This window comes from Melospiza melodia, chromosome 3, assembly GCF_035770615.1.
Source record: "Melospiza melodia melodia isolate bMelMel2 chromosome 3, bMelMel2.pri, whole genome shotgun sequence".
In the NCBI taxonomy this organism is placed as follows: Eukaryota; Metazoa; Chordata; class Aves; order Passeriformes; family Passerellidae; genus Melospiza; species Melospiza melodia.
The window spans coordinates 135,655,208-135,943,565 of record NC_086196.1 but is presented as its reverse complement, the minus strand read 5'-3'; the positions used below and the strand labels follow the sequence as shown (position 1 = coordinate 135,943,565).

General features: G+C 42.0%; 3 protein-coding genes across 3 annotated transcripts in view; 2 read left to right on the top strand and 1 right to left on the bottom strand.

Moving 5' to 3' along the window:
* Nucleotides 1-2,008, top strand: part of LOC134416858 (interleukin-17F-like) — a 3,877-nt gene extending 1,869 nt beyond the window's left edge. The window contains exon 3 of the mRNA XM_063153538.1: nt 1,771-2,008. Within this exon, the coding sequence (XP_063009608.1) occupies nt 1,771-2,008 (238 nt within the window). The remainder of the gene's footprint in view (nt 1-1,770) is intronic.
* Nucleotides 2,009-10,683: 8,675 nt separating this feature from the next.
* On the bottom strand, nt 10,684-12,408 carry LOC134416631 (interleukin-17A-like). Its single transcript, XM_063153386.1, has 3 exons — nt 12,382-12,408; nt 11,634-11,878; nt 10,684-10,921 (listed from the first exon to the last, which is right to left on the bottom strand). The coding sequence occupies exons 1-3, from the start codon at nt 12,406-12,408 to the stop codon at nt 10,684-10,686; spliced, it is 510 nt and encodes a 169-aa protein (XP_063009456.1).
* A 35,723-nt stretch (nt 12,409-48,131) lies between these two features.
* On the top strand, nt 48,132-286,865 carry PKHD1 (PKHD1 ciliary IPT domain containing fibrocystin/polyductin). The gene is made up of 65 exons (XM_063153146.1): nt 48,132-48,242; nt 49,273-49,350; nt 50,251-50,395; nt 52,096-52,195; nt 54,279-54,336; nt 55,210-55,288; nt 57,450-57,524; nt 58,213-58,277; nt 58,901-58,940; nt 59,758-59,828; nt 61,774-61,875; nt 63,184-63,279; nt 64,373-64,508; nt 65,347-65,461; nt 66,292-66,567; nt 67,027-67,113; nt 67,727-67,820; nt 68,668-68,810; nt 69,448-69,578; nt 70,361-70,545; nt 71,065-71,203; nt 73,281-73,435; nt 74,038-74,222; nt 75,168-75,290; nt 76,828-76,933; nt 77,800-78,078; nt 81,273-81,403; nt 81,917-82,052; nt 85,349-85,544; nt 87,008-87,075; nt 89,047-90,660; nt 90,828-90,971; nt 98,828-99,011; nt 104,636-104,786; nt 127,557-127,707; nt 138,640-138,852; nt 152,066-152,273; nt 153,428-153,573; nt 155,375-155,569; nt 156,413-156,538; nt 159,134-159,267; nt 164,201-164,313; nt 165,166-165,256; nt 166,364-166,498; nt 169,644-169,779; nt 171,008-171,254; nt 180,786-180,963; nt 181,621-181,816; nt 190,324-190,389; nt 192,163-192,282; nt 199,736-199,873; nt 207,532-207,645; nt 208,279-208,366; nt 210,985-211,139; nt 212,956-213,108; nt 213,486-214,364; nt 215,690-215,852; nt 217,793-217,953; nt 257,484-258,489; nt 271,756-271,891; nt 272,443-272,530; nt 276,486-276,593; nt 280,239-280,394; nt 280,909-281,043; nt 285,965-286,865. The coding sequence occupies exons 1-65, from the start codon at nt 48,182-48,184 to the stop codon at nt 286,315-286,317; spliced, it is 12,036 nt and encodes a 4,011-aa protein (XP_063009216.1). The 5' UTR covers nt 48,132-48,181; the 3' UTR covers nt 286,318-286,865.
* The last annotated feature ends 1,493 nt before the right edge of the window (nt 286,866-288,358 follow it).

The window sequence follows — 288,358 nt, the reverse complement described above, 5'->3', positions numbered from 1 at the left end:
GACATTTCACATTTTCCTAATAGAAAGAAACATCCAAATGCTGAAATTAAACCCAAACAAAAATGAATAGGCCAGTTGTGAGTTCTGTATTATTTAACCCAGCCCCACTCCATTCATCAGCTCCTAAAGAATGGTACAGCAATATTACCCTACCAGTGCTGAATCCATTTCTGGGAAATCATTGTAAAACCACTGAGGATAAGGAAATCCTTTGTGCCTCACAGTGAGAAAGCACAGGTTAAATAGGATGATAGAGATATAAACTTGAAGATCCTACCAAACCACAACATCAAGGTGTGTGGTATTTTTGGAGTTCCCTGTTGTGGGGAGGAACGATGAATTTGACTTTATGTTTTTAGAAGGCTAATTTATTATTTTATGGTATTATATATTATATATTATATTATACTATAATAATACTAAAGAATAGACAAAGGATACTTACAGAAGGCTTAACAAGATGCTAATGAAAAACTTTAGACTCTCAAGAGCCTCGACACAGCTGAACCATGATTGGCTATTAAGTCAAAACAATTCACATGTTGGATAAACAATCCCCAGCCACATTCCAAAGCAGCAAAACACAGGAGAAGCAAATGAGATAATATTTGTCTTGGTTTCAAAAGACAGGTATTTGCTAAGGAGGGCAGGAGCCTCCCCTGAAATGGAAAATGTAAACCCTTCTCCCCTTCTTTTCCAAATTGCCATAAATTTTAAATTAAGGGGCTGTTAGGCAAAAAATATGGGAGCAGGGAATAACAATTCTTTAATAGGGAAAAAAAAAAAAAGATAAACAATGCAGTACACTAGAACAACACTGACAGAGTCAGAACCCAACCTGACACTCTGTGGATCAGGGTGTTGGTAGCAGTCCAATTGGAAATGTGGCTGCAGCCCTCCTGGAGTGTCGGATGTGGTTCTGCTGGAGCAGGGATACTGTAGAAAAGGGGTGTAATCTTCCTCTGAAAATCCAGGGGAAAAGAGCAGCTGTTCCTCTGGGAAATCCAAGAGAGGAAAGCACCGCTGGTGTTCCAGAATCTCCAGATTATATCCAGGTAGCTCCTCCCTCTGGGCAGAACATTTGACAATGGGATGCTGTAGCTCTTATCAGTCATGCAGTGACATTCAATAGCCTGTTATCAGATGTCTCCACAGTTATGGAAGAGATAAGGAAAACTGCCCGCTTAACAGAAGACAGCTGCCATACAGTGTCACAGACATCTTTTATCAAAAATTCTTTCTTTAGGGTTTTTCCTCTTGAGAAGCTGAGAGGCTTCAAGAACAAAATGTAAACATTGATTATCTGCTGCTGTGGAATGCAACAGGTGGATCTGTGATTGGCCCGTGTTGGTTGTTTCTAATTAATGGCCAATCACGGCCCAGCTGGCTCAGACTCTCAGTCTGAGACACAAGCCTTTGTTATCATTCCTTCTTTTTCTATTCTTAGCTAGCCTTCTGATGAAATCCTTTCTTCTATTATTTTAGTATAGTTTTAATGTAATATATATAATAAAATAATAAATCAGCCTTCTGAAACATGGAGTCAGATCCTCATCTCTTCCCTCATCCTCGGACCCCTGTGAACACGGTCACAATACAGATGGTAAATAGAATACAATTTGCTTGACAATCCAGGACAATATTGTTTTCCTTTTTCTCTGAGGCTTCTCAGCTTCCCAGGAGAAAAAATCCCAGCGAGGAGACTTTTCCAGAAAAATATAGCAGTGTACAACACAAGTGCTTAAATCAGCTTTGTGTCCATGTTCCCAGGCTGGACGAGGATCCCGACCGCTTCCCGCGGGTGATTGCCGATGCCCAGTGCCGCCTGTCGGGCTGTGTGACCCCCCAGGGGCAGGAGGACCACGGCCTCAACTCGGTGCCCATCCAGCAGCAGATCCTGGTGCTGCGGCGGGAGCAGCGCGGCTGCGTCCCCTCCTACCGCCTGGAGAAGAGAATCATCACCGTGGGCTGCACCTGTGTCACCCCCGTCATCCAGCACCAGTCCTAGCAGCAGCCATCAGGACAGGCAGTGAGGGGAAGAGGGAGTAAATCCCATAAAAATCCCTCTGGGGGAATCCCACAGCTGCCCGCCTCGCATTCCAGGAATTTAACTTGTCATTCCCCTTTCAAATTGTCTCCCGAAAGTCATGATTCTTGCTGTTCATTTAAGGGTTTCATAATGAAATGTTGTTCATTTATGGGTTTCAGGATGGGGATCGTTTGTAGCTGGTGGTGGTGGGGAGGAATATTTTGTTTTGTGGCCCCAAGCAGTGAGAGGAGAAATCAGTACTTTAAAAAATTTATTTTTCATTGTGGTTTATATCAGTTTGGTGAATCAAACTAATTGGAGTTTCTGAAATTGTCCTTGGCAGTAAATTGCTCTAATTGAATACCTGTCCACCAGCACTGCCACAAAAAATTCCTCATCCTGCACCTTCCTCCCTCCCTTCTTCATCCCTATCCCATTTCCCTTCTCTGACCATACCTGCTCGCTGGTGTCAGTCAGACATTGGTGCCACCAGGCCTGGTTGTCACCATAGTCTGGGTTTATGTCACTGCTGCAATTGATTTATTGCAAAACATTTTGGGAGGCAATTGATTCCTATTGTTGAGTGCTAAAATGGTAAAGAACCAACAGATATCTATATTTCTATTTATGTCTTCTATTTATGGCTGTATTTATGATTCTGTGTGTGCTCAGAGTATAAAAATATTGATAAATTTAATCTGTATTTATTCAATAACTTATCTGCTGAATAAAAATAATATTTTATATTAAAAATGTTTTTTCATGGTGGTTCAGACTGACAACAGACACAGAGAAGGGGTTTGTGCTGCAGTAGCACAGAGAGATTTTGCACAGGTCGAGTATTTTCCTGTGCAGTGAGATGAGTAAGAGGGTGCAGAAGAGAACTTGCAGCCTAAATAGAAGAAAAGACACAAAGAAGAGGCTGAAAGCAGTGAAGGGAGGTTCTGCAGCCAGTGGTGGCAATGGAATGAGGCTTTTTAGACCTCTGAGATGGTCTCTAGGGATGGTGGGAAAAGAGATGGGAGACGTCACATTCCAGGGCTGCAGCGAGAATTTGGGATGGGAAAGGTCTGTCCTATCCCCCTCCAGGCAAGCTTTCTCCCCTATAATAACCCTCTGCTACCCCAGCTGAATGGTTGGCTGAGCAGGAATGCAGGGAGATGCCAGATGGCTTCACCTCACTGCTCCCCAGCCCGGTGATTCACAGGTGCTGGATGGGATTAAAGGGGTGGATGAGGATCCCTCACATCCAGGAACCAGGAGCTGGACCTGCAGGGTGTGGTTTGCTGCTGGGCTGAGGTGTCCTGCCTTAGGAAATGAGGAATTGCCCTTTCCCTCCAGGAGCTGCACGAGGAGCACAGCCTGGCACAGATCACTGCTCGGGAGCTGGACTTGGTGATCCTTGTGTGTCCCTCAGGATGTTCCATGATCCTATAACTATCTACTATTTTATCAAATTTCTGCAATATTGCTTTTTTTTTTGACATTGCTCCTCTTTCATCCAGAGCTGAGCTAGGCTCTCAGACCTCTGAGTTTGGTTTTTGCTGCTGCAGGAGGTTTTAAGCCTGCATTTCCTTTTACATTTAAATCAAGACAAACCCATGCAAACATTCTAGTATTTCATTTTGACTGCACAGAAACCACTTTAAATCAGATCCACCTGGTGCAGGTAGACCCTGGGTTTCCTCTCCAGGGTGGGTCAGGTGAGTTGTTGGGTCTAAATCAGTCAGGCCAGGTTGGGCAGGGCTTTGGGCCACCTGGGATAGCAGAAGGTGGCAGGGGATGGAATGAGATGGTCTTTGAGTTCCCTTCCTACCCAAAACATTACACAGTTTTGTGATTCTACAATTCTCTGATGTCTCCTCTTGTTGGGATGGATGAAAGTTTGACAAGAAAATTTAAAAGATATGTATGCTTGGCAGAAAGATTTTTTGAATGTAGAATCTGAAGAAGGAACAGAAATGAAAGCAAGTTTTGATACAGAAGAAAAGAATTGCTGAGTCTTAATGGATAACTAAGAAGGCAAAGGGTGTGTTAGTTAGAAGAGGTTTTTATGGCTTGGAGCAAAGGATAAACCCACCCTAAACAGAAGATGTTTTTATCAAGCAAAAAGATCCCGTAGGCAAAAAGACTGTCGATGTTCCAAGTAGAAAAAAGGTCTCAGAATTTTCCACTGCAAGAAAACTGAAAACTTCTAGCATAAACTGTAACATACTAACTTTTGTGATTGGAGAATAGTAACATGAATATGGTAAATATAGCAGTTATGATAGGCTATAGGTAGAAGTAGAGATATAGATTGGTTCTACTGTATTAAGATGCTCAGCAAAGAAAAGTATATAATGCATTGTAACCAAAACTAAAGAGTCTTCAGGCTTGTCTGCAGCTGGAGCTGACAGCTGTAGACAGCTCTGTCACCCACCACCTTGGACTGCTGTGACACCTTGGATGGAATAAACTGCATTTTGAATTTCCCCATCTCTCACCCAGGCTCTCACATCCTCTGGCGCTCTTTGTTGAGCCAGGTGTGTTCTGTGCCCCGTGGGTCACTGGGAGCCTCTCCAACCATCCGTGGGTGCCCTCCTCGCTCAGTGAGGAGCATCTGCCCCCGTTTGTGGCAGCAGCTGTTTCGTTATGACCACTGAGCTCTTCTTGTGGTGCAGAGCCAGCCCAGGGAGGCGGCTCCTGCTCTCCTCCCTCAGTAACCACTGACCAGGAAATCGCAACCGCTTCTTACTCCTGACCTACTTCTCTCCACAAACCTGCCTCCTGGGGCTGCCCTCGCTTGCTTTTCAGGGAGAAAACTACTCTACATCTCTCCTCTCAGTCATAATTACTTTGACACTGGGTTCGTGGCATCATCCTGTGCTGGTGCTCCTAAACACCCACCAGCTTGCCCTGAGTGGTCCTAACTGGATGGATAATGAAGTGGCTAATTAGGAAAATACATAGATGGCTAATTAAGGAAGTTTCACCCATGGGTCATGAGGTTTTGCAGGCAGAGCTCTCTACTGCAAACCACACACCACTCAGGGAGGCATTGCTTGTACGTGGGGTTTGTTTCCTCCTAATGGCATCATTCTTAGAGTGCAGCAGCTTGTAAATACAAGCCTGGTTATTTTTTGGGTGCTGATTTTTGCTGCCAGCAATCTATTAATTTGGAGGTTGGAACTAGATGATCTTTAAGGTCCTTTCCAACATAAACCACCCTGTGATTTTATGAATCAGAGAACACAGCAAACAAATTTAGCTTCTTGTAAACAGCACAGTCATATCAGCACTGAGAGTGAGTGCAATTCACAGCTTTTGCTAAAGGCTTTGCTTGGTTTGTTCCCTTTGCAGCAGGTACTCTGGGTGCCCAGCTGGGCATCTCTGGCTCTGCAATGGGGCTTGGAGCATCCTCCAGGGGCTGGGATGTCTTACCAGGAGGAGGAGACACAGCTGGAGGTGTAGCAGCAGTGCCACAGTGTGTTCTTGTAGCCTGCTGGGCTAAGCAGCCTCCAGGCACAGGTTGGTGTCTGAGCCTCGTGGCCTTTCCCATTCCTTTTCTCTTCTGATTTCCTCTCCCTAACCTCCTGCCCTTGTTTTTGGCTCACTGCCCCTCTTAGCTGTGTGTTCTGGTGGCTGATCCTGGTGTGGCAGTTCCTGTGGGATGTTGGATGGAGCACAGTGCAGAGACCCCTGCATTACCATGGGCTGGGGGGCACGGCAGTGACCCAGCAGAGGGAGATGCCTCCTCCCAGACCTGTGCTGTGACCTGTGGACATGTTGACCAGGAAGTATCTCAGGCCTTTTTGGACTCCTGACCACAGGCAGGTGCTCCTGGGAGTGTTCAAAGGGACTGGACATCATGGCAACCTTTTCCATAAAAATCGCTGCTTTGAAAAGTGTTACAAAATTAAATATGTAAAGAATGCAAAGGTTGCAAGTGAAAAAGGTTGGAAAAAACCAAGAATTATCTGTTTGGTAAGGCAGAGGATTAATGGCTGGAAAGCTGGCACGGTTTATTGGGAGTTTGACATTACAGGCAAAATTTTAAGGTGATGAGCAATTTTCTGATCAGTTCAGAAATTCTCTGGAAGAGCAACTTTCTGGTCAGTCCTGTGGGGATCTGTGGGTTGGTGCCAGCATGATGGGTACAGATGGTAGGATGAGTTTCTGTATCAGCTGCAGGTTCTGGAGATGGCCCAAGAGACCAGACCAGAAACCCGGTGGCTCCTGTGCCACCATCACCTCCAAAACAGGAGACCTTCTTTGACCTTCCCTGTGAGGGTGGTGAGGCAGTGGCAGAGAGAATCTGTGGCTGTTCCATCCCTGGAAGTGTCCAGGCCAGTTTGGATGGGCTTGGAGCAACCTGGGATAGTGGAAGGTGTCCCTGCCCATGGCAGGAGGATGGAATGAAATGATCTTTAATGTCTTTTGCAACCCAAACCATTCTATAATACCACAATCTCCTTTTGTTTCCATCTCCTTCTCCCTTTTCCTGCTTTGATATTATTTTTAACCTCGTGCTCGAGAAGAATGAGTGGGCTGATTCTGCATTTCCTACAGCGCTGTTGCAAGGCAGTGACAAAAACATCCCAAACCTGCTTAAAATGTCTGTGATTGTCTGGCACCACTCAGCAGAGCCAGAGCTGTTGGTGGGGATGGGATGGGCTGGTGCTGGCTGTCAGGAGCTGAGGAGATGCCAGCCAGGCTCAGCACCAGACACAAACTACACTTTCTGCCTTTGCTGCTCACAAAGAGGAGTTCCAGGAGCTGGACTTCAATGATCCTTCTGTGTCCCTTCCAACTCAGGATATTCTAGGATAAAAACCATTTTTAATATTTTCTAATTATTCCCCATACTTCCAGGGCTAGAGAGGGGCAGCAGGTTCAGGTCCTCAGCTCTTCAGAGAAATCTCTTCTTGCTTTCGGTGTAATTGTTTATTCTTCCTTCAGAAAAGTGGCTCAGCTTTTCTACCTTTTTTCTATGACTTCAACAAAATATTAAAAATATGTTTGACGCACTTTGGGGATCATAGACTGACAAAATGCTGTTTTCTGGGCACAGCTTTCTATGAGTGAGTAAAATCAGTACAAACCATCATGTTTCTGTTTATCTACATTCTTAGTAAGCACAGTATATTTGTATCATGATCAAGATTTCCAGTTCTGGTAAATGAATAAAGATGGTTTATCTCCTCTCTAACTTGACCCTGTGATTTTTCAGGGTTGCTTTTTATTTCAGACTTCTGAAACTTGTGTTCTTGGCCCTCATTACAGCTGAATCTGCAGCACCTTTCAGAAGAATCTGGTTTCCATCCAGATTGCTTTGATAGGTGGCAATGATGAGCGTGATTATCTGCAAAAAATCCAATTTCAAACTTCCCTTTCTGCTGTGTTTTACTCACAGATTGCCAAGACACTGCTGCTCAGGTTTTGCAAACTGACATGAAACTGAGATGGGGAGCAGTGCTGGACTGGAAACTTTTATGTTGGAGAGGGTTTTGCAGCAATTCCGCCCTGCTCCCTCCAATGACAATATCACTTAGGAGCATCAAATTAGCAGAAATTTGCACTGAAACTCTTGAAAACAAGGAGGAACAATCTTTACCTGTTGAACCTCAAACTGATAAGAGCTGTGCATGGGTGAAAAAGGAGCTCTACTTCCTTTGGTGTCTCATTGTGTCATTATTGATTGTAGAAGGATAAGTACACTGATGAGGTCACCTTAGGATGCAATTGTTTGGGATTATTCTGCACCTTTCTAACTGAACACAGCAAGGAAGGAAATCAGGAAGGAAAATCTCTTGGCTCATGGTGCCAGGAGCTCCTTGCAGTAGGAAAGAAAGCAGTCCTTTGGCCCTACATATCCAGTTTATTAATAAACCTATTAAATGCTTCTGCAGGAGCATGTAGAACACCCAATCAGCCTGTAGGTGTGAGCACGAAGTTGTCCAAATAAATAAAAGTGGTTCTGTCCTAAGGCTCAGATTTAGCTGGGTTGGTAAATGGTTTAACAAAAACCGTGCTGGGTTTTTGCAAGGGAGTGCATCTCCTCTAAGGCCATGTTGGATGGGGCTTGGAGCAACCTGGGTTAGTGAAAGGTGTCCCTGCCCATGGCAGGGGGGTTGGAACTAAATGACCTTTAAGGTCCTTCCAGCCCAAACCACTCCATGATGATGACACTGATCTGTGAAGTTTGTCAGCTAAAAGCTGCTGGCTTTTCCATGCTCCAGCTGTGTCAGCTCTTTCTGACCTGGTTCTGAGGTTTTCCACCTCAGCATAGCTCGCTCAGCATTTTCCAGTCCCCACTACACATGTGCCAACTCCAGCTAGTGGCACATGACTTCCAGGGAGTAAAGGATTGGACTTCCTGTGATTTTAACTGTTGGAAGTTACTTGGGCTAATTGCAGATCATTTGACAAAACTCCTTCCAGGAGTGATAGGACATTAAGAGGTCATCTAAACGACAAGGAATCAGCTCTGTTTCCATCTTTCTGGACTAATATTTATATCAATCTTTGAAAATTTTGAAGGATGAGTGTTCCTTGATGCTTTTTGTTTTAGGTTTTTTCGTTTTTTTTTTTTTTGAAGGCCATTCTTGCTTAATACTTGTGGGACTGGGTTAAATAAACTTCAGGACCTGCAGGAGAGCTTAAGGAAGAATAACTGGAGATAAGGTCAGAAACTAGCTAAGTTAGGATCACACACACTCCTAGATTCCTATGTTTAGGCAAAATTATATCAATGTTTGAAGGTATCTGAAGATGTGGACAGGAGTTCATTGCTGTGATTGCAGGTACTGTGGTCAGCCTGAGTTAATCAATGTTTCCTTGGCCCATTGTTTATCTGCCAGGTCAGGGAATGGTGTGGCTGTGCTGTGGGTTTGCGTTACAGGGGCTGACCCACCTGGAGAAGGTTAGGGAGGGTTTGGGCTCACTGGAACAGCTGGAGAGAGTAATTCCCAGCAGCAAAAGTTGGGATGATCACAGCTGGATCGGGAGAAGATGCTTTCACCTGAGAGGAGCTTCGCTCTGGTTGGAGATTCTCAGCCCTGAGCTCTGTGCCTCTACAAGTTCTTTGTTTTCTGTTGCATTTGCTGGTGCCTCAGCAGGGCCACACCTCCCAGAGACAGCAGCAAACAAAACATCCACGTCTTCACCAGCCAGCCTTGCCCTCTGAACCACAGAACATGTTCACTGGGGCACTTTTAACCCAAGTGTGCCTTAAATAAACCCGCCTGCTGTGCCAGACACCCACCCACGCAAGCGCCGTCCGACCGCGGCTCAAGTGCTGTGTCAGGGCGCTCCACTTTTGAAGGGCTGAAAACGTGTTGGAAGGACATGAATGCAGAGAATAATCATGATTGTAATCTGCCAGATGTGATTAATTGCTTCAGTCACCCACCTGACTCTCATGAACTTCTCCCAGTGTACCCAGATGGGGTATGTGCTGCACGGAAAATGGGCTGGGCTGAGATTCAGGTGACTTTGGGGTGAAATTAAAGCTCAGCAGGGGAAATGCACTCGCTGTTTTAGGGGAGGGAGTTTCTTTCCCCCCAAAGAAGCATTCAAAGTGTTGTGTTGAACCCATCTTTACAAATCCTTTTCCAACTGGATAATTAGGTGGATTACTGGGTAATTACCCAGCAGAAATTTCTTTTTTTTTGCTTGCTAGTCTTTGATGCCACTTTATAAATAATTTTCCTCCAGGTGTCTTAGCTTCTCTATTGGTGAAATGGTATTTTCCCTATTTTTTTTTTCCCATGGGCTTTACATTCTATGCTGCAGAGGTAGATGTTATCAAGAGAATTGGAGGATATAACATCATGTAAATCTCTTTTATGGTCATGATAGTGTGATTTCTTGCGCTCAGGAAGAAACCCTTCCTTCTTTATCAGGAACACTTCTTTAGAAAGAAAGGAGAATACCAAAGAGATTTTCATTGATTTTGTTTTATTGCACAAAGATAAATAAAAATTACCTTAATAATTAAATAAATATATATATTAGGGGATAATACATTATTACCACGTTTTCCACCAGCATAAATAGACTTACATAAATAGACATTTCAAAGTGTAAACTAAGGATGGGTAGAGTTCCCATTACTTTTCAACCTGACACACGAAGGAGTCTGTGTAGAAGGGGCTAACAGCAGGTTTGTTAGCTAAAGGAGCAAGAAGAAGCTGAGAAATAAGAAGTTGATAAGGAGTTTTTTCTAAGGCTGTAACTAAGGAGACTGAAAGAAGAAAGATAAGAGAATTTTGCAGCTAGATGAAGTATTTTCAGAAAGTTATTTGAAGTCACTATAACTTTTCACTAATAGTATTGTGTTGACTTATTGTAGTCAACAGTTAGAGTAGAAGAAGCATAAAAAATTAGAAAGTGTATAAAAGTCAGCCATGTTCAATAATAAAGAGTTGCCAGCTGAGACTGCTTGTAGTCTCTGCTTTGTGTCATGACTGCGACAAGTCTGGATTCTGAATTTATGGAGTTCAAGATTTTGGGGGAAAGCGTTATTTTTTACCCAAGATGCCTAATTTTCAATATATTCTGATGTATCCTTAACAAATTTTATGGCTTGATTCAGCTTTTTGGACGCTGGATCAGGCCCCTTCCATGCAAGAAGCTCCCCGTGGCTCCTTGCTCTTCACCTCCAGCTCCCTTCAGGCCTGGTGCTGCACCAAGGGGGTGACACAGGTGCAGCCCACGGTGATTTTTTTCTTCTCCAGCCTGTAGGAGTGCTGGCAGCCCCTCTGCTCCCTGCGCAGGACCAGGATCTCCTGCGTGATGGGCACGGAGTTGAGGCCGTGGTCCAGCTGCCCCTCGGGAGTGACGCAGCGGCGGTGGCGGCACTCGGCGTCCGCGATCAGCCGCGGGAAGCGGTCGTGGTCCTCGTCGATCCTGGGGGGTGGCAGCAAAGGGAATGTTTGAACCCAAAGGGAGAATAGTCTGGATGACTCTGGGCTCCCTGCTCGGGAACCTGTGCATCCTGGGGGGTATTGCCTATAGGGGGACAGCAGGTTCTCCAAAATTCTCCATGACTGCGGGTTTTTCCGAAATAAAATGTGAGTAACTAGATATTGGATAGTTTTAAATGTATCCCTGCATGCAACTGCCTTTGCAAAGGACTCTTCAAGCTGGCACTGACTTCAAAAGACTTATCAGAAATTATTTGAGCTTTCCAAAGTGTTACTCCAACTAACAAGTTACAAGTTACTCCAACTCACCCCCATCAAATCCTTCAGTTCCTCCCCAAGACGTGAAACATTGGTGTTACACCACTGTTGAATTTGCTGCATTTTTAACCATCTGAGGTGTTTTAAAATGATATTTTATATAAAAAAGCTTTAGAAGATAAAGCTTTCCCCAGTGTACAAATTAATTATTAAATTATGAAAGTTGTTTGCTTTGCCTTCTGTATATTGCCTACCCCATGTGGGTTTTTTTGTGCTGCTTTCTGTGCTGGTTCTATTTCAAAGAGGATTGTACAGCCATGGATACCCTCATATTTCCAAAAATCTCTCAACTGTGAAGCACTGAAAATAGAGATTAAAGCATTTTTCTTGGCCAGGGCATCCAGTGTTTTTCCAGGCCATAGGGACAGGGATCATACCTGTAATCCCACGGAGCCAGAGAGCGGCTGCTGATATCTGGACTGGTGCTGGTGTCCTGGTTTGTGCTGCTGATGCTGAGGTTGACTCTCACAGTTTGGGGGAATTTTGAGTCTTTTGGGGCCAGGCATCCAGCAGATGGTTTCTTGAAGAGATTCTCTGGCTTGAGCCCAGGCTTGATCACCTTCCCCTGGGCAAGACTGCCGGCTGACAGCACGGCCAGCAGCACGATGAGCAGGGGTCTGAGCTGGAGAGAATTGGTACATTTAGGACACAAGACAGGTGTGAAATTCCTGCACAGTCAGCCTAACTGGTAGCTAAAGCCCCTTCTGCAGGTTGGAGTAATTTTGGAGAAATGTGCCTTATGTCACATCCACTTTTCATCTCATTAACTGATTCTCAGAGTGCTGACAGTTATATTTACACCCAGTTGCTGTAATCTGGTTGTAATGTTAAATTATAGAAAATAATATATTACAGAAGATAGCAGAAAGGGTGTAACAAAAAGAAAGACACTCTAAGGTTGAGCTTTCAATGTATATCTTGCCTCAGAAAATGCTGTGGGAGCTCCATGTCACTGATGTGCAGTCTCATTGCTGCCCCATGAGCATTCTCACATTTTAGTTTTTTAATTATTAATGATTTAAACAAGCATTTTAAAGGTGGGTGCAGATCCCTATTCCATCTATTATGATTTAAATATGTCTCTGTCAAGCTGGGGGAAAATAAACTCAGAATTCAAGTTCTTACCAGAGAAGCGCAAAAAGTTGGAGACATCTTCCTTCCTTCTCTTATTGCTTCTGATCCTTGTCCTGGGCTCTGCTGAGCTGAAGGTATCTGGGCACATCTGCTGCTGGACCTTTTATAAGGGTTTCTGGGCTGTGCTAAATAATTTGGAGTAGGTGTTTTTTTCCCCCAACCTGAGGTGTGGTTTCTGACCATAACCTAAATTAAGAAGTGTATGTATATAAGTTCCATTAACACAGGTGGAATACAGGATATATCTTAGATCTGTAGATGATGTCATTCCTTCGGCCATGTCACTCAAATGGTGACAAAACCACAAATGTTGCAAGTTTGTAAGTGCAAAGTGTTTGATTTTAAATCGGGATGACCTAGGTATCAAACCCAGAAGTCTCTGGCAGAGATTTGGATCTGTTCACTCCTTGGTCGGTCCAATGTCTTTTCACCCTGAATTGGGCAGAGGTTGGACAGCTGGCCACCATCAAATTGCTCTCATATTCTACTCATGGACTGTAATTTTTCTTGATGTCTGAGGAGCAATGTCCCTGCTCAAGCTCAGCTCTTCTCTGAACTGAACTACTTTTGTTAATGATTAAACCTCAGGTGTGATATCTCAGTGTTGATCGGAGTGCTTGGTGATAGTGAGTTCCCAAAAGTCAGTCACTCTCCACACAGGAAAAAAAAAGAGTGAACTTTGTTTTGAGCTTGCCACCTTTTCATTTTGCTTTCATTTTCCTTCTCTCGTGCTATGAGGCAGTGTTTTATTCCTAAGGAAAGGAGTTTGGGAAATGTGGTGGATGTAGTTAAACTTCCAGTTCCTAAGTTAGGGAGAGGACAGGGCGGGTTCCAGGGAAACTTTGTGAAGGCTGAGAGATGCAAAATGACACAAGACACAGGTAACTCAGAGGAGCTGTGGCTGCCCCTGGATCCCTGGGAGCATCCAAAGCCAGGCTGGACAGGGCTAGGAAAACCTGGGATAGTGGAAGGTGTCCCTGCCCATGGCAGGGAGTGGAACAGGATTATATTGAAGGTCCCTTCCAACCCAATCCATTCTATGATTCTAGGATTCTATAACATCAAGTTTATTCTCTGATATTTCTGTTTTCTGGAAACACTCCCATCATTTTGCTCTGACAGTGGGTTTCAAGAAGCTCAGATGTGCCCCACGAAGTGACTCTCAGTGTAACATCCTTGAGCTGCTGATCAGAACATTTCCCAGGTATAATTTTAGTGGGTTTTTAAAAAAACAAAAGATGTGGAGAAGGTACAGATTTTTTTTTATATTTGCTTAATATTTATATCTAAGTCCAAATTTTACTCACCTTGTGCCATCCAAAGGAGGATGCAAATAAGGGTAGAATTTAGTTTGCGGGTTCTGGGATACCCGTGACCTACATCCGCCTGTTTTAAAGATGCTGATGTTTCAGAAATAAAATGTATATTTCAGTTTCCCTCTTCAAGTTAGAGATGTGCAGGTTAAAGGAAATGGTCCCCTCAGAAGGGGTTTTCTCTATTGCAATTTACTGAAATATCCCTTCAAAGTGGGTCAGTTAAATTGCCAATTTTAGAAGCAAAATACGTTTTTGAAAGCTGACAAGGCAACGGAAGGTCAGGTTCAACCAGCCTGACCCTAAATTGTCTACCTTAAATGCATCAGTGGTTTGGGTTACCTAAGCAGCTGAAAGGTGAATAGTTTAGCATTTGAACATGGCTGTGGCACCACAACATAACAATGGCAAAAAAAAAAATTTCCATGGTTTGTATCGGAGCATGAACGCATTTGTTGGAAGTTGTTGTAGGCAAGATGTGAAGGTCTGAGGAGAAAATGCACCTCTTGAAATTTCTGATTTCAAGATTTTTCCAAGCTCCAAATAATTATTTTGTAATTCTTAATGCTCTGAAGTGAAAAAAAAAAAAAGAAAAAAAAAGAAAATTATTTTCCCCATGAGATTAGAAGTTACCCCAAAGGATTTGTCTTATTCTGACACATAGTTTTCTCTTAGCTAGAGATCAGGAAACTGGGGCACTAAAAAAGGTTTCCTGAAACAACAACAACAACAACAAAAAAAAGGTTATCAAAAGACTTTTGAAATGAAACCTATCCCTTCTCTTGGCTCTGGTGAAAGCTTTCTTGAGAGTACTTTATTTAAGTACACTCTATGTAAGTACTTTACCTGGCTGAGATTCCTCAGGCACCCAAATCTGAGTGTGTTGGCATTTGATGACACTTGGTTCCCTCAAAGACTATCTCAGAATCACAGAGTGGCTCTGCAGACCCAGCAGCACCCTCAGGAGGAGCCAGGTGTCACCAAACCCAGGGACTCACCCTGTGGCATCTTCTCCTCAGCATCAGTGAAGTTGTACAAGATTCATTAAATTAAAAATTAATTAATTAATTAATCAATTTATTCATTAATCTAATAGGAGCCCTCCTCACCTTCCATGCATGCTTTCTTCCTTCTGGGAGGGGGAAGGAGAGGTCACCCAAGGGTTTGGGTTGGAAGAGACCTTAAGGATCATCCTGTTACCATCCTGTTATATCAGTACCCATCCCCATCTTTGGTGAACTCCCTACAAATACATTTCTAGAGACAGCTTTTGCTTTTACAGCCCTGGGACTTTTCCACTCTGCATTCAGATTTGATGCTGAAATAGAGGCACTGATTTTCATTCAGACAAACTCTGCCATCTCAGTGATGAAAGAGACCCTTACCAGTCCCAAACTTTGGTTGGCTGTTTCTTTTCATCTTCATCTTGGAACACAAACCCTATGAGGAATGACTGAGGGAGCTGGGGGTGCTCAGCCTGGAGAAAAGGAGACTCAGGGGTGACCTTATCACTCTCTACAGCTCCCTGAAAGGTGGCTGTAGTCAGGTAGGGTTGGTCTCTCTCTCCAGGCAGCACTGACAGAACCAGAGGACACGGTCTCAAGCTGCACCAAGGGAAATATAAGTTGGATATTAGGAAAAAGTTTTTTACTGAAATAATGATAAAGTTCTGGAATGGGCTGCCCAGGGAGGTGATGGAGTCACCATCCCTGGATGTGTTTAAAAAAGCCTGGATGTGGCACTTGGTGCTATGGTTTAGTTGAGGTGTTGGGGCTGGTTTGGACTCAAAGATCTTGAAGGTCTCTTCCAACCTGGTGTTTCTATGAATTCAGGATCCCAGATCACTCCTCTTACCTTTCTCCCAGCAGTCCTTGGCTGTTTTGCTCCTTATTCATAAAATCACAGAATACCCTGAGCTGGAAGACACCCATTTAACACCAGTATCATCCAGTCCAGCTGTTTGTGCCAGCCTCACAAACCCTGCCGTTTACCAAGGAAATACAGAGCACCCCAAAAAACAGCCCTGAGAGCAGCAGCATCTAAACCCTGGGTAGCTGAGCTGTCCAGGTGAGTCCTTTGGGAGCAGAGAAGGACACAGGTATAAATCTGACCTTGGGATGCTTTTGGGTGGCAGGAACAGATGGGAAAGCTCATGGGTAAATCAGTTTCTTTTGGTGTTTATCCCTTGCCATGGGCAGGGACACATTCCCCTATCCCAGGCTGCTCCAAGCCCTGTCCAGCCTGGCCTTGGACACTTCCAGGGATCCAGGGGCAGCCACAGCAACCACCCAAGTGCTGGAGCTCTGGAGTGCTGACTGAACTTGCTGTAAATTAAAAGAAAACTTTACACATTTTTTAAATTGTCATCAGTTAAGTTTATGATACTTTTGTAAAATAAGATTGGTTTTTATTTACAAGTAGGAACACACTTATTTTTTTCTTTCTGGAGAGAATGTATTTTCTTCCTTTTGAGCACACGTTATAAATCCCTATAAATACAGCAGCACTCACCCTTCGTACAGGTAATACAATGCAATACATACAAGTATTGCATGACCCACTCTGCATTGTGGGGGTAATTTCTAGGGTTAGACTAAGCCTGAGTTCAGTGGTGGTCTGTGAGAAACTCAGAATCTGAGAAAGATGCTGGAAGGGGACACAACTAGGACAGATGCCCCAAGTTATCCAAAGGGCTATTCCATACCATAGGATGGCAGCCCAGATAAAATCTAAGAAAAGGAGGAAGGGGGTGCATTTGTTATTTACAATATTTGCCTTCCAGAGCAACTGCTCCGTGTGCTAAGGCCCTGCTTCTAAAGAAGTGGCCAGACATCACTCACTGATGAGAAGTAGAGAATAAAATTATCTTATTTTCTCTTTGCTGGTGTACAAACATTTAGTTCTGTTATTGTAAACTGTCTTATCTCAACCCAGGAGTTGTTTCCCATCTTATTTTCTCTCCCTTGTCCAGCTGGGAAGGGGGAGTTATAGAGTGGATAAAGAGCTTTCTACTACAAGTCTGGAGAAGAGAAGCTTCTGGAGAGACCTCAGAGCCCCTTCCAGATCCTAAAAGGGCTCCAGAAGAGCTGGAGAGGGACTGGGGATAAGGGATGGGGGTACAGGACACAGGGAATGGCTTCCCATTGCCACAGGGCAGGGATAGATGGGATATTGGGAAGGAATATTGGGCTGTGAGGGTGGTGAGGCCCTGGCACAGGGTGCCCAGAGCAGCTGTGGCTGCCCCTGGATCCCTGGGAGTGTCATAGGCCAGGCTGGACAGGTCTTGGAGCAACCTGGGATAGTGGAATTTGTCCCTGCCCTTTGCAGAGGGGTGGAACTGGATGATCTCTAAAGGTCCCCTCTAACCCAAACCATTCCAGGATTCTATGAAGTCACTGCAGCAATCTCCCACCCCTTGATTCTTACACAGGAGACACAGCAGAAGAGCTCAAGTCATGTTTTTCCTCTCTTTAATACCTGTATTTGTCCTTCCCAGCCCCTGCACTGCAATAGAAATTATCATCTCCTACTTCATGCCTAAATTTTCCAAGGACATCTAATGGAGATCACAGTCTCACATCAACTGTGCTTGCTGCCAGTGGCTGAAATGTCCTTTGCATGACTAATATCTAATGGATTCTCAGTAGGTGGGAAGCCAACTTTAAGAAAATGAGCTGCAAAGTGACATTTTAAGAAAGGGACATTTGTGGAGCATTGAGAAGTCAGTTCTATTTGCCCAAAATCCAACCCTTACTTTGTGTTCCATCACTCACCACTTTCTAACCAAATTGAATTCAGAAAACTTGTTTTCTCCCCAGTATCTCCCTGTATCTCCCAGAATTAAACTCAGAGTTGCCAGGCAGGTCTGATAGGGCAGCCTGCAGAAATAAACTCATTTCTACTGTAGCTATTTTCCTGCTCCCAGGTAAAATCTGAAAATCTTGGTCATTCATTGTGGAATCAAAAAAATCATAGAATCACAGAGGGGTTTGGGTGGAAAAGAACCTTTAAATGTCATGTCCAACACCCTGCAAAGAGCAGCATCTTCCACAGCATCAAATTGTTCACAGCCCCACCCAACCTTGAATGTTTCCAGAACCATTTCTTTTTAAGAAGGGAAGTTCCTATTTTTCTGTTTTTTCTTGCAGAGCACTCACTCCTGGCCACAACATTTTGTGTGTAAGAATGTGTCAGAATCCAAATTTTTACAGAATAAGTGTCTCAGAGCAGTTTTGGTGAGAGTTGTACAAGCACCAGTAGGATCCTGATTTTTGAGCCCTTTCACCTCACTGTGGTTCAATCTGACTTGTTTGGTGTTTTTTCATTTTTTAAATAAGTAATGGAAATTCACCACTTTTCCAATCATCTGCAAATTCTGACCACAGTGCAATGAAGTTTCCAGATCTGTCCCAGGGACGGATTTCAGAGAATAAGCACTGCTGAAGGTTTCCTCCCCAGAGATGTGGCCTTGTGAAGATGGGATGGGGACCATGGGTGAGTGACAAAAACCCTGTGTCCCATTTTAGCCTCTAAAATGCCTAAAACCAGACCTGATCCTTCTGTGCTGATGGATACAAGGGCAAAGTGAATAGGTGTGTGACAGGCAGAATGGATCATCCCTGATTCTTTTTCTTCTGGCTGCACTGGCTGTGCTGAGCCCAGCTGGGCTAGAAAAGGAATTGTGATCTTTTGTTTCACCCAATGTACAATTCTGAATGACTGTGGCCTTTGAGGGCTTAGGGGGTCTTTTAGAAAAGAGACAGCAGATAGTGATGGGAAAAGGGTAAATGATTTTAAACTGGCAGAGGGCAGGTTTAGATGGGATATGAGGAAGAAATTGCTCCCTGTGAGGGTTGTGAGGTCCTGGTGTGCCCAGAGAAGCTGTGGCTGTCCCTGGATCCCTGGAAGTGTCCAAAGCCAGGTTGGATGGGGCTTGGAGCAGCCTGGGATAAGTGGAAGGTGTCCCTGTCCATGGCAGGGGGTGGAACTGGATGATCTTTAAAGATCTTCTCCAACAGCAGCAGTGAAAGAGATGCCTGATATCACAGGGCTTCTGTGGTGCACAACATCTGATGGCTGATAAGCAGCTTTTGTAAGACACACAGAAGGCAAAGTACCCAAATGTCTCATCGTCCCAGCCTGAAGCTGGTTTGCAAAGGATTCAAGGAAGGCTTTACCATATAAAGTTGCATCAGGAAGAGTTAATCAGGTGATGGGGTGAATGATAATCAGAATGTCAATCAGGGTGATTGCTTATCTGTCCTATTTTCTTCCTTTGAAGCAAAGGGAAGATTGGCAGAGGTTTTCTGCATGTTTGCAGGAGACCTTTGCTCCTTCAGGGGAGAATAGATGAGGTTTTAAACTGGATTAAATGGTCTCACACCCTGAGAGAAGTTGGATATAGCTGGTAGAAGAGCAGATAAATGGTAATGGGTCAAGAGGTGGGTCTTGGTCCTCTCAGGAAATAATTATAAAGAAAGAGGAGAGAACAGTGTTGCTCTTAGGGTGCTCAGTAATCACCAGAGATCCTCCTTGATAATGATGCCCAAAGGATTTTGTGTGGTCAGTGTCTGTTTTTGAAAGACTGGAATAATGAAGTGGATTATGTCAAGTTTACAGAAGTCTTCTATTTTGAATTGTTTCAATGTAAATATACAGGCATATATATGTTTATTTCATATGGGGAAAGCTGGCTTCTGGGATGAATGCAGTGCTTCCTGAAAACTGACAATTAATGCCCAATAAAATTGCACTTTATTTCACACCTACAAACATTCTGCAGAATGTTCTGCAGGTGAATTTGATTTGCACCCTTTTTTTTATTTACTGTGAGCAGGGGCTTTGCTCAATGCAGAACTGCTGAAGGCTGTTTCCAAAGGGGTTTGGACTTTAGGTCTCAAGTAGACAGAAATTAGATCAATTTTTGTACTTCTGAAGACGTGGGAACATTGGTAATTTATAAGAATTATTTTTTTCCTGAATTTAGTAATTTTGGAACCTGGCTATCTCATAGTTGTTTGGCTGATAAAATTCAAAGAAAGAATGTGTTTTTTTTTCAATTAATCAGTGTAAAAAATCATGTTATCAGTGATGAAGGGAAATGAGAGAAGATGACAGACAATCACTGAGTGTGACATATGAAAGTGCTGCTGTCTACCCTCCCCTTAATTCCTGCTAGGAATTCCTCCTAGTGCCAGGACTCCTAGTGCCAGCATCCTAGGGATGCTCTTGTCTTACAGAGCTTGGCAGAGGAAGGAGTGAGATTGTCCTGCTGTGCTCATGGCATGGCAGAGAAAGCTGAACCGTGGTAATTTCAACACTGTGCTATTTCTTGCTTTCCAAAACATTTTTGGTGGGACAAAATGGTTCATAAATTCACCAGAAAACAAAACATTTTTTGTTGTTTTTACAGCGTAATTTAACAGGGCAAGAAACTGGATTTTTGGTCCTTCTTGATGCAAGGTGGTTAATTCCATATCATCATCAAACACAATTTTGAGCTTTGAGTATTAAGAAGACCTTTCCTTTTAATAGTTGTTGGTGTTTTCTATTGTTCCTCATGTATGGCAGTTTAAGCAATATCTGGCTGGAATATCTGGGTTTAATGAGCGCTGAAATGCAGGAGGAGCAGAGGATGGGGAGGATTTCCTTTGCCAAACTACCCTAATGTAAAGGATGCTTATAAAGAGGGAGCATCATGTAAAGAAGCTAAATTTTAATTTCTGTCTTGTCTTGCATATTTTATTTTCCTCATGTTATTGAGCAAATAGACACAGGTACTTTTTCCCCCACTCATGTTTTTGACAAGATGTTTCTGGGGTACTTGGCAAGATAGTTGGCTGAAATCTCTTTTACTTTTCAAATTGTGGGACTATTTCCACTTATATCCTGGTTCTTCAGGGTTTTCTTTTTATTTGCGGCTTGCTCTGTCCACTGTTGGGAGGCTCTGGGGAGCCACAGCTCAGTACTGTGCTCGCAGGTGTCCTTTGCTGAGCAAACCCAGCTTGTGTGGAGAGGACATGCAGTGAGATATGAGGTGTTAAAAATCCCTCTTTGACTCATTCCCAGGTAAAACTGAGATCAGTTGACATCAAATGCTTAGGAACCCCTAGGGATCTAGGACTGAAATGGGGGATCTCAGTGGTTAAGATGCATGGACTGTCAGGGACCACAGAGTCCTTGCCCAGGATGAATTAATTGTGTATCTGGAGTGAAAGGGAATAGAATAATTGACTGGTTTGGATTGGAAGGGACTTTAAAGCCCATCTCATTCCAACCCCCTGCCATGGGCAGGGACATCTTCCACTATCCTAGGTTGCTCCAAGTCCCATCCAGCCTGGCCTTGGACACTCCCAGGGACCCAGGGGCAGCCACAGCTTCTCTGGGCACCCTGTGCCAGGGCCTCACCACCCTTCGAACACTTTGTCTTTTGACCTGAATTTACTAAACGTTCTAGACTCATGAGCCTTTTGTGTGTCTGGGTTTTCCAAATGACATTGCTGAAAAAAAATGAAGTTGTGCTCCATTGCATTTGGGAAGATGTGGATTTCCTGACCTTAACAGAGATCCAAAATGCTTTGGAACAGAGTGATGCTACTCCTCATCTTGCTGCATCCATTCTCTTTCCTCCCTATACAACCAGCAAAAAATAATGGTTTAATGGATATAAAGAACTTATTTTGGTACATATTTGTTCATTTATTTATTAACTGCTTTGATTTTTTTTTGGTGGGGTGAAGATGGGGAACAACCAGCTGAGCTGAATGTCTGAAGTTAGATCAGAATTCATTGCCTGGCTCAGAGAACAGGTCAGCAAAGCCATTTTCAAGTTGCTTGGCTGTTTTTCTTCAGTAGCTGCAGTGTGGTGTGGGTGGGAAGATTAAGAAGATACTTCTCATGGGGATGTGTGATCTGGTGTGTGTTGTGGTTGAGTGGATATGGGATAACTGATGTCACAAACCTTTGCTGTGCAGATAATGGTTATTTATTATAGGTTCTTCTTGCATTAAATAAGTAAAAAAGACACTTAGACACAGAGGATTTTCAAGAATATTTTACCAATGTTCTTTATGATTATTTTTAATAATTTAGTCATGGATTACTTGGACTGTCAGTCCAAGCAAAAGGTAGGGTGTGGATGCAGGTTTGATAGGGAAAGAGAATAAAGATGGTTGTGACTCTGCAGATCCATGCTAGTTTCGAAATCTGCTGACTGTTTCAGAGCCAACAACTTTGTATGTGGTATTTTGAGCCTCTGGTAATCATGGAATGGTTTGGGTTGGAAGGGACCTTAAAGCTCATCCCATTCCAACCCTCCTGCTGTGGGCAGGGACACCTTCCAATAGACCAGGCTACTCCAAACCCCATCCAACCTGGCCTGGAACATTTCCAGGGATAAAGGAAATGCTGGAGTACCCCTGTTTGCAGTGATGCTTATGAAAACCAAAAACCTATCCCAAACCTTTCCAGGTGCCCATCCCCTGGTGCACCTCTGGAGACGCTCGGAGCAGCAGCAGATCCATCCGGCAGGAAGGGCTGGTAGGGCTGAGCTGAGGCAGAGGCAGGCAAACCTTTGCTGGCTTGGTGTTTTCCACACTGCTATAGCTGGTTGAAGGGGACCAAACCTCCGAGGAAGACGGGCTTGGTTCCATTTGACCAGCCAGAGCAGAGCATAGCTCCGGACCGCGGCACGCGCTCGGCTGCGCTGCTCCCAACCTGCAACGGGAATGGGACACGTGAGACCAGGGACACAGGGACTGACCTCTGCTCAAGGGGACAGCAGGGTGCTGCAGCACTTATGGCACCACCTTGGAGACCTCACCACTCTCCACAGAACCATGGAATGCTTTGTGTTGGGAGGGACCTTAAAGATTGTCTCATTCCACACCCCCTGCATGGCGGCACCTTCGTACTACGCTTTCCTTCCAGCTTCTTTCTCTTTCCCTATTCTCCCTCTCTTTCTTTTTCTGCTTTTTAGTTTTTTAAATAATGAAAGAAAGGCAAAGTGGGAGGGAGGAAAGACCCCTCCTTTGTCCATTGAAGGGGAGTCACCTGCCAGTTGTCAGTCAGGCATCACTTTCCTGAGCCACCCTGAGCCCTCCAGCTGTACCTGGAGCCTCAGCAAGGAGACAGCTGCCAGAAACCACGAGCAGCAGGGCGTGGGGCAGCTTCCAAACAGGACAAAAGCAACATTTTTCCTGCCCTGTGCATAGGCCCCTTTCCATGAGCATGTGGTTTTCCAGGAACTTAGAGCTGTTGGATCATTAAGGTCAGAAAAGGCTTCTAAGATCATCCAGTCCAAGTGACTTGACACGTTTTTGTCTGAAAAACATTTTGATTAGGAGGAGGTTTTCCTTTCCTTTTCCTTTCCTTTTCCTTTCCTTTTCCTTTTCCTTTTCCTTTTCCTTTTCCTTTTCCTTTTCCTTTTCCTTTTCCTTTTCCTTTTCCTTTTCCTTTTCCTTTTCCTTTTCCTTTTCCCTTCCCTTCCCTTCCCTTCCCTTCCCTTCCCTTCCCTTCCCTTCCCTTCCCTTCCCTTCCCTTCCCTTCCCTTCCCTTCCCTTCCCTTCCCTTCCCTTCCCTTCCCTTCCCTTCCCTTTCCCTTTCCCTTTCCCTTTCCCTTTCCCTTTCCCTTTCCCTTTCCCTTTCCCTTTCCTTTCCTCTTCCCTTTTTCTCCTCTCTTCTCCACTCGTTTCTTTTCATTTCTTTTCTTTTTTCTTTTGTTTTTTTCTTTTCTTTTTTCTTTTATTATTCTCTTTTGTCATCTCACTGCTGAGTGTTGGGGGGAATATTAATTTGAGTAACCTCTGGATTCCTATGCTCGCTTCATACTTTTTCTTTGCTTGTTGGGGTATTCATTAGCAAGGGAAGCATCAGAAACTTAAATTCAATATTCCCTATGGAAACATCTACCTTAGTGCCAAGGAAACACCTCCTGCAAGCTTCCAGTTACAAAATTCACTTCATACTCTGCTCTGTCAGCACCAGAATGTTGCAAACTGGACAAAATTTGGGAAGAAAGAGAATTTTTACCTTCTGTCATGGTCTGTGTGTGGTTACACAAATAGAGGAGGGAGGAAAGAACAGAGTTAAACCAGTGGCCTTGACCCCCCAGACAGGCTGTAAGTTTTCCCAAACCTTAGCCCTGTGTCTGGGTTATTTCTTCTCCGGTGTCCTTGCCAGTGTGTGTGCCTGTAACTCAATCCTGGCCCGTGCTGTGCAGGAAGAGCCACTGCTGCTCCCAGGCTCTGGCACAACAGGCTGGGAACAGCTGCAGAAAGTAAATAAGGGATGGGATTCCACTGCAGGGTTAAACCCCACATTTATGCAGTCAGTCAGGCCTGGGACAGGCTCAGCTGGTCAGACAGAAGTTTGGCTTTGTTTGCCAGCACGTGAGCACCTGGCACCATCCAAGGAGCCACAGGTTGTCTGGGACAGCCACGTGGGATGTGCAGGTGGGGCACAGCACGGAGCTGAAGAAAGCCACTGGAAGACATTCTTAGGCTGTCTCCAAGGGCACTGGGAGACAACTTTTTGGCAACTAAATAAAGTCTACAGCACCACAGACTGCAGCAGGTTTTCATCACCACAGAGGTGAAGAGAACACCAGGTGCAGAAAGGAAGAGTTGGGATGGAGACATGGACAATGGGTTGGTCAGCAAAGTCAGGGAGGGAGCACAGGCCAGAATTCACACCCCTGCCAGGATTCACACCTCTGCCAGGATTACACTCCTGCATGCTCATTCCATCAGGAGCCATTTACTCTTGCCTAGTTTTCATGATTGGAACCATGGTATGGTTTGGGTTAGGAGGGACATTAAAGACCCTTCAATTCCAATCCCCTGTCATGGGCAGGGACAATTTCCACTATCCCAGGCTGGTCCAAGCCCCATCCAGCCTGGCCTGTGACACTTCCAGGGATCCAGGGGCAGCCACATTTTCTCTGGGAAACCTCTTCCAGGGCCTCACCACCCTCACAGCCAAGAATTCATTCCCAATATCCCATCCATCCCTGCCCTCTGGCAGTGGGAGCCATTCCCTGTGTCCTGTCCCCCCATCCTTTATCCCCAGTCCCTCTCCAGCTCTCCTGGAGCCCCTTTAGGCCCTGGAAGGGGCTCTGAGCTCTCCCTGGATCCTTCTCCTCTCCAGGTGAGCACCCCCAGCTCTCCCAGCCTGGCCCCAGAGCAGAGGGGCTCCAGCCCTTGGAGCATCTCCGTGGTCCCCTCTGGGCTCTCTCCAGCAGCTCCATGTCCTCCTGATGCTGAACTCCAGGGCTGGAGGCAGCTCTTCAGGTGGGGTCTCACCTGAGCAGGGCAGAGGGGCAGAATCCCCTCCCTTGGCCTGCTGGCCATTCTTCCTTATGTGCAGCTCAGAAGGAAAAAAAAATAAGATAATTTTTCTCTGCTAAATTTCTCTTCTAAATTATCACAACCTATGAGCTGGTTCTGTACAAGAAGGACAGGATGAAATAATGGTTTGACAAGCGCTTTCCTGAATTACATCTAGGAGACCACAGGGCCTGGGTCAGAAGCAGCAGGCCTGATTCAGACTGAAATTTTGCAATGCATCCTGGTGTCTGAGGAACATAAATGTCACTGGTTTCAGGGTCTATATTGGTACATTTTACAGGCCTGAGGTGCAGGCACAGGAACTCAGTGGTTTCTGCTGTGTTTTGCACAGTTGCTGGCACAGTTTTGACCTGTGTTAACTGGGACTGACCCTGACAGCCCCTAAGCTTAGCTTTGCTATTAGAACTGGTCAAGGGACATTCCTTGGCCAGTCAGGAGTTTGAAGATGATTAAGTTGTGAAGATTAATCACGGAAACATACATATGGTTTTTAAGCTTCTTAACTAGATCAGGTTTGTTAAGGATACTTTGGGGTGGAATTCCTAAAATTTTCCAGGGGATGTGAAGGTCTGAAAACCTTTCAGACCTAGGCCTTAATGATAAGAACAGTTGCCTCAAAAATTTTCCTAAATTCTTGCATAAAATAAATTAAGACTGACTGAAAACTGCCTTGAGTTTTGAATATTTGGCCTATAGTGGAAGAAAGTAATGTATGAGAAATGGTTTGAACTCTTCAGCTCCATGTCACAGGATCCTGAGGATATCCTGGGGACATCCAGGATATCTCCAGGCTGTCCTAAAGGGGTTAAAGGCAACTGGTCCACTGTTTGAAAAAAAATGCACTGAGCTCGTTGCTAGACAATGTTATTAGAATAAAATATCAAACTGTGCTCAGAGGAGGAAGGGACATTTGTGACATGGCAGGACTCTCTTGAGTCATAACAATACAGATTTGGGGAAAAAATCCCACTGTTTTTGACAAATCTGTGTACCTGCTTAGCTCCACAGTGTTGTATTAATTAGGATGAGACTACAGCAATTCCTGTGCTTATGGCAATCATTTCAAGCCCTTTAAAGAAGATCTTGTTATGAATGACTGGGAGTAGAGAGGAGAATTTTGTGACATCTGGATCATACTCAGTTCTGCTCCTCACAAGTCAATCCTACCCAGTGCTTTTTAATTCTTCCTGTGTCACTTAACCCAAAGCGTTTTCCACCATCTAGGAATGGATGGCAGCATGAAATAGGGTAGATCTGGATTAGATACTGGGAAGAAATTCTTTGCTGTGAGGGTGGTGAGGCCCTGCCACAGGTTGCCCAGAGAAGCTGTGGCTGGCCCTGGATCCCTGGAAATGTCCAAGGCCAACCTGGGATAGAGGAAGGTGTTGGAAGTAGATGAACTTCAAGGTCCCCAAACCATTCTATGATTCTATGAATTATTGATGCTCTCTGGGATGTAGTGATTTTCAGAAAGTCCTTGAAAAGCATTTTCAGTACAGTGTGAATATTATTTGGATTAGGTGAAACCCACAGTCTGCTTGCTCCATGCTTTTTCCAGTGAAAGATGTACAGAATATATCCTAGTTTTCAAATCTGCATGGATTCAGGAATTTTCAGCCTTTTTAGATGGTCAGATCCCTCTGTGCCCTCTGTGGGTGCTGTAGAGTGAACATAAAGTGCCTGGCTCTGTTTGACAAAGTCAAATTCAAATGAAATGCAATTACAGGAAATCTTTGGACTCCTTGCAGCAGCTGGGAGCAGAGGGCATGGCGATGTCTCCCTGAAACCACACACTTCCTTACATTCCATAGCAGCCTAATCCATATGGGCATATAAAGAAGCATGTCATCTCAAAAGAGAAGCCTGGCTTGTGCCTTCTGGCCAGCAGGAGAGCTCTCCATCCTCCACTTCTGAAGGGGTGATGCTGCTCCTCAGATGTGTTTCAGAGACAGCAGTCTGCTTCCTCCTTGGAAAAGCAGTGACAGCACAACCTTTGTAACTCCCCTGGTGCCCTGGAGCACTTTGGGATGTTTTGGAGGGATGTTTTCAGATGGTTCTGATTTTTTCCAGTGCCTGTGGGTCGGCAAACATTCCTGTGTGTGCCTCTGCACAGTGCTGAAGGCCGGAATCTTGTGGAAATACATGTTGGAGAAGGTCCTGGAATTTTTTGGACAGCCCTAAAATCCTCAAAATATAAAGTGTGCTGTAAAAAAAATGAGTGAGAGGTGATAGACTATGTTCTTTCCTTTCATTTTATCATTATTATAAGTATTGAGGTAAGACCTGGAGGACCTGCCTGAGCAGAGGAGTTGCTCATACACACACAGGGATGTGGTCCCTGCCCTGGAGAGCTGCCTGGCCAAGCAGGCAGTGCCTTCAGAACCAGACAGCAGCTCACCAGAACCTGCCCTGGCTGATCAAAAACAAGTTTAACCCCAAGGGTCGCACACAGAGTGGTTTGGGTCAGAAGGACCTGGAGAGCTCAAAGCAGGAGCAGCTTAGATCAGGTTGCTCAGTACAATGTCTAGTCGAGCTTGAATCCCCCCAAGGATGGAGTTCCCTCAGGTTTTTGGGGTCTGTTTCCTGGAGTTTGGCCAAGATGATGGTGAAAAACCAGTTTGGTGATATCTAATTGGAAGTTCCTGTGTTCCAACTTGTGCAGTGCCCTGATGCTCCTTTGAGAGGAGCCTGTCATGGCACAGAGGGCAGGACATAGGGATGGATGGATGGATGGATGGATGGATGGATGGATGGATGGATGGATGGATGGATGGATGGATGGATGGATGGATGGATGGATGGATTTCTGCATTTAACAATAGAAATGGTCTTCAGAAGTGAAAAGCAAAGTATCCTGGTGTCCCCTCTTATGCTAATACTTGATTTGGTGTTGTTGCACACTCTCATCCTCAGTAGGGCTGGCATCCTCAGGGATGCTCAAAGGGAGTTTTGGGAAACAACTGGTTGGAATCAATTTGTTCACGGAGCAGATTCACAAATATGATTTATTTCTAAGTGGAAGCTTCTCTGAGGATGGAGAAGGGGAGGGAATATCCAAGTTTCCAATATACAACCAGTCCACACAAGTATATAGGACAGGAAAAGAAAATAAGCATTTCTCTCATGTTTTCTCTTCCTAAAGAGCCAAAAGACCAAGGAATGATCTCAGGTGATGAGAAGCACTAAAATCTGGATGGGAATAACCCCAAGCTTTGAAGGAAACATAAATCCTCTTTGAAGGGAGGCCCAGCACACACTCCAGAGCACAGAGCAGCCCTGCACACCCTCCTCAGAGGCTCCAGCTCTCCCCAGAGCATGCCTCTCCCTCCCCACCTTTGCTGTCACTCCCCAGGCATTTTATTGTGGTGGAGAAGTTGGGTCAGAGCTCTCTCCATGCCTGCAGGGCTCTCCTTCCTCCCCTGTGGCAGAGGTGTTCCCCTGAATGTTGCTACTTCAGGAAATATCAATTTTTCAGTGTCTGACATTGCTGATTTTTCACATTTCACCCACAACCACCTCAGTTTCTCTGTCTCTATTATTTCCCCCTGTCAGCTGTTCAAACCTGGGTCAGTACCTGATGTAACGATGTCTGCAAAAGGTTTTAGGGTGGAAATCCATCCCATGGCATCGTTCATGTTAATACTCAGCTGGGGCAATGGATTTACAGAGTGAAGAGTGTAAAAATGGCTCAAATTTATTTCCACTTAAAAACTTCATGATTTTGATACTGTACATGCTGCTCCAAGTAATTTTGCTTGTACAAAAATCCCTATTGACTTCAGTGCAGGGATGAATGGATTTTGGGGGAAATTGTTTGTTTGTCTTAAAGCCAGATGAAGACATTTTTTGGTGATTTCTAGAGAAATTAATGGCAGGGAATTTCACACAGTCATTATTTCAATAACCTCAGTACCTGATCAAACAAATGAATGCAAATTCTACAGAAAGAGCTGAGTCAGTCAGTGACAAAGGGAATTATATTGTTTAAAAGTTCCCAGACTCAGGAGTGGTGTCTGAATTTCCATTATTTAGAGATTTTTACACCAAGCACAACAGAGGTGTTAATAATATTCCAATTATTTTTGGGAAAGCAAAATATTCCCTTTTTTTTTTTTTTTTCTTAAATGTAAGTCAGATCAATATTATAGGAACATTCAACTGCATTTTGAGATTGAGAACTCAGTTTAACATTTACTTCCCAGTTAGATGAAGGCCTTTGACTCAGAGGAGGGGAGGAAGATGAGCCCTGCTGACATCAGGGTAAAACTTCAGGAGATTTCAGCAGAGCCATGGCACAGCCTGTTGGTTCCCAGACCTTTGAGTGCATAAATCTGTTTATATCAGCTGTCAACAAAAAATGAATGAAGAGATATTTCTTCTTAGCCTTATTAGCCCTCAGTTCAAAACCATTAGTGGTTCATACTGATAGCATTTTTGTAAATTTCTCATAGGCCTGTATCAAAGAACCATGGAAATCTCGGGATCAGATAATGAGTTCAGAGTGATTAATGAGGAAACAGACTTACTGGGAAGATCCTTAACCCCAGCCATGTAGGTAGGTAAATATTCCTCATTTATGTATGCTATTCTAATCCAATTTGTAGACTGGGATTTTAAAATCTTATGTTGGTATAAATGGGAATTTATTGATAATGTTAAAACCTAATTGGAGCAAGATTTGTATTAAATACATTGATTGGAATCAACTGGGACTGTTGCAGTAAAGACTCACTAAGTTGGATTTCCAGACCACACTATTCCAAGATTTATGAAACCCAAACCAGGCAGAATGAAGAAATGTGGATTAGGAAATTACAGCTAAATAGTTAGAAATTAAAGAGCTGACTGGGCTAGATACTTGAGTACAAAGGATTGGCAGTAATGGCCATAAAATCCAGAAAGGAAAAGAAGGAAGTCAATAGAATATAAATGCATCCATTTACAGCCAGCATCTCTCTTTTTGCCCACCCTGGAATATTATATTCCTTGTGAGCAGCAGATATCCAAACTAAGAGCCAACAGTCCGTGCCCTTTGGAGCCACTTGGAGTAACCCAATCATCTGAGGCAGATCCAGAGCCACATCTGTCCCTGCCTGGTGTGAGGAAAAGGAGGGGAAAGAATGGGGCAGCTGTCCTCCCAGGGTCCCTGTGGCTGGCAGGGCTTGTCACCAGGGCGAGAGGGGAGCTGATACTCCCAAAATGGGCTCTCTGATACTCCTGGCATGTGGGCAGTCTGGGCTCTCTGTCAAGTCTCTTTTTCCAGCCTGGATTGCAGGATGAATGCTTTCCAGGGAGCAGTTGTTACTGGGAGGAGGGAGCCTGCTCAGCCTTGGGTTTTCCTGTCTACACCCACATGCACAGAGAGGCACATGGATGTGACAGCAGTGCAAAGAATAAGATAAATAAGGATAAATGAGAGCGATCCCATTGATTTAAAGCCAATTTCTAACTCTCTGACCTTCTCCAAAGGAAATATTTGAGCCCAAACCTTTGCATTTTTTGAATTAACCACCTCATTTTCCCCCTGTCTGCACCAAAAGACACCTCACATGAGGGAAAAACTCATGTAGAGCCTTTTCTTGGCTCTTTTGCAGTTTTTCAGGGGGCAAGCCAGTCAGGTCAACATTTAAGCCTTGTGAGGCAGATTAGTTATCTCAGGGGAGATTTTTGAAGCAGAGTTTCATCTTAACCTAATCTTAACCACAGCCTCCAGGAAGCTCAAAACTCAAAAAAATCAAATTTGCTTCTGTCGGCAAAATATTGCCTATATCTAACCAGAGACTTTATTTAGACCCTTGGGTTTTGGAGAAGTTTCAAGAGCCTTTTTTTTTTTTTTTTTTGCTTTTTGAACTTTGTTGGGGTTCAGTGGGAGTGTCTCAAAGTTTATTGAGTTTGCTCCATAAACTGGGGTGCTCTGCTCTCTGCCTCAGTGAGCACCTCTGAGACATCACCCAGGTCCCAATGTGCTGACATGAAATTCCTGGAAAAAGGGAGGCAAAAAGGAGAAAATAAGTGATTTGCCCAAGACTATTTAGAAAGGCTGTGCCAGGATCACCAGCAGTCCTTGTAAGGTGCCTGTATATCCTGCTCATCTCCTTGTTAACATTTTTATTTCACTATAAAAAGATATTTATATTGTAGTTCTCTAAGTTATATTTTCTGTTGTATCTGGTGATTTTAAACTGAGATCTTCAGGCTGATTTTATGTTTTATTTAAGCAGTCTGATTCTTTGCACCAGAGAAGAGTAACTGCCCTTGAGCTAAGCCCATCAACATCCCCAGACTTCGGGTAGGGAAACTGAGGCACAGAGGTGCAATAATTTGCTTGGAACAAACTGGAGTGCCTGTAGAAATGCCCATACATATTCAGCATGGTCTCCCTTGCTCCTTGGTTTTTCCTTTTGCCCCATATCTTGAATGCAAATTAATTTAATGCAATTTAAAGTAACTGTCCTTCAAGAAACCTAGCAGGATTTTTGCCACTGGTTTGAAAAAGAGGGGAAACTTTTTACTGCACCTAAGACTGTTTATCTTCTGGGGATTTTTGGTACTCCTTATGTCACAAAGCCTTCTCCAGGCCGGAGCTCCTGGAGGGCAGGAGGCCTCTTGTACGGCCTTGGGAACAGAGCCCTTTTCCTCTATTTTTTGTAATGTATTTTTATTTTTTGTTTTGGCTTTTTGTGTTTTTTTTTGTCTTTTTTTTTGTTTTGTTGTTTTTTGGGGTTTTTTTTTTTTTGTTTGTTTGTTTGTTTGTTTGTTCCGCTACTTGTGATCCAAGCACAAGGAAATGAGGGAGTGAGCTGAGACAAGAGGAGGATAAACCCACATTGGGCTATGACAGCTTCACTCATTTGTTCCCAGTTAAATTAAGCAGTGATTTTAATAGGCTGGAAAAATTGGGAGCAGCCATCCATGGAGAGCAAGGACCCAGGATTGTGTCCAGAGGGGGCTGCCTCTGTCTGTTGGCTCAGAGGGAGCCAGGAGTGACTGTGCTCATCATTTAAACTCCTCACTGAAGGGTCTGAGGGCAATGGAGATTTGGACCTATGGATGCCTTTACTCCTGGTTTTCCTTGGTGAAATGGGGAAACCACCTCATTGCCCAGTAATGATTCTGGAGCATTAAATAAATAAAAAAAATAGTGTGGGGATAACTTAATTTAACAGCTGGACATGGTGACAGGGAGGCACTAGTAGGAACCTGTTGGTCACCACTTATTTCAAGGTGAGAATTAAAATCAGGTCACTTCCCCTGGAAGGTGGTCATCACCTGGGCACCCTTTGCTGTCAAAGGATAGCAAATTCTTCTTTGCTAGGGAGCCATCTGACATTGCAGAGCTTCCCAGGGATTAAATTGTCTCCCCCATCCCAGAGCTCCTCCCCAGCAGTCCCTGTACCCCCTGAGTCCATGAAGGGCTGACTTTGAGAGGAGAGACCTGGCCAAGAGGGCACCAAACACCAACCCTGCTGTCCTTGAGAACAAAACCCCAGCTCTGAAGATGCTGCTGAAAACCAAGTATATCCCTGGGAGTGGTCTGTCCACTGCTATGAGCCTGAACACACCCACTTTGAGAGGATGCTCTGGTGCCACAGCCAGAGGCGACATCCATCAGAGGGGTCAGATCCCTGGGAATTTGCTAATGAGCACGGGGCCCTGTTTGAACCATGAGGACACCGTATCACCTCCTTTCCCTTTTCCATCCATGGCACCTCTTGCCCTGCCCAGAGCTCCTCAGGATATTTTCCACAGCCCTGGATGGAAGGCACTGTCTGCTGCCTGTTCATTCCATAAATCTCACACACAGGAGGTATCACATGAGAAAAAAAAGGAAATTACAGACTTTACCTTCAGCAAAGGAGCAGTTGGTCCCTTCATCCTCCTTTCCTGGGTCCTTTGTGGCACCCTAGGGCTGTTATCTGGGCTGGCATCTCCAGCAAGGAGTAGAGTTCATCCTTGTCAAGGTTTCTCCAGGGAAACAGGAGCTGGGCTGGTCAGAAATGCTCTCCAGCAAGCAGCCTATGCATGGGGCTGCCCAAAAATCTCTTCAAGCAGCTGATCCTACTGATCTGTGTGTGTGTGTGAGTGTGTTTGGGAATTTGGGCATTCCCCCTCTCCCACACTCCTCTACACCACTGCCTCTTTTCCCCCCCTTTCCCTAGTAATAACCATATTAAATTCCCCTCCTTCCCTCAGTTTTCTACCAGCTGAGCTCATTTCTTCCTACCTCACTTCAGCATCCTCTCAGCTCCCTTATCAAGGTTTTCCTGTCCCATCCTGCTCGGGGCACAGCATCCTCCATCCCCCCTGGCCGGTCCCTGCCGCTGTCCCCAGGATGCTGCTGCCATCCCTGCCCGTCCCTGCCCTGCCCGGCTGTCCCCGGCCCTTTTGTATCGCCCATCCCCGGGCCAGCCCTCCCCACGGCCCCGTCCCGGCACCTGCCCGTGTCCTTTAGAGCCCCCAGTGTCCCTGCTGTCCCCCTCAATCACCCTCTGACAGCGCCACCGCCCCAGCTGTCCCGGGTCCGCGCGCCTTTATCCATTTTTCCGATGCTGTAACTCAGTCCTGCCAGGGGAAAAAAAAATAAAATAAAAAAATCCCACCAAAGATTTGCAGAATAAATCCAGTTACTGCAGGTAGAACAGTGTGAAAAATGTGTATTTGATGATTGGCTTTTCACAAATATTAAAATGAATATTATATGTGTTGTGTTAGAAAGTAATGCTGTATTAATTTTCTTAAGTAGTGTGTTAAATATAGTTTTAGGTTATAACATAATGTTAAAATAGAAACGATGCTATGTAAGATACTTTTTTTTAAAGAAAGGACTCGCAGTGAGATAGCAGCCACAGGACACCTGAATCTTTCAGAGAAAGAGAATTTATTGCTCCATTATCAGAAGAAACGAACTTCTTCCTGCCTTGCTCATCTCTGAAGATGCCATCAGGATTAAGAGGAAGAAGCTGACACTGACCAGACAGAATCCTGTGTTTGAATGGAATTTATGCATTATGTATGAGGTGTATGAATATGCAACAGGCTGTTTTTAAGGATTAATCCTCTGTTAACGTGGGTCCTTTTTGGGCTTATTTTGCCCAGAAAAGGTACCCGGACGTCCGTAACTCTTTGTTTTTATTGTCTTATATTGTCCTAATCCAAATGGTCCAAATTATTATTACTCTGATTATATTGTTATTTTTATAACCATTTTATTACTATCAAACTTTTAAAATTTTAAAAACAAGTAATTGGCGTTTTTCACAAGCAGTGTTATCTTTTGATGGCCGGAGGAGGAGGAGGGAGCTGGGTTTGGAGCTGGTCCAAAATCCTGGTGAGTTCTTTGCTTAGAAGTGGTCAGAGCTGGTCTTTGGTGAGTGCTGGGGTCAGACAGCAGGGGCTGAGCCCAAGCAGTACAGCCTGAAGTAAGGATCCTCCCAACCCTGGTGTTGTTAAAAGTGTGCCTTTTCACCTCTTCTCCATCAGATATTTTTAAAAAATAGTGTCCCCTGGGAGACTGGAAATTAATCCATTGGTATGGGTAAAAGTTTGCAGAGAATTTTTGGTTGGTAAATAATATTAATCACAGAATCACAGACTGCTAGAATAATTTGAGTTGAAATGAACCTTAAAGATCATCTTGTTCCACCCACCTTCCACTAGATCAGATTAATCAAAACCTTATCCAATCTGGCCTTGAACACTTACCCTTTTTTTCCCTTATGTTGAAATTTGAAAACATCTTCAGCTTTCTCAGAGTTGAAGAAGCAAATTGCAAGCAAACCTGTCATTCTGCTCATTACCAGTTTCCTATGACACATGAACCAAAATGCCCTCTAAAATTATTCACCATTTCCCCCCCATCTTCTGTCAAAATCTCAGTGCTGAGTGTAATCTTGCTTCATAATGGAGAAATAATTTTGAAACATTCTCAGCATTTTTTTGGAAGGGAAAATTTTGAATTTTTGTGTTAAGATCAGAGTGACCATACAACCCTGCAATCACTCCCAGAAGTTTGAATGCTCACCTAAAATGCATCATTAGGATGGAGACAAAAGGCAGGGAGCGGGATCTGTGGTGAAAGTTGGGCTGTAATGGGATTATTTGAGAGAGCAATGACCAAAAGTTAATGAAACAGGCCCAGGCAATGCTGCTGGGTGCAGGAACTCCACCATCCTCACTGCAGGAACACCCTCAGCATGGTTTTGGCTGAGATGATTTCTCTCTCCCATCCTTTTCTAAGCACAGTTCAGGAGTTTACATTGGATAAGACTCATCCCAACAGGCAGCTGCATACAGCAATCCTGTTTTGGAGGTTGAAAGGCTTCAATAATACCAGTGTGGGCCATCTGGCCTCACTGCCAGCTGTGCCAGTCATATTGAATTTACTATTTCAGATGCAGGGCAAAGTGCGATTTAAAAAAAAAAAAAATTGCTGTGCCATAAACTTCTTCCAAGATCTTGGGCACATCATCCTCTGCCTCAGTTTCCCAATCATAAACGACATTTAGAGAGTGTTGCCCTCTCCCAGGGTGGGATGAAGACCCAAGAGACCCTCTGGGGCACTCAGTTATCCCATTAATTCTGGGCTGTGAGGCTGGTGAGGTCCTGGTACAGCTTTCCCAGAGAGTCTGTGGCTGCTCCATCCCTGCAAGTGTCCCAGGCAAACTGAGGCTGACAGAGGGGTTTGGTGTCACTGGAACGTGCTGGTGCTTGCAGGCAGTGCCAGGTTTCACAGGGATGTGGGGATGGCAGCTGGGAACAAACTGGGCATATGGAAGCTGTAAAAAATGGACCTTTTCTGTTTGGAGCCACTGATACACCTTGTAAGGATATTGAGAGCAGCAGTTTGGCTCAGGGACCTCACATGATCCCATGCAGGCATGAGATGAACTCTGTATTTCCTATAAGGTATTGCCCCATTCCTTAAGGAAAGAAAGTAGGCTGTGCCTCAAAAACCACGGCCTTGGCCCATGGAACACATTTGTGAAAATTTCAGTACAGAATGGATAGTCCTTTATTTTATTTTATAAATTATATTATATTATATTATATTATATTATATTATATTATATTATATTATATTATATTATATTATATTATATTATATTATATTATATTATATTATATTATATTATATTATATTATATTATATTATATTATATTATATTATATTTTCTACTTGTCTGAAAAATAGCAACAACAAAAAAAGTTGAATGTGCTGAATGAATATTTTCTTTTAATCCCAGTTAACTACCTGTAGGGCATAAACTGCATAAATTACACAATCTACATTTGCTTCATTTTTAGTTTATTTTTATTCATTACTTTCAGTTTCATTGGAATGTAGATAAATCCAGCCCTGTACAGAGATCCATGCTGATTGTCATCCATAAAATTGTGGATAGGCTGCTTAACTACAAACTTACTATAGGAAGGAATTTCTGTACTTTCTCTACTTTGGGTATTTCATTGCCCAGAGAAGCTGTGGGTGCTCCTGGATCCCTGGAAGTGTCCAAGGCCAGGCTGGACAGGGCTTGGAGCAAGCTGTGATAGTGGAATTTGTCCCTGCCCATAGCAGGGGTGGAATGAGTTGGGTTTTGTCACCATTGGTATAAAGTCCCTGTTAGAGTGAGGCAGAGAGGAATTATATTCAGACACTTCAATTTCATCTTTTCCAGATTATTCAATTCAAGTAAGAAGATTGATTTTTGTTTCTATACATTCCCCAGAGGCTCACAAAGAGGATGGAGGGGAACAGATCCCTCTGCCCCTCTGGCCGTGCCTTCATCCCCAGTGCCTGGGTAAAAGTGGCCAGGAACAAGGCAAGTGGTGGTGCCTCACACCTGCTTGCATATTTGTGGGGGTGGAAAAGAGCAGATGTCCAGAGCTGCCACTTCTGGGAGTCCTGCAGGAATGTGGGGCCTGTGACAGCTGACTGAGCTGGAGGGGCTTTGGATGGGGCTGGGAGGGGGTTTTGGTGCCTGCTCATGGCCTGGCAGAGCTGGTGATGGGGAAGGGAGGCGGAAAGTTGGTGTAGACTCTGTAATGAAAAGGTTGTTTGAACCTGGAATATTTATGTCCTGAAAGTGGAAATTGATTGCTCTTCCCTTGGGAGACACCCAGTCTTGAAGTCTGTGCTGGATTTTGGGTGTATTTTCTGGGTTGGGTGATGGGAAGGTCGGGTTGTCAACCTCTTCAGCCTTGGGCTGATACAGAGAAAGCCAACAGCTACCATCAGTCCAATCCCTTGGAGTTCCATTCCAACCATAACTGGGGCACAGCAAGGGTGGTAGGACACAACCATCTCAAGAAAAAAGAGTGAGAATTAGCCTGGTTTGCACCCAATATTCAACAAATCTTAAAATGTCCCCTGAACCTTTGCATTCTCTGAAATGGCCATTGTTGAGTTTATTTAAATATTGAATTTGTTTATTTATATATTGAATTTATTTATTTATTACCTTTGCAAATTCATTGTCTGAGCGTCCAGCATGTCACTGATCTCACGTTACTCCTGCTGTTATCATTACTGATAGATAAGAAGTGAATTTCCCAGAGCCCACTAAGCATGGAACAGAGCTGGGAAGCGAACCTCTCTTCCAGGTATTCCATCTTTTAAGGACACTCAGTCTCAAATATGGAGTTCCAGCTTGTGGGTATCCTAATTTATTCATGTTAGAATAGGAACAGAATTCCTGCCTTTTCCTCTGTACAGGGCTGTATTTCCATGGCAGAGGGATTGGAAGTAGATGAACTTTAAGGTCGCTTCCAACTTCAACCATTCTGTGATCCTTTGACAGTTCCATCTGCCTTCAAGGCAGAAAAAAAGATCCTGAAGAACGATTGGTGAGTTTTGACATGTATTTAGACAGGATAAAAAAAAGGGATGCCTTAGGGTAGAGTTTCAATCTCATCCCACTGGTGTTTTCACAATTAAGCAGCTTAAGGAAGATCTCCTCGAGGTCCAAGTCCATGTCAGGCTTTTGGAAAACAGCCTGCAGATATTCACACACTGCATGCATCACCAGGTGCAGATTTGTCTTTCTGAAGTTGGGATGTGAAACTTATTGTCCCTGGCTGCCAGAGGATGGAAAAATCCTTCCTGCAGTTTCCAGGTAACATCAAGGCTTTTTCCAGCACTGATGAGAAGTTTCTTCACTATTTTCCTCTCCTTCCTCCCCATCCTTACAGCTACTAAACAGCAAGAGTTCCTCAGGATGCTCTTGGGATCACAGCAGAGCTGAGCAGATCCTGAACCCAAAATCCCACCCTGCAATCCCCCTGGGCAGGCAATCACCCAATTAACACCTTGCAGTGAGAACCCTTGAGCGCTAATTGAGCTGGATTTATGGACAGGAGGGGTTCAAATGAGGGCAGTGCCAAACTTTGTTTGCCTTAAATAAATTGAGTCCCCACTGCCAGGTCAGTGATTTGGAGCCCTTTCCAATGCCCTTTGCTGTCCCTCCACGCAGGAGCTGCAAGCATCCTCTCTTGTGCCCAGCTGTTGCCCTTGAGGTTTACACAGCTGCCGTGGGGAATGGGGGTGCAGCCTCCCCAGAGCCTCAGAGCCACAGCAGGGTCAGAGGTGGCCACGTTTGGGCTCACAGAGGAACAGGTGGGCACAGGGCTGGCATTTGGAACACTGGCACTTTTATTTTTAATGGCCCTCCCTCCCCCCCTGCACACACGGTGCTGGAAATGACTATGAAATGCATCTGGCTGGGGTGAACAGGCATCCTGCCCTTAAATAAGGGAATAATCTTGGGTTTGGGGGTTGAATAGTCATTCAACTCACATTTTAATGCATGCAAACCCGTTCTGAATTAAAGCATTAATTTAGACTTATAATGTATGGAGCAGGTTCTGATCAAGGCTTCCTTCCTCATCCCACCCATGGGCTCTTTTTCTCTCTACTTCTGTTTTTCTCTTCATTGCTGGGTTGATGGGTCTGTGCAGCATCAGGCAGAAGGATATGTCAATTAGAGGTGTAATAATTACCAATTATTCAGATCACTGTCAGTACTGAAAAGCTGGGGTGAAAAAATTCTGCTGTGGTTCAACTCAAGTAGTTTTTTAAGACTGGGCGGGAAGTGACTTCTTGCTGGATTCAGGTAAAGAAGGTATCAGGAAAAGAGAGGGTAGTGGGAAAGAAGTTGTTTTGAGTGAGAAAATAAATTAATACTCAGAGCACTAATAATGAATAGAAGATGTGCTGAGCAGTGATCAACCTGTCTGGGGCTCCCAACAACCCTGAAACATCCCTTACACTTTCACTGAGGAGAAAAGTGATAGAAACTCACCACATTTATCTCAAACTGGTGCTGCCTGTGGCAAGGGGTTTGGAACTAGGTGATTTTTCAGGTCCCTTCCAATCCAAACCATTCTGTGATTCTCTGATTGCTTTCTCCTGGAGTGACAGGTTTGGTGTTCATCCGCCTGACTTCCATGAATTTTTGGTTTTTACTCCTGAGGGGATAATATCTCTGGGATGTGACTCCCTGAGCAGTGAGTCCACCTTGGCAGGGTCCACCTGGGAGTTTGCTGTGTGTGTCACCAGATTAACAAAGTTTGGGCAGAGAGAAGCCATTAATGCTCTGCTTGAGCCCTCTGTGTGATGGCAGGCTGTGGAGCTGCACACCAGGCCAACAAGACCAAATCCCACCCCAGGGATTTGACAATTGTAAAAGATCTCATATCCAGTGTCTGGCTTTGCACAGCTGGGATCATTGTAAGTTGTTCTTTTGCACTTTTTTCTTTCCTTTTTTTTTTTTCTTTTTTAAATCAGGGCTGTGGTACTTTTTTAACCAATTGGCTTCTTCTTACATAGAAGTCAGTTGGTTAAGAAAAGAAGAAAAAAGAAAAAAGAAAAAAGAAAAAAGAAAAAAGAAAAAAGAAAAAAGAAAAAAGAAAAAAGAAAAAAGAAAAAAGAAAAAAGAAAAAAGAAAAAAGTGTCATTTGAGTGCAGCCCTGAGGAATACAGTGGCAAGCCATTCCCTCTGCTGGAGGTGAAGCAAAGCCCAGGAGCAGCCTGCTGCAGGGTTCTTTCCTTTCATGTGACTAATACACACAAATCCCCCCTCCCTGGGGGCTGGGGGATCACTGACAGCAGGGACAGGCTGTGAGAAAGGGGTGAGGGCAGCCAAACTGTGCTCTTCTTTCATTCACCAGGGTCAGCTGTCCCACCTGTTTCTCCTGCTTAGGCATGGGGAGCAGGGATGGATGGAGGGGATGGGGCAGTGGCAGCACTCACAGTGAAAACTCCTCAAAGGGAAGGAATTCAGTTTTTAAATGAGAAGAAAGTGGGAATTTGCTATAGAGGGGGAAGGAGAGAGGCTGCAGGGCACAGCAGGGCTGGCATTTGCCTGAATCACTTCCTTGAGAACTGGGGAGCAGGCCAAGAACAAGTTCCCTAATGAAAGACTAATGATGGATGAAGCTCAGTAGGTGCTGGGTTGCAGTTTGATCCCGAAACCCAATCCTCCACCAGCTGTTTGTTTAAGCAAATGCTGAGGTTCACTCCACAGCAGCGCCTGCCCAGGCTTCCCCAAGAGATTTCTTCTGCCCAAATGACACCTCTTGGTTTTGTCCTTCTCTCCAGGATCCAATCTGTGCAGGTTTCCTTTGGGATGTTATCACCTATCTTGCAAAACGTGCAGCAGGCATATTTTCCCACAGGCACTTGGGATTTTGTCCCTTTCCTCCTGTTTAAAGTGAAAGCTGCTTTAGGGTTGGACACTCCCTGGTGCGGTGTGGCTCCAGAGTGCCCAGCACAGCAGAGCTGGAGCCTTTTTTGGGTGACAAAAAGCCCCGTAACACTGAGACTGGAGGAGTGATGGTCCATCACACCTATGGGAAGTGTGGATGCATCTGTGAGCAGCCCAGCAGAGGAAAATCTCTGGGAAGAACTCAACACCAAGAAGTTTTTCACAGTGCAGAAGCAGCTTGTGCTTTACTTGAAATTGCTTTTTCTCCTTTGTGACTGTTTCTTTTTTTTCTTTTAGGAGGATTTTTGTATGTGGCAGGTGCTGGGGGTGTTTAGTCTGGAGAAAAGGTGGCTCAGGGGGACCTTATTGCTCCCTCCACCTGAAAGGAGGGGGTGGCCAGTTTGGGTTTGGTCTTTTCTCCCAGGTATCAAGTGGTAAGACAAGGAGAAATGATCCTAAGTGGTGCCAGATTGGATATCAGGGAAAATTTCTTCACTGAAAAAGTGGCTACCCAGAGAAGTGGTGGAGTCACCATCCCTGGAAGTATTCAAAAAGTTTTAGTATATAATTTTCTTTTAATATAACATATATTGTAAAATAATGTCTTAAAAATTAAATAATAGAAAATATATAATAATATATAATATATATTATTATAATACATAATATCATATCATATCATATCATATCATATATCTAATATATAATATATATGTACTATACTATACTATACTTACTCTACTATACTATTATATTAATTATATTAATTATATTAATTATATTATATTATATTATATTATATTATATTATATTATATTATATTATATTATATTATATTATATTATATTATATTATATTATATTCATAATAGGTATATAATATTAAATTATTTAGTATATATTATACTATATAATATACAAATATACTATAATATTAAATATAAAATAATAAATCAGCCTTCTGAAACATAGAGTCAAGATTCTCGTCTCTCCCCTCATCCTGGGACCCCTGCAAACACCACCACACATCCCCAGGGTCCAGCATCTGCCAGGGGCAGGAGGCTGAGGGGACCCCACATCCCCTCTGTGTCCCACAGGAGATGTGAGCACAAACACACCCAACCTTGAAACCAAAGAAGCCTCAAACCTGTCATTAAAGCAGCTGCACCAGCAATAAATTTAGAATTTAAAGAAGTTCAGTGCCTGTTTAAATGCAGCAAGAGTAGCTATGGGAACAAGCTCAACAGAGTTTTTATCTTGCTGAAAAGTGACCCTGTAAAGATGTGGAAGACTCCTGGAAGCACCAGCATTTTTCCTCTCACAGGAAAGAGTTGAATCTCTTAAAAATCAGGTAAAAAAGTGAGCCGGGTAAGTCAGGCAGTTCATTTACAGGCTGCAAATATAAGTAGAAGTAGTGGTAATAAAAGGTTTTAAAATCTCAACATCCTAATAATGTGAGTATTAAAAATATTCACATTAAGAATCCTTAATGTGAACATTAAGATTTCCAAGGAAGAAAATGCTTTTCTTTTCCTTTTTAAAGGAACAATAAAAAGGGGAGAAAAAGCCTGAACGCTGTTCCTACTAGGAGACATTTTCAATTTCCCATCCCTGGAAGTGTTCAGGGTCAGGCTGGATAGAGCTGAGAGGTAATGGAAGATGTCCCTGCCCATGGTAGGGGGCTGGATCTAGGTTATCTTTAGGATCCCTTTCATCCCAAATCATTCTGTTACTCTAGGATTCTTGGCCAGGGGCTCTTTCTTCTGATTTGGGATTGATCATGAACAAGCTGTATTGGCTTTCTCCTACTCAGATCCCTGTTTAGCACTACTGCCCTGCCTCAGCTCACCTCCCCATGGACAGTAGCCTCACCCAACTGGATTCTGAGGGTCAGCAGGAGGAAGACTGGGATTCAAAGGGAAATTTGATCAGAGAAAGTTTTCCAAACCCCCTAGGTTCCTTTGGAAATCCCAGCTCAGCACCCTGCCTGCCGGTGTCTAACGAGCCTCCCAGGAAAAAAAGACATCAAACCCCAGGATTTATTATTAATCAGCCCAGCTTCTTAACAGCTTCTCTGTGACCTTGGTTGCTAGGAAGTTGGTGTCAATATAGGAAAAGTGAAGTATTAATAGAAAGAAAGAGCAGCTGTAAGACCTCAGCACAGAGCAGCATGGCCAGTGGAAGTCTTCCAGGCTGCTGGTAACCCGGTCTTCTAGGAGAGGGGTAGTGATTTCACACTGAAAGATAGCAGATTTAAATTAATTATGAGGAGGGAATTGTTCCCTGTGAGGGTGGTGAGGCCCTGGCACAGGGTGCCAGAGAATGTGGCTGCCCCTGGATCCCTGGAAGTGTCCAAGGCCAGGCTGGACAGGGCTTGGCGCAACCTGGGATAGTGGAAGGTGTCCCTGCCCCTGGCAAGCAGTGGAATGAGATGAGCTTTAAGGTCCCCTCCAACCTGAACCATTCTGTGATGGTAATGCCAAGCTGGAAAGCAGAGATCTCTCCCTGTGTCTGGAAAGCAGGGATCACAGCCCTGGGGCGGAAATGTCACTAAGCTCAAGCAGCTTTAAGCTCTTTTTCTTTACTGTGTGTCCAGCATGGCACACCTTGCATTGCAGGGGAAGCTGCTTATCCAAAGATAAATCCAGAGAAACACAATGCTGCTGGCCCCCAAGTGGCATCAGTTCCCTAGAAATCTGATCTAGGGAGTGACAGCCCTGCCCAGGACAGGAGGCTGATATAAATGAACTTTTTGGTCCCTCCCAACCCAAATCATTCTGTGATTTTATCATTCTATCAGTTTACACTCCAGCAATGAGCTCTATCAGTCTGGCTTTCCCCTGGGATGCATTTTTCTCTCTTTACAAGGGTAAATGCAGGAATTGTGCATTTCCACCTCATTTCCTTGTGCCAAGGCCTGACTTTGGCAAGCAGGAGGCCGGGAAGGCCGCTGCCCTTGCTGTGGGGTGGCGGATACATCAGCCGGGGTGGGAGGGAGGAGGGGATTGCAGTGGTCGCAGACAGAATTGTTAAACCTCTCCTTATCCCACATTATCCCCCCCTCAGCTGTCCCTCTGGGAGGTGCCATGTGGTGCCAACAATTGCCATGCTCCTGTCGCGAGGTGGCTGCTGTGAGACGAAGGGAGGAGCATGAGGGGACCCCCTCATCTGGATCCTTCAAGGCTTCTCCATCCCAGAAATGCTCCAAGTCCTGAAGAAACAGAGTCTTTCCGTGCTGCTGCCTCTGAAAAAGGCCCCATGGGCAGTGTCATCCCTGCCTTACACACCAGTGACACTGTTTAGCCCAAATCACGCTCTGGTAAGCGCAAGAGCTGGGAATAAATCCCACATCTCCTCTTCCTGTGCTGCCTGCTTGAACCTGGGCTTTTCCTCAAGCACAAGGAACTAACACAAAACACTCCTGGACCTGTGTCAGGCAGAGCAGTGGCAGCCCGGCCTCTCCTGGGTTGTATTTCAAGTGTCAGACAGGTCTGTGACAGCTCCATGCTTCCATCTAGTGACAAAAAGCCACTGCTCACACTTCCTGCTTGGTTCTGCCTCCTTTCTGGGTCACTGCAGGAGTATTTCTCACATTCTGGATGCTGGGCCTGTCCATAGGGCTATTTCCATTTATTTACTTAAAGTCTAAACCCCTAAATGAGTAACTCCAAAGAAAACCAGGGGTGAGGTTTTTGAGCAGAACTGTCCTTTGGCAGGAAAAAAGTGGCTTGCACATACCATACAAACATGCACTTGCTCATCAAAATGTGCTGGTTTCTTTTTTAGTGGGTAATGTCCCTAAAAACAGGCATCAGCCTGTGGTGACAAAGTATTTTCACATCCTATAGCAAGTATTTTCTATCCTATAGCAAGGCTCCTCTGTGACTTGGTCATTCCTCTCCTGATCTGGTTATTAAGGAAAATGTTTTTCATAGAATCATAGAATCAAAGAATGGTTTGGGTTGGAAGGGACTTTAAAGCTCATCCAGTTCCACCCCCTGCCATGGGCAGGGACGCCTTCCACTATCCCTGGTTCTCCCAGCCCTGTCCAACCTGGCCTTGGACACTTCCAGGGATCCAGGGGCAGCTGCAGCTTCTCTGGGCACCCTGTGCCAGGGTCTCACCACCCCCACAGAGAAATCTTCTTTCTAATATCCCATCTAACCCTGCCCTCTGTCATTTTAAATCCTTCCCCCTTTTCCTGTCCCTCAAGGCCCTTGTAAATGGTTTCTGTCCATCTTTTTTGTAGGCTCCCTGCAGGTACTGGATAGATGCAATTAGGTCACCCCAAAACCTTCTGTTTTTGAAGCTGAATTCTCCCAATTATCTCAGCCTTTTCTAGCAGGAGAGTTGCTCCATCCCTTCAATCATCTTTGTGGCTTCCTCCAGACTTGCCCTTTCCCTCTTTTCAAGTTCCATCTCCTTTATGGGTAGGGCTCTCTGTGCATTGTTTTTCTTAATCTGTGGCTTTCTGCAAAGAATAAACTCCTCATCCCAGCCAAATCCTGTCGGAACCCAGGATATTCCTCTGGCTGCTGTGAAGGACTCGAGACCTTGATAGGGGGCTCAGAGACCTTGGCACAAAGTCAAAAACACCTGTGCCTTCGATTTTAACCCATGGAAACAATTACCAGCTTTGTGTGAGGAGTTACAAGCCACAACAGTTTGAATAGAATGTTAGTGAATTTATCACAGGGTGAAAATGTATAATTTTGGGGTTTTTAGAATGGGGGTTCAGGAGGTAAGATGGAGGGATCTGGGCATGTCCAGTCTTTCTCCTTCTTGGCCTCCATCTTCTGCTGTGATGGTGGCACTTTTGGATTGGTTTAGAGACAAACTAACATAGGTGATAAGTATTGAAAAATTATTATAAATAAAGTACGCATAGTTTTTAGTAGAAAAAGATAACACTGCCCTGAGGGCGGTCAGTGTGCCTCAACCCAACCTGCTGGACAGACCTCACTGGGTCAGAGAAAGACAATGTATTAGATAAGAGCAAATAAACAATCTTGACAACGAGAGCTGAGGAATTGTCTTCTTCTTTGGCTTTGGGGCTGGGAAAAAGAGACTTTCTAACACCTCTAGGTCACCTCGAACCAGAGACCTCATTAAAATCCTTCTGATCTGCAAACCTTGGACATTTGGTTGAGTTTTTCCTGGATGAAACATTGTCTTAGCATTGGATCACAAAGTGCTGTGGATGCTAATACCAATACTAATAGTTTCTGCTGACTACAATCTAGAGAGTTTGAGTGGCAGAGTGTGTTGGGAGCAGCAATAAACCATAATGGCCCTGATCAGCCTCACCTGGGACCACCCTCCCCAGCCTGGCTGTGGTTCCAGAGCATGATTTAACCTCATCTGTGGCCCTGTGCTCCCTCCCTGAGCTGTGCTGTGGAAATACTGCTCTGTAATCCTCCTCTGGTCCTGTATTTTATCAGGATCATGGGCTTGTGTTGTAGCTGAGCACCCTGTCCTGTCTCCTCTTGTTTCTGAGGGAGTTTCCTGAAGGGACCTTGCACCTGGTCCATCCCCTAATTTGGGGCTGTGAGTGGACCCTGTTATCAGCATCTCTTTTGTTTCCTGGGTTCAAGTTGTTATCCTTGAACAGCCTCTACTTGAAGCAATAGTTTTTTGTTTGAGAATTCCCTCGAGTTTACTCTTCCTTCTGACCACATTTCCAGTGTAATTCTGCTAATGAGTAAACTGAGTGTAGATCACTGGTGGGGTTAACTTACATGAGGTTCCTGTAACCATTGGCTGAGACACTGGGGCTTGGCCTAAGAATAAACCAAGCAGGATTGGTTCCACTGCTGGGCAGAGCTCCAGAGCTCCCCTGAGGGTTGATTGCCCGTGACTTTGTGCCACTGAGTCTCTGAATTGAGGCTGAGCAAGCCTGTTCCACCTCCCTGTGGGGCTGAGGTGAGAGCATGAGTACATTCTGCTGCTGTTTGGTGTGTGGTAACTCATTAAACCTCAGTTATGCTGCAGGGGTCTGGGAACTTCCTGCACATTTCAGTGGAAACTTCCATGAAGGTTTTCATACCAGGGCAGGGGCTCAGCAACCTTTGAGAGATTCCATCAAAATCCATCTGGGCTTCAGAGAGAGGAGGGCAGAGGTGGGAGTAGAGATGTTATTCAGTGTCTGGGGGAGGCTGGATTGCATCTTCCCAGGAGCCAAGGCTCTCCAGGGCGTGAATGATAACACTGAGAAAGTCCCCTGCCCTCTTTTCCACAGGCAAAAAGACCTGCAGGGTTAAAGCTACTTGAGAAGTGATAAGGGATCTAAACCTCCTTCGGGCAGAATTCCCAGCAAATGATGCTGTTTGGAATACCATGGAAAAATTAAATTAATAATATGTAAGGGAACCTTGAAGTCCATTTGCTGTGAAAGTCAGTCTCAGATTGAATATCAACATATCAAGAAGCAGTTGTCATGTTGTAGGAGAGAAAAAAAGAGGATAAAATGGATTAATTGTCTTCCTGTTGGAGGACCTAACCATATGCCAATGGAAGAATGATCCCAGTTTATTTTTGTTATTGTCATTAAAGTCTTGGAACAAAAGAGTTAATAGCAACAAGTAGCTTAGGTTAATGATTAAGCACCCTCAGTGGACAGCTCTGAGCTATCTGTGACAGGATTTGAGCCTTTTGGGAAGCTTGTCTGGTGGGTTTCAGCACTGGGCAGAGTGACTGACACAACCCCAGCCTGAAACCTGTGACAGAGCTGGTGCCAAAGGGATGGAGCTCTTGTGCTGCTATCAGAGCCCATGCACTTCACATCAGAGCAATGGAGGAAGAACAAATTGAATAAGGTAAGTAAAGCCAAAATGACTCCTAAAAATAATAACAAAATTAAATCAAAATTATATTTTCGGCACTTGCATTGAAATGCAGCATTCACTTGTGCTGGACTCTGCCCCATGCACTTTGCAGTGTGTTAAAATGAGCAAGAAATAGAAAGTGGTTACAGTGGGTCCTGTGGTCCATAAGCAATAAAAACCAGGTTGGATGGGGCTTGGAATAGCCTGGTCTGATGGAAGGTGTCCATGCCCATGGCAGGAGGTTGGAACTGGGTCATCTTTAAGGTCTGTTCCCACTAAAACCATTTTGTGATTTAGAAATGAGGCCAAATTAATGCACCCATGCTTTTTCCATACCGCGGGTGAAGGCAGGAGAAGTTGTCAGTCTGTCCTTAAATGTTAGACCAGCACCTGACATGGACTTTATAAAGGAAATGTGTGATATCTCTGGCTATGACAGAAAGTAAGACCTGGTCTGCAAGAACTCAAATGTTTAAATTCTTAAATTATTAGAAGAGTTCACAGCTATTGCTCCCACAGGTTTGCAGTGAAAAGAAAGAATACAGATTTTTTTTTTTTTTAAGTTACAGGGAAGGTCCGGGAGCCAGACTCTTGTGAATTCCTCATCCAATGTTCAAGATGAACCTTTGGAGAACTTTCCTGCTGAGTGCTGGGCTGATATTCTTGTCAGGTGGGTGATGGAGAGGTGTTGTCTCCAACCACACCTGCAAAATCCAGAGGGGTTTGGACACAGACTGCCTGTGAGTCATGGAGAAAAACCTCTAAAAGGTGTTGAAAAGTATGGGATATTGACTGTAGCACATTGGACATTGTCCACCATTATTATTGGTTTTCCATGGCATTACTTCCATAGCCACAGAGGAGATTTCTGGATCAATTTTCAATTCTGTGTGTTCGTATCATACCTATTGTTTTTTGTTTACTTGATGATAAATATGTCACTCTTTTCATGTTGATATTAAGGGTTCATGATGAAAAAGTGTCCAATATTTGGATTTGGTGATCCATACTGATGTTTGATCAGATGGCATCCAAATATAGCTAAGAAGTTGGAAATCTCGTAAAATGTTAATAAGGAAAGTGAATATCACCATGAAATCATTTCTGGAAAATTTTGCAGTGGCTGCATAAAAGAAAGCCTGATTCATCTCTCAGCTTCAGAGAATGAGGGTATCCAAAATAAATCCTAAATTATCTAAAGAATTTGGTGTCTTTATGAAAAGCATGGCATAGCAGGTTATAGGTGATTAACATCATGAAGCAGGAGTTCTTTTCCAGGCATGAATGACTCTCCTAAGGACTTCAGAAGGAAATAGCTGGACAGGCTGTCTGGGAGCCAGAATAGGATATATTCTGTAGGCACCCTTAATTTTTGGGTGCCTAAATAAATCATCTTTGAGAGATGAAGGAATAAAAATGATGTTTATCATCTTTAATTCTTGGGGATGGCAGGAGGCTCAGGCTGTACCTTGGTTCACCCTAAAGGCATCAACACCTCCCTGAGGGGAGGTGTAAACAGGGGACAGTGGTGAGGGGAAAAGGATGGGAAACATGATGAATTTGGATGGTTGAGAAAGAAGAATGGGATGAAGGGTGGGATCACAGGAAGGCAGCTCTCAAGTCACTGTGTCTCATCCTGAAAAAGGTTTTTAGATATTTGCATTTCCCTTCGGCCTGACGGAGCTGGTTTGTTTTTGCAGGGACAGCCTCAGGATCCCTTGTCAAGCCCCAGGAGGGGAGCATTGCTGGGGGAACATGGATTACCATCACCCTGGATGGTGAGCTTTAAACCGAGGAATTATGCGTTGAAATAGAATCACATAAAGGATTGAAAGGGATCTTTAAAATAATCTTATTCCACCCCAGTGCCATGGGCAGGGACAACTTCCACCAACCTAGGTTGCTCCAAGCCCTGTCCAACCTGATCTCAAACACTTCCAGGGATGCCAAAATAACAGATAATCAGCTCCCTTCTGAGGTTTGTGGTTGGAGTGACAAACCCTACCCAACAGAGGCTATAACACTCATAGCATGAAATCAGCTTGAGATGATGACTTTATAAACTATTCCTGAAGGTTTATTTCTAAGCAACAAAAATCAAAATATTTACTTTATTTTTTTTCAGACGTAGGGCTAGAAATTTCTTCCCTGCTCCTGCCCTTTTATTGAAGAAAAGCTAAAAATTTGCCCTCTTCATATGTCCTGTGATGCTGGAGCATTTTAAAACTCTTATGATGAACATGAGATCTGAGTAAAAATTTCAGAAAATTGTATGTCATGTCCATTCTGGCCCCAAACCAACTGTACAAAGCTGGGTCTGATTTTGCACAGTGATGAATATTTATTCACTGTGAAGAGAGTTGGTTTCTGGATCAGCTGTGCATGGTCATTAGCTGGCACAGGCTGCCCAGTGCAAGGATAGAGTCACCAGGGGGATTTAAAAATATGTGGAAATGCACTTGGGGATGTGGTTTTTACCCTTCCAATCCTCTCCCCATGCCCCTGGGGGGAAAATGAGTGAGTGGCTGTGTGGGGCTGAAACATGGTTTTAAAAAGCCTGATCAAGAACTCCAAGCACTATTCCTGGAGACTCTGAGTTGTATCTCCAAAAATGCTCATTGTGTGACTGGGAGTGATTCTGTCCTCACAGAGCTCTTCTGTTTGATTTTATTGCTTAGGCTCAGCATCCCACCAGGTAGAATCTGTCTCTCCAGCCAGTGCATCCCAGCTGGAGGTGTCCCTGGTGCACCCAGACCTGCCCAGGCTGCCGTGTGATGTCTCTCCTCTGTATTTGGACTTGCCCTCCATAAGGTGCAGAACAAGGTATGATTATGATCCATAGTTACACTGTGGGTGAGACCTTGCCCTTTGTCAGACAGGATCCTCATTTTCCTTCAGTGTCTGCACAGGAAGTTTGGGAGTTGAAAGAATTCCTATGGTGTTGGAATCTGAAATGTAGGGAATTCTCAGAACTTTGGGCCTGTAAGGCAAAGTTTAGAATTAGGATTTGATCTGGGGCTTTGGATAAGGCTTCCAAATTTAGTTATTAGAAGTGAGAATGTGGATTTATAGTTTAAAACAGAGGTTGGTTAAGTTAAAGAAAAGGAAAATTTAGAGTTTTAGAGTATAGTACTATATACTATATATTACTACATACAGAATATACAGTACACATATATATATCTATATATACACTATATAGTATATATAGTATGTATAGTTTATATATACTATATATACACTATATATTATATATATGTATAATGTGTATATATACTGTATATATACTATAAAGTGTTTATATATATACTATACCGTATATACTGTATAGTGTATATATATACTATAAATATATTGCATATACTATATAGTGTAGTACTGTAGTACTATATATAGTATAGTATATAGTAATATATATAGTATATTTTTGTGTTATAACATGATTGACTAATAAAACACTGTATTATAAGTTTATAAGACAAAATATTTAAGGATTGGTTTAAAAGTATAAATATCCTTGTTGATAGTGTTTTATTCATTAATAAATATTTGCTACTAGAGGTCTTGTGACCTTCTGAGCCATGTGGTGAAGATGTGAATTGAACTCACCTTAGTTGCTTATGTAGAAGATAAGGAAAATAAATCACATTATTTAAAACAACTCAGAAATCCTCAAATTCAAAATTCCTTCACAAATCCTCATGCTGTGGCCTCACTGAGTACCTGCTAACCTGGGTTGATTGATTTTTGTTTTAAATTCATGAAGCACAAGGAGACCTTGAGGGTCACAGTGAGGCTTCTTGGGCAGTCCAGGCTCAGACCTTCAGAGGTTTGTAGACATCCAGCTCTCAGATGCAAAACTCCCAAGGAAATCTTGGAGGAGACTCTACCAGATTTTGGTGTCCTTGACCTGTCCAAGGTGATAGAGAGAGGTTATGAAATAAATATGGTTCCAAGCACCAGCTGGGCAGTTTGAGCTGCCTGTTTTCTATCCTGTCATAGCTTTAACACAGGTGGTTGGCCTGGAAGACTGGGGTGTCTGGAGAGGGACCTAATGGGACTCTGCCATATTTTTCTGCTATGATTTGCCTGGGAGTTAATTCTGGTGGGTGCTGTGCTGGGAAACTGTGTGGAGCAAGGATGCAGCATTAATTTATGGACCAGGATCAAGATGCCCTGCAGACCCAGGGATTAATTTTATTACAATGAATAACAATTATTTTCTGTGCATGCCTAATGGGAATGCTTGTGTTTTGCATTACAATAATTTAGGTGGAGTTCCAATGCAGTCCTGTCACCTTCTGCTCTTAACTGTGATTTCTTGCTGTGCTTCCACATTTATTTAAAATTGTTATTTTAAAGTTTGGCTTTATATGTGTGGAGTTTGGGCTGACAGTGTAAAGCTCCTTTGCTCTATGGATGTCTCAGTGGACTTGCTGTGAATGGAGACTCTGTAAAGGACTTGACATTTTCTAAACACAGTTTGTATAAAAATAATATAATACACATTTTCTTCCACCTAGGTCTTCACCCCAGGACGGTTTGTACCACGTGGAGGTGATCTTTCAAGGACATGTGATTAACAACCTGACTGAGGTGGAGAAAGAGAACTATTCTTTCAAGGTAATCACCAAGTGCAGAAATGAGGATAAAGAATTCAAGGTATTGAAGGGAGTGAAGCTTGAACATTGTGTCACAGGAAATACATTGAAATGGATGGAATCATGGAATGGTTTGGGTTGGAAGGGACCTCTAAGACCATTCAATCCCCACCCTAAGCTAAAGAAAGATGGGGAGAGACTTTTTGCAAGGGCATATTAGAGACAGAACCAGGAGGGATAGCTTCAAGCTGAAAGACACTGGGTTTAGATTGGAAGTTTGGAAAAACCTCTTTAATGTGAGGCACTGGCAAAGGTTGCCCAGGTAAACTGTGGCTGCTCCATCCCTGGAAGTGCTCCAGGCCAGGTTGTGTGGGGCTTGGACCACCCTGGGACAGTGGAAGGTGTCCCTGCCCATGGCAGGGATGTGGAACGAGAACATCTTTAAGGTCCCTTCCAACCCAAACCATTCTGGGATTCTGTGATCTCTTGCAGAGCAGAATCCTTAACCATGACTGTGTGCTTTGGGATGAGGCCTGGTGTTTTTGACAGTCACATCCCACCTCTGTGCTACGTTTGAGCAAAAACCCCAGCACTTTCAGTAAATTGCACATTAAAGCTGAAGAGTCATTGGGCGGTTCAGCTAGCTTGGAGAGCTGATGAAAAATCACCAGGGGATGCTGTTAATGAGGCACATTCCAAGCTAAATAAACCACAATGTGTCTCTTTGTTTTGGGGCTGGGCCCTGGGAGCTACATGTATTAAAATTAATTTTGCCTCTGCTTTAGATTGGAAAAGCTGCTGCAGGCACCAACAAGTCTGAGCAGCTCACAAGACTCTGTCAGCCAGTAGCCCCAATTTCATGCTGCTTTTGGCTTCTTTCTCCACATCTTCTGCAGCCTGGAGTATGGTGTGATGGTGCCTTTGCTCTCCAGAAGTGGCCATTGCTGGTGGAAGTTTGTGGCTGCTCATTCATTTTTAACATGACCAGGAGGGAAGGGAAAGGCTGAGTTCTGAAAGGGAATGGGCTTCAAGGAAAGCTTAGGAAAAAAACTGATATATGCAATGGTACCTTTGAATTAATGCAACAAATTAAATTTTTATGATATTTATTTGGCTGTGAGCAGCATCTGTAAGTGCCAATGAGGTCTTGAGGGGGATGATGAAGGGGGTAGAGAAGATGAGCATGTCCAAAACGGGTGGGGAAGGGTCTGGAGCACAAATCTGATGAGGAGCAGCTCAGGGGGCTCAGCCTGGAGAAAAGGGGGCTCAGGGAGGAATTTCTCACTCTCCACAACTCTGACAGGAGGATGCAGCCAGGTGTGATTGGCCTCTTCTCCCAGGTTACAAGATACAGGATGAGAAAATTGCCTCAAGTTGCACCAGGGAAGGTTCAGATTGGATATTCGGGGAAAATTTCTTCCTCAAAAGATTGTCAAACACCAGGGAAGTGGTGGAATCACCAGCCTTGGAGGGATTGAAAGACCATGCAGATGTGGAAATTTGGGATATGTTTTACTGGGTTTAGCAGCGTTGGATTAATTGTTGGACTTGATGATTTCCAAGGTTTTTTTCCTCAGAGGTGAAGTTGGTCCTTTCCCCAAAAAATCTCTGTTGTTTTGCTGTAAGATGGGTCAAGACAAAGTCTTTGCTCCACTGCTTTAAGGTACCAAACAAAATTGCCAAAGAGCAGCTGAAGTATTTCACATCTGTGATGATGGAATTATTCTAAAGTATATGCTATGGGGAAGATAAATGGTGTCACCATCCAAGATAGAATGCAATTTTTAACTTCAGCTAAAGCATGATTTAGAAATTTGATATTGTATTAAACTATGCCTTCTGACATTGGATCAAGCCAGGATGGGCAATTTGGGCACAAAAGATGATGTAAAAATATCACTAATCCAGACTGTGAATGGAGAGGGGGTAAGAAGGGAATAATTCTCCCTACTCCTTTCCCAGAGCAGGAATCTGCTACAAAGATCAGATGTGGAGTATAAATTTCTGAAATGCAGCTGCTGGCTGGGCTGTGAGCAGTGCACCATCAGGTGGGGTTGGACTGCTGCAGAAATAGCTGAAATGTCACTGCAAATTTATCTTTGCAGTTCTTAACTGAGCAGACACCTGTGGTTTACCAAATTCATCCATCATCTGGCACCCCAGGTATGGGACTTTGTTTAATCTGTACTGCCATACAGACCTTTTGCTTATTGGGGTTTTAGATCAGGCTTTAAAGTTACATGAGAAGTCATTCACTGATTTTGGTCTGAAAAATTAACCGGAATATGGCAGATTTTTTCCCCCCTATTTCTATTATTTCTGTATTTCCAGGTTTCTTTAGAGAAAATTGAAAGTTTGATCCTCAAAGTCAAGATTAAACAAAAGATTTTGGTCTCTCAAGAGTTCTGACAGTCACATGGATGATTGTGTCACACAGATGTGCCTCAATCTAAATCAATGCCTAATTTCTAATTGTGTTCAGGTGTAGTTCAGGTCTAGATTCTCATGCCTTGCTTTAGGGTGTCAGTATGGAGGTTTCTGTGTGTTAGCTGGATGGATGTTTCACCTCCCAGTGTGAGTGAAGAGCAGGAGAATAATCTGGTCACGGATATGCCAAGATCCTTCTTTAGACCTTCACCCTGTCTGGTGTAACAAATGATGTAATTTTGGTTGTCTCATGAGGTTCTACTGTGGAATCATTTTAGAAAGTGGGGTTTAGCTAACAAAAGAGTTGAGGAAAAATTGTGAACTCTGTGCAAAATCAGATCTGCAAAAAAAAAATCATTTTTCTGGAATGAATTGGGGGGTTTTTTGGTGGGAAACAAAGATATGTGCTTTGAGAAAAGTGAATTTTAAGTGCAAAATCATCTTGAGCCATGGTAAAAGCTGAGAGCACATTCAGTGCAGGAACCTCTGCAAAATCTATAAAGACCATTAATTCCTTTTGTTCCATTAATTTCCTTTTGCTCAGAAAATCTGCAAATCTGTTCTCTGCTTTTAAAAGTCTCTCTTCAATTTCCATTTCCTCTTAAACAGGAAATTTAATTCAGATTCATGGGAAGACAATTGCTGGCAGATATGAGACCCTGGACTTCAACGTGGATTATATTGATGGGTAATTATGAACACTCAGCTATCTGCTGCAGTCCCTGTAAATTGGCATTTCTTCCATCAGCCTCCTCAACAGCAATAAATTGCAACCAGTTGGCCCAGAATTGCCATTTACTTCCTTTGTGGTTTATTGCAGCTCATGAGTTGGGCTCCAGCAAACTTTGTTAATCTAATTGCCACTGGTCCATTAAGCTGGTTGGTTTGTTTACTGGCAGCACAGTCAATCACAGCTCAGTGTGAATTGTACTGTAATTGCAGCTGGCTGCTGTAGATTTTCTTTTGGCTAGCAAATTAAAATTTAACTAATTAAAATAATGTCAGAGTTGAAAAGTTAAATAAATTTTCCCCTTTCCATTTGCATTTTTTTAAAAAGAAAAAAATGAATTAGTTTGAAGCAGATGCTCTGGTGAGCCAGAAGACTAAAGAGAAGTATTTTGAGACAAAAAGCTTTGTTGTTCACTGCTTTAAACACTCTGTAGTTGTTTTCTTATTCTCAGAGGTTTGATACTTTTCTAAATGTTGCTTCTGTGGTTACATGCAATAGAGAAAAGCAGCTAGGTTTAAAAAAACCCTTATTTTAGGACAGCAGCCCCTTTAAACAGAGTGAATCCAAAATGAGCATCAACTCTGTCCTGCTGTGTGTCATATGTATTTCCATATGCAGGGATATGTTACCAATTGTTAATTTATGATTTCTGTGTCAGTGAAGAATTAAGCCCAGGTAAGTATTTTAAAGATAAACTATTAATCCACAGTTACACTGCTGGCAGTTTAAGGATCATTTCAGGTGTGTATTCTCAGTAGTTAGAGATTTTAATTGAAGCATCAGATATTTAACGCTGATACACTTTTTGAATTACCTCTCAAGCTGATTGGAAATGTCCCTTGCTAAGTGAATAAACTCCCTGCTGGCATGAAGGAAAGTCCAGCACAGATTCCTGCCATGCCATCCCTACCCTGTGCACATCAGCAGCCTTTGTTTGGGATCAATTATTGCTTTACCTGCCTCTGGTGGAGCCCTGGAAGCTTTGATGAGAGGGAAGAAAGGCCGCTCTGTCTGAGCACAGGCTGGATGTGCCTGCAGTGCTCTGCTGCCAGATTACTCATTTACAGCTCAGCCTCACCAAAAGGAAATGGCCTCAAAATCCCAGCATACCAGACAGGTTCCCTTTGTAACTTCACATGAATAATTTGCCCATTTTTGGTGTGTTAGGAAATAGGTACCAGGTGGGGACTTGGACTTGACCAGAGCAGTCTGCCACTCAGTCACGCTGATTCAGGATTTGGAGCAAAAAAAGGGAATGGTTTTTGTGCTTCCAAGTGTGTTCTGCACCTTTTCCCATGCTTTGTATGGGATGCTCTGGTCCAGTGATGCTGAACAAACATTTGGCAGCACTGATATTTTTTTCAGTCTTCCTTAAAAGGAAAGGTTCTCAGTATCAGCCACCTGTACTAATAAAAGCCAACTCTTTTAGGAAAACCTCATAAAACTGCATTCTGAAACATGGGCCATAGAAAACTGCAGAGTGAGGGATGGGTCATCACCAAGTGTTTGCATTACAGGTTTCAGTTACCTTTTTTCCTTTAATTGGCTGTTAATTCTCAAAGAATCATTGCCAGCCTTTTTTTGCTCTGCTAATTACTCTGAATTTATTCCTCCCACCTTCTTCCTCCTCTCCAATGGAAGTTGTCCCATACAGATTCTTTAAGGAACAGATATTTACATTTTTTATTAGGAGCTTGGGTGATTTCTGCTGGAAGCTGTTTGTAGTGTTTTTCCTCAATGAAATAAAGAAATGTCTGAGCTATATTTTTATTGTACTTGCTGTCGGTGGTGCTGCCTGCTGGTTTGGAAGGCATGGGTGGGTATTGCCCTCCTGGAGTTCAGCCTTGCTCTCAGGGAGGAGGGATTGGATCATTCTGAGGTGTCTCCAAGAGGGCCCTGCTGCACTCTCACAGAGCTGCAGCCCCCACAGTATTTGGGGAATGCACTTTGCAGGTGTAGAGATGAGAGATTAGGGCATGTCCCATTTTCTAGGTTAATAAATGTTAGATACAAGTAGGGGGAAATTCCTGTCCCTTGGGAAAATATAGACTGCTGATTTTAACAGGATCAGGTTTCCATCTGCATCGCATTATATCTTTCCTGTTTATTTTTTGCCCAGGCCAGCTGTTCTTACCTCAGAAGGAGATGGATGGACCAGTATCTGCTCTTTTGCTGACAGGAGAGCTGGAACCACGTCAGTCCTGGCTTACTTTGGGTTTGTGTTGGTGCAAGGGTTCAGCACAGCTTGTGCACAAAAATATTTGTGGCTTTTGGAGAAACTTTTCTCTTTTGGCTTAAAGTGGAGACAGAGCCTGGGGGGTTATGGTCTGTGATGGGGTGGGTGAGGGCTGCTGGCTTTCTGCAGCTTCAAATGCTTAAACATAAATGTGATTTTAGTGGTGGGAATTGTGTCAAATTGTGTCATTCCATGGCTCCAGAGGGTTGATGTAGTGCCAGCATATCTGTTTTAATTTAATTTCTAATTCTCACACTTTAGGAACCTGCAAAGGAGCAAGTAAAGGGGAAACATTTTTGTCCTTCTATTCACCCTCCCCTTATGCCTGCATTTGTCCCTGCTCAGTTTTTTATTTCAAGGGAGAGTTCTGAAGGCCACCAACAGCATCAGCTTCTAGAAACAGGTGTAAAGGAGCCATGCTGGAGCACTGCTGCTGGAAGACATCCTCCTAAGCTGCTGAACTCTTGATCTTTAGTGGGAAGATGGGTTGTTCCTCTCCCATCTCACCTGCTTCACTGTCATGTTTCTAAAGACAGCAAACCTATTTGGGTGTATAAACCCATATCTCCTATTGAGTAGTTGATTCTGCTATATTTTGCTTATTTTTTGCTCCCAAGGCTCAGTGAAGTCCTTGCTCTCCCCACAGTTACCCTGTTGAGGTGAAGGATGGACTGGGGACCCTGCAGTGCCGGGTGGAAGGGAATCACATAGGTTGGTGAAAAGGGCTAAAAACCATGGGTTTCTGTCATTCCTGTAGCTCCAGAGGATGCAGGGAGGAGGGTGTCTGTCATGAGTGTCTGCTCTGTCTCCAGGCTGGAATGTGACTCAGGGCTGAGTCCATAAAAGCAGCTTCAGATCAAGGCTTGCAGCACAGCCCCTGCCCTGTTTGTGTCCCCTGCACAGCCTGGGAGGACATGAAGGGAAACCAGGATGTGATGTGGGCATTGCTGACAGCCAGCAGTGGGATTTGGGGGTCCTTGCTGAGTTCCCTGCTTTAATCCTTCTTGTCTGTGACGTCCCTTCCCTTTAGTGCTTTATTAGAGGAATAAATCAGGTGTTCTTTTCTAGTCACAGTCTCCAGTAGCAGGTGGGATCCCTTTCATTTTTCCTCAATCCAAGCACCCTGAAGAAGCTTCTAATTTCTTGTGGAGGTCTAAGCCCCAGCCTTCCTATTTGGGAAAGATATTGTGAGTTAAATATGTAAAATAGGTTTTCCTTACTGTTGTAAGGAAAGTACAAGAAAGGGAGAATTGGGCATAGAGAACCTGGACAAGGTTTGGTAGGATTTACTTCACACTTCTGCCTGAAAGCATTGTCACTTTTCTCTCCCCCAGGGTCCCACAATGTCAGCTTCTCAGTGTTTAACAAAGGAAAGTGAGTAAAAGAAACTTTTCTCTCTTTTCCTCTGGTTTTGCATGGGAATAGAGCTGCATTTGAGTCCAGGATGAGTGAATTATGCTTTTACCTTATCATGTGCTTCATTGCTCAGAAATGAGGTTTGTTATCTTGAGGATATGGTTGTCAGATTTGGAATGACATGGGAGAATGTTTCTCCCCAAAGTATTTCCACTTTGGTGTTTTATACTTTACCTTCAGTGACCAAAACATGAGATACCTTATCTTGGACAAGGGGGAATGGCTGAAGGAGGATGGATTCAGATTGGATATTAGGGAGAAATCCTTCCCTGTGAGGGTGGGGAGGCCCTGGCACAGGGTGCCAGAGAATGTGACTGCCCTTGGATCCCTGGAAGTGTCCAAAGCCAGGCTGGACAGGGCTTGGAGCAGCCTGGGACAGTGGAAGGTGTCCCTGCCCATGGCAGGGGGTGGAACTGGATGTTCTTTAACATCCTTTCCCACCCAAACCATTCTGTGATCTCTTAAATCCAGCTGAACTAAAACCTTTCACCTTGCTTTTAACTATTCATCCACATGGGAAAGAATTTAACCGTAAAAGGAGGTGAAAACAGGTTCTGACTGTGTCAGAACATACTTTACAATGTGCTAGTACTTCTAATAAAGTGTTTAAACCTTTTAATGGGGTCTCATGAATCAATGTGCTGGTGAAAGGAGCTGTTGGAGCTTGCAGAAATGTTCCACTGTTCCTCTGGAGAGTGAGTGTCCAGCCCTGCCAAATGAAGGTTTGCTTTTATTTACATGGCCCAGGATCTCTCAGGCATTTTCTGTCTTGCAGGTCAGCAGTGCACAAAGGTGCTTGGCTCATCAGTGCCAAACAGGAGCTTTTCCTGTACCAGACTCATCCAGGTATTCCCTGATCCACCTCACTGGCACTGTCCTCCCTCAGTCCCAGTGTGATCTAGGAAAACACCTCTCACTGTTGCTTTTCCCAGGGATATAATCCTGTTTTGTCCTAATTTTGCTGTTCCACTTCCCTGGTATGGGCTTTATAAGCAAAAACCAACCAGATTTATGTGTATGCTGTTCCTTGTCCTGTTGGATCAGTTGCAGAATTGAGGTGTTGCTCATAGGGAAACTTTTCCCCCTTAAATCACTCTGTATTTTTTGAGGTTGAAATTTTAGAAATGTAGACCTCAGGATGAGAACTCCCACACTAGATACAGGGAGGATGTGATGTTCAGCTACTCCAAGAATTGACTTCTGGATAAGTGCTGAATGGCAGGGTACTGCACCATTAGTTATAAAAAATTATTAAAGGTACATTAAAAATAACATGCATGGGATGTTTCAAGCTGTATTGTATACAACTGTTTGTTAAAAAGGCTAATTTTATGTCTTTTTTTACAAGTTAAAGCAGAGTAAAATGAAATAACCATGCATGAAGTTGGCTGTAGGCAGAGCAGAGCAGAAAGATCTGCCAGATCTGTCCAGATCTGTCCTGTGCTAGTCAGTAGCCAATATTGTAAAATTATTGTTTAAATACCAGATGAAATAACAAAAAAGATGCAAGTATAGACCAAAACCCCCTATCTTCTTATTATTAGACTTCTTTTTTTCAGAGCAATACAAATAGGACTGGGTGGTTAAACTCCAATATGAGTCAAAGTGGGTAATTGTCATGAAAAGAAAAATAGTTTTCCTGTGGAATGGCACACTTGGAATAGATAAAGTCCTGAAAGGATCCCATGGCTGTGAAGTGGACACTCAGATTTTCTGCTCCCTCCATTTTTCCCTGAAGTCTGAGGGATTATTGGAAAGAGTGGTAACATTTAGACCTAAGGACTAAGTTGAGATGTGAGTCAGAGAAGATCAAGAGGATTAAAACGGTTTTAATTCTGCCTTGCTTTTCCCCCTTTTTCTCCCAGAGAACCTCAATAGCACAGAACAGAGCAGTTTGCAATCTGAGCATGACAGAGGCAGCCCCTACTAAATAACAGCCCAAGCATTGCAGTGTCCCCCTTGCCATGTGGCCAAATGATCCATGCTGCTCATTCCTGGTGTCATCCCAGAGGCTGCCAAAAAAGGGGATCGGAGAGAAACTGGTTTTGAAAAATGCCAGTCACTTGTTTTTAAAATTTTAAAAGTTTAATAGTTATAAAATGGTTATAAAAATATTAATACAATTAGAGTAATAATAATTTGGACATTTTGAATTAGGACAATATGAGACAAGAGAGACAAAGAGTTAAGGATGTCTGGGTACCTGTTCTGGGTAGCACAAGCCTGAAAAAGGACACACATTAACAAAGGATCAATCCTTAAATACAACAGCCTGTTGCATATTCATACACTTCATACATGATGCATAAATTCCATTCAAACACAGGATTCTGTCTGGTCATCCTCAACTTCTTCCTCTGAATCCTAACAGTGCCTCAAGGCAGGAAGAAGTTCGTTTCTTCTGATAATGGAGCAATAAATTTTTTTTCTCTGAAAAATTCAGGTGTCCTGTGGCTGCTCACTGCAAGAACTCACTGCAAGTTCTTTCTTTAAAAAAACTATCCTACATAGCATAGTTTCTATTTTAACATTTTTATAACCTAAAACTATATTTAACACACTACTTAAGAGAATTAATACAGCATAACTTTCTAACACAACACATATAATATTCATTTGAATAATTGCGAAAAGCCAATCATAAAATACATGCATTTTTCACACTGGTTTCATTCACAGGAGCCTGCTCTGGCTAGAAGCATTGCAAGTGCACTTCAGGCTTTCCCAGAAACAGGGCTGGGATTAATCTCTGCAAGGCTTGTGCTCAGATCCCTCTTTCCTTCCCCTGCAGAGATTTTCTCTGTGTTCCCAGTCAGAGGGAGCCTGGCAGGAGGCACTGAGCTCATTATCACTGGGGATTTCTTTGAGGAGCCCGTGCAGGTCACTGTTGCAGGTAAGAGCAGAGCAAATAATGTGAATTTTATTTTTTTTAAAATACAGTTTGGCCCTGACTGCAAAACCCAAGAGGTGTTCAGGGATGCCAATGTGGGAATTGTAGGACTCACCTTGTCCTCATGCTTGTTTTGCATAGGAGGCATTTACAGAAGTGATACAAATAGATAATAAGAACCTTTACCCTTAAACAATTCATCTTTAAACCAATACCCCATAAGTTAATACAGCCCATAAACACAGCTGTGAGAAAAGCTTATAGAAAAATGAGAAAGAAATTCATGATTACATACTTCCCTGGTGAGCTGCTATTTGTAAAGAGAGACACAAGAAAACTATTTTCTTGTAGAAAAGTCTCTGTAACATTAACAAGAGAGATTTCTCTTATTAAATAAACTAAAGAAAAACTATTTCAGAAGTGGCAAACTAACTAAAAATTTGGAGTTTTTTCTTTACATTGTCATTAAGATGAAAGAGGTTGTAGGGCAGGAGAAATATCCTAAAGGTCTTGTTTTAATTCTTAATACTTTTTCTTTTAGTTACTATTGATAAAATTCTTTTTATACTCTTTTAAAGTTTTAAAACTACTTCATCTTTCTCCTAGTCCTACCTCACAGCAGGAAATGAGTAAATGCATCCGAATAAACACACTAGTAATTAACCAACACTAAACCCACCGCACTCATTAATACATTAACCAAAAGAAATTTCTCAAATTAGCAAACCAAAACCACTGCACACCTCCAGGAAGCTCCAGTTATTCTGACTGTGGGCATGAACTCTTCTGCTTGTTGGTAGTACCAGCCCAGGCTTGTGGCAAAATGTTGAATGCCTTTTAGGAACAAGCTAAAGGTTCCTAAGGAATAAGGAGGGGAATTTAGGAATAAAGTGGATGGGAGGGGATTCTGCCTCTCTGCTCTGGTGAGATCCCACCCAGAGTATCACATGCAGGGTCCTCAGTACAGGAAAATCATGGACCTGTTGGACTGAATCGAGAGGAGGGACACAAAACTGATCAGAGGGATAGAACACCTCTGCTATAAGGAAAGGCTGAGAGAGATGGGGCTGTTCAAACTGGAGAAAATAAAGCTCTGAGGAGACCTTGGAGCACTTTCCAGTTCCTAAAGGAGCTCCAACAGAGCTGGTCTAGTGGAAGGTTTCCCTGCCCATAGAAAGGTACATGTAACTGCATACTTGTAAGGTCCCCTCCTACCCAAACCACTCCATGACTCTGAGATGTGTTTGTGCTGCAGCTCAGCTGTGTGTCCAAGCCTCTCACAGCACTTTTGTCTCCTTTCCCTGCTGGCAGGTGTTCCCTGTAAAGTCAAGCACGTCTCTCCCCGGGAAATCAGATGCACCACTGATGCTGTTGGTGAGGGCAGAAGATTTCGAGCCCCCCAGCCAGGTGAGCTGTTCCTGGAGCTCCAGATAAGCAAACACACACAGAAACGCGGGGCAGAAACCCTTTGGTGATGAATGCAATAATGAAACAGGGCTTTCCAAAGCACTTCAACATCAATTCTGGGTGGTAGGGAAGGGGGCTACAAATAATCCAAGGGCTGGAGCATCTCTGCTATGAGGAAAGACTGAGAGAGAGCTGGGGTTATCCAGCCTGGTGAAAAGAAGGCTTCAGGGAGACCTGAGAGCCCCATCCAGTGTCTAAAGGGGGATTTCAGAAACACAGGGATGTAAAGAACATGGGAATAGACTTTTATTAGTAACAGGACAGGGGGTGATGTTTTAAAATTAGAATGGGGTCTATTTAAATTGTTTCTAAGGAAGGTATTTTTTACAATGAGATGAGGACGGCCATGGCACAGTTTGCCCAGAAATGTGGTGGATGTTCCATCCCTGGAAACATTCAAGGCCACTTTGGGTGCAGCTCTGAGCAACATGCTCTGGTTGGAGATGTCCCTGCTCATGGCAGGAGGTTGGGCTGGATAAACTCGAATGGTCCCTTCCAAACCATTCTGTGATTCTGTAGGCAGGAAAACCAAGGTGGGGAGCTCAGCCCACCAGGAGCAGACAGGAGATGGTGGGAGGAAGGTCAGACTGGTATGTATGGCTGTGAAAAATTAGGGAAAAAAGGCATGGAAAATATTTAGAGGAAGGATGGCTGAACTGGAGTTACTGCAGAGGCTTCTGGAGACACTCCCTGAGTGGAGCACTCCTTGAGTGGGAGATTTTAATGCATAAAATGAGGCTTAACTTTGACTGTGGGTTGTCTCAGTGCCTTTTCCTGCAAGAGCAGAAACGTGAGCAGGTTGGTTGTTGTTCTCTCTGCAGAGTTTTGTTATTTCTGTTGGAGGGTTTCAAGGTAAAACAAATTCCCCATGGCGAGATCTGTGTTCTGCCTTAGACTGCAAACCACCCCACAAACAGAACCAATTTATTATTAAAATTTTCTCTCTGGCCTGCCTCCTACAGCACTGATTCCAGCATGTGCTCTGGGATTTCTGCTGGCTGCTGCTGAGCATACTTTTGTTTTAACTTTCTAGGAAACAGAGGGCTTCTCTTTGAAGTCTGGGATGATGCCTCTGATCTGACAGAAGCAGGTCCTGGATACAGATGGCAGTTTGTACCTAATGCCAGCTCCCCAGTAAGGTTTCTGTCTGGGGCAAAGGAGTCCTTCAGGTACTCGGTGATCTTAAAAAGAGAAGAAGCCATGGCAATCACCTTTAGCAGTGTAAGGTGGAGCAAAAACACCTGACAGCTCTTTATAGCACAGCCTCACTGCATAGCTCCTATAAATCAAAGCAAACCCTTTGCTCCAAGGTCCTTTTGAAGCTTAAAATATGCAGTGAAGTGCTTTATTTTTTCCTCCTTTTGCTTTCCCTCAGTGTTTCTGCTCTACCTGGCCTAGATATGCTGAAATACCACCAAAAATTTTGCTCTGGAAGTAGAAGGAGCTCCAGTTTGAGGCTGTTTTGGGCTGGAGCTCTGGCCAGATGTGGAGGGGCAGATTCTCAGCCGATGTTGGCAGCCAAGGTGGAGCTAATACAAATAAATAAATTGCTCAACTATGTTGGTTCCCATTGCATCTTCTGATATGACCTTGAAAAACTGTGCAATGTGCATGAATTCTTACATTTTTCTACCAATTTTCTGTTTTTGTTGTTTGATTCAGAACATTCTGGTTTTGGCTTTTTCTGCATGTTCAGGCTTAAGATCTGGTTTGAGAAGAAATGCACAGAAGTAGCCACCAACAAAATCATACTTAGTTTCATGTAGCTGTTTTTTTCTTTCCTTTTTGAAACTTTTGTAAAGCATAATTGACATTTAATGTGAAATTGGGTCATTTTGAGGTTACTTCCGCTTTAAAATAACAAGGTTTGTTTTGTTAAAATGGTTTAAAGATCTTTTCTTGTTACTCAGTGTACATGTAAAGGCGGGGTGTGGGTATGATTTGTTGTTTTGGGATTTTTTTTGCTGTAACTCTTTCGTATGTTATGGATATTCTGTTTTTGCTCAGCTCCAGACTCCGTGGGTTTTTTGTGGCTCCTCAGACCAACAATTACACATTCTGGATTCAGGCAGATGGTCAGGCATCTCTCTACTTAAGTTTGTCCCAGGATCCAAACCAAAAGGTATTGCTATTGGTAGAAAAAAATAAGAGAAATGAAAATTAAAAATGGGTATGGAAGGGGTTTTAATTAGGGTGATAACAAGTGGGAATTTCCCCAGTGTGGATTGGTTTATTGTCTTTTATGAATCTATTGCAGAGTCAAAGCTGTGTGATTATTTTTGGTATTTTACATTGGTCCTGTCCATTATTTAGCTCATAAAAAAGAAATCACTCTTTCAACCAGAGTAACTGATTGTCTTTTCCAGAAGATATTTTTTTTGTTTTTAGTTCAGCACATTTCTGTCTGAACTGAAGCCATCCATGAAAAGTTATTTGGGGAACTGTTATCAGTGATAGAACAAGCCAGAGGAATTATCTTCTTTAAGGTATTGAACCTTAAACCAAAATTTTTTGAGATTGTGGCTTTTCCCTGTATAATAGGAAGGAATTTTGTGAGCTATCAACCCATGGCTATCAGTTATAAACACAAACATGCTGTTTGTTTCTTTTAATTTTGCAGCTGTGTCATTGGAGTAAATGTTATTTGGGGATGGAGAAATGTTACAAACTGGTTTAATGGCTTCAAACTGAAAGAGATTTGGTTTATATTGGATATGAGGAAGAAATTCTTCCCTGTGAGTGTGAGGAGGCCCTGGCACAGGGTGCCCAGAGAAGCTGTGGCTGCCCCTGGATTCCTGGAATTGTCCAAGGCCAGGCTGGACAGGGCTTGGAGCAACCTGGGATGGTGAAAGGTGTCTCTGCCCATAGCAGGGGGTGGAATGAGATTGTTTTTGATGTTCCTTCCATCCCAAACCATTCTGTGATTGAGTGATTTGGTTGTTCTGCACACAGGTGAGAATTGCCTCTCTCCCTGCTGGCAATTCAGAGTGGTCTGAGAACTGGGCGAAGAACTGGAGTGAACTTTGGCAGCCAAAATCCCAGAAATTTGAGCTAACTGCTGGCTCAAGGTACTACCTGGAAGCACTGCATCATGCCAAGACACCCAGCAAGGGGATGAGAGTTGGAGTCCAGATTCACAACACGTGGCTGGACCCCCATGTGGTGAACAGCTACTACACCGAGCGGCACGAAATTCGGGCTCGAGCCTTGCACCTCCCAGAACTGCAGGTCAGTGCTGCCTGCAGCTGCCTTGGTGGTGCCAGATGTGAAAAAAAATGTGGGTTTCCTTCTTGTTTACAACCTCCTGAGACAGCTGATGAGAAGAACATCGTGAGCTGAAGTTGTCTGTGGTTTTTACATACATGAGTGGGTGTGTGTAAGCACTTAGGAATGAGGGAATTTTTCCCTAAAGGTTAAACTTCTGAAGGACAGGAGCTTTAAGGACCATTTGCAGCTGCACAGGTCATGTATCTCTTGTTCTCCTGTTAGTGTAAGAACCCTGTCCCTTGTAGGACAAGGGCAGGGATCCCTGACTCTTGGAAGGGATCCCTGGTTCACAGAGACTATAAAAGGCAAAGTGCTGGCTGTAAAATCCTCCTCAGTAGAAGATGCCAGGTTTGAAGTGTGTGTGTCTCATGCAGTTTGCATCTGTTTTCATTTCTTGATTTGCTTCTCTTTTTCTCCCAGATGTTGACTGTGTCTGGTACAGGTTATTTCAGTATCTCCTGGAACAACACACTGAAAATGATCCCCACAAATGCTACAGCTCAACAGGTAGGTAACATTAAACACAGACAAGGGTCCTCTGCTGGGACTTGGTGGAGCTCTGGTGCTTGATAGAAGTTAAGATTTGGCCTAGAAGCTGAGATAAAGTTAATGTGATATAGAGATGATTTTTTTTTAAAACGGAGAATATCTGACAGTGAGATTTTTTTTTCTTGAGCGTTGACTCCCAGATGTATTCTAAGCTTATCACAACATCCAGATATCTTGGACTTTCATTGATCCAGATCCTTGGACTTCTTCTCTAAGGCCAGATGGGTGTTGTATGGCTCTGGCTTCTTCAGCAGCCCTGAGGCTCCTGATGTCTTGATTGGGAATTTGTCAACATTAAAGTGACCCTGAGTGATGTCTCCATGACACTCATTTGACTGAGGATGTCTCACACCCCTGAAAACTTTTATGTAAACATAAAAGTTTACATTCTGTTGAGATGAATTTTGTTATATTATTATTTAAAGTTTTTATTATTTTAATATTTGGCTACCTGCTTAGTCAGTGCTGCTGTGCCACTGATCCCTGGCTGATGCAAAATGATGTGTGTGTTGAAGTCTCTGCTGAAATGATTGTAACTGACTGCTTCCCACTTTCTTAATTTATTCTAAAGGTGCAAGCAGCAATAGAAGAACTCCTTTCAGTAGGATGTGAAACTGAGCCAACTTCTGCTAAAATCCTCTTTCACTGTGGCTTTGAGAAAGAAGGTAGAGAACTTCTGTGGTAAATAAGCAGTATTTATTGTGAGGATGGATCTGCTTTTATGACATAAGTGTGTCACAGTGGTCACAAGGGTTTTCAGGGTGAAGAGAGAGACGAGAATGTTGACTTCATGTTCAGAAGGCTTGATTTATTATTTTATGATATATGTTACATTATGACTATGCTAAAAGAATAGAGAGAAAGTTCTCAGAAGGCTACCTAAGCTAAGAATAGAAAAGAATGAATAACAAAGGGCTGTGTCTCAACAGAGAGTGAGACCCAGCTCTGCCGTGAGTGGTCAGTAAATCTAAACATCTACCCAAGACCAATCACGGATCCACCTGTTACATTCCACAGCAGCAGATAACCATTGTTTACATTTTGTTGCTGAGGCCACAGCTTCTCAGAAAGGGGAAAAATCCTAAAGAAAGGATTTGTCACAAAAGATGTCTGTGACATAAGTGTGCTTTAAACTTTTACTGGTAGGAAATTTACACTTTTAATGGGTATAAGTACATATTCATGTTTATCATCTATTCGTTGTGTGTATGCATTAAAAACAATATGATCAGTATAATAATCATTGTCATCAATATAATAATCATAGGATATCAGTGTTGGAAGGGACCCACAAGAATCCTCAAATCCAACTCCTGGGCCTGTACAGGACAGCCCCAGGAATCTGTGCCTTAGAATGTTGTACAGACACTTGAACTCTGGCAGGAGAATTATCAAAATAGGACTGTTTGACAATTTCTGGATACCCAGTTGCATTTTCATGAATCCTGACTGCACTGGTGCCTTGTGAATCACTTTGAAACGTCTCATTTTCTTTTCTTTTTTATTTGTCAGATATGAAGAACATCATCACCACAGGACACATTGTCAGTGGGACAGAGCCTTTCTGTGGGAGGTTCAGCATCCACAGACCAAGCCAGCTGCTGAAAACTTCCCCATCAACACTGCCAAGATATGACCTTACTAAATACCCACATGTGAGTGGCTGCTCTTCATGAGCAGCTTGCACTGGACACTGAATGTTCAGAGCCTAATAAACAAGATAAAGTCTTCTGGTCAGCTTACAACTCCCCCAAATATATCAAGCATCATGTCTTGGCACAGAGCAGAGCACCTTTTATTTGGTTTGAGAGTGGTTTTGGATCTCTGAGATGTAAATATTGTTTAACACAGCTGCCTGCTGTGGGAAAGGAAGAAGTGGGATGGTGTTGGAGAAAGGTGGAAGGGACAAGGACAACCCTTTCCTGACAAAATGAAAAAATCCTTTATTGTTTGGTGATCCATTGCTCACTTTTCTGCTCATCTTCTCCTACTTTTGAAATGAAATAAACCCAAAACTTCAGGGAAGCCCCAGGGGTCAGTTTGATGCCATGTTGTGGCACACCTGGGTGCCAAAATTGTCTTCTACACCTTTTATTCCCTCTCCAGCTCTCTTGGAGCCCCTTTAGGCACTGGGAGAGGCTTTAAGGTCTCCCCAGAATCTTTTCCTCTCGAGGCCAAACAACCCAGTGTTAAACCAGAATCGAAATAGAATATCTTCCTTTATCTTCCATGTACATTATATATAAATTACCTGTGTTTTGATTTGTGAAAATCCTTCCCCCATCTTTGCAGGTGTGTTTTGCACATAAAGGACATATGAGCAACATCCTCCACCTCTCAGTGTCCTACACCAATGTCTCTTCATGCCCAGTGAGGAGAAACCTCACCTGCCAGTGGGACTTCAATGAAACTGACTCTAAAAGGTATCCAGACAATTACAGTTATCAGAGATTTCATTTTTCATAAGAAGGTGCAGTGGGAAAAATGAGGGAAGCTCTTATTTATATAGAACAATTTGTCACTTGGAGTATTCTGACAAAAGCTCTGCTCCTACAGAGGCATTGCTGGAATGTGTTTCCATCTGTTTTTGGAGGATTTAATGAGTAAATTTCCATGTTTCTTGCTACATGCACTATCTCACCTCAGTGACACATAGCTGTACTTGAAGATTATTGAGAACATAAATTCCCCAGTTTCTTTCCTGGTCGATTTCCTGCAGTAAGAGAGAGAATTGCTTGTTTATTTACTCCACCCTTTGAAATCTTTGAAAATTGGTGTAGACTTTGCTTTTCTTTAGTCACTTAAAATTCCATGAGTAGAAAACATTTGGTAGCAGACATAAAGCTTAAGGCAGGCAGACTTAAAAAGATCAGGAGTGTAAAAACATGAAGAGAGCTGAGGGTTTGAATTTTGGATTGACCTCCATTGAGGTCACTGATGCTGTTGTGGTATTTTGCCAAAAATAAAGCAAATGTAGTCATTCCCATACCCCACTCTAGTGATTCAGAGGGGAAAACATAAGCAGAGATCTAAATCCTCATTTCTCACTCTGGGAAACTCAACAAGGACATGGTGAGTAATCACAAACCACTGAGGATGTGGCTTGTGCTAAATATCAGTAGTAACAAAACCAGAGCCTGATATTACCTAGAATCTTCACAAGCACCTCAAATTTGTTTATTGTCCCAACCTTGTTGTCTTCCAGCTGGACATTTATCTGCACCAACCTCTGGAAAAGCTGTGGGAATCTCTCTGTGCTTCTCCAGGACCTCCCAGTCAATTCCCCAGTATTTGTGCATCAGATAGACTTGCAGAGCCCCGTGCTGCAAAAAGAAACACCTGGATCATTTTATCTTGATGAGCTCATCGTTGCTGACAGAGCTGTGATTGGTAAAGGCATCTCTTTTGTTTTTGTTTTTGTTTTTTTTCCCCCCTGGATATTCTGTTAAATCTATAGTAATAAAGATGGATGAAGCTTTTTCAATGGGAAATTACATAACAGGAACAAAAAAAATTTTTAAACTTTTATATATATATATATGTATGTATGCATATTTTTTTTTGAGAAGGAATTGCTAAAATATCGATATTCTTGGTTTATTTGAAAATGTGGTTCTACAAATGGAACAGGCTGTGGTGAAATCACCATCCCTGGAAAGGTTCAAAAATGTGTAGATGTGGCACTTGGAGACATGGGTTAGTGGTGGACTGGGCAGTGCTGCACAATACTTAAACTCTGTGAACTTAGAGGCCTTTTCCAACCTTAATGATTCTATGAAATATAAATTAAAACAAGAAAAACCACAAAACAAACCCAAGCAGGTGTGTCCAGCTATGAAATGACAATACCCTGGGCACAGCCCCCTCTGCTCTCCTTGCTCTAATAGATGTTTATGTTTTTTCTTTCAGTTTCCCAGAGAGACCCCAAACCCCAGTGGCCAGAGGGGAGGATCATTGAAGCAGTATCTGTGGTGGGGTCTCCTCCTTCCTACAACGTGTCCTGGGAGGTGTCTGGCTGTGGTTCCAGTCTGCCCCTTCTCTCTCCAAGGTAGGGACAGTGAGCAGCTCATCTCAATACCATGTAGCTCCTCTTACAGTTCCCCCAATGTACCTGGAGCTGGGTTCAGCTGCTGGAAACAAGAGGGGCTGAAGAAATTTGAGATAACTTGGGGTGTCAGATATCTGTGGGTCACCAAAGTGTGGTGTGGGATTGGAAGGAAGCCCTTCTGGAACAGTGGATGAAGATCATCCAGAGGTGTCTCCAAAACACTGTTAATGACACCAGTTAGGTGCAACATCACTGTTAATGACACCACATTAGGCACTGGAAGTCCACTTTGGGTGTCCTTGTTTGCTGAGATGAGGTTTCTGTTTCTCCCAGCAATGACAGGAATTGGAGCCATGGGCTATAACCAGATCACAGACTGTAACATTAAAGGTTTGTACTGGCAGAAAATAAGTCCTGTAAAAGTTGGATTGTATCCAGCTGAGTCAAATCTAGTATCTTAACATAAACCACCAAGGGTAAGGGCAGGAATGAGACTACAGGGGGATGTTTGTGGTGGTTGAGATGAATAACAAGAGGTGTAACTTATAGGAAGGGGGAAAATTTTACTCCTGTGTGGAGCCTGAAGACTGACACTGGAATGCTGCAAATAACACTGATGGCTGTATTTTTTAAATAAATTTAGAAAAAAATGGGGAAAAAGCCATAAACATCACTATAGAGTTGAGGAAAATACCTAGAAGAGGAGGATTTAAGAAGCTCTGCCTGTTTAGCTAAAAAACCAAAAAGGATTAAGAGGCAGTTTAATCACAATACCTCTCACCAGGATACAAAAGGTGTTAGGCACAGGTGGACTTTTCCATCCCACTGAGGAAGTATCAGAGAAAAGCAGGAATCAGCACAAGCTTTAAAAATGGGTGAGCTGAGCATTGTCCTTGGACATTTTCAAAATAAACCTGGCTCTTTCTCTTCGCTGAACACGGGCTGTGATTTAATCCAATACAATTCCTACTCCTGTCAGAGCAGAAATATTGGCTAAAATCTTATACCAGCTGTACAAAGGGCTCGGCGATCCTATTGGTTTTGTTTTGTGGAAATTTTCTCTGCAGAAGCCACTTGTTATCCAGACATTTAACACACGGTGGCATTGTTGTACCACAGAGAGGCTCCTTTTCCTTTGAAACAGGAGAATTCTAGTGGCAAAGGAGAACAGCATTTTAACTTTTAGAAATGGACTTTTGTGAACTTGAATGACTCCAATACAGATGTGTGTCTGGGGGCATGGTTTAATGAGGGACCTGGTAATGCTGGGTTAAGGATTAGGCTCAATCTTAGGGGTCTTTTCCAACCTAAATGACTGTACAATATGAAACCTCACTATAATTCAGGGGACTTGAGATTTTCATGGACTTGAGGAGATCACAGTGTGAAGCAGGAAATATTTTTTGCTTTGCTGTGGCAGGTGCTGTCCAGGCTGCACTGAGCTGGTCCTTTAGAAATACCAGTAGTGGTGTTTCTAAACACCACTGGTATGCACCTGGTGCTTGATGGTGTATAAATTATTTCTTCTATCATAAATTTAAAAAGGTTATTTTCCATATTTTTTTGCTGTGTGCATTGCCTGCATAATTCACAAAATCACTGGGTTGGAGGAGACCTTCAGGATCATCATATTCAACCCAGCCCCAACACCTCAACTAAACCATGGCACTGAGTGCTATATCCAGTCTTTTCTTAAACGCATCCAGGGATGGGGACTCCCCCACCTCCCTGGGCAGGCCATTACAGTACTTTATCACCCTTTCCTTAAAATCTTTTTCCTAATATCCAACCTATATTTCCCTTGGCACAGCTGAAGGCTCTGTCCTCTAGTTCTGTCAGCTGCGACCCGGAGAAAGTGATCAACCCCACCTGACTACAGCCACTTTTGAGGAAGTTGTAGAGAGTGATAAGAAGTTGGGAATATCCAGGGTTTTTTTGAGGTCTGGGCATCTTCCCCTTCAATCCTTCAGGAGTGTTGTTCCCATAGGTGTCCCTGAGCTGTTGGTTGACTTGGGGGTGTCATCAGTGAGGGTCTCCACTGCTGATGCCTTCCTGTGACCCCCTCTCTGTCCCACAGAGGTGCAGTGCTTGGGGAGGGCTCTAAGGAATATGGACACCTGAACGTGTCCACGGAGGACGTGAGAGTCAGCCTCACCATCCAGAGGCTGCAGAAGTCATCCCCACCTCTTGGAGGAACCTTCCACATCCACTTGGCCAACACCGTGATACCAGGTAAGGAAAGATGCAGGTCAGGGCCTGGATTTCCTGAGCAGGAAGCCAAGGGAAGAATTAATTGCCAGAGAAGTTTTGGCTGCCCCATACCTGGGTATGCTCAAGGCCAGGTTGGTTGTTCACAGAATCACAAAAGGTTGGAAGAGACCTTCAAGATCGAGTCCAACCCGTTCCCTGACACCTCAACTAAACCATGGCACTGAGTGTTATTAAATAGTGTGGATGATCTTTAGATTGGACATAAGGAAGAAATATTTTATGTTGGGGAAACAGTGGCAGGGGTTCCCAGAGAGGTGGTGGATGCCCCATCCCTGGAAACATTTGAAGTCAGGTTGGATGGGGCTTTGAGCAACCTGGTCTAGGGTTCATTGCTGGGATTAGATGACCTTTAAAGTCCTTTCCAGCCCAAATCCTTCTATGATTCTATTTATAATTCTATGATTTTTTTGTGTTTAGGGTCCAATAAATGTCACTCTTTTGGCAGCAGAGGTTTGAACCATGACAGCCTCACACTCATAATGAAACCCCTTCCTTTCCTAGAAGCAGGCAGATCTGCTCTCCTGGAAATGGAGATATCCACTGCTCCCTTACATCTTTTGCAGGTGTTTCAGTGCACATCTCTGCCCACCAGCTCCACAGGCTTTTGCAGGACAATGTGGACAATTTTACAGCTCCTTTCTTCAACACCAGTGACTTCACCGTGACCAGAGACTCCAGCTCGTGCTATGAAAGTGTCTGGACACTGACTTGGGAAAAAACAGCTGGGGACTTGCCCAATGTTATCAGTGTACAGTAATTTCTTTTACTAATCTCCCCATTTGATGTCTTTGGTCTTGGCTGATTCTCTCTTACAGGGGTTGTCTTTATGAAGACACCATGGAAATTTAGGCAATCTTCTTATTTGGAGCAGAACCTTAAGCAAATTAAATGATTAAACCCCCCCAGTTTTAGGAGAAGATATTATATGGACTCTGTGATTTAAAACCAGGAGATCTGAGTGTAATTTTTGCACAGCAAAGGGGCTGGTATATTGAAATGAAATCTTTCCTAATTATATCTATATTAATGTTTCAGTACAGTAACTGGAGGTCATCACAGATTTGTGGCATCATTTATTTGCCAAAAAGGTATTTTTCTGAAAACTGTTTTGTCTGGTTTTGTATCTGGTTCTCATAGGTCTCAGGTTGGAAGTTCACTTTACACTCTCCCATCCCAAGATTTGTCATGTTAGTTTTGCTTCAAGCAGAAGGGTCTTTTTGAGTAGGGACTCCGACTGAGATGCTTCCTGCCTCAAAAGGAAACTATTTCTTGGATATTCAGCTCCTAAAAGTGTGATGTCATTTTCAACAAATTCTAGAGCCCAAGATGTTGGCCTGGAGAGTGAAAAAAGTTTGAGCTGCATCTTCAGCTCTTGCACAGGCCCTTGTTTCATCTAAAGTCATGTCTTTGAGAAGATCTTTCCATGCCTAAATCCAAATTATATGAGTGGGAATTAGAAGTTTATTTACCGCCCCGATTCTTGCACTCCTTTGCCTTCTCTTTGACTGCAAGGTGAAGGTGGGAACAGGGAGGTGTTGTGAAACCTTGAGTAATGAACATTTAGAGGTACAGATATGATTAATGGAAGAAGGGTGAGAAGTTTCCAGGAGTTATTGCTTGTAAGGATTCTGTTTTAATTTAAAATCACAGGACAGAAAAGGATGAGAAACTAAAATTCCTTGATCTTTTCCAGGTCTCTGCTGAAAACCTCACTGGCCTGAAGCCAACCGTTTCTACTCGTGTGGTTTATGATGGGGGTGTGTTTATTGGACCAATATTTGGGGACATGCTTGCCACCCCCCATAACCAAACACAGGTGAGTTGGTGTGCTCTCTCACTTGTCACTGATTCAGCAGGGTTGTGTAGCTCCAGGAGTCTCACAGGTATTTGGGTACCTTGTTCTGCCAATAAATCCTTTCAGGAATTTGATGTTCTTTGCCACAAATTTCTCATACTCTGCTGCCTGGTGTGTGGAGCAGGACTTTCCTCCAAGAGCTGTTGCAGGTAGGTAGAATGGAGATTATGGGTCATGGAAGACACTATCTTTTTTTGTTTGGAAGCAGTGACCAAAGAATGAAAATCTCTGAACTCCCACCCTTGGTGGGTCCTGTGGTGCTGGATACCAAATTGGGAATCACAAAATTGACCTGCAACACTCTGTGACACTGATGGGCAAAGTAAATGAGTTGGTGGCTGGGATACTCATCTGTGAGTTTGGCAAGTCCTGAACCTCTCTGGATCTCAATTCCCTAGGAGGGAAGAGAGAAACAGGAGATCTTCAGGCAGAATGAGGAATCATTCCAGTCTGCTGGATGGACAAATGTGTTCCCAAGTCTGCTCTCAGATGTTGCAGAACAGTGGCTGTGGCTGCCTTTGTTTCCAGCAGACTCACAGGCACTGTGGCCATAACAGGGTGATGCTGGATGTGCTCCAAGCCCAGCTGTGCAACATCTGGGGCCAAGTCATCCTGCCTTTTTCATGAGCCTGGTTCCTAGCCATGAGAATTGCTCTTCTTCCAGTGACTCAGCCACCTATGGCATCTTTTCCTTCTGTGCTGCACAAACCCTCAAACAGCCCAAGTGAAACAACACCAGCAGCAGCAAACAGATTTTCTGATATTTTTGAAGCTTTATCCTGGCAGTGTAAAAATGTCCCTCTAATTATCATCTCTCTGTCTAGGCAGACTACTTTGCAAATCTGTGCTCCTTGCATTTCTTTGGGACAGATGCTTTGCTTTTTGCAGGCACACCCTTAACACCTGGAGAAGGATAAAGAGGGGCTCTTTTATGCCCTATCCTTTGCCAGTTGACTCTTCAAAAATATCAAGATCTCAGGAGGGATATTTCTTGATATCTCTTTTAGATAGTCAAGGTCACAGCACAGTATTTTTCCTTCAGCTTTAACAACAAGGGGCAAAAAAAAAAAAAAGAGGGCAGCATGTTGAGAAGACACATTGTAGGTTTTACTTTAATTAGTCTTCCATGGTGCTTTAGACATAATAAATTTATTCCCAAGGCAAAGTGAGAAGAACTGGGGGAAGAAGAGTCTTCAGTGGGTGACTGGAAGAACAGGAGTTTGAGGAGGTGTGGGTCCCAGGATGGTGGGAGGTAGGCTGGAGATGCAACATCCAAAGCTGTGCCCTGGATGAGCCCTAGCAATCTGCTATTTAAATTTGCAATTAAATTTGCAGTGAGACTGCAGCAGGTTGAAGATCTCTCTGTTTGTACCTTGTTCTGGCACTGAGTTTTCTCGGTACCTCAGGGTGGCTACCAGCATCTATCAGTCAGTTGTGGCTCTAGAAAACACCTCTGTTCCCTTACCAACTTTAAGGTAACTCTCTGCTCTGTCTGCAGGTGGTGATGATGGTGAATGATGTCCTTGCAAACTGTTCTGGCTCGTGTTCTTTCCAGTTCAGCCAGGAATTGACACCCATAGTCAGAGATGTGGAATATTCATCAGGTAACGGGGCCTGGTGCCTGAACACAGTGGCCAAAATTCAGTGAAAGATCTGCCAGGTGCCGGTGATTTCATGTACACTTGTAACCTTTTGTAAATTTTTGATTTTACGGAAACTGCACTTTATGGGTCACTTCTGATCAGCTCCAGTTCCAGACATGCTGAGTGTACTAGTTTGAACTGAGAAGGCCATTGGAGCTGGGAAGGGTCTGGGGCACAGGTCTGGAGGGGCTCAGTCTGGAAAAAAGGAAATTCAGGGTGATCTTCTCACTCTCCACAACTCCTTGATAAGAGGGTGCAGCCAGGTAGGGCTTGGTCTCTTCTTCCAGGGATGAAGAAATAAGATGATAGGAAATGGCCTTAATGTGCGTCAGGAGAAGTTTAGATAGTTTTCAGGAAAAATTTCCTCATTGAATGGGTTGTCAGGTTCTGGAACAGCTGCTCAGGGCAGGGGTGGAATCACCATCCCTGGAAGGGTTCAGACGGTTTGTGGTTGTGGCATTTGGAAACATGGTTTCGTGGTAAACACAGAGGTGATCTCAGAGGTCTTTTCCAACCTTAACTACTCTGTGATTCTATGGTAGAGGCATAAAGGGGAGAGAAACAATGGCAGGTTTGATGCCTCAAGCAAAAACTAGCTCTTGGCTCAAGTTATTTTTAACAAAAATTTAAGGAAAAATATAACAGCTGAACAGGGACGGGCATGAATTGCTGTTATGTGGAACAGTGAGATACCACCAATGGTGTAGCTTTTAGGATATCCCATTGAAGCTGTTAGAAACTTTTAACTGTTGGCTGAATTTGAATTTGAATTCTGGGCATTGGTAGCCCAAAATTCATGAGTCACCTTGATGATTATATTCCTTCAGGTGAGGGGTCCCAGGCCACAGTGGTTCTCAGGGCAGCTGGTTTTGGTGAGGAGCAGCTGGCCCTGCAGGTGGAGGTGGACAGGAGGAGCTGCCACATCTCATCTCTGAATCAAACCCACGTGGTTTGCAAGGTGCCAAGGCTGCCGGTCGGGACCTACCCTGTGACACTGCTGGTGGCACCTCATGGCTTTGCTCTTGGTGCCACCACAGGACAAGGGATCTTCCTCACAGTGCAGCCAACACTGGGAGCTGTTGAGCCTCCTTCAACTTCAGAGATTGGTAGGTATGAACCCCTCAAGGGAGCTGCTTCCTGCTTCTTCCTTGGCACGGCATCTTTTGGTTCTTTACCTTCACTGCCAAGATTTTCACCTGATGAAGAAGTTTTATGGCTGTGTGTACCCCAAAGTACAGTAAAAAATTACCTAAAGACTGACAGATTCTCTTTGTGCAGGTAACCAGTTTCCTGAGTAGTTTTGTTTGGGAATTATATCTTCAAGTGCACATATATTCATTTCAGCAAATCATTAGTGCTTCACACTCATCCTCCCATATCCATTTGACATGTAGCTATGTAGTATTTTAATTAATCTGGCCTAATAATAAGTGGGTATTAGGGAAAATGTCTTCACAGAAATGGTTTCCAACCCCTGGAACAGGTTGCCCAGGGCATTGGTGGAGTCACCATCCCTAGAGGGATTTGGAAGATGTGTGGATCTGGCACTTGGGGACATGGGTTACTGGTGGGCCTGGCAGTGCTGGGTTACTGGCTGGACTTATTGATTTTAAAGTGTTTTTTAAAACTAAATTATCCTCTGATTCTATAACCTTGGAATGGCTGAACTCTGGTTAATCCCAGCCCCATTGAGGCAAATTCATGTTCTGAGGAATAAAATGGAAAACTCACCTGTGTTTAGGTGAGTTAGGGACAAAGGTTTAGGTACTTAGGCACAAAGCTAAGAAACTTAAGAGGAGCTAAAGCTAAAGTGAATCTCCTTCCCTTCCCATTATACCTCCTCTCCTTGAAATAGAAGAGGAAATAGAGTGATAAATTCCATACCCAAAGAGAAGAACTGGAATTTATTTTTTTTTTGAGAGGAAAGAGTCTCCTCAACCAATGAGATATGTGGCAAACACTCTTGATACACCTGGGCAGTCTCAGATTATACTTTGTTTTCAAGCAGCAAGGAATGCAGCAGAAACACCATGAACCAAGTCTACTCTGACAGTAAAGTTACCCAGTCATTTCTGGGTAAATCTCATTTTATTTTTGGGATCATGATGGCAATCACCACTGAGAGCAGCACTGGCCTCAGTGCAGCTCAGACACGTGGCTTATTTTCAGTAATCATGATCTGACTGGGCCATGCCTGCCCACATTGGAGCAGCCAGACAAAAGGAATGCTGGTCTGTAAAAATATCCATGGACAAGCATGGGATGGACTTGGGATAACACAGAATTCCTGAACTAGAAGTTATGGCCACCTTTTACTGTGCTTTTGATTTGAGGATTTTTTTGTTTGTTTTTTTGGGGGGGGGAAGGAGAGGGTTGTTTGTATTATTTTTTCTGCTGTTGATTTTTTTGGGTTGTTTGGTTTGTTGTTTTTTTTTTTTTGGTTGCATGGGAAGAAAGCTGCTCTAACTCTTTTATTGCGGGTTTTTTCCTTATTGAGAGGGTCATGACACACTAAGAATCACTTTTAATTCATAGAAAACCCAAACACCTCCGAACAACTTTAAAAACAACCCAGCAATGGCAAATTTAAGTGCTTGAGCCTTGCTTCTCCTTTCCTTTTCTGGCAAATCCACTCCCAATTACAGTGATCTGTCACTCATTAAAAAGAAAGCAAGAATAATGCTATCTTACATTACATGTGCCTGGAATGCTTATAATTGGAAAGAATTACAGCTTCCATCTGTGTTTTTAATTTCTCCCATTTCAAATACCTCTCTTCAATCTCATTGTAAAGTGCACGCAGGCAGTATTTCACTGCATATAGATATAATGTAGATATCAAACCTTAACTGCATCAGTCTTTACACAACACTGGTGGATTCTGAACTCTAAATCTGAAGCTCCTTATCTGACAACCCTTCCATTTGCACGTGGCTTCAGTTTTCACTTCTTGCTCTTTCTGACTCTGCAAATTTAATATTACAGGATGGGAAGCACCTTGTATTTTGCTGCTTCAGCTCCCTCTGGTCAAAATATCCCTGGTCTCAGTGGTGCCATGCTGGGAGATCCCCATGACCTAACTCCAGAAGCATGGAATGCCTTTCTAAAGATACTCTCACATTCCACTGAATAGCAGGAGCTTGCTGTTAATGTATCTGATTGCTCTCCTTGGCCTGGATTTGCTGCCAGCCACAGGAAATCAAGACTAAACTTCTATAATTCTCTGGTGGTTTAAAGAATTAGCAGGAATAGGTAATTTCAGGAAAGTGTGCAAGGGAATTTGTCATTAATATATAATTACTTTAATGTAGAGGATTGCTTACATCACATGTGAAAAGAGGGATAAAAGCTCAGTAGGTTTACGATATGGCCATGCTAATAAATACAAATAAATGCTGCATTAATTAGTGCCTGTCTGAGCAGTCTGTTCAGCCACAATCCTAAAAACTCTGCAGTGCTGACAACTTGAGAAAAAGCTCTAAGTTTCAAGCAACATTTCCTTTTTTTTTTTTTTTTAAGTTTCTCTGAATCGCATCAAAGCACAAACTCCAGCTTAGAATTGCCATTAATGCCCACTCCTGTTCTCTTCCCTGCTTCTCTTTGAAACATCCCTGAGCCCTCTAGTCACTTGGAAAAGCAAAAGGGTGCCTTGGCTCTTTGGAAGTGGATGCTGCAGGAAGATCAAGCACAAGGCTGACTTGTGTTGGGCGCGATCCCGCCTGGGATTGGAGCGGCTCGGTCTGGCACGGAGGAGAGCTGAGCTTGCTCGGTGCTCCTCGGAACGAATCCCTCCGTGACTCCCCTCACAAATCCGAGTCTCCAGCCCTGCCAAGTCCCCTTTCTATCCCAAGTTTCCTAGACACATGCTACAGGCTTTTCTGACAGCGGGGAGCTTGGCAGCTGTTTGAACTGCGAGAGCACCTGCTGCGTTAAGCTCATTTTCCATTCTTAGTGCTTCTTCCTTCCTTCCTTATTTCGTTCTTGGGCTGGGGATCTGGCTAAGGGGGAGATCACAGGCCAGGGCTTGCTGGTTTAAATAAGTATGTCATTAAAAAATAAACCCAGAAAAAAAAAAACCTCAGTCATCCTGTGTTGTGGAGAATTCAAATAATTCAAATTCAAAGAATTCAAGTATGGCAAGAAGGATCTCTGGTGCAAGAGAGGGAGCCAGGCACAGCAAGGTGGAACAGATCATCATCAGCTCAGCTGAGAGACTTTTGTAGTCATCTAAAAACAAAGAATTCTTTGTATATTAAAATATCCTACGTATTGAATATCATGGAATAATTGTCTGTTTTAGGAGGACTCAGAGTGACTCTCAGGGGGACCAATCTGGAAGGGGTAAATGCTGTTTTGTTTGGATCCCAGCCTTGCCCAATTTTGGAGGAGGGCAGAAATTCAACAAGAATTCAATGTAAAGTTCCTTCTCGGGTAAGAAACCACACTTTGGGGAACAGTCAGAGGCCAATGTGACTTTCTGTGTTTTCCTGGCCTGAGCTACATTAGGAAAGGGCAAAGAGTAACCCCTCAGCCAAGTCTTGTCTGTGGACTCTACAGATTAGACAGCTTAGTTAAAAGCAGATTAATAAGGGATTTATGAAAACCAGTGAAAAATGCAAGCTCCTCAATTTAATAAGAATATTGCAAATTAAAAACTGCATGGTTAGTCTGGGATTTTATTTACTAGTTTAATGTATTTGTATGGATATAGCAAATCCAAATCTGCACAGTCTAGGATTGTTTTAAGGTTTCTAAATCTCCATAGATGCTCTTTAAAGTCAACTTAACTGTAAATATTTAAGCAGAATCTGGTGTATGTGAAAGTTTCATCAGTGCCATGTGCCTGACTTACATATGGGAGAATCAGAAACATAGGAAATAACTTTTTAAAAAAAAAAGTTGGTTCATTCTTATCTATGACATTTTCTTTCTCTCTCTTCCTAGGGGGCAGAGGATGCTGCTGTCCATGTGACACTGATTTTTGGGTACAAGTCAACGACAGTAGCCAACTTGTTCCAGTATGATCCTTCCTTAAACCCTGCACTTGTATCCCTGAGCAGGAACAGAAGTGGCATAGCAGGTGAAAATGCAGATGTATGTGGGGCATCTTCTGGAGAAGGGTTGTTAGTGCTGATGGTGGTGGGGCAGAGGGAATTTATAAATCTGTACAGTTTGATTCAACAATTTGAACTAATCTTGTTTGTTTTCTTTTAAATTTTAGTTCCTGTATTTCTTGCTAGTCCTGGTCAGTTGTGGTTGGTTTTTTATTGGTTTTTCACTAGTATACATGAGGTAATGACTTGCTTGCCCCATGGTATGGATGATGTCCATAGGATGTCAGGTTCAGTGTAGTCCTGCTTTTGGGTCAGGTTTCTCTAACTCTGCTCTGAAACAATCCCATCCATTCATGCAGTGAAGGGAACCAATGGAATGGCATGAAGCTGTGTCAGGAAAGGTTTAGGCTGGGTATGAGGAAATGGTTTTTCACCCAGACGGTGGCTGGGCACTAAACAAGCTCCCCAGGGAATGGTCACAGCCCCAAGGCTGCCAGAGCTCAAACAATGTTTGTACAAGTCTCTCAGGTACAGGGTGGGATTCTCAGGACTGTCCTTTGCAGGCTGGGAGCTGAGCTTTGATGATCCTTGTGGGCCCCTTCCAGCTCAGGGCATTCCATGATTCTGTATTTCTTAGTAACAGATTCATCCATGACAGGAGAAATGAACTGTGGATAATGTCCTTCTCCAGGATCCCCAGGGGTTGACCATGAAGAGCATCATGTGCATTTTGGGTTATTGAAAGCAGGGAATAGGCAACATTTCTTTATCTTAATTCCCATTTCCAAGCCAAACTGTTCCTTTTTGACCTTGGGATGTGTTACTTTAGAATATGAACATAGACCTCACAGAATTCATGGGGACAAAATCCTAATTAGATCTCATAGAGTGTTTGCCATTTCCTGTCTTTTGAAAGTTTCTATTTGGAGTTTGGTTTTTTTTGTTTGTGTTTTTTTTTTTTTTTTTTTTTTTCACATTTCCCTCATTTTTCCCCCCAGGATTTTGGGTGTGTATAGGGGATAGAAAGCATAAACAGTGAATGATGTCCACTTACAAACAAGCCTTTTAGGAAAGTTTAGCACATTTCTGCATGGCAAACTGACAACAGTTATTTGGTACCTGAGACAGTGGGGAAGGAGATGGGAGTAAGATGGAAATATTCCTTTTTTCTTACCTATCTCATTCCTATTCATCCAAGAATATAATAATCTGACTTTTTTCTCTATTTTTGCAACCTCTCCAGTGAACACCTTAAAGCTACCCATAGCTCCCAAATTCAGTTCGACTTGTTGGGGATATACAGGGTTAGGTGACTGCCAGTGCCAAAATTCCTTGTGCACTCCCAGCATTTCTGTTCATTTTTCCCCAAATGCCCTTGTCATTTTCTATTACTCCAGAATGCATAAATAAGAGAAAACGTCCTTTATCATCTGAATATTATTCAGATACCACAGCACCAAGGGGAGGTTTTTGTAGCCGCGGGCAGCTCAGGTGCAAAGAATTCCTTAATGTTACAGTGTCTCATGAGCTGTGGTGGGGCTGAGTTCAATCTGCTATTCAGAACCTCCACGGCTTCCTCTTTTAATATAATTTTCCTTCTATATAATAAAAAGAATAAATAAATTACACTGATGCCTTCCAGGCATCTGGGATTAAGCTGACAATTGACCAAGAGTCCAAAGAGTTCATGTTATTAACATATTCAACTTCTCAGGCTTTCAAACTTTATTTGAGTCTTTGTGAATGCAGAATTGAAAAGTACCAGTTCCAAGACCTGCTTAGAGGAGCAAGTAGTTGAAAGAATCTTTTGTACAGGCTCTTCTGTTCCTTCCTCCCTCCTTCATCCTTTCGGAGGAGAGAGGAGGATGAGATTCACCTCCTAAACACATCCCTGTGCTCAATGCTTAGATGTTTTGCATGGTCATTGAAGATAAATAGATGGTTCTGTGGTGGGATTTGCCACAGCTCTTCTCTGTGTCTTGCAATAGGATGAATCATGGCATAAAGTCTCTTTTCACTGACCACAGACAGAGCTATCAGTGAAAATGCCTTTATTTGGACTGATGGATACCACCTCATTTTTTTAAGCTATTTCAGAAGAAATTTAAGTTATGAAAATCCCTTGTCTCTTGGCTTTGTCCTTTCCTGTTAGTGCACTGTGCACTGATAAAGAAAAACATCCTCTATCATTTGAACACAGTTTGACACACAGCAGCTAAATTGGAGAGGGAGTCATGATTACTAAAAATAAGATGCTTTGGAGCAGAGCTGGTTTTCCCTGGAATTGAGTTAATTTTTTTCGTGTGGGGCTGTGTTTTGGGTTCATGCTGAAAATGGTATGGATAACACAGAGATGTTTTGTCATTGTTGAGCAGGGCTTACACAGAGTCAGGGATTTTTCTGTTCCTCACCCCACCAGTGAATGGGCTGGGAGTGGACATGGATTTGGGAAGGGGCACAGCCAGGACAGCTGACCCAAACAGACCCAAGGGATTATCCAGACCATGTTGCTCATGTCCAGTTTATAAAGCTAAGGGAGGAAGAGGGAGACAGAGTGGTGTTTGTCTTCCCAAGTGACCATTCCATGTGATGGAGCCCTGATGGGATGGCTGAACCCCTGCCTGCCCATGGGAAGCAGAGAATGAAGTCCTCCTTTTGCTTTGCACACATAACTTTATAACTTTGCATCAAACTGTTTTTATCTCCACCCACAAGTTTTCTCCCTTTTATGCTTCCAACTCTCTCCCCCATCCCACTGCAGGGGAGGGAGTTAGCAGATGTGTGGGGCTGAGATGCCATCTGAGGTTAAACCATGACAAGCACATCTGATTTTAGGTACACAAGGAAATTTTTTTTATTGTGGACCGCTCCTATTACTATTACATGGCTCCATAATTCTGAAAAAGAAGCTCTAGATAGTTTATCAGGGATTAAAAAATAAATCCCAGAACCTCTGAGCTGCAGAGCTTTACAAAAAACCTTGTATTTGGTTTTTATCAGGTTCAGATATTTATAGGACAGATATTTATGGTAGGGGGACATGAATCTTATCCTAAGTGTTGTTGAGAGTGGCTATAGGTGGTCATAACCAAGTTCACTGTGCTGATGGCTCAAGACAACCCTTATAGCTGGTGACCTTATGCAGGAGAGATTCAGTAGGATACAGAACCCCTGTAGTCTTCAACATTTTGGGTTTGGGCTGATGGGCATGGCTGGACCTGCTCTGGCATGATGGGACTCTGCTCTTCCTCAGGCAAGGGCCACAAGTGCTAAAAAAACCCCTCCCAGAAACACTGAAAAAGTTCCCTTCCTTTCTCTGCAGGAGGTGAGGAGCTCCACATTGGAATATCCCAGTTTGCCAGCTACCAGGGCTCAGATGTCAAGGTCCAAATTGGTGATTTATGGCCACAGATCCAGGCACAGACAGAGCATGGGGTTAATGTGACACTTCCAGCCCTGCCTGCAGGGTGGTACAATATTTCTGTCCTCATCAATGGCATTGCTGTCACTTCAAACAGGTGTGTATCTTGCTCAGAAGCTTCATTCTCCACCTTATTTGGTGTTTTAGGGTTAATCTGAAACTGAAGGTTTGAGTTTTTCACTAATTCTGTACCTTAAAGGTGAATTCTGCAGTGTGGTATGAAATTATGAATAATTATCAAGGCATTTATTTATCTGTGGAGCCCGAGTCAGCAAACTACTAATGCTAGTCAATTAACTTGCCTCGGATCAGTAGGAGGCAGGAGAGAAACATTTTAGCAAAAAACAGTTGATTTGATGAAAAATGCATATTCAGGCAATCAAAGGTATTCGCAGATTCAGGTCAAATGCAGATAAATCCTGCTGTAGGAAAACAGCAGAAGAAAAGAAACACTTTTCATCAGAAAAACAAAAGGTAGTTTGAACAATACAAAAATGCTTTGTTTGGAGAATTTTTAAATGATGATATTTCCATTTCCTAAGGTGACACTTCAAGTTCATGCCTAGATTAATGTAATATAAACGAATTAAAATGTGGGGGAAAGCTGGACTGAAATTGGGATATAGGAATATATTCAAAAATAACACAGTTTTGTTCTTCAGCCATGGCAGCTGGCAGGAGTGATCCTGAAATTACAATATTGGGGAGAAATGAGTGTTTTATTGCTCACAAACCAACCTAAGCTGCTTGCAATGTTAATGAACCTCAGAAGGAGAAAAATTGTGGTTGGTGGGATGGCACACAGGGATTCATCCCACCTGGTACTGGAGTCTGTTAGCAGCACCATCACTTCATCTCCAGGGATAGATTGGAAGGGGATGGGTCATCCCAGGAGAGGACTCTGAGCTCTGGTGGGCTGGATTGCAGGATTGGGAAGATCCCTTATCTCACATGTCTTTTTAGGGAAGGGGATGTTTTTGAAAGCAGAGTGATGAAGAAAAATAGATGTAGATGGGACAGAAATAGAGCTATAACTTTATTTGGGTGGGCTTCAGGAGCTCATGTCTGGGTTTCCTCTTGTTCAGTTTACTCCACTCTTTGGTGGGATGGTGTGAGGAGAGATGGCAGCTGTGATGCCTTTTCAATGCACTTCTGTTGGGCATAGCTGCAGTGGGGTCTGCTTGCCAAAAAAATCCTTATTTTTGCTTCCTTTGATGGGCAATTCAGTTGGACTGAATTTGGCCCACCAGTTGCCAATAGATTAGAGAGTGTTTGTGATAGATGTAGCTCAAATGTGTCCCTGCCCAGGGATGGGGAGGGCTGGAATGAGATGATCTTTAAGGTCCCTTCCAACCCAAACCATTCTGTGATTCTAAACCACATAGAAAAATTTGGGGTGTTGAGTGGTCTTGTCACTGTGACATCAAACAAAGGGGATGTGCCAGGTGGGTGCTTGGCTTTCTGGGAGTTGTAAGAAAGAAAAGCACTACAACAGGAAAGAAAATTAAAAGAATAGCCCTAACTGCCCCACACCCTTTCTGTGTTGGTTGTGTTTTGCAGGGTTGAGCCATTAATCCAGTACCTCTCTGAGATCTCCAGCATCCAGCCGTGTTGTGGCTCCATTCTGGGTAAACAGCATTGGCACATCTGCAGCCACTTATGGAGGTTAAAGGGATCAAGGGCACAGTTTTCCTGCAGGAATGGAAAGTGCATCCCATTTCACATCCGTTTAAATGAGGGGGTTTTGGATCTGTGACCCTTTATTATGCAGGCATCCTCTGGCAGACAGCAGCTGTGTGGAAATGTGGGATTGTAGTGAGCATCCCTCCATCTGGTTGGCTGGCTCAGGGCTCCCTGTGCTTTGAATTTGATTTCCCCAAGTGTTTGCTCATGTATCCTTGCATGTTCCCATTGGGAAAGCACAGCACGCCCACACCTGGCTCATCTGTGCTGTTTCTTTCAGTCATTTTGCCCCCATCTTTCAAGGTTTTCCATGTGAAAGTTAGGTGGAAAGCAGAGTAAAATTGTGGTTTGAAGCAAACAATAATTTGAAGTGATCCCAAAAGGGATGTTCATTTTTGTTATGTTGAAAAGACAAAATAAAAAAGCCCTTTTTCAATGTTAATTTTAATCAAAAGGGAAATATTTATTAATCCCGTTCTAAGCTTTTAGACATTGGAAATAATTTAAGTGTGTTTCTGAGCAGAACATTGCTGAATTAAAAAGAAAAGTTTTACTTTAAATCTTCAAAAGCAGATTTGGGGTGGCTGATTTATTTTGTCATTTGGCTGGTGGTGGAGGAGAGTTGAATCCCTGTAGTGAATTTTACATGAGCCCTTAGAAATACTTTTATAGAAGACAGAGAAATTATTGTGCTACAACCTCAGATCCTCCACAGATTGCTCTCCCAGGCTCACAACACATTTAAGGACACAAAATTTCAGAGACTTTGTGGTATGTGATTAGTTCAATAGTTTGTGAAGTGCTCAAGCCTTGAAAGATGAGAGAGTGGATAGAGCTTGGAAAGCAAATCCTATCAGTTTTGAAGATTAAGCCATACTACAAAAAATAATACAAGTTTTTCCTTTTTTTTATTTCAGGCCAAATTGAAAATTAAGTAAGAACTGATTAACTCTTTGGTTGTGGTTTTATGAATGGCTTAAGCTGAATTAAAACCTCTTTCCTGCAAAAAGCACCAATCCCTTCCCCCTTACCTGTAATCTTCTGTTGTCTCTAACACTTGTGTGTACATCTGGGTTAAGGATTTGGGGCCACGTAAAAAGAAACCTCATCATAAGACTCATTATAAACCAACTTATTTTTTCAGCTAGATCATGGGAAAAGGAAGAGAATAGGCTTAATGGATAAAGAGGTTGAAGCAAGGCAGGACACTGGGAGTTCCAGTACTACAAACAAAAGGAACATGGACAGAGCCTTTGGGAGGTCTCTTCCCAGTGTGGCTGGTGCAGCCCTGGCACAGGGGGCCCAGAGAAGCTGTGGCTGCCCCTGGATCCCTGGAAGTGTCCAGGGCCAGGTTGGATGGGATTTGGAGCAACCTGGGATAGTGGGAGTTGTCACTGCCCATGGTAGGGGGTTGGAAGGAAGTGATCTGTAAGGCCCCTTACAACCCAATCCATTTGAAGATTCTATGAAATCTGGCACTGCCTGAGTTTGAGAATATTCCCAGTTGCATTCTTCTTCCCTGTGGGCATTGGGAACAAACTACCTCCCCACCCACCTGTAGGGACGGTCCCATTCCTGGAAGAATTCAGCCTCTGTTTACTCTCAGAGGTTTTTCACAGCAGCTTTCTCCATTTCTGTGGGGCTTTCTACAGTCATTTACTGCCACAAAGATCTCTGACTACTTGTTACCTTAGCCTCTTGTCCATGTAGGATTATCCTGATATATGGCTGCTATTGTCTCCAACTCTCTTGTCCAAAAAAAAAGGTTTTATTTCTTTCCTTCAGCCTGTCATGCTTATCAGTTTTATCATAAAAGGTTTGTGTTGGAAGGGACCTTAAAAATGATGGTTCAGAGATAATCATGAATTTCTCTTCTGCATGTAATACTCTTCTTCCATATTTTGCTTTTCTCCTAGGTGGAACACTGCTCACAATCTCTGGGGTGGGTTTTAGCCAAAATCCTGCCCTGGTTTGTGTGTCAATGGACAATCAAACCTGTACAGTTACTCACCTGGAAGAAGAGACACTTTGGTGCCTGACTCCTCCAGCTGTTAATTTGTCTAATGAAGATTCACATGACATCTCTGTCAGAATAAATGTAACCATCAGCAATGGGTCATTTCAACAAGCTCTCTTTGCAAATAGGACCATCACCTTCCACTACCAAAGAGCTTTGACTCCCCTTGTTACTGCTGTTGAAACAGAAATCAGAGATGGCAGCCTGCTCTTGAGCATTCAGGGAATAAACATCACTGGATCTGTGGCTAAGCTTGGACACACTGAATGTCAACTTCAGTTTCAACGGGACAACCAGTCTGCAATGTCTTATCAGTGCTCTTTTCCACTCAACAGCCTGGAACCTGGGACTTTCCCCATCCAGGTCATCCAGAGGCAGCTGGGATATGCTCAGGTGACAGCAAGGCAGCAGGCCCTCACCATAACTCCACAGATAACCTCCATATTCCCATCACAAGGATCCATCTGTGGTGGGATGTTGCTCACTATATCTGGTGTTGCTTTGAAATCCAGGAGGAATTTGGTACAGGTCAGCCTGGAGGATAATTACTCCTGTGAGATCCAGAAGTCTGATGATGACTCCATCAGCTGTGTTGTCCTTCCAAGGCCTCACCCTTTGCACCTTCAGTGGCTACCTGAGGCATCTCGGGCTCTCAGTGTCACTGTGGTTGTCAATGGGATCCACAGTGTGTGCCTTGGGGGCTGCACACTCCACCTGCAGGAGCACTGGACACCCCTGGTACATCTGGTGACCTGGAGGACCAATGGGACATCCACCCACATGACAATCAAAGGACAGAGGCTGGCATGGCAGGGTGACAGCCCCGTGGTACACGTGGACAACAGCACTGCCTGCAAGGTGACTTTTTGGAACGAGACCATCATCACGTGCCAGACAGCCTGCCTGGCCCCAGGGGAGCACAGCATTTCCATAGCCAGCAGGAAAAGCGGCCGTGCTTGTTTCAGAGGGACATCCAGCCTTCTCACCATCCTGCCTTGGGTGTACCAGTTTTACCCACGGGATTTCAGCACCAATGGGGGAGGCCTGCTCAGCTTGGCTGGGTTGGCTCTGAAGGGAAAGAGGATTACTTCAGTCCTCATAGACCATCACCCTTGCCTCATTCTCAACATCACCTGTGTGCTCATCCAGTGCACGGTGCCTCCAGGGAAAGGCACAAGGGCTCTGAGTCTGAGAGTAGATGGACAATCCTACTACCTTGGAACAATAAGTTACAGTGAGGAATTTACCCCAGCTTTCCTTTCACTTGTTTCCTCTGGTCTCCTTTTAACTTTGACAGTATCACAGGTCACAGAGATGGACATTATCCAGGTGTTTATTGGAGATTTTCCTTGCAGCAACATCACCATCAGTCGCTCCACGTTGCAGTGCACAGCTCCTCTGCTCCCTGTGGGCGAGTACCCTGTGCTGGGCCTGGACATTCCCAGGGGATGGGCTTCCTCCAACCTGACGTTCACTTCTCATCTGGCAGTGACAGCTGCACATCACAACTGGGGTAAGTCATGGAGGGTTGCTGCAGCTCCTCCACAGGGTTTTGTGTGAGGCACTGCAGTGATGGGGGCTTTTTGTCATGAAAGCAAAAATTATGAATTAAAAAAAAATAATTGTTGAGACTTAGCTGTCAGGCTCTGTCTTAAATCCCATTTTCTGTTCTTTTCTAAGGTGGCTTGAATGGAGGACAAGTTTACCTGCATGGAACTGGGTTTTCCCCAGGAAAGACTTTGGTCACAGTCTGTGGCACCAGCTGTGAACTCTTGGGCAACATGACAGTGACTGAGCTGAGCTGCCTTGCCCCACGCCTACCAGGTCAGTTAAAACCCAGAAACTGTCATTGTGATAAAAATATCCCCTAAAATTTGACCCAAAATGGGGAGTCCTGGTGTATCTCATCCCAGGAGAACAAGGAGCAGCCCAGGAGAGAGGAGAGGAATTAACATAGCACTGACAAAGTTTGGACTTGGGGATCTTGGAGGTCTTTTCCAACCATAATGATTCCATGAATCTGTGACTTCTGTTTTTTGCACTCAGTCTGAGGACAGATGGAGTCAGGGTGAGTTTTTGTGTCCATGGCCATGGATGTTGGATTAGATCCAGCACGTGCCTGTGGCCACACTTGCACAACATCAACATTTCCTCTCAGCAGTTATTCCTTGGGAAAGCTCCCCATGTAAAACATGCATATGGACTGCAGGGTTGGGTACCCAAGTACCTCTTAGTCATCATGACCATCTTAATGAATTAAGCTCCCTTAAATGCCTTTTCTTCTGAGGGAATAGTCTCAAGTTGCACCAGGAAAGTTTCAGTTTAGATATTATATATTTTTTTTTCACATTAAGTGTTTTCAAGCTTTGGAAGATAGTGCCCAAGGAAGTGGTGGAGCCATCATTCTTGAAAGTGTTTAAAAAATGTATGAATGTGGCACTTGAGGACCTGGTTTAGTGGTGAACATAGTGTTGGTGAGATGATGGTTGGACATGATTATCTTAAAGGTCTTTTCCAACTGTAACAATTCTTTAATTCTGTGGCCACACACATTTTGTGTTTTGGTTACATGGTGGGGTGGCCTCAGTGGGGTAAAGGTGTAGAAGGTAAAAGGTAAATGACTGGAAGGGTGAACAAATGAAAGACCATGGCCAGTTCATACCTTTGGGAAGCTGGAGATGAGGATTTGACTTCCTTGAGAGGAAGATGGGATCATCCATCATGACCACAGCATCTTCCTTAACTGGAGAGAGACTTGATGACCTCCACATCTCTCTTTGAGAGAAATAACCCTGCCTAAATTTTGGACCTAGCTCTTCAAAATGAGCATTTCCTGGCACAAGATACATTCCCTCCTTTTCCTACTGAAGGCTCAGAATTAGGCTTCTCTGTAAAAGGCAGAATTTAAGACTTTTAAGTCCCACCTCTGAGCTGTGTACCATTCCCCAAATTCTAAACATGAAGTATTCACCTTGGTGCTTGACTCCTTGGTGGAATCCCCATCCCTGGAGTTGTCCAAGGAATGACTGAATGTGGGATTCAGGGCTGGGTGACAAGGTGAGGAGCAGTCAAAGCTTGGACTCTGCAATCAATTCCAACACTCAGAAGCTTAACATTTCAGCCCCTTCACAGCTCTGAAGTTGGGGAACATCTGGAGATCTGCAGAAATATTTGCTGTTCTGAGGCTGTCCAGACATCCAGTATCCAGGTGACCAGAGATCCAGGACCTCTTATTCTTTGTGGATGTGAAAGAAAGATGGCAAGTTAGAATGTCCATCAGGGTAAATTCACAGGGGTTTGTTCAAAGGTGTGTGGAATATCCAGCCATCCAGCCTCCAAAATAGAAGTTGAATAACTTATTTGCCAAAAACCACCCCAATGTGAAATTTAATATTCTTTTGAGCAAGGGTTGGGACAAGAGGCCTCCAGGTGTTCTCTTCAACCTCACTTATTCTCAAATTCTAAATTTACTCTAGAATCCCAGAAAGATTTTGGCTGGAGGAACCTTAAAGGTCATCCAGTTCCAACCCCAGTGCTTTGAGGAATACTAAAAAAAGATGGAAGGGAGAAAGAATACAGGCTTTAAAACTCAACCACAAGCACTCAAAAAGAGACACCAAGAGGGCATAAAGAGCTCGGTTTTCTTTGTTTTAAACAAGGCCCAGGCACACTCCACAAAACTGCTTGCTATTTTAAATAGAAAAAGACACAGTGCTAGAGCATTGGAAAAAAAAAAATAAAGCACGAAACAAGGCAACCTGGTTATTGCAGGGAGAATAGCATACTGACATTTAATCACATTGATCCAAACTGTGCTCAGAACTCCCTGCGTGGCTGGTGGCAGAGGGATCCTGAGAAAAGCAATTTCACAGCCAGGACCACGATGCTTGTTCCTGTCACTAGATGTCAGCAAGGGAATGCTGATCGCTGGTTGTGTGTCTGGAGAGGAAATGCAAAGGAAGCATTGCCTCACCTTCTCTCTCCTGCCCCGGGTTTTGCAGCCGTGCCAGTTTCACCAGTCGAGTTGCAAAATATTTGTTAATCAAATATTTACAAATATATATTTTCTTTTCTTAAAAAAAACCCCAAAACTTTTGCAGGCTTCTCAAATCTGTGTTTGTCAGGCTCTTTGTGCTCTCTGAGACACTTGTATTCAGCTTGTGCATATCTACATCTGGCATAGGTGAATCTGTATACAGAGCAAGACGCTTTCCAGATATTCTTCCACGTAATGCTTAATATTTAAGCACTTTTTAAAAATATATATTTAAGGTTTTAACCCTGCCCCTCACCACATTTAGGGTGGTTTAAGTGCAGTAACTCCAGTCTCACCTCATGGTTTACATCATGCTCTTTGCCTGGGGAATTTTGCCACTTGGTGCTGGCACATCCAATGCTCAGACCTTTCTTGCACTGCCTCATCCACATGGGAAAGGTGGCAAAGAGACTCCAGGACTGTGAAGGAATGGGAAAGGGGGGTATGTGGTGCTCCAGAGCCCCTCAGTGTTGTGTCCCAGTAGTGGGTATTTGTCTGACCTTTCCCTGCTCTGCTCACTGAACTGGCTGATGTGGAGAGTTTAAGCTGCATTTCTTCTGTTACCGAGGGCTGTGAAGCAGAACCCCCTCTCTCCTCTGGCACTGTGGGATGTCAGGTGGCAATGGCTGCCCTGGCTCTCAGAGCTGGGTCATGTTGTGTCTGGCTTGCCCCAGATTAGAGATGTCCACGTGGGCATCCCCAACTGGTCCAAGTGGCTCTCTCATGTGATCCAGTCCACAGGGCAAGGCTCTGCAGGTAGGAAATGTGACTTCTTTCCTTCTTTCCCTTTGAGCAGGAAGTTTTCTAAGAGATGAGGGATTGCCAGGCTCAGCAGGATCCATCCATAAGCCTTCCTCATGGGGCTTTCCTTAGGAATGGGTTCTGAGCAGGGTCGCAGCAAGGTTTTAGTTTGATCATTGGCAAGGGCTGGGAATGTTACTGAGATATTCCCAACCCAGACCACAAGGAATGGGAATGCAGGACCAGGCTATTTTATGAAAACTGTTGTCTTTTGCAAGGTGCAGAAAAATCAATTCAGAATAGAGCTAAAATTTGATTTTCAGCCTTAAAGCTTAAAAAAAATTAACAAAATGAAATAAAATTAAGAAAACCTCACTGCCTTCAAGCAAAAACAAAACCAAAAGAAACATGCCCAAATTAACCCATGAGTCTTTAAAGGTAAAGATATAACTGGCTTCATCACCATGCCTGGAAGGGCTCAAAAGCCATGTAGATGTGGCACTTTGGGACATGATTTAGTGGTGGGTTTGGCAGTGCTGGAAGAATGTTTGGGCTCAATATTAGAGGGATTTTCCAAACAAAATTATTCTATGCTCATGAAAGCTGTCCCCCTCTCTGGTTCTTGCTTCTTGGCCACTGCATGAGTGAAAATGCAGTTGTAGATTCTGTTCAGCTCAGGTTAAATTTACAGAACATGTGGGTAATATTTGTGGGACTGAGTTGTTCTCCTGTGAAAGATGAGAAAACTGGCATGAAGCTTGAGACAGGTGAGAAAATATCTGATTATTCCTCTAAGGTGATATTAGGGTAAATACCATATAAAATTATTCCAGTGAGCCAATCCCTCAGATTTTATGTTTTACATTAAGGCGAAAGTAAGGAAGGCATCTTTCAAAGGAGGTAAACTGATAAGAGGATGCATGAGGGTAAAAGCTGAGCCTGATTTTCCTGGTTGCATCAGCATGCTTGGAATAACAGGTCTGACCTTTGGGTTTTGATGTAACAGTTTTGGGATCTTTGTTTGAGGGTTCTGGACCTGCCATTAACCAGACTCCACTGGTAAAAGTGCGTGTTTAGGGAGGAGGATTTAGATTAGAGGCTAGAAATGAGACTGGTTTAAAAGGATGTGGTTTGGTGGAGCTCTTTAAATGGGGCAAGAAGAGAGAGAGAAATGAGTTTTGGTTCTAACAAGGAGATGCACTGAGCCAGGGCAGCGGGGACTAGAGCCAGGGAAATTTGGGGATTTGTATGAGCAGATGCAGAAGATATGAAGAGGCTCTGTTGTGGTATTTTGGCAGTTGGGACCTCAGGAGGAACCAGGGCCTTTGGTGGTTGTTGTGGAGATCAAACCAAAGGATCGAAATGGTCCCTTCTACCTTTCAAATCCAGAATTGAAGTTAAGAGGAGGAAATAAAGCATATTAATTACATGGCAGGAATGTTCTGACAGTGAGATCTATCAGGCAGTGGAGTAGATGCTTAAAAGCCACCTCTTGGGACTTCTGAAACCTGTCTCTGTGAAATGAATGTCTCACAGGGAGCAATTCTTCACTGGCAAAGGTTGGACTCGATGACCTTAACAGGTCTCTTTCTCCTTTCTCTTTTATTAACTTTTTTCTTTTTTTAATTCTTTGTCTTTCCTGCTAAGCCCATGTTGCTGCTCCACAGTCCATTTTGTGAGGGGTGGATAACCAGGGATGTGAGTTTTGGCACTGGGACTTCTTGGGCAGTTCTTCAATCAATCCCCAGCTGCCCTTGGAGCCTCTTGTAGGTTTGAGCCTCATCACAAGTCCAGCAGTTGTTATTTAACAGCGACCCAGAACAAAGCCCTTGTGCTGAGCATCCCAGGATGCTGGATTAAGCCAGAGTATCCCTCAAAGCCAGGGCTGGGGGTAGCCAGTCCCTAAGCCATCACCGCCACACGGAGATTTGGCTTCCGTAGTGTCTGATCTCAAAAGAGAAGCTGTAATGAGCTGAGGGCATTCATCCCAGCAATGGGATTGCAGGTTTGATCTTTATAGGGAGTATAAAGCCTAAAGCAGCTTCATTCTGGGGTTTGAACACTAACCAATTAAGCAGGGAGAAGAACTGTGTCCCAGAACAGGCAGAATATCCTTTTAGGATGTGCCAAAAGTGTGTTGAAATCTTTAGCTGGTATTTTTTGCTGCTGGTTGGTAGGAGATAATGGCACCAACAATACCAAGGGCTATTTGTGTTTCATGGTTGGAGGAATGGGAAGGGAAAGGCCAAGACTTCCTCCTAAATGAATAAAGACATTAAAACCTCTGAGAGGAGGGAAACAGGAGGATCTTGGAGAGCCCCAAGGAAAGAAGAAATGGGAAAAGAACATCACCTCTAAAAGTGATATCTCCATTTGATGAACAGGAGATGTGGGGTGGGGAGGTGAGATTTTCCCCTCCTTTCATCTGAGAGAGAGAAAACAATTCTAAGTTTGATTCTGAGGGGTACAGATGAAGTAGGGTTTACTTGGAATTTGCTTCCTCTGATCTCTTTGCAATCCTTTGTAGCCATATTCTAAAACTTAGGTTTTATAAATTAATATCTTTGTTTGACTGGTTTGAGTTAAAAATTATTTCAGCCATTGGTAGGATACAAGGCCTCCTGTTCCTACAGGCATGATAACTTTGGGATGAGGGCACTGGAGCTCAGCAGAAACACCCAATTTCCACATTTTGGGGTTGTTTCAGAAGTGCCAGACTGTTCTTGTGCTGAGCTCTCAGGGCTGTGCAGGAAACACCTTCTGGTGACCTTCAGGAGCCAGGCAAGTTCTTTGACAGCAGCAAAATCTTGAGGAAAACAGTCCTGACATTCTGTGAGTAATTTCCAACATTCATCCCAAAATAGAGTTCAAGTGGTTTTCCACATAGGAAGACTCTGCCATGTTCTTTTCAAGACTACAAAAGAAAACAAAACCCTCCTGTAATGAATTGGTTCCACTCCAGGTTGTTGCAAATGCAAGATCTTTGCAGGATTTAGTCCTCTTGGATGCTATTTATTTGTCAAAACACAGATATTTAATGCTGCTTAAGATCCCCTTGAAACATCAGGAAAGACATATGGCTTTTGTTGTAGTCATGGAATACCTGAAGTAGCACTAGGTAGAGTTTTTGGACAAGAAAAGAAAAATCTTGCTGTCATTCTTTTAGGCTTCTCTGCCTGTTACTTGTCTTAGATGTAGGTCTTAAAGGCAGGGATTGTGTTTGGGTCTGTTTGGATGCCAAGCAAGAAAATTGCCCCTGGATTTTGGGAAGGAAAAGGATTAAGTATATTGCAAAATTTATTTTTCTTATTCTAAATCCAGAGAAGAAAAATAGAGAAGAATTGTAAACTCTCTCTCTCTGAAGTTCAGAGCAAATGAACTGATAGGTTTTAATATTTCAAAAATACCTGAAACATTAAAGAGTTATAAACTTTTCAGAAATACCCCATATGAAATAGTAAGCTTTAGCAAAATGTGCTAAATATTTTAATACAGGAAATAGAATGCTTTCATATTTTTACAATTTCAACCCCCATTTTTTAGGATTGCTTAGGAGACAAGACATGCATTAACAACAACACTTCCCCAGCAAACAAGGCACCTTTTGAACAAATTGGAACTTACAAAAGCAAATAGGAAAAAAACCTTTCTTGATAAATTCCCATTGATTGGATTTCTGATGCTTAAGGAATACTCTTGGATGCTTCAGTGCAGTCTGTTATACTGTCCACAGAACTTTTCAGGAGTTCATTACAACCATTTGGTTAGTTCAGGATTAATGAATATTCTCCAAAAGTCAGGGCTTTGAGAGAAACAGATTTAATGTCTGTCATGGTTTTAATGCTTAAAGGACTCCTGTCTAAAATTGCTAAACCGAAATATTTCAGCTGACTCTGGACTTAAGTGACAGTTCATAAAACTTTTCTTAGCATTTTTTGCCTGGGTTTAGAATAAGAAAATCTAATTTTTTATCACACTGAATCACTTAGGTTGGGAAAAAACCTCCAAGATCATTGAGTCCAACCTGTGACTGATCCCCACCTTGTAACTCAGACTAGAGCACTGAGTGCCACATCCAGACCTTCCCTGGACACCTCCCAAGGATGGGGACTCCACCACATCCCAGGGCATTGCATTAACAACCCTTTCCACGAAAAAAAAAATTCTTCCAGATGTTCACACCACTTGTTCTTTAAATAAACCTTAAAACAGCTGCTCCCATTACAATTTTTACCTCATCCATGGAGGCAGACTTGGACCACATCTCAAGTCATACTCAGCTACATAAAGCAAGGTGGGAGATCCCAGTTCCCACCTGTTCCCCAGGAGCCCTCCAAGCTGTGTCAAAGTTTCCTCAAAAACTGTTTCTGGGTTTCAAACTAATGATAGGTATTAAGTTGTCTTAACATATATCTTCTTGGTAAAAGTTTTGTGCCACATTCTGAACTGTGAACCATGTTCTAGATCTCCCAGAAGAAAAGTCTATGCTTGTATTTAATCCTTGTCATCTCCTATGTCATCTCCTTCTGGACAGAGCCCTTTGATCCCAAAGACCATCCTGGTGCTCAGGGCACAAAGGATGCTCAGGGCACATTTTGCTCACACAAAGTAAAGGGGGCTGAAGGAGCTGCGTGGAGACCTAATAATCCTCAAAAAGGATGCAGCTAAAGAGAGGCTTGGGTGCATGTCAGGAGCCAAAGGATCATGGAATGGTTTGGTTGGAATGGGTGCACATCAGGAGCCCAAGGATCATGGAATGGTTTGGGTTGGAAAGGACATTAAAGTAACTTTAGTTCCACAGGCAGGCACACCTCCTGCAATGGCATCTCTCAGCAGTTAAAATGCGCTCAGTGTCAGTGGTGTTTGGGCTGCTTTGGGTTATTTTTTCTCTCCTGTCTTGCAGCCTCTCTGGCCATTCTCTGTGGTCTGACACATTCTTCTGCCAGCTGCCAAGAGGACAGAGCCACCTTCATTGAGTGTGACATCCAAGTCCTGGTGGGCACCTCCCAGCAGAGAGGATCTGTGTCCTACTTCTACATCTGTGGGGACACCCCGCCCCAGGGACATTTTGCTGGACTCCTCGCCAGGTTAGTGCTGTGTCTCTCCATCAGCCCAGTGGATCCATCCACAAAATACATCCTCCCATGGCTTTCCACCTTTTGTAGAGTTGTTCCAAATGATGGACTGAAGGAACAAAATCTCAGTTCTCACACTGATGCCAATAGAGCTGTTTAGCCTTGAGACCACTAGAGAGCTCTGCTGGGTAGTGGAATTCATTCCCTGTGCCTATCAAAGCATCTCCAGCCGCCCCCTCCTTCCCTCCTGCCTTTTTAAAGTGTTTGAGAGACATCAGAAAATCCATCTCGTAAACAGCCTGCTTTGTTCCTTCTTAGGTTTTAATATTTATCTTCTGATCCAAAGCAACATCTGGTGGATGCCAATGGGAAAAAAGATTAGGCATTATGAAAAGCAGAAGTCTTCTTTTTTCTGTTGTTTTCTCTTTTTTTTCCTTCTATTTTTTTTTCTTCTTTCCCCACCCCCCTCTGCCTTTCTCCAAGCATTTTCATGAGTAAAAAGTCAAGGAGTAAATTCAGCAGGGCGTGCAAGGGTGGTTATGCTTTGCAAATCCAAGGCTGAGCTGTCCAGGAGTATAACTTGGAACTCTTGTCTTTGATGGAGCAGTGAGGATTTATTCCTGCTGAGCACTTCTAAGGATAAGTGGGATGTCTGAGTTAAGGAATAAACAGGTGAATGATTAAAGATTTGGTTTGGAAGGGATGTCAAACGTTTTCTTGTTCCAGCCCCATGGGCCGGGACACCTTCCACTATCCCAGGTTGCTCCAAACCCCATCCAGCCTGGCCTTGGACACTTCCAGGGATCCAGGAGCAGCCACAGCTTCTCTGGGCACCCTGTGCTAGGGCTTCACCACCCTCACAGGGTGGAATTTCTTCCTAATCTCTAATCTAAATCTCCCCTCCTTCAATTTGGAGCCACTTCTCCTTGTCCTATCACTCCACACCCTTGTGAAAAGTTCCTCTCCAGGCTTCTTGTAACTCCCCTTTAGATACTGGAACAAGCTGAATGAAACTTTCCAGAAGTTATTTAGTAAACAGATAATTAGAACAGCATTGTAATGCACTGCCCATGATTTGCTGTTCGTGGTGAACAAACTTCTGGCTGCTGCATCTGGCCACAGTCCAGGTATTTCAGTGAAGTTGCAGAGATATGATCCTCATCCTGACCTGGTCCTTGCATCATACTTGGTGTTGATTCACCAGAAGGAGCTTTGGATAACCTGAATTGAGGGGAAAAAAATCCCAACTGGCATTTACTGTACAAAGACAGCAAGACATGAATTCCACAGATTTTTAAACTTGTTAAAAAATATAAAAATAGAAGTTTCCAACTAAAATTAATTAAAAAAAAAAAAGTTTACACAGTTGTGACGCCTCTCTGTGGGTCCGTCACTTCTTCCTCATCAGTTTTTTAAATTTGATCTAGCCTGGGCTTTATAAGAAAATTCTTCCAAGTTTTGAGAAAACCAGTGTTAGGCAGAAAGAAACTTTCCTGCTGAGGAGACAGAGAGCAGAATTCTGTACAACTGGAAAAAGCCACACTGTGCATTGGTAATGTCCTGTAACATCCCAGGAAATGGAGAGGACAGATCTTTTGAAGAAGACAAAAGTAAGGAGACTTATAAGGGAAAAAAAGTGAAATTGAATTAATTTAATCAGTTCTACTGCTCCCAGAACGACTTATTTCAAATCAAGAAACTCCAGGAGCCTTCCCTTGTCTGGTTGAACTTTACTTTGCTTTTCCTCACATCAGTGTAAGCCCAATCCAAAAAACCAACAAACTTGAGAGGGACAGGACAACTCCATGTGTTTCTTTTTTGCTTATTTTTTCCTGGATATCAAAATTGTGCTCTGCTCTGCTCTTCACTGATTAAAAAAATGCATCTTCAATTATATACTACTACTACTATTTATTATTATTATTATTATTATTATTATTATTATTATTATTATTATTACTACTACTACTACTACTACTACTACTACTATTACTATTATTATTACTATTATTATTACTATTATTACTATTATTTTCTTTCTCCTTTTCTTGGTTTGGGCTGCTACTGTGCAGAAAGTCACAAAGTCCTTTTACTGTCTGTTGGCTTATTGTTTTCACTGTGGTTTTTAGTCCAATTTCACTGTGAATGCTCCAGAGACAGGGTTTATTATTCCTTCTGGGAATCCTATCAGGGTGAGATTTCTGAATCAAATCAATCAACTTTGTTTACCTACTATTTTTCCATTTTCCCCACTTCTTCAGCATCTTTCTTATTGTCTTAACTTTTCACCCCATTGTGCTCATGCTTATATTTTAGTTGAAAATTAAAACTTGTCTGGATATTTTTTTTTCTATTGAGTTCATTTCTAAATTAAAGGGAAGTTTATTTCTTGCTAAAGGGAAGTAGGGGAAAGTAGTTTTTTTTGTTTTCAAAAAAGTTTCCTGATTTGAGGAATCTTAGAAAAAATAGAAGGAAAAAATGTGAGGTTTGAATAATATAAATTAACTTATGTCAGAACTTCTGCAAACTTTTTTCCACATTTCAGTTCAGAAAAATATTTAATTTTAAAGTATTAATGGAATTTGCAAGAAAGTCTCAGAAAATTTAAATGTTTCCACCAGAAAAGAACTATTTTGAGGATTCCTGAAATAATACATATTGATCATTACAATTATTAATAATAAAAGTATATATAAATTTTAGCTATGTGCAAATGTTCAAGGTTAAGACATTTGTCCCAGGATGGGGACAAAACTACTGAAGTAATTCCTGGCTTAAGTGCACATTGACTCTCTCCTATTTTTCTTACTAATTTTATAGAATCACAGAATAGTTTGGGTTAGAAAGGACCTTAAGTCTCATCTCATTCCACCCCCTGCCACAGACAAGGGCACTTTCCACCATCCCAGGTTGCTCCAAGTCCCACTCAACCTCACCTTGGACACTTCCAGGGTTGGGGCAGCCACCTGGACAATGTTTTTCAGTGGTTTAAATAATATTTTCTTTATGTAGTTTGTACCACAGCCTATCCTTTATCTGCTTATAATGGCAAAAGCATATTCCTTAAAAGAGTTGTAAGTTTTGTCATTAACAATTCTTTTGTCAAGCTACATTCCTGAATTCCATTTAATAATTCACTCCTTTTCTTGCATTTTCTTTAAACATTGCAATTTGGTTAAGAGAGTTTCAGAATGTGCTTGTATAAGGATAGAAAGGAACTGGTTCTTCTTGCAAGCAAAATGTATTTACTTTTTGCAAAAAAAAACCCCAAAAACCTGTGAAAATCACTCAAAGGTCCTTGTATTGACTTGAATGTTTGGGAAATTGTGTCCATGCCCTGCATCCAGCTGACCACCACCCCCTTCTGCCTTTAAAGCTGTTGGTTATTTCAAAGATGCAGTTTTTTCTTGCAGCTTTAAAAAGTACTTTGCAGTACTTTTCAGCCCAGTCCACTGAATTATTGTACAGGATAAGATCAATTCTCAAAGTGTTGCTATCAAAAGCAAGCACAGATCCCCAAGGCTAGCTTTTGATTATTGATACAACAGAGGAAAAAGTTTATTTAAATATAAAAAAATAAAAATTTGCTTTTAAAAGGGTTCAGCAACTTGCAAAGGCTTTTCTCCCCCTATTTTTTAGTATTGTTGTTTCTAATGTGGTTGATTCCTTTACCACTGTAACCCCGAATAAGGGCACCAAAGCAAACAGGTTTTTTCTAAATGCAGGTCAGAGCAGGGCTTTGTTTGCAGAGTGAGCTGCTGCATCCAGCAGGGGAGTTTTAAATCTTCAGGCTCATCAAACCACTCTGATCATCACCCTCCCAACAAAGCTCTGAGTCCTGGCTTTCAAAATGGGTCAGTTTTGGGAGAGCTTTGGGCCAAGGAGGTGCTTCACTCCCTCTGCTCCTCTCTCATGAGACCCCACCTGGAACAGGGTCCAGCTTTGGGCTCCCCAGTGCAGGAAGGACATGGAGAGGTTGGGGTGAGTCCAGAGGAAGCAGGATGATGATGAGGATGAGGATGATGATGATGATGATGATGATGATGATGATGATCAGAGGGATGGAGCAGCTCTGCTGTGAGGAAAGGCTGGGAAAATTTGGATTGCTCAGCCTGGAGAAGATGAGGCTGTAGGAAGAACTTAGAACACCTTTCAATGCCTAAAGGAACTCCATGAGATTTGGAGAGGGACTTTGAACAAGGGCTTGGAGCAACAGGGGAATGGTTTCAGACTGACAGAAGGCAGGTTTTTGAGAGTTATTAGGAAGGAATTGTTCTGTGTGAGGGTGATGAGGCCCTAGCACAGAGTGCCCAGAGAAGCTGTGGCTGCCCCTGGATCCCTGGAAGTGTCCAAGGCCAGGCTGGGTGGGAGGTGGGAGGTAGAAGGTGTCTCTGCCCATGGTAGGGGGATGGAATTGGATGGTCTTTAAAATCCTTCCAGTTTAAACCATTATGGGGTTCTGATCCCAGAGACACCTTACCTGTTAAAATCCTGTTATATGGGATTTTCAGGAATCTGAAGGCCTCTTAAAATCCTGATCCTGCCTATCTGATCCTCTGTTTTGTTGAGTAAATCACTCTGTGAACTCTGCCCTTTCTTATCTGTTCAGAAAAGCTGTGTAATTTCTGTTTTGCTAGTTGTTGTGTTGCTGTAACTCCTCTCCTTTCTCCTCGCCTTCCTACATCTTGCCTGTGTGAATCTGATGGTGGGCTGGGGAGGAGAGGAACAAGTAGCAATGGCCAAGAGTCACAGAATTAGGTTGGAAAAGACCTCTGGGATCATCAAGTCCAAACATTAACCCTGCACCACACTTTGCTCACCATTAAACCATATGTTGAATCCTATATCTCCCCACAATGAAACACTACCAAAATCAGCAACTGTCAGCAGCAAAACCAAGGGAAAAAATGTTTCTCTCCCACCCTGTTTTCTATTTCTTCTTCCCCCTGTGCAAGGGGAGGCTTTAGAGCAAATGTCTGCTGGTATAACTGGCACATATATCGAATCTCCTTAGTCTGGGCTGTTAAGTAAGTTTAATTAATTTACTAAGTTAATGTTCCAATGTTAGCAACAAAGCATCATTGCAATCAGCTGGGTAGCAGGAATTGGAACCCCTAAATGAGCTCATTTTTTCACAGTTGGAATTAGGGACCAGTTAGCCAGTTGTGTGGTTTTTCCAATTTCTCCCCTTGCCCTAGGGGAGTTGCAAGTTATTCATTCCCCATTGCTAAGTGTGAGTAAGATGGGGAGGGGGGAGACACAAACCAACCCTGCTCCTTGTAGGAGTCCATCTTTGCTCCCAACACTGCTGATTCCCTCCCTGTTGTCTGCACTTATCTGCCTGCCTTGGTCCTAGACTGGCATTTGTTCCCGTTTGTGATGGTTTGGGGAAGGAGAAAAGCATCACTGAGAGATATTTACTGCATGTGTTTTCATCCTGAGTGTGTGCAGATAAAGGGGGGAAAAACAAATAAACAATAAAAGAATGGAAACAAAATTACCGAAATTTGCAAAGTTTGACAAATGTTGGCCAGGAGTTGCCACAAGCTAATGGCTTTCAATGATTAATAAGAGTAAAAATAATTGCATTTCATTAAGATTGATGACACCCCATTTAACCTCCCTTCTCGTTTCAGCCCTAAAGTGGAAAGAGATGAAGTTCTCATCTATAATAGCTCCTGTAACATTACCATGGAAACTGAGGCAGAGATGGAGTGTGAGGGAGCTAATCAGCCAATTACTGCCAAGATTACTGAGATATGGAAAAACTGGGGCCAGAACACTCAGGTATAATCAAATCTTTTTTACAGACTGATTCAAACAGCTTAAAATTAAATTTGTAATATTGTGTACATTTAAAGGGGGGCAAGAAAAAAAACAATTTAGGCTGAGCAGCAGCAATATATAATATTAAATGCTTTCTAACTTTGAATAGCAGTTCTAATGCAGCACAGCTGAATTAATGATTAACTATGGCTAATCATGTATTTTATGAGACATAAATGAGCTTTACCTTATTTTCTGAGCAATCTATGTATTTTTTAACACTCTCTCCTTTTTTTTTTTAATATAAATTCAATTTTCTTATAAAAGTGTTCTTTTCTGTTGAGCAGAAATTTTAGCCATGAGGTACAGTTCCAGCTCTCTGGCAGAGACTTAGCATTCAGTGCAGCCTTGGTTATATTTGATTTTTGCTGCTTTTCAGTAGCTGAAGGAAAACGGGACAGTGTTCCCAGTACTATCTGTGGGTATTGCAAGAAAAGAAGATACATGCTAAGAGTTCATCACCAAAAACTATAATCCTGGACCAGCATAAATTTTAAGACTTGATAGGTAAAAATGTCATTGCTAATCTGAAATGTCCTGTTAGAGTCCTCACAGTTTTGCAGAGGGGGTATTTAGCCACCTGTAAGAAGAAATTTAGAGGGGTTGGATATTTTTTGAACACTAATTATCCCTTCTTCATTCTCCTTTCCTAAAGGAGAAGCTCCTGAGATGTGGTGGTGATCTCCTGAATACAGGAACGTGTGAGTGGGGATAGTTACACACCTGACTTAGTAAAAAAATAATATTAAATAAACTTTTCAAACAGTCTTTTAGCACAGTTTAGGAAAATGAAGTTCATTTGCTTAGCATCAATGTTAAAGCTACCACAGTAATTTTAAAATCTATCTGCAAAGGGATTTCCTGTGTTTAAGGACTTTAAATTTAACTTGCCATCTCAAAAAGTAGCTGCATTGTCCTGGCAGAGTAATTGTCGTGCATTTCTAGTGTTGAATTCTGTATTTAGTTTTATATATCTGATCTATTTGGGAGTCTCTGAATACTTGGAAATATACCTAACATGAATATTGCTATTGGAGTGGAGTATCCTAAATTACAATTCCTTGCTTTTGTTAAGCCTCTCCTTGGTTTGTGAAGGAATGTCAGATGTAGAATGTTATCTATTAAGGTTCATTTGCTCATCAGCCTTGTTAGTTATAGTTAGTTATGTTGGCTAAGGAGAAATACAGCCCTCAAAAATTGCTGGTTGGTGACTGCAGGATTGAAGGGAAGTGCCCAGGCAAGTAAAAGATCAAATGGTAACTCCTCCTTACATTCCTGTTTTCCTTCCCAAATGGGATAAGGGCATCCCTAGAGCCCCAGAGCCTGTGCTGCAGCACAGAGGGATGTTCTCCTCTGCTCTCTGTGATCTGGGCAGTGTCACAACTCCTGCAGCCTCACTAATGGCAGGATGACAGCTTGTCCTGTGACTCAGGTGGGAGCAAGAGGAGGAAGAAGCTGTGAGGTTTGCTCCTGCTGTATTTTTTTTTTTCTGCTCAGAGTAAGGAAAACCAAGGAAGTCCTAAGTGTCCAGAATGAACAAATTCATTCAGAGCAGGATGAAAACAGCAGCACTTTAGATCTGGGATTTGCTGCTGCTTAATGAACCCAGTGGGCATTCAGAATCATTTTATCCCTCTTCCCAAAACTGGCTTGGGTGAGCAGAGGTGGATGGGTGGGGAGTTCAGATAAATGGCTTCAATTTTGGTCCCTTCCTGGCTGACAGCATCCCGTTAAGATTTATGAGCTGGTGCAGCGCATGCATGCTTCACTGTGGAGGTTTAAATCATGTCATGTGAACTGGCCTTACCTTTCCAGTGGAAAAAATGGTCCCCAGGTTCAGCACTAAGCAGTGAAATGCATTAATAGCACCACGTGCCTTAGGATAATGGTGCTATTAGCAGGCAGCACAACTCTGTGTACAAGTAATGGGGCTGCATCTCTTTATGAAATAACATCTGGCACTTCTCTTGCATGCTCATGCAAGGATCTCAAAACATTCCATAAAAAAGGGGCCTGATCCTGTTCTCAGCACAGCTACACTGCTCAGTGGTTTGTTTTCTGACTCCTCTGCTGCCAGTTGAAGGATGCCCAGGCAGGCCAAGAACCAAGCCCAGTTCTTGGGTGCTGTGGGAGGGTTGTTCAGAGGTGATTTGATGATGATGGTAGAGCAGGATTAGCTTCAGGATGGCATTGGAAGTGAAAATGTAGAAAGGCTGACAGAGGCTGATGACATGGAATGGATGGGTACTGGCAACAAGAGAGAACAGCCTTGGTTGAGAGCACAAAATAATAAATAGATAAATAAACAAACAAACAAATAAATAAATAAAAATGTAAAATATTGGTTCTGAGAACTTGAGCCTGAGAGGTACAAATAGTAACATCACCAAACCTGCCAGAGTTCAAGCAACATTTAGACAACATTGTTAGGCACCGGTTAGGGGTCTTAGGGCTGTTTCCTGCAGAACCAGGAGCTGGCCTTGATGATCTTTGTGGGTTTCTTGAAATTCAGGATATTCTGTGATATGCCTACTATTCTATGACACAGTTTTTAGGGAATTTTTTCATCAGTTCTATTATTTAAACAGCTGCATTTTCTGGTAGGCACTGCAAAATCCATCACTCAATTTTTGTACTTTAAACTGTGGTCTCTGAGCTGTTGCTTGCATGAATCATAGAATCCTAAAACCAGGAAAAAACCACCAGAAACATCAGGTGCATGGTTACAGTCAAGGATGTGCTCAGATCTGAATCTAGAGGACACCCAGAATTTCATGGGGTTTCAAGGTGCTACCTGGAGATCTGTGATTTTTGCTGCAGACTTCATGAAATTTCAGTTCAATTTGGATTTTTCCTCATGTCTGGTCTGTGTGCCACCACCCCCCAAGAATAATTTTTATGATTTTCATTAGAAACTGATTTAAGCTCTTGCCTCACTTTGTGTTTGAAGTGTTTTGCCCTGTATGATTTAATTAGGTCACAAGAAACAAGCAGCAGGCCTCTGCCCCACTGTTGCATTCAGCATCATTAGTGTTTGTAACTTGCTCTGTTATTATCTAAGAAGAGTTGCACAATTATTTTTATTTCAGTATATAATGCAATTTAGCCTACTAAAAAGAGAGGGAGGGCAAAAAAAAAGAGCCCCAGCACTGATTGTATATCCCACAGGACTTAATTAGTTCACAGCTTCAAGAATGCACTGGATAATGGGAAGACATGAATTAAATAATAAAAGGGAAAAGAAAAGTTCTAATGCTCACTCAGTACCTGTCCACTTCCACCTTGGCTGCATAATGAGACGTCAGCTCTGGTGACACTGATGAGATGTGCAAAACACCCCAAAAAACACAAGGAGTGGATGCTCATGGGAGGGTTTGACCAGGCTGTGATGGCTCTGAACCCATTCAGCTTAGTGAGCCTTCCCATTATTATTCCAGATCGCTGGACCAGACCTAATCATGATGCAAACATGCTGCTGGAGCAGCTCTTCCCTGCTCCCACTCCCCCTCCTCTGCTGGCCCACATGGCTGATGGAATATTTGGCAGAGGGCCGATGATTCCGTGTATTTAGTCAGCCCTAGGGAAGCTGAGCTGGTATCCCAGTGAATTCCCTGCAACCCAGCCCTCAAGGGATCCCTGTTGGTGGGTAGGGGGTTAATAAAAAATAATTTGCCAGATAAAAATGCCGTCCTGGATTATGGCTCTGCCTGGGTGAGCTGTGCTGCCTTGAGTTTGTTTTTAACAGGTCTTGAGACTTAAGGGGTGGCTTAGAGTATTGAGAATCTGTGAATTCTTAGCCTGGTGACTGATACAGGGATAATTGCTTTGTTCACTTCTCATGAAAGAAAAATATAAACCCCCACAATGTCTGTGTCTCAGATATGTACAGCCACCTCAAATATCCTTCTATTCAACTTCCACTTAATATAATCAGGACTAGATCTTCAAATCCCTTGGATTCCTCTGCAGGTCTTAGAATCATTCCTTTCCTTCTTTTTTAGCCTTTTTCCCCCTACTTACCATCTCTCTTGGTGCCCAAGTATTTGGAGGTAAAGGAAGCAATGGAATGGTTTCAACTGGTTGAGATATTTGGTGATTTACAAAGGTGGCAAAACCCAGGCAGATTTCAGGGGGCATGGAAGGATCTTTGCAGCCCAGAGCACTCAGGGCATAAAGGATTGTTACTCACAGCAGGACAGATGCAAGGTCACAGATTGGTTTGGGTTGGAAGGGACATTTAAAGATCATCTCATTCCAACCCCCTGCCATGGACAGGGACAGTTCTTGGGCATGTTCTCCATCTGTGAGGGTCACAAGTGATGGGAAGTGTCTCTTCTCTTTTCCTCTCACTTTTGAGCTGTCCTCATGTTGTGTGGATGTCTGATGGGTGAATTTTTGGGGGTGAAGGGCTCATACTTGGCAGTCCATGAGGAAAACCACCACAGCAGGCTGAGGGTGGTAAGGCAGGGCAGGGATCTTAGAGTCACAGAAAGGTTTGGGTTGGAAAGGATCTTAAAAACATCATCTAGTCCCGATTCCCCATGGGCAGAGACATCTTCCACTAAATCAGATTGCTCCAAGCCCATCCAGCCTGGCCTTGAACGCTGCCAGGAATGGGGAAGGAACAGAGCAGATTCCAGTTTGATATGGAATTTATTTGGAGTGGACTAATAAAACAGCTGTTCTGTTTTATTCTCTTCTCCCCTTGAAGAACTATGGTGCAATAGATATTTAATTCCTGTGTATCCATTTAGAGAGTACAAACCCAGAACACCTTATCTTGCCATGGGGATCACAACTTGCTGAGGTTTGGGAATAGTTTCATTGGATTTATTAGCAAGTATCCTGATAGAACCTGACTTTATGTTGTCTCGGGCTGTGAGTAGAGTTCTTGGGTCCTTTGCAACCAGCCAAAAATAGCCATGTCACACAGGATGAGATATCAGAAGTAGGACTAGTTTAAAAATACAATATTTTACAAAAATATTTTGTGTATTTTTTCATAAATATCCACTTTTAACAGCCCAGCAAGCCCACCCTTGCATTTCCAAATTCCCTGTTTTCTTAACTTGATATCTTGGTCACCGTATTATTTTCAGACGGAGGTGAGGAGTGCAATAAAACCCACCAGACCCTCACAGAAAAGAAGTGGAACAGTCCATTAAAAAAACAAACAAACAAACAAAAAAAAAAACCAACAATAAAAAACCCAAAAAACTAATAAAAATCAAGCCACAAAACCAGTCTTGGGGTGTGGAGGCTGCTGGAGCAGAGAGGTACCATCTGCAAGGTTGTTAAGTTGTAGGGAACCAAGATGGGCTCCCCAGTAACCACAGGCAATGTGAAGAGATAAATGGTTGACCCGAGCCCGTGTCAGGCAAGGATTGATGCCACTATCAGCCCCAGTGACTTTGCAATGATTTCTTAAAAAATCTCTGATAGACTGTGTTATCTAGTTACTGGCATGAGGGCAATGGCCTGGAGGCAGCAGGGAGGAGGGGGGAGGAAGAAGGAAAGGAGGAGAGAGAGAGAGAAAGGGAAAAAAAAAAAGGTCATTCCAGGAGGACAATCTCTGTTGGACTAAATGAGAAAATAAGGGCCTTGTGCTGGAAGGAGAGGTAAATAAATAAATAAATAATAGGTAAAAGGGGCTCCTAGGAAAGGATAAGCAAAATTGCTTCTCTTTGGTTGTTTTTGTTTTTTGTGGGGTTTTTTTTGTTTTTTTTTTTTTTTTTTTTTTTTTTTTTTTAATTCTTTCTTCGTTTCTTTTTTTTTTTTTTTTTTAATGGGTTCAGCCTTGGGCTTCAATGGGAAATTTAGGAGTTGGGCTTGTGGTGTGGTTTTATTTTCCCTTAACTTTTTGCTTCCCGATTTGAGGTTTAACTGTTTCCTCTCCTGCTGTCAGATGAAAAATGAGCTTTCTTTTTTTTTGTCCCCCACATTGTGAAAAGCCTCTTCTTTTTATTTTCAATCCCACCGTCTTTCTAATGTCTCTGAGGAGATTACTTCCTGAATGGTAAGTGGCTTTCCAGGGAACACTCTTCTCCCCACCACTCACAGAGCTGCACTGAGAGGTGCATTGGAACCTATCCCCAGGATATCCTAGGGTGGAATTCCATAATGCCCAGGATTGGACACCAGTCCCTGTAATCCCAAGCACCTCAAAGCATTTCCATATGCATTTAAACAAATCTGTGTGAAATCAGAATTGAACACCTCATAGTTTAATGAGAGCTGTTTTCCTTTTCCTGCTTCCATTTCTCCCTGCTCCCAAGCTTTAATAGAAACAGATTTGGAGTGAAAAGCACGATTTTGGAAGTAGTGCTGCAGGGAACAGAAAGAAAATCTTTTCCTTCCTGTGCAAAAGGAAGGCTCCAATACATGTCAGGAGGGTGTGGGGAATCTCCTGAGCAACTGTGGCCGTGTGTCCTCTCCTCTTGCTCCCAGGTGCTTGCACAGAGTGTTGCTGCCACTTTTCTATTTAATTATGACAAAAAACTCTAATTGACTCCTTTGGCAATTCAGCATTTTGGAGGGGGAAGGATTGTCTGTGTTTGGAACCATGTCTTGGTCTTGGATTTGGTCTCACAGAATGGTTTGGGTTGGAAAGGTCCTTAAAGATGTAGATCCTTCCATCAGACTGGGTGTCTCGAAGCCCTGTTCAGGCTGGCTTTGTCTCCTTGGGGGAAGGGAATGGGAATTTTGGATGCCTGGGACTGTGCTTGGGCTCTGGGTGAAATTGGAGGAAGCCTCGTGCTTTCTTCAGCTGCCCATCCTGAATTTAATGGGAAAAGGGATGAGCAACCTAGAAACACGCCTAGCTCAGGCTTGTTCTGCATTGGAGCATGGCTTAACAGACCTCAAGGTCTTGTGTTGTAGTTGAGAAGGAGACAATACAAAGCAACACACTCCATTTTCAGAAGGCTTCAAACTGATTTTATTATAGCATGTATGCTTTTCATACATTCTTACAAAACTCATAAGTTTTCACTTTACTCATTGATCATGAAAGACAAAGTGCTCATTGGAATAGGCAGTTGCAGGTTTCTCTTCCTTATCCTTCTTTCTTTCTTGGTTTCTATGTCAACAACCTTGATAGAAAATTTTCAGGGGTAAACATGGATCCTCTTATCAAACTTCTCTCTGGCTCACAGAAGTCACTGTAAAACCTCTTCCACAGTCTTGTCCCTCATGTGGTGTGATGTGGGATAAAGATGAGGCCTTTCAGGCCTTTGTGTCACTAACAGAGGACTCTGTCACCCTCTGACTGTGTCCTCCCCCCAGTCCCACCCAGAGTGGCACTGTGGCCTGGATGCTCCACACGGTGTTTTCTGTGTACCAGAGCCATTGGCTGACCTACAACCCCTTCCCAAATATTCCCGGGGTCTGGCTCAGCACCCAACAAGGACTGGGGGAACCTCTACTGAATTTTGGGAGACTTCAGTGGCATAGTCTTGGCCAGAGTGGGATCATTTAATGGGTTCTTGCTGTGGTTGGGCCTTGGATGTAGCTCTAAAGTTCTGAGTCTGGTGCCTGGCCTGTCCTCTGCCCATGAGGGCCAGATCAGGGGTCCCACCCCATCCACAAGAAGTGAGAAGAAGCCTTAGATAAAGTGTGTGGGAAGGGAACACAGTTATTATTTACTTTGAAAAAAAAATCAATCCTGAGAATAACAAAAGCCTGAACATTTGATCTTTTAGCAAACCGTTGGTAGTGATGGAGATAAAATCATCTTGCATCATGATTTCTTCTGTGCACAGAGTTTAGAGTAGGAATAGAGAAAGGACAAATAGTATTTGTTGTTCAGGGATTTTTTAAAAGATTTTTTTATGGTTTTGTTACTGTTGGTGCTATCACTACATTTAGCATAGACTAAAAATGTGAACTAGGTGTACAGCTAGAGGAAAAACCAAATATAAAGTAGGGAGATTTCAGTCCAGAGAGTGTTTATTAATAACTTAAAAAATTGCTGTAGCAGGAGGGAAAAACAGAGCTCTTTGCCATGATGAATCTACTAGAGGCTTCCCCCTCTTAACCCTCTCTAAGGAAAGGGTTAATTTGCTGTGGTTGCCAGTAAAAGCAAGCTGTTTGCGTGATGAGCCTCTAATAGCCGGGTGATAGACTGGCTTAACAACTGCTCTCTAAATGCTGGGTACCACCCCCTGATTAGCAGCTCCCTAAGTGGAAGCCCCTGGTGTCCAATCTGTCCTGGTGAATTGCTGCAGAGCAAAGGATTTCATTAAGGGATTGCGGGGGCACCTCCTAAAAATCAGCAAATAATTACGCTGGGGAGGAGAGGAGGGGACTGGGAGCTCTGTGGTCCCCGTGAAGAAAAGCAGACTGCCAGGGCAGGGGAGCATCAGGTGAAGTGGGTACTATAAACACTTATGCTGGGTCTTCTCAATAAAGCTCAGTTTAGCCCCTGTCTATGACTTAAACAAAATATTCCTGGTCAGCTCCCTGGGTGGTGGAGGGCTGGGAGCTGTTAGCTCATATTTAGTTAAATTTCAAATGTCAGAGCTCGTTAGTTGTGATTTTAGCCAAAGACAGTTTGTGAGGAGCTGGGTAAATTTGAACTTCCTCGAATAAAATTGAGGAAAGAGATTGCTGTTTTGCTTATTGGTTTATTTTCCTGCTTTCACACATCTTCTCTGGGTCTGGGATTCTGATCAAGGGTCAGGCTCAGCTTCACCCACTCAGGGGTCACTGTGCTCTCTCTTTCACACACACTCTCTTGCTCTTTCATTCTCAAATTCATCTTTATTTGCAGTTTTTCCTCCTTCCTTCACCTGTGTTTGGTGAGTAGAAGATGCATTTTTTGCTTTCAGTGTTGAAGGGAGCTTTTCCCTGAGATCACCAGTAAACCCAGCAAGGCAGCACAGATAATTCTGTGGTAGATTTAGGTAAGATATTTGGGAGAAATCCTTCTCTGTGAGGGTGAGGAGACCCTGGCACAGGTTCTTAGGGAAGCTTTGGCTACCCCATCCCTGGAAATGTTCAACACCAGATTGAATGGGGCTTGGAGCAACCTAGTCTAGTCAAAGGTGTCCTTTCCTCTGGCAGACAGTTAGATCTAAATGGTCTTTAAGGCCCTTTCTTGCCCAAACAAATCTGTGATTGCATGATTCTCTGGAAGGAATTGGTTCAGAAGAAATTGAGCAGTCAGTGTTGCTCTGCAGTGACTTTTTGGGAGCCCTGTGAGTCAGGGCATGGAGCCACTGAGCTAAAAGTGTGGCTTCAAAGCTGAAATGGCCAGACAGTGCTGCAGAAATTGAGTTTTTTCCATGCTGAAAGGACTGTAGATTCTGGCCCCAAGCCAGTGCTCAATTTCAGGTCTGGAGGAGGGAGTTTCTGGGTTGTCAGGTACATGAGGATTTGAATACAGATACCATGGGTAACAATTCTGGGTGGGTTTCTCCAGATGGTGATAGCTGGCATTTCCACTTTTACGTACATCCTCTCTTGTGTGTGTACACTGGGATGGCATCCAACTCTCCAAAACAAAATTCACCCTTGGAATATTACTCAGCACACATCTGCATCCTTTAGCATTTGTATGAATTCAGATACTGGAGTAAGGATGAGCCAGCAGGGATCCTTGGGTGGAAGGACCCTGGGTTTCATATCCTGCCAAATGATTCACAGGCAGACAAGGGTGTGTGTGGGAGGCAGAGAATGAAGGCCATGGAGAGTATTATTGCAGGGCATCTGTATTCCCAACAAAGATGAGCTGTTACAGCCCTGTTACAGACAGAGGGATGTTTTTACAGCTCAAACAGCAGCAGTTTGTGCTTTCAACTCAAAGGCTGCTCAGTTCAGAGGGCAGTGTGTTGGTGGGGAGGTTCTCTCTCATGATAGGCTCTCATCTTGTCGGATTTGAATGAAGTTTGGGCTAAAACCTCCTGAAATGACAAGAGCAGTTACTGTCCCATGATGTGTGTGATGCTCTCTTCAGTGGAGGAGTTCTCATTCAGGCCAACTGGTTCAAAGTGCACTGAATTAACTTCAGCTGCCTTCTGGATTCTGTTGTGAGGCTGTCTGCACCCCTGAAATTGTCTTTCACATGCCACTGTAAGCTCAAACTACTGAAAAAAAATAAATAGATGGAAGTACTGTTCCATCAAGAATAAGTTCTAATTTTAGCTATATAAAATAAATGTATTAAAGCAAACATATCTGCTGCAGACATGTTCTCATTTTGAAGCCGTCTTGTGGTGGGAATGTTCTCCCCTCTTTGTGCAGCTACTTGTGCAGTAGGGAGGGAGGCTTTATCTGGATTTATCAGAGTTAAAGAGACACCCCTGACTTCAGGAAAATGGCATGGGTGTTGCCAGTGTTCTAAATGCCACTCAGTGCTCAGATTCCCATTAGGAACTGGCAAATTGAGCTTGGAATGACAGGGCAAAAGTGGCCTTTGCTGGGGTGTGACATTGTCCTTGCCCCCATAACCTGGTGATACCCTGCTACTTCTGTGACCTTTTCTGTACCAGTCCCATCCTCACCTTTTTACCTTTGTGGCAGCTAAGTGTTTTTGATGATGACAATAAAGATACCATGAAGCACTTTTATTCTTGGTTGCCCCATCTGGGCCTGTGCGTTTGATCCGAAGGGCCGGCGTTCCAGTCAGATTGCGCTATCAGATGGAGCTGGCTCTATTTCCTGCATTACTCTTCCTGGCTGTACCACATTATGCAATTATGTTTGCATTTAAACCTGAGCACTTACCTGTAATGATGCTGTGGCTCAGTACACGATACATTAGGGCAGCAGATAATGCACACAGATAGGCTGAGGGCAGCATGTTGTTGATGTGCTAAAGCTAAACAGGACACCAAGTTTGAAAGAGGGCTCTGAAAGCTTGCAGCCTGGGGAAGAGCTGCTCCAAAAGATCACATTGCTGAAATAGCAGCTGTGAAGGGTGAGATTCTCCACCTGAGGGGCAGGTGTGGGGTTATTTCCATTTCAAAGTCAGACACCAGCACTGTCGGTTGTCACTACAGGACACGAAACAACGCGGTGTGCACACACAGCACTGCTCTCAGGGTGAAGAGAAGGGAAGTTTGTTTTCTGACTCTAACATTTATAGTTTTTTAAAAGAGAGAGTGGATTGGAGGGTGAAAGTGCCACCTCTCCAATGATACTGGACAAACTAACAGTTTATCAAATTTCTCTTCTTTTATAAAAGAATGCAAAACAATTAGTTATTTACAGAAAGTGTGTGAGAAAGTTTGCTACAAGAATGTAAACGTCAGAAGGCTTAGAAAATCTTTAAAAATTAGGGCAACAGTTGGTCGCTGCCACAACTTCTGCAGGAGCAGGAAAGCCTTGGTGGCTGCTGAGAGTCCCAAATCTTGCATCCCTGTAGCATTGTGTGAGAGGAAATGATTCTTTCAAGATTTAAAGGAAGCTTATATGAAGGCTGGAGATGAACTTTTCACAAGGGCATGGAGTAATAGGACAAGGGGTAATTGCCTTAAGCTGAAAGTCTTTTAGATTAGATATTGTGAAAAAATTCTTTGCTAAAGGGTGGGGAGGCCCTGGCACAGGTTTCCCAGAGTATCTGTTGCTGCTCAATCCCTGGCAGTGTCCAAGGCCAGGCTGGACAGGGTTTGGAGCAACCTGGGAGGTGGAAGGTGTCCCTGCCCATGGCAAGGGGTGGAACAGGATGAGCTTTAAGGACCCTTCCAATTCAAACCTTTCCAGTTTTATGATGAACCTTTGAGAAGTAACCATGTCTCTACTGCTGGCCAAGCCCTTTGCACCTCATTGCACCTGAAGTCATCCCTGTGATGCAGTGAATTATAATAATATATAATATAAGATATGAATGCTGCTGCTCTGCATTGGATCCTACCCTGGGTAGATGGTCATGCCCAGTAATAATCAACGGCCCTAACTCTTGGGCTGACGAGATGTGGATGCAATTAAGGCAGAATCAACATTTGTCCTTGGATTTTGTGGTTTTGCTGTCTGGTTGCTGTATTTTCTGCATAGGACAGACCAAGCTGTAGCCTAAACACAGTTTGCTCTCTTCCAAACACTTTTCAGTCTATGCCTGGTAAATCACTCTGAACCCCCTGTAAGCAAACCAATGGAGATGGTTTGTGTATAAACTCACCTGTATTCCCAATACTTCCATGGGATCTGTGGGAAACTCCAAGGCTGGATCCCATACCAGTGCTCTGACCTTCACAGCTGACTCTAAAACACAAGGAGTTCCACCTCAAATTGAGGAAGAGCTTCTTTACACTGAGGGTGTCAGAGCACTGGAACAGCTGCTCAGGGAGGGTGTGGAGTTCCCTCTCTGGAGATATTCCAAACCCACCTGGAGGTGTTCCTGTGTCACCTGCTCCAGATGATCTCCAGAGGTCTCTTCCATCCCAAACATCTCTGTTATTCTGTTTATCTTCCTGCCTGATCAAAAAAAAAGCCATCATCAGCTCTCCCTGGCACTGTTGGGTGGATGAGCCTCACTCCTCCCACCCCATTTACTGTAGCACTCATTCAGGAATCCTGCTTGCTGACACATAAGGACATAATTTGGTTACTTTTCCTGCAGGTGGTCGGCAAATTTGTTGAGCTAATCTTTGCATTTGCAATATTTGCTCTGAGATTAGTAAGTGTAACTCAAGCTCATTCAATTGGGAGACAATATTTGCACAGTGCAAAGGCTGACACAGTCACCAGGCTTGGTTATCCTGCTTGTGTAAACAACTTGGTGCAGTAATTTTCTCATTACCATTAAATTGCTGTTTTTAATTCATCTCAGAAGCCTCCACAGTTTGAGAAATGGCTGGTTTAGAGAGATGTGTAAATTATATGTGCCCTTTAACAGTGCTCTGGAAAGGAAAACCCAGTCCTGTTGTATCTAAACTGGAAGGTTGCACTAAATTCTTCTATGTGTTTACACTGAGGATTTTCAGCAAGTTGGGCTTAAAACTCTGCACTAGCATAGTTTCCACTATAGTAAATAATCAGTCTCTGGTAACTATGCTGTAAATGAACATTGTAAAGATTCTTGTGAATTAACAAGGAGTTATAAGAAAATACACATTCTGTGAAACAAGGCTCTTCATGTGCTCCACAACAGTTCCTCTGCTTTCCAGGGTGTTTTCTTTAATATCTGAAATTGAGATTTCTGATTTTAGGCTCACACTCCCACCATGACCCTGAGAGACCTAAGAACAGCACTTTGTTTTCATGTGTGGTAAAGAGACAGGGACCTCCCCAGAGTTCTCATGATTTGTTTAATTATGGAGTGGAGTTTAATAATAGAGTTAATAGTGGTCATATCCCTGCATTATTTGGTATTTTACATTGAATTTGGTTGAGTTTCATTGCATGTGTGTACAAAGATGGCTCATCTATACCTGGGATATGCCCCCTGACAACAATGATGATGTCTTTTCAGTATCCTCTCCATAAAAGCACCATTAGATTTAACTAATCCTCTGTGTCCTTAATTAAATACTTCTGGAGCAAGGAGCCTTACCCTCTGTGCTTCAAAATTGCAGTGATTACTCCCCTGCTGAATAAAGCTTTTTTTTTTTTTTTTTTTTTTTAGTGGCATTGCTGGTTTTGTTTGGGATTTTTTTTTTTTTTTTTTTTTAACAGGAATTAAGCTTTTTCTCATGCCATTGTCCAGTTGCAAACTGGCTTGAGACTGACTTGTGCCATGGCCTCTGACCTCCAAAACTGCCCACTCATTTTTTTCCTGAGCTAATCAGCTCGATGAACTATTTACAGTTGACTTTTGGGTCTTCTCACTGCTTCTGCGGCTGCCCCTGTCTGAGTAATTAATGATGCTGTGGCTTGTTTATGGTCTTGAGTTACTAATGCTCTTGGCTGCAAATGCATTTTTACCTCTGGGACGTGCCAGTTTCCTGGTTCTAGTCCCACCTCACCAGCCCAGGTCAATTTTTTGTGTGTAAACAGATTTATCCTCTAATAGTTTGGGAGAGACTAGAGTCATTCATCAGTCCCATAGAGAACATGCCCAGCCAGATTCTTCCCTTCTTGTGCCTGTGCAACTCAGCAGAAGTCAGAAAGATTTCTGCAGGACAGCTAAAATTAAAAGATAAATAAGAAAAAGGAAAAATAATCCTTTATTTTCAACTCAGGGTACAAGCAGTCTCAGTTAAAAATAAAGGTATTGGAAAGTGCGTCACATATCCAGCCATGAGCCCAGCCCTGATCCTTGCTGTATCAATGCTTTGGGAGTAATTAAAGAGGGACCTGGTGGGATAATCCCACCTGCATTTTAAAGCTGGAGTAGTGGGTAAAATGAAGTAACAGGACAGCAGATGATGCAGACAGTGATAAAAATATCAGCTGGTGGCCTTGGAAATGGTTTGTTGGGTTGTGTTCCAGGCTTGCCTCTCCCAGGCAGTCATGTCAAGAATGCCAATTCATAAAGGAAAACTGAGGTTTCTCTGTTTTAGCCTCTCCATGCAGGTATATTCAGAAGCACTCTGCTCATTTCCATGCTTGGTTTATTCATAGCTACAGTTCCTTCCAGGCTTCTTGGGAATAATATTGTCTTTTGGCATAAATGATTAATTTTTTCACAGCATATAGTTCTCTAGATATTTTGCTTTCTCTGTTTTTTCTATTTTCTTTGGTTTTTGTTTGTTTTTATTAATTTGTTTTTTGAATGTGTCTAAGGCTATGTCCTTAGTGATTCATGATTTGAGCACAACAATTTCTGCCATTTTTGGAAACTTTTATTTCAGAAACCAGAAGAAGACAGTCCCATTATCTCTCTCCCTTTGTTGCCCAGTTTGGTTACCAGTGTCTGCTAGGGTTATCCATGGATGGGATTTTTGGGGTGTCCTTAGCAGGGCCAGGAGTTGGACTCCATGATCCTTGTGGGACCCTTCCAACTCTGGATATTCCATGATCCTATGAAATGAAAGTGATAAAGGTGAATGTGGTTCTCTCACTGGGAAGATGGAAGTAGACTTTCCATTTCAAACTTTTCCAGGGGTTCTCCTTTCTCTCTTACTTTCTTCTCCCTCACATCCAGCTTAAAAATGTCTCAATCAATGGCAAACTTGGAGCATTGTAGTGATGTGCACATCGATAAAAGTCCCTTATGGTGCTGCTGAGCACATTTTAGGATCCACTAGACTCCTTTGGCATTCTGATTTCCTAAGAACTCAGTCCAGCTAACTTAAAGATTTGAAGGCAGCTTCTCTGGAATTGCTGGATGGATGTGGATGTGCAAGAGAAACACTACATAATAATGGTAATTCTTAATCTCTGGCTTCTCTCTTTTTTTTTTTTTTTTTTTTCTTTTTTTTTTTTTTTTGTGAAAATTCACTTTTGGAATGTGCAGGGCGGGTTTTACCTAAAGAAGTGTTCCCAGTGTGCTGGTTTGCATGCAGCTCTTTCCTGGCTGGTGTTTGCACCTGTAATGATCATTAGGTGGTACCTTCTGTCCTGAGACTTCTTGGAGAAGCCTTGGGAAATTCAGCCTTAAAAATCATATAATAATTTACATTGGAATAGAATAAATTACATTGGGAAAGATCTCCAAAATCATTGGGTCTGACCATTCCCCCTGCACTGCCAGGGCCACCACCATGCTGTGTCCCCAAGTGCCACATCTATGTGTTTTCTGAACAAAAATTCTGAACTTCCAGAAATTATGATCCTACCACTTCCCTGATCAGCCTGTTCCTTGACCATCTTCAGTCTGGCCATTTATTGATTTCATAGCACAAACACTTAAATTCTACTAATTTTTTGGAAGTCAAAATCCATATATTTGTCCATAAAATGAGCTTTGCTCTTAGTACAGAGGATATTTTTTTTTAGCTTTATACTTGTTTTTGCACAGTATAAGATATTTTCTTATTATTATATATATATTCTTATACATATATTCTAATATATATCTAATATATATATATTCTTATTTCTCCCTTTGGGATGGCCCCATTCCATTTTTCCCACAAAACCATGTATATGCCTTCATTCTCTTAGAGAGCAAAATTTTTATACACTACAGAGAATGAAAAGATGATTGCAAAAATCCTCTGGTTTTGGTTTCTATAGAAAAAACACTTTCTTTTACACTGAGTGGTGAAGTGCAGGCAGGAGGCTGTTTTTAAAGAACAGGATGAATGAGAATCCTGAAATTGTCTTGGGGATGCTGTTATGCAGAGGAAGACCTCCCCATGCCAATTGAAATTCCACAGCTTCACAGTTGTGGTGAGTATTTTCCAGTTAATTTGGCAAAGGGTTAGAGGTGTGACAGGCAGGAGAGGCAGGGAATGATGCCAAGAGACAGGTTCAGCTTCTTTGGGCACTGGGCAGCATTTTGCTTGTTAATTCTACTGACTGTAGCAAATAACTTGCATTTGCATCCCTTTCAAGTGTGTGTAGGAGGGAGGAGCCTGCACCAATTTGTCTGGTTTAATTATAGATGTTCTACCCACCTTCCTAATTGCTCCTTCATTAAGAAGTAGCTTGTTTCTTTTTTTCCCTAGGAGCTAAAGATAATCAACTTTTGTTTGTTTCTGTAAATATTTTTTTCTGCCCTTGAGGAGATAATTATTTCTATTGTTGCATGAAGATGGTGGCCAATACAGGAGGAATAATTAGAGCAGATGGCTGAAAATACTTCCCTTGTAAAAGACATCTAGTATAATAAAATACCTCCCCTTTCTCTTTTGTCTCCTCCAAATATACGTTTTTCTTTCCTTCAGGTGGATGGGAGTTGGGTGAGGGGGTGTAAATCTTTTCCTGATGTATTAAACTGAGGAGCTGTTAAGAGTTCACAGCCTGGAAAGTGAGCTCCCCTGCATCCATCACTGAAATTAAAGTGTTTTCAAATGTGGTGTGGAGTCCTGGGCGTGTGGCGTGGGGAAATGCGGGCTGCACTCCATCACTGGGAATGTTAACCTTGTCTCTCTGTGCTGGCTGAGGACAGGAACACTTGCTCTCTGTACTTGCTGGTTAAATGGCAATCTGTCAGCACCAGGCTGCTCTCCTGGGTGTCAATCTCTGATGTGTGGGCAGCATTCCAAACTTTTGTTCATTCGTGGATGCGCTCACTGGGACAGGAGAACTTCCTCCTGCTAAAGATTGCAGGGACCATAGTGTGCTTTCTGTGCCATCAGCTGGGGCTGGGGGAAAGGATAAAACTGCCTGCTGGGGCTGGAGCTGGTGGGAAAACCCTCCTGCTTTCAGGATTCTCTCTCTGGCATGCCCCAGGTGGAACCCACAGCCTGGAATCATGGAATGCGACATCAAAGAACATTCTTTCAAAACCCCTGCCATGGGCAGGGACACTTTCCACTGTCTCTGATTGCTCCAAGCCCTGTCTAGCCAGGCCTTGGACACTTCCAGGGATGGGACAGCCACAATTCCTCTGGATAACCTGTGCCAGGGCCTCACAGTAAAGAATTTCTCCTTAAAATCTAGGGAAGAAGGGAGACTAGTGAGCACAGTAGGAAGCAGGGTCTGTGTTTAGGTAAATCACTGCTTCTTGGTTTTGTTTTAAAATTTATTTTCTGATGAGAGGATGAAAGCTCTTATCTTTGTGCCTGTAATTGTTATTGTAGTCTTTTTTTGGGAGTCTACTCTAAACAAACCCCACTTAACTAAAAAAGTTATAAAGTTATCCCAAAGTATGATCAAATTATCTATTCTGTATCTAAACAGGACTTTCTCAACCCTTTAAAAGCCCAAACCTTGCATTTTTATATCCTTCCTATTTGTGAATTTTTTACCAACCTGGGTGAGAATTTAAGTTTTTCACTGTTATTTGTTCAGTTGTTGCAGTCACTGCTGCTGTTTCCGAGCCCTGGCAGTCACAAGCTGACAAACTGATCCTGAGATGCGTCCCCAAAGGCTGACAGAAAGGCAACCCCAGCCTGGCTGACAACAGCAGCAGCTAAAAAACATAAAATGGAAAAAAATCTGCCTGGAAAATGAAAAAAGAAGGTGTAATAGGCAGGAAAGGGGGTTGAGGTGCTGAATTTCAAAGAGATTGTGTGTATTTTATTGTATGCTGCAAAAATGTAATTTTACTTTTTTATAATTCATTAGTTATTTTGAAGATATGATTGGGAAGGGAAAATTAACCTGTGTTATAACAAGCTATGGGCCTGGTACACAAGGTTTGGGCTGGATATGAGTTGTGCATAGAATCCTAGAATATTCTGACTTGGAAAGGACCTGCAGAGGTCATTGAGTACAACCCCTGGCCCTCATTGGACACCCCAAAAATCCCATCATGTGCCTGAGAGGTTTCTCCCAATGCTTCTGAGCTCTATCCAGCTTGGTGCTCTGATCTGAGGAACCTGTTCCAGTGCCCAGATTACCTCTGGGTAAAACTTTCCATAGAAAATAAAATTTCCTGTGTGCATGACACATTTCAAATGGATGTCAGATCTGGAAAGCACTCGCAGGACTCTATTCATTGAATTTTCAGGTCAGATCCCTTCCCAGCTCCTTCTGCTCTTTGGTGCCCCAGGAAGAACAACTGGGGTTTCTTAGGGATTCCCAATTCTGGTGGTGATTTCCCACCCACAGGAGGTTTCTGTCCATATTTTGCAGGTTTGGCTCCCTGCTGGGTTAATGCCATCTGCTGTGCTGGATTCAAAATGTGAAATGTTGCCAGAGTGCGTTTCCTATGGGTGTGTGATGTGAGGGCACATCCTGCAACAGTTTGGGGGATGATTTTACCTGTTCAGTTCAGGTTATAATTATTTATTTAACTCATTACATTGTATAAAGCATACAACCAGAAGAGACTCATGCCCCAATTTAGCTACTGATTGTTACAAGCCCTGCAGGATTGCAGCATCTTTGTTGTCTTGCTTCTCCTGTTAAACCCCGTTGAAATTGGCCACGTTCAGATGTGAGCTCTGACAGCGACACAGATGGCTGCAGAGATGTCGTGGTCTCATAAGCTCTGTTCCCTCCAAATCATCCTTCCAGCTCTGGTGCACACTGAAGCCAGAGTGTGGAGCTGCCACCCCACTGCAGCAGCTGCTGCCAGCCAGCTCCAGCTTCACAGCTCAGGGTTTGCTTTATGCCAGCTCCTCTTTCTCCCATCCTGGTTTTTCCAGCTCCCTGCCATTTTTCCTGAAGCTGGGAAAAGCACAGGAGGGAAATGCCCAGCACCAGTGGCTGACACACAGCTTTCCCTGGCTCTGCAGGTTCCTTCTGGTTCATTCACCAAGCCCACGTGGGGTGGGCACTCAGCCACAGCCCTGGCACCTGCAGCTGCTGCTGCTCTTCAGGCTGGCTGAGAAGTATTTCAAGTAAACACCAGAGGTCAAATACAGGGTGCCAGGCAGGGGAAAAATTGAAAAAGAAAGAGTTTTGCTTGTCTGAAAAAAAAAAAATAATAGAGGGATGTTGTCACTCTGTCACCAGCCCTGCTTAATGAGAGATGTGCAATTAATTTGTGTATTAGTTGATGTTATTTTACCATGGGCTGCTTAAGTGGAGCTAGATATAAACACCACCACCCTTCTGTAAAGGATTTTAAGAATTCTGTTGCAGCAGGAGATTGCACTGTGCTTTTCTCCCAGAAGTCAGGGAGGACAATCACATGGGATTCACAAAGTTGAGGGAAATGTACTGGTGGTTCAGGGCAGGTGTCTGTTTCACTAAACTTGTATTAGACCACACCCTCTTCTCTCAAAGATCTTAAGGAGGTGCTCTTTCATCTTAGGGAAGGGTGCAGGACTGCAAGAGAAAAGTCACCAAACAAAACTGTTTGATGTCTTTCCTCAATCCCTACAGAGCTGCCTTCCCTCTAACCCCATTCTGTGCTCTGGTAATTTAAAGTGTGTTCCTTGAATAAACCCACTTTTCTCCTCCTAAAACAGATTCTTTGGATTTATTCTCTCTGTGGTAATGCAAGGATAGTACAAGTGATTATAAACAGCTCCTGGTCTTGTGTTATTTAGCTAATGTTCATCTGTTTAATTTTATTCATAAAGAAGAAAAAGTGATTTTACAATATTTTAAAAATATTGATTTTGCAAGTGAGAAATCACTTGAAAGACGCACAGGTGCACATGACCGCGGCCTAAGCCAGGCATTTTCTCACTGGAAACCTTTAAGTATGGACTGGGTGGAAAAATAGAGAGTTTTATGACCTTGATTAACCCATTTTCTCCCTCTGTGAGGGTGGAGAGGCCTTGGGACAGGTTGCAAAGAGAAGCTGTGGTTGTCTCACTCCTGGAAGTGTCCAAGGCCAGGTTAGATGGGGCTTGGAGCAACCTGGGATAGTGAAAGGTGTCCCTGTCCATGACAGGGGGGGTGGAACAAGGTGATCTTTTAAGTTCTTTCCAACCCAAACTATTCTGTGATTCCACTGTCAGGTATGAGCAGTGAGATTTTTGTGCCAGATGGTGTTGGGAGAACTGAACAGATATTGAGTCCTCTAAGAGGAGACAGCAGGAACTGAGTAAGCTCAAACACTGATGTTAGGTAGAGAGAAGGTTAGATGAAGAGCAAGAGTGTCTTCTACTTAGAAATCCATAGTTGCCATCTTAAAAGAAAAAAAAAAAAGTCCAAATATTCAGAAGAGGAGTTTATTCTTAACTCATGCAGGGCTTCTATCAGCAGCTGACTAGGTGCTAGCAAGTGGTGCTAGCAAGAAGGTCTGGCACACTCCTTGCAGCCTTGCTTGCCCATGAGAGTTAGTTGGAAGGTTCTGAGTGATTTCAGAGGGTCAGAGTGATGTCAAAGTGACTTAAAGGCACTCAGGAAACCTTCTCAACCAAACATTCCTGTGGATCTCACCATTTCCCAGCTGCCTCCTCCAGTGTTATGCTGATAGCATTGGCAGCATTTGTGCCACAAAAGAATTTATGGAATTTGTAATTTTATGCTACAACTGTCTTGATAAGCAGTGTACACACCTTTCTAAGAACTGTCCCCTCCTCTGAGATAAAAACAAGTTTAATTAGCTGGTTTTCAGTGGATCTGTTTTATATTTTATGCAATCTGTTTCACAGCATTGCCAATGAAGAGTAATTCACAGCCTCTCTGGAAAGATAATGGGTAAAGGCATCTATCCTTTCAGCTGGAAATTTGTCCTAAATCTCTGAACTATATCAACTAACAAAAATTTAACTTGTCCTACTACTCTTAGCAACTATGCGATAATTTTACTTTGGTAATGATGAAGTGGTTCACTCCCTCTGACACCAGAGTTTTAACTGCCAAGAATTTTTTACTGCCTTGTGTGTTAATGCAGTCCCAGGCTTCACTCTGAGCTGAATCAATTCCCTTTGTAGAGAAATCATAGAATAGATTGTAGGAAATCCCAGCATCCAGCCAGAGTGGATATCAACCAGTTGTATCATTTAGCCTGGGAACCATCACTCATTCCCCGGTGAAAATAATTAAAATAGTCTATAATCGTTTAAATAATTAGAGTGGTTTTGGTTAAAAAGACCTTAAAGCTCATCTGAAGGTCCATGGGCAGGGACACCTTCCACTGGGCCAGGTTGCTCAGGGAGAGCACTATGGGAAATATTCTATAAAACATCAGGCACATGAAACTAAACCTGAAAACAGCGCAGTAAAAGAGAATAACGATCATAACACCCCCATTATTGATTCACCTCCACTGCAGCTCCCGAGCAAAAGCTTTAATGCACTCGATAGGCTCCATTTGAAAATGGAGTAACTCTGCTTTGCTTTTGTCTTGAGGTTATTCTTTCCACTGCTGTTTTGGTTATTCTTTCCACTGCTGTTCTGTTGCACAGCCCAGTGAGGACCACAAATATTTCCATGTCTGGTTTCCCCCCACCACTGCCTCAGATGAGTTGAGGATGTTCTTGTTGTTCCACATATGAGACCAAATAATATATTTTGGATATCTATGTCCACACTTGTGCACAGATGTCCAGGCAAAAAAATTCACACCTTCTTCCAGAAATTCACCATCAGGGCCCTAAACAACCTGGTCTAGTGGGAGGTGTCACTGCCCATGGCAGGGGGACTGGAAGGAAATGACCTTTCAGGTCTTTCCAACCCAAACAATTCCGTGATTCTGTAAAACCTTCACTGCAAAGGACATGTTTGAAGTATAGACATGAGGAGGAACCTTTAAACTCAGGAATCACTTTACCATGGCACATCATGAGTCAGTCTGTTAGCAGTTTTCAAGTTATTCAGGGCTTTATTTGGAACTGCTGTGCTTACCCTCAAAGCAGAGGCAATAATAATGCCAGATAAGCAGAGAAAGCTAAAAAGGTACTTGAGAGGAGGAATGTCTGTCCAAATGAGGATGAGTGGCAGGAGAGCCTTTAGGAAAAAAAAAAAAAACCAAACCAAAAAACAACCTGTAAAGCAAAATACTGCCCATCCAGGAGGATTTTTTAATTCCAAGCTCTTCAGGCTATTTTATGGCATTGCCAGGAAACAACAGTGCAGTTCTGCTTCTCGGGAGGCAGAGAGAGACACACACCAAGAAACCTGTGGAGGGTCCTGGTGCAAATCCCTCATTCCCCAGATTAGAACGAGACAAGGGGCGACCCCCAAATTGTGACAAGCACTCCTGAAGGTCAAGCACCTCTCCCGTGCCAACATCCATCTATTCCTTTGCCTTTTACAGGGTCCCTCTGGAAGTCGTCTTGTACAAACCGCTGGATGCGGCTTTGGAATCTCCTCCGCTGCTCTCTGAGCAAACCCGCTTCTTGAAAGATGGCAAGGGGCGAGCTTTGAAACTTCTCTGGATGTTTCTCTTTGCAGCTTGCCCTGCAGTTGTGCGGCCGGTGGGAGGAGGACTCCAGCTGGCCTGCTGGCCACCAGCCGCGAGATGGCGATAATGTCACGATAGAAGGCGGCCGGACCCTGCTCCTGGGGACCACCACCAGTGTCCTCAACCTGCTGCAGCTCAAAGGTCTGCATGAGGGGGGTTCGGTGCTCTTCTTCCTCCAGGGATGGGGTTTTTCATGGCTCTGGTCTCTCCTTTCATTCCCCAGCTCCAGCATTAGAGGAGATGATTGTGCAGGCTGAGCCTGCTCTCGGTAGATGGGGGCAGTGATGGGGGACAGGGCAAGAATTAAAATATCCTGCGTGCAGAAGGAATTGTTTATGCTGCTTGAGGCCTAATGACAATATAAATAAGCAAAAAGGCCTTTTTTCCCCTTTTTTCTTTACCCAGTATACCAAAATTGCTGCTGTCCTGAGCAGTGTTCAGTGATAATGGCACTGCTGATAACAAAAATCTCTGTTCTGTTTGGCATCTTTGAGGCAGGTGTGTCACAAACATCTTCACAAAATTATTGACATTATAGAATCACAGGTAAAAACAAGCAAATGCAGTAAATAATCCCAAATCCTAGAGCCCAGCTGGTGGGCAGAATGTAAATAACTGAGCACAGTTATGATGGGAAACCCTGGATTTGCTGGGTTTATTTACCTGTACCTAGACTCAGAATAAAAATGAGAGAGGCATATCTCTGTGTGGGTGTCAAAGTAAGAATTTAAAGGACTTGTAATTCCATGCCAGAAATCTTCCCCGCTGAAAGTTAGATCCTGGTTGTGGAAACTGTTGTACACATGCTGGTATTATGGGAATGAGTTGTGCTGGTGAAATTGCTGGCACAAAGTTAAGCCTCTGCTGAAATAGAGATCAAAAAATGAAAGCAGGAGTTTTTACATGTTTAAAGACCAGGATTATTGCTGGTAAAATTGCTTTTTTACTAAAATGATACCAAAGGTACTAGTTTTTCATTGGGATGATGGTGAAAGTCATGCATTTGACAATTAGATTTTAAATTTGAATGATAATTTGAAAAAAGTTTGCAAGTTTATCCCTATCATGAGAACATTTTCAAAACTCATTGAACTTGCTCAGCCCAGGCTCAGAGATTTTCAAAAATTGCTACATCAGACATCACTCCCATTTAAAAGCAAAATTAAAAATCAGCTGAGATTTTAAGATTAAAAAAAAAGGTGAAACACTTTGGTACAATCCTTTCCCCCAGTGAAAATTCTAAATCTGTGATTCAATATTATTCTTAACCTTATTGTGATTATACCATACTTTAAATGAGACAGGTCAGAACACCAGATTTCTTTTGGCTGCAAATCTGGAGGAAGGTTTTGGGGCTCAGTCACAGACTTTTTGAAGACTTGGGGAAAAATATTGGAGAAGAAACTCTCTGAGCTTTGTACCTATTCAAAGGCTCATTTGATCTATGAGTCAGCCCTCATGAAGCTACTGGAGGTCTGATTGAATTTAATGAAGTCTGGAGTAGTATCTTTATGGCTTTGGCTCATCTGACATTCAAATCATTCCTCTTCTTTATCGTGTTTTCCAAGAAGCCTGGTTTATAAAGTCAATTCAGTTAGAAAAGCATTAGAATATTCTAGATGCCATTATTTTCTCCACTGTTACACGCCAAACAGAGGGATAAAACATTTTAGAATTATAACCTGCAAGAATTTTTTGTCTGAGCTTTGTGAAGTTGCCTGTTGCATCCACTGCCACCACAGGTTCTCTGGCTGTGTAGCCTTGGTTAGATTTGGAATCAAGACATGCTGAGATCTATTCTGAAATGAGGCTGAGATTTATCTTTCCTTATCTTCCCTTTTTTTTTAAACTGTCCAGCTCAGGGGAGTTTTTTATGCTCCTGTATTGATAGAAACACACATCAACAAAGACCTCTTCATTTTAGGAATTATTGACACCCATCTCAAACTGAACCACAGGTGATCCCTCAGAGCACAGCTACCAACCCCATGAGCACATCAAATAATCAAGCACTTCCCCCAGGTGCCAGATGGGCATGGCAGTACACCCCTAACCCCTAAGGTAGGTGTCGATATGTGCTTTGATTGAAACATCCCATTCCTGTTTTACCTGGAGAGCTTTTCTTAGCTGGAGCTGGAGAATGGGATTAAATTGTAGCTCTGCTCCCTTTGGCTTTCATGACTCAGCATCAGGCTGGCTGTGCACTCTTAAGCTGAAAATACAAGGTTTTGTGGATGGAAAAATGATGTAACACTACTGAATACACTGCTGCTACACTGCCCATTTTCTGGTGTTATGTCCAGCAAACCCAACACATGTTTACATGCCCATTTCTTGAACTTCTCCTTTCTTTAAGACACCATGAGGATTTTGCATACTGGCCCTGTGTTGTCCCATTTTGATGATTTCAACATTGCAGTAATTACTTCAAGAGTGTTAGAACAAGAATTTCATGTGCAGCCTTAAACTGACCCTTCTTTGGCCACATTAACATACAGCCCCAGACATATAGAGGTTCTGGGAATGACCAGACTGTCTGGGCAGAAGATCTGGAGGTCAAAACAATAGAAAAATAGGATTAGGCTGCTGGGTTCTGCTCACTGCCACAAGAGCTCAGCAGTTTCTCCCTCCTCCTCAATAAGCAGGGCATGAACATGTGGATATTGAGAGTGGAAAGTTTAATAGTCAGGCTGTGAAACAGCTCAGACAAGACTGATTGGGGAAGAGATACCAGATAGACAGACTGTAGATAATTCTGTATGTTCAGCAGATTGGAGTTATTTCTGTAATCCCAGCATCACAAGCATGGAAATATTTATGATAACCCAGGACAGATGGAAATTTCCTTTGCACGGGGCTTACACTGGAGGAACATTGTGTTTGATGGGCTGATACCTCAGACATGTGTTGTTGCCTTTGTCTGAAATTATAGTGGTCTAAGGAGGTCTGGAGACAAAAAAATGAAGCTGTCTGGTCATTCAGGAGTCCCTTGGAGATGAATTTTGGCACTCCCAGTTACACCCCAGTGGAATTGAAGATCCCCACCTGGGCAGTTACTCTTTGCAAAGGCAATTTTGGGGTAGCCACTCTTGCAGGCATAAGGGAGAGGATTGCTTTGATCCATTTTCACTTAAAGAATCATTTAGGTTGGAAAAGACCTCCAAGGTCATGGAGTCCAACCTTTGACCAAATACCAACATGTCAACTAGAGCAGAGCACTGAGTGCCCTGTGCAATTTTTCTCTGATTCTCTGATTCTGTGAATATTTTTTAATTTCTTGTAATCCATGTTTTGATCAGACTTTGGCCACAATGGATCCTGTGAGAAAATCAGGGAGTAAGGAAAACACGAATATTGATTTTGCATGTCTTTTCCTCCTCTTTGATGCTATTAGCAACAAGCATCAAATATTCACTGATACACCGACTTCAGTAGTTGTCAAATAAACTGTGCTTCAGTCACTGCTGAGAAAGATTGGGTTTTAATTCACTGAAAGAAGGAAAAAATATTTCCCTCTGTTTTCTTCTCTATGGCATCAGCTGGTGCTTAAACTAATTTTTAAATCCCTTGTCAGTAGGCATATTTGGAACTTGTTCCTGTCATGGAGTTTTCTGTGCCCTTTTTATTTTTATCAATCCATTTGGGATAAGCATTGTGATCTTTTTTTCTTTTCTTTTTTTTTTTTTTTTTTTTTTTTTTTTTGCAGGCAGTTTCCAGTTCATATTTTCTTTTTTTAATCAGGCAGAGACATTACAATTAAAATACCATAAAAGTGATTCTGGCAGTATTGCAATAAGCATGTTTTTTAATTAAAGAAAGAACATGGGATGTACAAATAGTACCAGCTAATGGGAAATTTCATCCAATGTATTTTTTAATTGAGATTTAAAAGGAAGAAAAGTCAGCTCTATTTCTCTCTGCCACTGTGTGATATTTTCCTACATTGTTACGGTGAGCCTTCGATAATTAGTCTCAGAGCTTTAGAATCCTCTCTGTTTTGTGAAAAACTGTGGAAGGCAACAGTTGTTTATTTTTCAGAATATTTTTCTGCAGGGATTCAGTGTTATCTAGTAGAGTGCAACTCACAGATGTGGGCATTCCTGGAGGAAGGGTTTTAAGGCCGTGAATCTGTAGCAATTTAAGGTCTGGGTCTTTTCAGATCCTCTCCCTGCTGCAAACCATGGTTCATGTTTGGGTGTGGACTGCAGGTTTCTTTTGCCATCATGTTCCATATGGGCTTATGGGATGCAGGTTGGACTCCCAGGACTTCCACTTGAAAATTAAATTGATTTGCTGCAACATCAGCAGCTCTTAAGACTCCTGTGGGATGTTTCACAGTGGGCAGATGTGTGGAAGTTAATCCTGGCCAAGGAACTGAACACAGCTTTGGCAGAGACTGAGCAGAAACCCTGGGCAGCACTGGGGCAGCACCATAATCACTGTCATGGAAAGAGGGAATCACAGAATCACAGAATGTTTTGGGTTGGAATGGACCGTAAATCTCACCTCGTTCTAACCCTGCCATGGGCAGGGACATCTTCCACTGTCCCAGGCTGCTCCAAGCCAAATCCAGCCTGGCCTTGGACACTTCCAGGGATTCAGGGGCAGCCACAGCTTCTCTGGGCACCCTGTGCAAGGGCCCGACCATCCTCAGAGGGAAGAACTTCCAAATGTGCACCTAATGAATGTCTGTCACTTGGGGACTTGAAATGACAGCCCAGGGACCTCTGCTTTCATCACATCCCCGTGGGTGGTGTTACCTGATGCCTTCACAAGGCTCACTTGGAAGTTCCTCAATTATATCCCAGATGATGAGATGTGCCTGAAGACACCCTGGAGTGTCTGCACCTCTTCCCCACCAAGTCGCCTCTCCTCTTCCAAATCCATCCAGGTGTTGTTAAGTATCTCAGAGGCCCCTTAAGAGCTGAAGAAGTAGAAAGATTTCTTTGAAGGAGATACATCTATGGCAGCACCTTCTGGGATGCTGGTTGGAATTGCCTTTTACTCGTCTCCTGAGCTCTAAGGGAAGAGCCTGATCAGTTTCCAAGGGAGCACGTGCCATCTGAACAGATGGCTGTGAGCACAGCAAGCCAAAAAACAAAGGCTTGTCAGGCTGGGGAAATGAATTCTGTCTGAGACTACTGAAGCAGCTGCTGATTCCTCTCCCAGGGATGGATTGAGGCGTCCATCCAACAAAGTGCTGGAATACAAGTTTAACTTTTGAGTGTGTTAGTGGTGTCCTGGTGGAAATACACAGGCATTTGAATTCCGAACTTATCTGCGATCTGTACCTGTGTGCTATGAATGGAGGAACATTTTGAGGGGGGTGCAGGATGAATTTTGGACTCTTGGTTTGAGCAGCCTTTTGGATGGGGCCAATATAACAAAATTCCCCTTTGCATCTTGTTCATCCATGGTCCAAGCTGCAAACAACTTTCATGGTTCATTGGAATGTCCTGTGAGCATGTCAACAGGGTGCAGGGGACAGATCCATGAAATAATTAATTGTCTTTTCTAAAGATCATGAACTTTGTATTTTTATTTCTGTATGCAACAAGATCAACAAGATTTTAGTTGATTTGGGTTTATTTTTTCCTGCTTGGAGGTGCTACCAGGGACATCCTTGGAGCAGAATAATGAGCAGTAAAGGGGCTGCCAGCACACTAAAGCCTTGTGGTTATACAGGATCAAGCAAAGCTATTCCAGCTCTGGCAGTGGCATCCTGCTGTTTGCCACTCAGGGATGCTGGCCAGAAAGAGAATTTCTGATCCTGAGCCTGGGGAATTCTCATGGGGAATTCTGTGGCTTTGTCATGTGAAACACCAAGTGAGAGGAGCTGGTAAGAGCAAGCTGGAGGCTGTGGGGATGAATTATTCCTGGTCATGGAGCAACCAGAGCAGATCTCCCCTGCACCGTGATGGGAAGAGGTAGTCCAGGTGAAGAGATGAGATTTCAATCTGCAAATCTTCTTCCATGTAGAGGAAGTTTGAAGTTGAAGGTTATGACACAGTGGTGATATGTAAGACCATTTTGTTGATACTCTTCTGCTACTTTTATATAGAAAAAAATTATCTTAAGATTATCCAGCACTCTTCTCGTAATTTGCTGGCTTTAACACTGTTATTGAGCTTTACATAAAGAAGTAGAATTAAATCAAATTTGAAATGGAAGTGAATAGCTGAAGTTGAACTAAATATATATATGTTACTTTTATCCCAGCTCCCTAATGAGCTGTTCTTTAGGAAAAATATCTTATATTGACAGTGAATGCAAAGTGTGGCCTCAAAAATGCCTCCATGCCAAAGGTGTCCTTTGGAATGGGGACTTTGCTTCCCTCCAATTTCAGGAAATCTTTAAAAGTCTATATCACAACCTAAATGAAAGTTAGTAACATTGCTTTTATTTATTATGAGAATATCTGTTTCAGAATTATTTTTTTTATTTAAAATGAAGTTTTTGAGGAGGGATATAAACTGCTATGTCTGCAAGTGTAAATCTTCTTCACAGAGGCAAGGAGAAACTCCCTGTACCAGTCTTCCCAATCTTCTAGTTAATTTTTTTTGGGTTTTGTTTTTGTTGGGTTTTTTCCTTCCTTTATTTTTTCCTTTTCTTTTCACATGTGCATGTTGCAGACTCTTTTCGTAGTTAATATTTTGGATACCTGGCCTTTGGCATTGCATGAGTGAGTCCAGGACACCTGACAGAGAGAATTGTTAATACGTTCCCTTTCCAAATCCTTTGTTTTTGACCATGTCCTCCACCATTTCCCAGGGACTTCAGGAGGTAAATCTCTTTTCACAAAACCAGTGGTGCTGTAATTAATTATTCTTTCAGCAGATTAAACCTCCCACCTTATTATTAGTTTTGTTTACTTTAAATTTTTTAAAATTATTTGGTCTGGCTGCTTCTCCCCTCCTGTGGGACGTGTGGAATTGCCTTGTTTTTATTCTTTCTTTTCCTCCTCTTTTCCCCCCCTTTGGTAAAGACAGATAAAGAAAGATTTCTTTTCTGTTTGTGCAGAGGTGGAGGCTAATTGCTGGGTTAATTGAGAAGAATGGTGCTTCTGATGTTCTCACAAAGTATCAAATAGCCTCAACATATTTCTCCCCTCTCTCCCTCACTCCACCTAAAGAGACCCATTGAATTTGCACATTACTGTACAGAAGTGATTACGGGCTTAATTGTATTTATTTTGCTTGGTGGGGAGGCCATCATAACAGTGGTTGATTGATTTTTATAAAATCACCCTCAAGGTCATGTGTAGGACTTTGCTTTCCTGTGCAGCCATAACAAACAATTTGAGGGTCACAGCCAAAGGCTCCGTTGAGCAATATTCCTGCTTTCTGCTTTCAGGGAAGGGGTCAAGTGCAATAAAAGAAGGAAGCATAACTTTTATTTTCTTTTTAAAAAAAGGAGAAGACAACCTTGTAAAGCAGCAGCTGTATATTTATTCTGACCCAAGAAAAACCACAGAGGTGTAGAGAGACAATATGCAATTTTTGGGCAGAAGAATTTGTGAGTTTAGCCAGAGTTTGTTTTACACATAGGCTTGATAAATGGTTAAATGAGTCCCTCCTAATGCTTTCTTTTCTGTTCTCTGGTGCTGCTCTTCTTTCATCCTCAGCAGCTGAACTTTACTTTTTCACTGTATTTTCTCCCAAAGACTGAGCACCATTTAGATTTGTCCTGGGAAGTTTTCAGAAGCTTTGCAAAGATCCAGGGGACAACAGCATTGTGGAATGACCATGAGTGAAGCTGATCTGCTGCTTTTCAGGGTTAAATTTTGTGTCTGACTGCTGTTTTTAAGGGAAAGTAAAAAAGTCACATACAGCAAATTCCACAATCATAGGATGGTTTGATTGTAAGGAACCTTAAAAACCATCTTGTTCCAACCCCCCTGCTGTGGACAGGACACCTTAAGCTAGACCAGGTTGCTTAAAGCCCCATCCAAGCTGGCCTTGAGCATCTCCAGGGATGGGGCAGGCACAGCTTCTCTGGGAAGCCTGTTCTAACTCCTCACCACTCTCACAGGGAAGAATTTCTTCCTAAAATGAGGGCTTCTGGTGTTCAAGCTGCACCAGAGGAGGTTTAAATTGGATATTACGAAGAAATTATTAACCAAAAGGGAGGACCAAGAGTTTAACAGACTTCTCAGGGTGGTGGCTGATTCACCATCCCTGGAAGTGTTCAAAAAATGCTTGGAGACATGGTTTAGTGGTGGACTTGGCAGTACTGAGTTAATGGTTGGACTCTGTGATCTTAAAGGCTTTTGTCAATCCCAGTGACTCTGATTTCCCTCTGGAAGGGTCAAACTTGAAGGCCAGGCATGCACAGATCCTGCTGGAATTCCTGCTGCTCCTGGGATGAGGTGGGGCTATTGCTCCTACTTGCACCCAGAGCAGTCAGCAGCATCCAAGCTTCTCAGACACTCAGAAATCCACAAAAGATGCAGAAAATCTTCAATCAACTGAAAATTTTGAATAGGCAATATGTGACTGAAGCTTGGGAAATCTTGTTTGAGACAGCATTGTGATTTTGGAATCAAGGATAAGACAACTGTCTTCCAGCCCTCTTGGTTCAATGGTACAGCATGGCAGCAATTAAAATACTTATTAAAAATTGTATGAAGAGAAGTGGAAACAGAAATTACTGTATTTCACTGAGAATAGAGCATAGAAAGTCAATAAAGACCTTAGGGAAGATGTCTTTTTTATGTTAGGAGTGAAATAAATCACAGTGATTTACAGTTCCATTTATAGATTGTGGTGATAAAATTATTAACACTGTTGCTATAAAGCAAAAGTATTTAATAAATATATCTGTTCTCAGTATGAGAAGAAACAGGATGGTAAATTATATCACAAGATGAAGATGGACCAGCAGTCCATTTATTGCCAAATAATGTTAATAGAATGAAAACTTTAAATATTCTTTCAGAATACACATTCCTAAAATCAACAGGTCCAGTCTCATTCCAGCTTTAAAACTGCTGCTGGAATCAGATATCTTGTGTCATTTTACATGAAACAAGCTGTAATTTCTACTGCTTCTTCACAATCCATGCAGTATAATTTGCAAAGACTCTCTGTAAAAAGGTTCAACACTAATATATTTGTAGCTAGAAAAGTATGTCTAGGGAAAGAGACAATTTACACATAGGAGAGTTGATGTTTTTGAGAGCAAACCTGTGGTTCCCAGTGGTTATAAGCAAGAAAATGTGGGATTTATCTCTTCCTTCCTTAAGCACGTTCTGTAAGAAATTATGTAAAGCAATGAAATTTGGAAAGAAAATACTTAATGAATAGTCCCTATTCAAATACTATTTTTATAAGCCTAAGAAATGAGGACTAAGTTATAAGACTTTGTTATAAGCTCAGGAAATCAATGAAACAAGGAAAACCCCTCCATGTGAGAATAAAAAAGGAAATCAGGATAAGCAGAATTTGAGCAATGGCAAGCAATGATCAAGAGAGTTCTTAATCTGTTTTTTATATTTTTATATTAGAACTTCTCTCTCTTTTTTTTTTTTTTTTTTTTTTTTTTTTTTTTTTTTTTTTAATACTGCAATTAACCCAGATATCTGGTCTCCCTTCTTCTTGCTAAGAATTTGCAGTGTAATCATGGAATCATGGAATGTTTTGGGTTGGAAGGGACCTTAAGAATCACCTGATGATCTGGTTGCACCTCCTGCCAGGGGCAGGGACACTTTCCACCATCCCAGGTTGCTCCAAGCCCCATCCAGCCTGGCCTTTGGCACTTCCAGAGTTGGGCAGCCACAGCTTCTCTGGGCAACCTGTGCCAGGGCCTCCCCACCCTCACAGGGAAGAATTTGTGAGGCAGGAGAGACAAGTGGGTAATGGGTAGAGGGATCACCATTAAAAACTTCTCCCACCAGTAGCAAACTGGTTGTGGGATGAGCTAGTACAATTATCAGCTACTTCACTCAAGCAGGGTAGGGAGGGAGCAGGGTAGACCCTTTGTAAGAGGTGTGGAGCTTCCAGACTTCGGGAATTTCTCTATTCGCTTATGGAAACTTGGCTTGACTTAGGAAGGCACATCCCATGTCCAGTGTGACAAAATGAATGAGAGTCCACTGTGTCCTCATCCATTGTAGAGAAAGTGGCAGCATCCTTCACAGGAGAGGAAATATGGAAGGAGATCATGAAATAATCTGAGGTGACTGACTGGGATTTTCAGCTCATGAGGGGCAAGAACAAGGGAGGCATTTGACAGAACTGAAGAGCTTGAGTCAAAAAAAATTGGATGGAAATGGTTTTTCATGCACTATGCATTTAACCCACAGACTTCATTGGTTCAAGAAGTTGTTGAGACCAAATTTCACAAAAATTCCAAAGACCAGTTCTCTATTACTGGCAAATCTTATCCAGTTATACTAATAGTCAGTAGGAGGAAAATGTTGGCAAGCAGTTGAAACCGTATACTTTGAGGTGAAGCTAACCTCTAATTAGGGATTAAAATGAGATTTTTATGGGATGGGGAGATCAACCCACAGCCAGCTAAGAGGGAGACGTGTCTCACACTGCATTTGGAAGCATCTGGTTTTGAACAGCAGCTGGAAGAGTTTGCAGGATTAAATCAACCACTGATCTAAACAAGTTGCCAATTCTTATGTTCCAAAGCAGTTTTCCTCTCCCCTCTCCAAGTTACAAGTAGTTTGTAACCTAAAAAGTAACATAATACAAATTAAGTAGAAATATCCCTTTTCAACCTTAAGTGACTTAGTTGGTTAAAATTGGGTGTTTCCAAACCCAGCTTCCTTTAGCTGTGGTTGGAGAGTCTGCCCAGGCTGACTGGCCTTGCTCAAGTCTAGAAATGCAGACCATTGTAGAATCAAAAAATGGACTGGATTAACTGGGTCTTTAAAGGGTTGATAAATCCATGGAGAGAAATAAACAGCAAGGTGGAAATTTTACAGAATTCAATAACATTTTAGCGTTTACTTTTTAATTTTAATGCAAACCCCTTTGTTTACTTACCTCTTCCAGTTCTTTTGGCTGTGAGAGAATGACTGACTGAATATATGATTGTATTTTCTCTTTGTCTTGTCTTCAGGTGGCAAACTCCTGTTTATTGGACCAGGACCTGTAGAATTGCATGCTCATTACATCCTGGTATCTGATGGAGGAGAGCTCCAGGTGGGATCCCCTGAGGCCCCTTTCCATCACAAAGCACACATCTATCTCTATGGAAGCCTCCACTCTCCACCATTACTTCCATATGGAGTTAAATTCCTGGCAGTGAGAAATGGGACCCTTTCCATTCATGGTGAGTTCATTTCTTTTCTTGTAAAAATGAAAAACAAGAAACAAAGAAAACACACAAAAAAACGGTTTTTGGAAGAAAAATAAATTGACAAAACTTTGGTCATGATTCTCGTGGAATCGTGGAATGGGTTGGGTTGGAAGAGACCTATCTAGTTCCAACAGCTATGCCATGGGCAGGGACACCTTCCATTACCCCAGATTGTTCCAAGCTCTGTCCAACCTGGCCTTGGACACTTCCAGGGATCCAGGGGCAGCCACATTTTCTCTGGGAAACCTCTTCCAGGGCCTCACCACCCTCACAGGGAACAATTTCTTCCCAATATCCCATCCATCCCTGCCCTCTGGCAGTGTGCAGCCATTCCCTGTGTCCTGTCCCTCCATCCCTTGTCCCCAGTCCCGCTCCAGCTCTCCTGGAGCCCCTTTAGGCCCTGGAAGGGGCTCTGAGCTCTCCCTGGAGCCTTCTCTTCTCCGGGTGAAAATTCCCAGCTCTCCCAGCCTGGCTCCAGAGCAAGGGGCTCCAGCCCACAGAACATCTTCATGGCCCCTTCTGGACCCATCCCAACAACTCCACACCATTCTTATATTGTGGCATAGAAAAATTTAGATATGGAGCTTTTCTTGAAGACTATGAAATATGGGTATAGAATGGCCATTTCTTGGTGCAGGAGTTTGGACATGGAATTCAAGTCCAAACTCAGTATGATTCAGAACATTGGTGCACATTTCTCAAGTTCTTCTCTACTGGGCTATTTTTAAAAGCTCTACATCTCATAGAGGAGGAAAAAAAAGAAAAAGAAAAACCATCTGAATGTCTCATCTCCCTTCCTCCTGTTCTTGTGTGTCAACCTTCCTGTTGGTGATGTTCACACCCTCCAGCAGGTCTTGAACTTCCACCCTGTGCCCTCCAGGAGGAAATGTTGCTGTCTGAGCACAGAGACATGTGGCTTTGGGACAAAAGTGATGTCAGGCACCGAGGATACCATCAGAGCACAGGCAGGGAGGGAGTTGTGCCTCTGTTCTATCATCCTGCCAGCTTACAGGAACTGAGCAAGGCTGGGAGAGGTTGGGTTAGGAGGGGAGTCAGTGAGAAGATGGTTTTGTGAATCAGGAGAGATGAGCAAGGGCTGAGGAAGGAGCTCCTGGCAGGGCAGGAGAGGTGGGGCTGCACCTCAGCACCATGTCAGGTGCTCTTGATCCCTTTATTGAGACACAGCAAGGCTCAATTATTTACTGCCTGTAAAAGGCTTCAATAATTTCAGTGAAGTGGCTTTGCAGAGTGTTTCTACCCCATTTCCTGAAGGGTCTCTGTGAAGGAGGGCTATTAGAGCATCTTGGCTGAATTGACTGTCACTGGCCATTGAGTTTCACACAGTTATCCCAGCCCTGGGCTCAGAAATTCCCCTTAGATTAAAGCTTGCCTTCCAGAAAGGCTTGGTCTTTGAGGATGTCAAGGGAGACAGAAACCAGCTTCTTCCTTAGAGGCTTTTTCCAGGGGATTAATTTGGTTAATCATCCATTTTTTCCCCCTTTTTTAAAGAAAAGTATTGAGATTTGAATTTGCCTCATAGCAGCTTTTTGCTGCCTCACTTTTTGCGTCTTCTGCCACTTTAAAGTGTCCTTCTCTTCTTGGTTTGACCCCTGTAAGCCAGGATTTTGTCCTTAGATTGTCAGCCCTTTACAGCATGAGCCTTCACTTTTCCATGCTTTTTGTTTCTAGCAATGTAGGAAAAACCAGTAGCAACTCTTGGCAGCTGTGCCTCCTGTGCTGCTGCTGCTTTCCATTCCAAGCCTGTATCAACTCTGTCTTGGTGACTCCAACACCCACAAAATTGAAGACAAACAGGGCAGAGCACATTTTGCAGTCTTACCTGGACAATGTGATGGAGGGCGGCAAACCCAGGCATCCACATCAGTACCTCGAGTCTTTTCTCAATGATAATTTATCCATTTTACTCAGTGCCATAATTCTCAGTGAGTCTTCAATTCCCAGGAAAACAAGAGGATGAGGTCTGCAATCCAAATATTACCTGGATGGAGATATACAGAGTCAAATGGGGCTTGACCCTTAGTGGAAAAAACTCTTGGTTTCAATTTTTTAAATAAATTGTTGGATTATTGAAAGGCTTTTGTGGGAAGGGATGTTAAAGCCATCTAGTCCACCCCCATTCCATGGGCAAGGATGTTTTCCTCTATCTCAGGTTGCTCAGGATCCCATCCTGCCTGGCCTTGGACACTTCCAGGGATCCAGGGGCAGCCACAGCTTCTCTGGGCACCCTGTGCCAGGGCCTCCCCACCCTCACAGGGAAGAAATTCTTCCCAATATCCCATCTAACTCTGCCCTCTGTCAGTTTGAAGCCATTTCCCTGGTCCTGTCCCTCCAGGCCTTTGTCCCCAGTCCCTCTCCTGCTCTCCTGGAGCCCTTTTAGGCACTGGAAGGGGGTTTAAGTCCTCCCTGATCCTTCTCTTCTTGAGGCTGAACAATGCCAACTCTTATTTTATTATTATTACTCAAAATCAATTCTTATTCAAGAAATCATATCAATTTCTTATTCAACATATCCAGAGTAGCTATGAAGTCACTTTTAAGCTCTGCTCAACGCGCAGCCCCATTGCATGGCTGCAATTATTGCTCATTCAAACCATGTAATTTGCAATTTAACATAGAAGCAGTAGAAGCCTGCTTCTGAACATGACAGAAAGTAGTGGGGTCTTTTACTGGGTTCATATTGCTTACATGGAAAAAAAAATCTGCTGTTCTGTCTTCAATTTAGCATCAGTCTGGTCTGTGGTAGAGAACAAATTGTAAAGCATGACAGCTCCTTTCATATAAATATATATATGTGAAAGAGGCTGACATGCTTTGCAATACCCATTTGTGAGATACATTTATACACACGAATATATATGTTATCTCAGATCAAAATCATTAAATAAGCAGGTTTCCAAATTCCTGGCTGTCTTGGCAAAGACAGGGCCGAGCATATTTTAATTCCTTTCCTCTTTCAGGCTGGGAGTGCTGGGGGATGCTCTGCAGCTCTGGTTGAGTTCAGATTGTTTAGTAAGCGCTGTCAGCTCCTCACTTTGATATGTTAATATGACTAAGGGTTTCCCACAATTCCCTCATGAGTGGCAGTCCTCTGCTCCTGTGCTTGTAGCAGACTGGGAAATTTCACTGTTGCCTTTGGCTTTGGCAACTCCCCTGCCAGTCAGAGCGTGCCACCCATAAACTGCCTGTCAGTCACCCGTCACTTGGAGAGGGGGCTTCAGCCAGCCAGGGCAACTCCACTTTTTGACAATGTAATTATGGCAGTAGGGGCCTGAGCAGGGCTGAGAGAGTTTTATTGATTGTTCAGAAGGGAAATTTATCACTGTCTTCAGCTCCGTTTGCGCTCTATTCCCTGAGAAACTCTCCTGACAAGCTCCGGGAGAGGAGTTCAGCCTGGTGGCCTTGGCTGTTCTTGTGCCTTTGTCCTTCCCAGGGAAGCTGGAGGCACCAGTGGATGCTGAATGAGGGGCAGGAACTGCGTGCAGAGTGGAGATGCTGCGTCAGAACAAAAAGCACCCAAACTGTCCTTGTGACAGCCTGATCTTGTGGTCCTAACACTCTTATATTGGAATCCTGGAATAGTTTGGGTTGGAAGAGGCCTTAATGACCATCCAGTTCCACCTCCAACCAGGGGCAGGGACACCTTCCACCATCCCAGGTTGCTCCAAGCTCCATCCACCCTGGCCTTGGACACTTCCAGGGACCCAGGGGCAGCCACAGCTTCTCTGGGCACTCTGTGCCAGGGCCTCAGCACCCGCATAGGGAAGAATTCCTCCCCAATATCCCATCTAAACCTACCCTTCTTCAGCTTAAGACCATTTATTCTTGTCCTGTCCTTCCACAACCTTGTCCCAGGTCCCTCTCCAGCTCTCCTGGAGCCTCTTTAGGCCCTGGAAGGGGCTCTGAGCTCTCCCTGGAGCCTTCTCTTCTCAAGGCTGAACACCCACAGCTCTCCCAGCCTGGCTCCAGAGCAGAGATGTTGCCACAAACTGAAATATTTTAAATATATATTTTTATCTTCAGCAGTCCTGTGCAGCTATGTCATTATTCCATTGCATCCCCATGAAACAGACTGTCACTCATTCCAAAATAGACCAGCCTTCTTTTTTAGGCATTTATCTAAAACTTTGTGTTAGCCCTCTGGTGGGAAAGAATATGAGCTATGAACAACCTATTCTAGTGGAAGGTGTTCCTCCCATGGCAGAGGTTAAGAACTAGGTGATCTTTAAGGTCTCTTCCAACACAAAACCTCCTGAGATTCTGTGAGTCCATGAGCCTCTTCCCTGAATTTTGACTAAAAATATGAATTCCCCTCACTTAGATGAAAAATGTTACACTTCAGATTAAAAACATTTACATTCACCTTGTCCAAACTATAAAAGGTGTGTGGTAAAGAAAAAAACAATGTCCTGACAGTTTTGGTTTAACAACTTATTTGTAATCAGGATAATTTAAACAGAGGTGTCAATAGTCACTAGAGTGCTCTGAAATCATGGCCAATCCTACTGACAGGAATGTCCCTGCATTTGCAATGGAGAAAATGATATTTTAGAGATAAATCTGCATGCCTTCTATCCCAGATTTCTCTGCAGCCACAGCAATCTGATACTTTTTCAGGGTTAGCTCAGGAAAAAAAAAAGTATTTTTTTATCAGTTGAACCAATTATTAATTTTAATTGCTTTTAATCAATAATAAAACACAAAATATTTGTGAGCTGTTCACTGTGCTCTACAAAGCCTGTGCATTCCTCCAGAGATCAAACATTTAATCAAATGCCTCTTGCTTTGCCTCCATTAGGCAGTGTTATGTATCTGTGCTGAGTTTGAGATTAAGAGATCATAGACAACATGAGAGAATTTGCTCTGCTTTACTCACATATTAAAAAGAAAAGCTTCCCAGGGGAAAAAAAATAAGAGGAAAAAAATATGTAGCAGGGGGATTCAAGATAGGGTGCAGAGATCTGTTAGAGGAAAAAATTATTTTTTATTCTACTGAAATGCATGTATTCAGTAAATGTTATTTTTCACTACCTGAACTTCCTGATTTCTGAGCTTGCTTCCATATGTTGGTTTTCCTTAAATGCCAGTTATTCTGTGTGGGGGCTCAGGAGTATTTTTTCCTCCTGTGACAGTGTTTTTCCCCTCTAAGACCTTGACTTTAACATGATGCATTAAAGCAGATGGCTCTGGAACAGAAGGCTGAGCTGCCTTGAATCCCCTCGTGTTCACCAGGGGTAAGAAACTGCACTTAGGCACTTCCCATGGAGTAACTAATGTACAATGACTTGTGCCTTCACTTTCTTATTCACAAATATAAGATGACCATTAGATTTTAAAGACCTAGCAGATGGGGGGAGAAAAAAAAAAGAGTTGGGTTCAGGGCAAGCTGCTGTGTCTTTCACAGTTTGCCCTTCTTTCTAGCGGAAATGCATCTATTGTCTTTGATTTAAGCTTAAATCAGCTGATTTGTGTTTTGGTGCTGATCTTACCGGGAAAAACAGGATGCAAAGGGGACAAAGAGATGGACACTAATATATATTATATCATAAAGATATATATAAGAATACAGAATATATTATATATATACATAGAATTTAATATAATGATAAATTATAAATCTATATATAATTATAAAAATATAATATAATATAATATAATATAATATAATATAATATAATATAATATAATATAATATAATATAATATAATATAATATAATATAATATATAGAATTATATTATATATATATATATATAGATAGATAGATAGATAGTAAAGATATTAGTACAATATAATACAATACACACTACATACAGGAAGAGAATACAATAAAATAGGATAGACTAGAATACATATATAGACCATAGCTAATATACCTATATATAATTTCCTTGTGATTCCTGATCAAGTGCAGGTCTATGGGTTGTTACAAATATGGAGGCATATTATATATTTAATTGTTTAATTATTTATTAAATTATTTAATAAATTTTATTAAATAATTTCCTCCTTCAAACTTTTGAATACAACATCAAAATACTGCTTCCAATTCTGGTGCCAACAAAACCCAGGTTATTGGCTGAAGGAAGAGAACACCCAGCAGCAAATTCAGGGTTAATTTCCACCCTGGATAGGAGAAAAGCTAAGAAGTTTGGGCTTCCCAGTTAGGTGGTGGAAGTCTTCAAGAAAAAACTGGACGTGGCACTCAGTGCTCCTGTTTAGTTGACAAGGCAGGGCTTGGTCACAGGTTGGACTCAATCTTGGAGGTCTTTTCAAACCTGAGTGATTCTGTGGTTCTGAGAAGTTTGGTAAATTGAGGGGCCTGGATTCAGCCCTGGCTTTGCCCAGAGCTGCAGGCTGAGCCAGGCAGGGACCCTCCCTTTGGGCTCACCCTCACTTTTCCTGGTGCTGAATTCTCCTCCTCCACATTTTGGGGACACAGGGAGCTGATCTTAGCCTGGCAATGGTTGTGCTGCTCCACATTGCCACTCCTGCAGGGAGAGATGCCATGTCTCACTCCACAGCAGCACAGGAAATGATCTGGCAATCACACAAAGTGTCTCTAGATCATGTCTGCAGCTCCCTGCAGGATCCCCTGTCCTTGGCTGCCACAGCTGGAGCTCTTTGTTCCTGGATCTGTCTAAAGAACTTTTCCTCCACAGCATCTTTGGCTGTGAGCTCATTCTAGGTGTGGAACATGGGTTTTGGTTTATGCAATGGCATTATATTACATCTTTCCCCTTGTTTTCAGGACTGATGTGACTTAGCAAGTGACTGAGGAATCTCTGATTAAAGGGAACGTGTGGATATTTGTGCATTTCTGGGACAGCATGCAGGGAAGGTACATTTTTTGCAATGTAAATTGTTAGAAAAGGGCAACAATCCTCAGTGAGATCCTATTATCATGGAATGGTTTTTGTTGGAAGGGTCCTTAAACTCATATCATTGCAAATCCATTTTCCACTAGACCAGGTTCTCCAAGCTCAATCCAACCTCACCTTGAGCACTTCCAGGAAAAGAACATGATAATCCTTGCTTTCTGCAGGTGCTGTTAAAGGTATTCAGGTGGAAATGCTTTAAGTTAAAAGTGCAGTTTCATGAACAGGAAACATTCAGCAGGACTAGGTCGTTTTCAAGGATATCTCCCAGTGGAGAACATAAAAGTTATTCCGTTTGTCCTCTGGTCTGGGTGATGTCAGTTTTCATTTTTGCTCACTGAGGTAAGATTCAAGATCAGTTTGGATGGAGCTCTGAGCAACCTGATCCAGCTGGTGCTCCTGCTCCTTCAGCAGGAGGAAAGGAGCTGGACTAGATGACTTCTAAAGGTCTCCTCCACCCCAAACCATCCTCTGACTCTGATTCCAAACTATGATTTTGAGCCCAAGTAAAATACCCAGTGTGGTCCTGCCGCAGCTTCTTGTCAAAGAGCTGATAAACTCTTGGGTGTCCCAAGGGTTAACAATTATAAATCCTAAGGGTTAAAAAGCAGGTATAAATCAGAAAGGACCTTCCATTTCACCCGGGATGGGGATGAAAAGCTCAGTGCAGTGGCTGACAGAGTTGACAGCTCACAGTTCAAGCAAATGTTTTTTAACACATTTGAAAAGACAGGAAAGTAGCTTTCATTCTTTTTTGATTCCCTTTTTAAAACAAACCCCTTATGGCCAGTGACTGGAGTAGTCACTGCAAGAGCTGATGTAGCCATGACATTTTTAAGAAAAAAAGTATAAATTCCGGGTTCATAAAATATTTTTTCCTAGTCCTCAATAAAGGATCTGCCACTTGAAGATCCATTTGGCCACAGAGAGTTGTAGCAGCACGCCTGTGTCCTATCCTGACTAAAAAGGCTTCCCGGAAAAGATTTTCTATTCCTTTTAACTTGAAGAATTTAATCCATTATTATTTTTATGGTTTGTTTTATTAACTGAAGCAACAGCAGCAAAATGTCTTTGCCGTGGATCAAAAATACATTTCAAAAAACTCATCTTTTTCCTGAAGCACCAGTTTCCAATGGCAGTACTGCCAGTCATCACTTTGGCATTTGAAAATTTTAGAAATAGTCAAGTTAAGTTTGATTAGGAAGTGCATTTTGGGTCAGGAAAAGGGAATGATAATAAGGGATTATGACAATGGAGAGGAAGCTATATTTCTATGATAGTCTGAAACCAGAAATGCTGTGGGAAAGTGTGTTGTATTTTATTACCAGAGACAATCATAGAGTCACCGATTGGTTTGGGCTGGAAGAGACCTTAAAAGTTTTCTAGTTTCAACTCCCTGCCATAGGTCAGGGGTTTTATATTCTTTAAAAAAAAATAAAAACAATTGTAGTCCATTGAATTATATTATTACCTTCTCTTGAAAAATTCCTTTTTTTTTTGTTTGTTTTGTTTTGCTTTTTTTTTTTTGCGGGGAAGGAAAACAGTTTTCTTTTCACTTTGTTCCTGGAAACTGAAAGCTCCTATTCCCATTTACACTAAAGATTTACAGTATAGCTACAACAGATTGACAAATTATCTGCACTGTAATTTGTACATTCCCAGTAAGTAGATTTTGTGTCTGAGCCCTGCAGTTCTCGTAAATTCCTTTTGTGGAATAAAGCGATCTCATTACCTCAACTTTAAAATGCTAATAAACAGTCAGAAGGTGTAAAAGAGCTTTATAGTTTGTCAACACCCTAAACAACTGTGTGTTCACAACTGAGTTAATTAATTGTTGGTAAAAAGAAGCAAAAATGAGATGCAGCATGGTCCTGGGTGTCAGAGGAGAAGGGTTCAAACCTTGCTGCCCTATGACAAAAAGGGGAAATTTTAAAAAAACATTTAAACAACTTTTGGGAGAAATACCAACAGATCCATGGCAGGCTTAGGACTGGAACCAGTTCTATTAAAACCATTAAAAGATTCCAGTTTGTACCAACACTCCCATGTATAAACCCTATTTTCCAGCTCTGCCTGACTCTGGATGGGGCTCACACTGCCTGGTGTCAGTTTTGGTTAGGAGGTTCCCAGGGTGTCTAAAGTTAGGTAACAACATGTACTCCAAAAAGTCTTGTTTTCAGGTCAAGGACATCTGTTTTCGCTGAAAGCACCTTGTCATCTTGTCATGTAAATTCTCAGACCCCCTCTCCTTACTCTGTAGTAATTTCTTTCAAACCGCTTTATTTCAGTGTTTCCAACTGTAGTAGCTGCTGCTTTCAAAGCTGGGTGACCAGAGATGGATTTCAAACACCCAAATGAAGTTTTCAGTGCCCCTTCAGCAACCCACTGTGCAGCTGGAAGAGGAAATGATACTCATGTCTTTTGTAATCAAAGGATTGTAAATAATGGCCTAATTTGTTTAAACCTACACTACTGAGTCCAGTGCATGTTTTACATTCTGTGGACAGATTTTCCTGTGACCCTGGAGGTGTGTGCCCTGACACAATTTGCTGGTTTGCTCAGTTTTGATGTGACTTGGAGATATTTCTGTAAATGTCAAATTCACATCTCCTGTTGAGCTACCTAGAATCATGGAGTGGTTTGAGTTGGAAAGGAGCTCAAACCTCATTTAATTCCAACCCTCTGCCATGGGCAGGGGCACTTTCCAATATCCCAGGTTGCTCCAAGCCTCATCCAACCTGGCCTTGGACACTTCCAGGGATACAGGGGCAGCCACAGCTTCTCTGGTCAACCTGTGCCAGGGCCTGACCTCCCTCTAACTTAGGAATTTCTTCCTAATATTTGATTTAAATGTCTCCTCTCATAGTTTAAAGCTCTTTCTCCTTGTTCTATCAGTAACTATTGGTATCTATGATTACTTAGGACAGGGTGAAACCAGCTAGGTAAGTGACATACCATCCCACACTGATTTATGAAATGTTTTGTGTTAGAGGCCATAAGAAATTAAATTTATACTCTTTTTCCTCAAGAGTGGCATTGTACACATCAAAATTGTTTCATTCTTAATAATTTTACCAGGTCCATACAAGAAGACTGCAACTTCACATTATGCTTCTAACAGGAAGCATAACCAGAGTCATGATGCCAAGATATTCCCAGTCTTAAGATCTGTGATTAATTAATTTGGAATTAATTTTCAAATCCCTTGCATTTCTAGGCTGCACCATTCTTCTCTGCTCCATATTTAAGGGTGTTCTGTTAATTCATTTACTAAAGTACTCAATTTTTGTATTGCCTGCAACAGCTTTTTGTGTCTGAAGGCTCTGTCCTGTACCTTTAACATGAAGTCACTTCTGCTTTAGATCTCAAGATGGGGTTTTTTTTTTTAACTCGTACTTAGTTAATTATTAAAAATGAGTTCAATAATTAAGGAGTTATACAGATTCATCTATTTTTCAGCATTTGGAGTGTTTCTGCTCAGTACATTTTGGGGGAAGAAATAATTTAAATATACCACAGCTGTTGGTCTTTTAAACGTTTTCCCCTCAAACAGGTAATTTATTTACCTGTTGCACAGCCCAAACCCAGGCACTGGAGGTTATTTTATTAATTTTGCATGTTTTAATCAAAATAGAGTTGTTTTCAGTGGGAATATATTATAATTAAGGCAAAGAAGCCTCAGTTATGGTCCCTCATTGACACCAGAAAGGTGTCACTGACCATATCCTGTGTGTCACTTGTGCTGCTGGAAGCAGAGGAGATTCTGACCTGGAGGTGTTGTATGTGGGAATATAAATGGGAAGCAAGAAAATGGATCAATGTGGTGCTTAGGTACATGGTTGGTGGTAGACAGGAAAGAGCTGAGTTAATGATTGGACTTGATGGCCTCACAGGTCTTTTTTTAATCTTAATGAATTTATGATTCTGTGAAAGTGGGATCTACTAGATCTGTTGGTTTGTTTGGTTTGGTTTTCCCTAACAAAAATATACCGAATTTACTGGAAAATGGGAGTAGATTTTGAACATGCAGAGAAATATCCCACCCTGCCTAGATCAGGGAAAAGAATACAACAAACTGTGGAATGGGAGACAGGTAGCTGAACACAGTAAGAGGTGAAAAACAAGAACAAGGATATAAAGGAAATGCGCGAATGTTGGATGCCTTGAATATTCTTTTAGAAAGAAAAAACCCAAATAATTGAGAATATTTTTGGTAAAAAATTTTGAGTCAGAGCTCGAAAGTGGAAAAAAACTTGAAAAAAGCCTTTTCCATTGGAGCATGCTTTGAATGCAGAATGGTGTTTCCCACTCCTCAGTGACAAGAGCTGTTGCCCAGCAGTGCTGCTGTGGAGTGTGGGTGACAGATGAACTCCACAGGGGTCAGTTGTGTGTCTGGACACAGATGCATGAGAACACACATTAACACAGGCACACAAATCAACACCAGAAACAAAATGTCCAGAGCTGGAGAGAAATTGTGCAGTGCTCCACATGCAGATGGCTGCTGCCAGTCCTGGGCTTTTATGCCAGCCCTAAAAATTCACGAGAATCGCTCAGTGAAAGAAGGAAGGTAAATGAATAAAAATGAAGAGTGCTGCTGGTAAAAGAATGCACATAGGAGGGTGTTAAGAGGGTTTTTTGAGCTGTATTGAGGATGAGGTTTTTGATGTCTGTGAATGGTGAAAGGTGGGTTTTGTCTAGGTCTGCATTAAAAAGCAGCGTGGCCCTATAGAAGCAGAGCTGTAGGGTGAATGATGTAGGTGCTGAGGATGCAGGGTCCACATGGTCTGGGGCTGCTACAGAGTCATTGCAGTCTGGTTCCATTGGCATCTCCAGTGCCCTATGTGTCCTACTGCATTTCAGCTTCTGAATTGGTTTCCCAGAATCCCAGGATGGGTCAGGTTGGAGGGGACCACATTGGCTCACCTGGTCCAGCAGGGCCATCCCAGAGCACAGGGCATAGGATTGTATCCAGGCAGTTCTGGAATATCCCCAGTGAGGGAGACTCCACAGCCTCTCTGGACAGTGCTCGGTCACTGCACAGGGAAGAAGTTCTTCCTCCTGTCCAGGTGGAACTTGCTGGGCTCAGTCCCTGCCCGTGGCTCTGGTGCCACTGCTGGGCCCTGGAGCAGAGCCTGGGCCCTGCTCTGCCCCTCCCTGCACACAGGGACACCCAGGGCTGAGGGCCCCTCTCAGCTGTGCCTCCTCTCCAGGCTGAGCAGCCCCAGCTCCCTCAGCCTTTCCTCATCAGGGAGATGCTCCAGTCCCTTCATCATTTTCATCATCTTCATCACCCTGCACTGGACTCCAAGAGCTCCATGGCTCTTTTGACCTGAGGAGCCCAGAATAGGCCATAGAAAGCCAGATGCACCTCACAGGGCTGAGCTGAACAGCAGGAGATGTTTGATGCCTTCTAAAAGAGTTTGAAATGTCTGGGAGATTTTCTTAGCTGGAAGTTGAGAAATTTCAAGTTTGATTTAAGAAAATGTAATGATACAGAATTATCTCAGGTCATTGACACACAGAGCAGGTGCTCACGTAAACTTCAAGATAAAAGAGTATAAAGATTTTATTCTTCTGTGATTCTGTTGTGAATTTGTTGTCTTGAAGGTGCTATTTCTTATTTCCATCTTCATTAAGGAAATAGTTGAGACACTATTATATAAGTAATTAAGACACTGGAGTATAAGGAACAAGAAAGTGAAACAGGATATGGACAAAGAAGTTTGCTTAAAATAATTTGGAAATGATTTATTGGATGCAACCTCTACACTCAGAGATTTCTGCTATAATTACTTTCCTGCAGTATGACCAAGGAGTTCAGTACCTTGCTGTGGGCTAAAGGTAAATGATGATCTACTGCAAGGGAGGGAATAAAAGTATTCCAAAGGTGGATGTGTGAGGCACACACTCTCCCCTGCTGGTGTTCAGCGTGTTGGACCTCACCGGACCCAATCTTTTCCAAAGCCTGAGAGAGAAATGTCAAAAGTTAAAGCAAACTTCATTATGTGAAGAAAGGAGGGTTATAGGGCAAGATTTTTCATTGCTAGGGCTTGTTACACACAGATTTCATAGAATCATTGAATTATTGAATGGTTTTGGTTGGAAGGATCCTTAAAGATCATCTAATTGCAGTCCTCTGTGATCAGCAGGGACACCTCTCATTAGACCAGGTTGTTCTGAGCCCTGTCCAACCCAGCCTTGAACCAGGACAATGCTACTCCTCTTTGGTTTTTTTTTTAAGTTGAATGGCTTACTTTTTAACTTTTTTTTCCCCCTTGTTTTTTTCAGGCTGGATGCCCAAAGTAGTTTTCACACACTTGAAATCATCAGCTAATGCCAGCGACACACGGTTGGTGCTCCAGGAACCTGTTGATTGGCAACCTGGTGATGAAATCCTGGTGGGAAGTTCAGGCCTTGGAGATGCACAGCAGCAGGAGGAAATGGCTGTAATCCAGTCTATGAACAACACAGAGCTGCACCTCAGATCACCACTCAGGTATCCTTCCAGGAGATTTTTATAGCAGAGAGCTAAACAAGGAGAAAATTTGATCAAAGTCAGGATTTGCCGTTCCCTGTGGCACATAATAACTATATAAATCCCTTTAATAAAGGTGGCCAGTGATATTTCAGTTCCTCACTCCCACTAAAGGTAGTGGACGTTCAATCCTGAATGTTTAAATTCTATGTTTAAATTCTGTATCATCCCCTTGGAACTCAGAAAACCTTTGAAGCAGAAAACACTGATGGCCAGTAAAGTCCAGTGGTGTCAGTATAGGAACGACAAAGAAATTTCCTGTATATTCAATTCCTTGAGAAAGTGCATATTTTTCAGAAGAAATGTATGACTTTTGTCAAAAAAATCCTCTCTTCTTGACTGATTTTCTTAAATAATACATGCAAAGTGAATTTTTTCACAATGGAAATTTGCTTCTATATTTCCAGTGAGTGTTAATTTCACTGCCCTACACTTTCTTCATCTACTGTGCATGCATGTCTTGGACAGACTGAAAACTGCACTTCTCACATTATCTATCTAGAGGCAACCTAACTCCAATGCCCAGGAAGATTAAGGGTATTATTTTTAGAAATAATTTGGGCTTGAGGAAAAAAGTCCTGATGGTTTTCACCCAAACCTGTTTTGGGAAGAGAATTCAAAGGCTGAAATATATTGTTGTAAATCTTATAGAATCACAGAACATCCTCAATTGGAAGGGACCCACAAGAATCATTGAATCCAGTTCTTGGTCCTGCAAAGGGAAATTCCAAAATCTCCACCATGTGCCTAGAAATGTCATCCAAATGTGTTTTTGAGCTCTGGCAGCCTTGGGGTTGTAACTACTTCCCTGAGGGGCCTGTTACAGCACCCAACCACCCTCTGGATGAAAAGCCTTTTCCTAATAACACAACACAATATAATATTATATACATAATCTAAGGAAGGGTTGAGAGCTTGTGAAACAAAAAGATGAAAGCAAATATCAGACAAGGAAAAGCCTATCTAGCACTGATTGTGCCACTGTCCCTGCTGAGAAAAGGACTGAAACCAGCTCAGAATTTGAGAGGCTATGGTAATGAACATAAAAATCAAGAAATAATAATGTAATTCTCTCCATCTGGCAGGTGCAGATGATATTTTTTATCTTTTGTTAGGTACCCCCACAGTGCTGGAGAGGAATGGGGCAATGGCCAAGGTCTGCCTTCCAGTGCTGTGGTGGCACTGATCAGCAGAAGGGTGGTTGTTCAAGGAAATGTCACACTGGAGAGGATGTCCCACCTCAGGCAGTGTGCAAATGCAGGTGAGGAAGTCTTTGCTCACAGAAATGTACTGGGGAGGAAAACTGCTCCATTAAAATCCCATTGTGGCAGCCTCGCTGTGTATTAGAACTCTTTCTTCCTAGGAGAACTTTGAGATAATTCCAATGCCAGAAAAGAGAGTTTGTCTTTCCAAACATTGTTTGACATTGAAGTGTGAAGTCTTGGGAGTTGAACTGCACTTCATTGTAATATCTCAGATGTATTATTTTCACATTGTTGTTTCAAGCCATCTTGGGAAAGACCCTTTAGTTTTGCCTGAGCCTAAGGGTGTAGAAAAGAGAGTATCTTCTGAAAACATGTTTCAGTGTACATAAAATATTAAATTTTTAATTGTGTTTACTATTTAGTCACTTTAAGAAGGAGGAAAAACAAAACAGCCCAATGCTGTTTGTACTCTTTAGCGTAAAATATTGAGACGTTGTTTAGTGTTTAGGGTTGCCAAGGAAAAAATAACAGGTGATGCATAAAGTATCAATGGTGAAAAAATGTTAAATATCTCAGTTCTCCTTTAGTTTTACCTGTATGAAATGCCATGGAGTTTGACAGGTGGATTCCTGATTTACACCATCTATTCAAGAAGCAGAATCAGACACAGTGATTATAATGTGAGGAGAGTTAGGTTATCTGGCAACCCAGGTGTAAGGTTTCCTTTAAAAAAAAGTGCCTTGGGCTTTCAGACTGTGACACAAGACTTCATTTGATATCCAGCAGCCAGCTGCTTATATTACTCATGGATTTATGGTCCATTTCATGTGGAACTCATAAATATAGGCTCTGAAATGCACTAACTGTTTGAGGTTTTTATTTGAGTTAAAGGATAGGAGGATTTCTCAGAGGAGTCACCAGAAGAGGAGTGAAGAGTGTTTTTTGTGGTTAATTTACCTTCTTTAAAAGAAAAATGAGCATTACTGGGCATCAGCAGGTAGTGCTGGAATTTGAGATCCCCTCTGCCCTTCCACTGAACAAACCCAAGTAACACATTCATAGTCTGAATCTCATAGCAAAATATCTCACACCCATGGAAGGGCCTTTCAGGAATTTTACCCAGCCCTGTGATTTAATTTTTTGTCATATCATGGGATTCAAGAATGGTTGAGTTGGAAGGGAAATTAAAGATCATCACATTCCACCCTTCTGCCATGGGCAGGGATATTTTCCACTATCCCAAGTTGTTCCAATCTCTGTCCAGCCCGGACTTGGACACTTCCAGGGATCCAGAGGTATCCACAGCTTCTCTGGGCACCCTGGGCCAGAGTCTCACCACCCTCACAATGAAGAATTTCACATGGAAGAATTTCTTCCTAATCTCTATTCTTGTCTTGAAACTGGGTAGCAACAGTTCCCCATCCATCTGCAGGGAACATCAGGAGAGCAGAGTTTAAAAAAACAAAAACAAAAACAGAATGCCTCATTTCAGTTTAGTTCTATACATCCATGCCCAATCTCCTTTTCAAGAACCTCATTTAAGGGAAATCAGTGTCAAATCCCTCTTGCTCGTGCATACAATTATCTAAAATTAACTCCAAGGAGGTGTCCAAGATAATAAAACTACAGATTCCTGGTTGTTTTGATATATTTCCCTCCAAAATGTCCCAACTTTTAGGGAAAGAACCAAACGTATTTTGAGGAACATCAAAAATGTTTGCCTGTGTTGCCTTTGGGCCCATGTTTCAGATCCCTGCTGGATCTGAAGTCTCACTGGGTCAGGGGGATGATCTCCCCCTGGACATCCCACCCCACAGAGAAGGTGCCACTCACAGCTGTCCCTGGGTTGTGCCCTAGGTCACCCCGGGTGTTTGTACAAGAGAAGTGAGAGGCAGCTGGGCTCTCGGGACCTGGGGGCCGTGGTGTTGGTGGAGGCCTTCCAGGGCCAGGCGAGCCGGCTCCAGCTGCAGGGGATCCAATTCCGCCACGTGGGACAAGCGTTCCAGCATCACTGCAGTGCCCTGACTGTCACTGGCAACACCTGGATGGCAGGTGAGCTCCCTGCACTGGACATACCCACCTTCTCCTGCCCACCCTCAAAACCTGCTTGGCTCTTCAGTCAGTTGGCAAATTGGATTGTTAAATGTGAAAAAATCCCCTCATCTCTAGTCTAAGATCAAGTGACAGAGTGGTTTCACCTGCTTCATTTCCTTTGTATCTCTGCTTCTCCCTAAAATAATATTTTTTTAATGCTACACTGCCCTTTTCATGTAGAAGAGAGTAGCTCTGGAAATGAATGCACCAAGACACTATGAGGGAGCCCAAAAATGCACCAAGACACTATGAGGGAGCCCCTTCAACTAGCCAGCCCAATGACTCAGGGCTGGCTAGTTGCAGGGGCCAACATTTAATTTTATCACCCAGAGGTTAAGGAACAAATTAAGTTCTTTTGCCTTTGTCACTGTTAAATGCCAAATCCACCTCTGTGGAAGTGGCAGTGAGAGCTCTGAAGACTGATGGTGGTAGGGGCAAGTTAGGTGGGCTCAAAGAATGTTTTAAGGATGCTGAATGGATTTTCCCTACCGAAGGTACATTTGCACCTCTCACAGAATAACCAAATTATTTGGTTTGGTTTGGTTTGGTTTGGTTTGGTTTGGTTTGGTTTGGTTTGGTTTGGTTTGGTTTGGTTTGGTTTGGTTTGGTTTGGTTTGGTTTGGAAGGGACCTGTGCCATCTTCATCACTAAAGGAGGCTCAGGGCTCCCTGGTGGCAGAAGGCAGCCCTGGCCAGGGTCTGGATGATGGGAAGGTCACCATGCCTGGCTAGAGGAGGGCTGTAAAACACCTCCCCTCAATCTTCAGGGTGATTTGTGCTCACACCACTCCCTTCCTCCCAGACTCTTACATCCGTGGTTGTTGTGTTCTGGACTCCTTTGGCCAAGGCCTCCATCTGAGAGGGATTTCCAACCTCACTGTGGACAGCAATGTCTTCTACAACATTTCAGGCCATGGGGTCCTCCTGGGTAAGTGAAGCAGGCAAATATCCACACTACATACAACAGCAGCTTCTGCTGATTCTCATTTGCTTGGAAATGCTTTCAGACCCTTAACTGAACTCTGAGAACTTTAATCACATCTTCTGCAATTTCTGGTGTCAGTGAATTTGGAATAAAGCTCCCACAATTCCACACACAACTCCTAGCAGCTCTTTCCATTTGGCCAGCTCTTTTTCTTCAGATCAGTCTTCACTTGATCGGGATCAACTATTTTTCAGTGAAAAAATACTAGATTTTTTTTTAGGTGATTGATTAATCTGTCTTTGGAAAAGTGTCATTATGCCATATTTAAGACCACAACTCGATGAAGCATCTAAGAGAATATTACCTTTAACTTAAGTCATTTGATGTTGAAGATAATGGAATGAAAGCATATGTTAAAAGTTAACCAGAGGATTTAGCACTTAAATAAATTGGAGCTTGGAGCAACAAAAATGTTAAACAACAAAATATTTCTCCTAACTAACCATCAGGAGACTGACTTCAAGCATCTTCTGCTGGGATCTCACATTTCCTGAATACCTAAAGATATAGCTCGATTTTTGTTTTCCATAAGAGATGGGATAAAAATGACCAATTATGACATAAACAGAGGGGAAAAAAAGAAAGCCTTCAGTTCTGTTCCTGCAGTTCCCCACCCACAGCAAATCCCTCTGCTGGGTTGTGTGTATAAACATAATGAGGAGTGATATATAATGATTTAAACAGGGAAGATTATAAACCCAATGTGGTTATACACACCTTGCAGATGAAGAGAGCTGGCTCACAGAGATGCAAGGACTTGCCCAAGCTGATTTACAGAGCCCTTGCAGCCATGGGGAAGCAGAACAGGACCTCCAAGCTGCTGGCATCCCTTGGCTCATTCGTGTTGGGATCTGTGTCTGAGTTAAAGGACTCTGAGCTGAGCTGAAGTTTCAGCCTGAATACACCTTATCCTCAAGATGTTTTTAATGGCTTCACTGTCAGCAGCTCTAGAGGGTCTGATGGATTAATTTCTATATAATTTTGTTGCCCATGAAGGAATATTGATTACAGCCGGCTCTTTGCAGCTCTGGAATTGGATTCTCTCAGTGATTTCACCTAAAATCCTTATTTTCAGAGGGTTTGCAAGACCATCACAAAATGTCACTGCTTAAAATTATTGACACACAAGGTCTGAGCTTGAAAGTCAAAACCTCAAAATCCTCTATGGCTGTCAAAAGGACTTCTTTAGGATCTTTTTCATGCTCTGGTAGAAGCATTGTTTGTAGTACATAGAGACTGGAAAAAATTGAGAGAGCTGATTCCCTCAAAATACTAAGGGAAGGCTAAAAGTATTTATTGCTATCCCAAAAACCAAAGTGCACAGGTTTTCTTGTGAAGTGGCTTATATTTGGGGTAGTAATGATTTGGGAAAGGATCTGTATTATTAATAGAAATTTGAGCAGGTATATTTGAAGATAATTACTTCTTTTGGATAAAAACAACTAGATGGATGTGATTTGGATAAAGAAAACTAGATGGATGTTATTTGCTGTTAATGTAGGCCAGAGAGAATGGTCTATGCATAGATTGCACAGGAATTCCAACACAGGATTCCACTTTTTGTTCTGCTTCCAAAAGAGCAGCAGTGCTGATCATAGAATCATGGAGTCATTAAGGTTGGAAAAAACCTTCAAGATCTTCCTGGTTCTGGAAGTTGAACCATTAAACTAACCCTGCCAATGTCCCAAGTTCCATATCTCCATGGCTGCAAACACTCCCAGGGATGGTGACTCCACCACTTTCCTGGATCAGCCTGTTCCAATGCCTGACCACCCTTTAGGTGAAGAATCTTTCCTGACATCCTAAACCTCTCACAGAGCAATCTGAGGCCATTTCCCCTTATCCTATCCATGTGTCCTTGTCTGGACTTGGCTTGTATGGGACTGTCCACTCCTTGCCATTGGTTGGCCCATTGTTTTTAACATGTAGTTAAAAAAAAAAAAAAATTATTTTCTTCTTCCATTTTCTATACTGCAACTAGATCTGGGGCTCCCCAAGAGGTCTGTGTTGTCTAATCAATTGCTTGATTGATTTTTCCCTTTCTCTTCTCCTACTCCATTGCTTAGGGGGGCAAACCCCCAGTTTTGTGCAGAGGTGCACCAGGTGTTTTTCAGCCTGTTTAGAAATTTTCTTACATGTAAGTAGGGCAGTGAATGGAGACAGGAGATGAAGAAGACTTTGAATTCAAGTACTGCCAGGAGCATGCCTGTGTGTGCATAGGTGAGCCTCTTTCCCATTCTGAATCACTCTGAGTCTCTTTTCTCAACTGTAAATCTGCTTTATAATACATATTTTATTTATTTTTATCATAAACTTGCAGTCCAGAATATATGACTTGTGGTATAGTCACATATAATACCTCGTACAGGGAAATAGATGTGAATATAACACCTGGAGTTGTGTATATTGAAATGAGACTCATGATAATAGAGGGTTTCCAGCTATATGTACATTTATGTTTATATTTATTTTTTCTTCCTCTTATTTTCTACTTTTTTAACCTTTTTTTTTTTCTCTTCGTATCTTTTTCTTTTAAAGGTGAGGGACCGGAAGAGGAGAACAAAATCAGTAACAACATAGTGATAGGCCTTTCTGTAAGTGATGGTTTATCCAATATTGAGTCACTGTCACCAGCAGGGATCTATGTCAGGGCTCCTGCCAGCCACATCAGGGTAAGAAGTTCTGGTATAAGACATAACATTTCTTTTCTAATCAAAGGTATCAGAAAGACACAGAGCTTCATTTATCTGGGAGATCACATACACAATATTTGTTTCTTGGCTGAGCTGTCAGAACTTGTGCTTGTGATGGGATATTGAAACAAGTGCATATTACAAAATAAATTATGTTCCTGGGTAAATTTATTACTGAGAGTTTTGCTGTGTTTGAGTGGAATGGAATATTACAGTGAGAGAATTCATCCTGAGGTACTTTAAAATGTTGTTTTATTTTACAATGCTCACAGATTCAGAAAACTTGGAAAAAGTTTAGTCTCAGCTTCTCTAGAATTTCTGCCATTATTAAAAAAAACCTTTCAATTTTAATGGACTGACTACAAAAACACTAAAATTCAGCAGCATCAATTACACCTCTGTCTGAATTTAAAATCACATTTCCCATACAGCTGAAGATTTGCATTCCAGGATGAGAAAGAGAATATGTTCCCTGTCCTGTGAAAATGACATTGATTTTGAAAGAAAGGAAGGTTCTAAATTTTAAATGGTTATAAAGCACCAGGTTTTTAAAGAGAACAGCCACACATCAAAAAGTTGAGCTCAGAAAAAATACTTTTATTCACTAATTCTCTGATGCTTTCTCTTAGTTCATACTCTTTTTCAGTCTTACATTTCAGAATAAAGAATCACTTTTATGTGTTTCGTGGAAAAACATTATTTTCATCCACTTCAAACCACTTTTCCTTCCCAGCTATTTTAAGAAATTACATTGAAACTGACCTTTCTTACCACACTTTCAGTAGTGAAAAATGCATATTTTCATTTAAAAATAATCCTAACCTGTTCTATTGTTAACCCCCAGTAACCAAACCAATTACTGTTTGTGAAGACCTAATCACCTCTGGGGTTTCTGCTTCATGGGGAAAGATTTACACCTAAATTTGAAGGTGAAAAAGAGACCAACACATTTCCTGTGTTTTTATGAAGACAGGAGCACTGAGAAAGGAGGAGAGAACTTTTCTGCAATTCCCTCGAGGCCATATTTACCATTTTTAAGGCCATCAAATATGGTTTTAAAATACAACAACCGGGCAGAATCATGAGAATTTCAGCTCCACTAAGCACAGAGTTTTGTACTGTCATGCACTGACTTACCCTGGAGCTGTTCCCTCCATTGCCAGTGGCTCAGCTTTTGAAAAGGTTTGCTGCAATTACCTCCTCGGGTTCCTGGGAGCTGCCTGCGCTGGGTTTTCAGCGCATTTATTTATCCCCCTCTGCTCACGTGAGTTTGCAGATAAAAAGAGCTACATCTGTGGCTGGGTACCCCAATATCAGGGGGTCCCTTCTGCTCTCCAGAGGTGTTCTGCTCCAGGCAGGGTAACAGATGGCCCTCAGATGGTTGCTGATGACCTTCATCATCCTGAGGAGTGGAATATTTGAGGAGTCACAGCAGCAAAAAGAAAACTCAAAGAAGTTGCCCAGCTTAAAATTGTTATTAACTGCTCCTACTGTACAACAGGACCATGCAGTGCACAGGCAGGCAGCAAAGCACAGGGATATTAAGAGAAAAAGGTCACATTTCTCCCTGGTAAAAGAACAAGTGGCTTTTCCTTAGTGCAATAATAATCACTAAATTCCAGGGGTGCTGGTGCAGCACCAGCATTACGATGCTGTAGTCTCAACACCTTTTCTCTCATGAAAATTCTCAGATCAAATGACTCAAGCTTTTTAGGTATTTATAATCTTAGTTCGTTGGGGAAATTTGAAGAATGTAATGAGAAAGACTCATCTTCCACCTGCCTGGTTCTCAGGCCGGAACATGCAATAGAAGCTTTCCCAGTTTAGAATTTAATTTTAGGCGTTTGTCAGTCTTTTTGTTTATTGGTTTTGTGTTTGCTTTTTGTTTATTTTCAGATTTCCATCTTTTGGTTACTGGTTTTAACTTGGCTGCAATCTTTAAGGCAGGGACTGTAGAGAGCTCTAGGTCCAAGCTGTGTAACATCTTCTGTGCATGATGGGTTAAGCCTTTCCACAGTGAGACCTGCAGTAATGTTTTCATAACTAGGCAATTTACTTGGGAGCTTAAATTTGCATCGGTGGCTGAAGAGCTTAAATTTCCTTGAAATTCAGTGGTGGCCTAAACGGTGTGGAAATTGGGACAGAGCAGTCACTCAAACCTGAGCCTACAAAGACATTTGGAGACCCAATTCCGCTGGTTTCCATTTGACTTAAGCTCTTAAGTGCGCTGGTGAATCAGGCTGTTAGACTAAATTTTATACTCAGACAGTATGAGTGCAAAATGATTATTACAAGGTTAGCATAATTTTTTTAAACACAATGTGTAAGCCCAGGTTATCACTTTTTAGAGTCATGGACAATATCATTTGCAGGCTGTTTTTTGGGTTTTTTTACATGCTATCAGTACAAGGAACTGAAGATGCTCCTCTGTGATGTTGGCTTTTTTCTCACTGAAACATCCATCCTATGTCCTTGGTTTTCTTTTTGTGCTCAGGAAAAATAATTCGAAAAGTAGGTTTTTATCTTTTTATGTTGTCTCTCTTGACCCTGGTGAGTTTTGGTCTTTTTGTTGTTCCAACCCATAAACATTCAATGCCCTGAAACGCCAGAGCCAGCATGCAGTGCTCATGCATAACAACATATGGACTGGGTTTAGGAAATCCAGCAAGAACCTCCCTTTCCTTTCCTGCCTTGGTGTTGGGGAGTGGGAAACAGCTCAGATGAATGAACGGGGTGGAGCTCAGCTGGTGTCTGTGTGTCAGAGGAGTGACTGATTGTCACACTGCTGGTAAACGCATTTGTTTCTTCATGTCACCCAATCCTGCCATTCTCCACAGCGCCAAAGAGGTGAAGCTGCATCTCTCTGGCACTGTTTTCCCACTGTTCCATCCCTGCTGAGATCTTTTCCAAGCCCTTTCCTGCAAAGTGGGCCCACACCAAAGCAGGCACATTGTGAGTTCTGCTCACATCCTGCCCAACTCTCAAACTGTGGGAGTGGTGCTGGGAACACTGTCCAGGCTTTAATGTCATCTTTAAGGTCAACAGTTTGAGTCCCAGCTATGTGAAAGAAATTAATGAAATATTTACACCAGCAGAGTTGTAACAGTTAAGAGACACTTAAACCGTCAGGCACTTGATTTTAGTGACTTGCAGTGCATACCTCCAGGTTTTTGGCATGCTCAGGGAGGTAATTTCTCTCTGGAATTTTGGTTGCACGGACATTCGTAATATACTGACTTCCACAAAGAATTGATTTCCACACAAAATTCCTTGCTTGCCTAAAACCCCTGCCCTGCAGCCACGAGCTGGCTGAATAAATATGCAGGTTTTTTTTTCTTTTCCTTATGAATCATCTGTAGAACGCACGGTTGGAGTCGCAAGTAAAATATCCTGGAAATGATGTGACTGGACTGCAGAAGTGTTTTGTTAAAGAAAAAGGGTCTGTGGCTGCACTTTCAGAAAAAGCAGCAGTTTTACCAGGGGATAGAGAAAGCAGAGCTCTGGGTCTCAGCACTTTATTCCTTGACAGATGTCAGGGATCAGGACTGCAGGGAGCACACTTGGACGGGCCAGAAGAAAGTAATTGGTGTATGGAGGGTTTCACCTCGAGGTCACCAGGCTCAGCTTTGATTTGGACCATCAGGGACCAAAAAGTCATTAGTATTTTAACAGTGTCCAGTGACCTATGAATGGGAGTGGTGGCGTCAGACCTGATCTTAGAGAACAAGCCCTCCTTAGAGCTGCAAGAAAGGCCATCTTGGACCCCCCCTCAGAGAGCCACATACCTCTAGAGAGCAATTAATTTTGTCTAAGATTAGACTAAAAGCATTGCCTTCTGCACGTGCCTATGCCTTATTATTTTTTTTTTTTCCTAAAAAGGAAGCTAAAATCTACCAGCCTGGACTTCAAATTTTCACACACCTAAGGCAGGTGAGAGGGATCATGCACAGGTGCACACATGAAGACATTGCTATATGGACACAACTCACACCCAACTAGGCTTGGCTGCTCTCCAAATTAAGCTGGCAAGAGCAGGTTTTTTGTCCTAGAGTAGAAAAGTTCAGAACATACCAAATACAACTCATATAACCTACTTGATGCATATTCTCTAAGTACCAAACTCCTAATTTTAAGGCCAGTCAGACCTTATGTCCACTTATTTTTATTATTTTATTATTTGCAACACAAATAAAGTAACTCAAGTGCAGAGTTTAGGATGCAATTTCTTTAAGATATATTAAATGAAAATAACTTACAACACATCTTCCTATGAGTATTCACTTACCCTGTAAAAAATTATCCAAACCACATAATTTACCACAGGTGTAAGGAAGTTTAATTGTTCAGTCACTGACATATCCACATATCCTGAAGATGTTGTTCTTTGCTTTCTCTTGACTTTTAGGAGTCTCACTCTTTCAATGCAAATATTTCCTTTCTTCCTTATCCCGTGTTTGCTTTGGGAGATAAGAGAAATATCGAGACTGAGAAACAAACCAATAAACTTGATTAGTTTGTGATTTACCTTTGTGATTAATTTGTGATTTACTTTTTCTCCCTGACAATTTCATATATTGAAAGGAGTTTATAGACATAAGTTTTCAACACATTTTTTTCTTAACTACTTCTTGACAATTTGTCACAACAGCATTTTTCTGCCATTTGTCTCTATTGCTTGGTCAATCCTCCTTGTCTGGTTTGAAAACAAGTATGTTTATAACTGGTCCAAGGTCAAAGTGAAAACAGAACAAGACTAGGGACACAGAAATGAGGTACAAGTCTCCACCAGCCAGTTTACCAGAATTTGAATGGACATCAACTGGGATTTTAATTTGTGTGTTTCTTAAATTAATTTTAATTTCCAGACATCTGTGCTGATATTATTTTCATAGTCACATGCTCCTCTCTACAGGGCAACACAGTGTGTGGTGCTGGGTATGGCTATTTCTTTCATCTCTCCCCTGAGGGACCATCCAAAGTGCCTCTCCTGTCCTTCAGTGAGAACACAGCTCACTCCTGCACAAGGTACTTGGGGAGTTTGGTTAAGGAGATTTTCCTTCAGGGAATGGTTGTGCCTTCTTCTATAATTGCAGTGGTGGGCAGAAAAGGCCTTGCCCCTCTTTTCAGGACTTTTCCCCCAGTTTTGAACCCTTTCAGGTCTTTGTCTCTTGCAAGCAAAGTTGTCTCCAGGATCTTTGTGGGAAGTGTCCCTGTCCATGGCAGGGTGGTGGAACGAGATGATCTCTAAAGTCCCTTCCAACACTCCCTGGTTCCAAGGTTCTGTGACATTTCATAGAGCAATTGTTCCTTTAGGGTCCAGGAAGAGCTATTGAAAAAGTTTTAACCAGTTCTTCCCTAAAAAAGAAAATGTATTGGAGAAAGAATATTAAAAAATGAGATTGTACTGAAAATCAGTGGTGAAGGTGACCTGAATTTTGAGTTAATCTCAAAATCTCGATGGATAATAATAATCTCAATGGATATTAATCTGGATTTTAAATCTCTGAGAAGGTCAAACCTAGTGCTGCATTCAGGAATGCATACATTTGGGCTGTAATCCAAGTTAGCTGAATCCAAGATAAAGAAGAGCCTTACCTGTCCAGATTCATGTCAGGCTTACCTGAAGGTGATGCTGGCTGAAAACTAATAAGCATGGGAGGGGTGTTTAGCAGTGAGAACCTCTCAGTAGCACTGCACACTCCTTTTCAGCTCTGATAGATCTAACACTGATAACTTTTGACTTTTAAGAAATGAAGTCTCATGCAGACAACTATTACAGATTTAAGGTTTTAGATATCAACATGATGAATAGAAAAATCTGCTCACCAGTCCATGCCATGTAAAGGAACAGTCTCCATGGCTTTCTCTCCCAAACAGGCAAGGATTGCTGGTATACCCAGGGTATTTGCCAGACAGTCATGTTCAGTTCAACAATTTCACAGCCTGGAGCTGCCAAGGGGGAGCACAGGTAGGTTTGTCCCCACTGCCTGCTGTGATGCTCAGGATCTTTCCAAGTATCTCACCTCCACACCTGATTGTCAAAAAGCTTGATTGACTAAAAACTCTTGTGCTTCTACGTCCATGTCTCTCACCAGGAAGCTCCTATTTTAATGAAAGATGCAGAAATTTGATTTGTGTGAATTCTTTTTGCTGCAGAATCAGTGCTACTTTCACCGGCTGGTGTTCTCTGTAATCATCTAGCATCTGTCTGCCACTGCAATCATGGAATTTTAGAATGGTTTGGGTTGAAAGGGACCTTAAAATCCATCTCATCCCATGAGCAGGGATACCTTCCATTAGATCATGTTGCCAAATAAAAAAATCTCCAAGTATATCTGAGCTGTTCATGAAGATTGCAATAGGTAGATATATTACCTTTATAGAACTGATGGTTTCCATGGGATTATTTTTTATTCTTATTAAAATTTTGCTCTTTTTATTTATTTGAATTTGTCTAGCTTTGTTCTCCAGCTAATATGACTCACTGTTAATTAATCTGATTTTTAAAAGCCAAGCATCCTTTATTATGTCATATTTTTCCCCATACTCACAATTTGGAGCTTGTGATCCTGTTAATTCCTGTCTGATGACATGAACAGTTTGTATGTGTTTCTCTATAAGGTTTTATAGCTTTACCTATCTCTATGACTCTTCCTCTGAAGGTATCCAATTTATCAGCATGATTTTTCAGGCTGATGTGTTCCCTTTCTGGAAAGGCTATTTGTATGAAAAGTAGAAAAAGGATGATTTTCAGGTTTGTTATTGTTGTTTGTGTTCTCTGCATAACCTGTGATTTCTTTGTATGTGACTGACCTAGAATACACAAATAACTAAGCTTATTCTGCTTCTTTCCATGGGCTCCCTTTAGAAACAATCTTCTTTCTTTTAGGTGCCCCATTCCAGAAGTGTTCAAGGCTGGGTTGGATGGGGCTGGGAGCAACCTGGGATAGTGGAAGGTGTCAGTGCCCATGGCAGGAGTTGGAATGAAATATTCTTTAAGGCTCCTTCTAAGCTAAACCATTCTATTATTTCATGATGATGTCTATTATTATTATTTTATTTTCCTTTCATATAGATTTTCAGTAGCAGGAACCTTGAGCTCCAGCATTTCTGGATTTCTGCTTGCAAAGATTTTGGCATTGACATTGTGCAAAGCCTGGGAAACACCTCTGTGTCTGAAAGCGTTTTAAATGGACACCTTGGGCAAAAGGTAAGAACTGCAAGAAATTTCAATGTCTCTTAGGTCTCACAGCAACGTTTGAATAGGAATTTGGAGAAATTAGGAAGCAACCTGGAGAACAGCCCCTGTTCCATGGCAGATTGGGAAAAGCTTGGATTTTAAACAGATTATAAGGGAATGCCCTCAAGTTGCATCCGTAAAGGTTTAGACTGGATTTTGGGGAAAATATCTTCACTGAAAGGTTTTCAAGTGTTGGGACAGACAGCCTAGGGAAGTAATGGAATTACTTGGAGGGTTTTAAAAACCATGTAAATGTTGGCACTTCAGTACATTTTTTAGTGTTGGCCTTGGCAGTGTTGGGTTGATGGTTGGACTCCATGGTCTTAGAGGGCTTTTCCAACCAAAATAATTCTACAGGTTTTTGGGGTTTTTTCCCAACATCTTTCCCTTTCAGCATGGAAGCTTTTAAGAATTTTTTTTAGCAAATTTGAAACAAGGACTCTGTTTTTTCTGTTTTCATTAGAAACTACTATAAAATTTCACACTGTAAGGCATAATCCTATATATTCTTTCTAAAACAACATTCAAAAGTGAAAACAAAATCACAAACAAAAAAAGCTGAAGAATCTTAGCAGGACAAGTTCAAATTTTTTTCCTACTCATATTTTTTTCCAGTATTGATATGGTTTCAGAAAAATCTTGGAATTTCACCAGATCAGACTTTTTGAGAGGCATCATAATTTTTCTTTAATCAAGCTTTTCTAACACAAATTCCTATACACCTCTTGCATTTAGCACCATTTAAATATGCACAAGTGGGTTTAGTTTAGTGATTTGAGAATTCTGAGGGGGAACACCAGCTTTGGCTTCTATCCTTGTTAACTCTTTGGTTTCCTCTGCTCTCTCCCAGCATCATTGGTCCACCTGGAACACAAAGTGTTACTTTTTTACTTGAGAATGAAAAATACTGACAAAATGTAATTTTATTTATGCAGTAAATATGTTCTTCTTCCACTATTTCTTTAGGTAGCTGGACAAAATCCTTTGGGTGCTACCAGGTTGTTAACAGATTAATAACATGGATAACAATGGAATTTTAGTTACAACTGGCCGCAGATGCTTGTTCATGATTTTGAGGTCTTTTTTTTTTTCCCTGCTCAGTTTTCTATTGTTGTTCATTAAATTAATTTTCTCTCTGACTGTCAGAAAAATAAAAAAAAAAAAAAAGTATTTTAAATGAGTTTTCTTTAGAAGCTCACAGAAAGGAACCTCCTTAGCAGGTCTACTTTAAGTAGATGGTTCAGATAAAATTCTGGCTTCACCTGTCCAGCCTTTCAGTGTCCCAGTGATGTCCCAGTGAATTTCTCTGACACCAAGGGGTGGATGTTTTTGTTTTTGCTTTGCAGGATCCATGGAAGGACTCCAGTGTTGTACTTGCTGAGAGATTTAGAGACAGTCACACTGTGCCTTGTTTCTGTCAGTACCTCAGGGGGGGATTATCTTTGATTATCTCATGATAAGAGCCTCCTTGTCATAATTTACATCTTAATGTATGTAATTCTCCCTTTAATAATGATGTCTATTTAATATAAATTAAAAATTTATTACATTAATTTAATGGGAACCTTGGATATTCCTCTCTGTTAGCCCTTCCACTTTTTGGAAAAAAGTGTTTTTAAAACAAGGTTGTTTTCTTGAAATATCAGGGCATTGAAAAGTTGGGGCTTTGACTATTGAAATATTAGTGACAGGGATAAATCCAGGACTGGCAAAAGCCAAGTGAAAGATTTTTTTTAACTTCAAAGATATTCAGAAAGCCCCCTCCGTGTTCTCATTAAGCAGCTCTGTCTTTGTGGGACCATTTAAGGAGAAGCATTTCTTCCTGGAAAAAGCAGAAGTTCTGAGACACACAAGGGAGGAATTATTGTCTCACACTGGTCTATTTGCTATTTATTTAAATGAAATTAATTAATTTTTAAAATATAGAAAATTGGGTGGGATGGAAGAACCAGAAGTGTAAGAAAAAAGCCAATAGATACTTTCTGAGCAATTTGTTAACCAGAAACCAGGGATTTCTGCTTAGCAGTGACTTGGAATAGGAGGGCCCAAGGGCCAGGACTATCACTCCTGATGTTTTGACCTCAGAATAAAACAGCTGATGGAACCACTGTGTCTTACAAAGATTAAAGATAGCACCTTCTTATTGAAGTAATAACGTACTTATAAGAGCCCATTACATTCTTTCTTTTCAATTGCAGGTGCTTTCCCATAGGGTGGATTTCTTGATTGATTCTTTACTATGGCTTCTGAGATATATTCTACAAGTATTCATTGGCCTCAGAAACAGGATCACAGACTCCTGCCAGCCCTTCTTCCTCCAGGCTGCTCACTAACTCTAAGTATATCTTTATTTCCAGCCTGTTTCCAAGAGAGTTGGGCAGAGGGTTGTACACTTCCACTCTGCTGTGGACTACAATCACCCCAAAATCCAGTTTGTTGATTGTGTTTTTCATCTCCCATGGCTTTTGTTCTTCCTTTCTGTCTTTTTAAGTTCTAATAGACCCTGAAGTCCTCTAGAGCTTTTCAGAGAGCCTGGTTTAAGTGTGTCCCCATGCCAATTCACACAAAACCCCTTTGAATTTCAGTGCTCAGATTTTTCTTAGAACAGAAATAAGAATGGTCATCTTTGCAGAGTAGGAAAAACTCCCACTTGCTGAACAAAAAAGGCAAAGTGAAATGGAGATGTAAAAATCCACTCACTGTGGCTTTTAGGTGGATTGTTTCTCCCTAGGGAATGTCCAACCATAACTACCATGAAACAACTCAAACAAAAGCCAATAAGCTGCCCTTAAGAATGATGCCACCACCTGCTTCAAGTGGGGAATTGGATGGGTGTTGTCAGAATTTGCCAAACAATGGTTTACATCTGTCCTTTAAACTCCACAATTATGGGCAGTCACATTCTTGCATTCCCAGCTGCTGCATCTTGGATACTCCATTTCTGGAAATGCTCATGGCCAGGTTAGACAGGACTTGAAGCAACCTGGTCTTTTGGAAGATGTCCCTGCCATGTCAGGGGGTTGGAATGAGGTGACTTTTATGGTCCTTTCCAATCCAGACTATTCCAGGACTCCATGACTCACATGATGATGTTTCCTTCATTTCTTCATTTCAGGACAGGATCTGTATGTCTGCAGGACTAAGGGCTCCCAAAAGATACCAGCTCCTCATCTCCAATACAGCTTTCAGGAACTTTGATGTGAACACTTGCACAGCGATCAGGACTTGTTCTGGCTGTTACCAAGGGCAGGGTGAGTCTGATTTATATTTGTTTCTCAGGATTCCCAAATCCCTAGCTTCCCCCTGCCATTACAAGTTCATATTTTCCACAGATGACCATTGATAATTCCTCTGCGCAGGCTGAGATTTCAGGTTCTCCCCAGTCTTTCTGGATATGGCTTCATCACTCAGTTGAAGCCACATATTGCATTTATTTTAAGACAAACCTGGCCCGATTTTTGCACTGATACAGTTTTCTCAGTGGAAATGGGTTTTATACACTGCCTTGTTTCTGCATCTTCATTCTGAGAGGTAAAATTTCAAGAGTGATGATTTCTTTAAAAGTTGTGACACCGCCTCACAGAATTCCACCAAACTGCTTACCAGCCCAAACCTGAGGTGAATTTGCTTAAGATAATGTGTAAACTAAGCATCCTTCTGAGCTTTGAAGAGGTACTCAAAGGCTCTTTGAAGAATGTTCCAACTGCAATTGCCTTTTGTATTGTAATAAAATGTATTTATATATAAATGAAGACTGTCCTACAATAACATAGAAGAGGATTTCAGGAGATGAGATCAAAGGACAGGGGGAATAGTCAAATCTGGCTTAGTCAGGCTAAAACTGGGAATATGACAGTCTTATAGTAACCCGTGCATTGTATGGCACTCCTGCCAAAGCTCACTTGTTACAGTCCATGGGGCAACGATTTTCTGACATTTCTGTAAATATTAACGTGCTCATAAACTTTAGCCTGCATGAATATTCATCTTTTTTGTAGCTATCTTTGTTTCACTAGTGAAAAAATTCTCCAGACTCACTTTTCAGCCTAGACTTTATTCTGCTAGGTGCTGCCCATACGCAAAAGCGTCAAGTGCATTTACACCATGTACTCACCTCTAAAACAAAGGCAGACAGGATCTATAAGAGTCACTGTAATTTTTGGCTGTGGGGCCTGTGAATAAATGTTTGGAGTCACTGAGGAGATGCTGGTAGAGCCAGGAGCAGCACCTGATCAGGCCAGTCTGTGCCACAGTCACAGCAGGGTACTGGGCAGGTTTGGTCTGGCACAGCAATAGCTATTCCTACAACCATCTCCATTTATTTTCCTGGATCTCCCCATTTTTGTTGACCCATCAGACATTTTTCCAAAGGCAAGGTGGAATGAGGTTGGTCTCTTTTCCTCCAGAGAGCTGTCTTCAGGCCCATCACATGAGGTGACCATTTTGTTTTTTTTTTGATGTGCTGCTTGTCACCCACAGGTGGGTTTACAGTGACAGCTGAACATCTGACCTTCACCAATTCCCCTTTCCAAGTGTCCTTCCCCTTTCCTCACTCTGCCATCCTTGAGGATCTTGATGGCTCCACCACGGGACAGAAGGGAAGTCACATCCTGCCTTCCACAGATATCCTGGCAGCATCTTGCACAGCCAGTGCCAACTTCAGCCAAGCTTCTGGTGGCAGTGTCTGTGACAGTGACCTTGTTTTCCACCGTATGGATCTTCATTTGTAAGTAATTGCTCCACCTCCCAAAATACAGCGTGGGTTTTGCTTCTATGTGCTATTCTGAGATTGCTGCTGGTCTGAACTCAGTGCCAGGACTGCTGCCTCTCTGCTTGGTCCTAAATTAGGTCTAAAGCCTGAGCAGTGGCATCTCTCTTAATCTGCTCTGCTGTCTCCCATGGCCGGTCACACCATGGCTGTCACTGTCATATTTTCTGGAAAAATCCCCTTGCCCAGGATTCTTCTCCTGGGAAGCTGAGAAGCCTCAGAGAAAAAGGAAAACAATATTATCTCATTTGCTTCTCCTCTGCTTTGCTGCTTTGGAATGTGGTTTGGAGATTGTTTATCTAACAGGTGGTCATTTGATTGGTTTCATGTGAATTATTTTGACTTAATGACCAATCATGGTCCAGCTGTGTCAGGACTTTGGAGAGAGTAATGGGTTTTTCATTATTATCTTGTTAAACCTTCTGTAAATATCCTTTCTCTAGTCTTTAGTATAGTTTTAGTATAGCATTCTTTAATATTATATAGTAACATAAAATAATAAATTAGCCTTCTAAGAACATGGAGTCAGATTCATCATTTCCTTCCTGCCACGGGGACCCCAGAAAATACCACACATGGCAGAAGGACAAGGGTGTCCTGGAGATGCTGTGTCAGATCTGCCACTCACACTGAAGTATTTGATAGGTTGGGAAATTAAAAAGAGCTCTAATAATAATCCAGTCCTGGGGTACAGCCAGTTTGTTCCCATCAGCTTTGGTGGCTGTACACCTCCCAGTTCTATCCCAGTTCACTTGTCTCCCCAAGCTGGAATTTTCCCTCCCTTTCACCAGCTGGCAGCTGAGGGGATCCGGTGAAGGAATGCTGTCCAAGAACTGCCAACACTTCTATCACCCAGGGAGGACACTTCCAAATTTCTGACATAAGAAAAAGGGTGAAAAAGAATTTTAGATATCTAAACATCACCCCTGCTTTTCTTCCCATGCTCATCTTCCCTTCCCAGTCTCCTGCTCAGTATTTCACTCTCCTTTTGAAGTAAAAATCTGAACAATTATCCATTTTTTGCTGTCTCAGGTTAGTAGTACACAGGCAGAAATCCTGAAGTGCTCTGTCAGAGGGCTGTTAATTATTCATGTTTAGCTCATAATTAATGTTTTAGAAGTAGAAGGGGGAAAACCTCAACCCCTTCCCAAACAGGAAAAAAACTAATCAGCTTTTCCATTGAAGGAGAAAACTAAGATTTTGAGTTACCTGGTGGCTTTGTATGTGATTACTGTGTTTCGTAATGAAACCAAAAGTCTGCAAAAATTTAAGAGCTTGGAGTCATTCATATGTAACTAAAAGAGTACTGGGTAGAAGGCAAAATAAAACTGTGCTTGGTATCTTTCCTAAGCAGTTAACCATGAGGTCTTGGGGAAATTAATTCCCTTTCTAGTCTCTGTTTACCTTGATGAAATGGACTGCAAGATCTTTGGGCTGATGCTGTGTGGGTGGATGGAGCTTCTCTAAATGTTGTCTGTAGAGTGATTTGGATCCTTTTAGGCACTGCCAGGATGTAATTGTTAATAATTCATGTCAGTTAAGATATTTAATACGCCTTGTTTCTCCTGGCATCAAAAGGTAGGTAAGGAACAAGCACAAACAGTTCATCTGCACCATTGCTGTTAACTCTGGAAGACTTAACCAGACCTAAATAACCAGACCTAAACTGCATGAGAATTTCCCTGGAAGTGCTCAAGACTAAGTTAGACAGGGGTTGGTGCAACATGATCTAGTAGAATGTGTCTCTCCCCATGGCAGGGGAGAGCTTTAAGGTCCCTTCCAATCTAAATAATTCCAGGATTCAATGATTAGCCATATCAATGACGTCTCAATTAAGGTTTTATTTCAAGCAAGTATTTTTTTAGCTTCTTTATTATTCCTCTGCATGATCTGGGAGTAAATTTATGTCAAAGATCCTTGGCAGTCTGAGAAGAAGAAGCCAGCTGTTAGCCTGGCCTCCTGTGTACTCAGCCGAGTAACCTCAGGGACCGTGAGCATCCTCTCTGTGCTGCTTCCAGATCCTCTCTCCTCAGCAGCTCCTAGCAGCCAAATCACTGTCATGTGAAGTTGAAATACTGTCAGAACCAGCCAAATGAGGGTGGTGAGTCAGGGAGGCTTTGTTCATATAGATAGAGCTCCAAAAGGAACCTGGGAGAGGACCAGGATGGGGAATAAAAGGAGCTGGAGGGGATGAAGAGTAAAAGTCAATAAACATGACCAGAGGATGAAGGGGGTGGGAGAAGGAGAATGGGTGAATTTTATCCAGATGTGTTTGGAGAGTGTTTGCAATAAAAAAGGAATAGTTTAGGATTAATACAGCAAAACATGACTAGGAGCAATTGGCAGAGGTTGACTAAAGAGAATAAAGATAGGTGAATGAAGGAAAAAAATTCCTAACAAGTTCCTCTTGGATCTATCTCACCTCAATGAAAAGACAAAAGAACTGTTGCTTGGCTATCTTTAGTTTCAGACAAGAAAAGGGTTAAAAATCTCTCTGGAAGAAATCTTTGTATCATCCTTTACCAGGCTATGGTATATGAGACCTGTCAGGTCTGCCACAAGAATTTTCTGTGCTCCTCAAAAAAAAAAAAGCATGAGATGCTTGAGATAATGTTTTTTTTTTCACTTATCCTGAATTTCAGGAATGGGATTCCAGCTCCAAAAATCTTGAAGGTTGAGGCAAATAATGGATTTTAAGAGGGGAGACCTAGTATGGCAACCCCTATCTCAGCAACCTCAGGATCATACCCTGACCCTGAGAGCAACTGGCAAGGATTGGACATGGCCATATTTTTAACCATTTCAGTCTCCAAAACATCAGGGTTGTTGCATTAGCACTAACCTTTAGGAAAGATCCCCTGCCTGGGAGCTGTCAGGGATAGGGATGTTTCATGTCAGCTAAAACAATGTCTGGAACAATTTCAATTATTTATCATACAATGTGGGCAATTGACTGCTTATCTTTGTGCTGTTTAATTTACCAGGATGCTCGTGTTGTATTGACACTTTTCCCCAAAATAAATGATGTGTATGGGAGAAAATGAGTGTTTTGTTAGAGAAAAACTATGGAAGCTCTTTTATGAGAAGGAGAACTACTATCTTGAACATTTTGTGACTCTCTGTCCTGAGCTACTTCACTCAACAATTTCCAAGGAAATAAGGATCCATTTCCAAGCTAGCACTGTTGTAACAAAACCCTTCTTCACAAAGTCCAGTTGAAAGTTAAACTAATGTGTCACGTAAGCACACTTTAAAGAGGGGTTTTATGTCTTTTAAAAATGTAATTGGAGCTTATAAAAGTCTTTATAAATTTACATGTGAGAAAGTTATTGAGTAGTCTGAAGCACAGCTTGTGCTATGGCACAGCACAGCATGGCTGCAGGCTAGAAACGGCTGCTCCAAATGCCACCGCTACCCATATTATCATGGAACTATGAATCTCTATTAATATTAAAACAAATTTTCATTAAAAAATTGTCATAACATGATTAAGTACTTTCAAAGTTTCTTCACATTATGCATAATTTTTACAAGAGGAGAGCATTAGAATAATCTGCAGCCTGGCAGCCCCTTGCGGCGAAGGGTACTCCAAACACGTGGTGGCTGCGCCTGCCAAAAGGGAGTTTCCCTCTTGGTCCTTCTAATTTGCTTTCCTTCTCTCACTGGGGAAGCAGTGGATTTTGCTTTGCTTTACTTGGACTTGCTCAGCACCAGTCCTGTAGTTCAAGCCTTTTATTGTCTCCCTCTTCTGCTGCAAAGCAAAAGATTAACTTTTTAGGTTTCATTCCTATATCAGCTCTAACATTCTCTCTGTGTGATGCACTTTGTCAGGGTCTCTAGCTGGTGAGAGTGACCTGAGAAAAGTTAGAAAGTCTCTTTTCCCAGCCTGGTGCTTGAAGAAAGAGTCAGAGCTCTTCATTTCTTGGTCTCAAGGTTGTTTATTTTATCTTATCTGTAAAAAAATTTCTCCTGGCCTGACAAGGTCCACTCAGCAAGACAGTCAGAGGCACTCTGCCTGCCCTCAGGGTGGTGTTATGTCTTTATACTAAAAACTACGTGTACAATATTTACAATTACTTTCCAATACCTATCACCTATGTTAGACATAGGTGATAAACCAATCTGGAAATGCCAACATCACAGCAGAAGATGGAGGCCAAGAAGAAGAAGCAGAAAGGCTGGACACACCCAGTTCCCTCCATCTTGCCTCCTGAACTCCCATACCAAAAACCCTAAAATCTACTTTTTCACCCTGTGATAACTTCACTAATATTCTACTTAAACTGTTGTGACCTGCTGATCTTCATACAAGGTGGGTAACTTGCCCCATGGGTCCTAATCAAAACCAGAGGCATTTTGGGCTCTGTGCCAGGGTCTCTGAGACCCCTGGCAGGGGTCTTGGCTGCTCAGGACAGCCAGAGGGATGTCCTGCATTCTGACAGCATTTCTGCTGCAAACCCAGCCACTGCTGATGGGTTGGTGTTTCCCTACTTCTGTGTCTTTGAATTGTGAAGAAATTTCAGATGGTTACTCTAGATTTGCTTTCCTTTGATATTTACTCTCTGTGGTGCTGAACCTTCAGCTGAACATCTCCCTGCTGTGAAACACCCTGACCACCACAATTCTTCTCTCAATGTCCTCAGTCACTCTCTGGCCATGTGTGCCCTCACAGAGGGGGCAGCTTACATGGTCACTTGTCCCCACAACCCACCCTCCGAGGGCTCCTGCGATGTAATATGGAAGGCAAGTATTAAATTATTGACTGTTCAGTTACCAACTCATCAGCTCAGCTTTAGAGAGTCAGCTTTTACTCTGCTGCGTTTCTGGCATTTCAGACATCCCACCTAGAGAAATTTGTTTCCCAGTGGAAGACACCTTTCCATTCACCCTGCAGTCAGGGGTATGGGCAGCAAAGACCGATCCTGCACAGTGTTATGAGTACGCAGGAAAAGATATTTCTTAAAGCCTTCTCTCTCAGCTTGACCATCATCTGAGGTATTTCTTAGTGCAGGGAGATAAATTTAACATTGAGCCAACGTTTGCTGGCCCTAAGCTTTCTATCCTGGCAAGGAGAAATCTGGCAAGTCTGTTGGATGTTTCTTACGGCCTGGATAGATCAGAGCCAGGTGCATCAGCTGGGACTCCCTGTAATAACCAACATATTGATCCTAAAATCACAGTATGGTTTGGGTTAGAAGGGACCTTAAAGATCATTTAATTCCACCTCCTTCCATGGGCAAGGACACCCTCCACTACCCCAGGCTGTTCCAAGCCCTGTCCAACCTGGCCTTGGACACTTCCAGGGACTCTTCAGAGCTCTGCCTGATGTGGGAAAAGCAGAGTGAAAAAGCAGTCCTCCTCTGGTGTTTGCCATGCTCACACTGCAGACATTTTACCTGTTTGTTTACCAACCACTTTCCAGCTCAGGATTTCTGTCTGATTTTAATTTTCCTGAAAATATCAGCTTGTAAACTGTAGGATCTGGGGAAATGTTTTAAGGACATGGGGGATTTTGGAAGGCAGGGGTAGCAAACTGAAATTCTGCTCTGAAGGAATCCATCTTGTCAGTCACAATCCTTTCTATTCCTGGGAAACCATTTCAATTCTTCTTTTATTTAGAATTCAGCCCATGGTAGTGACTCAAGATCAGGGTCAAAGATCTGGTTATTTCCTAAAAGACTCATGCATGAAAAAAAAATAAAAAAATCACTGCTACTAAGGATTCATAATAAAAGACAGATTTGAATAATGAGCTTGGTATCTCAACAAAGATACTCACATTTACTGAAAACAGCTGAAAATTCTTAGTTCTTGGCAATTAAAATAAAGTGAACTGGTCTGGGGCCCAAGATTAAACCTGTAAAGTGTTTGATATGGTTATAATTCCGAATTAGCCTCCCTTTGGCCAACAATAAACATGGACTCTTGATATAAACATTTGGTGTCCCATTTGAAGTTCAATGCTAAATTGTTTCCTGTTTTTGAAGAGGGATAATCATAATGGATTATTACACAAACAGAAAGCATTTAGAGCTAAACAGAGCGCCTGCCTTCATACAAACAGATATGGACCCTTAGGATAAATAAGTTACTGGTAAACATAAACAAGAGAGTTAATATTTGTTCTCCTCCATGTTGTTGATTGGCTTAACAAATCCTTTGTGGCCCATATCTGTCGAGCAGTTCTGCACAATGCATTTGAGCTGAATTATATAACAGTTTATACAGTCACAATTGGTGAATTGTGGCTCAGACTGTAAAGCCCTATCCTGTAATCCTGCCATATTTCTAAAGCAAATTGCTCCTTAATTGAAACCTGCTTCGATATAAAAAATACAGCCTTCACAATGAGTCATCCTTTTTTTCCCCCTTACAGTTTGCAAAGGCTTCCAGCAGTTTAAAGGGAGGGTTAATTTTGCATTAAGACCATTGCCTCCTAGTTTCTTTCAAATAAAGCCAGGAGAAGTTCAGGGGAAGGCTCTCCTCTGATAATGAAGCTCTCCATGTTAATGATGCGTGCAGGCTCCCTCGGATCCTCTGAATTAGAAATACTCCTGTGTGCCAGCGCTCTTCTACTTCATTAGCATTAAAGAGAGGTAGATTGGTGGCTATTTAGGGCACAGTGAAATCACTGGCTATTTAGGGCAAATGGAAATGGTGCTAATTGTGGCTGGTAATTCCATTAGTAGGGTACTTCCATTTTGGTGCCTTTTTGGCATGGAGGTGAAGAAACAACACACTGACATCCTTTCAAGGGGGTGTATCTCAGGCTTATTGTGTCCTTGTACCAGTTAACTTGTACACTGGGCTGAGAAGTTTTCTAGGTTCCCCAAATTTTTGGTTTGGTGGTGGGCACCCTGTCAGGAGTTGGAAATGAATTTATGGGTGGCAAAACCTCAAGCAACTCATGTAAAAGACAAGGACACAATATTACAAGTCAAGAAAACCCTAGACATTCCAGGCCATAAGGCATCTCCTGCTCCTTTTCCTTCCTGGGTCATGAACATGAGCCAGGTGTGCTCAGGTGGGCAAGAGGCCAAAGGCACCTGGGCTGTGCCAGCTCTGGGGTGGCAGCAGGGCCAGGGCAGTGCTGTCCCCTGTGCTGGCACTGCTGGGGCACCTCCAGTGCTGGGGACAGCTCTGGGACAAGAGGGACACTGAGAGACTGGAGTGTATCCAGGGAAGGGAACAGAGCTGGGGAAGGGGCTGGAGCACCAGGAGGGGCAGAGGGAGCTGGGAAAGGGGCTCAGCCTGGAGAAAAGGAGGCTCAGGGGGGACCTTGTGGCTCTGCACAACTCCTGACAGGAGGGGACAGCCATGGGGTGGGCAGTGTGGGGGTGTGGTCAGGCTTTGCTCCTAGGGAACAAGGACAAGAGTACATGGCCCTAAGGTGCGCCAAGAGAGGTTTAGATTAAATATTAAAAAGAATTTCCCCATGGAAAAGGAGGTCAGGCATTGAAATGAGCTTTTTGGGGCAGTGGTGCTCATAAATCTCTAAATATAGTTAAGTCTCCATGCCTGGAGGGATTTAAAACACATGTAAATGTGGCATTTTGGGACATGGTGTAGAGGTGGCCTCGGCAGTGTTGGGTTAATGGTTGGACTCGATGATCTCAGAGGTCTTTTCAAACTTAAATGATTCTATGATTCTATAACTTGTCTGTTATAATTCGACACACAGGAAAAGATGTATTTCACTTAACTGTAGCCATCTGGAAGTTCACTATGCAGTTTAGGATATTTATTTGGGGTCTTCTAAATATTGGTTTCCAACATAAATGGATTCACAGCTGATTTGTGAATTCACATTCCCATTCACTAGCTATTGGATTTACATGGCTAGTGTGTAATTGCCACCTAACTTTCTAACAGGTCAGACTTGTATCCCAGTAGGGTTGTCCCTTCCAGGAGTTCTGTCTTTACTTCTCCTGGAAGTACTGGGGAGAGTCTCCCCATAAAAGTGATTCAAGCTGTTCTCTTCAGAACTCTCTGGTGATAAAAATTAAAATAAATAAAGAGTAAAACCATGTGAATTTATGCTGCAGAGAGCCTAGGTCTGAGTCTCTGTCACTTGCTGTGACATTGGGCATCTTTGCAACTCCATAAGGCTCCCTCTGATCTGCAGGAGAGTTTTGCATTGTGATTGGTGTTCTTCTGCTGCTAGAATACCTGTGCAGGTGCTGATAGCTGTGGCAATAATGTGCTTGTTGTCATTTACTTGCTTAATTAGCAGCCTAATATCCTGGTCCAGTTAATGCCCATAACAGGAGGTTTATTAGTGGTACAAAAGCTGTTTAAGCCTTATAAACTCCTTCCAGTTTCATTGGTCTGCCAATATCTTCTGGTTGAGTGATTCTTTGCTGATTCACACTTCGCTTTGCCACTGCTGTTTCTCAGCTGAATGTTTCTGGGTAACCAGAAAGTGATTTGACAAAGTGACAGACACTAGAATAACAACAACAAAAAAAAGAAAAAAAAAATCACTGAACTGATTTTAAAGAGAAAAGAAAAATACATCTGGGATGACTGCTCTGGTGATTTTGCATCATCTCCAAAGCACTTGGGGGGAAAAAAAAGCAACCAAAAATTGCATATACAGGCAAATTGCAGGATTACATAAATTTTAGCGCTGTCTTGGGTTAGTAAGCCATATCCAGCCTGAGAGGTTAGATAATATGCTGAGATGTGTAGTTGTAAGATAATGCTTCAAATATTGAGAAAAAAATATTGAAGGGATGGTTAAAAGAGGGGATTTTTTAAGCTTATTGTCAGCTCAAATGCCAAACTGAGAGGAGTCTACTGCAACCTTAAATCTAAAGGGTTTATGACCCCTCATGGTATCAGTGCTAATGTTGATCTCTTCAGTAAGGGTTTTTTCTCCTGAGTAGACTGGTCAGAAATTAGGAGTGCCAAGTTCTAGCGAAAAAGGGGATTGAGTTCTCATTTGGATGCTTATAAGAACTGCTGCACTAAAAGTTCCCCCTTTTTCTGAAGGATTTAATCAATCCTCAGCAGCCCCAGCTTTGACTGCAGACAGAGAACAGCTCTTTGAATTACACAGGACTTTTATTGAAACTTTTGATCACTCAAATGGGAGTGAATTATCACAGAATCACAGAATGGTTTGGGTTGGAAGGAACCCTAAATATCACCTCATCACCTCCTAAAATTTGAACTTGAGGTCCATGAGTCTGGCAGAAGGAAAATACTCTGGCAATGTAGAAGTTGGTACCCTGGCTGTTACATCTGCTCTGTTCTCTTCCTCTTCCTTTACTCCTACATGCTTTGTCTCTCCTTTTCTCTCTCCTTTTACAGCAATTCAGGCAAAATATTGTTTCTTATGGCATTTATAAAGAATTACAAAAAATGGAGACACATTCTAAGGGAGATCCAGCACAGCTTCTGTAATTCAAATAAAAATAGAACTGTACAGGTTGCAAAATAACAGAGTTCAATGTAAAAATGTAATTTTTTTTTCTTTTCCTGCAGAAAAGAGGCTCCTGACACTCCCTATAATTTAACTGTGACTGACAGTAGGAATAAGTCAAGCACAGTCAATTATGTCCCTGATACTTTATCAAACCTGTATGGCTGGATGGTTCTTCTCCTGGATAAAGAGACTTACACGTTGACATTTGACAACCCTTTGGTCAGCAAACAGCTCCAGGTAACATGGGAAGGTTTTATAATTTCAAAATTGTATCTGGAAGAGATAATCATGTTTTCATCTCTTTGGAAGAACAGAGAGAAATAAAATAGAGTTAAGTGCACTGAGAAAGTCTCTCTGTATTTATAGGCTTAGATAAGATGACTGATAAGCTTTCTCTTATCTCTCAGATAAGTTCTGAGATAAGTTCTCTGTAATCACCTGGAGCAGGAAGGTCATGGAATCATGGAATGGTTTGTGTTGGAAAGGACCTTAAAGCTCATCCCGTTCCAACCCCTGCCATAGGCAGGGACACCTTCCACTAGACCAGGTTGCTCCAAGCCCCATCCCGCCTGGCCATGGACACTTGATGATTTTGGATATCTTAGGTGAAATTTCAGGGTGGTGTTTAGGAACCAACAGGATTTTTACTGCCTTAAGACATGTTGAAGCACAGTTTTCAGAAGACATTGGTTCTCCTCATCCTTTAAAGGTGATGAGGGCAGTTGATTTTTTTCTGCATTTACCATCACCTCCTGCTTAATTTTGCATCTCTTTTCCTGTTTTCAACACATTTTACCTGTGAGGAGCACGACCCTCTTTACCCCTTTATGCTGCACTCCATGGAGCTCTAATCACAGACTCAGACATGTTTCCTTTTGGTTTCCTCTTCTCCAGTATTCAGTGACATTTAGCAACTTCAAGGCTGGGAATTACCTGCTGGTGGAACACAAGGATCTTCCTGCCCATCTGGAGGCTGTGGTGTCCTGTGGGACAAGGAGGGGACAGCCACTCCAGCTGGAACCGTCCTATGGCCAGCACAGGAGCTGTGATTGGCATCTCGACAGCAAGCTGGGGAAGTTCACCTACCTGGGTAAGTGCAGTGTGGGGGTTGCAATCTACATCTGTGATCAGGAATGGTGTCAGAGCTGATGCCTCTTTAATTTAGACCCAAAATCTGCTCAAGGCCAGCTTTCAATGGCCTCTCAATAAGTGAGAGGTCCTTCAAAATGTTGGTCAAATGGCTAAGTGCACCTCAGGTCCATCCCTAACTGATCTATCTGATGCTTGACCTAGCAACAGAAGGAATGTGCCATAAATAGAGGGTGATGTGACATCAGTTGTATTTGAGTTGGCTTTTTTTGAGTGGTAAAGACATTAAATTCCACCAATGACCTCTGCTGTCAACTGGTCCTACATCACAGGTATCATTAATAAAACATGCTCATCTTGCTAGGCTGAGCCCACTGAAGACAGTAAGATTACTGGGAGAGAATTTTTTCTAGGGTTGGAAACTTCCAAAGATGCCTTAAATCTTTACCTATGTGACTTTGTACATGAGATCATGGAGTGTGGTGGAATTTTTTTTTTTGAAGAAATGGACATTTTCTGTAATACCCATTCTAAAGTAAATAATTTTATAAATATCTAAGCTCTATATGTCAAAATTAGGATAATGATTGTTGCCTTTATTAATAGCAGCAGAACTAGAAATCACAAATATATTTTGGTGTCTTTGAGAAGATTAGCTTCTCCTTCATGACTCATACCAGGAAAGTAAAGATGATGATTTTCATTATAACAGATAATTTTTCTCTTCTGTTCCATTAAATGTAATGAAATTCCCTTTGATTTTGCACTACTGAGATGGCATGCAAATGGCTTTCTCATGTAGGATACCTTTAGAACAATCATTGTGACAATGGAGAGAAAAACATGCCTGGAATGAGGGCAGGCAATCCACTGAGCTTGGTCTGGCAACAGTGAAAATCAACCAGTGTGGAAAATCACATTTGTGGAGAACTGGGGAAACCCAAAACTTAACCTCAGTCTGAGGATCTCAGTTGCTGTGTTCACCTCTGATTCTTCAGCAACTGCCACAGCACAGCTTGTGTTTAACATTTTAGCTCTAAAAATGGGCTGGATGTACCCGGGCTTCAAACTATAAAAGATCCCTGTGCTTGCTTAATCCCAAACTGTACTGGTGCACTGGTCACCACCTGGGAGTCTGCCTGCTCTAGGCCAAAGCTGTGCCAGGAATTTGGCCAGCATTATAACCACGTAGATTATTGGGGTCCTGGTCTTGGGTCTGTGTCCTGGCCCTATTTAGACACAGTTCAAGTGTAAATTTGCTACTGTAAATTTAGCTGTTGTGTCTAAACCTTACCAGAGATCAAGTCAAGTATTTACTGAAAAAAGAAAAATGTTTTATTATTTCTGCATACTAACAGTGTAAATTTGTTCCTTCTAATATAAAAGGTGACTGTTTTTCAGTTTGCATATCCTGATTTGCACTGTCAGAGCAGCATGGGAAAGCTCAGAGGATGGCATCTGTAGCTTGGCCTCTGCTGTTAAAAACAGAGGAGATGAGTCTTGGGAAGACTGGGACAAAAGTGGTCTGGCTGGCATATGCCACTCTTGCATCACACACACTTTCTTGCCCTTCTCTTGCATTACTTTCATCTTGATTTTTATCACACAAAGAGCTTGTTGTGGTTCCTCATTTTAATAGAGAGAGAAACAATAATCCAAAATACACGAGGGGAAATTTATGAAAACACCTGACATGCATAATTCATGCTGTGAACATTTTCTGTGAGGACTTTTATAGGAGTGAGATCAATAACTCAGTGTTGGGTACCTAATATCTATGCTGTGGGTGTAGGGTAAAAGTTTGAAACAAAGCAGATTCCTGGCCCTGGTGTGAGATTTCTCTCCTTCTCTCCGCTGTGCAGGCTGAGAGGGTGAGGATAATTAGCCAGCAGAGCAGATCCATGGCATGTGGTAGACTTTCCATCACTCAGGGTCCTTAGAAGATGCTTGGCTGTCTTTTCAGGGAAATATGCTCCGGCTCTGCGAGAAGCTATTAGAAACCTCATGAGGCAAGATTCATGCTCCATAGGAGGTCAGAGAAAGCTGCCACAATGGTCCCTTCTGGCCTTAAAACCCCACCAGTCCACTCAGAGAGGACAAGGCTAGAAGGTCTGGCCTTCCTGCCGTCTTCTTGCCTAAATCTGCAAGTTGGCCCTTTTAGAAATTTTTCTTTTTTAATATTTTATTTACATTTAACTATATGAAATAATTAGCCAACTAATTAATCCCGTTTACAAGCTTTGTGGGATTCTTCAGCTGTCAGTCATGCCCGAGCCCGGGGCCGGCGTTGAGCCTCAGCTCCCTCCTCCATCAGACTTGGTCTCCATGGCTACAGGCTGCATCTGCTGACACCCCACTCTCTATTTACTGCTTAATTAAGAATTTCATGCTCAGCCCTTATCTGCTGCTAAGAACAAGAACACACTGTTAAGAAACTCCAAATTTAGGCTGCTGCACAAGGAAAGCCTTTCTTGTTGTCCTGACTGCGTGGAGCCTCTCTAACTACCCTCTTGGCAACTGCGCTGCCACCCTTCAATCAAAAATCATTAAATGGGGCAGAGATAATGAGCATGTAGCATATCAAAAGGAGGATGTTTGCTCGGGCTAAGGAGGAAAAGCTGTAAGGGCCTATAAGCAGCCGCCACTTCAAAGGGAGAAGGGGCTGATAAAGAGTCATTTGTTCCTGTTTGACTTATGTAAAAGGTCTGGTATGTCGCAGCCCCGTCTAGCAGACGCGGGTCCCCCCTCTGCAGGCTCGTGTGTCAGTGCTCGGGCAGCTGGGCGCAAACAGCATCAGCCCGAGCATAAAATCACTTTACTCCACGGCCACAATGGGCACTTGTAGGGGGTGGCAGGGGGACAATGGCAAGACAATTATTGCAGCTGCTCGGGAGGGCCATAATTCTTCCTGCCCAAAGTCGGCCGGCGTATTAGTCATCCTTCGGCTTTTGGGAGTGCTTTGGTGGGGTTTCGACAGCTGCTGGTGTACCACCTCTTTGCAATAATTGTACATTCTGGCCGGGGTCAACTCACTTTTGACCCTCTGCTTTTGTGCCCCTCAGAAAGCCTTTTAGGGCAAACTGTGGGGAAGTGGCAGGGGTGCGTTACATCCAGAAATTAATGCCGGTAAATACGGATCAGATGCCAGCTCATTAATGGGCAGGCTCCTGGATTCACACAGCCCTTTTACTCGGGCCTGCATGGGGGAGAAATGGGGAGAAGGGGAAGGAAAACGCCGTGACTGAGAAGATATTGTTATTCAAACAAAGCAGGCAGCCGAATGAAGCCACCTTGGCCAGAAGTCTGCGTTGGGCTCAGGCTTTCCCCATCCCCTCCTCAGTCCTGCCTGGCATCATGCAAGTGTTTGTTTATATTTGTGAGGATAAAAAAAAAAAAAGGTCTGTCTAGCACAAAAGGCAAGAAAATAGACCTTATGGAGGGGATTAAAGGAGTTAAGTTGCACTGATGGTTGGGGTCTTGTAAATTAGGCTTGGAAGAGAATGCAGGGGGTGCTGAATGGGGAGAAATAATTGCAATGGAGAATGTTTCTGTTGTATGGGCAATGATCCTATTAACAAAGATAGTTACCTACATACATGAAACTCTGTTAACCAGCCTCCAAGCCACTTTAAAAGTCCCCTTTTCAGACCATTTTAAACGAATCTGCATCGGAGGACAGGTAACCCCATGTCCCTTCTGGGTTCTGGGTGAAGGGGAGGCTTAGGGAGCTTGAAGCATCCCGTGCCAGTCATTTCTACATCACCAGCCTTGCTTTGACATGGTTCATAGCATTGCCCTGATTTTCTCTGGGGCACCCTATGTGCTAAGAGAAGTGATCCTCAAAGGTCTCTATGGGCCTGCAATTGTGGTGTGACTGTGAAACACTCATGGGCTGTGGCTCAACCACATTTCAGGGGAGTGAAACATGATATGACCATGCTGAAGCAAAAAAACCCCCAAAAATACCACTTATTATAACAAGGGTGGTGGAAAGAAACATCCCACTGGGACATCTGGGATATTTTTTAGGAGAAATAGCCTTTGTAAATTGCAATAATAACATTATGAGCTTTTTAAGTCTGTTACAAATTTCAGCATATGGTGCCACAGCGTGGTACTGCTCCTTGGTTAAGGTCTCTGGGCAATACTGGAACTGGCTAAAAACCAGAGAGATGTTGTTTCCTTTTAGTTCACTTTTGTAATCTTTAAACCATTTTCTTTTGGAATAAAACAAAGTGTTGGCTTCCTTCACCTCCGGATTTTTCTTGTTTTTTTTTTTTTTTCCCTAAAATTTGAAGTGCTGGACAGAAACATTATTGAAAACATCACTGAAAGGATTATCAAACTTTTTATTTATCCCAAATACATTTTTCAGTAGACACAACTTTTATGCACATGGGTCATCCTGCTGACTTTGCTCAGGCTGCTCATGTGTGAGTTGTTAAGAGGGCCTAAGGCTGAACCTCACATTACTGCTGTGTCAGAAGCAGGTTTACAATTTCCATAGTTCCTAAAAAAATAATTTGATTATACTTATTGTCTTTTCTAGATTCCTAAAGAATGATCTCACTTCCATTAGGCTCTATGGGTTTCTGTAATTGCTTTGTATAGGAGGAAAAAACACTCTAAAGTATGTTTGTTTCTAATATGAAAATACAGAAAATAAATAAACACAGATATTTTCTACAGCCCTATTGCTTGGGGGTAAAGGAGAATCCTAGGCGAAATACATGAAGAATGGAGTTAATTCTTTACAGAGGGCTGATTGTACAGGGATGAATCTTTTCTTCCAGGCAGATAAAACTCACCCATATCAGTGGTTTCAGAGGGCCAGTTGACCAGATGTGGGCTGCTCAGTGACCTCCATGAAATGAAAGTCAGATCTTTGCAAAGAGGTGCCCCTTGTAATCATAGAATCATAAAATGATTTATGCTGGAAAAGACCTTCAAGGCCACCAGGTCCAGCCTGTGGCCCATCCCCACCTTGTCACCCAGACCAGAGCACTGAGTGCCACATCCAGGAATTTTTTTTAACAGTTCCAGGTGTGGTGACTCTACCAACTTCCTGGGCAGTCTGTAGCAATGCTTAACCACCCTTTCAAAAAATAAATTCTTCCTGATGCCCAACCTGAACCTCCCCTAATTACAGTTTGAGGCCATTTCCTCTTGTTCTCTTGCTCATTACTTAGGAGAAGACACCAACATCCACCTGGCTATGACCTCACTCCAGGGAGTTGCAGAGAGCAATAGGATCCTCCCTGGGACTCTTTTTTCTCCAGGCTGAGACCCCCCTGCCCCATTCCCTCAGTTGCTCAATTTTTGTTATAGACACAAAGAGAAAAAACAACAATTCTCCTGGTGGGTGAGCTCCTGTCCTTCTGGCATGGGAGCAGAGAAACCAGAGAGTGCAGCAGCTACAGAAATAAGGTGATGAAATGCCCTTATAATCCTGTCAAGGTTGATTTTTGGATTATGTGGTATCCGCAGGAGGAATTTTACACAAATGCCAATCTCCTGTAAGCAAGAATCTTTGTCCATCTACCCAAGACTTACATACATATATATGTGTGTATGTATATATCTATATCATCTATATCTATATCTATATCTATATCTATATCTATATCTATATCTATATATATCCATATATCTATATCTATATCTTTTATATATATTTTTCTGTGTGTGTGTATATATATATATATAAATTATATCTATCCAGTTATATGTATATAAAATAGGTTCTTACACCTCTTATCCCTAACACATTGTCCTTGTTATATCACACTTCTGGGTGTCTCCTGCAGAAGATCCTCACAGGGGATGACAAAACATCCTCTCCTAGGTTCTCCAGTTTCCAGAGGTGTGTCTCACTGTGTTGTTGATTGTGCTGTCTAAAAAGTTTTGATTTCCCGGTGATGGATGTTAGCCCAATTGATGTTAAATAGCATGGAGCTGCTTGTTATTTGTAAGTCAGGCTATTGGAGCCATTTATCCTAGTTTCAGCCCTTCCTAATATCCACAGGCAAAATTCCGAGTCACTGCAAAGCTGATAAAAGACTGAGTTGCTCCTCCTTCATGTTCACTCAAGGAGCCCTGAACCAGGAAAAGTTTCCAGCAGTATCATCCAGAAGGCCTATATTTATGATCCACAGCCCAAACATCCAGGAGGAGCTGTAATAAGGCAGGAAATTGATGAGCCTTATAAAGGTTTTATACAACTAAACCCTGGAGCCTTATAACTACATTTTGCCAAGAGTCACCTTAATTCAATGTTTACTAATGATGTCCTTCATCTGTAGTGCCTGTATCCCTTCCTGTCCTGCAAAACCCAGTGATAACCTACTCAGCAGCAAAACAAAACCACCAGAAGGACTGTGTCACTGTAGCCTTGATTAATCCCAAGGCCTCTACATTTCTTGATCAGTTTTTAGCAGTGTTTGTGGGAAAAGGCAACAAAACACTGCTGATTCACAACTGGTGCACTTTACACCCCATCGATGTAAATAATTGTGCATGTTACAAGGATGTGGAGAGTTCTGGGGAGAATTCTGTCCCTGATTCTTATGCTCATGATCAAGAGTATAAATAATTTATAATAGTTTGAATTGTCATGCTCTGGTGGGATGACACTTCAAATATGAGAAACTTTTATTATTGCCCTGACTCTGGACATGGCAGTGATAAAACTCTGTACTGAATTAAGTCTTAATGGTTTCTTTCTTCACCATATAAGGGGATTGAACCCCGTTATGAGGTCTATGCACCATATTGATCAAGTTTTATGTCCCCTCAGGATTTAATTAGAACAGCTTTTGTCTGAAAAATACAAACATCCTTAATTAGATGATTTCACTCTTGTTCCTGCAAAAGTAAGCAAAAACCAAAAAAACAACAAACCTCACAAAATATATTGAGGTGAAAAATGATATTGTCAGGGTTTGTCTTGTTTTTCCTAAGCCTGTTTTGTCAGCTTTGGCAACTGTTTTGCCCTGTGTGAGAAGGAAAAACACCATAACCATAAAAGTACACACAGATGTATTGTCTGAAAGCCACAAGAGCTGTGTCAGAGGCTTTAAATTAGCAGTTTCATGTCATGTTTTTCCCCTCAAATGTTCACCTTGTGGCCACTCAAGGCATGCTGCAGTTCAGTGTGAGCTCTGTGTGATGGTTTGGGGCAGATTGATTTGACTGATATGTGGATCAGATCCCAGCCACCATTGGGAGAGAAGGTGTCACTGAAGAACAGGGCTGAGGCACCTGATTACTAATTAATCAGACATGAGAAAAACCTCATGGAATCAGTTTCTATTTAATTATGGAAGCCTCATTTGGCATAGGAGCATATGCTGCTAACTCAATCGAGTGCTTTCAACTGACATCAAATAGTAATTATCAGAAAGAATCAAGTTTTTTGATTATTCATACTAATTTATTGAACACTTAAAATTAATGAACCTCAGTTATTTTAAATTTGCTCAGTTGCACTGGGAGAAAAGGAGGGAGGTAGGGAAGCACGGGTTTCACAATTTAAAAGTACAGAGACTTGTTTAAAGATAAAATAAGTAAATTACAATATGGCATGAAATCCCATCTGTGGGTTGATGCACACAGAGGAAAGTTCTAGGCATGTTCTGAAACTGAGGAAAATTCTGACAATGGCTTCATTGATACAATTCTTCTACCCCCCAAAAAAATCTTCCAACAACACTTTAGGGTCACCATAAGGGGCTGGGCAGAAGACAGGAGATTTATTTGCTTGTCAGAGTGTTTCTATTTTAACCTACAGTTGTTCCAGTCTGGTGACTGAAAGGAAGTGCCTTTATATGCCACTGGAGATGAAGAGGAGGTGGGATTTTAGCTGGGTCTGAAACAGCTTTCCTCTGCTCCTCTTTGATTTGCATTATTCTGGCCCTTCTCCTGCTGACAATACACGGGCACAAAGGTTACCACTGTGATAATTGCTGCTGACCCCTTTTCACAGCAGAGAACACAGGGTCCCTGTCTCCAGTCTATAAAGCTAATTAAAGCATCTCTTTCAGATACCGGATTTTGGGGGCAAAAAAAAAAAAAAAAAAAAATCAAAACCAAACTACAAAACAAAAGCTGTATTTCGCTGTTTGAGCCAGTTAATACATTATGCATTCAATGGTGTGATATCACTTATGTGAGTGGAACTGCTGTGGATTTATAGTGGGATAAATGAGATTCGAGTTCCAGCCTAGAATTTCTGATTGTTGAATGTTTTCTTTTTAGCTGTTTCTAATGAGTTGTCTTGAGACCTTCCGTATCTGTAAATTAAAATGTGTTTGTTTAATCCTTTCTCAATGCATAAAAAAAAGGACAAAAAATGTTTAGAAAACATGTATAGTTTCTCTTAAAGAAAATGTTTCTTGTAAGAAGTGTATAATGTTGTCAGGAATTAATGTGTGGAAATTGATCTAATAATGTTTTTTGGTGTTAATTTGAAAGGCTTTGCTGTAACTCCCTAAAATTCTCTGTGTTCAGTCACAGGCGCTGACTTAATTCAGGTCACACTGAAAGAGAAGGAAGGAGTGGATTTACCTACCCCAGGTATGTGATAGTCTGTGTCAGAAAACATTGGTCTGGGAGTCAAACCATTTCTTTTTTATGGCTTTTTCAGGAGTAAATTGCTGTTTTTCACTTCAATGTTTTGTACATCTATCAATCCAACAGAGGCTCTTGGTATTCATTTAGGTGTTTCATTGAGCCCTATCTACCATTGCTCAAGATAAATGTGTGATTCCACAGTATAAAACACTATAAACTTACCCTGGGAAATAACACAGCAGATCAGAAAGGTCATGGAGAATGTAAGACTACAGATTATTTTAGTGCTCCACAGTCTGATATTACTGCTCAGTTTCATGTTGAATCAGACAGAAAAATATACCAAAGACAAGGGACACCTCCAAATTTTGATATTTTTGGGTATTTTTGCCTAGAGAGGCTACCTGGAACAGGGGCTAGATAGTGTCAAAGGAATAAAGTAGGGATTTATTGAAAGGTCTTCAAAGGATACACCTTGGGCAGCGCAAGAGCCCAGCCATGGCTCTATCCAAGATGGACCCAAGATGACCCAAAATGGATGACTGGTCATGAGTTTTCCCTCTTTTATACATCTTGGTCCAATTACATATTGGGGTTAATTGTCCAATTACAGGTCCAGGTTATGAAGTCCCATCCTCGCAGATTGCTCTCAATTTGCTGTTGTTTACACGATTTGGGCCTGAAAGTTGCAACGGTGTCCTTTGTTCTCAGGGTGGAAAAGGATTGTTTTGTCTGACTGAGCTGTGAGGAGAACTAGCTGACACTTTACATGAAGTTCAGAGTCACACACTAAGGCAGAACAGAATCTGAAAAATGTGGAAGCTAAAACTTAAGGCACCATATTAGCCATTTTGCTATGTTGAATATTAACAATAATCACCTATGTGGAAAAAGGGTTTAGAGACATTTTGGCAGGGTTTTTCTCCCAGAAAAAACAAGTGATTGGGGAGACAGACCCAAACTTAAAGAACTTGACATAGGTTTAATTTCTGTGTTTCCCTGTGCTGACAACAGAGGTTTTTTGTACACTACAACATTACTGAGCTGAGTCTAGCCCCCAAAGCCTAGGCATGTGCTTGCTCACATATTTTCAATCCCTTTCAATCCCCAAAGAAGCTCTCCTAAAGAAAAAAAAACAGAATTCCCTTTATAGAGGAAGGAGAGAAGTAGGTGCTTGCAGAGGCCTCCAGAGGGAGGCCCTGCCTGCATTAGTCTAGGATTTACTAAACTTGGTGTGCAGGATTTTCCCTTGAAGGCTTCCTTTCCTCTCTTAGGGACAACAAATTGAGGGGCAATTAATTTATGGAGCCTGGCTAGTTGGCTCTCTAAAATACAAGTGCAAGTCAAGCAGCTGCATTTGGTGAGCTCAGTTTCTTCCAATATTTTCCTTAATCTCAGGATTTTTCTTTTGGATTGACCTGAAAAAGAAAATTTTGGAGAAGGGGCAGGAGTTTCCATATGTTTTGGTTAAGCTGCTTTTCCACGCCAAGTCTTGGTCACCTCTTGGAATGGGAAAATTGCTTTTCTGGGTGTTAGCAAGCTTGTAAGAGTTGATCAACAATTATTTTAAATTTTTCATACTTTGGGAAAGTATGGAAATTCCCATGCCCTGGGAATTCAATCAAACAGTTTTCTTTAAACATGGAAAATAACAAAGAACAGTTAGCAGTGACAAAAGGAGGATGTTAATGTCACAGATGCTTGACTATCAAAGAAATGGTAATTCTTCCAGCTACAGAAAATGATAATTCTGTCTTTATGTGTTCTGTTTTGTAGCTCCTTCTGATGCTGTCTTGAAATGGTCACTCCCAGAGACGTGGAATGGTGTGGGAAAAGGCTGGGGTGGATCCAATGGCAGCATCCCAGGCCCTGGGGAAGATGTCATCATCTTGCCAAGTACGTGAGGAAGGAAAGGTGTTTCATTTCTGTGGAGGTGCTGGGCTCTGCCTACATTGGGATTTATATTTGTGCTTCAATATGGGCTCCTTGGCCCTGGTGGCCATTCCAGTGTGTGCAGGACCCCACATTTGTTCCTTGTCACTCAGACTGCAGTACAAAAATGTAGTTTTTGGAAGAGAATGATAATTATTTTCCATTTTCACATACACACAAAAACAAGCACTTATGCTGACTTTCAAGCTGGAGTATGTACAGGGACCTTAATTCAGAAGAGAACTTGTAAGACCCACAACCACACCTCACAAAGAGCTCATCTCTTCACCCATCTCTCTCTGTGTTTTGTGCAAGGATCATATTTTACATTTCTGCATCATCTTCCATTTTATTTTTCTGTTGTAATTCCTACTTATCAATGGTAATTTCTCAAACCATTTGCCATGGATACCTCCTAGATATTTTAGCTTAGACCCATATTTCAACTTGAGTTACATTTAAATCCCCACTCATCATGCAACATTACTGCATGAAAAATGGATTTTAGTAAATTTATTAGAGAATTTGCAATAAAATCTGGAGAAAAGCTTGTGATAACCATTTTACATAAGAGACCCTCCTTTAATCAGGAAGTTGGACTACATGAGGTCCTGAGTTCCTTTCCAGATATAATTATTGAATCATCCAATTAATATTGATTGATATGTACCTGAAATATTCTGAAATATTCTAGAACATGGTGCTGTCTCCTTCTCATTTGTTTGAAACCAGTTACATCTCTCTGCCTACCACAGCTCTACTTCTGGAAATGTGGAATGTGAATGAAATGACTGAAATTCCATGCCCAAATACCAATACAAACATCTCGTCCCACATATAATATCTATACACACACACACGCACGCATATATATATATATATATATATATATATATATATATATATATATATATATATATATAAATTTGAAGATTACATTACGAATTATCATCAGGCTTCAATATATATTTAGTTTAATCTTCAATTTTCTAATAAATATGAAAAAAAGCCTAGAGCCTGTACTTCTAAAAATATTACTTTTCTTCATTTTTGGGAGGAACTTACATTGAGCTGAAGATGAGATAAAGTTGGAGTTCAGGAAGAATTTCTTCATGGAATGGGTGGTCAGGCATTGGAAGGGCCTGCCCAGGGAGGTGATGGAGTCCCCATCCCTGGAGGTGTCCAAGGAAGGTCTGGACGTGGCACTCAGTGCTCTGGGCTGGTGACAAGGTGGGGATTTGTCTCAGGTTGGACTCGATGGTCTTGGAGGTCTTTTCCAGCCTTAATGAGTCTGTAATTCTGTGATAAGTGGTCCACCAACATCAGTCCATTACTGCCATAACATCAGAACATTCCAGTTTTCACCATCATGTGTCAGATGCAGATATGAAGAGGCACAGAGGCAAATCACAATTTGCACAGAAGCAGAGAATTAAAAATAATAAATAAATAGGTTTGGCTGAGGGTTTGGAGTTCTGTTGCTTAGATCAGATCAAGAGAGTAGAAGGTGAAGGATGAGCTTGTGATGCACGATGAATAAAACTCTTCTGTGTTTCCTGCAAAGATGAAGAGCTGGTGCTTGTCCAGAGAAGGGCAATGATGCTGAGGAAGGGTCTGGATCACACTCTGAAACACACAGTGGGGTTCTTGGGGCCGTTCCGTGCAGGGCCAGGAGCTGAAATCAGTGATCCTTGTGAGTCCCTTCCAACCCAGGTTATTCCATGATTCTATGATCCTATAAAAAAAAATCTCTCCCATTGCCAGGGTAAATGTGCCTGTTGGTCGATGTGCAGAAACTATTCTCCTCCCCAGTACCTTTCTGGAATTCTCCTTTGGTTTTATCCTGAGAACAAAAACATGAACACAAACACAAGCTGTCTGTCATACCACCAATTTTGTTTAATCTCTGCCTTTTCTGGTCACCCTTTCTCTATTTTATTTCTGCTCTCCCTCTTCAGTCCTGCTGGTTTGGAGGTGTTGAGACACTCACTGGCATTGGAGTCAACAGAGTACAGGGTCTAAAATTAGAGTCATGATCCTCACCAGGTGATAAGGGAACTGGATTTGTTGCTCTAAATGCACTAAAATGAGGTTAGGCAAGATAAATTTTCTGTCCATTTTGCATGCTTTGCTTTGCTGCCACAAGTGTTCAGTCTCCAGTTCAAAGAAAGCCAGCCCCTTGCTTGCATCCAAAATCTAAAATGAAATCAACAACTTTCAAATGTATGTTTAATTGTAGCATTTTATGGATGTTTCCCTTCCCTTTTCCTCTGGTTTGTGCAGACCCTGCTAAACTCAGAATGACTCCAGATGGCTTCAAAAAGGTGAGAATTTGTTCTCATGAGAACAAATATTCTAGAAACCACCCAAACTTTGTGCTGCTATGCACACCAAAATAAGTTTTTGTGATTCACTCCTGGCGAGATGCAGCTGTGTCTTACTCTTTTCTGTCTTCTGGTTACTTAAAATTCTCTTCTGGGAGCCATCTACAATGATTTTCTGGTTGAAAGCCAAGACATGAGCTTGCTTCTGGTATGCTGTGCATGACTGGCTCAATCCTGTCAGCCCCCAAAGAACAGTTTTAGAGTCATAAAACCAAATAATAGATCAGTTTTCGGGTCATAAAAGCAAATAATAGATGCTTAGTGTTCATTTCTAGTGTGAAGAAGCACAGGGAAAGACTTTGGTCAGACACTGTTGAAATGTTTGACTGAATGTGGATTGCCAGAGTTCGCTGGAGAGCTGGGGCACTGTCTAAATTTAGCTATTGAAGGCTTCAATTTGCTTATTTAACAAAATAAGCAGAACTGCAACATTAAGGCTACCTGATGGGCTGGTCTCAGGAAGGTTTGAAAAGGTAGAAAATGCCTCTATTAGCAAAATATACATATTAGAAACCAGGTTTTTCTGTTCTTGCTTGGTGTCTGCTTGACACATCTAGAGATTTGGGCAAGCTTGGAAATTGGTGTTGTGTGTCACAAACATGTTTTATGAAAAATCCTTTCCTTAGGATTTTTTCTCCTGAGAAGCTGAGAGGCCTCAGGAACAAAATGTAAACAATGTTTATCTGCTGCTGCGGAATGCAACAAGTAGATCTGTAATTAGTCTCATGTGGTTGTTTCTCATTAATGGCCAATCCCAGTCAGTTGTCCAGACTGTCTTGGTCAGTCACAAGCCTTTGTTATCATTCTTTTTCTATTCTTGGCCAGCCTTCTGATTAAATCCCTTCTTCTAGTCTTTTAATGTAGTTTTAGTATGATATATACCATAAAATAATAAATCAAGCCTTCTGAAACATGGAGTCAACATTATTCTCCCTCATCCTAAGTCCCTTGCAAACAGCACTACAGTTGTGTACTAAGTTCTTTCTTTTTTTGCCCTTGTACTTAGTACAAGGATGACTTTCACTTGCAACAAAGCTGGGTTCCTCATGTAAAAGGGACTTTTAGCGTTGATGTATTGCTATAATTCCCCTCAGTGACTGTCTCCCCAGTGGATATGAGTCTCTTCCAGCCTGATCTGGAAATCTTCAGCTCAGGCTGCCACAGCTTGTGCTTTTATCCCTGGAGGTTCATCCTCCAGAGCCACAGCCATCCTACAAGGACCTGTCACATGCATCAGGCTGCAGCAGCCACAGCACCTTGGAAAACAAGCCAGAGGAGTTCAGCCATGCCATTCCAGCAGTGGCATCAGCTTCCCAAAGCCATGGGATTTTCAGGGCTTTGGTTTATGGTTTTAGGGGGGCACACTCCTGATGCAGTGTGCTCTGGGTGGAAGGAGAGTGTGTTATAATTCCAAGCAAAGGAATGCTGTTTTGAAGGGTATTGATATGATATCATGTAGCCTCTGGCAATTTCTATCTTCCTATTTTTTTTTCTCTCCAGTGGTGAAATTCACTCTGTTCTTCATTTTCTGATTTTGATTTTCTTTGAAGTTTTTCTGTTTGAAGAGATGAATGCTGGAGTACTGTATCCCATATAATAGCTCCTCTGTTGTGCCTGATTTCCATTCAATGGCATGCTATGGTGTTTTATACAGCAATGTGGCTGATCAAAGGCATTTTGTGTCATTGCTGTAGTCATTAATGCCTTCTCAGTATTGTACATATGAACATTAAGACTCTGGCATACCTGAGCTTTTTGTCTGAAGAAAGTGTATGTACAATGAAATATTGCCGTGTTCTCAAGCTCAAACTATGGTTTGCTGAAAGTGGTTTCTTGCAGTTATATGAATATTTTCATGGTGGGAAAACAGCTCCAGTTTGTCTTTTTCTGGAGGTAAATCCTTTGAGCTCAGTGACCTAAAGTCTATTATTTTAACTGCTAAGTCATATCTCCCTCTACGAGGTAAATGAGTGTATTCTGTAAGGAAGTTGCCTTTGAATGTGTTTGCTTTCCTCCTCAAGTGTGGAAACATTTTTCCCCCCCTCAAAGGAGTGTTCTGTTGTATCTGCAGAGCAGCATTTCACCCTCTGAGAACTTCACACCCCAAGCATCACACCCCAGTGTGTTGTCCTTTTAAACTGAGGAAACTCAAGTTTTGCAGAGATATCTCTGAGCAGGGGAATTTCTCACTTCTCTGTTTTGAGGCTTACACACATGATGCCACAGATACAGAGCAGTCAGCATTTCTTTTATAAAACATTTTTCAGAAAGATGTGCAACTCAGCAAAAAATCTCTGTTCTAGACTGAAATGTGACATATAAATGGCATGCCTGGGAGCACTGCTGCTCTTCCTTGTAAAAATGTTTCAGCCTGTGTTTGATGAATATACTTATGGCCTTTGTCAACTGCAGATTTTTTGCCACATTCTTGAGCTGTGATTTCACAAACTAGATTCCCCTGCTGTCTGAGAGATACCATTTTAACAACATTTCCTTCTTTATTCTCCTCTCGGTTTCATACCCTCACATCCTGAGCCTTCCCTTCACAGCTCTGCAGGGCATGGGACTGTACCAGTCCTGTAAAGAGATTATAGACAGGAATCTCCTCATGCCTGTAAAAATATATTAAGTACTAAAACCATAAGATTTAGAGGGGAAAAAAATGCACTTGCTCCCTAGAGACTTACTTCATCTGAATGCTGTCAAAATTTTGCATGCTTGAAAGATGTTTCAGCCCAAGGATACAGGGAATTTGTTTTGGGATGAGGGGTTCAGGTTTACCATGGCTTGCTGCTGTACTTAGTATAGTCCTTTAGAATAGATGTCCTGGGCTTTCAGGGTGCTTGTGGCCAGAGAGAAAGGATGAAAATGCAGAGGGGAAAAGGAAGAGGTGGGATAATTGGTGGGATAATCACAGGGATAAGGGCAGGAATATGTAGGTAGGAGACAAACAAGTCTGTAAGCAGAGCCAGAACTCCAAACCTGAAAATAGAACCTGAAATAAATTTTTCCTTTCCCTGGAGGTTTTGAAACTACAGGGTTACAAAACCAGAGAGTAAAAAACTAGAAAATGCTACTAATATTTTCTTTCAGTCCGATTCTGAGTGTACTTCATGCAGATTTTCACAGAATCATATTGATTATGTTTTATGCAAGCAGGGCTTGGAAATTTTCTTAAATGTGTGCTCTAAATATTTGGAGCCAGCCCCTGATTACAAGATTTTTGGCAAGGACTTTCTCTGTGCTACCCATTTTGTGGTCATTTGTGTTCCCATCCACAGCAGTTGCCAATGTCCACAGGCAGAAGTGAAACTGTTAAGTAGCTGAACCACTTCCCAAGACACTTCATGGTTCTTATATTCCACACAAAATCGGTTTCAAGTGTCCCATTCTCACCACTCTGTCAAAATACACCAGAAAAATATGTGTGTTCTTTAATCTCCCCCTTTTTTTGCATCAATGCCTTGCAATGAATGCTTATGAGAACAATGAGAGTCACAGAAGATCTCTGTGTAGGGTAGGGCTGTCTTTATGTTGAAGATCGTTTTTTCATGCAATCTATTTCTCTGAAAGCCATTATTAGATCATATTATTGAGCCCCTCTTTAGGGAAACACCTTGCTTTTCCTTCTTCCAGGAACACCCACTGACTGAGAGAGGCACCATACTGTTACTCTTGTCGATAATGAAAGGGGATGGAAACCACAGTTTCAGGGCCTGAGCTGTTTTCCAGTGCAATCAACTGAGAAGCTCTTAGTGACATCCAGGAGCATTAGATGGGCCCTGAGGGTGGAATTCACCTCTGTGCAGTGGGCTGCCTCTAAATGATCCACCATTTACATCCTTGCTCATGTCCTACTTGGAACACTTAAGAGACATTTTAAAGTTTCCTTGCAGAATTACAGCTTTAGGAAGCAACAGTGATGTTGCCATTGTGCTCAAGCCACAAAAGTTTCCACTCTGTTCTGAAATATAAAAATATTCCCCTTGCTTTCTCCTTATGGATCTGAGGGAATGGTGCTTTGCCCTGGTCATTGCTAACTGATTTTTAGAGGGGAATATGAATGCAGAATGGAACTCATGGTGGACCTGGCAGTGATCTCAGAGCTCTTTTGCAACCTTAACGATTCTGGGGTTCCATGAGCTCTGGCTTCCTGCAGGTTGCGTTTGGGTAAGCAAAGTTTTGCTCTTGGATGGTGAGGAAGAGGTGAGTTTTCATACATAAACCTAACTGGGAGCAAAGCCAAGATTAAAAGAGGGAAAAGTGCTAATAAAGAGTCAGTGGAGGTAGTTCATGGTGTGTGGCTGCAGTTTGTCACCCTGATCACTACTCTTGACAAGGTGGGGACTTGCAGGCCCTTTGTACCATGACATACCTCAGTGATACTGATGGATATTTTTCCATTTCCATCAATCCTAGAACCCAGAAGGGTTTGTATTTGAAAGGACCTTAAAGCTCATTTGTTCCAACCTCCTGCCATGGGCAGGCATGCCTTCCACTATCCCAGGTTGCTCCAAGCCCTGTCCAGCCTGGCCTTGAATGCTTCCAGGGATGAGGCATTTTGTCATTCTTGTTCTCTTCAAAAGAACTCTCTTGTCTTCTTCAGTTCCATAAGGCAAAAATGGGAAAGATGGAGAGAGACTCTTTACAAGGGGCTGGAGTGACAGGACAAGGGCCAACACCTTCAAACTGAAAAAGAGTAGGTTTACATTAGATATTAAGATTAAATTCTTCCCAGAGGGGATGGTGAGGTCCTGGCACAGGTTACCCAGAGAAACTGTGGCTGTATCCCTGGAAATGTCCAAGGCCAGGTTGGGCAGGGTTTGGAGAAACATGGGATAGTGGAAGGGGTCCCTGCCTATGGCAGGAGGTTGGAACAAGGAGATGTTTAAGGTCCCTTTCAACCCAGGCTGTTCCATGATTCTATGAAAACCAATCTGACTAACAAAACTCAAGCCAAGTTGACATCCTTTTTGGCAAGTGGTGTTGTCAGGCTGCCATTGACCTAAACAGCTCTCTGCTTTATTTCCCAGACAGGACCATCCTGGTGGATGTGGCTCTTCCCCCTCTGAGAGGACTCTACATCCTGGGGACCCTCGAGTTCCCCAGCAACTCCAGCAACGTCCTGAGCACAGCCTGTGTCGTGGTGCTGGGGGGTGTGCTGAGAGTGGGTGAGTGAACAGCTGATCTTTGGGATGGCTGGGGGTTATTTCTGCTCTTGATAGGGAAAAAAACCTGTGGAGAATGACTTAAAGTGTCACCATAAACATGCTGTCCAACCTAATGCCCCATGGCTATCTGGATATCTGCAGTTTGGACACCCAGGATCCATGGGAAGCAGGATGATTATCCACTGGAGCTAATTACCTATTCCTTTTAATGGCAACTGCACCCCACTCCTGGTTTCACTGGGGCAGAGATTTTATCTGATATGTGTAAAAGCCCTCCCTGCTCCCTGTGGGAGTTGCTTTATGAGACAGTAATTCCTCAGGGCAGGATCTGCCCCAGTGTTCAGGCAATGCCTGGTGCCTATGGGCATTGATAGGACACTTTTTGTGACACAGAAGTATTTAAAGCCAACATAAAAAGAGTCATGAAGAATTCCCTGAATGCCTGGAAATCCTGCTGTGGTGTGAAACTGCTGGATTCAGCACACTTGTTCCTCTCATCCCTCTGTACAGATGAGCACCAGGACCACCTTGGTAGGTCCACCTTGCCCCTACCTCCAGCTGTTTCACAGTCCCCAAAGTCACCAGGGCTGTTCCACATTATTTACAACAATCAGGATTGGTGTTTTTCCTCTCTGAAGTAATTACACACATAATTCCCTTTAAATATCAAGGTTTCTAAAGCCAGGCATTATAAATACTTACAGGAATCCTTAGGACGCTGGGATCACATTGTTGATCATTGCTTGACCTTTCTCAAGATTGGTTTCATGAACTTTAAAAAGAGAATTTGTTTGTGTAATCACCTCCTGAGGAAGTCTGCTTCAATATTTGTTTGTTGTTAATCTCAAGGGACTGTTTAGTTAATATAGTACCGGCCAAAAAAGTTATTTTGCTGTCTTGTGTTTTTCTTTGGAAAAAGAGGTTGGAAAGCATAATCTGGGAGGTTAAAAAATATATATACTTAAAAGCCTGTCAGTCATTTCTTACTCAGACTCCTTTGCACTTTAAATACGGTTTCATATTGGTTTTAAGAAAAAGCATGTGTTCATTGCTAAAAACACTTATTAAAAAAACATTGAGGCACTTTGCTGCACAAACTCCCCTCCAGCACATTTGTGAGTAGTAATGATATTAAAAGCCAAACAGGTATTTGCAGCTGTTGAGTCGCAGTCCAGCGTCTCCTGGAGGGCTGTCCTTGTTTCAGCTGTGAGATGATGGATAGAGGCTCTGCAGGTTTCCCAAATCTCATTTCTCTGCCCGCATGTAGAGCTGGGAGTGCCTGTTTCTTCCTGCCTTCCCCTTTCCCTTCCCATGTGTTCGAGGCCTTACGGAAACGTCTTGGAGCCCATCTGTCCAACCCTGCCTGTTCCACGCCTGAAGGAAGGGTTTTGAAGCCCATCTGTCCAATTCCACCACACCCTAAAGAAATCCTGACACAAAATAGATAATGAGACAGTTTAGTAAACAGATTTAATAGATGTGGACATCAGCATTCAGCATTGCCTGAGCAGGATCTCAGGTCGGCATCACGTGAGCCAAATCCCCAGGTCCTGCCTGCTGTGTAATTTCTCCATGCCCTGTTTTCAGTGTAGCAATCTATAGCCACATGCTGTTCCTTCTAATTCTGTGGCCTGGGACAAAGACTTTCTGGTAAAGCTAGAGTATTTTGTTCCCTTGGACTTTTAGAGAACAAAGACCAGTTTAGAAATTCATCTTATCTGGTTTTGGTGTCCTCCAGAGCACTTGACTTCTTCTCTGCAGAGAGAAAACAAAGTCACAAGGTTAAGTCATGACCATAAGTGCATAGCAACTAAATGATGATGGAAAATATGTAACAAAGGGAAAAAAATCCGTGTAAAATTGGAATTTATCAACCATAACAAGAATCTAATTAATTTTATTGAAACAATAATTTACAGGCAAACTGGGATGAAAAAGTAGTAATGGTTGGGAAATCAGAATTTTTGGAACACCATTGACCATGCAGGGTCAATCATCACTTTTCTCTTTAATGTATGATCACAATCCATGTGAATGATGATCCCTGGAAGATGTGAGATGATTCAAGATCCACAAAGAACTCTGTCAGAACTCTTGGAAAACCCAATGGAAAATGTGTGGATCTACCCGCACAGGAATATCTCTGGGTGCTCCTAGACCTTTAGTGTTGTTGGATTCAGGGAAACTTTCTGATTATTTCTACTTTCATAGTCCTACCTCTAAGATAAGGAGTTTCTCTCTTTCACTTTATCCTTCAAAGTCTTTTATTTTATGGTGATGTTTGCAGTAGAATTTTAGTAACACCATTTATTTCTATTTCTCTGTACCATGATATTGTAAATATTGGCTATTTTTCCAGCTTATAAAAGGAAGTTTGAGGTTCAGAGAGAAAGTGAAGTGCTAAATATATTTAGCACATCTGTGTCAAAACAAGGTAAGAAAGGATGAGTTCAACATCTCACAGTTGTTTTGCCATTCTCAGCCAGGATGATTCTGTCCATTTTAACCCGCAAGCATTAAAACTCAGATGATATGTGCAGAAAGTGCCCTGTTCCACTGCTGAGCAAAGCCCTCAGCTCCCAATAAAGCTGAAGGAAATGCTGAAGTTCACTTGGCACACATTGATCTGTTGGACTCATCCTGAACTAAACTGCACTCAGCTGCTCTTTGCTGGCAGGCTGATTTTGCTTTTTATAGTAGAGCTCGCCAAGTAATTATCCAGATAGGATTTCTCTTTTTATTTCAACTTGTCACATTCTCTCCTTCACATATCTCCTGATGGCTGCTTGTCAGTCATGTCACTCATTGGAGGCAAGAAGCCTAGGTCATCATTAGCTCATGGCTTGATTGTCTAGAGAGGGAACCCCAGACAATTCTAATGCCCTTATCTTGCTTGTGGTGAGAGCTCTAATGCATTTATTCCCCCTCTTTTCCAGAAAGAACCCCCATACTGCTTTGTCAAAGGATAAATCAGTGTATTTCATTAAATGGCCATGTGTTAGCAGTAAATAAAGAGCAGTAATTAGAGCACCAGTGAGTTTCACCAATTTACTGTCTTTTCCAACTTCTCCAGCACTTCTGTTGTGTGGGTCCCATCTTTGGCTCTGGGCTGAGTCCCACCCTGCACACACCATCCCTGCACAGCTGTCCAACTTGTATGAAGAAGGGATTCTGTTGGTGTAACAAGATGTGTTTTCATTCCAGATGACAGAAAAAAAATTGGTTTGAAAAGTTCATTGGAGTGTTTGTATTCCCTTCAATGACTGTATTCTCTTCCTGAATCCCTCAGCCTCTGTTTGGCTTTGACCCCTTCCAGTACCTTCAGTTTCTTTTAACTGATTGCTCCATGTAGGGAAGGGATTTGGTTCACATGTTCTAGACACCCAAATTTAGGTGTAATCTGGACATCAGCACATGAGTCAGTGGGACTGGTTGATAAAGGTATCTAGAAAAAATCTGCATTAAAAAAATTTAAAAAAAACCCATTAAAATATACATTAAAAAACCTGAATATAGGTATATGATTCTCCCCAGAAATATGTTCAGTTGCCTAATTATAAGGATTTTCTATCTTTCTGGGCACCCTCAGGTGTCTCCTCCTGCCTGCAACTTCTGCTTAAAAATTCCACTCTTCAGTCATTTATCCCTGTCTTATATCTGCCATCTTCCAGAGAGGATTTGGAGTGTGCTGGGACTGTCAGATCCCATCCTATTTGTCTCACCACTTATTCCCCATTCACCCCCCACTTTTGGCTATTGGTTCCTACTCCACAGCTGTGGAGATGTGGAGCTGAGGACTTCTGAAATCTTCTGTATTTTTGGCAGAAAGAGGCCACAAAGTGGGGTCTCCTTGTTTGGCTGCTATTCCAGGCTGCTTTCCAGAGTGAGCACCTGAAGGAAGCTCCAGAAGAGAACCAACAGTAGGTGCTGTCCTGGTGGGTATTGATCATGAATAAAAGCTCCTCAGACTTTCTGGTGAAAATACGACACAGTTTTTAAAATAGCTGGGTACTTAGAGTCCAAGAAGTTTTGGATTCAGGAAACAGAGATAGAGGAGATGGTCCCAGCAAGACAAGATGGCAAAGTCTGTTTGCCAGGTGAAGGGAGGAGATCTGTCTCAGAGATTTTGTTGCTCTTATATGCAACAGCTGTTTCAGAGTGTTATGTTGTGAAAAAAAGAGAAGGCTAGAAGGGAGGAAACACCCACTATTCTAGGAAAGAATTGAATGGGTTTTGCTATGGCACAAAACCCCAAACAATACAGCAAAAATCTGTCAGGAGGAACATCTGGAACAGAACTAAAATATGAAAACAATGGAAAATTCTTTTAAAACTCAACAAACTAGATCCAGACCACAGTTCAGGATAAATGAAAATCTGAGTAGAAAAAACCACATCTCTATATCTGTTCTCCTGTTTATTCCCTCCTTTTTTCTTGTAGTAGGTTTTCTCCTCTCCAGGGGTTGGACCTGGATGGTGAAGGATTATGAACCAGCTGAAACCATTGTGCTAACAGATCTGTGTTACAATCTCAACATTTGCATCTCACACTTCTTCAGGACAGCATGTATCAGTGGTGAATTTATTAACACATCAGGTTGTTTATTAACACAGGATTATCATAAATGATTGGGTTTTCTTTCACTGTGTAGTGCAGTTGGAAGAACGTGTTTGTGGGAGTCCTGCCTCTGTCTTTAGTGCCTCCTGACCTTTTCTGCACGTCTCACCAGACATTTCCATCTTTTGATAATTTCCAGGTTGCAAGCATCCTTTTTCCTGGTTCTCTGCCAGCAGCATATTAATATTTCACTTTATGATCAATCAGGTTGCTCATCAAATTGCCAGGGCTTCCAGCTGGAGCAGAAGCATCAAAGGGAATCCATTTCCACTCGTCTCATGCAGGATGGGGAATTGGGCAGCTTGGTGTGGTCTTCTGTAGGCTTTTCTCACCACAGAAAAGTGGGACAAGAAATCTGAAGTTTTCACAACTGAAGTCCAAAGATGGACACTTAAAGCCCAGATTGTTCCCTTATGTGTTGCAGAAATCATGATTCCTGTTGTTTGTGGCAAGTTGCTGTATCCAACAAAATTATTACAAGATCTGTGATTTCATTGGTGGTTACTTCATAAGGTTCTGAAACTTACCCAGCTCTGTGACTTGTGTGAATCAACTATGTTGGAGTCCCCTTATGAGTAAGCTGAAGTAGCTGCTGCTTCCACATCTTCATTTTCATAGGCCATTCTGCTGGAATCTATTTAGACTTAGCCAAAGTGTGTATCTGAGACCTTAGTCAGCTTTTCCCTTTATTTTTCATTCTTCCCCATTCATTCCCAGAGAGATTCTTACCTTTTCAAGACCTCTTGCTTTATTATGTTCAATATTAGAGAATCACAGAATGGATAAAGTTGGAATGGATCACTGAAGATCATCTAATCCAACCACCTTGCTCAATCAGGGTCCCTTAGAGAATTCTTAATTTTTTTCCTAATTCTTCACTTCTAAATTCCTGCTGACTTTCCTAGAGCATCCTTGTAATTGTTCTCTCCAGTTGTGTCAGTTTATCTGCTTACTTTCAGTATCCTCACACAAATTTGGGTCCCTAATAAAACATGGAATGCCACAGGGTTTGCAGGACCAGACCTGGTTGAGTCCATGTCCCCATTCCAGTCACTCAGGCTGTAAATTAGTGTGTGCCATGTTCCTGCTGCACTTGTGTAGTTTGTTAATCACAAAGTTTTGTGCTACTAAGCCAAGTGCCTTGGAGAAGCCAATTATATTATATCAAAGCTATTATCTTTATCAACTAGACCTGTAATCTCATTAGGAGATGATAACAAGGAAGTTTCACAAGACCTTTTTTTCTATAAAAGCAGGTTGATTGGCATTAATTATATCATCCACCTTTAATGATTTATTAATTGTGTTCAGAGTTGGACATTCCATTTTTATTTATTTTTCCCCCAGAATCAGTGTCAAGTTGACAGGCCTGTAATTACCTGGGGCTCTTACTTTTATCTTTGTTTGAAATATTGGCACAATATTAGCTTTTTTCAAGGACTCTCAGACATCATGAGTGATCCCAAAATTATTGAAGAGTCCACCTTAATAGTCCAATGGGTTTCCTGTAAAACTCTCTGTTAGCACTTGCATCAAGTTACTAAAATCTATTGATTTAAACCCATGGAACTATTGATGGCAGTAAGTAAGTATTAAGCCTATTTTTCTTCTAAATATTCTTAAAAGAAGCAGATTTTTTCTACTAATTGGTGACTACTGTGTTCTTTTGTGTTATTTTCTAATTACAGTTTCCAGACACTGAAGAATTTCTGTGAATATTATCTTCCCTTTTGAATTTTATTTTATTTTCCATTATAAATAGTTTTATTATGATCTTTGTTTTTCACTCTGACTGTACCTTTTATTTGTGTGGTTTTGGCTTTCTTTTTTTTTAACATGGGTATAATTTTTTAATGTTGTGCTGTTTTGGACTAAAAGTTATGATTTTTAGCTAAATGTAGATGTAAATCTTTTAATGGAAGGAGAACTTCCAATTCGTCCTTTAGAATCCCCATTTCCAATCCTTTGTACATGATTGTTAAGTCTGGAAGCCGACTTAAAAATTGTTTTAAAACTGAGCTGAGAATTGGGTACATAAGATGGTTTTAACTGACTTAACTATAATAGTAAATGCTTTGGAACCAGGTGTAAAAAACATGAGAAATTGTGAAAGCATATTTGGAAACAACCTAATTCCTGCTTTTCCTCTGTTCAAAACACAGTTTTGTGAGTTTAAACAAGGAAATCAAACCTGGATTGGGTGGACGATGGACACTGGAAAATACTTCCATCCATGTCCCCAGAGAATATACATGTTCACTGGTGTGAGATATTAGATGGAGAACATGCAAGTCTTGTACTGTTTGCCTTTTAAAAAGTTGTACAGAGAATTTAAATATCCTCAGTTATAAGTCAGATGCTGGTGGGGAACAATTTATTGTTTTATTGATTTCACTTAAGTAAAAAAAAAGGCTCTTAAAACAAAATGTTTCTTTAGGATACAAAATCAGCTCTCTTTTCCAAACTAGTAATTTTTAAATATTAAAAGAACATGACAGGCCAGCTAATTTTGTACAGATACATATATATATATATTTTAGTTCTACATCTGCTGCAGTTTTCTGTTGCATAATTGATTTAATCTCTAATTTTAAAGGAACGCTGAACTCCTTTACTGGACTCCGCATACATTTCTCCAGGGCAAAAACTGTCCTACTTTTTCCTCCTTAGTATCTGTTTAGTGCTGGGCCATTTTCCTCTGAAACTGTAAACTACCCTTGGTGAAAGAAATGAAGGCAAAGTTGCAATACAGTTTACTGTGCAGTTATCCCCAAAACTTCTTGGGCACTTTCTTTTTCTCTAATTTTTTTCCTCAATCTTTCAATTTTTCCCATCCTTGCTGCATGATTACCTTTCAACAGGTGAAGGAGCAAAAAGGCAAAAACTGATTGAGAAAGGAAATATTAACTCAGCCATTTAGTTATTTCTTTAAAATCAGATTCACACATATTGCCCCCCCTAGTTTCCCTCCTGTTTTTAGAATCACAGAAGCCATGGATACTTTTGTTGTGGGTTTGATGCTGTTTTGTCTTTATTGCAGGTTCTTTGCAATATCCCCTAGAAAGGGATTTAAAGCTGCTGTTCCTTCTTCGGGCTTCTGAAGGGATTTTCTGTGATCGTCTGGAGGATGTAAATGTGCACCCAGGGAGTATTGGTATGAAACATGAATTCCACTTTTCATAGGAAACTAATTTTTGGTAATATCCAAATCTACCACTGTTGAGACTGTTACTCTTTGGTACAGATAAACTTCAAACAAAGGTACACAAATTTTAGAGCTAACATTAAATCTTCCGGGATATATCATCTCTATGAAAAGTTTCTGTATTTTGGGTTTGTCCTCTGATTTTGGATCCCTTTTCCAGAGGTGGGGGGGAAAATGTTCATTGTCCAGAAAGATTAATAATAGCCACATAATTTTTGTACCTTTCATTCCTCGAGTTTTTTACCTAATTTCTTTACTTAGAATTTTATTTTAATGGTAGATATCATTGTCTGCAACTCCTTCAAATCTAATTTGTGTCAATGAGACTTCTGTGGTAAAATCCCCTCTCTTGCCTGTACATGCAATGATCATTTTACTTTATTGAGGACTTATTGCTCCTGCACTTTGTATTTTGAGTGAAGTCTTTGTGCTGTTCTTACACTTCTCAGAAAATATAAAAACATACTTTAATAAATACATAGATTTTCATATACTTAGTTATTGCTTCAGTTTTTCTCAAGTCTCTTTTTCTTTAACCTTTGAAATCCTCCTTCTGTTCTTTCTTTTTTTTTTTTTCCCCAGGAGTTTATGGACAGGTGCAAATTTATAGTGCTTATCCTAAGATGCCTTGGACACATCTGGGAACTAATGTTGCTCCTGGCAATGAAAGGTGGTATTTTGGCTAAATATGCTTTCAAATATTAAATTTTGGCTGCTGTTGCTATGGCTTGTATTTAATATTCCTGTGAGTTGCATTATTCTTTCTCTTTGTGATGGGGTCTGTTTGAATTCTGTCTAGATAGAATAAAACAACCTAAGTTACAGAAAATTGCACTATGATGGGGAAACTGATGATTTTTAAGGTCCCTTCCAACACTAATTCTAAAGAAATCTAAATTCCAAGGATGAATCAAGCTGAGAATTCCTTCCTTGTTTCCTTGCTTCCTTCCTTCCTTGTTTCCTTCCTTCCTTGTTTCCTTGTTTCCTTCCTTGTTTCCTTGTTTCCTTCCTTGTTTCCTTCCTTGTTTCCTTGTTTCCTTCCTTCCTTGTTTCCTTCCTTCATTTCCTTCCTTGTTTCCTTGATTCCTTCCTTCCTTGTTTCCTTGTTTCCTTCCTTGTTTCCTTCCTTGTTTCCTTCCTTGTTTCCTTCTTTTCTTCCTTGTTTCCTTCCTTCCTTGTTTCCTTGTTTCCTTCCTTGTTTCCTTCTTTCCTTCCTTGTTTCCTTCCTTCCTTGTTTCCTTCTTTGTTTCCTTCCTTCTTTGTTTCCTTCTTTGTTTCCTTGTTTCTTTGTTTCCTTCCTTGTTTCTGCCTTTCAGCCAGGCCTAACAAAGCCTTATTGGAAGAGTTCCCACCAGGGTAGAGGTGTCAGCATTTAGAGAAGTGATTGTGAAGATGAGCAGTGGAAGCACAAAGACCTCACCAGCAGGGCTCATCTGTTGTGAGCTCTCTCAGAGCTGTGCGTTCAGTGCAGATTAATTGTTTGGGAATTGCTGTGTAGCTGATCCTGATCCAAACCCTGCAACTTCAGAATCACCCTCTGGAAATTCTTCTCCTTCCCTGACTGAGATGGGAGATCAGAGTAAGCAGATTCTGACTGAAGCATGCCCGTTAAACACTTGGATGAAATGGATCCAGGCTAGATCTGGGTTGCTGCCCAGATATTTTATGTGAAATATCATGAGGTGCTAAGATACAAGTGTTTGGAGTTAATGTATGCACATTAAATACAGCACAAAGAGTTGTTTTAGTTGTTAAAAGAAAGGAAAAAAAAAAAAAGCCAACCAAAAACAATGCCCTATTTTTCATTAAAAATCTACCAATAGCCAGCTAAGAGTTCATGTGGTTGGATACAGGAAATAGGTAAAGTAGTGCTGGAATATGAAAACTGAAGGAAAATGAAAGCTGAAGGAAGTGGATTTTATTGAAGGAGAGGAGCTGCTCTGTATAATGTTCCAGTATGAATCAGCTCATCAGTTCAGAAAGGACTTTCCTGCCATTTCAAAAGATATGCAGTGATTCTACAAAAAAAAAAAAAAAAAAAAAAGAAAAAAAAAAGAAAAAAAAAAAGAATAAGAATTAATAAATTAATAAGTTTTTTGGTGGATTTCTCTACTGAATATTCACTGGTATTGTGTACTAAGTGCTCATCTGGAACCTACTCATCTTTGAAAAATATTGGAGAAAGAGACTCTGGAAAAACTTGACAACATCCCTTTTAGTTTAGGACCTTTCTCTCTGCCCTTCTGTCTCTCTAGCCTGCATGTGAGGAATTGTCTGAATTCACTCAGTGCTCTTTTTCCTCAATAATTCCCTGAGGAGTTTGGATCATCACCTGGCCAGCAGCACTCACCCTGTAACAGGACAAGATGGTTATCAAATAGAGATGTACACTGCTCATTATGCATTTTGCTGTCTCTAAGCACTTTTATTTTCCTTATGTGAAGCTAAAAATCCCCTGAACTACTAATACAACTTTTACTGTAAAAGGGAATCTTCAGTTCAAGATTAAAACAAATAAATGCAGGACTCTGTGCAATGTTCAATAAAGTTTTAAGTGCTGGTGCCTAGAGGGTGTTCAGCTACCAAGGGCAGGATTCAGGTTCCTAAACAGATGGTTTGGGCCCATTTGAGGTGTCTTTGGGCTCTTTTGAGATGTTTTTGGGGTCCTTCCATGGCTGCACATTTGTCTCCATGAACGCTTCAGGAACCAGTCCTGTCTCCTGTCACATCTGTTGACTAATGTTTTAGATACCCTGGGATATCTCAGATAGCAAGAGGTGTTCTTGTTTAGGGAATCAAATCCTGCTCAAAGTGCCCAATTCAGAGAACTAAGTTGCTTTTCACCCACTAGTAGAGCACCAAGAAGCTCTGGTGGAAGCTCAGATGCCAAGTGCAGACAGCCACACGACCCTGCACATGGATGTTGTCTAAATCCAAAGCTGACTTTCAGCTCTGCAGAATATTCCTGGCACCAAAAATGGTCTGAAATGTCTTTTGGAGGCAGCTTGAGCTCTGAAATGCTGTACTGGAACTGTATATGTTGTTAATCAATGGCGTGAAGTAGATGCTTCAGGATTAATTTCCTCCCACATATTTCAGACATCTGTTTTTGCAGAAAGCCCTAAAGGGGCTTTTCCTACAGCATAGCCTGTAGACTTTTTTTTCTTTTTCTTTTTCCTTTTTTTTTTTTTTTTCTTTTCAGATCTCCCTGAGTAGAACTGTTCATTTTTAATGAAATTTATGAAATTGTAAGTGTAATGACATTAAGTTTATATCATGGTGTTACAGGATTTTTGTGGAGGATGAAGTAGATTGGGATCAAGGTGGGGATATTGTGATCAGCTCTTCCTCCTATGAAGCCCACCAAGCTGAAGTAGTTACACTTAAAGAAGTCCATGGTCATAATATAGGAATTCATCAACATCTTCTGCACAGGCACATTGGTAAGGAAGGTTTCCTTCCTTTTTTTGAGAATTTTCTTCTGAAGTATTGACTTTCCATTTCATATCTCAACAGGATCAATTCTACTTCCTTGTGGTATCTTCATTTCTTTCTCCATGTACTTTTTTAGCTTGCTGATTCTAACATGAATTTCTGTGAATACAATCAATTCACTGCTGAATTGTTTGGGAAAACTTTCTGGTGTTTCAAGTTGAGCTAGTTCACAGACAGAGAAAGCAATTTTTCCTCTCCTAAAGGAAAAAAGAAATGTAGGATTTTAGGCCCTTTGCACAATTTCTATGGTATGTCAAAAACCTGGAAAAGAATTAAACCCCACCATTTTTTCAAATTTCAAAATAATCATATTCATAAAATTTAAAATACAAAATTTTATCAATTCCATGGCAAAAAAACCAATGTATTTATAAACTAATATCTAAATAAACATAAAATCTGCATATATCTATTTTATGTGTAGACTGCATGGATCTATATTTTTGTGGAAAAAGGGATGCAGTGCTAATACATACTTACTTTTATTTCAACCTATAAGGTAAATTTATTACCATCTATTTAACAAAAGAAAAATAATTTTATTAACAGGTCAAATTCTGAACCTTCAAACCAAGGACTTTTCTTTTGCACATCAATGTTTTTTAAATTTGATCTTTATTCCAACCATTAGGCCCAGAAATTAGTGTAATGGATAAAAAGATCCAGAAACATCATGTTTTAAATGGTGAATATTTAAATGCCTGAGCCAGTAATCAAAGCTTCACTTGGAACTGAGCTCTGTTCTGCAATTATCCTCAGTGTTAATCAACAGTAGCCTGCATGGCACAGCTTTTTATGACAATTGCATTTTTCAAACAAAATGTGCAGTTCAAAGCATAGAACATCTAGACTTTATTTCCAGTAGTTTATGCATTTTAGGGCTTTCTTTTTAGCTGATGTAGATATAATAAATGTATCATGAGGGGAATTTGAGTAATGCAGCAGTTGTTAGATACAGCTGAAAAAAAAAAGTACTGATGGAAAAATTAATGGGTAAATACTGAGTTTCACCTTGGCAAATGTAGACACTTGCAGGAAATGTTCACACATGAGCCAGTCTCTCAGCTCCCTGGAAAATTAAAGCAGAAAAATACATACAATACATGCTTCTCACTTGTATTTTATCTGCCCCTAAAGCAGGTATATAAAATACACAAGAAAATGCACTTGAGATTTGCCTACTGCTCTCCACCATGCATAAAGCCAGTCTGGATAACTAAATTACATCTGCATGTGTCTAAAATCACCTGAGATTATCCAAACTAGACAGCTGCATAAACTTGAGAAAAAGTCTCCTTTAGAGAGGCATTGAAATAAATGTTTTAAAATCCTTTTAGAAAGCACACACAAGCCAGACTCTGTAGCAAAGAGGGTTTTGGCCTTGACATTAGTCTGATCCTGAGGAAAATTCAAGGAGATCAACTCTGCAGTGTGCTGAAGAGTAACTCCAGCACGCAGAGCTTGGAAAAAATGAAGTGTGAACCTGTTCATTGCTTTGGCACCTGCACACCTCAGGGGAAAGGTTTAGCACCTCCTTGTTCTAAAAACAAGATATCTTGGTAAAATATAAGCACACAGTGAATATTTGATGGGCAGGTGGCCTTTCTGGTTTTGTGTCGACGCACGCAGATTGTGCTGGGGGTGAAACACACCTGAATGTCAGCGCAGATTCTGCAGAGGAGCTGTCAGGATTTATGTCCCTCAAAGCACTGGCTAATAGGTATGATAGACACTTATCACATTTGCTTTCTTGCAACTCCCCAGGGCGTCCCCATGAGACAGAAGATGGCAGAAGCATCCCTTTGGCCGCGGAGGTTGGGCTCCTCACACGGAACGTGCAGATCCAGTCGGATGTGGCTTGTGCTGGGAGGATGCTGGTGGGACACTTCACAGACTCCAGTGGGATGGAGTTTGAAGGTAGTTGAGATTCACCTGTCCTCATCAAGCACACTGGTTTTGCCCAAGAAAGAGGTGCAGCAACATGCGAATCCATTCACATTTGCTATTAAAGTCAGAACAAACTGATTGTCGGCAAGTATGAAACATGAGCACCACTAAAAATTCATAAATGGATCCATAAATCCATAAATCATATGGAAGATATTTTAGGAAGGGCTGCTGTGTGCTTTGTAAGGTTTTACAATGTGTTTGTAGATATTTATTAACAAACACCCATCACAACAATACACTGACAAAGTACCTGATGTTATATGTCTGACTGTTGTTAACGTGGTTGTCATTACCGATTCTTATGTAATATAAGTTTTTATTTCACTCCATTTATCTCATTGCAGGTGGTCTTCAACTGTTAAATGTTCAATTTTTGAATTTTGGGCCTCCTCAGCTTTCTGCCATTGAATTCAGGAATGTATCCCAGGGATCCTCAGTGGTGTCATCCAGCATTAGTGGCAGCTGTGGTGCTGGCATTAAAGCAGTCGAGAGCAGTGGGATCTTGTTGCACAATAACGTGGTGTTCAACACCACTGGACCTGGCATTGATTTGGAAGGGAAAAATCACTCCCTCATCAGGAGCCTTGTTATTCTGAGCAGGCAGCCAGCAGGTTCATTAAGCTGGGTTGCTGGCGTCAAGGTGAACCTGGCCACCAGTGTCTCCCTTCGTGGCAATGCTGTGGCAGGATCCGAGAGGATTGGTTTCCATGTCAGGGGCCAGGAGTGTTCACTAGCTGGAGAATATTACAGCGAAAACGTGGCCCATTCGAGTCTCCATGGCGTTCACCTGTACCAGGAAGATGGATTTCAGACCTGCACTAGAATCACAGGCTTTCTATCCTATAAGAATTACGACTATGGTGTTATGCTCCACCTTGGAGGCAGCATTATTGTGGAAAATGTGGTGCTGGTGGACAACACCGTGGGACTCCTGGCCATGGTGCACTGTGCCAACACACAGCAATGCTACACTGGGAAAACATTCATAAAACTTAAAAACTCCATCATTGTTGCAACAAGCTCGACTTTTGACTGCCTCAGAGACAGGATCCAGCCTCACTCAGCTGATCCAACAGCCCAGGACCGACCCCCACATTACCCTCTAAGAGGCCGTGTTGGGATTTTATGGCCCACATTCAGCACCACTCCCAGCCAAAGGCCAGAGCATCCCTGGCACAAAGCTGGGAACTGTCCAAAAGCCCTGGGAATCATGAAGCTGAAAGGTTGGTCTTCTGCCTCCACTGGCCAGACTGTTGTGTCACTGCTTTTCCTTACTCATTTCATTATTTCCAATTGAAGTTTTAGCCTCCCACAGATGGACTATTAGAGAAATCAGAGTCTCAGTGAAATTGATAGCACAATTCTTCTACAACTTGATACAGTTTAATTGAGAAAAAATATTATTTGATAATTTTCACTTCTTGAATCTACTGCAGGATAATTGTTGCCCCTAGAAGTTGTGGCTGCCCCATCCATGGAGGTATTCAGGTTGGGTTGGAAGGGTCTTGAAGCAACCTGGGATAGTAGAATATGTCCCTGCCCATAGTAGAGGGGTGAAATGACATGATATTTAAGGTCCCTTCCAACCCAAACCATTCTTGGATTCTCTGATTCCATGGCAATTATGTCTCCTGCTAGTGTACAGATTCCACCTCACACATACCTTCCCTCTGTGTTCCTTTTCCAATTGATTCATCTCTCTGACACACAGTTGCCTCCACCTAAAGATACTAAATCTAAGAAGTCAATATCACACTTTGGATAGAATTGTCACAGAACATAAGAACTACAACTCACAGAAGCAGTTATGACCTTTATTGGTATAAGATCTTGCACAAGAGGAATAGAAGTCTGTTATGTATCCTGGATCTTTGTTTCAAGTGAATTTTTTCAGTCCCCAGAGCAACATGTGAATTTAGAAGAATCCTGATAACTGGTTGCAAAGGTGGTATCTAAATACCTCACTATTTTCATGTCTTTATTCCTCACTGCTACTTACTTTTGCAAGAAAATTCATTATCCCCTTTTTACTGAGGAGTAAGAGAGGTAGAGAAAGACAAACAGACTTGCACAGAATCCTACAAAAAAAATCATGGGACAATATAGATTTTGGAGCTGCATAAGAGTTGAGTGACAGAGCCGAGTATGTGTCATCACAGCCTGCTTGTTTTATATTAATCTCTGGCAAGTAGAAAAATCATCCAAGGCAGGTTGTTATTTAACTGGTTCTTACTTATTCAAATGAAAACATATTACATACTCTTGCTTTATGTTTTCTCTTTCAGTTACTATTTCTTTGATTTCATTTCCTATGGCATGACTTGCTTTGTATCAACTCAGGATATAACTTAGCTACAGAGTATTCTAAAGCCACATGAAGATCTATGAACAATGATATTAGTCTGATTTAAAAATAATTTGCACAGATATATATGGGGGGCATGTTAATATGGAAAATATCACATGAAAAAAACCAACTTTTTTATCTCTAGTTATGGCACTCTTTTAACCATTTTTCCTTGTTTGATCTTCTCTTAATCCCTGGCAGAAGTCACCTTTACTGGTTTTACACAGAGCTGCTACAGTGAAGACAGGGATGTCTGTATCATGTCAAATTCTGATCATTTAGGCATCATGCCTCTCATCACAGCAGAGACATCAAGGATGTTACATGTCAGTGAGAGGGACATGTTCTACTTTCATCCAAAGAGGTAAAATGCTTCATTCTGAACTATCTTTTTTTCAAAAAAAAACCCCAAAACCCAAACACCTACAGCTTTGGAACTATCCTCCCCTCATGTCTGCTTTTGTACTGCACCTGTCTGACAAAAATGAGCAAGCTCTGACATCAAACAAACATGCACAGAAAAATTCAAATACAGGGAAAAAAAAAAAGGAAATTGAAAAACACCACCAAATTTACTTTAGGGCAATCTTTTACAATTTGAGTTTTGAATTCCATCAAGGTGCATCTCTGGATAAATCCTCTTGGATTTCTTCTTTTCCTGACATTTGTGTAGCAAAACAAGCCTCACATATCCCATTTCCTAAAACCCCATCCTGAGCATCTCTGACTTCTCAGCCTCAGGCTTCAGAAAATGTCAGGACCTCCAGGAAAAAAAAACCCTGAGACAGGGAATGTCCTTTTGGTTGGGGAAGCGTGGCTTGATTTGTGCCTGCGAGATCACATCAGAAATGTTGATCAGTACCAGGCAGGCTGTGAGATGTCAAATGATTGCCAGAACTGCTCCTGCCCAGGGAGAATATCATCTGTGAGTGTTGAGGAGGGAGGGGAGAACTTCATCTGTAACCTTAAGTCACTGCTGGTTGCAGTGGTTTAGACATAGCACATCCAATGGAAACCACATGCCTATTTATTTATTGCAGTCACTGAACATGATGCAGAGGCTATGTCAGGAAAGCCTTGAAGTAGCAAAAAAAAAATAATTCCAGCATGGACTCCACTTGCCAGTCAAAAATAATTGGAGGTGTCCCGCACTGCTATGTTTAGAGCCCCTCCAGCCTTCTGCCAGAATTTCTTATTTTATTCTATATTTTTGCTTTTTGCTCTGGGCGTTAGTTTGCGTGTAGATTTCTGAGCCCTGTCCAGCTTGTCAGCTCTCATTATGTTTCACTCTTGTATTCATCCCACAATATTTTGCTGGTAGTGAGCTTCTGAATGCCCAGTCTACTGCAAGAGCTGGTGGTTTTCAAATGTGAGGAATGCACATGGGTCACTGAATGCTTCCTTGGGATGCTGAGCCTCTGAGGGTGGTTACATCCCCCAGTGCTCCTCATGCAAGATCTGCATGCATTTATTTAATCCACCTTTGCAGCTGCTGAGCTTGATCCAGGATGTGGCTGCATGGTTCTGCTTCAGCATCCTGAAGGGAAATCTTGATGGATTTGTCCTGTCAAAGAGAAGATGAGCATTGCCTTGGAGCAAGAAAGGAAATAGAAACATCAGAGAATATAGCAAATCCATGAAGAACTTTGCTTGTCCTACCGGTAGACCTAACCAGCAGAAATGCTGGATGTGCTGAGAGATGGTCAAGAGCTGAACTGTCAGGATCAGAGGAGTCTTTTTTCTCTGCCTCTTTTGAGCTTGGCTGTCTGGGGGAATTGGCATTTTTGTTCCTCTGCCCTTACTGCAAATTTCTGCCTATACCTGTTTGCCCCATTCAAGGTACCAGAAATTGTTTTTTCTCAGCCTGAGACCAAATAATTCTGCATTTTCTTCAAGGTTTAATGTGTAGTAATCTGAAAATATCTCCAAGGACTTTGCTGGAGTACAAGTCTTTTTATTGTATTGAATTCTGCCATGGGTGTGAGATGCTCAGTTCACCAGTTCCTTTAAGCTGTGTTGAACCTTTTGTCAATCTGCAATTCAGCTCACTACATGTTAGTGTTTCAAAATTTAGACGTTATTTAAACACACTGACCTCCTTCTATAGTCAATATAGACCCTTGTTTAGGAAATTATTAATCTCAACTCATATTTGTCTCAGTGAGATGAGTTTCTCTCAACACCCCTGTCCTGTTATGGGTACATTCCTCTGGCAGCCAGTAGTTAATGGCTTACATAGAAATTTATAGGCTTTTCTGGCTGTTCCAAGCCACTAATAATAATGTTACCTTTCCTACTTACCAGTGTACAAACCTCTAAAGACACCATGCTGCCTGAAAAGAGCTGCAAAGGCTCAAGGAAAGCCCTTTTCAAGGATTTGGATGGAGGTGTCCTGCGCCTGGAGCCACCTGTCTCTGTCTTCCCCAAGTCAGAGTTTGAATGGACACAGTTCTACTCAGAAGCTGGTAAGTGCCTATGCTGGAGGGAGTGTTTGCAAAGTCATGCAGAAACTTGAGCCATGAGATGTGACTTTCACTGAGACCTGCAGCTGAGGCTGAGGTCATGGTAGTCCCAACGTGTGTGATTCCTCTCCAGGCAGGATGTAGTGAATTGTGCTGTAGAAGGCTGGGGTTACTCAGTGTGCAGCTCTGTGCCCACCAGTGCCACTCTGCCTCCTTGCAGTATCATTTCACCCCACATCCTTAGCCTCTTTAGTGTCTCACTCACTAGATTGGATAGTAAAAAATTTTTTCCCTGTGAGGGTGCTGAGACCCTGGCGCAGGTTGCCCAGAGAAGTTGTGTCTGCCCTTGGATCCCTGGAATTGTCTAAGGCCAAGTTGGAGAGTGCTTGGAGCAGCCTGGGACAGTGGAAGGTGTCCCTGTTCATGGCAAGGGGTGAAATGAGATGATCTTTGAGATCCCTTCCAACCCAAACCATTCCATGACTGGTGATTCTACCTGCCCCTTGCAAAGTCCTCTGAGAGCATTGAGGGGCACATGCCATAAAAACACCTCAAAACTGCAAAACAATACCAATAATTGGCCCTTCAAGGATTTTCATCTGCATCCCACTGAGGAGATAATCAAGCTGAAAACCCACTCCAGAAGTTTGACGACCCCTCTCTGTTTAAAAAAGGCCCATTCTGCTCAGTAACCACTTTCTGAAGGCTCCCACAGCAAGGCTCCATTCTCATCCTGATTAAAACTCAGCTCTCTGATTCCAAACAAACTCTTTAATTACAATTAGCATTCCCTGTGCCTGCTGCTGATGGTGGCCATTTTGCTGTAGAGATGCCTCGTTTGTAACTCTGCTGGTATGGGAGACTGATGGGAGGGACTGTAATTAATCCTGTTTTCCTTCACACTCTAAAACTGATTGAACACAAGAAGAACTTTAATCTTTAAACAAAATGTGCAAGGCTTTTCCTCTAAGGATCCCGCTCTAGCTGGCTGCTTACAGGGTTGATTTATGTGTTGTGTAGATGCAAACACTGATTTTTATTGTACCTTTTCCACCCTAATTATGAATCACATCCAAGCACTAATGCTCTAGTACTATTACCACTTAGCACCTGCATATTAATGAATAAATTTGCATACAAAACCTGGATTTTATTCAGATTCCCACCATTTTTAGCACATCCTAGCACACAGTCATAGGCATAAGAGGAATCCCCATCATCTAAAGTGCACTGAGGGTACAACCTCCACTCCATAGGGTTTATCTCCTTGTGAAACTGAGGTAACAGCATATGATAAATGTTGCCTTCCTCTGAAGCTATGACAAAATTGCTGTGTTTTCTTTTTCCTGCCCAAATCTGAATAGGGATTTTTTTTCCCCTCCCCTTCACAACTGTGTGTTAAATTCCTCTGCATTTCTCATTCTGACCTATGGTTCCTTTTGTCTTGAGGCTGACATTTGGAAAGGCACAACTTGATGATAAGGTAAATTCCTGGTCGTCTTCTTCCCTTCTCTCCTTCTCTTTCTGGCAAGTTGTAGCACTGAATATTTTTCACAGTGCAATGCAGGCTCCCAGAATAGACAAATTGGAGAAAAAGCTCAACTTTCCTGTTCCCACCCATCTCCTGCCAGCAGGACCAGAGCAATTATCATCCCCCCTGTGCTGGGCATTGATAAGGCCAAACCTTGAGTCTCATGTTCAGTTTTGAACTCCTCACTGCAAGAAAAAGACATTGAGGGGCTGGAGTGTGTCCACAGAAGGGAAAGGAGCTGGGGAAGGGTCTGGAATATAAATCCCATGAGGAGCAGCTGTGGGAGCTGAGGTTCCTTAATCTGGAGAAAAGAAGGCTCAGGGGGACTCTCTACAACTCCCTGAAAAGAAGAATTGGCCTTTTCTCCCAGGAAATTAGTGATAGGTCGGGGGAAATACTCTCAAGTAGCACAAGGGAAAATTCGGGTTGGATATTATGAAAAATTTCTGTCCAGAAAGGGTGGTCAGACATTAAAACAGGCTTCCCAGGACAGGGTTGAGGCCACCATCCCTCGAATTATTAAAATGAAATTATGAAAGGAAGAAGAAAGAAAACCAAGATGTGGCCCTTTGTGATATGGTTTAGTGGGCATGGTGGCATTCACTCATTCTTTATGGGCTTGATGACCTTGGAGGTCTTTTCCAGCTTTAATGATTCTGTAGGGACAGATTCCCCTTTGGTTTGACAATGCTTCAAGGCCTGTGAAGATGGTGGTGTTGTCACAGAATTATAGAATCATGGAATGGCTTGGAAGGGGCATTGGAATGGGATGATCTTTCAGATCCCTTCCAACCCAAACCAGTCTGTGATTGTATGATTCTATGATAAATATAAATATTTATGTTCACTTCAAGCTTCCAGTTTGGCCAATCAGATTGAAATTTCTGTCCCTCAGCCATTTTCAGATACTCTGATGACTCTGTGGGGAGCAAACCAAAACATTCAGTAGACTTCAGGGACAAAAAAGCCATGGAGATGTTTTATTAAAATAAGGAATATCACAGGGAAAAGGTTGTGAGAGCCATAACTGAGGCTCAAGGGATCATTCAGAATTATATTGATGTTCCTGGATTCACGTGATATCTTTTATTGAAGATGTAATTGATATAGAATTTATGAAATTTATTATTTCTATACCCACTTTTTTACCCCCTTTGTTTTCCCAGACTTTTACCCACTGAGTTTGCTCTTTGTTTATAGACCAAGCTTTTTATTGTGGCTCTCTGAAGAAGCAGAATTGTTCACTTCAAAATGAAATTTTAGTTTTCTGGATAAACCGCAGAAATTTAGAAAAAAAGAACAAAACAGGAGGGAACAGAGCCAACATTTTTGTTGCCATTATTATTTCTACTGCAAGAAAAAAGGAGTAACAACAAAAGTGGGTTTGAGTCCAACAAAGCATAATTACTTTTTAATGCGAGAGTCCTTTTTAGTCTTTTTTTTGTCTTTTAAATATAATGCTGTGAAAGTTTAAAATTAAATGTTTTCCAACACCCTCCTCCCTAAATAATTTATGAGGAACTTTCAAAGTACCATTTTTTTGAATTATCCAAAACAATTTAATGAGTTTAACATGAATTTGTAATTATTTAAATCTCTTTGAGCTGCCATTTTTGGATGACAAAATGTTTTTCTCCTAAAACTCATGTCTAGAGCAAGCCTCTTGCAAAAGAGCTTGGGGCCAGGCCTGGAGCACTAAATGGTTCCATGATAGAGGAAATACCAGAATCATAAGCTATAAACAGCAGAATTAGCTATAAACAGGAGTGTCTTGTTGGGGAATTTAGGATAAGTGAACAGTTTGTGTATTCAACTGATTCCTATGCCCAGGTTAAACCCCAGCTCCACGAAGGGCAGCTGATTCAACCATCCTTGTGTAGTTAAAGGATCAGCCAGTTGCTGGCTTTTTGCAGTGTTCATAGGACTCTCTTATCACAGTTCCTAAATCTGTAATCTGGGATGACTTTCAGAGCCATCAAAGTTCATTGTCTTCCCTTGGTGGAAATGTAGCTGAGGACCTGAAACTGGCAGAAGATCCAGTTGTCCCCACTTCTGTTGTCTCCAGCATTGTGATAGAATTTTGGAATGGTTTCGGTTGGAAAGGACATCAAAGGTCATCTGATTCCATCTCTTGTCATGGGCAGGGACAACTTCTGCTAGAGTTTAATAATGTCCCCTCAACTGAGCAAAGAGAGATTGACTCATTACATGGATAATACACAGAAATGGAGAGATGAAACCAAGGCTTTCCAGCTTTAGTCTTGAGCCTGCAGACTGATGTTTTCTTCCTGCTGACAGATACATTCTAGGCATAATTTAAGGCAATTTGGACTGAATAATCATAAAATCATAAAAGAGATCAGGTTGGAAGTGGACTCAAAAGCTCATCTGGTCCACCCTTTTGTGAGAAAGGAACATTATCTGTCACCCTGTCCAACTGCATTTTGGAAACCTCAAAATGAGTATGTGATGGAAACTCCACCATGTCCCTGGGTAGATTGTTCCAATAAATCATAGAATCACAGAATGGTTTGGCTTGGAGGGGACCTTCAATATCACCTTGTTCCATACCCCTGCCATGGGCAGGTACATCTTCCATCATCCCAGCTTGCTCCAAGCCCTGTCCAACCTGTACTTGGAGGCTTCCAGGGATGGGACAACTACAACACCCAGTGATTGCTATCACTGTGAAATAAACTTGTTTCTTGTAGTGAGATGAGACCTTTTCTGGTGCAAGCAGTACCTGCAGCCCATTGTCTTGCCCATGTGTCTCCTTGTGAAGAAAGATCTTTATCCTTTTTGTAGCTTCCCCGTAAGTACTGGAATGTTGTGATAGGATTCTCTCCTGAGCCTTGTCTCCTGCAGGGAGAACACACCTAATCTTTCAGCCATAGGAGAGGTTCCCCAGCCTTTTCACCAACTTTGTGTCCTTCCTTCAGTCCTCTCTGATTCTGATTTACTGGGGGATGATGAAGCCCCGGCCTATTTGATGTGTATTCATGCAACATTTTTTTTCTTTTGTAAACATATGCACCTTGCATTTTGTGTGAATAATTGGATTTATTCTCTCCTTTACAACGTGACAACTCCTTGTAAGTTCTTTGGATGCAGTAGAAGAATCAGTGAAATTTAGGTCTGTAATACCTCTGTGGGATGGGCATTTATTTTGACACAAGTTTTCCAGGAAGAGGAGAGTATTTGTAACTTGCCCAAGGTCAGTCATTGAATTAAAAATTTTCCTTCCAGAACCCTGACAGCCAAACTCTGAATCTAAAACCATACCACCTTGTTAAGGCAAGTGGAAATTTATGGTTGCATGGACTAGAATAAACCCAAAGTGTATTTTACATAGCACTTTTTACTAAAAAAAATATTCCTGGACTATATTTTGGGACATCACTAAACATTTAAATACTGACTACAGTTATAAAGAAACAAACAAAAAATTGCAGTTGGTTTGGGTTTTTTTTTTCAATTATTCTTAAAAAAACCCAGAGAATTTTTTTTATTGACTCAGCTTTCATGTTAATCTGTTGGTGATAGGATCAATGTGTTGTGGACAGCAAAACTTTTTATCTGACCAGCAAATCACTGAGATTATATTTTCCTCTGTCATTTTCAATCTGGACAAATCTAAAGGTGTGAAATTGCTCAGTACTCTTGCTTACTCTCTAGAGGTAATCAGTACATTTTCTAAATCATAAGAAGTGTTTAATTTGTAAATGCTGTTCTGAAGCAAGTTATGGAGACATTCAACACTCAATTTTATAAAAAATTATTGTAAAAAACTCTTTGAATTGCAACATTGAAGTTAAAAGTCATAGATAGATATACAGAAGTTTGCTAATTTTGTCAGAAATATGATAAAATGTCAGATGTAGGTAAGAAACAATAACTTAGATTATGGGTTGAAGATTTTTGTACTATTTTCCTTCTTCTGGTACTTTTAATTATTGAATAAAAAACTCAAACAATAGTTGAGAAGGCATAGAATTTTGAGACACAGGCTGGCAGTAAAAGTTAGGGCTAAAGCTGGGTGAAAATGTTGCACCATAAATATTTAATATTCCAAGGAATATGATTAGCCACACTAGCTATGCATAATTGTAGTCAGTAATTAAAGATGTCTGAGAAGAAAATGCAGGTTTGGTAGATCTGCAAGGAATGAAACAATGCAATATCAGCATTATTTTTCTCTGGAGCTTTTTGCTGTTGGTGTTCACAAATAGAAATTTGCTTTTTCTGCAATAAATGGCCCATGCAAAATGAGTTGGAAGTAGGAATGGAGGACATTAAAAGAGCTCTTACCAAGCTATTCTTTCATAAAAACCAAACCTAATATGATCAGAAAATGCTTGTAATCCTTAATTTTCCTGAAAACACATCTCTGGTAAAGATTTCAGCAGACTTTAATTAAGTTGAGACCAAAGCAGAGAATAAAGTTGGGAGGATTTTCATAATGCTCATGGGAGAACAAAGTTTAAAGTAATCCAAAGGGAAATTAAGTTATTTTTATATCTTTGATGCCTATGTGGTGGCTCATTGGGGTGAGATGGTGGAACACACGGAATTAAAGAATCAGCTTTGCCAACTTCAGTACAGCAGAGAGAGGAACAATTCTATGGGTGGAGAATACACCAGTTGGGATAGAAGACAGAGCAAGGAATGGCTTTAAACTGACAGAGGGAATGTTTAAATTAGAGGTATGGAAGAAATTCTTCTCTATGAAGGTGCTGAGGCCCTGGCACAGGTTACCCTGAGAAGTTCTGGCTTCCCCATCCCTCTGGAAGTGTCCAAAGCCAGATTGGACAGGAGCGACCTGGGATAGTGGAAGGTGTCCCTGCCCATGGCAGGGGGTGGAACAAGATGAACTTCTGTCTTACAGCACAAGCCAGTCTGTGATTCTGTGATCTGGATGCCACCATGAGATTTCCGTAGGGCACAGCTCTGCCAAGGAAAAACCACTCCTCTACATGATTTCTTTTGTTAAATCAGGGAGGAACTGGGCACTGTTGGGGATGTAGCAACCAGGTCAGCAGTGGGGCTGAGGTGGCCATGCCTCATGTCCATTTTGAAATACTCTAAATTACTTTCTCTCACAGTCACCTGCATTTCAGATTCTAATAAAAGGCTATTTTCCTTTTTCAGGATTTTCTTTTTCTTTAGTTCTGAATGCAGGATGTGTGGGATGAATGGCACTGTTCATTTTCCACAGATCAGCATAGAGCAATGTATATACACACCCAGATTATATATCTGTATAAGCCTGTCAAAGCCTATATAATTGTATAAGCCTATCAAACCCTATTTCCTTGTCCCCATCAAACAACGGTATCAAATTCTTTTCTCCCAATGAAGCCAAAAAAACCTTGGGCAAACCCAACCATTTTGCACATTTATTGCTGTAAATGGAGTTTAGCTTTTTGTGCCACCCTTTCTGCCTCTTTTCTAAATTCCTCAGGTTCTTTCGAACAGTCATGCACTGATGCTCAGCTGCATAAAATGTAAAATATGTATACATATCTATTAGGAATGATTATCCAAATGAATTTTAGAAAAACTGATTATGAAGTCAGGTCCCTGACAATGGGAGATAACCTTTCCCCTTAGGATAGCAATCCTTTTTGAAGATGTGCCAACAAATAGTTTGTGCCTACTCTTGCTATCAGAAATTCTTGGCTTCCCCTTTTAGCCTTAATCCCTGAGGATAAAAGAGCAGGTTTTCCATTTTACATACTCAACCCCTGTATTTAAGGAGCTATTTTTAAAAATGCCACCATTTTTAGAGTTTGTGAGATCTTGGAGAGCCTGTTTGCTTTCCTGGAGGCTCAGTACCCCCAAAACACCACATCACCTTTATTTAGGATTCTAGTTATGGATTTGAAGCCCACTTCTCTCCCTTTCTATAATATAATATAAATGTATAATATAAATAAATATAAATGTATAATATAATATAAATGTTGTCTGCAACACAAACAAAAGGTTTTTTATCATTGACATGATGACGCTTCTGTTTCAGTGTAGTGTTTCTTAAACTGCGATTCATGAAGCATTGGTGGTCCATGAAACCTGAATAACTGATGGACTCACTACTGATGGATTTATTTAGGAACCTGAGAGTTAAATGTCAAAAGAATTATTAGGCATGCGGAAAACAGGAGATACAAGGAATGGCTGGAAAAGCTGGGTGGCTTGCTCTTGAGAAAAGGTGGAAGAGAGGTTTAGGAACAGCCTTCAAAAACATGAGACTGCTGGGGATTGGAGAGAAATAAACTGCTCTCAAAGTGTGTGGAATCAGAAATAATGGTCTGAAGTATCATCAGGATAAATTTATGTGTTGGGGGGAAATGTTGGGATAAAGACAGAGAAACATGGGCATAGCTTGCCTGAGTGAGTTGCAGAGTCCTCATCAATGGTAGCATCCTTAGATAATCAGATACAGATGATCTTTTCCTGAGCGGGTGGAGGATGGGTCAAATAACTTCAAATAACTCTCTCAGCACCTATTTAAAAAATTCTGAGAGGATATTTGTGGTCTGCAGGAATCTTTGAGGTCTGACAGTGATACATGGGTCCAAAGGCCAGAGCACTGTAGGAGTTTTGGGTAATTACGACTCTCTAAATGCTTCTGATGAAGACAGAATGATCACTGAGGAGGAAAGGGATTGTCTCTCAACTCATATGCTTAGTCCTCATCATTCAGTCTGCCTGTTCTTGTGGAATGCCAATGAGCCTGAAATTCTGTGCAATATGTAAGTGTAGAGACCCATAGAAAATGGTTTCCAGGATGTGAGAAGAGTTTACAGCACCAGGGAACTAAAACTGGCACAGGTTGCCCAGAGAAGCTGTGGCTGCCCCATCCCTGGAAGCGTTCAAGGCCAGGCTGGATAAGGCTGTGAGCAACCTGGAATAGGGAATGGTGTCCCTGTCTTGAAAGTCCCTTCCAACCCAAACCATTCTATGAATCTATTCCTTATCTGGGACCTCTCCTCAAAGCTCAGACATCCTTCGTATTCTCTCAAGGAACTGTTCCATTCTTATTTATCATTCCTTCTTTGGTGATGCACACAAATCTGAGTCAGTCTTTGGGTTTTATTCCTACAATTTACCACCCAGAAATTTCCAGCATCTTCTGGAAGAATCACAGAACAATTTGGGTTGGAAGGGACCTTAAAGATCACCTCGTTCCACCCCCTGCCATGGGCAGGAACGCCTTCCACTATCCCAGGTTGCTCCAAGCCCCATCCAACCTGCCCTTGGACATTTCCAGAGATCCAGGGGCAGCCGCAGCTTCTCTGGGCAGCCTGTGCCAGGGCCTCACCACCCTCACAGGGAAGAATTTCTTCCTGATATCCAATCTAAACTTACTGTATTTCAATTTGACTCTACCCCCCCCCTCCCCGCCTTGTCTTGTCAATACATGCTCTTGTAAATATTCTTTCTCAATCTTTCTTGTTGACTCACTACAAGTACTGGAAGGCCCCAATTAGATAATCCCAAAGCTTTTTGTTCTCCAGGCTGAACAATCCCAATTCCCTCAGCCTTTCCTCATAGTAGAGGCGTTCTATCACTCCAATCATCCTGGTGCCCCCTCTGGACTTGCTCCAACACCTCCATGTCCTTCCTGTGCTGGAAATCCAGGGCTGGAAGGAACTCTGGAGGTGAGGTCTCACCTGAGTGGGGCAAAGTCACCTACCTTGATCTGCTGCCCATGCTGCCTTTGGTCCAGCTGCTGCAGAAGCTGCTGGTATTAACAGTCAAGCCAGAATGTGTCAGGAGAAACAGAGGAAGTGGAGAAGTGAGTTGCTCTGGAGCTACGATGGAACCAAGGACAGCATCTACATGGAACACCCTCTCCAGGCTTGCTGCCTTTAAGGAGGCAAGATGGTTGTGGTTAAGCAATTAAAACAAAAAAAAAAAAAAAAAACAGAAAAAAAGAAATGTGTATTTCATCCTGCAAGCATAACTATATTATTTCCTTTAGATCTTAGAGACATATTTATAATCCAACCAAACTGCTGAGTGGGAGTTTGCAGAGGTTTACAGGGGAAGCACCGCATTTTGCAACAATTAATTTTGCAGAGGAAGCAGCCTGTTTAAAGATGCCTGTGGCAGTCACTAAAATATGTGTTGTTTTTCAAGGCCACCAGACACACAGTTGGCTAGGTTGGCTAATAAACAAAACAACAATGCAAAAAAAAAAAAAAATCCAACCCAGCCTCATGGGGTTTGCAGGAAGAAGGGATGAGAAATAAAATGAATAATGCTTACCTGCTAGGGGTGGGTGAAGACTATAATTGTTTAGCCCCCAGCAGATCCCTGCAAGGGTTAAAAATGACAAAGATATTAGTTGGTGACTGCTAAGATTGTTGGTTTGAAGCTTTGGGCAAAACACAGACTGTTATTTACCGGACTTGGTCGATTTACTTCTTAATGCAATAATGACCTGTGAAATGAAACGTGAGCTAGACAATTGTTCCTCATTGTTTCCAGTAAAACATCCTTTCATACCCCATTAAACCACCATTAATTCCATTTGAAAGAGAAGCAGGCACAAGTACCAAGGGATAGCTCTCTTTTCCTCTCTTTGTCGGACTGATCAAGGCCTGTGGATGGAAAAGCAGCTTTCTCACCCATTTTAGAGGGTGTTGGGCAGACTGAGGTTCACATTTTTGAATGAACACTGCAGAGATCTACTGGATTCACACCCAGTGGATCACATTCCTGAGTTTTGCAGAACATATTAGGAAATCTGGCTAACAGTACCTTTATTGGTGTGTATGCATCATGTTTCTGTCTTTTTTTTTTTAATTTGGGTTTCTTCAAGCAGGAGATTTATGTAATCATGCAGCGTATGTGCAGATATATCTGTGCGTTATTTCCCTCCCAGTCCTTTTAAACTCATTTTCAATTTTGAATAAAACTAATAGAGTGATAAGTCCTCAAGGTAATAGATTCCTACAGGTGTTAAAAAGGTTGGATCTGTGAAGAAAAACTCTCTGGTGAGCGTTTCTGTCCCCCAAAGTGGGTTATCCATTTGGAGTCCTTTGGCTACCAAGAAATGTTCTCTGGAGTGAAACTCCACGTTTGTGTCTCAACTAAAGGAAAAAAACTTTTCCACACTGGTTCAGAGCTGGGGATCCAGCCCCAGCTGTGTAGTGCAGCACTGGTTCCACTTGGCATGGAGCTGTTCTTTACCTCCTGGTTCTCCCCTGCTGTGGCATTGAAAGGTGTGCATTTTGTGGCATTACATTTTGTGGCATTACATTTACAGTTGCACTTATCTCAGAGGTCTTTTCCAAAGCCAAACCTCCACAGCCTTCCCAACCAGTAACCAAATTGTCTTCTTGCTGCTGTTTGGCCTTACCTGAAACCTAGACCAAGGCATTTAATCAGTTCTTTGGCAGGTGTTGTCCACCTGCAAGGAGGCTGCCATGGATCAATGGCTTTGATCCAAGAGTTCCACTGATTCCATGCAATCACAGTTTGACAGCCTATACCGTAACATTCCATCATATTACTTGTTCTTTCTTTTTACTTGCTTCTACTTTTATATTTTATTTTATACTCTACACTTTAATGTTATTTGCTACACTAGATGCCTTTCTTTTTCCCTGATAGATTTATGCCTGGGGAAAGATTTTGTCTGAAAGTTTGCTCAGAAATGGTTCAGCTGCAATGAACAAAATGAAGCTTTCTTTTGGTGTGTGTTAAAAACAAATCTCTAAACTTTAGAACTTATGGCCTTACAGCAGCGGGTGAGGGTTATCAGGGAAACTATTCTGTGGTCAGTAAGTTATTTTCTATTTACAGTACTTGTGAAAAACTGTGTCCAGAACTATTTATGAAAATAAATTTCTTAGATTCATTATTTTCTCATGTTCTTTAAGCCTTGTCTATCACTTGTGAAAATTTCAGCTCCTGCTCTTCTGCACTGTTTGAAGCACAGACATCAAATGCTCTCCTGAGTATTTGGAGCCTCAAATCCCACATTCTAGCTCTCTTTCTTTGCATCTGCTGATTAACAAAAGAATTCTGGGCACTTGTTGACCCTGGTTGCTGCCCAAGGCTGTGTCCCCAGGAGGCAAACATGTGTTGTGTCCTGACTTTACAGACTGGGCTGGGCAGGAGCCAAGGGATTACAGAGTCCTCTGGGGTGGAATGGAGAAGAGACCTCAAAGTTTTACCAGCAACAAGTATGGCATACACTGGGAAAAAGCTGGCTGGGTGTTGGTAAACCAGCCTTATTATTAAAGCACCTGGCACAGTTTAGCTTGTGTAGGATGGAGATTTTTGTGTGTCTGCCTGTGTGGGACTCAATGATTATTTATAAGATCAAGTTACACTTGCAAAAAAACCCCAAAACCCAAAACCCCCCATTTTGTGGTAGGCTTTAATTACAGTTCTGAAAAGAGATGGAGAATAAGAAGTGCAAAATCTCTTATCATGAGTCTGAGGAGCAATAACCTGGGAAAATGGATATCTTTTTTCCTTTCCCTGTAATTCTTCCTACGTAGCCCTGCTCTGGTTCAGAGTGAATCACGATGGTCTTGTTTGTGTGTATGCAAACATTTGTGTTTATACTCACACAGGCACTGCCCTCACAACTGTTCTTGGGAGCATTTCATCATTTTTTCCTCTTATCTTCCAAATATTAGCATTTAATGAAATACACATTTCCTTCATTTATCTTGAACCTACTCCAAGGCCAGCAAATACCAGGACCTCAAATGTTATGACAGGATAAATTCTTTATTGGTTTGTTTTCTTTTCATTCTTTCTGTTTTCACTGTGATTTTTAATTTTTTTTAAAAAAGATTATAGACCCTTATGTTCCAGCTCTAGGAACCTGGCTTCCAACTGAGGTACACAAATATGTCCAAAAAAATGTCCCTGAGACCCATCCAATGCAGACAGCTGTGCAGCAAACAGGAAATTGAGGAAGTCAGGTTCATCAGAAACACAGGATTTCCTTTGTGGATGTTTCAGATAAAGCATCTTTAATTTTTCCATGCTGAATCGGTGCTGTAAAAGAGCTACAGGAAAAGCAGGGGAATTTTCTCCCTGTTCTTTGATGTCAGGGATGTAAAAGTACAACTGAAAGACAGGTTGTTGTGGGGACCATCACACCTTGGCCATGTTGGCGTGGCTTCTTCCAAGCAAACTCTTGTTTGTCTGTCCATGTTCCGGGCTGGCAGGACAGGAGGCAGCTCTGAACCAGGAGCTTTGTCATTGTCACTGTCACTGACACACAAGAGCAGCACTGCTAAAGGTGTCTGAATTTTGGGGAGATGTCCCAGAGAGTGAATGGAACCACAGAATTGTTTGTGTTGGAAGGTACTTTTAAGATCAGCTCTTTCCACCTCCTGCCATGGGCAGGGACACCTTCCACTATCCCAGGCTGTTCCAAGCCCTGTCAAGCCTGGCCTTGGACACTTCCAGGGATGGGGCAGCCACAGCTGCTCTGGGCACCCTGTCCCAGGGCCTCAGAACCCTTACAGTAAAAAAATCACTTGATTACCCTGTGAAATTAGGATAATTCTTATTTTTTCCTTCCACTCATTAGTTTGTAATGACTCCTGACATTTCAGAGTCAGGAACTACAGAAATGTCTATGTGGCATCTGGTATGGTGTGATTCCAAACTAGTTTGAGTCCCCTGTGAACCACTGGGAAAAAATTACAAACTGTTAATTATCAGTGTTCCTATGGCATTACTAAGTCAGGCAAGCACTTAGACGTTGCCTCTGTGACCTTAGCTTGCCTTGCTCTCCTCTTCGTGCTTTTAAATTTTGACAGTCTTTGCTTTGACAGTTTTCATGATCACACTAAGAAACAAGCAATTTTGACTCATTCGGCCCAAAATGAAGTTGCTCTGGACATGGCTTAGGGCTGTGTTCTAACACACATTTGTACAATAGAGAAGGCTGTGGGGAGACCTTATTTTGGCCTTTCTGTATTAAAGGGAGCTTTTAAGAAAAATGGGGGCAGATAATTTATCAGGTCCTGCTGCAAGAGGACAAGGGTTGATGGTTTTAAATTAGAAGGTGGTCAAGCCAGATTAGATATAAGGGAGAAGTTTTTGCAATGAGGGTGGTGAAACACTGGCAACACATTGTCCAGAGAGATGGTGAATGCTTCAGTCCTAGAAACATCAAGGTCAGGTTGGACAGGGCTCTGGTGTAGGTGGTCTCTGGGTGATGTTCTTCAGCCATGGGGGTGGTGAGGCCCTGGCCAAGGTTGTCCAGAGAAGCTGTGGATGCCCCTGGATCCCTGGAAGGATCCAGTCTGGATGCAAGGCCAGTCTGGATGGGAATTGGAGCAACCTGGGCTAGTGGAAGGCGTCCCTTCCCATGGCAGGGGGTGGAACTGGATGATCTTCAATGTCCCCTCTAATCCCAAGCATTCCAGAATTCTAGGATTCTGACATGCACACCAAAAATCAGCAGGAAGTGCACAACTATCCATCCCAGTTTTGAGCATATTGCTCTCAGGACACAACTTAATAGAACATTTCATCTTAATAAAGTTAAAGTGTTGAAAGCTCGGGCCAAGAGGTTGCTACACGCAAAAGCTTCATTTCACAAAATAATTACTGAGACAAAACATGCAATTTCTTCATTTATAAAGCATAGCTTTGATATAGATGTCATCACTTTACCAGAGTTCAAAGCACATGTGGTTGACACTATGTGCACCACTGGGTTCTCAGGATATGTAGCATGAGTATAATGCTTAGTTAAAATAATTAGTTGAAAAGAGCATATTAATTTCTGAGTGAATTTTTGGAGAAACAGCTCAGTGCTTTGGAAAAAAGAAAATTTATTAACTGACATTATGTGTAAGAAACTGCAAAATAAATATTTTCATCTGGGGTAGTTATGTTGAACACTCAGTTTTAGATCATGCCAAGAACATGTTTATTAACTTAACATGTAAAAATTTATATTCATTTCAATATACAAATATATAACTATGTTATGATAAATAGAAATATATTTATGAATATATGCAATTATAAAATCATTCCACATTCTCCAGTTGCTGGGATAAGACACACAGAACCAGTGAGAGCTACCACAGCATCATAAGGTGCTTTTCAAGAACTTTTCAATGAAAAGGTGTGAGGTTTTTTCTTTTTTTTTTTTTTTCTCTCTTGTAGGCATGCTAAATTAACAACAGCACCTCATCTTGTCTTAGAAAATAAGTTGTCAAGACAAGGTAACCTAGCCACTTCAATTTGTCCCACAATAGAAGTCATGGATCTGTGCAATATATTGGACTTCTGTGTCCTTGCTTTTTTTTTTTTTTTGCCTTTGTCTTTCCTATTCTTTTTTTCAAATCTGGGTAACTACTCAATAATTCTTGTTTCAAAAGGCCCTATTTTCTCATTCTTGGATAAGGCAACTTGAATTAAAACTTTGGGATAGATTTTTCTTAAGAGACCAATATAGAATTTAACTTCTGTGTTTGACAAGTTAATTGGCCAAGGTTTAAAACCATCAGTTATGCAATAAAACTGTATGTAATTAATTAAAGGGAGCCGATTATTTTCAGTCAGGCTCTGTTCCTGAAACATCCTCCTACTCACTAATAAACTTTGTTCCTGCGGTGGTTTTTCTGAAATTAATAAGCACATTGCAAAACCAGGGTAAGCCCTTCTTATTGTCTGCTTCCCATGCTCAGTTACTGGATTGAAAATGAAGTCACATCCCTATGGGATCCATATTGCAAGAACAATATTTTATTCTCCTCTGTGAGATTTGCAGAATCACAGAATCCTTTAGGTTGGAAAAGTCCTCTGAGGTCATCAAGTCCAACCAGCACTGCCAAGTCCACCACTGAACCATGTCCCAAACACCGAACACTTTCAAGGATGGTGATTCCACCACTCCCTGGCTCATCTTTTCCAATGCCTGACCACCTTTTCAGTGCAGAAATTATTCCTCAGACAGATTACAGAATTAGCTGATCAAAAGCACCAAGTAGGTTCAAGGTGCACCAAAAAATAAATATGAAAGAAATAGGAGAAACAGCTCTATTGGATAAATATTTGGAGACAATACTTGACAAAAATTTCCCTAATAGCTGTGAGAGTCCTTGGCTCTTCTTGGATCTCCTGATCCAACTCATGATAAATTAATTAAATTTTCTGTCCATGTCTCACTCTGAGGATTGACCACAATTAAAAGCACAGTTCACATTGGAGCAGGGCTGGGCTGTCCCTGGTCTCTGTGCCTTAGGAGATGGACATCACTGCTTTCTTTTCTGGAGAGGGAGCTTTGAGATAAAGTCCCAGCAGGATGTGTCAGGAATGAAGGCAGGCTGACCTGTCCTTGCTGTGGTGGAGGAATAGGCTGTGCCACTTGTTGAGGACTTTTCCAGTTCTTGGAGTAATGGATTAGAAGGGACCTTAAAAATCACCCAGCTCCAGCACCTGCCATGGACAGGGACATCTTCCACCAGCCCAGGCTGCCAAGCCCTGTCCATCCTGGCCTTGGACACTTCCAGGGATGGGGCAGCCACAGCTTCTCTGGGTACCCTGTCCCAGGGCCTCACTACCCTCTAAATAATTTCTTTCTAATATCTAATCTAAATCTACTCCTTTTCACCTTAGAGCCAATTCCCCTGATCCTATCTCTGTAGGTCCTTTTAAAAAGTACTTCTCCTAATCCCCTTTTTGATACTGGAAAGCTGTTATTAAGTTTCCCTGAAAGTTATTGCAAGTTATTAGAGCTGTAAGTAGAATCAGTTGAAATAATTTTTTCATTGCAGGAAAATGATATGATGTCCCCCTTACTCTTTGAAACCATTGAGTAAGACATCTAAATCAGCTTCAGAGAAACTATTCTGCACAGCTTCAAGTGGTTGCTTTGGATCCTTGTGCATAGAGGGAAATCTGATTTCTCCTTTCCCTCCCCAGACCCCAAGGGTACAAATTTCCTCAGCCATTCAAATTTGTGTCTGAAGGAAGAAGAAATCCCTAACGAAGTCAGTGACCACACGTAGCAAAAAACATCCCTTGCTCTTGGAAAGGCTAAGTCCATCTGGAAAAGCTCTGACTCCATGTATGCCTGAAGAGCACCCCAAAGAAAAGAACCCCAGACCAGTCAGAGATGAAATACAAGTGCAGGGCTGCCTACAACAGCAGGAAGATTCCTGCCTGCAGACAGGAACCCTGCAGAACTCCAGGAATGGCTTAAAAAATCAGATTCAAATTTTATTGTGTTTTTAGTGTAATGTTGGAGGCAGTGGTTGCTTTGGGAAGAATAATCAGCATTTATAGACTGACGTCTTTTCTTATACCCCATTTCCCAAAGCAGCCATTAATTGAGGTTAGTTTGACCTGAAGGTAAAGGAAATTCCTGTACTATTGGTTTATGTATCCTGTCTCACCCAATCTTTTTAGCCATTCAAACCTCCAGTGGCAAAATGTCCCAGAATTTGTGTGAGTGACAACTTCTGGGCACAAAGTGATCCCTAGGAATTCTGATTGATAGCAAGTACCTCCATAAATTATTGCAGACTGAACAAGTCACTTGTGTTCTCTAACATTTTCCAATTTTGGATATTTTCTGGGTTGTTTTTTTTTTTTTTTGTTCTCTGTAAAATGAGTGTGGGTCCCCATTCAGTAGAAATCAGTACAGAAGTTTGTTTGTTAGCTTTTACTGATTTTATTTACTGATGTTGTTTTCAAAGAAGCCCTTTGTAACCAATAACTCTTCACTGCAGCCCTGGAAGGCTCACAGGTTATGGGATGGTGATTTAGGCAAGAGGGTGGGTGGGAAAAAGTCAATAATAATACCAATAAAAAAGCCATATTTCTGATCAAAACAGCAAGTGCTTGAATAAAGATTATATTAAAAAGAGAAAAATGTAGAGGTCTTGTTAAAACCTTTGGGTTAGTGTCCAGTTATGTGGATTTTCCCTCTAGTGCTTATTCTGGCATTCATTAAACCCTGATAAGTTACATAGAAACACTTGAAAGAATGATTAGAAATGCTATGTGTGAATAATAGAATTGCTTAAAGGGAAATGGAAATTCTTAAAGGGAAATGCATACTGACATGGAAAGTGAACTTGTGCAATTTTCTCATTGTTCAGGGTTATTATCTTATTCTTCTTATTTTGAGGGTGTTGAAATTGTATCCTTTTATGTTCACAGTTTGGGAGCTGCTTAAGGAAATTATATTGCTGCAGTGGGACTCAGATGTGCTGAAGTCTTTTCAAAAAGCCAAGTGTCTTTTTCAGGTGTCTTTCTTTGAGAGGCTGAGGCTCGAGTTTGGAGAGGAAAGGAATAAAAAGAGAAAAATTCCAAACCAACACAGAGCTTTGCTCTCCATCTTCCTGTGCGCTCAGGGTGAAAGTCCTCATAATTCAGTTTCAAATTTCACAGGTATTCCTTGGTAAATAGGTTCAACAGAGTCCATCTTTGCATGGAAATGACATCTTGCCAACAAGAATGACAAGAGAACCCTTTGTGTTGCAGGAAATGATGCAGCCAGCACCTTCAGGAGGCTTTTTTGCTTGAGTAAAAGTTTATTTCTGGTTTACTTGGTGTTACTGTTTAACCAACCAGAGTGCAATGGCAAGCACTGAAGGTTAAACCAAAATTAACTTGCAGCCATGAGAACATGTTCTATTCCTTTGCACTGTTCTTCATGTTACAGAAACAATATTTCAGCACTGTGGCAGAGGGGAGCAGAGCTTATCCTGTGGTTGAATTAGGAAGTCAAGCTATAAAAGCCCTAATCTAAACTGTGGGATAATGAGATGTGAGAGGATTTTCTGAGGTCCACTGCTGATCACGTCATGTTTGCTTAGTAAGATGGGAGTGTTTTCACTGTGATAAAAGCTTAGATTTCTTTGAGAGGAGTTTCAAAACCAACCTTCAATACTTTAAGCCACAGTGATTTAATGGGACATGGAAAAGCATTTTTTAAGCCATTCTGAGGTTTTGTGCTCTACATGAGCTATATGTGGGTATAACATTGACATGCCTTTCCTTGCCAATGTTATCCAACAGAATCTGAGAAGTATTTTCCCTTGTATTTTCTTTTTCTACAGTGCAGTAAAAAAAATCTCAGTCAGAGGATGAAACCCTGCACCACTGATCTTAATGTCTGTGTTGACACAGCTCTCACAGAAGGTTCTGTGGAGAAACTCAGCATGCAGTGAGCTCCCAGATCCATCCACCTTTCACTCCACAGAGACCACACAGGTACATGATGGCAGAGTAGAAATACCTGAGGTCACCCACTGACAACAGATCCATGGGTCCATCATGGTCTGCAAAGATTTCAAGCAAACTGAAGCTCAGAGAATCATATGTGCTCTGAAAACTGGTTTTGCCTTATTTATAGGACCTGTGATTCCTGGTTTATTGCTGCTGTGGGCTGTGGGTCTTGCACTGTGCCAAGGAGAAGGTGTAGATGCATTCTGAATATGCTATTGCATAGGGTTGCAATAGCTTGCTTTTCCAAAGAGACATTCAGGGTAAACTCAAAAGATTCATCTTGTCTATCTGAAACAATCTCTCTCTCCCTAAAACTGATGTCTAAGATGCATAAATTTCCTGTGCAAGGTGTTGATTTCACTCAGCTGAAGGAGCCATGCCCAGGCTCAGACACTCATGTCAAAACACACAAATGTATGAGCTAGATAAAAAGCCAGAGCTAGGGGAAAGCATTGCATGGAGAATATATCCCATGGGGATGTTCTCTGAATTGGTTTTGTAAGACTCCTTCATAATCTTGCTGGTGAAAATGTAGTACTGCAAAACCATGGCTTTCTGAGGATGGCACAAGGCATTTGGGTTGGATTTTCTGGTGAGATCTGGAAGAGAGACACTCACTTCTTTTTGACTGAAGGTGGGGAGGTTTAGATTAGATATTAGGACAAAATTCTTCTCTGAGAGGGTGGGGAGGCCTGGCACAGGGTGCCCAGAGAAGCTGTGGCTGCCCCTGGATCCCTGGAAGTGTCCAAGGCCAGGTTGGATGGGGCTTGGAGCACCCTGGGACAGTGGAAGATGTCCCTGCCCATGGCAGGGGATCAGAATGAAATCTTCTTTAAGGTCCCTCTCCACCCAAACTAGGCTGTAACTCCATGACTTTACTGTTATAGCTTCCCCCACAACCACTGGACTAATTCAGTATCAAATTTTAGGTAGTTTGGGCTATTTAGCAATGCATTGAACTGATTGGTTAAAACTACATAAAGCCCCTTCTGCTGCAAACACATTTATGCAAAAATTAAGCAATATTAAACAATTATATTCTGCATTCTTGTAAAACCAATACCTCTCTTAGCTTTTCTGTAAAAAAAAACCAACTTTAACCTTAACCTTAAATACACCCCTTAAATGTGTATTTTAAATGAATATACACATAGCATGTTATGCATTTGTAATACCTGAAATAAAATGTGTGTATACATATACATATACATATACATATACATATACATATACATATACATATACATATACTTATACTTATACTTATACTTATACTTATACTTATACTTATATTTATATTTATATTTATATTTATATTTATATTTATATTTATATTTATATTTATATTTATATTTATATTTATTAGATTGTAAGGTAGATGCATAACAGGATTCTGCCCCTTTGGAGTACAGATCATGGAATAGTGGGGTTGTCTCTTCCTTTCTTCCTGCTGCCACAATCCTTTTGGTCACCGTCACCCGCCTGCAATCCAGTGATCTAAAAAACAAGGACTGGCAGTGACAAAGCATCATAGGGAAGCTAAAATCCGTGTGGCATGTGACATAGAGAAAAGGTCACATTGCCCTGCATCAGCCTTCTCTTAAGTCAAGTTAATTAATGGTTCTTTTTTTTTTCTAATTCAACTGGATGGGCCTCCAGGCAAAGCACTATTTGTAAAGGCACCGTGCTCTGGAGTCACCCAGCCTGGCTCTGGCTGTGCCCCTGCATGTCCCCACATCCTCAGGCCAGGAGGCATCAGATCAACACTCCACTCACTTTTCAGGTGTGTGTATTGCTCCCAAGTCACCTGACAAAGGGTAATATAGAGCCTGATCTAGGTGACTTGTCACTGAAAATCCAAACACTGGCATGAGCACTATGCATGGGAGATGCAAAGAAACTCTCAAATGAGAAGCCCCAATAATTTCAGCCTTCTCTGCTGTGAATGTGCAAAGGATTCCTGTTCACAAAAGAAAAAAATCACCTCCAAATAGGAAGGGAGATTCAACAAATAGGCAAAATACCTTCCTGGTCCTTGCTGAGGGCAGGTCTCTGACTGAGCAGCAGTGTCTGCCTCTTTCCTCATCTTTGCCACCACCTTGGCAGGGAAGTGGTTCATGATATGGTTTACTGGGCATGGTGGTGTTTGGTTGAAGGTTGGACTTGATGATCCTGGAGGTCTTTTCCAACCTGACCAGTTCTATGATTCCATCATTCTAGGAGTCTGTGAGGTGTTTGTGCCCTTTTCCCTGTGTGTTGCTGGCTGAGGTAGTGTCCATGACATTGGACTGGGGTTCCTCCTGAGGAGTCTGACCTCACGTTCCTGTTATCCTACTCTGTATGGGCACATTTACGTTTACTCTGTGTGCTTCTGACTCATCCCAGCACTGATGGAGTCTGCTGTGGGTCAGCCCTGTGTGTCTCTGAACCTGTGCTCAGAGCAAAGGTTTCTTTGCACACTGTGTCATATGGTTAAATGTACAACAAGAGGTTTAACTAAGATTCGTAAGTGCTCTTCCAAGGCAAGGGCACACTACAGAGAGTTGTCTCCAAAAAGCACTGGTGTGGAGTTCTGGTGGTGTAGCCACTCCTAACCTATTCCCACTCTTTCTTTTGTGTTTGCTCAGTGTGTCTGTGAGAGGATTTACACAGCTTTTTTGCGATTGTGACACATTTTTTAGGGACGCATTTTTCATGGACATATTTTTCATCCACTGTTTGCCAGAGCGTCTAGATTAGGGAGATGCTCATGAGTGGTGAGCTGATTTGGTGGCACCACCAAACATCAGACTATTTCCCACACTTAAATGCGGCCAGAACCTCACTGAAATAATAGATTAGGACTGGCTGTTGAAGACCAGAGTTCAGTCCAGCTGCATCAACCTACAGAGACACAAGCTGAGTAGAGACAGGAAATCATTCCCATTTGCTCCTGGGGTGACTCCAGTCTTCCCAAGCCCATCCTCCTTGTATTAATTAAGGTTGCAGTGGGTAGGTAGGTTTCTCCTCAGCTGTTGTCAATCTATTGCCTATTTCCAGCAGGGAAATAACAGCCAGGAGGTGACTTAGTTGTCCCTTCCTTCACTTCCTCTCGAGTTCAAAGCCTGTCCTGGTAATAAACAGAAGGCACACACCAACAACTTGATTTGCTGCCGCATTAGTAGTGATTTTAATAATAACCATAAATGTTTGGGTTTTTTTCCTTTTAAATATTTTTCTAGTACAAGTGTCAGTGTTCTAGTGGAAGGTGTGCATGCCCATAGCAGGGGGTTGGAAGTAGACAATATTTAGAGGTCCCTTCAACCCAAACCCTTGTGCGACTCTGAATTTCCAAGGCGTGATGATGTTCAGAAACCTTCAACAATGCCAAAAGAAGGCCAAATATTTCACTCAACATCTGCTTGGTCTTTTCTGCTGGGTGTGAACTCTTCTCTCAAACAGGCCCAGAAGTAATCTGGGCAGGTTTCTCTGTCCATTTCCATAAGGTTGGGATGCCTGGTTTGGGATACACCTGCCTGGTGTGATCTCTGCCCTCTGTTGAATTTTGCAGGTAAAATTGTGCACACAGGAGCACTCTCCAGGGGCAGAAGTTCAGATGGACAGGGGTGATGTCCATGTTAACATAAATAAAATAACACAGAGGTGCAATCCACTGCCCTGCATTATATTTACCACAGCCCCTTGCATGCTTTAGTCCTAGCCAAGTAATACTCTCCCAAGTAATTCTGGTGTTCTTGGGTGCAGTTTGGGAGTTTGTGTGTGCCAAGGAACATTCCCAGCTGGTCTAGTGGATGAATTCATCCTATTTTTGAAGCTGAGCTGGTTTAGAAGATGAATGCAACCAGATCATGTCAGCTGGCCTCGGTGTCTGGGAATCCTCCTGGGCACATTTAATTTACTGGTGAAGATGTAGCCAGAATGTCTCTTCAGGACCATCCATTACTTAAATATCTGTGTTGAAGCTGATTTTTTCTTTTTTTTTTGCACTAGTCTGATTGTATCCCACTGCCTCTGGTTTTAAAGACCTTATTTTTCCCTTTCAGCTGCTGTAACTAATCTGGGATGTGATCTGCTGTCTTCATAAATCTGTGCTGTGTGGGTTCACTCAGTCTTCAAAGATGCTCAAGTTCCAAGAGCTGCTGTTTCCTTTTCATTTTCCAATTCTGAGGTGATTAAGCAACTTTGACTATAGTGAATTAAAAGTCATCCTTTCTCTTGTGCAGTTTTTGTGTTAGGTTTTTTTGAAAAGTTTTTGTTATTTTTTGCCTTTTTAGAGTATCTCATCAATATTTAGATAGTCAGCAAAGTCATTGCTGACTCTGAGTATGGAGAGCTGGCAAAGAAAAATCTGACCATGGCAACCTCATTTTTAACTCTACCAATGCCTCCCATGCTCCTGAGTGGCTTGAAATTGAACATATCCTCATCCCTGGAAGTGTTCCAGGTCAGTTTGGATGGGGTTTTAGACAACCTGGTCTAGTGGAAGGTATCTCTGCCCATGGCCAACTCTTAGTATGGCCATTTACAAAATCATTAAAATCCCTTTTGCTCCAGACCAGATTGATTGCACTCAAACTGAGATGGTCACAAATCACATGAAGCCTCAGACAGTTCCTAGACACAGTTTTGGTCAGTGCTAGCTGATCTAGACAAAAAAAAAAAAACATGCAAAATGTTCTAAGAATGTGAAATATTTGTGATTGAGTACTAGATCTAAGGCATAAACCTTCATAAGTGTGGACATAGCCTCAGTGTACCTCTTTTAAAGACTAATGGAAAATGTCTGTGGCCCACTGTGACCCAGAAAGTGGAAAATGTATGATTCAAGCTTTTGACACTTTTCATCATGGAGAGCATGTTTAACATGCCATCCCTGCCCCAATCCCAGACCAAGAAAAGTCTCTGTGGCAGTTCAGATGTTTATGCTGGGTTTTTTTCTGTCTGCTATGAAGGAAATTCAGCCCATCAAGATCTCAGACATTGTTCCTGGCTTCCATATTCATAGCTAAGCTCTGAGGTGTTCTGACCCTCTTCATTCCACACTGGCATCACTGATGTTGAGAGTTATTCCCCCTTCTATGAGAGAAGTTTGGTCTCTGTGAGTAGAAGGACTGTCAGGTTACTGTTCCCCTCAAATCCTTCTTATTGTTCTCTCAAATATGTAATAAAAGCAAGAGCATAGGCAAAATAAGCCCTGAGGAAGCAAAGGACAGGGCTGTGATGCCTTCCAGTTCTTTCAGTGATTTGTGCTGCTTAGAGCAGGAAGGAGAAAAATGTGGAGAGTACAGGAGATGCTTGGGCAGCCTTCAAATTGCCAATTTTCATTGGTGCTGCTTGCTCAAATTGTATGTAAGGGTAGAGCCAGAACTATCCTGGTTCACAATATACTCTATGCAGAGCCTTTTTGTGTGAAGTGCCTTTATACTTCTCTTAAACGTTTTTTCACTTGTTATTAAGTTGACAGAATTGAGATCTCAGTTTTAATGGTTGTTCCCAAATTTACTGTGTAAAATTTGGCATTACTTGGGAAAATATTAACTACCTGGGCTTGAATTATATGAAGAATCTGAATATTAAACTGGTCTGTAGGTGTCAGGTCCTTGGAAACCCTTATTTCCAGCAGGAGGAGGAGGTGAATTGCCATGCTGGAATTGGAGGTTGGATCTGGTGTAGGTCTCTGTAGGGCTCAGCTCCTAAAAGGTAAATCTCTCTTTCTCTTCCTGCTCCCTTCTTTCATCTAAGCCATCTGAGGAGGATCTCACTGACAGCTTTTTGCAGCATAGCAAAGGAGAATCCTACCTCCACTGCCCCCCCAGCCATAACACCATCCAGGCAGACAATCCCAACCCATTCTCACTCCAGACTGGCACTGTCAGCTTGCACAAACCACCAGGATGATCTCTAAACAGCCATGGAAGCACTGCTTTGGTGAAACACGGGGCATTGATCTCCCCTGATCATCCTGTTTGCTCCTGGGGTGGCTGGAAGTGCCTGGAGGTGGGACATGGATGTGGTGCCTCCGAGATGTCGTGTGGGCTGTGGTGGCACAGACCTGATCAACGTCCACATGTCCCTGGGATGCCTGCTGGATGCTCCTGCAAAGGTCAGGCATCTCTAGAGCCCTCCCAGAAGGTTTTTAATGGAGTGAGCCGCTAGCTTTTATCCTTCCTCATAATTTCATGAGGCAGAATCCCCCCACCTGCCCCAGGCAAGCAGTCAGCCTGCCACCAGCTATTCCCTTTAAAATTATGATGAAGCTTGAAATAAAACACAGCCATGGACTGAACCCTCTAACCCTCAGTCCAAAGGTATTAAGGCTGCTGGTTGATAGATACAATATCTAGTTCTTGGAAATGTTTTGCTTCTAGCACCCCTGGATGATTAGGAAGAGAGGACTTGGCGAAAAAGATAATGATTCTGTATTTGCTGTGGAAATGACAAGTGCAATTAGAATTGCCAACTGAGTTGTGATCAAAATTCTGATTAATTACTTACTGCTATTTCACAGAGAAGAAATTAGTGCGTATCTAATTGGCATTACTGAAATGTATTCTGTGCCTTGCTTGCATAAATTAAATGTAAAGAACAAATCTACTGCGTGTCCATGAGAGGGAGAGAAAGAGATGGAGCAAAAGTGAGTGTGTGATACTGGGCAAGATCCTCAGGTGACGCAAATCAGGGCTGCTCTGGTGAAATCCCTGGATGGTGAGGCTCAGACCCGGAATGCTAAAAGAGGCACTTTGATTTGGGTGTTTACTGGGGGTCTGTGCTGTAAGAAAAGAAGAGGTCAGGCTGGAGGATCACAGCAGCCTTTCTTCCAGTCTTATCAAATCTCACTTTATCAAAACCAGTCACAGCAGTATGAAATCCTATTTTCAGCTTGTGAAACCACGGCACCAACCCCCACCATACCATCAGAGACTCGCTATCGTGTGATTTTTGTTTGCTTATTTATTTCAATTTCAGCTCTGCACATGCTCCAGGCACATATACAATAATGGCAATTACACATTGTACAAAGCACATCAATAATTTTAGTATGAAAGAGAAGGAAAAGGCAGAGATTCCAGTGCTTTAATCGGCAGGACCACATTATGTCAATGAAGCAGGGACACGGAGGACTGATTAGATAAATTCTCCCTTGCAGTTCCAGCACCCGGCACTGAAGTGCCCACCATGTTCTGAAAATTAAATGCATGCATTAAAAATGTATTTGCATTTATTTTCCCTCTGGTGTCTTTTTTTTGGTTTTTCTAACAAACAGAATCTTGTGGAAAAGAAAAAAAAAAACATCCCTAGATGGGAGCTTTGTCAGTGTATTTGCTATTTTTTTACTTTAAGGAAGTCAACTTGGTACCTTGATGGAGATGGCTGTGCCAGTGGGGATGAAATGAGCTTCCTCCTCCCTGCTCCCCTCAATTAACTTTTATTCTTCCAGGTGAAACAGGAGAAAGGTTGCAGAAGTGGGAAGCAAATAGACCCTGTGGATTTGCTAATCTGTGGAATTGTTAATTTGAAAGAATTTTTTCTCCTAAAGAGGGGTCTGACTTGCATACTGTAAGTGTAGCTGCACTGAATTTAAAGGGTCATTTCAATAATCCCCAAAACTGTGATGAAATCCAGCAGTCCTATTAATTACCTTGCAGCATCTTGCCATTATCCTTGCCTTCCCTTGCCTTTGGCCTATCCTCATTACAGTGGCATGGAAATATATGTCCAAACCACAAAATATTCTTTTTTTTTTTTTTTTAATAATTTCCCATTCTTTCCATAATGACCTGGTGTCCTGCCTCTTACACAAATATTTCACTTCCCCCCACTTGAGTCTGAAAGGGCACAGCCATCACCAGCCAGCTGTAATGTCCTTTCTTTTCCTGCCTTCCTTTCTCTCTTATCTCCGTGATCTTCTCTCCCCTGCCTCCTCCCCCCAGACAGCTTTATTAAATTCAGACCTCTACTTCTGAGGCCTCTCTGTCTGAGCTCCTGCTCCCTGTGAGACATGGAGAGTGAAATGGAAAAAAAAAAAAGTCAAGATTCCCTTATATTCCTCCCCTCCTCAATGTCCTTGGCAGCACAGGGATGCTTCCCACAGCACATCCTTCTGGCTGGATGTTCAGGTTACTGTCTGTAGTGTTGCCAGAATTATTTACCATTTTGTGACCCCAGGGAAACAAACCAAGAAAATGTGAATCTATTTTTGACAACTGACAACACGTGCTTTACATGTAGTACCACCCTTTTGGGAAGGATTTGAGTTGGAAAGGGGAATTACATGTAAAGAGAATTTCTGTGGCTTTCATGGACAGTGGTTGTAGCCCAGATTGCCTTGATAAGGCAATACAGGTTTGGAAATGGATTGCTCCAGTTTTCTGCCTGCTGGATTAGCCTCAGTTCTTAGCTCTGAGCACTTTGTGTACTCTGACTGTGCAATGAGCCTTTCCATCCTAGTGGGACACAAACACAACCTACAAGTCTTCAGCCTGCTGTGCCCTGTGACTGCCACATGAGACTTGGGAAAACTGAACAAACCGTGCCAGATGGGCTCTTTGAAGGCTCTCCAAAGAATCTTGACTCTTCATGGCACTGAAAGACACTCCCTGATGGCCCAAACCAGCAGAAATTCTTGTAGAGATTCTTGCTGACAGCTTTTCAACTGAGCTTTGCAACTGGTGTGTCAAGAAAATTAAATGTGTTCTGATATTTCTGATGACATGGAACAGACAAGTAAAAACCGTACTTGGGCTTGTCTGATGGGTGTGTCTGGCAATGCAGGTGTTATACTAAAAAAAAGCTAAACCAAATATGTCCATGCTGACAATTCTCTTCATAAAAGTTAGATAATGTGAACTATTATACATGAAGGGCATCCTTTAAATTCCAGCAGGGTACCTGAGCTAAGAAGCCTTGGAGAATGCTGAATTGTTCTGCCTATCTAACACAGTATCAGTGCTTTTTAAATTTTTTTTCCTGGTAAACTAAAACTCTAAAAACTCTCAAAGAAGAAAATCTGCCCAATGCACGTCTCTGGTTTCCTGTGCACAGATAATATTTTCTGACCTGACAGCCTTGATGAGGTTTTGAAGAAATTGAATACTTTTATACTTAGCCCCATAATGACAGCAATGATAAATAAACACATAGTGCCCTAACACCAATAGTGTCAAAAATGTTATCAACTGTCGTCATTTAGGGCTTGAGCATAGGGTAAGTGCCCTCAATAACATTTATTTTCTATTTTCCACAATGATCTGGAGGACTGCCCAGTGTAGGAATGCAGCTCTGTAATTTTATTTTCAGATAGGGTCAAGACATCAGCTGTTTTACATTGGCCTCATGCTGTCATCAGCTCGACCACCTGAGGAAGTGGCGTGCTGGGAATGCATTCTAACCATCCAAACAGGGACATCCAAAGCTCTGCAAGCTCAACCACCAGAAATGACAGGGAAAAGCAGAGAACAAATGGGCTTCGGTTTTGTTTCCTTCTAACACCATGCAATGGGTTGTTACTTCTCTTTTCTGCTTCCCATTGCAGCTGGGGATATTTTCAGACTAAACAAGTCCCTGAAACCTGAAACTTGGCCATCACTTATGGAAGTGCCCTGTGCAGCATGGTTAATAAATAAAAAAGTTAAGAAAAATATAAAGACAACCTCTCCACTATTAACAAAAGACTCTTCAAAGCTACTCTTTTGCTCTGGGCTTTTACAATAATAAGCTGAAAAAATACATTAGAGAGCAGACTCCTTTCTAGCCACTTCATATTTCATTTTGCCTCTCACTTGTCTATTTATTTTCACGTCTTTCCTGATTACTTCTCAATTGTAGAAAGACAACATTAGGCACAATGAGTTTTAAATATACTCCCTGGCCAAAATAACTCCAAGGGCTGTCTGAAATTTCAAACAGCTCTCTAGTAAGTCTGGAATAAAATAGAAAGGAAGTGATCCTTACTACTTAGAGCAGGGCAATCTGGACTGGTGGGTGATTTCAGTACTTAACCAATACATTTATTATTTTTCTCCATGGGCACCATCCCACACAACGAGGATCAGTGTGACTCTGTCCATTCACCTTTATATGAATTTGAAGAACACTGTGTGGTAAAGCACAAGAGATGTTCCAGCTCCAAATGTACTCCCTTCCTGTTGGAGCTGTCCAGAAGGCTTGGGATGGGACAAGGACCAGGATTTGGACTACATGAGTATAAAAATTCTTTGCAAAATCAACTCTCAAAGCTTCTTCAAACCATCTTGAAAGTATCTGAAGTTCTGAATGAACGTGTCATTGGGTCACAGATATTCTCCAAGTAATTTTCAACCCTGGCAGCTCCTCTGGACATACTCTAACCTGGGAGTTTTGTCCTATGAAACCTAAAACCTAAAATGTAGATATGGTATGATTTGTGATAAAGCCCTCAAAAGTCTGATGTAACTTTGTAGTTAGCCTTGCTCTGAGTAGAAGTTTGAAATATATGACATCTGGAAATCCCTTCCAACCTACGTTTTTTCTCCCAAGATTCATTGTAAGCATGGTATTTTAGGATTATGCTGACAGATATTTGATTTTTTGGAAGTGGTGTTTGAAACCAGTGTGGTTCTGTTCCTGCATCCATGTTAGTTCTAGAGGTTAGAAATATTTTTTTAGGGAGTTGTTCTATTTGCTCAACTCTTTTTGGATAAGTTCTCTAATTTTGGGCATTCCAAGGTATTTTGCTGAGGGCCCCCTCTGTTTCCTGAGTTGGGTGCACTGTTCAGGAGCAAAGAGATCCTTGGTTTTCAGGGTGACTGCACCTGGCACATGTGGGAGGATGCCATGGCTTGGTCACCAGAACTACAAAAGCCAAATGCAGAGTTTGGTCTTTTTCAGGGTCTTCCTCAAACTGTGTTTGTAGCTTGTTTATGTCTCTGTCAGGGATAGGGGAGTTTCTTTCTAATTTTTAATTTGATGGTAGTTACTTCATCTCCCTCCTTTCTCTCTTTCCTCTCATTCAAAACTGAAGAAGATGGTTATTTAGAAGTGTGTACAGAGCTATAATTTCCCTCTTATTTCAGAACATGAACATGGATTGGCCTGGCTGTTCCACAAGCCTCATTAGCAGCATCATTAGTGCTTGGGCTCATTTTACCCAATGGCACTGGCACTTAGTGCTGTGGTTTAATGGCAAGGTGGTGATTGGCCAAAGGTTGGACTTGATGATCTTGGAGATCTTTTCTAAACTTAATGATTTGGTGATTCTCCAATTCTAAAGACAGGCCTCCAGTCCAAAATATGTGTCTAGGTCCCACACATAGCCAGCAGAGACAGATACCTCCAGAAGTGATGCAATCCATCCAAAGAAAAGCAGGAATGAATGACCCTCTAAAAGCCTCTCTTCTCCCCCTTTCTAATGATTATTGTCTAGATGAACAGCTTAGACCAGACAATTAGCTTAGACTAGATGCTTAACATTTAGGCAGCTAGAATTAATGTGATGAATCCCTTCTATGTGCTCAGGTAATGACTGTAGCCTTTGTGTCTCAAATTTTAGCTCTGCAGTATGTTTTCATAGGTGTTCAGATTCTGCACCGTGCTCTCAGATTAATTTCGACTCCCAAGGCTTAAAATGCTTGCCTCCCATTACTGCTCATTGTCATAAATATGTCATGGCATAATATAGCTGTCTGTACCCATAATGAAATCCTTCTGCTTTAAGATTCAAGTCCACAGCCCATACAGGACTAATATTGCTGAAAATCATCCTAATAATGTCACAGGGACTCTTGTGCTTGTGAACCTTTCTGTTATGAGCTCAGGCTCTTGGGCTGAACCTCCAGCCAAGGCAGGTGCAAGTAAGATTTTAACATATTTTTATAACTTAGATGGGGAAAGAAAGGAAAGGAAAGGAAAGGAAAGGAAAGGAAAGGAAAGGAAAGGAAAGGAAAGGAAAGGAAAGGAAAGGAAAGGAAAGGAAAGGAAAGGAAAGGAAAGGAAAGGAAAGGAAAGGAAAGGAAAGGAAAGGAAAGGAAAGGAAAGGAAAGGAAAGGAAAGGAAAGGAAAGGAAAGGAAAGGAAAGGAAAGGAAAGGGAAGGAAAGGGAAGGAAAGGGAAGGGAAGGAAAGAAAGAAAAGAAAAGAAAAGAAAAGAAAAGAAAAGAAAAGAAAAGAAAAGAAAAGAAAAGAAAAGAAAAGAAAAGAAAAGAAAAGAAAAGAAAAGAAAAGAAAAGAAAAGAAAAGAAAAGAAAAGAAGCACTCTAAAGTAATTACTATAAATCTGTAATTGCAATGTTCCAAAAAAGAAATTAATGTAACCTGCTGAAAAAATCCTTCACTTGTATTCGTCCTCCCAGATTCCTAAACAATTGGTTTCAAGCTCTTGCTACTTACATTTTTTTTTTTTACCAGAAAGATGACCTTCAGATTTCCAACCTAAGCCTCCCTGGTTAAAATACTAATACTTTTATTTTGTTATCTCTGTATTGGATATGGGAAACCAACCTTCCTTCCTTACAATTGTTGTAAAAATTCTATAAACTAATTATGCCTTTTACTATGCTAACTGAAATGTCTGGGCTGAAATCGGGATATATGAAATATGTTTTATTAAATGGCATTGCTGGGGAAAAATGGCTTCTAATAATAGGGTTTACAGACAAAAAAAATCTACACAGACGAAATATATTATAATTTCTCAGGGAAAGTTAAAAACTTAGTAAAAGTTTGGTATTTAGTCAAAATGTTGTTTGTCAATGAAAAAGGGAGAAAATAGAACAAATGGAAGCTTCTGTTCTGCCCTCTCAACCTATTTCTTACAGAAATTATTGTCATTTTAAAGCTTATTTCTAACCCAAATACTTCCAGAAACTGCAGGTATTTGGCATTTTCCTTCTAGCCAGCTTCTAGTGGAAAATCACTCAGTCTCTTTGTGAGCATGTTCCCAGGACCAAAGAACTGTTCTAATTGGGAAGAAATGATAATAATAATAGCAGTAAAGTGGAGTTCCCTGAAAATTTTATTTTGAGGCAGTTCATTTTATGCCCTAACTTTATTTTTGCAGAAGAAAAGGATGATTTTTCTTTGCAGTGACTGCAGGCCAAGGAAGGAGAGCAAAGCTGAGAACCTCCCCATCCATAACACGATGGTCTGAATAGAGTTCAAGTTTATTTGACTAATTCTTTCACCACTTGTCAGAGAACATACTTTTGTTTGTGGTAACAAAAAAAGCTCTTTCCTCCCCGGTTTCTCCTGCGAGTAGCACAAGCACTTGTGTGGAGCACAAATTACCGTAACCATTATGATGTTTGCTGTCAAACTCATTTATTTATGCAACTGCTGTGGAAAGGCCTGGGGCTCAAAAGCAACCCTGAAAGATTTCAGAGCCCTGGTGTAGGGTCATGAAAGGGAAAGTGAGGGGGAGGGAGAAGCCTCCACTGGTTATGAGAAAGGAACTGACACAGGAAATGGTCACATATGGCACAGATTTATTGTGTCCGGGACTTCCCATTCAAAACTCATTATATCCACAGCTCAGAGCAGTGCGTGGCACAGCCACATTCATTTTTAGGGCTGGCATCTGACAAAACTGCTGTTCTGCTTTCAGGTGGTGGTGGTGGTGGTGGTAATTTTATCATTCCTAGACCAGAGAGATGGTGACTGGAACTGTGTCAGCAAAAGCTCTGCTGTTTGCTGCTCCTCATCTTTATTTTGAGCCACAGGTATGGGTGTGACTAAAGCTTCAGTCAGTGAGGTTGCTGATCAAGAGAAGAGAAAACTCCTCTTAAAAATACCTAAAGGAAATCAGGATTATCTTCAAGGGGAGGAAAATGGGAAAAGCTTTGCTAGTGACACAAGAAAAGAACTGATACTTGTGGAACATTATGTTTTTCAAAGGTGAAATAATAGGGATGAAAAGATTACTCTCTTTGTATTTTTATTTGTCTTTTCTGGGAGACAGGACTCATCTTACATAGAGATGGCTTTTTGGATGGTGGTTAATCACTTCAAGAGGTTTGTGAGAATAGTTTGTTTGTCTTACCTGCTTCATGAGATCATCTAAAAGTTCCAGTCCACACTGTTTAACCAATTTTGCCTCCATGCACAATAAAATATCTGGTAACACTTTTGTCACAGTATTGCATTTGTTCCTGAAATAAGCATTATGGGGACCTTTGTGTTGTCAGGATCACTAAAATGACCAAAGTTCCCAAGTCATTAATCATAATACAGAAAAAAATTGTTCCAAATTCTGTCTTTCTGATTTAGTAAAATTATGCACAAGCTGCTCTGGGCCAGTGCTGACAGTAGCAGGAATGGGTGTCTGCCCAGTCCAGCAGCACTGGGGTATGGACACTGGAGCTTCCTATTGCACCAACAGTACAGCTCCAAACCCACTTTTGTCCCAGCCAACACAGAAGTGCCCAAAATAACTCCTGGGTGCTTTCCAAAAATTATCACGAGTCAGGAGCCAGTTCAAAAATTCAGTTTGGAGGTGATCACTGTCTTCTGGAGGGTCCATTGCTTTAATTCTATGGAAGGGCTGTGCCAGCTGGCCTCAGGGACTAGAACCTGACTTGGCACTGGTTATTTTATAAGTTTTGATGGATAAAATGCTCTAGAAGCTCAATTCCTGCTGATTCTTCTGGACACAAGTATTTCCAAGTGTGGCACATTGTAATCCAGAAGATTTGTGGAATTAAAAGGAAAATCCCGTTATCCAGCCTGGTCTGGGCACGATCTCTAAAGGGCCCTTCCAGATTTACTCACCCACCTCCTTTGAGAGGGATCAAGATATTTTCTCCTGGTTGGGTTATTATTCTCCCCCCAACTTTTCATGGGTTTCTAAGACAGGTTTGGTGTTTTCTCTCAAATACAAAGACCAACAAAGATCTCTCTGACTCAAGAGGTTCCTGACCTGTAAATCAGTGAAAGCTTGAGGAGCATTTTGAGTGAACATTGCTATACAAATGGTTCCCATACTCTTTTTGATCCCTGTTGGAGAGCATTCTGACCTCAGAGATTTGCTGGTCTCTCTTTTTAAAACTGATGCTTTGAGGTCAAGAATGAATTATTATTATTATAGTCTCTGGGAACTGTAAAACTGTAATTTTTTGCTCATGACTGGGACAGATATATTGTCATCTCTAATGTGTGCCTTCCCTCTCAGGCGTGGGGAGCTCTGAAGGGTTGATGCAAACCTAAATATGTATAACTATATGAAAGTGGCAAATAACACTTGATTTTAAGAGAATAATTAGTTTCAATATGTGTGGCCATAGCAAAGCACACAATGAATGCAAGAGCAAATATTTCATGTATTACACCTGTTTTTCTTTGGATTTGCATGTGAAAGGGAAGGGTGAATGCAGATCTCAGGATGTGTAAGAAGAGAGTTTTATGACAGAGCTTCATTCAAAGGAAGGACAAATAACTGGCTTTTCTCTTCTTGGGCACCTACTTTTACAAACCTTGAAGGAACACAGTATTTTTGAGTTCACAAATGTGGCTAAAATTGGCTTGGGGGGGTCAAAGTTTTTTATAGAAGAATGGTAAACAGGAGAGTATAAAACCCCCACACAGACTGATGTTATGAGACTCATTTCCTTCCAAAATAATTTTCTTTAAAAGAAAGAATTAACAGCCTAAAGCAGTCACTCTATTTTTATTTACATGATCCCTGCTATGAGTACATATTTATTTGTGTGTGTGTTCCCATGGTTTAACCCCAGCTGGCAACTCAGCCTCACAGAGCCCCTCAGTCACTCAGCCCTGGTGGGATGGAAGAGAGAACTGGAAGGGTAAAAGGGAGAGAACCTGGGGGTTGAGATAAAGACCTTTAAACAAGGGAAGTAAAAGTTGTGTAAGCAAGCAAAGCAAAAAAAAATAATCCATTCCCCACTTCCCATGGGCAGGGAGGTGTTCAGCCACTCCAGTGGGACTCCACCACAGGTTGCAGTGACTTGGGAAAATAAATGCCATCACTCCAAATGTCCTCCCCTTCCTTCTTCTTACCCCAGCTTTATAGGCTAAGCATGAACCCACATGGTCTGGGATATTCTGTGGGTCAGCTGTTCTGGCTCTGTCCCCTCCCAAATCCTTGTGCACCCCCAGCCCATTCACTGGTGGGGTGAGGAGCAGAAAAGGCTTCAACTCTGTGCAAGCCCCTCTCAGCAATAATGAAAACATCTCTGTGCTGTTAGCACCGTTTTCAGCACAAATCCAAAACACAGCCCAAAACAGCTACTGCAAAGAAAATTAACTCTGCCTGAACCAAACCTAGCACATTTGTAAACAAACACATAAGAAACATTTGTACCACTGTGCCTTCCTCTGCAACTGAACTCAGAATAATTTACCTTTTCTGGATTTCCAAGGTGCTATTCCTGGGCCCTTTTTTTCCCCCTTTATTTCCCATTTGAATGTCAGCAGGTCAAAAGGAACAGTTAATGCTGATGAATATTTCCCTCTCAGCAAAGATATGTGCTGGCCAGCCCAAGGCCAATGAATCGCAATTTCTAAACAGTGTCCCATTTATCTCTCCCCTCCCCCTTCCTCCCCTCCTTGCTTTTGTATTTTTGTAGCTATAATTGTAGTTAAATTAGAAATAACTGACGGGCAAATGCAGTCAGATGGAAAGAAAATTGTGGGAGATTTATTTTATTTTGATAAAAAACTGACATTGCCTTTTGTTTTTGTCAGAAAGAGTCTCTATTTTCCCCTGTACCATGAATTGTGGAATCTATCACGAAATGGGTAAAAATTATTGAAGCAAATGGTGGCGTTAACCTGAAGGGGAAAATCATTAATGTTGATGTATTTCATTCAATTTTAAATGTAGAATTTATTTTATTTTATTTATTTGGCATTGGGGAACAAGGGAAAAGCCAGGAGACTTGTATAGGACTCTATGTGCCTTTAAGTCAGAACATCTATTTTAAAAAATGCTTTTCTCTCCTTCCACCTCTCTCCATTTTTCTAAATAAAGGATATGATGTGGTGATGGTGGCAGCGGTGGAGGTTTTTTCCCTAAGCAAAGAGGGCCCCCTCGGCGCATTATTCTTTTCAAATGTGAAATGAGGTGGAAAATCCTCATTTCACGACAGGAAGGACAAATATTGACACAAAGTTAATATTTGTCAGGAGCCCTAGAAGCAACCTGAGTTGCTAAAATCTCATCTAGATATATGTGCTGATGTGTTTATGTATATAAATAAATAATAAATTTGCCTTGATGATGGGTGGAACCTGCAGAAAGCAAAGTCTACTCGCTGAGGTGGAGGAATTATCTGCAGAGGGTGAACAAACACACGCACATTCCATGTATCATTTCTCTCTCTTCTTGTGTGGAGCAGGAAAAACAGGTGAGTTCATGAGCCCAAAGCACACATGTCCCCGTCCTCTGCCTGGGTACACAAGATCACAGCATGAAATTCAACAATATATGAGTATCTTCAAATTTCCCACACATGTCTAAGGACTGTAGCTGACTCTTTTTTCCCCATTTTTTTTCTCCCTCTCTCACACACGTGTGTGTGTGTGTGTGTGTGTGTGTGTGTGTGCAAACACATACAAATAGAACCTGTGTAATCCAATTTCACCCATGGCAGGGGGATGCTTCTGGAATTTATCACTGCTATTGTTCATCACCGATGTAAATAGCACATGTCAGCTCAATATTCAGTGGTCACTCAGTATTTATTAAGTCCTGTCCACTCTGGCCTTTTCTAGAGGAAAGCCCTGGGGCAGATTAGCTGCTGGCCGTGACACGCCGCGTCACTTATCTGTTCTCATTGATTATCAGAGTCAGCTGTGGCCAGGACTCACTTTTTTCTTCTCCTCTCAGACCCCCTCTTACAAGCACCCCTGCTTGGATTTTCATGAGGAAATAATCAGATTAGGGCTTCAGTGGCGAGTTCATATGGAGTTCTCTTTCTCCAATGTGCTACTAACCGAATAAACGTGTTTTGTGGTAAATTGTAAATGACATTATGATTACTAAGGCCAGCATGGGTTTCATTTAAAAGTGATCGAAATTGCAGGCTGCAGAAATTGTGACTGGCAGATAAGGCCATTTGGAAGAAGACAAGCAGTGATGCGTGTGTGTGTGCACGGGTGTGAGTGTGTGCAGGAAACCAAGCCAGCCACCTTTGCAAGGCAGGCGGGGCCAAGGAAAGTTCTGAGAAATCATGAAGTATCATCAAATCCCATTTGTAGACATGAGAAATGTCACCAGGGGGAGATGGGGTGTTTCCAGGAGAGCCGTGGATAAGATGTGTCAGCCTTTGTGGGCAGGCTGCTGGCGGCACAGCGTGTCCTCCCAGCGCTCCGGGACAATTCCAGTGTCTCTGAGCACAGCATTTCCACTTCTGTTCTGAACAGAGCTGTCCCTCGCTCTCTTTTTTGCCTCCAGCACAAAAAACTGACAGCAAAATACTACAGCAAAATACACTGAAAAGCAAAAAAACAAAAAAAAACCAAAAAAAACAAAACCACCAAAAAACAGGGAAAAGCAAGAAAAGGGAAGCAAATTTGTAAGCTGGTGTCTAAAAATAGGGGGGTTTGTACAGATCCCATCTCATTTGGGCATCCTCCCTGAGCAGAGCTCAACATTTATGTAATTCCATTGCTTCCCTCAGGGACGTGCAGAGGGAGAGCTCATTCTGGGGAATGTTCACAGGCCACGGGCTGCACATGATGATTCCCCTGGAAATACATAATGCACAGGACTCTGGCTTTGAGATGCAACTAAAGGCAGAGCCCAGAATTATTTAATGGAATCACAGAATGGCTTGAGTTGGAAGTAACCTTAAAGATCATCCCCAGGTAGACAGGGACACCTTCCACTGCACCACGTTGCTCAGAGCCCATCTAACACTTCTCATAGTTAATTTATTTTTTAGAAGTCTGCTACCTTTATCTAGCAGAAATTTTCACATAATGTGTCCTTGATAAGTGATGTCTTTTAGCCCTAATATCCTCTTATTCATCCAGAAGTTTGTGACTCTTAAGGATGTTGCTGTCCCTTATTTTTTATGTGAACTGAATGCATGTGCCCATGTGCTGAATGAGGAGCACAGAGCTGGTTTGGACACTGGCCACGCTTTGCCCAACACATTTGTGAGCACAGCTGACTAAGGAAGGAGCAGGCTAGGTGAGGGAAGGAGAATTCTAGCTGACTACAGCAGCAAGTTCCTCCTTTGATTTTATTTTGAAGAGAGGAAGGAAAAACAGAAACCTACACATTTTTTCTAAGATGCTCCAGGCAGAAATGTTTATGTTTTTGGTGCCTGTATCTGAACTCATTTACTTTTATTCTCTCTTTATCATCAGTGGTGATCTCATCATTACAGCTTGAGGCACAATTTCTCTCATCTTAAAGCAGAGACTGTATTTAGTTAGATGGAGCACACTATAAACTTATAGCACCATTCAGGATTTTGACAAAGGTATGGAGTGGCAGCACAAGGGGGAATGGCACAAAACTAACAGGGGTAGGGTTAAATTTGATATTGCAAAGAAATTCTTTACTGCGAGTATGTTGAGGCATTGGTTGCCCAGAGAAGCTGTGAATTCCCCATCCCTGGAAGTGTTCAGGGATAGGTAGGATGGGGGCCTGAGCAACCTGGTCTAGTGGAAGGTGGCCCTTTGCAGGAGGGTTGGAACTAGATGATAATTAAGGTCCAACCTTACAACCCAAACCATTCTGTGAGCCTATGATTCTTTTACATTAAGTGAAAGAACAAAGTGTTACCAGAAGTGGCTTTTGCACTTCCATTCATTGTGTGTTACACCTACAGATGTTGCAGCTACCAAAAGAAGTCCAGGTGACATTCTGCACTTGTGTTTAAGTGACAGGATCCCACCTATGGTCAGTAAAATTATAGGATTGTAAAATGCAATCCAGATGACTAAATAGAAGTATTTTAGGGTGAATTTCATTGGTTTTAAACTGCTTTGAAGAGATGGCTGGGAAATTCGGTGTGTTTCAGTTACACAAATGTGTGTTTAGTGTGATTTCTGGTGCTGTGGGGTGTCCTTGCAAGGCATATGTCTTCTACAGACCCTGTGTCACATATCTCTGGTACCTCAAGACATCTCAAACAAATCTAGACACCTGCCTGTGAGCAAATGGTTGAAATTCCAGTTCTCAACTGACTGCAGTGGGAGTTTGGACATTTGTAACATGTGTGAGAATCTCCTATATTTGTAGGTATCGGAATTTGATGGTTTCTTCCAGCTTCTCACTTGATGAGGTGGTTCACCACTGGAGTAGATTAATGATGTTCTGGTCCTTTCTAGTGTTTTCTGTTTGAAGTGCAGTCTCTGTGAGTGGGATGAGACAGCATTTTGTAGGGTTAAATTATCTTTGCAAAGACTTGCAGTCATGCCCTGATTCATTACTCTGCTACAGGCTTGGGACCAGGAAAAATGTAGAAGGCACAAGGAAATAGGGACAAAGTGCTGGGTCAGACAAAAAGTCTGTCTTGCATGTATGCTCTTTCAATGGATGCTGTAGTTTTATATGTTGAAAAAAACAAGGTAGGTGCATGTGTTGCTTCTCTGTCATTTGTTTTCAGTCCTCAGCAATCTTCAATTCCAAGGCATCTAGAGGTAGATGCAGTTTCTACCTATTTAATACCTCTCAGTGTCCAGGCTTCTCTTAAAACTATGTAAAATTTTAACACAGACAAAGTAACTTTTAATTTGGAATGGGAAAATAAGGACCTATTAAAAATTGAGATGATGTCTGAAACAATTAATTTTTTTCCCCCATCTCCCTTTATTCTCTTCCAGGAATTTACAGAGATGACAGTAAGTGTCTCTTCAAGCCCTCAGTACAAGGCTACTTCTGCAAACAGACAGATCATGCACTTGTCATCTTAGAAAACTTGGATTCCAGTGTGGACAGCCAGAGACTGTTCCCAGTGGTTACAATGACTGGCAGCTTTATGGACACCTTCACTGATGAGACCTCGCATTCTTTGTGCCACCCTGCAGAGCATCGTTCTGCTTTCTTCTCTGTTCTGCCCTCCACCAAACTCACCACAGTTTGCTTCCCAGACCTGGCACCTCTGGCTTTCAGACTCTACCTCCTCAGTGGCCAAAACACAACCAGGCTGCCCCTTGCCATGTTCTTCTCTGAACCACTCAGCCTTCGTGTTTTCATCCAAGGGAATTATGTCTCTCCGACCCCATCTTCTTTTTCACTGAACTCAGGGGCAGGGGCCAATTACTTCAGCTTTGAGGACAACCTTCTCTATGTTCTCCTCCATGAGAAGGAACCTGTGGAAATAGTTGCTGGCCTTTCCCTTCTTGTGGCTTTCACTGTAACTGAGGCTGCTGGGGAAGAGGGTGAGGCAACCATAGCACATCGATTGGCTGATTTCTTGAAGATTGGTCATGACCAAGTCAGAGTGGTCTATAATGTGCTGGGAAGTGAAAGCACTTTGCAGGTAATCTCAGCCAATGCCAGCAAAAAGAGATATCACTGCCCTAACATGGCATTTTGCACAGCATTTCAGAGCAGATACAGCCCACAGGAAGAGGGGACACAACCAGGGAGCACCCGGGCTCTGCATCCACCTGATGGGGCTGGTCCATCCAGAGTGCTGATCATTGAGCTTGGTGATCTTCCAGGTCATCCAAGAAACGAGCTGACAAGTGACAGCCTAAAGAGTTTGGCCAGAACAATTATCAACACTCATCAGACTGGAGACCTTCAGAGTGGCCTTGGCTTGCCAGTTGACACCTTAATGGTGACTCAGTCTGTTTTGCTGTCCCCAAGAGAAGGTAACAGTAGGTAAGTAGCAGACGAATCGCCACCAGATACTGATTAAACTGTAATGAGGTACTTTGTCCACTTGATGTACTTATTAATTTCTCCATTGACTGAAATATGACTAACCATGCTGAACCATGTTATAAAATTTTCATTACTTGCCCAGAGAAACTGTGGCTGCCCCATTCCTGAAAGTGTCCAAGGCCAAGTTGGACAAGGCTTGGTGTAACCTGCTCTTTTGGAAGGTATCCCTGCCCATGGCATGGGGTAGAAAAAAATCACCTTTAAGATCCCTTCCAACCCAGACCATTCCATGATTCTATGATGTCAGAGCTATGCCCAAGTTCTAGCTGGATTCCCAAGCATCAATTACCTTGTTTTTCTGTTGGTGCTCATGTGTCTCTCGAATGCAGAGATGTCAGTGGTGCCTTAAATGAGGAACAGAGTTCCTGGAAGTCTGCCTTGAAACTATGGAGAATTGGGTTAATTCATCATAGCTCTTAAATTCTAAATAATTAAATCTATGAATGTTTATAAATTGATGTGGCAGCAGGGGTGCATTATTAAAGGTGGGTTTTTACCTTAACTATCTTGAAGATCTAAACATTTATTCATTTACTTTTAAAATTTAAGGCCTGCAGGATAGAAGCCACTACTCTTCACATTGATGCCTTAGTGTCGACTCTAAGTATTGATTATTTTTACCTAAAATTCTAGAAATCCATCTGGTCTCAATGATTCAGTAGCTGGACACATCCAATACTACCTGAACATGTGCCCAGGTGTTGGATCCTATTCTTTTTCTTTCTGTCACAAATATTTGTTAATTTCCTCTTGTCAGCCTCTACCTCCAGATTCCCATGAGAGAACCTGGTTTCTTTCCTCCACTTTTACATCAGTAGCTTTCTGGGCATTGACTTTTCCTCCTCCTCCTCCATATACCTTCAAAGTAATCAAATCACCTCACTGTCTGCTTCGGAAAAAAAATCAAAATATTTGGGTTCTGGCAAGTCTTTTCTTTCTTTCTTTCTTTCTTTCTTTCTTTCTTTCTTTCTTTCTTTCTTTCTTTCTTTCTTTCTTTCTTTCTTTCTTTCTTTCTTTCTTTCTTTCTTTCTTTCTTTCTTTCTTTCTTTCTTTCTTTCTTTCTTTCTTTCTTTCTTTCTTTCTTTCTTTCTCTCTGTTTTCTGAATCTGTTTGGAAGTGGGTATGACTGAAAGTCAAGGTTTCCTTCTTGGCGGATTCCCCAACTTTGGACATTTTTAAGATTCAGCTGCACAGGGTGCTGAGCCACCTTGACAAAACCATGATTTTTCCAAGAAAGGTTGGACCACAGGATCATTGAGGTCTCTTCCAACCCAGTATTCTATGGTTGTATAGAATTGATGCCAAATGCAAAAATATTAAATGGTATTAAATGGTATTAAATCCTCTTTTCTACCAGCACAATTCAATGATCCCATTAGCCCATTCTCCCACAGAAACAGGAGAGCTTCCTGGTCTTCTGTTTGCTCACTGTATTCTTTAATTCCTTTTCAGTTCTGACTCTCCAGACCCAGTTCTCTCTGTTTGCCCAGGTCCTACATCCCACATGATGTGGGCCCCTATGCTTGACTTTTCTGTTGGTAATTTATCAGCCACAAAAACCCCCATGCATTTTATCAGTAGTGGCTTTATATTTGTATCTCCATGCAGATACAGCAACGGACCTGCATCTCATTTTAACAAAAGAACACAGGATACTCTTTTGCTTTACAATAATTTCCCCCTGGATCTCCCTTTTGAGCCCTGCCAGTCGCAGAGTTTTTGATCAGTTTTGTACATACTAAATTTTATTGATATTCAATACCAAGACTCACTTGTTTAAGGTCTTTTTTCCTTCTCCTCTACAGCAACAAGCAGCCCTTTCTCTCCCTCCTTCCTCTGTCCCCGTCTTGCTCTTTTCAGCCTCTTACAGCCACTATTTGCACAGCCCAGATGTCAGCCCTTATCTGCAGAGGAGGCTGTGAAGAGCGGGGCTGGGATGGGAGCAGGCAGCAGTGTATTTCAGCATCAGATCCTCAAACTGTATTAAAAGCATATGGGTAATATGAAAAAGGTAATATCCCATCTGTTTTTAATAGGGGACAGAGGATTTGATGTTTGGCCATCTTATTGTGTACTCTCTTGATATTGCATAATGTTATTTTTTGATGTTGTGCACTGCTGAGGCTTATCCAAGTATAAGTATATTCCATATATTCCATCTATGCAAGAAAGAAATTGGATTTGTCTAAGAATTACCCTCTGAAATTAATACCACATCCTCTCCCATTTACTGCTGACCTATGGACCATCCTGATGTCTGCCAGTGATACAAACTCTGTTCACATGCTTAACTTTTCTAGTAGACCTTGTGTGGTTCACGGTGGAAAAGCAGCCAGAAGGAGGACAATGGTCTGTGACTGTAGGAATCCTTGTTTTGTTGTTTTGGTTTTGGTTTGTTGGTTTCAGCTGTAGGTGGTTTTTGTTTGTTTGTGTGTTTGTTTGCGAGTTTGTTTTATTTAGGGGGCAGGATATTATTTTTGTTTTCTTTTGGGTTGGGTGGGTTGTTTTATTTTGTTTTGTTTTGTTTTGCTTTGCTCTTGTGCTTTTGGTTTTGGGGTTTTGTTGGTTTTTTTTTGTGGTGTTGCATTAAGCTCAATGAGGAATTCTTAAGTGCAAGATCAGATCTTAAATCAGGGCCAATTCTGAAGATATACTGCATTTTGGATCAGCTGAACCAACATCACTGTTGTGAGTGGGGCTGTTCGTATTATGCTGAAGGACACTGCAAAATGGGACAGCAGGAAAATGATGTGGGAAATGTTACAGCGGCTGTGAGGCCCTGGGACAGGTTGCCCAGAGAAGCTGTGCTGCCTCTGGATCCCTGGAAATGTCCAAGGCCAGGCTGGATGGGGCTTGGAGCAATCTGAACTAGTGGAAGGGGTGGAACTGGATCATCTTTAAGATCCCTTCCTGCTCAAAGCATTCCATTATTTACATGATCCCAAGACATGATCCCAAGAGACCCTCTGAAGGAGGGAAGCACCATCTTCTGTGTGCCAGCAAGGAAACCTCAAGGTTGCCTTTTTTTCAGGCAGAAATGGCATCTCCACGCTGGGACTGCTGTCCCAGCTGTGTTTGGTCTTCCTGTCTGTGCACACTCTGTGAAAAGATTCCAAGCAGCATGGATCAGGAGAGTTCCCTAGGATGGAGGATGTTTTACTACAGAGGCAAGAGCAGTGCTAAAAGCCTTGGATTCCCTGTCCCAATTATGGGAAGACCTGGGATCTTTATTGAAGAGAACACTCACATCACCAGATCACAGGACTGGCTCAGAACTCACCCACCCTCAGCTGCTCGGGCTCCTCTGCACTGTTATTTATTGCTCCCCATCAGTCATAGCTTTTCTGGAATTACTCATGGCTGACATTTCCGATGCAATAAAGCCACAGATAACCTGTGAAATGAAATCAGGGTTTTCCTGTTGGGACATGTACTGTCCCCAGTGTCTATCTGTCTTCCATTTAAGCAGCACATGCTGGCACAGGCACAGATAATGGGGCTGGGATTACAAGTCAGACAAAGTATTCCAGTGTATTTTTCTGTGGAAGGAAAAAGGGAATATTTTCACACCTGAGTCATGCGAAACCCAGTTGGACCATCAGAAATACACAGAACCTGCACTCCTGCCAGGCCCATCTCCTTGGGCTTTCAGAGCAGTGAATTGTCCTGCATCATTATCATTCTCAACAACTCTCAATTTCAGAGAGACCTTTTCTCTCAGAAGGGAGGTTAGAGCCAGGGGAAGGTTGATCTCTTCTCCCAGGTAACAAGCAACAGGAAAAGCGAAAACAGCCTCAAGTTGCAAAAAACTCTCATCAGGGAAGGTTTATGTTGGATATTAGGGGAAAAAACCGTTCACTGAAAGAGTGGTCAGGCATTGGGATAGGCTTGCCAGGGCAGGAGTGGAGTCACCATCCCTGGAAGTGCTCAAGAGGTGAATGAATGGGACATTTGGGGACATGGTTTGGAGGTCAACACAGTGGTGCTGAGTTAATGGCTGTATAAATAGTATTAGAAGTATTTCCCAACCATAATAATTTTATGGTTTTGTAACACAACCACAACTACAAAAAGATCTTTAATCAGCACAGTCTGGAGGCTTATTTGCAGCCCAGGACAGTGAGGCTGAAGGGGAGCCTTGGAAACCCTGCTGTGGTAAGGTATTAGTCAGTAGGTCTGTATATCACACTGCCAAGCCTTTAAAAAATATGGCTTGTCTGTTATGATTTGAAGTGCTTATATACATGATTTTAATTTAACTCCTTTGTTAGGGTCACTTCAAGCACGGCTCATTAATTTGTCAAGAGAAGACAGAGGTGATTGCTGTGACTGCTATAGTCTTGCACAGCTGGAGAGTCAGAGATGCCTATCACACAGTTTATCTTCCAGTAAAATGCCTGTGTATAATAGATACTGTGATGTATTTACAGATAGAAATCCCTGGTTTGCAAAATCTTCCTAATATCAATATAAATAAGACAGAATAGGAAGCACAATGATAAATATATTGTGTGTCTTTGTGCAGGTGCCTTTATACAAAATCAGGAATGTAATTCTGGGCAGTTGTCCAGAATCCATTTAGTCCCTATTCTCACTCTACTTCAGGGTGCTTTGCTCCTTCTTAATTGACCTCTAACTGGACACAAACTGAATTTGGTTTTTGTTGAGAGTTATGTTTGAGGTAGCATATGAAAAATGGTGCTTTTGCAGGAAATTTGAGGCTCACAGCAAGGAATAAAAGGGAAGCAAATTATCAAAGAATGGCTCATTCCAATGGCAATTCCCATGCAGAGCACTAAATGAGATATTACAACTAATTCCCTGTGTCACGTGGCACATATGCAGGCAGCAGGAGTGGAGCTCAAACTAGATGAATTCTGACCCCTCCTAACCCCAAAGTTCTTGGATTTGGTAACTTTTGTGAAGATTTTAGGCAGGCTGCTCTGTGGAATTGCACAGGGTTTTATAAAAAAGAAAGACTTGACAGCTCTTTTCCTGCATAAGTATACAAGTTTTTCCTCCAGTGAGCAGGCAAAGGCAGGATGGTAAAAATCTCCATGTCAAGAAGTGCAGATATTGTAACACCTGAGGTTATTTCAAAGTTTTATTTGCTGCACTCCTCAAGTGTGTGAAGGTGTGGAAGCGATGATACTCAGGAGCTTAAAGTAAGCTTAAAATCTCCTTTAATTTAAACTTATTTAATTTTAGGTTAGATATTCACAGAGTTAGACTTAGGTTAAATATTCAGTGTAGAGAGCATATTCTTGTGTAAAATATGCCAGTCACTCACAGCTGATGTACAAAAAAGGACAAATTCAGTTCAAGTAAAAGGAAGGACATTATGATGACCATGGAAACTGAGTTTATTTTAAGAAATAAGGAAGAGCATCATAAAACCATTTAGTAAAGAGTTTGTTTAACTTGGCAAAGCAAATGAGGAAGATATCATTCTATCTGTGAAAATATGTTGCAAAAGTAAATACCAGTCAGGAATATCTTGATAGTAATGGACAATGACAGCACAGGAAAAAAAGCATATAAGGCATTGAGAGGTAAATTTGCACTTAAAAATAGAAGCAGGTTCCTTCTCAGATAATGAACTGGAAGAGCCTTGCAATAGAACTGGAAAGAGAACATTTCACATTTCCATTCAAGACTATTTTTTATATTTTTTCCACACACGGCCAAAATTATATCATGAATTTTATTTATTTATTTTATTTATTTACTTAATAGTTTGGGGTTAGTTGAGGTGGCCAACATCTCTTTTACAGTCTAGTAAAAAGGTCGGAAAGTCCACATGAAAAACCTAGGGGGTTTTCCATCAGAGAAAATTCTGGTTCTGTAATGGGTTCTTTATGGGTGTGATGGGATAAGAAATATCATGAGTATGAAGTGGGGGTTAAAACTTGAACAAAAAGTGTCATGTCAAATAAAACTGCCTGATCAAAAGTTGTACTTTTGAAATCAATATGAATTTTTTATTGTCAATAAAAACTTAGTTGTGGGATGGGCTGGAAGAGGTAGATGGTCATTGGGAACTTCGAGACTCAGACACATCTTCTCACAGTGAAAGTGGCGACAATGGATGTAAAAAGAGTTTATGTGAAGGGATTCGGTGTCAATAGAATATTTATCTGTCTTATCAATAGTGAAATTTTAGTCTGTTTCTAATTTTTTGCTTCTGGTAGAATTGAAATTGGGCATCAAAACTTAATTGTCAATGTAAAGAAGACCCAGCCATACCAGGGATGATGGTGCCACAAAATGTCTTTAATTATGTAGAGATTAGGCCCCAGATCTACTGTTTTAACTTTTTTTTCCTTCATATTTAAATCAAGGAAGGAAAACTAAGGAGGTATCTTTTGACCTAAGTCCATGGTCAATAGAGTAACTGAATTGCTGCTTAAATGTAAATATTTTTCATTCAGACTGTTCCAAACAAGCACAAAATATGATGTCTGTCTGTCTTCCATAAGACTTTGGTTTTGAAGGGGAAAATACCAAAAGCAGCCCTTCGTGTATGAGCCTTGTGTGAAGCCAGCATTTCCCTTGCAAGTTTTCCAACAAATCTCCAAACTACCATCCATGGATCTTCACATTGGCCCTCTAATAATAGTAGATAAATAAAATTACAGTTTCCCACCACTGCTTTCCTGGGCAGGAACCATTCTGACAGTGTAGGGTTAAGAGGGTCAATCACCAAGACACATTTCAACCCTAAGCCTTAAATTTTAAACTAAATTTCTGTTAGTATCTATTGTACCTGGTGAACCTATCCAAGAATTTGTCATTCCCACTCAAAGGTGACAGCTGTGAATTACAAGATTCAGGCAATTAGGAGTCCTACCGTCCATATAGCTCTGGTTGCTTGCTCTGACAATGGCTTTCCAAAACTCAGCTGGCTCCTCTGCAGGAAAGGAGCAGGAGGTAGGAAAGGTGCAGTGATAGCAGGAGAAAGCAGAGGAAGGGGAAGGTGGAGAGGGCAGGAGAGATTTGGGAAAAGGAGCACAGGACTTTGCATCTAAGGGAAGAAGGAGAAATAAATTGCCACATATCCCGCACACCAGTCTTGATCTTTGAAACTGAAGGGTTTGTGTTAATACATCTCAGTTAAAAATGAAGAGGATCGGTTCAAGGGAAGTTATTCCCTATTCCAGTGCTCCCTCAGAAATTAACATTGTCCAGATACATGCAGGAGATCCAGCAGTGTCCCTGTCATGCTTCTCAAGCACTGTAAAGAGATCTGATCCCAGCACTGGTACCTCAGTGCTGTCAAAAAAAACCTGTCTTGCTTGTGTCACATATGAATTTATTTCCTCTCCTAACAACGAACGGGATCTGCGACATAAGTGATGATTTACACGACACAGGCACCAGCAGAGAGGAGCTGCTGGCCACGTCTCCAAGGGACCAATCCTGTCCCCACTCCGCCTTATTTAACATGTGAGTGGTGTCACCTCTATCAGCAGAGCTTGTCTGCTGTGACACTCGAGTGAGTGACGGCCGTGTCAGCTCCCAGGCCAGCTCATTCTGCCGTCGCATCGCGCTCTTGGCCTCCGCTGCGCGTCTGATGGGAAAGGGGGGAAAAATTCTTCCACATGCTTTGTTAGCAGGAATCTGGTGAGCAAAGGGTTAAATGGCTTGGGGCGCTGGGTGTTTGTGGGGTAGTGTGAGTGGGTATATATGAGTATGTGTGTGTATATGTATTAAAAAAAAAAATACATATATAGATATAGATATATATGTGTGTGTACATACACAGACACCTTGGTTTGGCTGTAGGACCTCGTGCCCGCAGGCCACAGTCACATTATCATCTGGAAATTGGATAACGACAGCACAATGACAAATCCAGGTTGCCTGCAATAAGGTGCTAATCCCTTTGCTTTAATATCGGAGCAGCGTGTAATGATGTTTGGACATCACTCCAGTTTACTGACGACCCCACTGGGGCCGGCAATAGAAGCGTACAACTGTCTTACAAGCCATCAGGTGACCGCCGTCGTCAAAGCAACGGGGGATGCAATCTAATCTTCCCTCCATCCCTTCCAGCTCCCAATAAGGACCAGATTATAGAAGTGGCCCATCAATGCTTGGTAACTCGAATCAATTAACGTTAATTCGCACAATGCTATGATGTATTGTGATCACTTTCATTTCGGAGAAGGGGGAAGAAATTGCTATAATTCACCTAAAATGAGGTTGTCTATGGTGCTGAGGTATTAATTGGGTGTCCATATTAAATGGAAAAGGAGCACGGTAGTGAAGGAAAAGTGGATGAGTGACTCTCTTGGCTGCTATTGACCTATCAGAAGAAGACAGTGCCCTTTTCCTTTGCTTTTATCTATTACAGTTTTCCCTATTGCGTGTCAAGTTGATGTATTATAAAAAATTCATTTGGTGACCTTCCACCCCCCTAGCAGATTAAACAATTTCACTGGGATGGCATCATTAACAGGGCCTTGCATTTAATGATGATTTCTCTAAAAGGCCACGGAGATTCGATTTTAAGCTAACAGATTTATTGCACTATTATAACATATCGTAAAAAACTGTACCACCTACGGTCTGGTTTTAGGATAGAAACTGTTTAAGAGTTTATGTGGAGCTTAAAGTGGTATTACCTTGGGATACGCAGCACGGCAAAGCTCTGACCTCCGGCGTGGTGCTGTTTACTTTTAATAAAAGACATTTCTCTGACAGTAAACTTGGGGACTGTGTTATGGAGGAGGCCTGGGTTAGCTCCTTGCCACTGGCTTTGTAATCAGGGGCATTTACACTGATCTACAGCTATTAATGGAAGTCACTAATGAATCTGGAGGATGTTTCTCTCCTATCTGATGCATCTGCTCTGTCCCTCTCCTTCTAAAGGCCTCTGGTGATCCCACATCTAAACCCTTCATCAGATTCATTCTTCTAATGAAAGAAGGGCCTAGAGGGGAAGTCTTAAGAGGAGAGGCTGAGGTCACTAGGTTTGCTCAGCCTGGAGAAGAGGAGACTGGGAGGGGACCTCATTGCAGTTACAATTTCCTTAGGAGGGGAAGAAGAAGGCCTGCACTGATCTCTGCTCTGTGGTGACCAGTGACAGGACCTGAGGGAATGACATGAAAATGTGCCACGGGATGTCTAGGTTGGATGTGAGGAAAAGTTTCTTCATCCAGAGGGTGGCTGGGCACTGAACAGACTCCCCAGGGCAGTGGCAACAGCACCAAACCTGGCAGAGTTCAAGAAGTGCTTGGACAATGCTCTCAGGCACAGGATGGGATTGTTGGGTCTGTCCTGTGCAGAGCCAGGAGCTGGGCTCCATGATTCTCTTTGATTTCTGTCCATAATATGGGAAAATATGGGAATTGGTGGAAATAAAAGTCATCCTTCAAATACCTTTTTTTGCTTAAAATAGGAATGACCTCAGACTCCTCATTGTCTTCTGATGCTCATGTTGCTCTTCCCCATCTGTATTAATTAGTGACAAGATCTGCAGGGGGTGACAAAGCTCCAACAGTGCACCTGAGAGGGCAGAGGTCTGGCTTATTTCATCATCCCATGACATCAGAAACCATTCTCATCCAAAAACTCTGAGTTCCTCACAATATTTCCAGGGAATATGTACCTACTTCGCCTGCCACAAGTCCTCAGCTTGTCTATGCCCTGTCCTTGCTGAACCTCCCTTTCTTGAATTGCTTGCAGTCACCAGCCATCCCCACCTTTTCAACAACAAAGAAGAAATGTCTTTTCAGCTGGATCATGATTCATTTAGTCATATTATTCCCTAAATTCTTCCCAATTTCCTTCCTCTTCCAAGGATACATTGATTTTACGGCACATTGCAGACATACCAGACAACTGTTCAATTAATTTCAGTGTCTATTAGGAAATTAAATATGCCAGGGGCTGTTTTTTGGCACCAAGGCCAGCTGACATATTTCAGCATGGCCTCATCCAAACTTCCAAGTGAAAATATTTTCTGACTGTACTAGCTCCCACACCATTTGGGAGTTGTTCTTGACTTTGCCATTGGACCTGAACTACAGCTTAAGAGAGACTGACAGTTTAATTGTAGAGGTGATCAGGTGTCAGTGCCAAGGCTTGCTTTTTGGCATAATTTAGTTTTCTAGTTTTTCCATTGACTTTAGTGGACCCTTGATCCAGGCTCTCATCCTGATCTCCTTTCCCTTGAAGTCAATTGATAACAGTACTTCTTCTTCTTCTTCTTCTTCTTCTTCTTCTTCTTCTTCTTCTTCTTCTTCTTCTTCTTCTTCTTCTTCTTCTTCTTCTTCTTCTTCTTCTTCTTCTTCCCACTACTATTATTGTTGTAGACATTTTTATGACAAAATAACTATACTAAATAACTATACTAATAATGATATTACTATATACATTAGATTAAATATCAGGAAGAAATTCCTCCCTGTGAGGGTGTGAGGCCCTGGCACAGATTGCCCAGAGAAGCTGTGGCTGCCCCATCCCTGGAGGTGTTCAAGGTCAGGTTGAACAGGTCTTGGAGTAACCTGGGATAGTGGAAGATGTCCCTGCCCATCGCAGGGGGTTGGAACAAGTTTATTCTCAAGGTCCCTTCCAGCCCAAATCATTCTATGATTTTATATTTCATGATTACAGTTATTATTACAATTGTAAATATAATGACAAGTTCTCCTTGATTTCAGGGACACTTCATTTCCTCTGCCCCAAACCTCTCCACCAAGTTTCTCAATTAATCCATGATACCTGCAGCAGATCCTCCAGTTTCTGCTCTCAAACTTCCCTGCTGCTAAAGGACAGGCATTTGCTCTCCTGTGGAGCCTCAGCCTGTTCAGCAGACTCTGATGGTGACAGGATCAGGGATGCCTGGTGTCCCTGTTGACTGAGGCATCCCCAGCCTGCTGTGCCCACATCTAGAAGAGCTGCAGGGCGCTGAGCATCAGAGCTGCTCCCTGTCAGCAGGGAATTACCAACCAGCCTGCTCCTGCCCAGCAAGAGACTCCAGGACAGTGGCAAACAGCACATCCTTCATGGCCACGGGATGAGGCAAAGGCAGGTCTTGCTCTGGTCCTTGCTGGGCTATGAGCACTCATCTACCTCCACCTCCCTAGGACAAAACTTTGCCAGGAAAGGCCTATTTTCCTTCCAGCATGAATCAGCAGGATGCTCCTTTTTCCTCCTCCACACTGACATAATTTTAAGGAATACAACTTGCTGTGTCCAGGGCTGTGCCCTAAGGCTGGGGCTCCCTCACAGCACGAGTCAGGTTGAACCATGTGGGATATAAACACCACATTCCATGCTGAGTTAACCAAGTTCAAATTACCCACAGACATTCATTTTTACACTTCCATTTTAAGTATCCATGTCTAGTTTTGCTTAGTTCTGTTTTCTTCACTGTTATTTTACCAGAGAGTGAAAGAACAAGGAGGAATGGTTCTAAATTAAAAGAGGAAAGATTTGATTAGATGTTGAGAAGAAATTTTTTACTGTGAGGGTTGTACAGGTTGCCCAGAGAAACTGTGGTTGCCCCATCCCTGGAAGTGTCTCAGGTCAGACTGGATGGGACTTGGAACAATCTCCAGTAGTGGAAGATGTCCCTGCCCATGGCAGGGGGTGGAACTGGATAGTCTTTAAGGTCTCTTCTAATCCAAATTTTCTATGATTCTATGACTCTATGATTTTATAATTTTATTACTCTACTCACCCTAGAGAGTGAGAAGTACTTCCTAGATCCACATTTTGCAGCAGCCTTCCTCTACACACAGTTTTAGCATGTAGAAACTGAGGTGTGAATTCAGAGCATTTTCTTATTTGTTAAAGAAGCTGAGGTGAGAAAAAAAAGATTTGGGCCTTACAGAAACAATGCCAAGACTCACCTAAACCTCTCTGTGCTCAGCTGGAGCCAGGGAGCTCACAGAAAACTGCAGCTCTTTAGCTTGAAAACAGGAATGACTTGGTGTGCTGTATATGACTTGGTGTTTGGTCACACAGTTGAATGCACATTTTTGGAAGAAGGTGGATAACAGCCCCTTATTGATGCCCCTGACATGAATTTTAAATCTAACATTGTCTTTGGGCCTTTCCCACCAACAAAAATACAAGATAAAGAAGCAAGATAAGAAGTAAAGCTTCAATCCTTGAGCTACCTTTCGAGTCTGCACATATCCTTAAAACCTTAGTTGGTCTTTCCAGCAGCTGTAGTTCAGACCAGTATTTTCCATCAGCTCAGTATGAACAGTTTCTCATTTGTAATACAGAGTAATACTCTGAAGAAACATCCACAACCATCAAAACTAGAAAAAAAAAGAGTTAAAAGCAAAGGAAACTTAAGCTCCATATATCTTGTGTTTGTAAACACCTTTAAGCAAACACAAGAGATCAATGAATATCTTTTCTTCTTTCATTTCAAGACAATACCAAACCCCCAGCCACTTCATTGCAATTGCAGATTAAAGCTTTATATATATATATATATATATATAAATTATATATATATATATGAGATACTAAATGGCACAAAGCACTGGGAAAGGGAATGAAATGATCCAGGCTCAGAATGAAGTGTTGATTCTTTATTCAAATGCAAAGGCACTCTCCTGGGATGTTCTAATTTAAATTTCAGGCTTGGAAAAACCAATGTCTTTCAAGGGAGTGTGTGTAACTGCTTTATTTCAGTCTGCAGACTTTGCAGAATGGGAAGGTGATGGCAGCAAAAGAAAATGCAGCAAAGCCCTGTAATTGGTGTGTTTGTGTAGAGGAACCAAGACTTTGTTCTTAGAGGAGCTCAAAGTTTGTCAGTGAAAATCTTTCTGCTGGACAGGGAACATTTGCAGGCTCCACTGCTCTCAGTGCACTTCAGTGTTGACTTTGGGGCTAAGGCATTGGGTTCATGAATCCATAAAATCCCTGTCTCTGCCACATACTTCCAACATGATACCTGGGACATAAATGACTTTGTTAACTTCCCACTTTTCCATCTGTAAACTGGGGATTTAAACAAAAGAATTTTTTCATACTTGGGTGCTGTTTTCTGCTTGGAAGTGAGAACTCTCCTGTTTCCATGCATGTTGCTCTCACCCAAGGAATCAAAGGGTTATGATACGGTAAACATAGTAGGTAGGTAGAAAATAGGAACAGAAATAATATCTAGAACTTTATTTCTGATTTTCCTTTTTTTTCCTTTATTTTTTTCCTTTCCCATTCCTTTTCATGTGAAAGAAATGGAAGCAGACAACATTCAGAAACATGCTTATACAGGAGACCCTACAGCATCTCTGTTCAGGTGCAGCCTTCAGATGGAGAAATTGAGAAGCAGCTTCCTGTACAGCCAAAAATCATTTTCCTGGACAGAAAGGTAGAATTTGCCTCCCTGTGTATGGAGACTCTATTCAATTCAGTACTATTTTGACATTTGAGATATTTGGCATGGAGCAGGTTCTCCAGCAATGGCACCAGAGGAACGGGCAGGAACTGATCCCAGGAAGTCGCCCCTGGACATGAGGCAGAACTTCTTTCCTAGGCAGTGACCAAGCATTGAACAGATTGTCCAGAGAGGCTGTGGAGTCTCCTCACTGGGGATATTCCAGAACTGTTTGGAGACATGCCCTGTGCTCTGGGATGACCCTGCTGGAGCAGGGAGGTTGGACCAGATGAGCCACTGTGATCCCTTCCAACCTGACCCATTCTGTGATGTGGCCTCACCTTGAAAAGTTATGGTGACCTTTGTGGCACTTGTAGCCTGTGATACATAAGTGCAAACCACCCTCAGACAGGGGGCATATATATATATATATATATATATATATATATATATATAAATACTACCATTGTTAAAACCATCAAAGCTTTCTTTGGTCTTGCTGAGGAGACAAGATCTTAATTCTTCTCTTCTGTTCTTCCTCCCAGGGTGAAAGAATTGACAAACTGGGGCCTCCTGCAGAGCCCTGGGTTGTATCAGCTCATCTCAAGGACTCCTCTGAGGCTGTGCTGAAAGGTTTGGATGTGTGTTTTCCTGTAGCAAGGGTTATGGCAAAGCAGCTATGCAAAATGCTGGTGAAAACTTTAGGAGCTGTCCCTGAGAAACACTGCAGTTGAAAACCAGTCTTTGGGCTGAAAATAGAAGGTTGCAGTAGGAGTTTGGTGAACTGCCCAGTCATGTGCTACAGGGGAAAAAAAAAAGCTTTTACTTTTTTAAAAGTATTTTGTGGTCTGGTAGCTTAAAGCAAGCATATCCTATAGTTTGTCCTGAAAAGACATACCTGGGGTCAAGAAAAGAAAGAATGAAGAATTAGAAATCCTAACACTGATTTTCAGTTTATGTTAACTGGAATGTTTTCTTAAGAATCCACAACACCTTTTTTATCCCAAAGGATCTGGCCAAGTTCAGACAGAAACAGCTGCTTATAGATTATCACTAACATAATATAATCTGAATTTTTTTTTTTTTTTTTTTTTTTACATGGGGGATCTAAATGTTTCCCTTCTGTTCCTCATTTATCAGAACACGTGAACTCATGGAAGACTCATGAAAACTTGTGAAAAACTCTAAACATGTGAGGATTTCCCTCTAGGTTGTGTGAATATGCTTAGACATAGAACCTTTTTTAAGTAGAGTGCTGAACCAAACGCCTGTGGATGGTCATATGCTGCTAAATTAGAAGTGGGAAATTATAATGATTATAGACTTATTAGTTTAATTTCTAAACTATTTAAATATAAGCAAGAAGCACACACAATGAAAAGTTAGTTCTCCCTATTGCAGAGAAAGTATTTTGTTCACCTTAAAGCCATTTGTGTGCTATTTTTGAGTTGAAAAGTTCATATTGAGAGAAGATAAGTAGCATTTATGCTGTAGATCACAGCTTCTCACCCTTTCAGTCCCTGTTTCTGTTAATTAGAAATCCTTCCTACCACAAGATAGTTCCAGGATTACAGGTTAGAAAAATCCTTTGGTGTTTTCTACTGCTTTTCATGCCATGTTCCGAAACTCCTTAGGTTTATATTAGCCATAGATTATTGGATCAGGAATGACAGTGGGAGAAAGGAAGTGGCGGAAAAAACTGGCGGAAGGAAGTGTCGGAAGGAAGGAAGGAAGTGTCGGAAGGAAGGAAGTGTCGGAAGGAAGTGTCGGAAGGAAGGAAGGAAGTGTCGGAAGGAAGTGTTGGAAGGAAGTGTCGGAAGGAAGTGTCGGAAGGAAGTGTCGGAAGGAAGTGTCGGAAGGAAGGAAGGAAGGAAGGAAGGAAGGAAGGAAGGAAGGAAGGAAGGAAGGAAGGAAGGAAGGAAGGAAGGAAGGAAGGAAGGAAGGAAGGAAGGAAGGAAGGAAGGAAGGAAGGAAGGAAGGAAGGGAGGGACACGGGGAGAAAGAAAAAAAGAGAGAGAGAGAGAGAAAGAAAGAAAGAAAAAGAAAAAGGAAAAGAAAAAGAAAAAGGAAAAGAAAAAGAAAAAGAAAAAGAAAAAGTCACTGAAAGGAAAGACACTTCACATTCTTTAAAAGATACATGCATCAAATTTATAGTCAATAAACTGCAGCAATGGAAGAGCAGCACGGTACAGATGTTCTGCATGTAATAGTTTGCTGCAGTTTTCCCTTTGACAAACATCCTTATTGCACTCGTCTTTTGAAGCACATGAAAGCAGCATTTAATGGAAATGGGTCCCGTCTAGCACACTGAGGCTGCTGCAGCTGACAGCAGCCAAAGTGCCTCGTGGAAGGCAGTTTAGCTCCAAATTAGCTCTGCTTCTACGTTAAATACCAGCTTGCCTGAGAGATCTTTGGGAAGACTCCCATATATATCTGTAGCATTCTGAGCTTTGAAGCATATGTGCCTGAAAGCTGAGCTAGTCTCTGTTGAGAAGTACAGTACAGAACTCCAGGCTTCTTCACACACTAGAAATGGCAATTATAAAGTATTTGGACAAGACTCTCTGTTAAAATCTGCATTACAGACAGTAAGAGAGCCAAGAAATCTTGGTAGACTGTGCAGACACTGTCTTGAGCAAAGTTGGAAAATAATCAGCACTGAGGTGAAAATCAGTTTTTTTTCCTGAGAAAACTACATATCAATGAGAAATGCTTTAACAGCCTGTGAGACAATCCTGGCAGGTAGTCAAAGTTCAAATCCTTGACACAAATCTCAGCACAGTATTTCCTCCTCAGGTCACTAAGAAGCATTTCAGGATTTGTCTTCCTGCAGAAAAACTTTTTCAAAGTCCATATGCAGAGATCTAGGAATTTTCTGATTATCTGACATTAAAGCACTTTGCAACCTTTAATAATACTGCACTGCTGTTGCAGTGACAGCCATGAATCCATCAGTCCAGATATGAATGATCTGTCAATAAAATGAACAAATGTTATGTGATCATGCCTGGCAACATAATATAAGGATGGATCATAAGGAGGATCATATGAGTGGTAGATGGATGAACCAGGATACGGCTGGAGCAATAAAAGAAATCTACATTCCCACATCTCCATCAAATCTATTCACAGTATAAATCACTGATTATTTATCTGTCACAGCTGAACCTGGAGACTTGTAATGAAATTGGTGGTTTGATGTGCTAGATATTGTACAGAAATTGAAAAATCCCCATATATGTAGTCAAAACTAATTGGGATATGAACAAATTAAATTGTACCAGATTAACAGAGAGGAGAAATTTTATCATTTATGTTGCTGAATAATTAATATGTGTCATGGTTTTGCCTAAGACCTTGTCTTGGGCAATTTCTGGCAATAGTTCAGCATTTGCTAGTTCACCACATTGTTCAATATCCTGGACATGAGAATGGCAGAGTATAAATGTCCTGCCCACATTCAGCTTTATGTACCTTCACCTGTGCTGCTTAACTGCAATAAAATGCCAAAGCCACCTGCTTCATAAAGCAAATAGTTATGACATGTTGTCTTTCAGCAGGCAAAAGTCTGTGTTTGTGATCACTGGAGCCAGTCCAGCATCCTGAGGAAGTTCTGGCATCTCACCCCCACCTGAACCAACATTTGGAAATTTGTCAGCCTTTAGGATTCCACCCCTTTCACCCCAAGAGTCTGAATGCAGACCAGACCTGGCCAGCATCACTCAAAGGCCAGGCCTTGGCTGCCGCTCAAAGATACACACAGTAAAATGGGGATCCAGTTGCAAAGTAAATTACAACTTTTTAAAAGAGTCTACAGAAATAACAATCATGGCAAGGGCAAATGTTGAGTCAGAATGGATTCCCTGATAGATCACAACAAGAGGTAATGTCATGGAGAAATACTGTTTCCCCCATGGAAATGCTCCCCATGGAGTTTTTCCCTGCCAGATTTCCAGCTGACAGTGTCTCCTGTACTGTCTCAGGGCAGTCACCACAGATATTTTCCAGGGCCAAATACCTTTCAAAGCATCTGACAGAGCAGGAGAAAAATTCCAAAAGATTTAAAAATAGGACAGGAGAGACTATGCCTGAAAGATAAGTCATAAAATAATTGATTATTCAGCTTGTCCCTTAGTTACAGGGGTTGACTTCTTGAGACCATCCCCTTGGGACACTCTTATTATCACTCTCCTAACCTTGGTGAATACTTAGTCACACAAGACATGAGTTAAATTTAAAAATGGACATTTGGAACTTCCTGGTGCATCTCTATAGCTTCTGTTACCTTTGTTTGATCCCTTTAACTGCTGCATTCACATTATACCCCCATAACACACAGAAAATTCCATTTCACAATGAGCTTAAAGAATAAATATTTAGAAGCTGAAGCCCTCCAATCCTTCTGGAATTTGTTTTCTGAGTATCACTGTGTGAAATTTTCTGGAGTTAGACACAATGTTTATGATTAAGATGGATAATGAATTTAGGCTTTCTGAGGTCCCTTAAAGTCATGAGGACTCCCTGAGTTCCTTAAGTGGCACTTACCTGGTTGCTGTTCATTGCAATATGATTTTTTCTGACTCTCCAGGGCTCACCCAAGTGCAGGTCATAGAGGGATGTGCAAGTTTTTCCAATCTGGCTGTCTCCAGCTCAGGAACAAACTGGAGACTTGTGTTCACAGTGACATCACCTCCAGGTAAACCCTGTATTCTGTGTATCCTTTGATGCGGTAAAATCAAAGCCCTACAGGTGGCCTGAATTTATAAAAAAAGGAGTTAAACTTTGTTTGAATGGGTGGAGCTATGCCAAAACTCTAAATAGCCTGAGTTCTGTTTCACATCCAAGTTGGCATTCCCCAGGCAGCAGGAGAGCTGGATGATTCCTCTGCTATTCATGCAAGATCTCTCAAATCTAATGAACAAGTACAGAGAAGTATTGTCAGATAAAGGTGCCTCTTTCTCCCTGGATTCCCTTGTATGTATCCCAAGAAATCAGAAACTTAAATCAGTTAAGTTGCCTGAGCAAACTTTTTCCTATAAATTGCAACCTCTCATTCCCTCTTTTTTTCTCTGTTTATATTCAGAATTTTTCCATCTGTGCTCCTGGCTATTTTCATAGTGCCTTTTCCTGACTGCCTGCACCTGGTCACCTTTATAGGTGGTTATGCACATTCAGAGCATGACTCCAGGACTGGGTTCTGCCAGGGCTTTCCTGAGAGCTTGTGGAGATGATGTTGCACCTTCAGAGGCCCCTGAGCAGCTTAGTAAAGAGGAGGCAGGTGTGCTTATGCCTCCTTGGAAATGCCAGCTGAGGGGGACAAGGCACCCTGTGAAGTCTCCCTTGGAAAATCCTCAAGATGTCTGCACAAGAGAAGCACCTCTGCAACTGTTTGGGGGCCTGACATTATCTGTAAACCTGTTTCTGAAGGAATAGAGGGGTCATAGTGTTGGTTTCTTGTCTCAGGATGACTGAGGCAAGAATATGAAGAAGCAGGAACAGGTCTGGCACACAGTCCAAGGACATATTAAGATATAAATGTTGTAAGACCATGTGTAAAGTCTCTATTATGGTATTGCATCCATCCATCCATCCATCCATCCATCCATCCATCCATCCATCCATCCATCCATCCATCCATCCATTCATCCATCTATCTCTCTTTATATATAGATATATATGCATGGATATCTCTTCAGATAAATACCATTGTAGAAGATATACCCATATTATCTATCTATCTATCTATCTATCTATCTATCTATCTATCTATCTATCTATCTATCTATCTATCATCTATCTATCATCTATCTATCTCTCATGTCTTGCCTCATCCAGACAAAAACAGAGGGAACAAGTACATCTGACTGGTGAAGTGGCCAAGTGGAAGTGGGTATTGAAAAAATCTGAGAAATCAAAAAAGAAGTTTGCAAACATTTAGGCTGCCACAAGTGGCTCATCCAAATCCAGTGCTTCCCATGGCTTGGCAAAGGGAGAATTGAGGTGCATGGAATACTTAGAAGTGGGCCTTCCAAGGGGGGATTTTTTGTGTATTTTGAGCTGCCAAGCACATGCAGCTCCCACTACCTTCTAATCAGCGAGAGCAGATGGAAAATCAGCACCTCACAAGATCTGAATCTTTAGGCTGGAAGCAGAGCTTAATGCAATGTGTTTAGAAACCTGTTTCAAGGAAATCCCAAAATCTTTTTTATGAACAAAGGTCAGAGATCCCTTCTCTGAAATATTTACCAGTCAGAGAGTTACTAGGCATTAATAAAAGAATCACAGAATGGTTTGGATTGGAAGGGATCTTCAAGATAATTGAGTTTTAACTCCTCTATGTTGGGAAGGGACACTTTTCAGTAGACCAGGATGCTCAGAGCTCCATCCAGGCTGACCTTCAGCACTTCCAGGTATGGGACAGCCACAGCTTCTCTGAGCAACCTGTGCCTGTGCTTAATATCTAATTTAAATCTGCCCTCTTTCATCTTAAAGCCATTCCTCCCCATGGAGGATGTTTAGAGGTACCAATGTGTACAGGCACCTGTGCAGGTATCACCTGTGTAAATCAGATTATTCCACACTTTTAATGTGCATTGCAAAAGCACACACCAAAGGCACAATCCCTTTTGCTCCTTGTAATTGGGAGCCATGCTGGAGACAGCATAAAGGTTTTTGCACTTCCAGATTCTTACTGCAGAGGTTCACTTTAAGGAATTAAACAATCAAATAGTAGATGGTTGTGATACATCTCCATGAACCAGTTGCTCTGTGCACCTAGCCTGGCATAATTCACTGTTTGGAGACAGCTCAGGAGGTGCAGCTGATGTCAAATGGAATAATCCCAAATGTTTTAGTGGTAGCTCCTGGGGAGAGCAGACTATTCATAGCCCTACTGCATCATCCTGCTCCTTGTTTTACAGTAATATTCCCTTCCCTGATATGGATCCCAATGGGTTTGATACATCCACTTTCCATTTAAACCAACAGCATCCGACTCACGGACTATTAGAGTAGTGCAAAACACCTTTAAACACCTGTCTGTGCAGAGTCCTTGATACCTGAGAGATTTCTTCTCTCAGCTGAAGTTCATATGTGTTTGTACCTGCAGGCAGATTTCTCCCAATTGGAACATGCTTCCCACCTTGTTCTGATGCAGCTTGGCTTCGTTCAGGTGGACAACACTGACACAAATCTAATTAGTTTCTGCTAAAAGTACCTACAGCTACTTGCCCTGGTCTCCAAGCCTCTATCTTACAGCATTTCTGATTTTTTAAATGAATTTATGAAAAAAAAAAAAAGGCTTTTAGATTTTTATTAAAAGTGGAACTCAAAAGAAACATCCATCCATCAAAATGTTTAGAACTGTGAGGTTAGGACCAATAATGAGTCAGGTAGTAAGACACATAATGAGTTGATGTGCTAATCCACATCCTTCAAGGTGGTCTACAGAGAGTACCAGAGCCAGTTTTCCTAAACTCCTATCCTTGCCCAGCACATCTGCATTTAGAACTTGTTTTGGAAATAATTTAGGGAATCAAAACCTTTCTCTATTTCAAAAGGGCAGCACTAATCCTCTTCCAGTCCTTTCAGCTCAGATCTGAGACCAAATGAACTATTGAACACAGAGATTATGAGCAGTGCCTGGCTTGATTCTGCCATTTACAGAAAAGTTTAGAATTTCTGGGTGCAGAGCATTACCCAGAGCTTCTGTCTTTCAAGAGACTAAAGATTTACTGTAACAGCAGGGACACTGACATTTTTTATTTATAATGCTCATTATCAACATGGTGGAAAATATTCACAAGTTCACTGGGAGTTTTCTGCATCATGGATTTAATCTTCATGCTGGTCAATATTTCTGGATTCCCTCTAACTTCTATTGATATGATTCAGGTATAGCCTGAAAAAAAAATCAGTATTAAGAACTGTCTTATCACAACCAGTTTCTGTTGCAGAAAATGTGCATGTTTCTTGTACGGGCCTGATCTGTCTGGCCTCAAAAGCAGATGCATTGTGAATGTATTTTCTGAGGTTTATGTCAGTTAGACAAATTCATAGGAGAAATATTAAGTACTGTTGAATGCAAAGAAACTGTTTATGCTCCAGAAAGCACTGAAACCTTGAAACTTACCTTGTAGAAAAATTGTTGCACATTTGGGTTGTCCTGGTACTAAGTCCTAAATAAATATTGTCCATTAATGTTGGATCTGTCTGGAGATAGATGGATGTGTGGTTTGTCCCTGAATGTATCTTTACCCTGTTAAAAAGCTATAGGGTGTTGTTTTAGTTGTGAAATTGCTGTCATTGCTTTTGTAATAAACCAACTGCTTTAAATTCTCAGGGGTGAAGTTCACTGTGCTGTCCCAGCCATTTGCCACCTTCCCTGTGCCCATGAGAGCCAGGGCCAGCATGATCCTGGTTGTCATACTCGGTTCAGCAGCATCTGCATTCACCATTGTTCTTTCATTCTGCTGGTTCAGGAAGAGCAAAAGCCACAGTAAGTTGGAAATATCCACAAAACTTTATACTTGCAGAATCCTTGTTTCATTTAACAAATCCCCAGAGTGGCCACAATGGATTTCAGACTATAGAACTCAGAAAAAGCTGTGGGATGTTCAGTAATTAGGATTTGGTTGTAGTTTATGCAGAGACAAGAGTTGGGCTTCAATAATCAATGTGGTTCCCTTCCAACTCAAAATATTCTATAATTCTGTGATAGTTCGAGGTTATACAGATTTATGCCTATAAAAGGTGTCTGAGTCCAGGCAGATATTACAGAAAGTTTCTTCTTGGAAAGAATTGTTAAGAACTGGAACAGGTTGCTCAGGGTAGTGGTGGAGTCACCATCTCTGCAAGTGTTCAAAGGTGAGCGGATCCAGCATTTAGGGCCATATATATATTCAAGCAATTTTCTACTATATATTCAACAAATTTTCAATTTTTGCTCAAATTAATAATTTCTGCTGAGCAGAGATGCACTGAGGGTGATGTGATTGTGTGTTTCATTGCAGAAACGAGGACTGAACAGCCTCATCTCCCACGGGACAGGATCAAGAGACCCAATGAACAAGCACAGCCTCCTGCAGCTCCCACCAAGCCTTGCTGCAGTCAAGGACCCAGTAAAAGTGGAGTGGCTGTAGCAGGAGGTGAGACTGCAATTCATAAATTATTGGACACCAAAAGAGTCAGTTTATGTCTTTTAACATGTTCAGATGTTCCCTGGGAAGTGATGGAGTCACCCTCACTGCAAGTGTTTAAAAAATGTGTGGGATGTGGCAGCTGGGGAGAGGTTTGATAAAGTGATTGTGCCTTGGATGCAATGATCTAAGAGGGTTTTTTTCAACTTTTAATGATTCTAGGATTTTATAGATTTGTATAGGACCAATGGTGTTAGTGTTCAGAAACACATAATCATGAAAATGATTATATGTAGGTGCTTTTATTGAAGAGCTCTGGGTGTCAGAGGTTACCAACCCAAATCTGACTCCGACATGCATTTGGGATGAACACGTTTTTATATTCTATCGTTATATAACTTTCATGTTAATTTTTAAACTTATATTGTTCTATTGTATACATAGATTTCAGCCAAGCATGGCTCCTCGTGACCCCCTTAAATTTCTAACATAGTTTCTCATGATTATACAATAATTATATTTAATTACTAAACAATCATCACATCTAGCAATTATATCATTTATCCTACTGCTTACGCAGATGCAATGATCTGGCAAAACACAAAGCCTAACATTTTCAGAGTCTATCTTTAACATTTTCCAGGGCCCCACTATCAATGGCACACTCTCAAAAGGTCTATCTCTTTATTGCCTCCTATTTCTCCTTCCTGATTTTTTTCTGTTTGTCATTTCATCTCTAATACAGATGGAGTGAATTCCCAGCTGCACTGAAGGCAGCAGCATAATCCCCCTTATGCTCACGCTGTGATCCTTGGGGTGTCCTGTGCAGGGACAGGGCCTGGACTTCAGTGATCCTCTTGGGTTCCTTCCCCACAATCCAGGATATTCTATGATCCAGTGAGCCCATGATTTCTCCCAGTGTTTTTGGAGTAGGGCAGGGACCAATACTCCTGGTGTCCCCAGGGCTCCTCCCTGCCCACATCTCCAGGTGCTGCAGGTGGATCAAAAGCTCTGGGCAGGTTTGCAGGCTGTGAAGGACTGTGAGTTACACTGGAGGTAAGAAACCCACCCAGGGCTCATCTGCACAGTTCTGTGAGAACAACCAAAGCAGCTCCACTCTCACCCACCCCACCCTATGTCCTATTTTATTCCCCAGGGTCCTGCCACCAACAACCCCTTCCCCAACACCTCCTCAGTCTTGTCCTTTCATCATCTTCTGATCAAACCCGACTCCTTCTGAGGTCACAGAAAAGCAGACAGCCCCGGGGGCATGTGGCTGGCAGCACAAAGCACCGGCTTCCCTTTTCTGCAAGTGTGAAATGTTCTTACAGTAGTTGAGGGCTTTTTTTTTTATCTCACCTGCCAACAGCACAGATCTAAGGGCATTCGGGTAACCCTGATGAACCCCCCATTTGCTCTGTTTTGGGAATTTCTTTTTCCTCCTCCTTACCGAAGCCTGTGGATTACATAAGAGGCAGGAAGAGGCGAGCTGGAGTTTTATCTCCTTTTAATTAGTGTCTATCACAAAAGCAGAGGGAGAGAGAGAAGGAGAGAGGAAATTCTGCAGTTTATGTGTTTTGATATTTGCCATACTCTTCCAAAACACAGCATTCAGCTGTGTGCCTTAGGACACATATCTGCTATAAATTCATTTTTTATCTAATTTGTCTGAGATCTAAGCTTCCTGTGGAGGTCTGAGATCAAAGGATCTGATTCTGTCTGATGTTGGCTCTGACACATAATGCGTGCTGACTTAGTTCTGTCTATAAACTCGCAGTGGGAGGCTGCCACTCTCCCTTGGCACCTTTACATAGTGAACTTTCATTTTGGCTGGGGAGGCTGACAGGTACAGCATTGATTGGAGCCATCGTGTAAATAATTAATGGGAAGAATTTTTTTTGTCAGAAAAAGGCAATCCAGCCACTTAGAGTCTTTTAGGAATAGTTGCAAGACAAAAAAGATTCCCCAATATGTTCAAATCTAAACAAGGATAACAATATCTTAAGTGAATTTAATACATATGACTTGGAAATGTCTAATGTTTGATTCCCCCCTATTTAAAGTGCTGTTGGTTTTGGAGAGAGAGAGAAGAAATCAAAGCTGCACTATTTTTGTTTAGTTTCTGCTTTGTAGCTCTTCCCCTCATAAGAAGTACTGCTTTTCTAACACAATTAAGTGTTCAGGGCCTTTCGTTGTTAATCACCACAGTAAGACTTGCAAAACAGAGATTTTCTCATTGGTGGGTGCTTGTGGAGTGCAAAGTCCAGTGGATCAAGGGTCCTGAATATTGTACCAAAAGTAACAGCTGAGGATGAAGATGAGGAAGAAACCAATATTCACAGTTATGCAGTACAGCAGGGAGAAGGAATCAAGATATTGCCTTGCCCAACCTTGGTCTAACATGAAATATCTCCTTAGCTTCTTGTAATTATCTCTCTCTTGAATTGAAGAACTTTTGAAGGACTAAGGCACTGTTAACAGAACACACCTGGAGGTGCAGGAACATATTGTTGCTTTTTGCAGTTTATTCTGGTGGTTCAGCCAAGTGCTTTTATACTCCTACAATTTACATTTCCAGCTTCAATCTTCTGTCCTTTCCCTGAACCTTTTCAAAATGGCACCTGACTGATTCTTATTCTGAACTCCTTGGATGTCTTAGCCAGAAATCACTGTGTGTTCCTGAAAATATAATCCCAATCTGTAAATTGGGTCTTCCCTTGTGGCTCCTACCTTGCTCAGATCAGCTCCTCCTCCTTCCTTTCTACCAGTTTGCCATTATCCCTTTGTTTTAGAAAATTTCATCAGAATCAATTCCAGTTTAAATTCCAAATCACCAGTGGAAGCACTGAATGTCTTCCATTTCAGTGGTAGAGCCTGGTACTGCCACATATCCCTGAGAATTATTTCCCATATATAATTTCTGCCTGAGCTCTGTTAGCTGGTACTTAATCCAGTTAATCATATGCTTTCATGATGTTGAATAGTTTGTATTTAATGTTTAAAAATCAGGAATCTCAAGGCAGTACTTCATCCTTGAAACTGCTTCTACACAGTAAACTTGTAGCCTTCTCCAGTGATTCAAACTTGCCTGAAAACCTTTTTTCCACTGTTGATAATGGCACCTTTGAAGATGAGAGAGTCAATAAATCTCCAGAACTAACATGCAGCTTTGGTATAAGAGATCATGACCTTATTATCTTGTTTATGTGTCTAAAGAGGAAAATTGAACCTGGTGATGGATGTATTTTATACCTTAAATCAGCCGACTACCTGAAGTTAAAGCCAGTTTAAGAAGGAAAAGTGCTAAACATAATAATATGTCTGAGTGCTGGAATTTTGGAAACAGCTTTCTGGTGGATTTCCAACAGGTACAACCCTGGAATTTAAATTTATGAGTGTACAGGTTGAAAAAAACAACAATACACTTTAACAGAGCCCAAGCATGAAGTTATTGCCAGGGCTGTCAGAGTTCAGGTTGGTCAAGGAGTGTCTGCACAACCTTTCTGAAATATAATTTAATTTTAGGTGTTTTTGTGAGAAGCAGGGGTGGTACTCAATGATCCTTTATGGGTCTCTTCCAATTTGAGATATTCTATGATTCAGCAAATACAGTTCCAACCAATGAATTGCAGGAAATGCAGAAGAGAATGAATCTGAGCAAAAGGTCTGAGCAGCCATGAGGCTGAATGTCACAGGCTGTTAAGGGTTAAACTGAAAGGACAAACCTAAACCATAAAAAATGGTAATTACACATTTTCTGGCATTATTTGTGCTAAGGACCTACAATGTGTGTGCTGATAAATGGACTAAAAATCTGATTTTGTTCACTCACACAGGACACATTGAACAGGACTAGTTCTGGATTTGGAATGAGTATTAAAGGTTTGGGTGTAGGCTGATGGAATTTTTTTTTTCATGGGGGGAAGGAGAGGATTGCAAGAAAATTATAAATGTTTTTAGCATCCACATGAAGCTACAAATTAGGCTGCCAATCATGGCACACTCTGTCAGCTCAGAAATTATCTGCTATATCACTACAAGTGACCCTGCCTCTGTTATTGACAACCATTTGATAGATAAGGATGTAAATGTTTCCACATGAAAAATGTATAGTGTATATTTACTTTTTCCTTCATTTTTTTCTATGTAATTTTTAAAAACAGCATTGCAGGTTACAGGCTCTGCCTTGAGTAGGACTCAAATGTCAGGAATACAAAGTTCTACCCTAAGTTACAGCCTATTTCAGAAAGGGATGATGCATTTTACGGGTGTGTAGTATTAAAATATTATCAGTCTTAGCAGTACATAGCTTACTAAAAAATGTATTCTGTAAAATTGATTATTAAACACTTATTGAAAATTTTCTGAATGTTAGAGATGCTCTAGCAGCTGTTAGTGTGTCAATAAGCACAAACCAGCTGAGTTTGTTCCTTTTTATTTGTTTGTGGAAATAGCTAATGGTTGTTTGGCTTTGCCAATTTATTTCTGTCAAACTGAAATCTATGGCCATTGAAATGATTTCTGTAACAGTAACTGCTTTTTAATTAATCATAGTTTGGGTTGGAAGGGACTTTAATTATCACCTACTTCCTACCACCCTGGGCAGGCACACCTTCCACTATCCCAGGTTGTTCCAAGCCCCATCCAAAATTTCCAGGGATGAGGCAGCCACAGCTTCCCTGGGCAACCTGTGCCAGTGGCCCACCACCCTCACAGGGAAGAATTTTTTCCTAATGTCTAACCTGAATCTCTCCTGTTCAATTTCAAACTCTTCCCCCTTGTCCTATCATTGTCTGCCCATGTAAAACGGGGGAAAAAATTTTAAAATTTATTGATGCCTTTAACACAAAATAAAGGTATAAAAGGATAATATACATGAAGGTGGTGTCTCATAATTATTGTGAGAAACAAACATGTCTTGTTTTCACAGAGATGGCAGGAAGTGGAGCAGTGGGAGCTGCCACAGGACATGCAGAGGAGCTGAACCTGCATCCCTGTGAAGCCAAGTCAACAAGGAAGCCAAGCACCATCCAGCCCAAGACTGGGGACAGACACACCTTTCCCTCAGCCAGGAAAAGTGCCAGACACCAACAGCCCCATGGAAGAAGAGCTCCTGGTGCCTCTGAGGAGCTTCAGCAGCCAGCAGCGCCAGGGTGCTCCAGCCAGGAGGAAATGCCCCAACCTTCAGCTGGGTACAGCCAGGAAAGAGAGAAACACAACAGGATGCCCCAAGCCCAGAATGATGTCAGAGAATGTGTGGCCATGGTGGCAGCAGAGGGGTGAGGCAGGAATGGGAGGGGATGAACCACCGTGGTCACTTTGGTGATGAGCTTTTTGCTTTTGTGCTCAGAGAAAACCCTACAGGTGTTGGGACGGCAACCATGTGGGCAAATGAGCCTGCAGCCAACTGTGAGGCTCATTGATGCTGAGCTTTCTTGGCTTCCAAAATGGGCTGGGTGCCTCCAAACTGCCCCTTGAGAACAGCTCTCCTGACTCCTCCAAAACTCTCTTCAGGAGTTGTGTTGGGGAGCATTTATGACATCAAAAGCAGTCAGGGATCAGCCTAACAACTCAACAGGGTTTCTGACACTGCGATGTTCTAGCATGGATGTAGTCTTAGGGTCTTGAGTATTGCTGGTGAATATCAATATATGTAAATATATATAAGTTTTCCATTTCTTCCAGCCATGCTTTTAGTTTCATTCAAAGAACCCTAGAATGTGCACAAATATTTTCCCTTTTTTTACATTTTTTCAGCTTTCATTGCGGCTTGAGTAAGTTCTTCCATAGAGCTCTAATTAAACCTGTTTTGTTTTGTTTCTGATTTTTGTTTGTTTGCTTGTTTGTTTTTTTAGATTAAAGTGTTTTACTGAGTAAATCTTCACCATGGCATTGTTTTCTGACACCTTTAAATCACTGACTTGTTATGAACACTACTCTTTATGGATGATAATAATAATAATAATAATGCTGATATTCTTCAGTTTATTCCTCTGTGCTTTGCTTTACTGAGCTGGAAGATGAGGAACTTTATTATGCCTTCTCTGTACCATAAAATTCTTGGTTGCAAGGTGCCCTGGTGGGACCAGATAAAATTTGCACTCCTTTGCAAAAAAAACTACTCAATCAGGAAGATGAGGTGTCTGGCCAGATCAGCAGTGGAAGAGAAGGTGAGAAACCTTCATTTGGAAAACACTCAAATAATCCACAAACCAGTTCTCTTAAGGCTGAAGGAGTTAAGGTGCAGATTCTGATCAAGCTGTTCTGTTTCCCAGGCACAAAAATAGATTCACCATCTTTGGCTTCTGCGCTGTGCTGTCTTTATAATCATAATTTTGGGGCAAAATTAGACTGACTGCACACTGAGTCAGGCTTCTTGTTGAGTGAAGAGGAGTTTTTTTCGAATAAGACACTTGTGGATGAAGATCTTATTAAGTGCAGTGGATCAACTTTTTTGACCGCTTCCATGGTATAGAAAAGCCATTTAATACATTATTTTCTGCAGAGGCCAAAATATTATTATTGGGTAGATCCCTACTGCTCATGATTCAGGGTCTGAATAAAAAGTTATAGCTTTCAAAGACATCAATTTCTGGTGAAATTATTGGGAAACCCTTCTTTTTCTCCACAGCTGATATCCAGTTTCAGATGATTTCTCATGGTAGGAGAGCCTCTCTACAGAAACACAATTCCTCCATTCCATGAATTCTATTTCCCTTCAGTGTTTCTACTTCTAGTAAATTACTCCATCACATCCAGCCAGTATAAAAGAAAATAATATATTATTACATATGTCGAAATGCCAGAAAATATCATTGAATTAGTTATATGAAAATACAATACAAAGAATTTTTTTAGGGGAAAAAGTCAGATATGCTGGAAATAGTTAAGGGTTTAAATTAATCCTTTAGTTCATAATCCTTGAATTTATCCATACTTTGTTTGCAGAATAAGTAATGTCTTGTACAGCTGGACCTCTAATAGAATTAACAGGGCTAAAAGGCTTTAATTGCAGCATTTTCAACAGAGTGAGTGGTAGCACATGGGAAAGAAGTAGGCAAATAGGCAGAAAGTGAAAAAAACATGGTGAAAAATGAGTGCAAAGATGCAGCAAATCCTGAATAACACATTTAGGGAATCTTGTGTATCAAGAAAAGAAAAGAAAAAAGAAAAGAAAAGAAAAGAAAAGAAAAGAAAAGAAAAGAAAAGAAAAGAAAAGAAAAGAAAAGAAAAGAAAAGAAAAGAAAAGAAAAGAAAAGAAAAGAAAAGAAAAGAAAAGAAAAGAGAAAAGAAAAGAAAAAAGAAAAGAAAAAAGAAAAAGGAA

Bases quoted from the DNA above. Each gene is read 5' to 3' on its own strand.
- LOC134416631 (XM_063153386.1), bottom strand. From the start codon at position 12,408: ATGTCTCCAACTTTTTGCGCTTCTCTG. The intron at 11,879-12,381 runs GTAAGAACTTGA...AATTCTCTCCAG, and splicing joins CAACTTTTTGCGCTTCTCTG to CTCAGACCCCTGCTCATCGT. The intron at 10,922-11,633 runs GTATGATCCCTG...GCCACCCCCCAG, and splicing joins CTGGCTCCGTGGGATTACAG to GATCGACGAGGACCACGACC.
- PKHD1 (XM_063153146.1), top strand. From the start codon at position 48,182: ATGTTCAAGATGAACCTTTGGAGAACTTTCCTGCTGAGTGCTGGGCTG. The intron at 166,499-169,643 runs GTAAGAACTGCA...TCTTCATTTCAG, and splicing joins ATGGACACCTTGGGCAAAAG to GACAGGATCTGTATGTCTGC. The intron at 192,283-199,735 runs GTACGTGAGGAA...TTTATTTCCCAG, and splicing joins AGATGTCATCATCTTGCCAA to ACAGGACCATCCTGGTGGAT.